Below are 276,767 nucleotides of genomic sequence, written 5' to 3'. Positions count from 1 at the left end.
GTCTGCTTTGACACGTCGATCAGGAAGGGCAGTGAGAAGCTTTGCCTGGCTCTCAGGGAAGGGATTTACCTGGTCGCCCAGGGAGGTGCAGGGCTCATGACTCAGGCAGCTCATGTGGGGACAGAGGTGCATTTGGCTGCTCATCTCTGTCCTTTGGTCAAACAGCAAGTAGCCTCAGCCAATCTCCTCACCCTCTTTCCTTCTGCCTTTCCTTCTCTCCTGCGTTTCTTCATTCCTTTTTTAAAAAAATATTTTATTTATTTATTTGTCAGAGAGAGAGAGAAAGCACAGTGAGGGAGAGCTGCAGGCAGAGGGAGAAGCGGGCTCCCCACTGAGCAAGAAGACTGAGTGGGACTTGATCCTGGGACCCTAGGACCTTGACCTGAGCTGAAGGCAGATGCTTAACCCACTGAGCCACCCAGGCATCCCTCACCCTTGCTTTTTTAGGTAACAAGCCCAAACTGACTTGCCAGCCTAGGAATAAGCCTTTCTCAGCTCTGTAAGGGATTCTATATTGGCGCGTATAATTCATTTTCATCTTTTCTCCTTTCATCGTTGCATTTTAGTTTTGCAGGTGAAGTCCCTGCTATCCATACGATTCCACAATTCCACTCAGAAAAAAATCAGATTGAATCAAGCAAAGCAAAGTAACACCATTTTACTCATTTCATTTCCTCTCTCTTAAATCTCCTGGTTTCTATGTGAAGGTACAGCTTAATGCCTAGAGTCTTATCTTGTATTTCTTTCTAAACTACTAACATATCATTTCCACTTTGATTGTCTTCTTACACTGCTCTTTTCTTGCGAAAGCTATAATCATTTACTGTTTGTGTAGGTAGACATTGTCCTAATACTTCAACGTGTTTGTGTTTCCCTTTTTTCTCTCTATTAAACCTGTGAGGTAGAAATTATTATTCCCATTTTATAGATGAAGGAAATGGAGGAACAAGAAGCTAAGTGATTTGCTGAACATCCCAGAGTCAATAAATTCCAGATCTGGGACTTAATCTGAGGTCTGCCTTTGTTCCATTCCTACCCAGCTAGTTTGCTTCAGCAGATCTCGTGGTCGCAAAGAAAGACTACAAATGAGACCAACAAGATAGGAGAATGACTTAAATCCTTGCAGGTTTACTTCTAAATCTTGCAGGTTTACTTCTAAATCAGCTTTCAGTCCAGCTTCTCCCCGTTCCCAGCCTCATTGCTCTCCTTCTAATTGCTTCTTAAGGGGCTCTGTGTTTTTCATCCTTTTTTTCTGTCAAATTCGCTCTTCCCACAGATGCTAGACGTGGCTTTCAAATGTAAATCTGATCGTATTATTTCCTTCCCTAAAATCCTGGATAGTTTCCCTTTACCTACACTGTCACACGCGGGTGCTCTAGTGGTTCAGCAAGTGATTTTTGTTTAAAAGAGTTTTAATATTCTATACCATTTTAAAAGATCCAAGTGTGTTTTAATAAAATTTATTTATGATTTATTTTTTTAGATTTATTTATTTATTTATTTATTTATTTTTTTTAAAGATTTTATTTTATTTATTTGAGACAGAGAGAGGGAGTGTGTGCACACGAGGTGGGGAGGGGCAGAGGGAGAGAAGCTTAAGCAGACTCCGCTCTGAGCGTGGAAGCCGACTGGGGGCCCACAGGTTCCCAGCCCTCTGGCTGTGCCATGAGAGATGTTAAAATGAAGGCTGAGTCCCAGACCGGCTTGTACCACACATAAAAGTCATCTATTAGCAAGAAATTACAAAAAGTTGTATTATCACTTCTGAAAAATAGAGTCCCATCTCTCTGTCCCTGCATTTTATACAAAACATTCACTCAAGCCACATATGATTGCATGTTAGCAGCTAATTTTCTGGACAGGGAAAGGGAATATTTCTCTGATTCATGGCTGCAGAAACCTAAGCCTAGAGCACCGTTCTGTAACATGTAGGACATTGGACTCAATGGGTTCTTGGATGGGTTTCTTAAAAATATCTAGTCAACAGGTATATCTTGAAAAATGTTCAGGTCCATTATGCTAAGTAACACAATCTTCTCTGTAGTTGATGGAGAAAGGGTTAGCACTTAGAGTAGCTGTATTTGAACTGTGAGTTTCTGAATAATAGACTTTTATAGGACAACTACAACTGGAATCATTTACTAACCACCTTTAAGACACGGAGTAAACACCAGCCTCACTAGAAGGAAATAAGTGGGATCCAAAAAATCATTCATTTAATTCTTTCAGAGGTGATCTTGGAATATGGAGTCTAAGAAACATGGGGGAGGCTGCCTGATCCTCCAAAGTATAGGAAATAGGAATAGGAAATAGGGTTGACTAGCAGAGTATTGGAGAACAAGGGCTTGTCAGATGATGGGATGCAATCCTAACCAATTCAGGATTAAATGTGAGTTTTCATTTTGTTCTGTTTTGTATAAAACAGTCTCTGTGGAAGAGTTTCAAGATCAATTACAAACCACCCAAGACCTCACTACCAATCAAATGAAATGCCTTGCCAAGAGTCCCCTGAAGCTGACTGTCCCAGTAACCATCCGCTCTAACCTAAATAAACAGTGGCCCACTTGTTTTTATTAGGAATGTGTTTGATTTTGTAACTCTGTATTTTTAAAAAATATTTTATTTATTTGACAGAGAGAAATCACAACTAGGCAGAGAGGCAGGCATAGAGAGAGGAGGAAGCAGGCTCCCCGCGGAGCCGAGAGCCTGATGTGGGGCTCGATCCCAGGACCCTGGGATCATGACCTGAGCCGAAGGCAGAGGCTTTAACCCACTGAGCCACCCAGGCGCCCCTGCTAACTCTGTATTTTAAAAAACTTTAATGTGTGTTTCATGAAAATGTTTGATCTGGAAAATTACAAAAGAACATTGAAGAGAAAGTAAGAATGATGAGTAATAGGAAATGTTTTCCCACATAAAAGACTGTAAAGATCATATATATATATATATATATATATATATATAATCTTTATTAATTTGAGAGAGAGAAAAAGTGAGGAGGGAAGGGACAGAGGAAGAAGCAGACTCTGCACTGAGCAGGAAACCTGATTTGGGCTCAATCCCAGGACCCTGAGATCTTGACCTGAGCTAAAGGCCGACACTAAACCCACTAAGCCACCCAGGTGCCCCAAGATTAAATATACTTTAAAAAAGAAATTTAAGGAGTTATTAGCCACTGTTCTTCATGAGTGTGAATAACCAGTGTTAACTAGTTAGGAGTGATGAACAAGTTGAAAAATAATTCCAAAAGTTGTACTTAGTCTAGAAAGACTTCATGTTTCCTGCAAATGTAGTTGATATCAGTTTTGGTCTACAGACCCTCTGGATAAGTAAACTGGGTTCTCAAGGTAGATGGCCTAGATTGGAAACCCGCTCCTGTTCTTTGTTTCCTGAACACGTCTGTTGTTTAATTTCACTGTTTCACAATCCCTCGTGAGTAAAATGGGATAATGCTAGTACCTGTAACATGGGGTGATGTGAGGATAAAATGAGTAAAATATGCAAAATGCTGTGACTCTTGTCTGATCCACAGTAAGTGTTTGAGATTAAGATTTCTTTTCTCAATGCATAAACTGTGTGATATGCTCCGAGTATTTACCTACTGACTTGCCCTCCCTAGACAGGTTTACCAGTCTCATGGAATAGAGAAGTTTTAAGGAATGACCCTTTGGAGGTTCTGTCCATGTTGACGATAACTGTGGAGTGTTGTAAGAACAAAGATGTCCCACGACGGGGGATGTTTCTCTGACCCTGGGCCAGTCTCAGGCGTTTCCCCATTGTAACCAGAGGAAAGGTCACTCACCAGAGACAAACCTTCTTGGTTACCAGACTGATGTTTTGTGAATTCGCTAGGGTGCTGGGGAAACAACAGGTGAGGAGCCCCTGCCATTCACAGCATACATAAAGGTCCCATTCCCTTCTGAGTTTCAAGGGAAAATCTTGATGGTTTCTTTCCTCAGTGATGGACTGACTCCCATGGTCTCAACTTCATGCATAAGCTCCTTTTCTCATTGGCAGCCACCACTGCTCATCCTCTGCTCTAGGAGCTGCAGAGAAAGTTCCTCTTTCTCCCTATCCCCAGACAGCCGGGGATGGGCTCAGGACCTGAGCTCAGCTAAGAAGACATCCATGTTCGAGCTAGCACAGGAATCACTCATGAACCTACTGCAGGGTCCCCACCATGCAGACCATGCCCTGCTGCACACAGTTGCATCCTAGCTGGCTGGTCCCTGCTGAATGTATCCCTTTTGTTTAAATACCCAGATTGGGATTTTGTTACTTGGTAATGAAAAAAATGTGGATACAAAGAAACACATTGTTTCCTAAAGGAACCCCAGCCCTGCAGCAGCATTTAAGTGCTCAAGCTCTCCTTTTGTCCACCAAGGTCCCAGAATAATGCTCCTTTTGACACTTCTATTTCAAAAAGTTGAGTGAATATTTGGAAATATTCCTTTCTGTGATTTAAGAATTTTTTTTGGCTAATGTGCCACTAAAATTAAATTCAGAAATAAAATATGTTGAGGGTGAGATTTGGGGGTTCATTGAAGTGGCCTCATTGTACTTAGTGCTTGACTGTATAAGTTGATGTCACCAATTATAGCTTGTGTAATTATACTAAGAAGGGACTGGTTTTTTTTTTTTTTTCACGTTTTATGTACTGGATCTCTGGGTAGATATTGTTTGAATAAGGGGTTATTCAATTTCAAAAGATTGAAAAGCGATGACCTGCAGAATATGCTTCAAAGTATTTAGCATAGGGTTAGAAAGCCCGCTATGATTTGGGTCCAACTCACTAAACTCTTCAGCCCATTTCTGTATACATAATGACTCATTCTGTAAACGTTCTGACAACTGCTCAGCTTGTAGTCCTGTTTCTTTCCTCCCACACAATGTGTTGTTTTTGCCTCATGTTGTGCCTTCTGCCTGCAATGCGTTCTCCTCTCCTGTGAGTTGATTAAGTCCTGCTACCCCTACGACTTGAGCAGCAGCAGTAGGGGCCCTGTCGCACATATCCATGAGGTCAGGGTAGGATCCCTTCAAACCTGGCTTCTGTGTAGTGTGGGAAAGAGACCGTCTCCACCATATGTCCTCATTGGCTTTGCATTTGGGTTTTCTGTCTGCCCTAATGGAGGGAGGGCTCCTTGTGGGCAGATGAATCACAGTATTTGGCCCCTAACAGAGACATTGTGAGATTGTGATTTATAAATAAGAAATACATCTTTCTTCTATGTATCTCCGTCCCTATTTGTGGCACAGCCCAACTAAAACCCCTGTAAATTCCTAAATGACAAGAACACCAGGAACATTTTTTTTGTTCTAGTATTTGGTCTTTCATCTGGGTTCCTGACATTGGACTCTTGAAACTCTTCAAATTTTCAGGGTGACAGCAGTGTCTTTTGTTCTAATGAGGTGAGTCTGTGTGGGCTCTTGGATGAAGGCTGGTCATCAGAAAGACTGTCATGATCAGAAGCTTGGGATTTCCAGCCAGTGTTCACTTCCCCTCACCCCCAGTCCAGTCTTTTGAGATGGGAGAAGGGCTAAAAATGGAGGTAATGATTGATCAGACCTATATGATGAAGCCTCCGTAAAAACCCCAAAGGTATAGGGTTTGGAGAGCTGCCAGGTCAGTGAGCATGTGGAGGTATGGGGAGAGGGGCAACCCTGGAGAGGATATAGAGGCTTCCTGCCCCTTCCCATGTACTGTGTCCCAAGCATTCTTCCCACCTGGATCCTTTATTATATTCTTTTATAATAGACCAGTGTACACTAGGTACAGAGTGTTCCTGAGTTCTGTGAGATGCTGTAGCAAATTATTTGAACCTGAGGAGGAGACAGTGGGAACCTCAGATTTATCGCTGATTGGCCAGAAGCACAGGTGATGACCTGGGCTTGCAAATGGCATCTGAACAAAGGGGGACAGTGACAGTCTTGTGCGACTGAGTCCTTAACCCGTGGGATCTGATCTCCAGGTAGCCAGTGTCAGAACTGAGGATACCCAGTTGGTGTCGGGGCATTGCTTGTTGGTGGTGGGGAAATCCACGACCCCCACCCCCCAGAATTGGTTCCAGAATATCCTTTCAGATTCCTTTTAGACATGAATGTTAACACATATCGTGCTATCATTGTGTTTAAACAGCTAACACATCAAATTTTCCATGTTTTTTGTTTGGCTATGCATGCATATATAGTAAAAAAAAAAAGGTAACATGTTTAATATTCTGTAACTTAACCTGCTTCTTCTGCTTTTGTCTTCCCAGTTGAACTCTAGTTTGAGAGGTTTGTAATGATTTTCTATAATTCTGTTAACATGGACTTCCTATAATTCTGTTAACGTGGACTGTGGTATTGCAGATAGGAACCACAAAGCCATTGTGGTTCTCTTTCCTTTGTAAACCTGGGTGTTTTTTGTGTTTGTTTGCTGTTTTCATTTATTTTGGCGCTGTGTTTTTTTGCATGTGTATATGTGTGTTTCTGAAAACTTGCAGGAAGTCAAAATTTTTAATAGAATTTGTCTGTGTGTGTTTTCCTAAAACGTTTTCATCGGCTATGGAAACTTGTACTTAATTTGCTTGATTATTACTTTGCGTATGTTCTCTTTCTGTACGCTGTATGCTTGCCTACATTCACCAAGCACGTATTTTACCTTTTTCCTTTGTGTTGAATCTTTTCACTTTCCCAGATCTTCACAAATTTTGTTTCTGGAACCTGCAGTTTGTTCTTTTTTTTTTTTTTTTTTTTTTTTAAGATTTTATTTATTTATTTGACAGACCGAGATCACAGGTAGGCAGAGAGGCAGGCAGAGAGAGAGGAAGGGAAGCAGGCTCCCTGCTGAGCAGAGAGCCCCATGCGGGGCTGGATCCCAGGACCCTGGGATCAGGGCCTGAGCTGAAGGCAGAGGCTTTAACCCACTGAGCCACCCAGGCGCCCCGTGCAGTTTGTTCTTGACTCACGAATGAGGGAGGAATTTTTTCAATCATGCTTTCGGTTTCTAAGACCTGTCCCTGCAGTCCGATCACCTCTCTTTGCAACTTGCTCTTGTTTTTATCTTAGCAATTCTCTGGAATCTGCCTGGGAATACTAATGAGCTATTTGTAAAGTCCTCTCTAATTTCTTACATTAATTCTGTTTTCTTTGGTAGATTTTTTCCCCCTCATTTTAGAGCATGAAGTTATCATTTCTGTCTGCTCTTTTCCTCCTGCTTCCAGTGTTGTATACTGACTGCTTATGTTTAAAAAAACATGAAAGGGTAACTCCTATTTAGGGAGCTGATGCTGGTTCTTCTGGGGATTCTGTGGCCCAGACATAATTTCTCCAGCAGGTGCCATGGCCACAGGTCTTCCCTTCCTCAGTGAACTTTCTGTATTTGCATGAAACCTGGCACAATGGTTCTAACAACATGGGTAAAAGCTTCAGCATCCAATTATTCTGTTTAGAACGTGTTTGATGGAGATCCCAGAGAACTAATTTTATCCCCTAAAAGTATAGTTAATTGACTCCCCACTATTTTTGATTGACTTCATTCCTAGCTCTTTGTAATGAAAAGGTGATTATGTACTGAATTCATATAAATAAGAATTATAAATGGAAATTCTTATAAATAAGAATGCTAAGGTATTTCTAAGATATATCTCTCTGAACAGGATCCATTGAAGTTTTGATAATATCTTTGTGTAAGTAACCTGTTCCTTTAATTACTGAAATTTCAAGGTCCTTCTTTTTATGTCCTCTTATTCAATATCTGAGCTATTTGGCCATTTATGAATTCACAGAATTTGCAGTCTCCCCGGGAGTTTAATTTAAACCTCACTAGGGTTTAGTTGAAATTATATAAAATTATTTAATTGAAGAATTAGCATTTGAAAAATTTCCTTCTACCTGTTCAGGCACATATTTTTCCATATCTTTGACTCAGTCTGTCATATGTGCTGCATATTTCCTGCTAAAATATTCCTAGGAATTTTATATTTCATGTTTATTTTGAGTGGTATATTTTTTCCATTACACATCCTTAATGGTTAAAATGGTGACTAAGAAACATTTGATGTTTCATATCATCACTAGCAAGTGTTCATCCGAAACATTTTTTCCTTCTATCTGTTAGGCTTTCAGGTAACTTTATTATATCTTTTCATTTAAAGAATACATATTTCATGGGGCGCCTGGGTGGCTCAGTGGGTTAAAGCCTCTGCCTTCCGCTCAGGTCATGATCCCAGGGTCCTGGGATCGAGCCCGGCATCCGACTCTCTGCTCAGCAGGGAGTCTGCTTCCTCCTCTCTCTGCCTGCCTCTCTGCCTGCTTGTGATCTCCTTCTGTCAAATAAATAAATAAAATCTTTAAAAAATGAACTTAGCAAACTCAACACCCAAAGAACAAACAATCCAATCAAGAAATGGGCAGAGGACATGAACAGACATTTCTGCAAAGAAGACATCCAGATGGCCAACAGACACATGAAAAAGTGCTCCACGTCACTCGGCATCAGGGAAATACAAATCAAAACCACAATGAGATATCACCTCACACCAGTCAGAATGGCTAAAATTAACAAGTCAGGAAATGACAGATGCTGGCGAGGATGTGGAGAAAGGGGAACCCTCCTCCACTGTTGGTGGGAATGCAAGCTGGTCCAACCACTCTGGAAAACAGCATGGAGGTTCCTCAAAATGTTGAAAATAGAACTACCCTATGACCCAGCAATTGCACTACTGGGTATTTACCCTAAAGATACAAACATAGTGATCCGAAGGGGCACGTGTACCCGAATGTTTATAGCAGCAATGTCTACAATAGCCAGACTATGGAAAGAACCTAGATGTCCATCAACAGATGAATGGATCAAGAAGATGTGGTATATATACACAATGGAATACTATGCAGCCATCAAAAGAAATGAAATCTTGCCATTTGCGACGACGTGGATGGAACTAGAGCGTATCATGCTTAGTGAAATAAGTCAATCGGAGAAAGACAACTATCATATGATCTCCCTGATATGAGGACATGGAGAAGCAACATGGGGGGGGGGTAGGGGGATAGGAGAAGAATAAATGAAACAAGATGGGATTGGGAGGGAGACAAACCATAAATGACTCTTAATCTCACAAAACAAACTGGGGGTTGCTGGGGGGAGGTGGGATTGGGAGAGGGGGAGCGGGCTATGGACATTGGGGAGGGGAGGCGAACCATAAGAGACTATGGACTCTGAAAAACAACCTGAGGGTTTTGAAGGGTCAGGGGTGGGAGGTTGGGGGAACAGGTGGTGGGTGATGGGGAGGGCACGTTTTGCATGGAGCACTGGGTGTTGTGCAAAAAGAATGAATACTGTTACGCTGAAAAAATTAATAAAAAGGGGAAAAAAAAATCTTTAAAAAAAAAAAGGACGCTGTCTTCAATTAAAAAAAACAAAAATAAATAAAGAGGACATATTTCAAACACATAAAATGGTACAACAAACACTTGTACCCATCTCTTAAAAATAATATTTAGCTATATTTATTTTTTGTATTTAAAGGTTATGTAAGGAAAACTAAATTAAGATGGCTGAAAATCCTTTTACAACACCTCTTCTCAATCCTCTTCTCTCCATTATCAGAACAAACCATGATCATGAATAATGGATAATCCTTCCTGTTTATGATTTATTAACTTTACTACCCATGAATTTGCCCATAAACAATGCACAGTATTATTTTAAGTGGTTTAAGGTGTGCATACATTATAATGTACTGCATATATGCTTTTTTATGTTTCTGAAAGTTTCTCACATGACCATACCTAGATGCAAAGGATAGAGAAATAGAGCCCAATTCTTGAAAACATTGCCACGTAAGATAGTCGCCATTATAAAGCTAACAACCAAACAAACCAAGAAACCTACTACAACAGAGAATTATACATAACATGAAAATTATCCAGATACTAACATATAACTTGATTTTTAAAACATGATCATTTTAATTGTCTATTTCCCCACTTGGCTATTCTGCATTCTATTTACCATATTCTATCATTGTATATCTAAATTACATATTTTTATTTTTTCAACAGGTGTCTGTGGAAATTAATTTGTATTTATTTCTAATTATTTCTTTATGATAGGTCTGTGAAATGGAGACATTTCCAAAAATGCATCATTTAAAAATATTTATTCCTAATAAATAGCTTAGTTCCTCTTTATAAAAATTGTGGTGTTATTTTCTGCCACCAACAGAGAATAAAGGTAGTTTACTTTAGTCAGCGTTCTTCAGAGAAACAGAACTGATAGGATGCATAGAATATATGTGTAGAATACACACACACACGCACATCTATATATATATACATATCTATGTATCTATCATCTATCTTTCCTTCTTTCTGTAGAAAGACAGACATTGTTTTATTATAAGGAATTGGCAAGCCAGGAGCCAAAGAAGGCCAATATATATTTCCAGCTTGAGTCCAAAGTCCTGAGAACATATCTGGGTTTTGAAGGTGTAAGTTTCTGTCTGCAAACCAGCAGTTCTGGAGACTCAAGAAATACAATGATCAATCCAAGTCCAAAGGGGGAAAAGACATCCATGTTCTCACTCAAGCATTCAGGCGGGAGGATCTCCTGTTTTCTGAGCATTTTTGTTCTATTCACGTCTTCACTTGACTGAATGTCATTCACTCACATTATGGACAGCAATCTGCTTTACTCAGTCTACAGATAAATGTAAATCTCATCCAGAAACTCTCTCATAGAAACACGAAGAATAGGGTTTGACCAAATGTCTGGGCATCCTACGGCCCTGTCACGTTGACACTTAAAATTAACCATCACATGGAATAAATTTGTTACTGCTTTATGAACTCCTGTCTTCTGCTCATCATCACATCTCATATGGACAATCCCTTAACATCCCCAACCACCATGTCATGATGACTATTTGCCAATTGGAAAAATATAATAATTACAAAATATCCCTTCAGAAGAATATATTAAAGACTAAGTATAAACTTTGATTTTTGGATTCTTGTTTTTTATGTGTCCTATGCACTCAATTTTAGTGATAGAAAAGCTTATCGGGGCCATTCTTGTCTGTAATTAAGAGCCTAAAATTCAAAAGATTTATTTCGTTTGAATGAGCCTCAGCTCACAAGAAAACTGGGCACATTTGAATAAGAACACAGAAAGTGGATACTAACAGGGTTGGATCTGACTTCTGGCTTGTCCTCTTGAGCCTCAGGCCTCAGAGGGGCTCAATAAATGTTTCTTGAATGAATGAATGAATGAGTCTGTAGAACTTAGCTTTCTATTTTAGACTACGTTGAAAGTGTTGTAAAGATTAAGTAAACTTAGATGTGAATATACACAGAAATCCTGGCAGACAGTCATAGCTTGATAAATGGTAATATTTGTTGTTATGGTGGTGGTGGCTTTTATTACCCTGAAGCTGACATCAGTCATTGGAAAACAGGTAATATGGTAGAATATCTGTGTTGATACGAATCCTTGGGGATACTGAAAACCTCATTCAAGTGAACCTAAAATCTATACCTAGAATATATTCCCTATCAATATGTATCATATAATTTAACACTTAAGGAATTTTTTATTATAATGGTAAAATGACAAAATGACACCTATTCTGAAGGATTTCACAACATATATATATATATATATATATATATATATATATATATGATGTAAAATGAAATAGGGCTATTTTAGCCCTACATATATATTTTTATGGACTTAAAATTATATGCTTGAAAAGCAACTTAGTTAATACAGGAGATAACACAAAATGTAGTAATAAAAGGAAGAAGCCTATTATTGTAAAACATATCTAAAATGAGCGATGATCAGATTGATTTGCATTTTCTTAGAAGTAGGACTTGTCTGTTTCTTCTTTAACTGCCTCAAATCATTGCGGATTCAAATTCTTTTTTTTTTTTAAGTTTTATGTATTTATTGGGTGGAGGCAAATGGGGGAAGGGGAGGGGGAGAGAATCTCAAGCAGATTCCTCGGTGAGCATGGAGCCCAAGATGGGGCTTGATGCCACGACCCTTGAGATCAGGACCTGAGCAGAAACCAAGAGTGCTGTCAAATAACTGAATGAGCCACCTAGGTACCCCTGAATTCAAACTCTACTGGGGCAATGTTTGTCAGACATTTATCAGGATGGAAACTGGGAGACTGAACACAAAAGGACAACAGCTGGACCACATATAAAAATAGAGCCCTCAACCACAATCTTTTTTTTTTTTTTAATTTAATTCAATTTAGTTTTTTAAATTTTTATTATTTTTTTTAATTTCTTTTCAGTGCTCCAGAATTCATTGTTTATGCACCACACCCAGTGCTCCATGCGATATGTGTCCTCCACAATACCCACCACCAGGCTCACTCCTCCCCTCCAAAACCCTCAATTAGTTCCTCAGAATCCACAGTCTCTCATGGTTCCCCGACCACAATCTGCAGCAACCAAGCCAGGACACGAAACTATAACTTCTGCAGCAATCAGCCCAAACTGGAAATAATCAATAACTGTCAGCTTTCCTAATTTCTGCTTCCACTTCTAACTTACGACCAAAGAAAACCAAACATGCTCCCCTAACCAATCATCTAGAATGCCTTACTTCTACTTAGCCTGCCTCCGGCTTCCACATAACACATGCCTCCAATCAGGGCAGACCCTTTTTCCCCACTACGAAGCTTTCCCACTCCTCTGTCTGCCTTTTGAGTCTCTGCCAGGCACAACTGGTAGGGACTGACTCTTGTTATGGCAAACTCTGAATAAAGCCTTTGCTTGTTCTCATTTGGGTAGGCTTTGTTTATTGCCACAGAACAGAAAAAGAAAGTTTCATATAAAGGATTATGTGAAATCATTTCATATACAGAATTTGTATCATCATTCAATATAAAGAATTTCAAGCAGGAATGAATTCTGAAGATTTATATTTGTCTTCTTAATTAGTTACTACCCTGTGACCTTGTTTACCTTAGTTTTTTAAAAACGATTTTCTTTATTGAACATAAATAAATAAAAATAAATTTTAAAAAAAGGATTTTTTTTTTAAATTTTAGAGAGAGAGAGATTGTGCTCATGCACAAGATGGGGGAGAGGGGCAGAGGAAGATGAAGGGAGAGAAACTCCAAGGAGTTTCCACGCCCAGTGGGATCTCACAGGGCTGGATCTTACCACCCTGATCCAAAACCAAGAATCAGAAGCTCAGACCCAAGCACCCCTGTTCACCTTACTTTTATGATGCCCTGGCTGTTTTACTTTCAACTACATTAACTTCTCTTTGTAATACCTGGAGTGGCAAGTTTACTAGCTGTTAAGCTCTTCCATTGTTAGCAGTATAGTTAGGTATTACAGTAATAATCTCAGAGATAGCTTCTTATGTGTAAAGTGTGGATTGTGATAATTTTACCTGGAACAGTTAATGTTTAATGGATACTTCCAACAGCTGGCTCTGTTTAGTTTGTGCACTGTTTTTTAGAAAGCTTTTGAAGAAAGAGTGTACTTACAGGTCTCTGATTGCCTAGATATCAAAGTCCTTCTTAGGCTATATGCAGGAAGCAAGTTCAGAATGACTTCTTAACTAGTAAAACGTCTGCAAGCTCAAGGTACATATAAACATTTATAATAATGCTGAAGTATATTTTACAACCGTTGTGCTTGTGTATGAAACTGGGTTAATTTTAAATTGAATAGGAATTCTAAATAAAGACAGTGAAAATGCCAAGATCTGTGATGGGTCCTGCTATGGACTGAATTGTGTCTCTCCCCCTGCTGCCCATTCATAGGTTGAATCTCTGACCCCTTGTTTAATTATATCTAGAGATGGGACCTTTCAGAGGTAATTAAATTTAGATGAGGTAATGAGGATGGCCCAGTCATGATGGGATTGTTCTATAAAAAGGTAAGGATACCAAAGCTCTCTGTCTCTTTCTGCCGTAAGTTTCCTTACATGGAATACGGGGAGAAGACATCTGGCTTCAAGTCAGGAAGAGAGCCCTCACTGCAGAACAGAACTGGCTGGCACCCTGACCTTGAACTTTCCAGTTTTCAGAACTGTGAGAAGGAGAGTCCTGTCATTGTAGCCACCCAATCTGTTGTATTTCGTTATGGGCAGCCCAAGCCCAAGTGAATTTAAAAATTCACCAAAATATCCAGTTATCTCAAATGCTCTTATTTTAATGTTTTAATGAATGTTTCCATTTTCATCTGATAACCTACTATGGGGACCATTTTTTATTAGTCTTTTCTTTTGACTTCTGTTGAAATTATTTGATTGATGGAGCAGATTAAATGTAGATATTAAAATGACTGAAAATCATGAATCTTAAAAGATAGTTTGAATTAGATACAAAATAAAGTATTAAAATAACATTTTGATAATGAGAAATTTCAGCACAGTAACTGTTTTCTTTAATAATTAAAGCACTTAAAGCAATACCATTTCTCCACTGACAGTTTGCTAGACTGTATGGGTAGTGGCCATGGTGTGTTCTTTCTATACCTTTGTATTTATAAATGGTGTGCATTTTCTTTTTGATCCAAGAGTTATTGTGGACTGTTATGTTTCATTTATAAGTAGGTTAGGTTATATTGGTGTGGTTTTTGTAATTTATTGCCAATTTCACTTATTTTAGGATAGAGATGCGATCTGTATTTCTGTCTCTCTAATATGTATCTTGTGCATGTCTTCAACTTTGTTGATTACTTATTCAATTATTTTCCTCCTTTTTATTTATTTTTACTCTAATAGATCCGTTTCTTTGCAGTTTCTTTTCCCTTTATCCTTAAAAATATTTTTTTAAAGAATTTAACAAGTTGTATTTATTTTTCCCATAGCTTTTATTTCCTCTGTAGTCATCATCCCTGGCTTGACTTCTTTGGCACACTCATGTGTCCCTGCTAGGCTTGGAGACAAGTCACCAGCTATTATCTCATGAGGACTTCATTCCCTGCTCCCCAGCATGTCTCTCCCCAAGCTGAGGTTTTTGGAACATATTCATTTCCCTGATCTTCTTATTGGCTACAGTCTGAGAGAGGATTTCTTCCCCCCCCCCCCTTTTTTTTCTTTTAAAGATTTTATTTATTTATTTAACACAGAGAGAGAGAGAGAGAGATCACAAGTAGGCATAGAGGCAGACAGAGAGAGAGGGGGAAGCAGGTTCCCCACTGAACAGAGAGCCCAATGGGGGCTCGATCCCAGGACCCTGAGATCATGACCTGAGCCGAAGGTAAAGGCTTAACCCACTGAGCCACCCAGGGGCCCCTTCCCTCTCCTTTACAACACCCTAACTCTGAGTTTTAATTGGCATAATTTAATCTTTTTAATCCCAAATTCATCTTATATTTTCCCTCCCAATGTCAGTTCTCTTTGATTTTGATTATTTACAGTCATTTGATTTTAAAGATTTCTCTTCAATCTTGAACACCTATATGACCATTTTATTGCATTCATTTTGATTATAGGTATATGAAATAGGACATCCATCCCTTCCCTCTTCTGCTGTTAGTCCTTTTGCCTTGCTGTCTCTTGAGGTTTTCCCTGATATAATGGTGTTAGTTAATGAGGAAGAAGAATAGTATATTTCCGGAAGGATAACATATCCACATGTATCTTTCTTTTTCCCTGTCAGGGATTAGTATCTTGACTAGGAATGGAATGATCAGGCTATAATTCTAACTTCTCAATATTCTGTACATGGTTTTCTGCTGCTTTGTTTTTGCCCCTGTGGCAGATAACTTAGCCTGTGGCTGGTCTGATCCATTTTCCTTTTTAGGTAATTTGTTTCTTCTCTCTGGAAGCTTGTACATGTTTTCTCCTTTTCTTTGAAGTTCTGGAATTTCTCCAAGCATTTTTTTAATCATTAAGTTTGCCTGGGTTTTTTAATGAATAATTTTTATCTGCAGGCTTGGCTCTTTATTCAGCTCAAGTGAAAAAAACATGCATGTTTATTTTATTTCATTTCTTGTCCTCTCTCTGTTTCTGTCCTAACCCCCAGAACTCCAGAACAATCCACATGCATTTCTATAAGCTCTCTCTTCCAAATTTTCACTTCCCGGTATAGTTTTCTGTCTCTTTATGCTTTTGGCTCTGTGCTTTAAGATATTTCTTACATTGTATCATCGAGGTCACCAATTCTGATCTCACCAGTAACTGTCCTATTTTTCAACATCTATTGAATATTTTTAGTTTTATATTTCTATAAAGTCTTTTGTAGCATGATTGAAACTCCCTAAATGCTCACTATTGTTCCTGGTCTGGCCTATCTCTTCTAGTGGTTTAATTTTTACATTTTTGGAATGCTTAATCTAAGCTCATATTTTCCCCTGTCTCTCTCCTTCCTTACTTGACTGTGTTAGATGTATTAGTATTTTTTTTTTTCTCCCTTGTTTGTTGATGCTCTGATCCACCTCCTGGGGCACGTCCAGAGGAAAAAGCCACATTAGCAGCAGAACTAACAAGATTCTTTACTTACAGGCTTATCATTGAGCAACAACAGGTTCTCAGTCCCCCATCACAGCACACAAGGTTGACACCGTTCTTCCATCTCTTCTCTTTTGTCTGGAGAAGGGATGGAGTCAGCCATTTGCTTCTCAGCAATTGATGAGTGAAAAGACTGAGGTCATATTGGCAGATGGACACATTTTCCCCTTGAGTGCACAGAGCTGTTCTCACTAGGATAGACTATTTTTTAGGGTCTCTCCCTGGGTATCCCCAATACTGGTCTCCAGGTTCTTATATGGCCCAAATATAAGATAGTCATTTACTAGTTGTTTTGTTCAAGTCTCTCTGGTATAGTCCTGGTATGAGCAGATACTTGATTCCAAAGAGGTAGATTGATTTGTTGGATCTAACTGGAATCAAACTTAATTTAACTGGGATTGAGTTACATGTTTTGGTACTCTATACACTTTTATTTATGTGTTATCCACTATATGGATAGCCTTTGTCTATTGGTTCCCACAGGAATCCTATACATCCTCAGAGAAACAGTTCATTTTTTTTCTTCCATGGAGGCTTTGCTGATCCATTGTTCTCTTTGAATGCCTCTTGTGTTCACCTTCTTCCTTTAGTTTAACAGTTTGAAGACTTAATTTATTTGATTTACTATCTTTAACATTGCATGACACAAGTAACTCAATACATACTCATTTAATGAATAAATAAGCAAATGAATTCATGCTAACACAAGTATTTTTTTGAAGATTTTATTTATTTATTTGACAGAGATCGCAAGTAGGCAGGGAGGCAGGCAGAGAGGTGGGGGGGAGGGGAGCAGACTTCCTGCTGAGCAGAGAGCCTGACACATGGCTAGATCCCAGGACCCTGAGATTATGACCTGAGCTGAAACCAGAGGTTTTAACCCACTGAGCCACCCAGGCGCCCCCAACAGAAGTATTTTTAATGCAAGATCAAATATGGAAAATGTATCATATGTCACAGCATCTTGTACCACATGGTATACTCAATAGTGAAAAAAAAAAGTATTTGTGGAATATTCTGTAAGATCAGAAAGTGGCTGGTCACTGGGAATCTTTTCTTTCAGTGCCCTTTTCATATCAGCATAATCGTGTAATTTTACTCACATACTGTTGGCAAAATGTCTAGACAAAATGTGTTGAAATCATCTCAGATCAAATGCTGTGTCTAACTCACTGTCTTACCTCCAGACCTGTCTCAGGGTTGGCCTCCAAGTGACAAATGTTAGTGTGCAGAAGATTAACCAGAGGCGGGGCGCCTGGGTGGCTCAGTCAGTTAAGCCTCTGCCTTCAGCTTAGGTCATGATCCCAGGGTCCTGGGATCGAGCCCCGTGTCTGGCCCCCTGCTCAATGAGGACAATGTTTCTCTCTTTCTCTCTGCCTCAGCTCATCCCCATCATTGGTTCTCTTCCTCTCTAGCTCTCACTCAAATAAATAAATAAATTTTTTTTAAAGATTTTATTTATTTATTTGACAGAGAGAGAGACAGTGAGAGAGGGAACACAAGCAGAGGGAGTGGGAGAGAGAGAGAAGCTCAGGGGCTCAATCCCAGGACCCTGGGATCATGACCTGAGCTGAAGGCAGACGCTTAACGTCTGAGCCACCCAGGCGCCCCTAAATAAATAAAATCTTAAAAAAAAAAGAAGAATAACTAGAGGCCCTATAAGGTAAAGCCTTCTTTGTTTCCTGCTTGAAAGTCTGATTAGGTGTGAGGTGAATCTCAGATTTTTGCTTCTTTATAAAGGACCCCATGGATTCTGTTTAGGTCATGCAAACACCACACTTGGAGACACACTGATTAAATGCCTAAATGAATATTTGTTGGAATGAATTAATTCATCTAAGGACCTTAATCATTTCATAATTTATTATTCTTTAAGAAATGAGTAAAGAATTCTCTTAAAACTTAAAAAAAAAAACAACACAACCCATTGGGGGTGCCTGGGTGGCTCAGTCGCTAAGCTTCTGCCTACAGCTCAGGTCATGATCCCAGGGTCCTGGGATCGAGTTCCACACTCGTCTCCCTGCTCGGCAGGAAACCTGTTTCTTCCTCTCTCACTCCCCTGCTTGTGTTCCCTCTCTTGCTGTCTCTGTCAAATAAATAAATAGGGGCGCCTGGGTGGCTCAGTGGGTTAAAGCCTCTGCGTTCGGCTCAGGTCATGATCTCAGGGTCCTGGGATCGAGCCCCGCATCGGGCTCTCCGCTCAGCAGGGAGCCTGCTTCCTCCTCTCTCTCTGCCTGCCTCTCTGCCTACTTGAGATCTCTGTCTGTCAAATAAATAAATAAATTCTTTAAAAATAAATAAATAAATAAATAAAAATCTTTTTTAAAAATTTAAGAAAAAAAACCCCTATAGATACAGAAAACAGATTGGTGGTGTTAGAAGCGGGTGGAGTAAAATGGGAAAAGGGGGGTCCAAAGGTATAAACTTCCAGTTATAAAATAAGTAAGTCCTGGTTTGTAATGTAGAGCACGGTGACCACATCTCAGAACACTGTATTGCGTATGTGAAAGCTGCTGGGAGAGTTGTTGTGTCATGCATGATGTGTGGTGACAGATGTTTATTGGATTTATTGTGGTGATTATTTAACAGTGTATACAAATACCCAGTCATGATGTTATACACCTGAAACCAATGCCATGCTAAATGTCAATTACACCTCAAATAATTAAAAAAAAAAAGAAAAAGGGATTTTTTTTTTAAAGATTTTATTTATTTATTTGATGGAGAGAGAGATCACAAGCAGGCAGAGAGGCAGGCAGAGAGAGAGGAGGAAGCAGGCTCCCTGTGGAGCAGAGAGCCTGATGCGGGGCTCGATCCCAGGATCCTGAGATCATGACCTGAGCCGAAGGCAGCGGCTTAATCCACTGAGCCACCCAGGCACCCCAGAAAAAGGGATTTTTAACATATAATTTCTCTGTGGAGATATAACTCTGATTTAAATGCCCAAATGAAACACGCTGGGTGACTGGTGGTGAGAAAGTCTGTGTAAGGGTGTAAAAACAAAGGAGCAATAGGAGAATGTCCTGTGCAGAAGAGACCAGTCCACAGTCGGAAGGTAGATGAGTCAGGCGCCAGAGGCTGGAAGGAGAGTGACTGTTGATGAGAATGGGGTTTGGGGGGATAAAAATATTCTAAAGTTAGACAGTGATGGGGGAACGACTCTGGCAGTATACTCGAAAGTGTTGGATTGTGCACTTTAAAAGGATGAATTTTATCATATGTGAATTATAATTCATACACTCTTTCTATAGTCTCAATAAAGCTATTGTTAAAAAGAATAGGAGTGAGTCCACTGAATTATGTAAAGATTAGTAAGTCAGGCAGAAGAACAACTGTGCACTTATGTCTGGCACTATTGTGGAAGACATTCATATACAGAGTTGTTATGGGAGGTCAAGGGAACCTTATATTCAAACCTGACTGGGGAGGTGTCTTAACCCTTGCTGACCACACTCTGTCAATAGAGCTCAAATATTTAGTGAGATTATGCATACTGGGATCAGAAGGGAGAATTGTATTTACCATGTAAATAAGTCAAACACGCACATGCACGCACACACACACACTCTATGATGTGCTCTTGTTCTTATCCTGCAGGCAAACATGGAAATTAAAAAAAAAAAAAATCCCATCCAGTTGCTCTATCGAGACATAAAAACTGAAGTTAATCTCTTAATATTACTATTAATATTTTCTTTTGGTTTACTTGATTTCTATCTTGTTTTTTTAAAGGGCAAGCATCTACCTTCCTCTTCTGCCCTTAGCATTAACAAAAGATTCAGAAATGTGAAGCCCTTACTGTATTTTGACAGTGAGTGGCAGAAGGAGCAGAGAGGGAGGATGTTTTCAGGCAAGGACTAAGCAAAGTTAGCAGTTTTTCTTTGTTATCAGGGGGCTCATTGGCAAGGAGGTTGGTTTGTTTGTTTTTTTCTTTCATTCTTTTGTAAATTTGAGAGAAAGCCGGGGTCCAAAAGGTCTAGATAATCCTTAGATTTTTTTCTTTCAGAATTGGTATTAAACATTCAGAAGATGCTATAAGCCATTCAAAATAATGAGTGAGAGGACAAGAGAAGAGACCTGCTAGGTTTCCTTAAATCTCTGATTTTTCTTTAAATTCAAACACAGTAATAAATATTTTTTTAATAGTCTGCCTGAAGCTAACATAAAATTTGCTACTATTCTTTACATATTTTAGTACAGAACAAACTTTAAAAATGGAAGTGGATTATTTTTACCACTAGTAATCATAGAAAGATAATATATATTAAGTAAGTAACTGGTGTTGTCCCTCCTTGGTGGGAAGAAATAAATGAATTTTCAAAGGTTTGTTTCTTCAGCACTGGCAGAAAATGACTAAATGGGCCTTTGTTTATTAGAGGAGTACTTTATTTATTGAGGAAGATATAGAAACTGCTAGTTCTGTTTCTAGAAATCATGATTAACAGAGATCCTCAGAGTGATAGTTGAAACGTTAAATAACGGGTTGAACACTCTTCCCTGATTGCAGAGGGTTTAATAGATGAAGTAGATGAGCTCTGGAATGCATAGTGACAGTGTTTGTGAATCTTGAGGTGGAGTAAGTAACCGTGAATGGATACGTATGCTCCCTATATCATTGGAAGATATACACATACTTTATGGCATCATGCTATCTTTGCATGCTCTGAATATTAACTCTACATTGTCGTGAAAATAGTGTTTTTTAAGATTTTATTTATTTATTTGACAGAGAGGGAGATCACGAGTATGCAGAGAGGCAGGCAGAGAGAGAGGGGGAAGCAGACTCCCCACTGAACAGAGAGCCCAATGCAGGCTCAATCCCAGGACCCTGAAACCATAACCTGAGCTGAAGGCAGAGGCTTAACCCACTGAGCCACCCAGGTGCCCTGTAGTGAAATAGTTTTATTCACTTACATAGGTTTGGTTAAATAGAAGCATTTGCGTATTTAGCTAGGCCATTGCAACAGACAGAAAGGATCAGAGATTTCTTCTACCTTTGATAACAAATAACCCTTGTCATTTTGGAAAAAGTAATGTGAAACTATATAGCAAGACTAATCATAGGGACATTTCTCCAATGTCTGCGGTCTGCTACACTTGGTCTTCTCTTGGATGCCATATATGTACACTGTGATCCTGTGTAAAGCACTGTAAAATAAATATTATTACTGTTCCTTTATACATACAGAAACCAAGGTTCAAATAACTTCCCATAGGTCACAATGTTAATAGAGTGGCAGAGCTAGGATTCAAGTCCATGTCCACACGACCCCAGTGGTTTCTCCCCTTCCAAAACGCACACCACCACCTCCCGGTAATGAATTAACGTTTAATTAAACAAACATTTGCTGAGACTTTACTCTATGCCAAGCATGATGCTAGATTCTGAGTTTATATTGAGATAAGGAAACTGTCTTCTTCCTTGGTGTTCCATTCAGCTCACTCCTCCCCTTTTCCAGATTCAGCTGTTCTCTCTCTTCACGGTGCATGCTTCATGCAACCTGACCTGTAAGTCAAGTCTGGGGAATGCCACAGCGAGTCATGGTCTCCATCTTCTCCTGCAGCCTAGTAAGACAGGGCAGTATCAGTGGCTGATGCTATGACACATATATTGAATAGGTGGGCCTTGGTAGGCACCCACCTGGTTGCAGCCACTCTCATTGGTAGTGGAAGGGGGGTTGGTTAAGAGGAAGCTGGACTTGCAAATACACAGGCATCCTTCCAAGGCCCCAAATCCTTCCTCTTCTCTCTCCAGACCCTTCTTTCTTTCCCAATGTCTCAGCCTCCTAATAGAATAAAAACCATAAACACTATCTTTGTCCCAAGGTGTCTTATTCTCCTCCCCTTCTTCTGGTTATAGTACAGACCCTCGTGTGGAGGTTCTGCTGGTAGGTTCATCATCTCTAACTGAGGGACGCCGCAAAAGATAGAACAGTCCTACGTACTGTTGACCGTGTCCGCCAGCAGGGAACCAGCTCCCCAAGAGGCATTTCTCCCATCTGGACCTATAATGAATCTCCTCGTGATGGGATTCACTCTCTCTGGTGGCATCTTATTCTTTGAATACAATCTAAAAAGACACATGGGTTCTCCTCCTCCTCCGTAATGCATATTCTCACCACTAAGCCTGGATGCAACGTTGGGTTCTTCTGCCCTAGCTCAGAAGATCTATTTTCTGCCCCATGATTTCATGTTTCTTGTTGTTGCTACTAAGAAAAAGTTCATCTTTTCAAATAAGCAGACTTTAAAGGATTCCTTGAGAGCTTTTAGTACCAGCAAGGACACCAGATTGTAATTTGATGCATACACAGCTTCTGGTGTGGAGAAAACCAGATTCTGTCTCAGGAAGAGTTTCTAGAATTTTATGTCCACCTTTATAAGAAAAGGAACATCTAAATGGGACCACTGTGCTTTGTGTCTATTTTCTTTCGAGGGTTAACTCTTTTAACTTCCTGCTTCCAAGTCCCCTGGACTGTTTTGAAGGACGCCAAGCCCAGTCCCTCTTAAACTAGTTCATGTGTTTTCTTCCTCACTCAGATTTCACCAGTGGTTCTTAGGTTCATAATGTGAGCTCTTTCACTAATATTCACCGAATCTGCATTTTAGACCATTGAGCAACATATAAAAAGTTATTATTTCTTAAGTAAGCTTTTATGTTTATTTAATTATCTATATAAGCAATATCAATCACATTAAATTAATATTAAAACACAATTCCAGTGTGTGCCTTCAGAAGGAAATATTACAGGCACATATTCTTTAAGAGTGCCAATAAGGACATTGTATTAAACTACTAGTAGGTAATGAAAACATTTTTTAAGTAATAGATTTAATTTTTTAGAACATTGGCATTTTTAATTTCTTTAAATGTACAGAAAATTGATAAGCTAGTAAGATAGTATTAGAATTCCCATATACCCAGATGCTGTGCATCCAGTTTCCCTTTAAACTAGCATCTTATGTTTGTGCGGTACATTTGTTACCATTAATGGACAGATATTGATACATTGTTATTAAACATAGTTTACTCAGGGTGCCTGGGTGGTTCAGTGGGTTAAAACCTTTGCCTTCAACTAGGGTCATGATCTCAGAGTCCTGGGATCAAGCCCTGCATCAGGCTTTCTGCTCAGCAGGGAGCCTGCTTCCCACCGCACCCCCCCCCCCCCATCTGCTTCTCTGCCTACTGTGATCTCTGTCAAATAAATAAAATCTTAAAAAAAAAAACAAACATAGTTTACTCAGATTTCCTTATTTTTATCTGATGTCATTTTCTGTTCCAGGATCCCATCTCAGATACAGCACTATATTTAGTTGTCTTGCTTTCTTAGTCTCTTCTTGGCTGGGATAGTTTCTCAAAATTTCCTTGTTTTCTTGTTTTTCAACCTTGATAGTTTTAAGGAGTACTAGCCAGGCATTTTGTGGGATTCATGTATAGTGGAATTTTCCTGATATTTTCCTCATGATTAGCCTGGAATTATGGGTTTTTAAGAGAAAACCATAGAGGTCAAGTACCATGTTAACATCTTATCAGGGTTACATGCTCTGGTTGTGACAAATCACTCTTGATATTGACCTTGGCCATCTGGCTGACAAAGTATTTATCAGTTTTCTACACTGTAAAGTTTATATTTTTCCTCTGTTTTTCAAATACACTTTTGTATGTAAGGAGGAAGTTACTATGTGTAGTTCACCCTGTTAAAAAAGAGACAACAGACTCAAAATGGAATCACTTATGCTAAGCCCGTGTCCCAAACCAAGACTTAATACCTAATATAATTACAGTATTAGCTTCTTACAGGAATGTAATCTTACCTAGTCATTCTAGAACTACTTGGTCAAAACTAATAGAGTAATCTACCTGAGGGAACCTTGTTGTCCCCAAAAGGAAGGTGACCTTGCCTGAAACAATTACATCTTTGCTAGTAATTCTTTTTAATTTTAATTTTTTAAAAAAATTTTAATTTTAAATCACACAGTGCTCATTACAACCAGTAAACTCCTTAATCCCCATTGTCTATTTCCCCTATCCCTACCCACCCACCATCCCTACCCCCTACCCACCTCCCCTCTGGTGACCATCAGTTTGTTCTCTACAGTTAAGATTCTTTTCTTGGTTTCTCTCTTTCTTTTTCCCCCTTTGCTCACTTGTTTTGTTTCTTAAATTCTACATATGAGTGAAATCATATGGTATTGTGTTTCTCTGATTTATTTTGTCAGTGTAATACTCTCTAGCTCTACTCACGTTGTTGCAAATGGCAAGATTTCATTCTTTTTTTATGGCTGAATAATATATATGCATAGACACATATATGCCACATCTATAGATATATAAATACAGAAATATAGATGTAGATATAGATATAGATATATGCCATATCTATCTTCATCTATCTATCCATCTACCATCTATCTCTATTATCTATCTATTATCTATCATCCATCTATCTATCTACCTATCTATCTATCTGCCTCTCTATCATCTGCCACATCTTCTTTATCCATTCATCAATTGATGGACACTTCAGCTGCTTCCATACCTTGGCTATTGTAAATAATGCTGCTATGAACATAGGGGTGCATATATCCCGTCAAGTTAGTGTTCTTGTATTCTTTGGGTAAATACCCAGTAGTGTGATTGCTGGATTATAAGGTAGGTCCATTTTTAACTTTTTGAGGAACCTCCATACTGTTTTCCAGAATGGCTGCAACAGTTTGCAGTGCATGAGAACTTTTTCTCCATAACCTTGCCAATATCTGGTGGTTTTTGTGTTTTTGAAGTTAGCCATTCTGAAAGGTGTGAAGTGATATTTCATTGCACCTTTAATGTGCATTTCCTTGATGGTAAGTGATGACTAGCATCTTTTCATATGTCTGTTGACCATCTGGATATCTTCTTTGGAGATATGTCTGTTCATGCCTTCTGCCCATTTTTACTTGGATTATTTCTTTTGGGGGTGTTGAGTTTTATAAGTTCTTTATATATTTTGGATACTAACTCTTTATCAGATAAGTCATTTGCAAATAGCTTCTTCCATTCCATAGGTTGTCTTTTAGTTTTGTTAGTTGTTTCTTTTGATTTGTAGAATGTTTTTATTTTGATGTAGCTCCCAGTATTTTATTTTTGCTTGGCTAGTTATTTCTTTATCCAGCATCCTTCTGCCTACAAATGTCTCTCATTCTGTACAGCTTTTTGGAGCTTTTATCTATCTGCTAGAAGGGATGCTGCCTAATTCCTGAGTCATTGAATGAAGCCAATAAGATCTTTAAAATGTATTCAATTGAATTTTGCTTTTTAAATAATACTTAACAAGGCGGGGGAGTGGTTGTGCTCTCCCTCTGAAGGAAGAGTATCTATATAAATTATTCAGACTTCTACAATGGAAATTTGTCTCTTCTCTTCCTTTTACTTATGTATTCAATTACGTATTTATATCGTTTTATCATGTATATATTTATACCACATTTGTAACTGTTTTCTATTCATTGCCCTTCATTGTTTCTTTCTTTCTTTCTTTCTTTCTTTCTTTCTTTCTTTCTTTCTTTCTCTTTCTTTCTTTCTTTCTTTTTTTTTCTTTCTTTAAGATCAAGAGTTGCATGCTATATGTACCGAGCCAGCCAGGTGCCCTTCTTTGTTTCTTTTTAAAAAAATATTTTCTTTTCATGCCAACTCTGGCTTTAGAAGAGGATTTTATATAACTTTATTTTCTCTCCTCTCCTTGTATATTGGATCTCTTTTTGATTTTTTAAATTATGGATTGCCTTACAGCTTGCAGAATACACTAAAAACAAATCTAAATCCACTTTCAAATTCCAAGATACCACTTCATAGATAGTGCAACTCACTTATAACACAGTATTTCCAATTCTTCCCTCCCTTTTCTTATAATATTGCTATGATTCATTTCACTTATCCACACAACACATTGTTATTATCATTACTTTGAACACAAAGGTGCCTATTACATCAATTAAGAATGCAAAAATATTTCATTTACCTTCATTTATCCTTTTCCTGACTGTTTTTCTTTATTTGCGTAGATCCAAGTTTCTGACCTTAGCACTTTTGTTTGTGTAGAACTTCTTTTGATTTCATCTTGCAGGGCTGGTTTGCTTGCAATAAATTCCCTCACTTTTTGTCTTTCTGAGAAAGTATATTGCTTTCACATTTGAAGGATAACTTTTTGGATATATAGAATTCTAGGTGGGTGGATTTTGCTTTGAACACTCAATATGTCGCTCCACTCTTTTTTTGTTTGCATGGTTTCTGATGAGAAGTGGGCAGTATTTCTTATTCTTTTTCTTATTGGTAAGGTATATTTTGCCTTTAGCTTCTTTTAAAACTTCTCTTCTCATTTTGTTTTCTATATGTTGAATAAGACATGATGAGTTGTAGACTTGGGCTTTTTTTTTTTTTTTTTTTTTGGTATCCTATTTTGTATTCTGAGCTTCTTAGATCTAACTTGGTGCATGCCATTAATTTTTAGAAAGTTTTAAGCTCTTATTACTTCAAATATTTCTTCTGCTTTACCTTTTCTCCTGATATTCCAATTATATGGATATTATATCTTTTGAAATTTTCTCAGTTTTCAGGTGTTCTATTTCTTTTTTCTTTCCTTTTTTTAAATTTTAAATAGTTCTGGTTATTATTGCAGAAGTTTGTTAACACTACAGGCTCCTTGGTAGACTGTGACCTACATGACAGAAGGGAATACCTTTTATGTCTCTTTCATGTCTCTATAATACACATACATCAACCACCTGCTGATTGTATCATTGAGAATCCCAATGGTCATGGATGAGAATTAGTGAAAAAATATTTTCCATTGATTGACTATCATATAATAGAAAACATTTCATATTTCATCATAAAAGTTATGATAACTCCATGAGATGATTTTTTATTTAGATTTCTTAGCTCACCTTACCCCTTACATAAGGAGGACAATTCTTCTCACATATTTTTTTTCTTTTTCAACACAAACATAATACAAACTCATTATTTAAAAAAAAATACTATAAAAAGTATAAGTCCCCTTTTTGCTCCCTTTCTCATTTGTTTTCTCTTTGTATCCCAGTTTAAGTTTCTGTATCTTTAAATTCACTAGTACTTTTGATGAGCCCATTAAAGGCATTCTTCATTCCTTTTAGTGTTTTTTACTTTTAGCATTTCTGTTTATTTTTTCTTAATGTTTCTATCTTTCTGCTTATATTACCCCTCTATTATTGTATTCTGCTTGTATTACCTACCTACTTTTCCTTTTAGAATTCTTATAGTAATTATAGTTATTTTAAAATAATAATTCCAATTTCTGTGTCATGTACCTGAATCTGATTCTAATACTTGCTTTGTCTCTTTAGATTGTATATTTTTATTGCTTATTAACATGTCTTGTAATTTTGTTGAAATGGACATAACATATGGAGTAGTAGGAATGAGGTCAATGAATGTGAAGTTTTACGTTAATTGATATGAGTTGGGTGCTCTGTAATATTTGCTATTGGTGCAGGTTCTACGGTCTTCAAATTCCTCTGGTACCTTTGTCTCTAGTGTTGTCTCTGATTTCCCCTAGAACTTCTTACTTAAAGAGTCCTCCCTTGTCGCTCATTCAGCTGCAGCCACTGCTGTTATCCCAGAGCCTTTGATGGGGGTAAGGAGTAGGGGATGGGAAGTACTCTGTCATCTTTTTTTTTTTTCCATTTTATTTATTTTTTCAGCGTAACAGTATTCATTGTTTTTGCACAACACCCAGTGCTCCATGCAAAACGTGCCCTCCCCATTACCCACCACCTGTTCGCCCAACCTCCCACTCCTGACCCTTCAAAACCCTCAGGTTGTTTTTCAGAGTCCATAGTCTCTTATGGTTCGCCTCCCCTTCCAAATTTTTTTTTTTTTAATAAACATATAATGTATTTTTTTTCCCATTTTGTTTATTTTTTCAGCGTAACAGTATTCATTCTTTTTGCACAACACCCAGTGCTCCATGTAAAACGTGCCCTCCCCATTACCCACCACCTGTTCCCCCAACCTCCCACCCCTGACCCTTCAAAATGTATTTTTATCCTCAGGGGTACAGGTCTGTGAATCGCCAGGTTTACACACTTCACAGCACTCACGATAGCACATACCCTCCCCAATGTCCATAGCCCCCTCCCCCTCTCCCAATCCCACCTCCCCCCAGCAACCCCCAGTTTGTTTTGTGAGATTAAGAGTCATTTATGGTTTGTCTCCCTCCCAATCCCATCTTGTTTCATTTATTCTTCTCCTATCCCCCTAACCCCCCATGTTGCTTCTCCATGTCCTCATATCAGGGAGATCATATGATAGTTGTCTTTCTCCGATTGACTTATTTCACTAAGCATGATACGCTCTAGTTCCATCCACATTGTCGCAAATGGCAAGATTACATTTCTTTTGATGGCTGCATAGTATTCCATTGTGTATATATACCACATTTTCTTTATCACTCTGTCATCTTTTGATTAAATCTCAGTCTTTTAGTCATTTGTGTGCTTGGGATACAACCTTAGCAAGTGTGTATCTTCATTTTTTTTTTTTTTCTTTTTCCCTTTCCCAACCTAGATGACACAGGAACCCTAAAAAGGCAGGTGGGTAAGTTGCCCTTACTTCTAGGTGTCACTAAGGTCTTTTCTTTTCTTTTTTTTTTAATTGGAGAGCAAGCCTTCATCATGGAAACTGGCTAATTCCCCATACCAGAGCCATGAGGGGATCATTCCTGGCTCTTCACCATGAGAATTTTGTGGGGAACCCAGAGGCATAACCCATAGAAGTGTGGGGTTCTCATAAAACTAAAGCCTTCAAGATTTTTTTGCTTTTGAGCTAGTTCATGTTCAGTGGTTCATGAAAATTACCATTTTCATGTTCCTACTTGTGTCTGGATCCACTGATTTCTGCTCTAGGTAAGCTGAGCCAGTCTGTAATTCTCTGATCTGTGTCACATAAGGAATATGCCTGGTACTCTGGAATTCTGGGAGGCTATTTGCTGTGTGACCTCAATTCTCTGATGGATCTAAGAAAAGTCCCTGGTTTTCAGTTTGTGTAGTTTTTTTCTTTTTGTAAAAATGGGACTGATGTCTCTCAAGCTCTTTGTATGATTGATATGAAACCATAAATATTAATAAGAGACTTACTAAATAACCATCATATTTGGGTTGGAAGAACAACCTAGACGATATTTACCTTATTCATGATTACAATTTTACTTTAAAGTTATATATTTTCATGCAATCACATCGATCTAATAAAATGAATTTGTAGAGCCCACACAACCACTTCAGTTAAGTTAACCCCCAAGTCCCAAATACTGATATTCTGATACTGCTCAAAATTTCTAGTTTGATTAAATGGATCTTCCAAATTAAGAGGATAATTACCTAGCTTCATTTGATACTTTAAATTCCATGTATATCTATAGCTTTCAAAATATTTAAAATAACACATGCTCTGTTCTGTATTTGTTCCAAGGTTTATATAACCTATCTCCGTTTCTGTTGTTATGCAACAGAGAAAAAATTATTAACCTGGCTGGTTCTGAAGAACAGCTGGTAACCTTGACAGCCAAATACTGCACAGGAGAAGTTGCTAAGGGCAGCTTTGATAAAAGAAGTTGTAACTTCCAACTAACACATTGTACACTCTCCGTGCTGAATAAATGCCTACATTCTTATTCCTATTTACACTCAATTCACTTAGCAACATTTTTATTACCCAACTGAATTCATTGGAAATGCGATTCAATGTTCCATTCTTAAAATGTAAGCAGTAACGTAACCTCAAAAATAGTATATCACCTAAACTAAAAAATGTAGGTTACATAGAAAAGTCATTACCAAAAACCAAAATTTGCCTTTATTTTGCAGTGTCGCCCCGTAGTCAGACTCTGATCATTCATCCCGTGCTTCATCTTCTCTCTCCTCCCAGGCAGTTGCCCATCTGCTCCCAAACCTTTTGATTTAAAGTAACAGAAATGGCATTTTTTAAAGTGGATACTGCTGTCGATTCTGTGTCATACCATATAGCATGTACAGTGCCCTTATCTAGACAGATGAATAACATATACATCGTGGCCTGGTCTGGAAACTGTAGTTTACTTTCCGCCCCTATACACAAAAAAGGAAAGAGTGGAGTTGGCTCTTTTATCCTTTTTTAGTTGGAGTGTGCTGCCTGATAAAGGCTCCTTTGACCGAAAGATGGTAGAGAACTGGACTCACACATTGTCTTTCAGTTTCCACATTTGCTGATAGGACACCCAAGAAATAGCCCAACATGACAAGATAGAGTCCTTTATGGAATTACTGCTACTTTTTAAATTTATGGCAAACAGTATTTTAGCAGATTTTGGCATGAATATTTTGGAGGAATCGCTGATACTTAACATGCTTCTTAATGCTAAGATTAGGGAAAATTTTGAAAAGGACCACCTGGAAGAACACCATCCTTTGGTTTAGTTTTTGCCTAAAGTAAGGGACATTAGATTTGGTATTTTGTTACTTGTTATATTGACCCAACTCTGAAACCTACATGTAATTGCTTTGGCCGTAAGCCTTATTTCCTTGGTGGAAAGACACGGTACTCTTTGGGGTAAATGTACAGAATGCTTCAGTCATTTCACTGATCTTTTTAGTAAGAACTTAACTCTGGAAAACTTATTTTGGTGATTGTACAATTAAAAAAAATAAAAGGTTCCATAGCAGATAAAATAATCTGAAGGAAAACAACCCTGATGTTTTGTTGAGTAGAACAAAAACCGTCAGGGGAGCTAATTGATAATAGTTGTGAATTGTTCAGATAACTCTTAAGTCATACCTATATGTAACTTATCAGGATGCATTTATTACTCTCACCTTGTTAAAGTCTCCCCTTTACTAAAGGAAGGTAAACCCTGGAAACTGTTTTTCTCTGACTTACTTGCCAGCAGTATTCTACCTGGATTTTGTTAACAAGAGACGTTTGGCATTTGAACAAGATGTAAAGATGAAATACAAAGGGAAGCTATTAATCTCTGATTTTTGTGTGGTAACAGATTTGATTAATGGGTCTGACTCTGGAATCCCCAGCATCATGTAGGAATATGTGAATCAAGGGAGACTAGGTTCCTTTTCCTTGATATTTACATCACAGAAATAATGCATTTTCAAAATTTGGGAGCTCATGTTCTGAATACGTGGGTGCATTTGTTCATTGTAAGATCTTTGGGAATATAAGTGAAACTTATGAGGGAAGGAGCCTCTAGAATTGCCTAAAGTAATAAGAATCTTCCAAGTGCTGGAGGGAATCTGGCTTTCTACCTTGAGCTGAAGCTCTTCTAGGGAAATGAAACTACAGCTGGAATATTGACTGGGTATGACTCCTGACAACTGTTCATGATCAAGAGTTAATTGACTTTAGTTTCCAGTAACAGAAACTGTGAAAGTATAGTGACAATGCTTTTGTTGGAGCTGCCATTTGAAACTGAAGGGGATCTGAATATGCCACCTCGAAATACGCCGCTTTGGAATGTGGATTATTTTGTGCTGACGGCAGTTGAGAAATAACAGATTCAGAAAGGTCTTCTTGGAGCTTCCCTTATCTGATGAAAAGCAGAAATTTCTAAAAAATGAAGACTGCCATAAATCCCCACCTCTAGGGGAATTTTATGGCTGTGGAGAAGACAGAAAACAGTGAAATGATTCTGCACAAACAAAATGACCTTCATTTTCTATGAGTTTCTCCATATACTTACCTTCCCACAATTTATGGTCCTTAGAAGCCCCAAACCCCTTCTCTCTTATCTAGTTACTTCTCCAGAAAGTATCACCCTTCATTAAAATGATATATAAACTCTCAGGTCTAACCACCTCTTTGGATTTTCATTTCTTTTCTGCGAAATTCCCATAAATGAAAGAATATTAACATCAGTAAAATGTATATCCCCTTTCTCCTGTTAATCTGTCTTTTGCCAATTTAATTCTTAGGGCCCAATCATTACAGTTAATAGGGTGGAGGAGAGGTTTTCCTTCCATATATTACCTCCATGGAAGTAAGTGAGTAATAATGTTTTCCTTTGTGTGATGAAAAATTATAAGATAAGATAGGATGATGTTACATTTTTACAGAGCTGGGAATAAAATTATGAAATATAAAAAAAACCCTTATTTTCTAAGTCATTAGTTGATTCAAGAATCCGATTTTGCCCTTATAATCTTTATTCTTCCATATATTCTCATTCCTGGATTTTTAGGGATTGAGATAAAAAACATGGGTGTCTAATGCTTATTCTGCTATCCAAATTCAAAGCAGGCAATAGAGTAGAAGGGAAACACTGTTGGAAATAGTTTTGTGCCAACTCAGAGCAGATTAAAAAATTTTAACTTTGATTCTCATTATTTGGTATGTTTAATTTTACCTTGTTTTATTGGGTTTTGTTGTTGTTGATTGTTTTAGCAAAACATAATTTAATTAAAGATTTGCCTCTATTATGTTCAGTTAAGAGTAACCAACTTGGAAAACAAAATCAACCCAAACTAACACACTACCTGGGTGAATTTTTCCCTTAAGATATATATCAGAAGTGTTCTATGATTATTGCTATCTACAAGGTAGAAGTAAGCCCTGTCTGCCCCAGATTACAAGACATTTTTTTCTTTCCTGCAAATTCTAATCTGAAGTTTCAGCTTCTAATCTTTTCCTTCACATCCAAAACAAAACAAAAACAAAGAGACCTATAACAGTGCTAAACTGTGCTAAACACACAGCAGTGGTTCAATAAATGCTTTATTGTTTGTCATTAGTATAACATTTAAATTATTTCAATGCTGAGGTGGTACCTTCTTTTTAAAATTTTTTGCAACTGCCTTTATTGCTTTGATACAGTGGTTACTCATTCATTTTGAATTGGAATAAATTATGATTTCTTTAGCTAAGCACATTCTAATCTATTACCTAAGAATCATTTAATATATGGGGTGCCTGGGTGGCTCAGTTGCTTAAGTGTTTGACTCTTGGCTTCAACTCAGAACCATGAGATCGAGCCCCAAGCCCTGTGTCAGGCTCTGCACTCAGTGCAGAGCCTGCATGAGATTCTCTCTATCCTTCTTCCTCTGTCCCTCCCCCGAGCTCTGATAAATCTATAAATAAATAAATAAATCATTAAAAAAGCATTAATAATCATATGAATACGTTTTTTTGTGTGAATTTGCTGTTTTCTATTTTTTTACTTTTCTCATTTGAATGCATTGCTATATTCATCAGAACAAGTGCTGATTTTTATAAGAGACCCACACTTTGCATGTATAGTATTTGGCTCAAAAAGCTTTTATTTTAATTTGTTTTCTTGAAAAAGTTATTTTATTTTTTATTTTTTTAAAGATTTTATTTATTTGACAGACAGAGATCACAAGGTGGCAGAGAGGCAGGCAGAGAGAGGAGGAAGCAGGTTCCCCGCTGAGCAGAGAGCCCAATGCGGGGCTCAATCCCAGGACCCTGGGATCATGACCTGAGCAGAAGGCAGAGGCTTTAACCCACTGAGCCACCCAGGCACCGTGAAAAAGTTATCATTTTAAATAGGACTAGCCAAGTGAAGATGGACAAAATAATAGTAACAAACACTTCCAGACGATCTCAGGGCCTTCAAGAAAATACAGTGGCATTGTTTCACTATACCTATGTCAACACTGGATGAGATAATTGTTACAAATCTTATCTGAACCATGTTCATGAAAAATCTCTGTTTTCAAATATTTTCCATCCTTGTACTTGTAAGGACAGATATCCAGAATATATGGCCTTTTGATTTCCATCTATGGGCTTTAGATGTTGAAGGATATTTGGTTTGGGGAAATGGAGAACTAAAATGCTCTGATTAGGAAAGTGAGAGTTTCAAGCTGCCAGCCACAAAAGAGTGATTGAAAGATACAGAAAAGAATATAGAAAATAAGAACACTGTGGCCAGAGAGAATTCCCATATTAATGAATGGACAGTGAGTTTGAAAATAGTGAATTCCTTGAGTATAGGGGTTATGTCTTAATTATCTCTTTATCTCTGGCTCCTAACCAAGTGCTGTTCTTTGCCTAGGACCTAAGTAAATGTTGAAATGAGTTATCTGAATTAGCTTATTGCATTTATACAATGGTCCTATTAGGTCAGTAATATTTCCTGTTTACATATGATGATATCAAGGCTCAAATATTTAATTAACAGAGACAGAACTGGAAGGGTTTGGGATTTAAATGTAATCTCCAGGAATCCAAAAACGCACAGTTTCCACTGTACCAAGATTTTTCAAAATATCTTCAATCCTACAGTAAAGTTGAGAAAAGAACAGTTCTGTTGGGGAAAAAATTTCCTTTTACCTTTCTAAGTTCTTCAGTTGGGTCTAATAATTAAATTTATATAAAGCAGATCAACAAGAACAAAACAAATGAAAGTTTAATAACATGTATACATGGGAAAGACCCAAGAACTGAGCAACACCTTAAAATGACTGAACCTAGCATCTTAAATACCATCTTCAGCTAAAGATAAAGGCAGGTATTAGAGATGAAGTGTTCATAATGGGAGGTTGCCAGGAAAAGCATAGTTAGCAAAGATAAGGCTGTTACAGATTTCACTCATTGCCTTCTCCACAGATAAATTTCTAGAGATTGAGCCATTCTCTCTTCTAGGTATAGTGAGCGAGACACCCTTACAAATGGATATTTCCATTATAAATGTAAAAGTTTCTTACAAAGGAGTAACTTCTACAGTTTTCAGACCTTCTCTTATGTTTGCAGTTTCTTAAAAATAACCATCTTAAGGTGGAACCTGACTAGCTCAGTGTTTGTAGAAGATGCAACTCTTGATTTTGGGGTCATGGGTTCAAGCCCACATTGGGTGAAGAGCTTATTTAAAAAATAAATAAATAACCAGGGGCACATGGGTGGTCCAGTGGGTTCAGTGTCTGACTCTTGGTTTCAGCTCAGGTCATGATCTCAGAGTCTTGGGATCCAACATGGTGTTGGGCTCCATGTTCAGCATGGAGGCTGCTTGAGATTCTCTCTGTCCCTCTTTCTCTGCCGCTCCTGCTTTTTGTCTCTCTTGCTCTAAAATTTAAAAAACAAACAAACAAACAAAAACAAAAACCCACCAAGAAACAAAAAAACCTAGCTGAAAATAATCGACATGCTGAAGAGCCATTTCTTGTGATGGAAAAATTTTTGGTCCTTCAGTTCCATGGTTACAAATTTTCAGGAAATCTTGTACAGAGTATTGTCCTTCTTGAAATTTCATATGGCATATTAAAATGTTAAAATCTTAGATACAATTTTTATTTATTTATTTAGACACGGTTTATTTAGCATCATGATCAGACCATGGCATTTAACAATCAATAGCATGGGTGAAAAAAAAAAAAATTGACATTAACATCCTTTGAAATGCCTTAAAATCCCCACAGAACAGAAAAACTAAAATAACCTTTTATATAATTAGTCACAAATATACTCCTTGAGCTTTTTGCCCATACACATGTGTATTGTCTAAAATATGTTTTCTTTGTAGCAGCTAGACCCTGCATTCACTGTGCTTGGTTGAGTTCACAATCCTGTAACCTGTAGCTTTCTTGTCACTTCTCTGGATCTCCTCTCCTGCTAAGCTCTGTTTCCTGGAAGTAATTAAAACCTTCTGCTATTGTCCCAACTGCTGCTGCTGGAATCACCATAGCTTGTTTGGTTTCATGGTTTGGCAAAGTATTGGCCTCCACCATCATAGGGCCCAGGGCTTCGGCTTCCAAAATTCCCTCCTTTCATGGGTCCAAAATTTGAAGATTGACTTTTGTCATTGCCAAAGTCATTATCATTTCCATTACTTCTAAAATTGCTTCCTTCATTACCAAATCTCTTATAGCCATCCCCACGACCACCATATCCAATGCCACCGTGACTGCCACCAAAGCCACCTCACCACTGAAGTCACCTCCATGATCAAAGTTGTCTTTCCTACCAAAACCACCTCCATCATCACTACCAAAGTTTCCAGAAGCACTTCCACCTCTTTGGCTGGATGAAAGATTAGCCCTATCTTGCTTAGATAGGACTTTCCTTACTTCACAGCTGTGGCCATTCACAGTATGGTATTCTTGAATGACAATCTTGTGTACAGAGTCATGGTCATCAATGTTACAAAAGCAAATCCTCCTTCCTTGTCACTCCATTGGTCAGTCATGATTTCAATCACTTCAGTTTTTCTATACTGTTCAAAATAATGATGTCCTTCGGTGTCTTTTTTAAGGAAAATCTTAAGATGCCAGTGGGCATCTGGTCTTTGAGACTTTTCTCTCTTTGGTTCCACAGCTCTTCTGTCCACCTTGTGTGACCTTGCATTCATGACCGCATCCACCCCTCCCCAGTGGCATACTTGACAAACCCAAAACCTCTGGGGTGCTTGGAGTTTGGGTCTCTCATCACCACACAGTCCATAAGTGTCCCCCATGGCTTATAATGGCTCCTCATCAGATTCTTCAAAGCTCAAACCTCCGGGGAAGAGCTTCTGCCGCTGTTCAGGCTCCTTAGGAGACTCTGACTTAGATATGACAGTGGTGGGAAGGGAGAGTTTACGGATGCCTACACGGCGGCATCCATAGGCAGAAAGCTCTGATAAAACGTTCAGTTGAACTATTGTTTAAATTTTGTTTTTGTTGGAATTTCTCAAAGGTGACTTATGCAGTTTTTATGTCTTTTTAATTTTTGTTTTATTTTTAAAAATATTTTATTTACTTATTTGAGAGAGAGAGAACAAAAGAGAGCACAAGCAGGGAAGAGGAGCAGAGGGAGAGGGAGAAGCAGGCTCCCGCTGAGCAGGGGAGCCCCATGTGGGGCCCTGTCCCTGGTCTCGGAGATCATGACCTGAGCTAAAGGCAGACGCTTAACCAACTGAGCCACCCAGGTGCCACTTTAATTCTTTTTTAAATGATATATTTTTTGAAGGGTGGGAAGAAAAGAGCAGGACATGGTAACTATCCATAATAGTAAAAAACAATTATATCACTGGTAAAAAACATGAAATATCATAGTCAATACATTTTGGAAGAAATAGGCTTGGATTATAAGAAGCTATTAAAAGAGTATAAACTGATAGTTTTTAAGTTTTCTGTACTCATAAATGTATTTATATAGAGCTTAACTAGTTATCTATACCCATATTCCCTAGAATAATAAGACCTATAATTGGAAACATACTTCCAGTATTTTTTGTCATCTACTACTTCCCTGAAATAAAATGGACAGAAGAAATGGATCATTTTCTCTTCATTTGTTCAAATACTTGTCATTCAAGTGGCGCTTGGGTGGTTCAGTCGGTTAAATGTCCAACTCTTGGTTTCAGCTCGGGTCGTGATCTCAGGGTCCTGGAATCAAGCCTGGCATCTGGCTCTGCACTCAGTGTGCAGTTTGCTTGAGATTCTTTCCGTCTCCCTCTGCCTACCTCCTCCCTTCCCCCTGCTCTCTCTTCCTCAAATAAATAAATAAAATCTTTTTTAAAAGAAGATTTTATTTATTTATTTGACAGACAGAGATCACAAGTAGGCAGAGAGGCAGGCAGAGAGAGAGGAGGAAGCAGGCTCCCTGCTGATCCCAATGCGATGCGGGGCTCCATCCCAGGACTCTGGGATCAAGACCTGAGCCAAAGGCAGAGGCTTTAACCCACTGAGCCACCGAGGCACCCCATAAATAAATAAATCTTTAAAAATACTTGTCATTCAATTATAAATTACAAACTTCTATATTTGGAATTTCAAAATATGTTTCCATTTAGGGAGTTATTGTAAGTATTATATCATTAATGGCTACTTCCTGTCTTTGTCAACCTGGAGAGAAAGAGCCACAATGAGAGGCAAATGAGTGTTTATTTGGGGTTAAAGTATTGCAATTTGGGGAGTACAGATTCAGGAGGTTACCCAAATAGTGTTCCTCCTTCTAGGGTGAAGGCCCTGGGTTTTGTTTTGTTGTTGTTTTTTGTTTGTTTGAGGAAAAGGAAGGGGGTTAATTACATAAGTTGAAGAAAAGAAAAAAACAGTTTTTCTCTAGGTATTAACAAGTTAACTCAGACACCAATTGGTGACTGATTTTATCTTCAGAAACCCCATGACTATCAGTCTTATGATCAAAATGTTCCTTCTCCTACTGACTCCTCAAGTAATTGCTTAAAACAATTGCCATTTTAACCAGGCCAGTGGTCTGAGCCCAGATCAAACAAAGGTGGGTAAGGCAGTCTCTCTGCAGTGGCCGCTCCAGCTCCATTTTGAAGTGGCTCCCGTCATGACAGTTTGCACCACTTAAAGTTCAAACAGATTAAGCTGTGGATGAAGTTAGAAATGCTGCAGTCTTTAAAGGAGGCAGTTGGAAGCAAATTAATTGACTCCTAGATAGATAAATGGATTGTAGAAATTGTACCTTATAAATGGTTAGTTATCTGTAAGATATTAAAGTAAAATATCCTCTTTCATAAATAAGGTGTTTGACAGTCATATATACTCATCACTGATAGGCTATGAGAGAAAAGTTAGTAATATATACTTAAAATGAAGTATTAACATACCTACTTGATGTTAACAACGAAGTGTTCATGCTTTATTCTGAATTCTTATTCTGTTAAGTTGACTTGGAATAAGCAAACTATAATGATAAAGATTAGGCAAATCACACAAAACCTATATGAAGATTCTGGCATTTTCATTACACTATATACAGATTTTTCCATAGAAACACTATCATTTTTATAAAAACTTCCCAAGTTAGAAATAGAAAAAAATACTATATATTTTACCTTAGGAGAGGTACATAATGCACATAAATATGTTAAATAAACATTCAGTGTTTATTGTGTGCACAATTGCTCTGTTACAGGAATTGAAGAGTAAATAAGGGAAATTAATAAACAAATATTGCTTGAGGAGCTATTACTTTTTAGGTTAACACGTTTCCTTTGGGGGATGCAAAAAGTCCCATTTGAAAAATACCAAAGAGGTTTAGTTGCAGAAACAATGTCTAGCCATATTACAAACTCAATCCATTATTGCCAACAGATGAAATATAAAAACATGAAAACAGCACATTATATGGTTAGAGTCTAACAATATGAACATGTGAAGAATAATTACTAAGGAATTTGGGATTGGGAGCTATGAATGTGGGCTGAGTAACAAGAGAAAACCTAAAATCAAAGTGGGGCTTAACTTTGATTTTGAAGGTGAGAGCATTGTTTTCTTTGTGGGAAGTATGGAAAACATTGGAAGACAGGGACAAATATGAAAGAAACTTTCAGGGATATGAGTGAATGTGGCATGTGGGGATAAGGGGAGAGATGGCAAAGAGGCATGCTGATTTGATGGGAAAGAAGGATACCAAGATGGAAAAACAGACTGTAAGTATGTATTACAGAATCTCTTCTAGAGGAGAGGTAGGGAAAATCTAATAGGATATGAATTTTAGCCATTGAACATTTTAATTCATGGATAAGGTACATTTCATTCATTCAGAGATTTTCTGTAGTCTAGACTGGGGTTTGGTGGAGCACTGGACAATGGATTGATTTGAGAAGCTATTATGGAAATTGGGGCTTGATGTGATGGGGGCTGCGGTAAGAAAGTGCTATTGTGTGCAAATTGATAGACGTGAGGAGGGGACAGATGTGAGAACTCTTCCAAGAGAAATTCTGCAGGACTTATAAATTACTGACATTAATAAAATAGCAAATTTACTGAAAGTAAGAGCAGGATTAGATAATGAAGTTCATTTCTCCTTATGTTATCCAAAGAAAATTTTTACCTAGCATAGCAATGTCTATAGAGATTGGGATGTCTGGGTGGCTCAGTTAGTTAAGTGTCTGCCTTCAGCTCAGGTCATGATCTCGGGTCCTGGGATCGAGGTCCACATAGGGCTCTCTGCTCAGCAGGAAGCCTGCTTCCCCTTCTCTCTCTTCCTGCCTCTCTGCCTACTTGTGATCTCTGTCTGTCAAATAAATAAAATCTTAAAAAAAAAAGTGTGAGTAGGGGGACATTTGTACTTGGAGTGTGTATATATACAAATATATATATTTGTAGCAACTAGGGGTGTATTCTTTTGGTTGAATGATAGGAAAAGTGAAAAATGAAACAGGGACGTCTGGATGGCTCAGTTGATTAAGTGTCCAGCTCTTGATTTCGGCTCAGGTCATGATTTCAGTGTCATAAGATTCTCTTTCTTCTTTTCTTTCTGCTCCTACTCCATGTCTCTCTCTCTCTCTCAAGAAAAAAAAAGAGGGGCGCCTGGGTGGCTCAGTGGGTTAAAGCCTCTGCCTTCGGCTCAGGTCATGATCCCAGGGTCCTGGGATCGAGCCCCATATCGGGCTCTCTGCTCAGCAGGGAGCCTGCTTACCCCCTCTCTCTCTGCCTGCCTCTCTGCCTGTTTGTCATCTTTGTCTATCAAATAAATAAATCTTTAAAAAAAAAAAAAGAAAAAAGAAAAAAAAGGAACAGAGTCAAGAACCCAAGATCAGATACATGCATGTATATGAATGACATGTATTATAGGTCAGTAGTGATTGGGCGGACTCTTCAAGAATCACACTTCAAAAGAATTAATAACGTCTTTATTTCATACAATATGCAAAAACAAGTTCCAGATTGGTTAAGGACAAATGTGAAAAACACAATTTAAAAAATCTTAGCAGAAAATTAGCCTTGGACTAGTGAAGGATTCTCTAAACCAAATAAAGAAGCATACAAAATTAAGAGAAGCTTTGAAAAGTTAATAATATTCAGACTAAAACTTGTTTTCACTCAACCAAAAAAAAAAACAACAAAAACCTATTAGAACTAACCCATGAATTCAGGAAAGTTGGAGGATTCAAATTAATATACAGAAATGAAATACATTTCTAATGAACTAGTGGAAAGAGAAAATAAACAACCCCTTTTGCAATTGCATCAAAAAGAATATGATACCTAGAAATAAATTTTAGCAAGGAGGGGAAGGACCTATATCCTATCACCATGAGACATTGATGAAAGAAATTGAAGTTGACACAGAAAATGGAAAGATATCATGCTCACGATCAGAAGAATTCATATAGTTAAAATGTCTAATTTGATTCTACCATAGTATTCTCAGATTATCATTTCATATTTGTGTTTGATTGTTTACTCTATGTTATTTCTCTCTTCCTTCAGATAGTAAGCTCTAAGAAAGAATATGTTTGTTTCACCTGCGATTGAATACCTAAATCAAAGCCTGGTACAGTCATTTCTAAATATATATATTTTTTGAGTAAATGAATGAGAACTGTGAGCCAACCAATATTGGAGAGAAAACAAATAACTTTTCACCTCCATACGTCAGCGAGAGCAAGTCCTGGCTAACTCCCTGAAGGCTGACATTTTTCTCAGTAGGCTAGATGAGTCTTTGTAGGATGAGTGATCCAGGACTCAAGGGCTTACGAGATTGGACACCAGCCACATAGGACTACTTCCTTGCTTGTTGCAGTCCTTTTGGACTGAGGTTAGAGGGTCATTCCATGGGATCATGCAGGAACAATAGAGTCACTCAAAGTATTCTTTTGCCATGACTCCACCAGAATTACTGCCACCCCTGTACCTTCTTTTTTTCAAGTATAGGGTCAGAACACTGGATTTCATATTGTCTGACTCTTGCTCTTTCCTTCCATTAATACATGTGTATTCTGAGCACCCTGGGCCCTCAGGCTCAGTCAGTCCATTAGCCGTGACCCAGGCTGTGAGAAGACATTAATTTGTATCTGCATTGGAGCCTCCATGTCCATAGTCCTGAGCATCAAGCCCATAATTTCCCCAAATGTAGCAAATTTGCCTTTCAAATAAAAAAGACTATACTACTGCCACTGTATTTCTCGCATCTATTTCACAGACAAAACCACCAACCTGAGGGAATTAGCGGGACTTGTCCTCATAGACATGGGGAAGTGAAGTTATCTCTTTGCAAAAAGAAAAAAAAAAAGTTACCTCTTTGCTCTGGGCATCGCTCAGCTCATCACGGTGCTCATCTGTGTGGTGGCTTATCGTCCTCCCCTGAGCTTTCTTCACCCGCTTCCCAAAGTTGCACCAATTTATAGATCTCTTGTGTTGCACAAGGGAATAGAGGTACTAAGAACCTGGGCTATTATAGTAAATAGCCTATATGACTAGAAAGATCACCTCAGACATTTTCAAACTCAAAATGTACCTTGAACATGGTAATAGAATTCACAGCCATATTGCACGGAGCACTGGGTGTGGTATATAAACAATTTTGGAACACTGAATAAAATAAAATAAAAATTAAAAAAAAAAGAATTCACAGCCCAACAATTATTTTAACTTTACAATCCTGTGGAGAGATCATACTATGTATTTTGAAAATGAACCTCCAAAGATTTTAAAAATTTAGAAAGTATTGGGCACCCGGGTGGCTCAGTGGGTTAAAGCCTCTGCCTTCGGCTCGGGTCATGATCCCAGGGTCCTGGGATTGAGCCCCACATTGGGCTCTCTGCTTGGTGGGGAGCCTGCTTCTCCCTCTCTCTCTGCCTGCCTCTTTGCCTACTTGTGATCTCTGTCAAATAAATAAATAAAATCTTAAAAAAAAAAAAAAGAAAGTAGTACTTACTGATGGCAAATGAGAACATTAGTTCTTTTTACTCCTTCCTCCCTCCCTCCTTCCCTTCCTTCTTCCCTTCCTTCCTTCCTTCTTTCTGATTTTGTTTATTTGTCAGAGAAAGAGAAAGAGCACAAGCAGGGGGAGTGATAAGCAGGGAGAGAAGTAGGCTTCCTCCTGAGCAGGGATTCCAATGTAGGGCTCAGTCACAGAACCCTGGGATCATGACCTGAGCAAAAGGCAGCTGCTTAACCATGTGAGCCTTTCAGGCATCCCCTATTTCTCTCTCCTTTCTCTCTTTCTCTCTCTCTCTTTCCTTCCCCCTCCCTCCTCTCTTCCATCCTTTCTTCTTCCTCCCTCTCTTCTTTCTTTTCCCTTTCCTTTCCTCTTTTTCTTTCCTTCCTTCCTTCCTTCCTCCCTCCCTCCCTCCCTCCCTTGTTTTTCATTCTTTTCTTCACTAAACCAATCCCACAGAATGAAAATGGTTTGTATGTTTTCCCTTAGCTTTCCACCCTGGAGATTGATGAGGAGCAATGAAGTTATTTGCTATGCTGTATTTACTAATATTAGCAAATGGTTTGCACTTGTATGTGCATTTGATTATGCAAAAATACAAGTGACTTGTTTTGGTGATAAAGTCCAATTATTTATTATTTTTTCAACTTTTGCAATAGATACATAAAATTTGATATAACCCTATAAAATATTTTGGTTTGCATCCCATTCATTTAAGGTAAAACCAAGCAACAAAAGAAAAAAAATTACCAAATATTTGCATTACTAGACAAAGCTGGGAAATTAACAATTGCTCAATAATCTTAATTGTCTACCTTTCTAATAATGACTTCATTTTCTCTTGATTTTGATAGCTAGTTTCTACATTACTAAAGTTTTATCTCAGGATATTATAATTATTTTATAAGTGAGGAGGTAGAATTGTATGGAGATGAACTCATGTGCCCCATATGTACAACATTGGAGCATACTACTCATATGTACAACATATGGAGCCCCATATGTACAACATTGGAGCTACTACAGAGTTTGTGCTTTTATCCAATATAGTATGTAACAATCAATAAACCTTCGCTTAGTTTAGTTTAAGTGAATTTTGCTACCTGAGAATCAAAGTACCAAATTAAAGACTGAGAGGATTAAATAAATGAATTCAGAACTTGAGGGAATGGCAGAATGATTATCATGAAACTTGAATCTCTTGGATAAGGTTGGACCATGTTATCTGGGATTGTGGGATTGGTGTGTGTGTCTGTGTCTTTATATTTGGCGGTGCCTAATATTCAGAGACTTTTTCAACAAATATTATAAAAGGCAATGATGAAAATTGTAAGTGGCAAGGCAAAAAGAATTTGGTGCTCCATAATTACAAAAAGGCAAAAAAACCCAAATTACTTTGAAATGAAAATATTCACATCCTTTAAATCTGTTCTCACAGTTCCCAAACAGACTAATAATTTGCTTGATTTCTTTCTATTATGCTAAAGCTACTGGTGAATTGATTGAAAGTTGTGTATAATACAGCAGGTGTTTCTTGTTTTTGTTTGGGGATAATACTCCTAAGGAGGTAGTGAAAAGAAGTATGAACTGAGCGTAATGTGAGAATAGCAGGAAGAGCGCCTCTTCGCCTAGCTAAGGGCTCTATTTCCACAAAGTCATTAGAGTTGCATGAACCACACACTGAGAAAACAAAAATCTGGGAATAAGCTAATATTAAAGTATGTATTTTAAAACACCATAGTTGATGAAAACAATACACGATTTCTTTTATTTCCTTTACTTGAAATTTTCTTTCTGTTTTGGGGCTTTCATTTTCAAATTCCCAGTTCATCTTCATCTTTCTGTGAAAATCATATTTTCCCATGTCAAAAAAAATGTATCCTTACCTTACCCCAAAGCATATAAAGCATTCTCATGTGCAAATTCATGTGTAGACACACACACACACACACACACTCATGCAGACAAACACAAAAGCAGAGGTGTGCATTTATACATGCAGAAACTACAGAAACATACATGTAAGCACAACTCATACACACACACACATGCTCATTTAGATTAGGACAATCACCTTGATATATAAAATTTTTTTAAAGAGTTTATTTATTTATTTGACAGAGAGAGATCACAAGTAGGCAGAGAGGCAGGCAGAGAGAGAGAGGAGGAAGCAGGCTCCCCGCTGAGTAGAGAGCCCGATGCAGGTCTCGATCCCAGGACCCTGAGATCATGACCTGAGCGGAAGGCAGAGGCTTAACCCACTGAGCCACCCAGGCGCCCTTGGTATGTAATTTTTAATAGCTTTATATTTCAAAAGTATCAACTATTGTGGCAAATGACAAAAGGAGGCTTTTTGAGTAAAAATTTTCAAAATATTTTTCAGAATGTTTCTCTGTATTCCTTTTTTAAATGAAAAGGTTTGCCTGGGTAGCTCAGTGGGTTAAAGCCTCTGCCTTCGGCTCAGGTCATGATCTCAGGGTCCTGGGATCGAGCCCCACGTCGGGCTCTCTGCTTAGCAGGGAGCCTGCTTCCTCCTCTCTCTCTGCCTGCTTGTGATCTCTGTCTGTCAAATAAATAAATAAAATTTTAAAAAATGAGAATGTTTGACACATCTACAGTAGGCTTTATGAGTTATTATAAGGGAGACATTTGTCTGAACTCCATCAAGGTCAAGAAATAGAATATTCCCAGAACCCCCAAAACCTTGATTCTTTCTTTCTCTCTGTCAGTAACAACACTCTCGAAATTTCTTTTTAGTTTTGTCTCCTGTGAATATCTGGGTAATAATGATAGTTTAATCTGGTTTTGGTGTTTTGTGAGTATACTCACAGAGTATATATCCCCTTATGTATGTCTCCTTCTCCTTAGTTTTATGTTGGTATGATTCATCTGTGTTGTTGCATAGTTTCATTTTCATTAGTAATATAGTAATTGATAACAAACTATATTTAGTCATTGTTCCGGTTTGGAGCCATTGGGTTTTCCCCAGTTTTATTGAGAAATTACTGATGTACATCACTGTATAAGTTTAAGGCATACAGTGTCATGGTTTAATTTACATATTTTGTGAGGAGATTACCACAGTAAGTTCAATCTACCTTCATCATCTCATATGGATAGAATTTAAAAGAAAGAAGAAAAAAAAGGGGGAAAAATTTCTCCTTGTGATGGGAACTCTTAGGATATACTCTCTTCATGACTTTTCTGTATTTCACACAATTCAAGCAATTGGATTTTGATTTTACCTCATAATGGAGCTATGAAGATTTTTGACTCTGTCATTTCGGGTTCCTGTTCTTTTCGGTAAATAATAAGAAAGGTATTAGTCATAGACAGGCTTACCATGTAAGTTACTAGAGACACTGGGATACTTGGAGAGTTGAAGTGTTCTAAAAAAAAAAAAAAAAAAGCATTGTCTAATTTTAAGGTTTTTTTTTTTTTTGGTACTTATTGACTGACAAATAGGTTATAATACATTGGTTGGCTAATTAAATAGTCCTGTTCTAAAACAGCCTTAAGTAATAAAATTAGTTCAAAAAATAAGGATAGTATCTGTGTACAATGAATATAAAGTTGAAAAAAGCCTTTATGCTTATTATTTAAGCATTTAACTAAATAAGAAAATAATCTTAGATTTAGATAAGTAACTTTTCTTAACCAGTTTATTAATCGGTCACTATTTGCATGTTGAATGTATTTTTAAACGTAGTCTTAATATTTTCAAATTTCTTCCATAATTGCCATAAGTGTTCCTTGAATTTTATTTAGTGGGTTAATAAATCTGAATTTTCCACTCTTCTGTGTAATTGAGAAAGATATTCCATGAAGGGCCTGACATAAATCTCAACTCAGAAAAGTTTTGCTCACTGAAGAATATTTTTATTGAAAATTTTCATTATTTTATGCCAAGTATTTTCACAGTTACTATCTTTTAGGCTCTACTAAGAATCTTTTTCTTTTCTTTTTTTTTTTTTTAATTTTTTTTTTCTTTTTTACAGATTGAGAGAGAGAGAGAGAGAGATTACAAGTAGGCAGAGCAGCAGCCAGAGAGGGGAGGAAGCAGGCTCCCTGCCAAGCAGAGAGCCCGATACAGGGCTCGATCCCAGAGACCCTGAGATCATGACCTGAGCTGAAGGCAGAGGCTTAACTCACTGAGCCACCCAGGCGCCCCAAGAATCTTTTTCTTCTTTCCAATAGTTTCATTAAGAAAAAACCCTCTCAAATTGTTTAAGTTGCAAAATTATAGGCCTTTTTAATTTCATTCCATTCTAGTAAAAAAAATACACATATCCTATTAAAAATAGAAATTACATGAAAAAGGTCCTCCTGCAAGACAAGAGTCTATAGAAAGGGATAATATAATTTAAAAATGAAATTTTATGAGAAGATTGATGGTCTTTATTTATTATTCTTCTCTTGATCTTGTATTTTTGTTTGTGTAGATCTTGATTTATAATGCTATTATGTCCCAGTAAGCCCATAGGTTGAAAATATCATAAGCTGAAAGTACATCTAATACACTTAACTTAGGAAACATCACAGCTTAGCTTAGTTTACCTTAAACATCTTCAAAACACTTACATTTGTCTATAGTTAGACAAAATATGGAACACAAAGCTGATATAGAGCATTAAATACTATATAGAGCATTAAATACTGTACTGCAAGAGAAAAACAGAATGGTTGAATGGGTAAAGGATGGTTAGTTGTATCCATTGTTTACCCTCATAATGGTGTGGCTGCCTGGGGGCTGCCACCATTCAACATTCAGCATCCCGAGAGAGCATCCTACCACGTGTCACACCTGGGAAAAGATCAAAATTCAAAATTTGAAGACTGTCTTCTACAGAATGCATATCATTTCCACACCATTATAGAGACACAATATCCTAAGTCCAACTCTCCTAATTTGGGGACTGACTGTATACTTTATTTTCAATAACTAATTCAGTGAAAGCTTCAAAGATTTTTGATACTAAATTTATTAAATAATTTGAATATTTTTACTGGTGTTAGAAAAACAAGGTTCTCAGAGGACCCATTTACCAAAAAAAAAAAAAAAAAAAAAAATTAATACAGTTGTAGTACCTTTATGTCGATTTTTGCCAAATAATTCTTCAAAGGCTCAGACATTTCTTTTTTCTTTTATCTTTTTTCTTTTATTTGTTTATGTTTTTAGAGAGGGAGGGAGACGAAATGGGGGGAGGGAGGGAGGGAGAGGAAGAGAGAAAATCTTAAGTAGTTTCCACATTCTGCAGATGTGAGGCTCAATCTCAGAACCCTGAGATCACGACTTGAGCCAAAATCAAGAGTCACTTAACCAGCTGAACCAACCAGGCGCCGCAAAGACGCAGACATTTCTAAAATCCAGTGTGTGGTGCATACTAGTGTGGTGAAGGATATTTTTTTGTTTTTTTCCAACGTCAACTTTATCATTAAACCTTTGTGGTTTATTTACTCAGATCACGTATATTGTAAGACTTAACAACTACAGCCTCTGTCTAGGTCATTGGGATATTACAATTTGTTCAGACGCACTTATGAATTTCTGTATGCACCACAGATCCAAGTTCATTTCTGTGGTCCAGGTTTGTTAACTTTGTAAGAACTTTGTGTTCACCGTGAAACATGGACATCCTCATGGTCCATGGAAATTTGTATTTCTGTTATTACCATGAACCAAGCAGTTTTATCTTCCGACATTTTACTAAATTCACCAAAGCATTTATTATAACGTCGTGTCAGAATGAATTTCTAAACACTTTATTCTGACTCCTTAATTTCAATGAGAAAACTGCTGTTGGATTAACTGGTTTCTGTTGCAAGCACCTGATGACACTGCAGGAGCCGCCATATTAATGGGTGTCAATGCATTTTGTCATTATTCACAATAACTCGTTGATATGAGAAAACTTTATTTAAGACACTAGACATCTGATCTAAATGAAAAGTCGTGCTTCACAGACTCACATGTTTCGCGTGTAAATGCATCTTCTGGGGTGCCTGGGTGGCCCGGTTTGTTAAGCAATCAACTCGATTTCCACTCAGGTTGTGATCTCAGGGTCCTGAGATCAAGCCTGATGCTGGGCTCCACGCTGGGTGAGGAACGTGCTTAAGATTCTCTCTCTCCCTCTGCAACTCCCTAGCCGTGTGTTTTCTCCAAACAAATGCATCTTCTTTTTTTTTTTTTTTTTTTTTAAGATTTTATTTATTTATTTGTCAGGGAGAGAGAGAGCGAGAGTGAGCACAGGCAGAGACAGAGAGAGAAGCAGGCTCCCCGCCGAGCACGGAGCCGGATGTGGGACTCGATCCCAGGATGCTGGGATCATGACCTGAGCCGAAGGCAGCCGCTTAACCAACTGAGCCACCCAGACGTCCCCAAATGCATCTTCTTCAGTTGTGTGTGTGTGTGTGTGTGTGTAAAGATTTTATTTATTCATGAGAGACAGAGAGAGAGAGAGAGAGAAAGGCAGAGGCAGAGGGAGAAGCAGTCTCCCCACTGAGCAGGGAGCCCCATGAGGGACTCCATCCCAGGAGCCCAGGATCATGATCTGAGCCACAGGCAATCACTTAACTATCTGAGCCACCCAGGCACCCTAGTTTTGTGTGTTAAATCACCACTTTAGGGGTAGTTGTGTTTAATTTACTAACTTTTAAAGTGGATGTTGAGTATCCTTCCACAGGATTGTATCTTACTTAGTTTTTTAAAAAGTACTGACTACAATATCACTCTAACACATAAGAAAATCATAAACATTGTTAATGTTAATGTTTATGACATCATAAACATTGTTAATGTTTGTGAAATGTTTGTCCATTTCGGTTTTCTAAGAAATGGAAATGAAATGAAATGAAATGAAAATCCCATAGCTCATTTTTTCAGTTTATATTACTTACATTTTATATGTAACTTTTGACTTTTGAGCCATTTATTCTTAAAGAGGTTATTACAAAATAAAAAGAATATTATCAAACATCATAATAAATAAAATAGTAATAAATGTGCAGCTTATGATAATGTCAAAGGCAAAAGCATTCAGATTATTATTTAGAAATTCCTGGGGGCGCCTTGGTGACTCAGTCAGTTAAGCATCCAATTTTTGATTTTGGCTCAGGTCATGATCTTAGGGTCATGAGGTCTAGGCCAGTGTCAGGCTTGGCACTTAGCAGAGAATCTGCTTGAGATTGTCTCTCTCTCCTTCTGCCCCTCTCCCTGCTTGCATGCCTATGCTCTCTCTAAAATCAATAAATCTTAAAAAAAAAAAAAAAGAAATTTTGTGGCAGGATGGCTCTGCTTTAAAAAAAAATGTGCATTTCACATCTATTTTAACGATTTCTTGCAAGATGTGGAAGATTCCACATCTTGAAGACTGCATGCTGGTATAGAACAGCTGGCTGGTAAGCCAAGTTGGCAGCCAAGGGCAACAATGGTATCCTAACCATTAGTACTAAACGGAACAGGATGCTGGCACAACAAGTAAATTAGGACTGTTGGGGGAAGCTATGATTACATGTATCATCAGGTCAGTAGATAATACCACATTATTATTCCAAAGTGTATGTGTAAGTGTTTCCATTGTTTTATGTTTTCTTTGATGAAGTAGAATGGGGCTGTCTCACTTGGTGTTTTGTTTTTCAAGCTCATTAAATGATATATATTTTATTTTTATTCTCCCATCTCATCCCTCGAGAGTTTCATCCTCTTTAACAAAGAAAAGCACACATTTTAAAAATTCAAACTCATCAATATAGAATACAAAGCATTAAGATATACCTACGAGTGCAATGCTTAAAAATGGGGGAAATGATTAATACTACTACTTATTGAAAAAGTATAAATTATAACAGTTTCTTTGGAGGATAATTTCACAATATATGCTCAGGTTAAAAATATGTATATCTTTTATTCAAAGACTAGGGTTCTTGCTGTGCATCCCGAAGAAATATTAATCCATTAACAACAAGGCCGACAAACATTTTGATTAAAACTACAATATGATGATTTAATACAAACATTAAATACAAAATATTTAAAATAGACCATGTGAGCTATGTATTATTTTGCAATGAAAATATATCCAATGTAAATGTCTCTGTGAAAAAAAAGCAAATGGATGTATATATGGACGGGCAGATTTACCACTCTCATGGGGCCTGTCCAATTCTTGGATCTGCCCCTGAAAATATGTACCTTATAATATCACATGTGTAAAAAAAGGCTTTCACAAAACAAAGATGTATTTTTATATATTCATGTATATATACATTTTCTAACAAGTGGATTAGGAATTCCAAATATACACTAAATGCACAAAAATGTTATTTTTGGAGTTTGGAATTAACATTCAGCATCTGAGTAGAGGCAGGAGAAGTCTGAAGAGTTAACTTTATAGACATTTTAAGATTTCTATAGAATGAGCATACATTATTGTGTGATTAATGTAATTGAAATAAAACTTATTTTTAGATACCCAAAAGGAAGAAAAAATTATTTACTTGAATGTCATTTTTCTTGTCAGGAATAGAAAGGGATATACACTCAATAAAAAAAAAAATATGCAAAATAAAATTGAAACGTGGAGGATAGTTTGTCAGCCTGCAACACATGTTCTGAAGAAAGCCACAGAGAATGAAAACAGAGGGAATAGGGGTGTCTGGGTGGCTCAGTGGGTTAAAGCCTCTGCCTTCTGCTCAGGTCATGATCTCAGGGTCCTGGGATCAAGCCCTGCACTGGGCTCTCTGCTCAGCAGGGAGCCTGCTTCTCCTTCTCTCTCTGCCTGCCTCTCTGCCTACTTGTGATCTCTGTCTGTCAAATAAATAAATAAAATCTTTAAAAACAAAACAAAACAAAAACAGAGGGAATAGTGGAAACAATATTCTAAAGGATGAAGTCTGAGAATATTTATAATAAGTTGGTAGGGGAGTTTTCAGCCTGGGACTAATTTACAGGATTATGGTGGAATGACTCTTAGCCCCCTTATGAAACACTCCCATTGTCATGCGGGACAGTCCCTCCACTTAGCGGAAACGTCCCCTTCCCTCTCTCTTGACTCTGTATTTGGTCACATGTCTGGCTTCAGCCAATCAGATGTTAGCAGGGGTGAGCGTGTTCTGTCCCGGGCCAGCCTACAGCTGGCGGCTCCCTCTTGCCAAGTCCCATTAGGTCAGCTGATCCCAAGAGTAACTGTAGCTGCATGATTATCAGTGAGTGATGTTTTAAAAACACTGAGTCATTTTTATACAGTGGTAACTGAGTAATACAAGTGTTGTGAAGGATAGATAAAATAAACCCACATGTAGATAAATGCAGTGAAATTTAACAATATCAAAGATAAAAAAAAGAAAATTCTTAAAAGCAACCAGAAAAAAATGATTATCTTCAGATCCACAGTAATTATACTGTTCATAGACTTGACATTAAAAGGCAACAGAATTATATCTTTAATCTAGAAATGTAAACCCAGGTAAAATACCTTTCAATAACGCAGGCAGAGCAAAAGAGACCAACGAGCCCAAACACCGACACATTAAAACTAAATCTACTGCTAAAATAAAGGCATCATGTGTGAGATAATAATTTTACATCTTAAGCATCATATAAAGAAAATCTAACAACTTCAATCCTGATAGGAAAAGTACTTTATACCAATGGAAAAAAATATTTGAGAAAATGCAATAATGCTGGCCTTAAGTGAATTGATATTTGCAAAGTTCTGGAAGAGTGTCTGGGCCATAATAAATACTATATAAGTAAACTGTTTTAAAAATAATCAGCTTTGCAGAGTTCTGAGAACACATTTTCTTACAGAAACTGATTTCAATGTTAGTCTCCTGGAGACTGATAAAGTACATACAACACATTAAGCATAGAGTTGAACTGAAAAACACAATTAAAAAGTTTGACTTAATAGCTAAACACAGAGCATCATGCTTGGGTGGCTTATTTGGTTAAGTGTCTGCCTTCAGGTCAGGTCATGATCTTAGGGTGCTGGGATCGAGCCCTGCACTGGTCTCCCTGTTCAGTGGGGAGTCTGCTTTTCCCCCCTCCCTTTGTCCCTCCCCCCATTCATGCTCTCTCTGTCTCTCAGATAAATAAAATCTTTAAAAAAACTGTATATTCTTTTCAAGAAATACAAGACATTTAAAAAATTAACTATATTAAGAGTTACCAAGATATATGAAATATAATGTATATCTTTACCTGTCATCTAAGGTAATATATATCATATTTACTTAATATGCCTATGTTCTCATATAAGTATGTATAATATATATGAGAGCATATATATATATATATATATATATATATATATACACATATTAATGTAGTGTTCCATTCAAGAAGTTAGAAAACCAAAAATAAACTCAACACTAGAATGGAAATGAGAAAGGAAAGAATATAAATGAAAAACAAAGCCAGGGGTTCCTGGGTGGCTCAGTTCGTTAAGTGGCAGACTCTTGATTTGGGCTCAGGTCATGATCTCAGGGTCCCGGGACGGAGACCCGAGTCAGGCTCCAAGCTCTGGGTGGAGTCTGCTTGAGATTCTCTCTCTCCCTCTCCCTCTGCCCTTCCCTGCTCATGCTTTCTCTCTCAAATAAATAAAATCTTTTTTTAAAAACCCAAATAGTATAAATGATATTTAAAAATTCTTTTGTTTTTAAAGATTTATTTATTTATTTGAGAGAGCAAGGGAGAGTGAGCATGAGTTGGGGGAGGGGCAGAGGGTGAGAATCTCAAGCCAACTTCCAGCTGAGAGTGGAGCCTAATCCGGGGCTCAGTCTCACCAGCCGTGAGATCATGATCTGAGCCCAAACTAGCAGTCAGACACTTAACCCACTGAGCTACCTGGGTGCCCTGATAAATAAAAATTCTAATGAAGGAAGAGGGAAAACAGATGGTACAACTAAACAAACAAACATGTGATTAAGTGTTCCTAAAAACAGATCAAATGTAGCTTTGAATTTTCCAAAAAACTTACCCTTAGTACTCCTCGAAGATACCAGGGCTAGATCACTGTTTATAAATAATCCTCTTTCTATTCCAGCAAACAGAAGAAGGAGCCTGGTAGTGTAGGAACCCTGGGCGGCTCTCCATAGTACCGGGTTGAGCAGGAGAGAAAGACCAGGGCCACCCCCAATTTGAGTGGATAAAAAGAGTTTGGGTTGTTTATCTACTGGATAGTTAAGGCAGGTGGTACAGTGAGGATACAGAGTACAGCAATCACATTCACACATTCACCCAGCTACCAACTATTTATTATCTACCAAAATGTCTGACATGTTTCTAGACATTGTTCATAGAGCAGTTAGATAAGAGTTGGAGACCCTCTACTCTTAGGAAGCTTACATTTTGGTGGGGGTGCCAAATGAGTCTAAATGAGTCTAAATGAATTCGTCTACATTAAAAAAAAAGAACATATGTATGTATGCATTATGTATTTATATTTGTTAAATATAAATATGCATTCATCTATAATGGTATATACGCATTAACCTATAATATATATGCATTTAATATACATATTTGCATTAAATATAAATTATATATGCATTAATCTATAATGATATAGAGAGAGCAATATATCAATACCTATATTAGAAAATTGAAAAGTAACAAATACTCTGAGTTTATTAGAGAAGTAATACATTCTCTGAGGCACTGTAAACCAGGGTAAGAGGCTAAAGTGTAAGTAGCAGTCTTACTTCAAATCCCTTCTTAGGAGCCACTGAGCAGGGACTGAGTGACAGGGTGTTGGCTGTGGAAGAACTGGTCTACCAGCTCAGCTAGCCCTACACCCAGCTGTGGCTGGCCTGTTGGAGGCCCCCATGAACCCCAGTACAGGGCCGATGGGAGGAGACAGGCCACAGAGCAAGGGCCTGACCCCCAAATATCTGTAAGTCGTGATAAGGACCTAGAATTTTATTCCAGGTGTCATGGGAAGCAAAGAGACAGATTGGAGAGGAAGAACAGATTTTTCATGATGATTTTTAGAGAATTGCTGGTAAGAACCTGAAATGTAAGGGGTCAAGCCTGGAGACTGGGTGCCTCGAACAGAGCTCGGGGCAAGAACCTGGGTCCGTGGTGATCCCCATCCTTGTCTGTCCCTCCAGTTTGACCTCACAACCCTCTATCCTCAACTCCCTTGAATAAATATGTATTATGTGAAAGCTATTGTTAAGATAGCCTCTTTCCTTTTATTTCAAAGGGCTAAATATTCCTAGCACTTTTATACTAATTTCATTCTCATTATTTAATCATGTAACTTGCCTTTGAAACCTCTCCAAATTATGCACATTTGTCTAAACCGGTGGGCTCTAAAAATAGAACCATGGCTCCCAAAGTGTCCTATGTAAGATCAGGAAAATTAACTTCAGGATACAAATTTTTCTATTGGAGTTAAATGTATTCTGATGATTCATCCAGTTGTCTTTTTTTTAAAATCAAAGGTTCTGTTGCTGTTGGTTTTATAATCTATGAAGGAATTGGTGATTTGAGAAGTTTGACCCTAGGAAAGTTGTTTCTTAGGCCAGGTTGCCTGAAAAATAATGTGTGCAGGAGGTTTATTGTGGGTGTTCTGTGGGTGCTTTAACACCTGCAAAGCAGCAAAGGACATAGGACTGGGCTGATGGAGAAGCTGACCTACTATAAAATGAGAGCACAGTTCCCAGCAATTTCAGAACTGCTCCAACTGGAGATCAGATGCGGTCCTCACACTGCATATCCACCAGCCAGTGGATGCTGGGTGTCCCTGGATGGAGTTACAACCTTGATCAAGGCAGCTCCCTTTGGCCTGAAGACCTTAGCTAGGGAGGGAGTCACCAGCTGGGGATTGAGTATCTTGGTCCTGAGGAGGGGATCTGGGCAGCAGGACAGCCAGCACAGCTTATCACTGATTCGTAGTTTGAGGCAGAGCTGACAAATAGTATTTATCCTTTTCGGTGCCTCCTCATTCCAGAGATGTCACTCTATATCCAGCTGTGAAGACCTGCCCTGCTTAACTCTTCCTTACAGTCAGCAAGCCTCCGTGCCATACTCATCTCGGTATATGCTTGCATTCTAACCACATCTCATGTCGTCTGCTCAATTTAGTACTTCCTGTCTTTGAACTGTGCTGTGCTTTGGTTTTTTAATGACAACACAAGGGGACCAAAAGCCCAAAAATCAGTCAAAGGTCTTTCTGACCCTCTAAAAGCAATGCATCCTTGATATAGAGTGCCCATCACACTCATGTTTATCCTTCCCAGCTTCTAGCGATTTTCCTGAGGGTGGAAGACTTTAATCGTCCTGACCCTCCTGAGCTCTACAGTTGGTATTTTTGGTTGCTTGATGGTGGCGGGGGTGATAGGGAAAGGGTCAGACAGCAGAGGAGTCCAGACTGCAGCTTCCTGTGAACTCCTACTCAGAGTAGCCAGTGACCGTTCCTGCAAGCTGCAAGAGGGTTCTAACCTACCTTTATTTCCATGGCTTTGAGCATAAATTGTTGATCCCTGAAGAAATGAAATGTCAACATTGTTTTGGCTTATTTTGGACACTAAAGGCAAGGTTCTTCCTTATCTCTACAAGTGAAAATGCAAAGAAGCAGAATTCTTAAACGAGGGACTTCAGGAAACGATAGTGTTGCTCCACCATGAGTGTAAGTAGTAATAGGTTGTTGTGAAAATTTTATAGCTCTCTTGGTATTTGTTTGTTTCATACATGCCTTCAAGAAGGATATCTCATTACCTGTTCGTGCCCAGCTTGAGTTTTGTATTTTCCTGCTCCATCACCTATCACCAGGAAAAAATCTCTCTCTACTTCATGTTCATGTGACAGTGATTGTGATTGTGATTGTGAGTTAGTGTCCTAGATCACTAAGATCAGCAGAAGATCTGACTGTGAGATGGGGCTCTGCCAGTTCTTATCTGATTTGAGTAGGGTGATATGGAAGGAGATGAACCGAGACCCGTTAAACATAAGAGAACTCTGAAGTAGTGTTCTTCCTTAGGAAAGAAAGGTGGAGTTTTTACAGAGTATTAGCCTGAAGCATAAGAAAACTTCAGCTAGTTTAAGAAAGAATAGGTCAAAGAATCTTTGGAAAAGGGAAGAATTACTCTTGCAGTTGGCAGGGGCTGGTGGGATAGTTGTTTAGGTTTAGCAAGAAGGTGGAATAGGAAATGTGGCAGGGGCTAAAGTCGTTTGTAAAAATGGGGGGGGGGGAGGGAGAGAAAGCTCCAGGGGTCAAAGTAATGCAAGTGCCACAGTAGAAATTTTTAGTCTTTCAAGGTCTCTTTCTGGGCTATCCTCTGGTAGCAGAGAAACTGTTGCTGACTTCTGAAATAGCTACCTCGGGTGCCTGGGTGGCTCCGTTGGTTAAGCAACTGCCTTCAGCTCAGGTCATGATCCTGGAGTCCCAGGATCAAGTCCCACATCAGGCTCCTTGCTGAGTGGAGAGTCTGCTGCTCCCTCTGACCCTCTCCCCTCTCACACTCTCTCAATCTCTCTCTCTCTCTCTTTCCCAATCTCTCTCTCAAATAAGTAAACAAAAAAACCAAGCATGGACAGGACAGGTATCAGAAATCTTGGGACCATGCCTCTTAGAACAAATTCTGCCCCAGCAGGAATCAGTCAGGAGAATAGATCCCACCCTTTTTGGAATTTTTAGATAAGGTCGGTTTGGTACCCATGCCTCTGTGTTCATTCTCAAGATTTGCCCAGACAACCAGCGTTAGGAGAAGAAACTTTCAGAACTTCATTCTAGCAATCAAATACGTTAACGCAAGGCGGTGGGGGAAGACAATGGGAAGAGAATGGTGGAAAGACTAGACTGTCAGCCAGGGGCCTGGAGTATGGGGGTCTCAGTTTAAAGTTCACCTTTGATGCTAGATTTGAAGTTCTTGGGAGAACTACTCCCTTCCAGATGAAGTTTGATTCTGGAGAATCCCGGGAGATTGTGTGTTAGATCTCCTGTCCATACAGATACTTAGGAGGTCAGGGTAAAACGTCTCTTAGACTTAAAAATAAGAATCCAGACTTAAAAACAAAAACAAAAACAAAACAACAAAACAACAACAGTAGAAACTACTTTAAAAAAAAAAAAAAGTGGGGGAAGGTGCCTGGCTGATTCAGTCCACTTAGCAGCGAACTCTGAATTTCCACCCTGGTCATGATCTCAAGGTCATGAGATCAAGCCTATGCCCAGCGTGGAGCCTCCTTAAGAGTCTCTCTCCCTCTACCCTTGACCCTGTGCTTGTACTTTCCTACTCTGTCTCTCTTCTAAAATCAATCAATCAATCAATCAATTTACTTAAAAAATAAAATTGAATGCCATATGATATTTTATTAAAGTTAAAAAAAAAAAATCCTAGCTCTTGGATTGAAGTGGTGGTGGGTCTGTGAAGAGTTACGCTATTGCTAGTTCTCTCCAGGCCTCTCTCTCTCCTAGTAGTAATCCTGTGCCCTCCAGTTAGATCCTGTTAACAAAGCTTTAAAGTGCTATGATGGAGAGGGGCACCTGGGTGGCTCAGTGGGTTAAACCTCTGCCTTTGGCTCAGATCATGGTCTCAGGGTCGTGGGATCGAGCCCCACATCAGGCTGTCTGCTCAGCGGGGAGCCTGCATCCCCCGCCTCTCTCTGCCTACGTGTGATTCCTCTCTCTCTGTCAAATAAATAAAATCTTTAAGAAAAATCCTATTATGGAGAACATAAAAAATTTACATGTGTATGTGTGTGTGTGCAGTGTGTGTGTGTGTATGCTTATGTGTAATGTATGCTAGAAGGCATAAGATGCAACAATATTTAGAAGCAAATTTTCTAGCCCTTTAAGTGGGAAGAATTATCTCTACTATTGATATGCATCATGTAAACCAAAATAATCTCAAAATACCACTGATGATTGTCAGACCAATGGTGAGGTCCTGTTTGGGAAGAATAGACAGTGAATGAAAAAATTTAGTGAAAGAGAGTTTGAAAACAGTTTTTGGAGAGTCTGGTATGTAAAGCTAATGAGTTATCTTGTAGGCATAGGGGAGTCTGTTGAAAGTATTTGATCAGGGACCGAAGGGAGTAAAGTTCCTATGACAACACTGTGTGGTTTGGCTTAAGTGGAGACAGCCTGAAGGCAATAGGGCAATTTAGAAGTTATTGGAATAGTCCAGGTAAGGAAATAATGATTGAACTAGTGAGATAACAAGCATATATATATATATACATATATATATATGCACACACACATATACATACATATATAAAATATATACGCACACACACTATATATGTATATGTATATATGTGTATATAATCAGAGATATCTTAGAAATAGTATATTTCAACCTATAGGGCTTTGGCCAACCAGATTTTGAAGGGATAGGGGAGAGAGGAATTTAAACACAATTTTGAGGTTTAAAGCATGGCTATCTAGAAGGATAGTGGTTCTATTAACAGAAGTAAGAGCAAATGGAATATGGAATACAATTAGGTTTGGTGTGGTTGGCAGATATATCAAGGATTTGATTTTGGACGTTGTAAGACTGTCATCTTGGTCACTAGTTCTCAATGATCATATTACTAAAGTTTAATTGAGTCCTTTTGATGAAACCTACATGTGTGAAATGACAATCATGCCTGAAGTATGTGTAGCATTATCTTCTAACAGTTTATGATTTTAAAATAAATTTTGTAATAAGAGTTTTGATGACCATCAAGGTGATCTTCACTACACAGTAAGTATGCAAAGCCATTTATCCACATGAACTTTTAAACTCTGAAAGGTGCTTTATTTACGTTAGGAAATAAACTTGGTAGCATAGAAACAAGGTGCGGTATTGCTGGGTATTCGACAGCTCATTTTGGTGCAATAATGACAGGACAGTTTAGAGGCACTTGGATGGCACAGTCGGTTAAGCTTCCGACTCTTGATTTCAGCTCAGGTCATGATCTCAGGGTCATGAGATAGAGCTCCACATTGGGCTCTGCCCTCAGCGGGGAGTCTGCTTAAGATTCTCTCCTTTCTCTCCCTCTGCCTCTCCCATGGCTCTCTCCCTTTCTAAAATAAATACATAAATAAATTTCCTCAGAAACAGAAATCTTCCTCAGATATTATCACAAATGTCCAACAGAGCAGCAAACATGGAAAGCTCTTCTCTAAGTTAAGCCTACTTGTGCACTGATGGCATGGTTTCCTGCCTTCCTTACGTGCAATAAATCCCCTCAGAGCTGACCCCTGCTTTCATGTGTGTTGAATCCTTCTCTATTGGTGCAAGGGAACATGGGCCAGAGACCCTCAGCTGCAGATTTGTTGTGGGTTCTGTGGCAGAGCACTTAGGAGAGAGGACTTGTACTTTTTCTAGACCCAGAAGTAAGGCTGGGTATTCTAAATGTCGAGGCAAACAAATTTTAAAAATCGGAATAATATTACTAATTTGCAAACTGAAAATTCTCCCTGCCTTTCTGTAACTCATGAACTTGTTCAAAATGTATGTCTATTAAGAGAAAAAGTAGGATTTGCACACTTTATGGGGCAAAGCCCAAGCCATTATCCTAAAACACAGATGTGCATATAATGATTCTTCATTTAGGTGCCCGTAAGTGGCTCAGTTGTTAGGTGTCTGCCTTCTGCTCAGGTCACACAGGATCCTGGGATGGAGTCCCATATGGAGCCCTGCATTGGGCTCCCTGCTCAGTGCGGAGCATTTTTCTCCCTCTCCTGCTCCCCATGCTTGTGTTCCTTCTCTCACTGCCTCTCTCTCTGTCAAATAAATAAATAAAATTTAAAATAATAGTAACAACAACAACAATAATAATTCTTCATTTGGGTACATGCTATCTAAAAGAGACAACTCCAGGTCAACACCCACATAATGTGACCCAAACGAAGCTTTAATCTCCCCAAATCACTGCACTCCCCCCAACCAAGTGTCTATCTCAATGACACTAATTTCATCTTTCCCCAGATCACCCTCCTTATCCTTTAGTTTTTGGACATGATGCTTCTTACATACAAATTTTTCTTCTGATTTACCTAGGAAATGTATTTATTCCTTGAGACTAAATTCAAGCATTATGTTTTCTCTGATCTTTCTGGAATTTCTTTAGGCAGTGTTAGATTTAAATCAACTATTATCCTGTTATATTTCATTTTCCATTTGAACACTTAGCACATTTGTGTTTTTCATATATTGATATTAATCATTTAGTTGGTCTGTCTATTCTACTTCATTATATTCTTCTAATTCAGGGATCCCATAGAAAAATCTAATTACAAGGATGCCTGGGAGGTTCAGTCCATTAAGTGAGGGTCTGACTTGATTTCAGTACAGACCTTGATCTCAGGGTCATGAGTTCAAGTTGAAGCCCAACATTGGGCTCCATGTTTATATATTAAAAAAAAAAAAAAAGAACTCCAGTGGCAGGCATACGTTGTTTTATTGTGCTTTACTCTATTATAGTTTCCAGATATTGTATTTTCTACAAATTGAAGGTTTGTGACAACCCGGTGTTGAGCAAGTTTATTGGCGTCATTTTCCCAACAGCATTTGTTCCCTTTGTGTCTCTGTCTCACACTTTGGTAATTCTCACCATGTTCCAATTTTTTCCATATTATTATATTTGAATCTTTGCAATGTCGTGATAAAACTGTAACAGATGAGGGTCTGTGTCTTAAAAATGAGCAAAGAAAGTGATTTCTTGGGATGGAATCAATGCCTGGTCTAGAGGCTGTGAAGATTGTTGAAATGAACAAAAGATCTAGAATACGACATAAACTTAATTAGTAAGGCAGCAGCAGGGTTTGAGAGGACTGACTCCAATTTTGAAAGACATTCTACCATGAGTAAAGTGCTATCAAACAGCATCCCGTGCTCCAGAGAAATCATTCATGAGAGGCAGAGTCGATGGATGTAGCGAACTTCATTGTTGTGTTGTTTTATGAAATTGCCAGAACCACCCCAGCCTTCTGCAGCCACTGCCCTGATCAGTAGCACCACCGACGTCAAGGCAAGACCCTCCATCAGCCAAAAGATTACAACTTTCAGAAAGCTCAGATGATGGTTAGCATTTTTTAGCAATAATGTATTTTTTTTTAAAGATTTTTATTATTGATTTGACAGAGAGGGAGATCACAAGTAGGCAGAGAGACGGGCAGAGAGAGAGACGGGAAGCAGGCTCCCTGCCAAGCAGAGAGCCCGATGCGGGACTCGATCCCAGGACCCTGAGATCGTGACCTGAGCCGAAGGCAGAGGCTTAACCCACTGAGCCACCCAGGTGTCCCAATAATGTATTTTTTAAAAATCAAGGTGTGCATATTGTTTTTTAGACATAATGTCGCACACTTAATAGACTATACAGAATAGTTTAAACTTAAGTTTTTTTTTTTTAAAAAGATTTTATTTATTTATTTGAGAGAGAGAGATAACATGAGTGGGGGTGGGGGACAGAGCAGCAGAGGGAGAGGGAGAAGCAGACTCCCTGCTGAGCAGGGCCGATCCCATGACCTGAGCTGAATGCAGACGCTTAACCCACTGAGCCACAGTTTATGTTATAAAACATAACTTTTATATGTACCAAGAAACCAAAAAATTCATGACTCACTTAATTGCAGTATTCGGTTTATTGTGTATGATCTGGAATTGAACCTGGCATATCTTCAAGGCATGTCTGTAATGAAAAAAAAAAAAGAATCAACATAATGATTATTACTGAGACATTATGATGTATCAGGGGTTGCACTTACATTTTCTCATCTAACGTTAAAGCAACATTCTATGTGGTAAGAATTAGCCTTAATTTATGGGTGAAATGGAGTCCCAGAGAAACCTAGTGACTTGTCCAGGTCACACTCCTGGAGAACAATTGAACTATCAGTTCTTGGTTTGGCTGACTCCAAAGACCTTTCTTCTAAACCCAATTTTAGATGTTTCCTTTAGGATGATCTTACTTCTGGAGAGTTATCAAATTATACATGCCTTTGGTCAGTTTCTAATATATCTTTCTTGAAACTACAAATATATACAGATATATACAGATATGGTATCCCAGCTTAGTATGGGAATATTCCCACTAGAGAACAGGATAAAGCTTGCTTGACTACTAACTTTATTTCTAAAAGATTCCTGAAAAATCTTACACAAAAACATTCATTTTCAATTACTGTCTTACCATCAAGAAGAACTCATTGAGATGAGTATTAAGTGAGTTACAAAACACATTACCTGTTATAAGCAGACTCTAAATAAATTACTGTTGAATTGAATGAAATAAATGAGTTATGCACGGTATATGAGTTAAAAATTTAGCCATTTTCCCCAAATTACTTTTTATATATAAATATTACCCTTACATAGCTGAATTTGTTGTATGAACTTGATTTATATGTATTATTGATTGCTTTAAGTACTTTATTGAGGGGGCACCTGGGTGGCTCAGTGGGTTAACCCTCTGCCTTTAGCTCAAGTCATGATCCCAGCATCCTGGGATTGAGCCCCGCATCGGGCTCCCTGCTCAGTGGGAAGCCTGCTTCTCCATCTCCCACTCCCCCTGCTTGTGTTCCCTCTCTCACTGTGTCTCTTCCTGTCAAATAAATAAATTTAAACATTCTTTAAAAAAAAAGTACTTTATTTGGGCTCTAGTAAAAACAAAGAGTAATAACGACTTCGATAGATCATGCTCAATCTCCCAATATTATTCAGCTAGCATATATGTCAGATCCTTGGGAGCTAAAAAAGGAAAAAAATCTGCTACATATAAGGATAAGCGGGTAAAGACATCATGCATGGACTTTCTAAATTGCAAGAACTTTCTTCTTTCTTGTGTGATATACTTTAGGCAGTGAGATTCCACTCGGAAGATGTTGGTATTGACAAAGATTTTCTCTTTGACCAAATTCTAGCCACGGTTCTCTGAGCTCTCGTCTCCACTAGGTCTGAACTCTGCAGTGCAATGACTTGAACAAACACTTACATAGTTTCCAATAGCTCGAGGTCGCATCCCCAGACTGACCCCAGGCCCCTTGAAGTGTCTGCCTGAGAAAGCACCAGACCCTCAGAAGGGTGGACTGTTCTAGCCAACACCCGAGAATACACCCCGACCATGTTTCGTGAAGCATTTATTCAAAAGACTTGCCAGTGGCAGTATTTCATTCGACTGTTTGAGGTGTACGTGTATCTACTGCCACATAGGAGGGTCTTTCTCCAGAATCTGAAAGCCATCCTTCCAAATGTAATCATCAGAAAGGACACAGCCTCTGTCTCCGGACCTCCGTGGGGGGATAGAATCCTAACTTTGATAACTACCGGCGAGCGGACACGGCTGGTCGAATCGCATCTACACTGACCAACCCTTGGCGATTTCTTCACATCCCGGAGTCTCCTGAGCCCTCATCTCCTGCCCGCCTCCCTTTCTACTCCATCATTCCTCCTTCAGCACGTCCAGTCGTGTCTACATATCGAAGCGGGCTTCAGTGCAAGGTGCATTCTTTTCCGCATTGCAATAGTTATTACTGATTAAAATCTGTCCTTATCACTTTAACTCGTGTCGGGCTTTGTTCAGTGTTGATGGGAGTTTAGCAAACGAGTGATCATCTTTAAATTTAGATATTGGGAAACTGAATCTAGATGAGTCAGTACTATGAGGTGAAATGTCAACTCTCATGCCAAGGAAGAGGTTGCTGAAAGAAAGAATGCTTTGCACTGTATTGAAATTGAGATAAAATAAGGTGGACCAGCAATGTTCTTCACTTTGACATAAAATGATAGACACAGTCTAAAAGACATTCATTACAGCATATGTTATCTTGGAGAGAGCATGCATTTCCCCCCGCAACTCCACTGCATATAAAATTGCTCAACTTTCTATATAAATAATCTTTTGTTTATGATGAACTTGGTATTTATCCTTTGGAAAATACAGAACATATTATAAATGGAAAATCTTACATTTATTCACCACCCTTAGCCCCTGTTACTGTATTGTAGCATTTCTGCTATGCATTTTCTGCTTTTTTTACAATTAACATTACATCACAGAAGAGTCCCCTGTGTCATTAACAATCCTCAAAAGCCTATATTTATTGCCTACATATACCAGTATATGCAAGTATGTGGCACAGTGATTGTGATACCCTTAATCTGTGCTAGAGAATAGTGCAGGAAAGAGTATCTGAATTGACAACTAATTTTGTATTGTTGGACAAAATTGGAAACACTGGACTGTTTTTAGGCTTCGTTTGTGGAAGTGACCTTATGGATTCAATGTGCAGGAACATGGCATGCTTTCAACATGTATGGCCAATTTTATTAACTTCCCACAACTCTGTTCCAGTTTAGAACCTCTTTGGAAATATAAGAAATTGTTGTCTATCCACATCCTTTAGAAAATTTCTCCTTTTGGGTTTTTTTTTTTTTTCTCATTGGATAGGTGAAAAATGGTCTAAAAAGGGGGCATTCATTTATTTCTTTGATTACTGGTGAAGCCGAACTAAATCCCCCAAAGAGAAGTTCAGGAGGAAAGTAAGGCTGAGGAATATAGCACAAAAGCCATAATGAAGTCTTCTTTCCTGGACACCTCTTAAAATAGACAGATGTTTATATCCCTTGGGAGGTTTCATCTAATGCCACCTGACAAAAAGAAAACATCACATTCCTAGGGCATCACCTTTTGTAGTTCGCTAAACCAGTGTTTCTCAAATTGTTCTTGGGCTCAGCCGTCCTCGGCTCCGGGAGACTCTGACACAGACTCCCCAGGGAGAATGACCACACAGGCTGAAGCAGAGTGAGGGTCATGAGCCTCACAGTTTGGGGTGCTCCTGTCCAAGAAATGCCTGACTGGGCTATAGGCAGACAGTTTTACATCACTGATATGGTTAAAGAACAAACAAAATGGAGGGACAGAGATATTTTACAGTTTGTCGAACGTCACACACCTCTTAGTGATATAAACACCAACATCTCATAATGCTTCACAGACGTACATACACTGTGTCTATTTTCTCGCTTTCCCCCTCTTCTACACCCCTGTAGTCCCCATCCTATTTGGCAAGGGGACAAATGTCCTAAAAATGTGTCATCCTGGATGTTGACAGTATTTGCTTTAAACATTACTCATGCTGAACTTCACAGCTGTGGGTTTCATGCTTTTCTTCAATCCAGGTCTTGTTTTTTTCCTAAAACATGCTCATGCAAATACTGAAGAATACAGAAATAAAAAGCCAGACTGAAGAAATGAGTGGAAATTGACAGAATTTTAATGTTCCAGAAACTGCTGCATTACAAATATAAATGTAGTTACATGAAAGAAAGAAGCATGGAAAATGTTGGTTTCCTTCTAGCCAATTATGGAACACTGGTGGCTTCCTGGTGAAGTTCAGGTCAGGGGCTCTATTTTTTTTTTTTTTTTCTTCCACGTCGAAGTAATAGTTTTTAGTACTGATTTGAAAACTTCAGCCTCTTAAAATACTGAGATCGCTGTTGTGGTAAAAACAGTCTTTCTTTCACATGAAAACAATGAAATTTCAAAGTTTTTTTTTCTTCTTATCAATTAAACTTATTTCCCCTCTTTAAAATGGTATCACTTAGAATTTGCAATAAGACACATTTCAGAAATGCATAATTTATTGTTTTTTGAGTCTTTAATTGGGTCTCTGTCAGCTAAATAACTACACTGTGACATCCTGGGTCAACTCATTTAGCTGAACTGGGTTAAAGTTCTGGGCCGTTGCATATAATTCTCTCACTTAGTCCGGTATGTTTGTATCTCAATTCCACGGCTCAAAAAAAACAGTCCTGACTCACGGTGACCTCCGGGTCTTTGTGTGCCCAATTAGCCATTAAACATTTAACAATCTTGTTCCTTTTCCAATATCGCCTCTTACATAATAGGGCCTAGAATCCTGTAGCTGCATTCCTCAGAACCTCTGCCAGCACTCGGAGGCATCAGTTAGAGACACTTGTATGAAATTTGGGAGGTGGGAAACAAACAGAAGTTAGGATGCCTCTTGGCAGGTTGGGGCAGGAGTGTGGGCCTTGGCCTTGGAAGCTGGGAGGCATTTCCAGTGATTCTGGGCATTCCCCTGCGAGTCATCCCTTGTGCTGAGCGGCAGGTCACTGAGAGCTCACTGGCTGTTGTCTCCTGCAATTCCTAATTTCGTGAACATCAGTAGATTTTTTTCTGACCTTGCTTGCAAGGTCTCCAAATGGTTTTGAGAGCTGCTATTTTTCTGTATCGAACACCTTCCTTCTTGGAAGAGCTGCTGTAATGTCCGTTCCCCTGATGAAACACCGATACACTGATTTTTCTTCACTTCTGAAAAAAACGGATCTCAGATTTCATTCCCGAGTAAATCCTTCTATGTTTGCCAAGTCAGACGAGGCCTCATTGTATTCGCCTCTCAATTTAGTGTGACATACATACTTTTTGAGTTGCCGCAGCGTGTGTGTACTATTTATGAGGAGCATTGCCCCGGGTACTGATCAAGCATGGAGACAAATACGATTCAGGAGCCCAAGGATCAGGTGCTGGAGGAAAGAAAGCACACAGCTTATGTAAGACACCCTGTGACATGATCAGAGAGGCAGAATAGAGGGAACACAAAGAGAAATTAAAAGTATTTGAACGAGGGAGGCTTGGGGAAACTTCATAGGGAACATGGAATTTATTTGTTGAAAAGCTGACAAAGGGATACCGTTAGAATTCAAGGAAAGGAAGGGGGCGCCTGGGTGGCTCGGTCAGTTGAGCATCCAACTCATTCTCAGCTCAGGCAGGACTCGATCTCAGGGTCATGAGTTCAAGCTCCACCTGGGAGCCCATGCTGGGCATATAGACTCCTTAAAAAAAAAAAAAAAAAAAATTCAATAGAAGGATAGTGTTATACAGGTGTTTGAAATACTTGAAAAGTAATGTGAATTTCCGTGGTAGGTTGAGGGTATATTGGCAGACAGAAAGGCATTAGAACCAGTTGCTAGATGGCTTTGGGTGTTATGCCAATGACTTTGTTCTGTATTTTATGGTGAGCAGACTTCCATTGCCTTGATATAATCCTATCGGTCCTTACTACGTGGAACTGTTTAGAAGAAAATAGGGAGCAGTACCTACACTTAGGTAAGTGGCGGCATAGTCGTCATCAACAGAAAGTTAGCTTGAGAGTTTGAGACCTACCTCTGGGGTGTTCCGAGTGTCTAGAGGAGAGATTAAAGAGTCGAGAGTGAACACAGATTCTTTATGTTATTTCTTACTGCTCAATTCAGGTGGAAGGAATCCAGAAATTGTACTATTTATGCCAGCTTCCATGTATCTTTGATAAATGGGAAGTACGTGAAAGGAACTGCTTGCTTTTTAATCCTTGCCATTCTGCTCTCAGATGTTATTACCAAATCTCATTTATCTGGGGAAGAAAGGAGGGAAAGAGAGCTGCTGCAGGGGACCGTCACTCACGGGCAAGAAGGGAATAGATCTCAAGTGCACTGTTTCATCCAGTAGACGGCTTTCTTGTTCAATTAGCCTAAACTCAAACACTGGCACTTAACCTCTACCCTCCGGTCAGCTTTTGTACTAGGCTTAGTGTAGGGCTACTTCTGAGGGAATAAAAACAAGATTTTATCAGCTCTCACAGACATACTAGTGCAGGCATGATAGAGTGGAAATACACAACTCTCATATTTAAAGAATTATTTACAAGAAGGGAGACTGACCTTCCAGGAATCATGGTGAAAAAAACACACAGTGATTCTAGTTGATGTCATGAAGGCAAAGCCTGGGGAGATAATTTGATTTTTATAGCCAGCAACGTTTGATTCAGGGCACTGGGAGTTTGGGAAAAATGTCATTCATTTTCTTGCAGCAATGCATAGCAAGCCGCTGTAACTCAGTCCTAAAGAGACGAGGTGTAGAAGAGTCAATGAATAGTGGATGAGACAATCAGGAGGCTGGGGGCCAGGGTTGTCTCTGAAACAGGATTATGATGTGATTTGAGAACTTGATCTAACTCTGCTGGTCATACATTTCCCTCTTATTTAAACTGATGAAATCGAACTCAAGGGGCTTACCTTGAATTTTAAGCTCTCAAAAATTCTATCACCCTAATGGAAAATAAAAAATAGTATAAAACACTTTAAAAACTCTTGTGTGTTTTCCTTGAAACTTACCCTGATTTTTTTCTTAGGGATTCCTTTTATTATTTGCTTTTTTTTTCTTTTCCCCTTCTGGGATTCCATTTTTTTTTTTTCCTTCAAGGATTTCAAGAGTTATGTGCCACTGTTCCTTTGTTTTGTGAAATTCATTTTCAGTTGACTTAACATTAATTTCTGAAGATTTAATTGCTAAATATCTGGTGGGGAGAAGCTTTGATGGGGAAAATCTTCCTGAAAAAGTTATACTTAACCACTTTAGCTTTTGAAGGAGGCTTCACATTATTGGATAGCTTGTGCAGATAATGGACATCAGGGCAACTTTTTCTTTTGTGTGCGTGTGTGAGTTTCCCTTTCTTCACCACAGGTAATTCACATGCAAATTGGAAGACATTTTACTTGGATAGAAATAGCATTGCCATTTGGTTTTTACTATGGATTGCCTACATTTTAATATTTTATCCTATTTATCAACTTTAAAGTAGACAAAAATTTATGTGATTCCCATTTGTGTGGAAAATCTGCTATGTCAGTTTCACAAAGGGGAAATCCCTTTGGCTTTGTTCTATTTATAGGAACCATTGTATTTGGTTAATATGTTTTCATTAGGTTTTTCCAGCTCATACAACTTGCATGCCCTTTTCATTTATTTGCAATGAGCTTTCACTTTTCATGAATAAGATTCTGAGTTTTCTCTTCATAATATCATGCAAATGACTCAATTGAAGGCAGATTTTTTTCTTTGTTTCTTTTTTTTTTTAAATATTTTATTTATTTATTTGACAGAGAGAGAGTTAACAAGTAGGCAGAGAAGCAGGCAGAGAGAGGGGGAAGCAGGCTCCCGCTAAGCAGGGAGTCCGATGTGGGGCTCCATCCCAGGATCCTGAGATATTGACCTGAGCTGAAGGCAGAGGCTTAACCCACTGAGCCACTCAGGTGCCCCTTCTCTTTGTTTCTTTAGCACATAGGGTGTTTTATCTCCTACTGAATTTGAAAGACATTTTCTTTCAGACCTTTTCCTCCAGGTTTTGCCAGCCTCTTACAGAAAGGAGACTTCAACTTGAAAAAAAATGTGATAAGGAATTGAAAACACTTTGCACAGTGAGACAAGCAGATATTTGTTGTATTTCACACGATGTTACTGGCTATCAAGGGAGAGCCATTCCTGTACTATCTCTCATTGTCAGCCATCTGATACTAATGTGGACATCTTCAGTATTTGCCCTGTGAAGATCCGAAGATCTTTTAGTTTTTAGGACTAATTTAAAATGGAAGCAAAATAAGTGATGTTGTTCAACTAGCTAATAGATCTCTGAGGAAGTTGGGAGGAGTATCTAGAAAACTGCTCTTCATACCTCCATAAATAATGCTTCTCTGTGTCGCTTGAAAATTCCTGTTTTCTGTCCCATCTCCAGCCCTTTGGGCTTTTGATGTCATGCTTTCAATAATATACCACTTCTTTCTTTTTCTTCAATTGCTGTCTTTAAAAGCAACTTTTCTTAAAATATAGTAAACTTTTGGGCGCCTGGGTGGCTCAGTGGGTTAAAGCCTCTGCCTTCGGCTCAGGTCATGATCTCAGGGTCCTGGGATCGAGCCCCACATCAGGCTCTCTGCTCGGCAGGGAGCCTGCTTCCTTCTCTCTCTCTGCTTGCCTCTCTGCCTACTTGTGATCTCTCTCTGTCAAATAAATAAATAATATCTTTAAAAAAATATAGTAAACTTTCAAATAGCGTGCAGTTTAATAAAATCTGTACAAATTGCTCATATCTTTATATAGAGCATAGAGATAAAGAAACAAAACACAAACCCTCCTTAATGTCTAGTGACTTTCTCCGCCAAGAGCAACTACTGTCCTAATCTCTTAACAGCATGGAATAGTTTTGCCTGTTTTTTGATATTTTTAGGAATTGGAATTTAACACTATGTACTCCTTTTTTATCTAGATTTTTCCTTCCTTCCTTCCTTTCTTTTTTTTTAAGGTTTTACTTTTTTATTTGAGAGAGAGAGAGAGGAATCACAAGTGGTGGGAGAGGCGGATGGAGAGGGAGCCAGGCCCAGGGCTCCACCCCAGGACCCTGAGATCATGAGCTGAAGGCAGACACTTAAACCACTGAGCCACACAGGTACCCCTTGATTGGATTCTTTCACTCAACATTGAGTTTATGATACCATTGCATAGAGTTGCAGATCATTCTCACTGTTACAGAAGTAACCGTGACTAATAGTAAAGGCAATTTCCTTTCTTAACTATTGATGAACAATTTTTTATTTTTTTTTGGTATGTCTTCTGGTAAATGCAAATGTATATGTAGCAGGTATATACCTATGGGTGGAATGGCTGAGTAATAGCGCTCTACCTACTGCGCTCACGCGGTACCTCATACACAGCTTCATTAGTCACTCTCAGATAGTTTTCCAAAGTGAACACATCAATATAAACACTACTGACAATATATGAGAGTCATAGTTTTACTACATTCTCACCTAAACTTGGTATATATTTTCTTCTCCCTTTCCTTCATCTTCTTTACACATTGTATCCATTCTCATAGGAATTAATATAATTGTATGGCATGATTCCTGCATTTTCCTCATATTGAAGAGGTTGAACAGACATTATTTGTGTTTTGGCTATTGGAATATACTTGCACAAATTTCCTGAGCAAATCTTTTCCAATATTTAAATTTTATCTTGACTTCTTAGCACCTTGTAAAAATTCTTTATATTATGGATGCAAGCCTTTGTTCAGATATCACAAATATCTTCTCCCACTCCATGACATGCCTTTTTCTCTCAATTCATGATAGTCCTTAACTATAGTATGTTCTGACCCATTAGAGTTTTTGTTATTATTTATGATTATTTATTTATTTATTTTCATGCCCTGTGAAAGAAATCTGTGCCTCCTCTAAAGTCCCGAAGATATTACACGTTTTACCTTTTTCAGTTAGATCTGCAATGAATATGGTATTAGTTTTGATATGCTGTGTGAGGTTGGGATCAAGAGTCACTTTTTCCAAACGCATATCCAATTGACACAGTAATATTTATTTAAAAAAAAAAGTTCTGGGGCGCCTGGGTGGCTCAGTGGGTTAAGCCGCTGCCTTCGGCTCAGGTCATGGTCTCAGGGTCCTGGGATCGAGTCCCGCATTGGGCTCTCTGCTCCACAGGGAGCCTGCTTCCCCCTCTCTCTCTGTCTGCTGCTCTACTTGTGATCTCTTTCTCTCTGCAAGTTCTTCCTGCATTGCAGTGACATCTTTGTCAAAATACCCATGGGGATGTGTGGTTGGTCTCTCTTTTGAAAATACAAAACTCAGGTAAACTGAGTAGTATATATTAGTTTGGTATCTGTGTGTATGTGTGTTCATGTTTATTTTAGTGTGTTCGTGTTTTAGTTCTATTGAAATGTACTTTATTTTTTTAGAGATTTTATTTATTTATTTGAGAGAGAGAGAGAATTAGAGAGAGAGAGCACGAGAAGGGGGAGGGTCAGAGGGAGAAGGGGACTCCCCGCTGAGCAGGGAGCCCCATGCGGGACTTGATCCTGGCACTCCGGGATCATGACCTGAGCCGAAGGCAGTGGCTCAACCAACTGAGCCACCCAGGCGCCCCTATTGAAATATACTCTCTATATTAAAAAAACCACTGATATTAGATATAGATTTCACTAATTATATACGATCAGAGTAGCCCCGTCAATTCAAGATATAGAGTACTGTCACTCTACAAAGTTTCCTCAGTCCCCTTTGCAGCAAGCTCCCTCCAGACTACCAGCCAGACACAACCACTGATTGGCTTTCTGTCACTAATGTTGCATTTTCAAGAATTTCATGTACATATGTTCGTACTGTATGAACGTACTGTACTGTATGAATTTAGTATTAGACTGATTTCGCTGGTGCTTTTCTGAGAGTCATCCCTATTGTTGTGTCTGTTAATATTTGGTTCTTTTGTATTGTTCACTGGCATTCCATATGACAAATATACCACATTTTGCTTATCCATTTTTCAGTTAATGAACAATTAGGTTGCTTCTAATTTGATGTTATTATGAATAATACTTCTAGTGAATATCACTAGACAAGTCTTTGTGGAGATATATGTTTTCTTGGGTTTCTCTCAGATAATATCTTTAATGAAGTACGATGTAATACAATGTTCTGTGATAATAGATACGTTCCTATAGCCACACTGCATGACACGGTAGTCCCTAGCCATATGTGACTTTTTGGAACATGAAGTGTGATGAGTGTGACTGAAAAAGCTAAATTTGGATATTATTTATTATTTAATTTTAATTTATTTAAATTAAATTAAATTAATTAACTTACATTTACATTTAAATAGTCACATATAGTGGCTAGTGGCTGTTGTATTGCACAATGCCGTGAGTGGGATTACTAGGTCAAATGGTAAAATTATGTTTAAACTTAGCGTGTGTTGACATAGTATTTTTAAAGTGGTTGTACCATTTGTCATTCCCATTGACAAGGCATGATTCTTCCAATCGCTCCGCATTCTTACCAACATGATGTTAGTTCTTTCAGCTTCGAACAAGTATGTAGCCTCTTTTTTATTGGATTATTTGTCGTATTACTATTGTGTTGTAAATATTCTGGATGCAAGCTCTTTTCCAGATTTATGCTCTGCAAATATTTTCTGCCAAATGTAGCTTGTCTTTTGTTAACTTGGAGACATGATAGCTAGTTTTATGTGTCAACTTTGCAATGCTAGACAGTGGTACACAGATATTTGGTAAGACATTATTCTGGATGTTTCAGTAAAGGTGTTTTTTAGATTGAACTGACATTTAAATTGATTAAAATTGGTGGCCCAGAGACTTGAACTGTAGCTTCCCTGGGTCTCTAATCTGCTGGCCTATCCTGCAGATTTTGGGCTTTCCAAGTCTTCACAAAATTATATGAGCCAATTTCTTAAAATTCCCCTCCCTTCATTCTTTCCTCCCCCCTTCCCTCCCTTTTTCTCTCCTCCCTTTCTTTCCTTCTTTTTTCTTTCTTCTTTTTCATCTAAATATCTATCATCATCTACCTATCTATCCTCTACCTATTATCTATCTATATAATATAATCTATTTTTTAAAGACTTTATTTATTTATTTATTTGACAGAGAAGGAGATCACAAGCAGGCAGAAAGGCAGACAGAGAGAGAGGGGGAAGCAGGCTCCCCACTGAGCAGAGAGCCCAATGTGGGGCTCGATCCCAGGACCCTGAGATCATGACCTGATCATGATCGCAGAGGCTTAACCCACTGAGCCACCCAGGTGCCCCTCTATATAATCTATTTAATCATCTATCTGTTGTCTGTCTATATTTGTCACCTATCTATCCATATTCTGTTGGTTCTGTTTCTCTGGAAAACCCTAATACAAAGAAGATATAGTGTTAATTTTCATGAAGTTTATCTTATTAATTGCTTTATTCTTTTTCAGATTTTTTGTGTGTTCTTCTTAAGAAATCTTTCCTTACCCAGTTTCACAAAGATTTTGTTATTTAATGTCTTCTAGAAGTTTTATGGTTTTGGCTGACATATTTAAGTTTAAGATTCATTTTTGAGTTAAATTTTATTTCTGGTGTGAGGTTAGGGAGCATTATTATTTTCCAAGTAGATATCCTATTGTTCTAATAGCATTTGTTGTAAAGACTGCCTTCACTTATTAAGTTACATTTAAACTTTTGAGAAAATCAGTTGATCATGTAAGTATAGGTTTATTATTGACCCTATTCTGTTCCACTGATCTGTATTTCTCTCATTAAGCTAATAGCCCACTGACTTGATTAATGTAGTTTGTAATAACCCTAGAAATTAGGGAGTGCAAATTCTTCAAATCTGGTCCTCTTTTCCTTTTAGTTCTTTGAGGTGCTTTGTATTTGCATATAAATTTTAAAATCAACATGTCTATTTCTTTAAAAATAAAATCCTGCTGGTATTTTAATTGGAATTGTGTGGACTCTGTGCATTGGTTTGGGGAGAATTGCCATTTTAACTACCTTGAGTTCTCCAAAACATGCAATATTTTATATTTTTCAGTATATTTATTGTGTATTTTTCATTAATTTATTTCGAGTATTTTGATGTTAATATAAATGGAAGTTTTATAATTTTATTTTTTAATTGTTTTTAATTGTTCATTCCTACGGATTGTGAATAATAATTATCTTTGTACATTTATCTTATATCCTGTGGATTTGCCCAACTTATTTTTTTTAACTCTAGTAATTTTATTTTATTTTTTTGGTAGAGTCATTAAGAACGTCTACCTGTTTGAGCATGTCACTTCAAATTAAGACTTTTATTTTTCCCTTCAAATTTTTATGTCTTTTTCTTGTCTTACTGCACTGGTTAGGACCTTCAGTATAATACTGAATAGAAGTTTCAAAAACAGACATTCTTGCCTTGATCCTGGTCTTAGCTAGAAAGCCAGACCTTCGTATTTAAATGCTAGTTGCAAATTTTATCACAGATGACTTTAATTTGGTTAAGTTCCCTTTTATTCCTTGTTTCCTGAGAGGTTTGATCTTAAATGGGAGTTGAATTTTGTCAAGTGCTTTTTTTCCTTGCATCTTTTGCAATGATTATGTGTTCTTTTTCTCTTTATTTCATTAACATGGAGAATTACATTTGATGATTTTATTTTTTTAAACTTATTTTTACAAGATTCTATTTATTTATTTGACTGAGAGAGTGTACAAGCAAGGGGAAGCTGCAGGTAGAGGGAGAAGCAAGCTCCCACTGAGCAGAGAGCCTGACACAGGGTTCGATCCCAGGATCCTGGGATGATATTAATTCTTAGAAAATCTGTAATTTCTGAAAGAAACTTTATATGGTCATGCAATATTTTTCTTTTTACATATCATTGAATTCATTTTACTAAAATTCTGTTAAATTTTTAAAATATAATTTAATTTAATTTTTTCAGTGTTCCAAAATTCATTGTTTATGCACCACACCCAGTGCTCCATGCAATATGTGCCCTCCGTAATACCCACCAACAGTCTCACCCAACCCTCCACTCCCTGCCAAAACCCCTCAGTTTGTCTCTCAGAGTCCATAGTCTCTCATGTTTTGTCTCCCCCTCCAATTTTCCCCAACTCACTTCTCCTCTCCATCTTCCCAAGTCCTCCACGTTATTCCTTATGCTCCACAAGTAAGGGAAACCATATGATGATTGATTTTCTCTGTTTGACTTATTTCACTCAGCATAATCTCCTCCATTCCCATCCATGTTGATACAAAAGTTGGGTATTCATCCTTTCTGATGGAGGCATAGTACTCCATTGTATATATGGACCGTATCTTTTTTATCCATTCATCTGATGAAGGGCATCTTGGTTCTTTCAACAGTTTTTCAACTGTGGCCATTGCTGCTATGAACATTGGGGTACAGGTAGTCTTTGTGTTCATGAGGGATAATTATCTGTAGCTTTCTTTTTTTTATCTTTGATTTTTTTGGTATAATGGTAGTAATGGCCTCATAATGTGAGCTGTGAACCATTCCCTCTTCTACTTTCTGTAAGTTTGTGTTAAAAGAGTAATAATTCTGCCTAAAATATTTGGAAGAACACAACAGTGTAGCCATATCCTCATTTTCTTTGAAGAAGGTTTATGTATCTAATTATTATTATTATTATTTTTTTGGATTTTGTCATTTTATTTATTTTTTCAGCGTAACAGTATTCGTTCTTTTTGCACAACACCCAGTGCTCCATGCAAAACGTGCCCTCTCCATTACCCACCACCTGTTCCCCTAACCTCCCACCCCTGACCCTTCAAAACCCTCAGGTTGCCCCAACCTCTCACCCCTGAGGGTTTTGAAGGGTCTAATTATTTTTTATTGCTAGAGAGCTTTTATAAGTTTTCTATTTTTTACAAGTCAATTTCAAATAATTTTTGCCTTTTGAAGATTATGTCCATTGTATCTACATTGTCAAACTTACTGACACTATGTTCTTGATAATAATTCCTTATTATCACTTTAATGTATGTAAGATAGTTATGTCTCCCTTTTATTCCTAAAATTGTCAGTTTTTTCTCTTTTTCTTTTTAGATTGTCTTGCTAGAGGTTTATCAGTTTTAATAAACTTCTCAAATAACCAGTTTGGGTTCATTGATTTTCTCTATTTTTCTATATTCTCTTTGATGGAATTCTGCTCTTAAATTTATTTTCCCCTTCCTTCAACATACTTTGGGAATACTTTCTCTTCTCTTTCTAATTCCTTAGGGTAGGTGACAGATCATATTGAGTTCGATTTTTCTTTTTTCCCTAGGGAAAAGCAAGCCTGAGTGCTTCCTCCTTGGTGTAGGTGGGAAACCAAAAGCTCACAAGAGCTTCCTGAACTCAATGACTCCCATCCCAGCCCCAACCCCAGCCCCAACTCCTACCCCAGCCCCTGACTATAGTAAAGACACAGATCATCCTTATTGGACCTGTGTTAGTGGTTTGCCCTGGATTCACCTGCTTCCCACAGGTGACTTTAGCAGCTACTAATTTAGCCACTGCAGCCTTCTTGTCCTTACTGTTTGCATGGCAAGTGTTTTCCATATATTCCCTTTCATGTCACCTCTCTTTATATTTGTAACTCTTATAGACATCCTGTAGTTGGGACTAGATTTTAATTCCATCCGATAACCTCTTTCAGTCTTTGTCCATTATATCTGATATAATTCTTCATATGTTTGAATTTAGGGTTACCATTTTATTATTTATTGCCCACTTCCCTCTTCTATTTATTTTTTTGTTTCTCAATTTCTCCTTTACTTTTATTTGAATATTTTCAGAATTTCATTTTAATTTTTCTATTGGGTCTTCAGCTAAATTCTTTTTTAAAAAGAGGTTGCTCTCCTGTGTAAAACATATGCCCTTAACTTTTTTTTTTTTAAAGATTTTATTTATTTACTTGACAGAGAGAGATCACAAGCAGACAGAGAGGCAGGCAGAGAGAGAGAGAGGAAGGGAAGCAGGCTCGCTGCTGAGCAGAGAGCCCGATGTGGGACTCGATCCCAGGACCCTGAGATCATGACCTGAGCCGAAGGCAGCGGCTTAACCCACTGAGCCACCCAGGCGCCCTGCCCTTAACTTTTAAGTCTATTATTAATACTGTATCAGTTCATGTAAAATATAGCAAACCTTGTGACTGTATATTGCCATGACTACTCCTAACTTTTCATGTAATTATTATACATATCATATCTACATAGATTATAAACCCTAAGGAAATGTTATAATATTTGCTTGAAACAGTTATATGTTTTATACAGAAATGAAGAAGAATAAAAAAATTATTTCACTTTTTAAAATTTACTTTGACACAACATTTTTAGTATGGTTTGGCTTATTCTGTGGATCTGAGTGTTTGTCTGATATAATTTCCACTAATCCTGAAGAAGTTCTTTTATCATCTCATATAAAGCAGATATGCTAGCAAAGAATTCTGCTAGTTTTCTTTCCTCTGAAAATTATTTTGCCTTCATTTTGAAGAATAGTTTCATTAAGATATAGAATTCTGGGTAGATTTCTTTAGCATTTAAAAATTAATTAATAAATTAATTAATTTTAAGTAGGGGCCAAGCTCAGTGTGGGGCTCAAACTCATGTCCCTGAGATCAAGAATTGTGAGCTCTACCAACTGAGCCAGCCAGATATCCCTCTCAGCATTTTATAGTTGTTGTTCCACTCTAAACTGACATCCGTGGTTTCTTTTGTTTTTTCTTCTTCTTTTTTTCTTCTTTCAATTTCTGCTTTTTTTTCCAATTTAAATTCAGTTAATTAACATATAATGTATTATTAGTTTCAAAGGTAGAGTTCAGTGATTCATGGGTCTTATATAATAGCCAGTGCTCATTACTTCACCTGCCTTCCTTAATGTCCATCACCCAGTACCCCATCTCTCCACCCCCTCCTTCCAGCAACCCTGAGTTGTTTCCTATGACTAAGTCTCTCATGATTTGTCTCACTCTCTGATTTCATCTTGTTTCATTTTTCCTTCTCTTCCCCATGAGTCTGTTTTGTTTCTTAAATTACACATATAAGTGAGACCATATGATAATTGTCTTTCTCTGACTGACTTATTTCACTTAGCATGACACCCTCTAGTTCCATCTGCATTGTTGCAAATGGCAAGATTTTATTTGTTTTTATGGCTGAGTAATATTCCATGGTGTGTGTGTGTGTGTGTGTGTGTGTGTGTATGTGTGTGTGTATCATATCTTTTTTTAATCTATTCATCTGTTGATGGACATCTGGACTCTTTCCGTAGTTTGGCTATTGTGGACAGTGCTGTTATAAACATTGGGGCGCAGTTGCCCCTTTGAATCACTACATTTGTTTCTTTGGGGTAAATACCTACTAGTACAATTGCTGGGTCATGGGGTAGGTCTATTTTCAACTTGTGGGGAACTTCCATTTTCCAGAATGGCTGCCCCAGCTTGTATTCCCAGCAACAGTGTAGGAGGTTTCCCCTTTCTCCGCATTCTCGCTAACATCTGTCGTTTCCTGACTTGTTAATTTTAGCCATTCTGACTGGTGTGAGGTGGTATCTCATTGTGGTTTTGATTTATATTTCTGTGATGACAAGTAATGTTGAGTGTTTTCTCATGTATCTATTGGCCATTTGGATGTCTTCTGTGCAGAAATGTCTTCTGCCATTTCTTGTTTGGATTGTTTGTTCTTTGGGTGTTGAGTTTGATAAATACTTTATAGATTTTGGATACTAGCCCTTTATCTGATAAGGCATTTGCAGCTATCTTCTCCCATTCTGTGATTTGTCTTTTGGTTGTGTCAACTCTTTCCTTTGCTGTGTGAAGCTTTTTATCTCAATGAAGTCCTAATGTTCAATTTGCCTTTGTTTCCCTTGCCTGTGGAGACATGTTTAAGAAGAAGTTGCTGTGGCTGAGGTCAAAGAGTTTGCTGCCTGTGTTCTCCTCTAGGATTTTGACGGATTCCTTTTTCACATTTAGGTTTTTCATCTATTTTGAGTCTATTTTTATGTATGGCATGAGAAAAAGGTCCAGTTTTGTTCTTCTGCATGTGGCTGTCCAATTTTCCCAATAACATTTGTTGAAGAGACTCTTTTTTTCATTGGATCTTCTTTCCTGCTTAGTTGGAGATAGTTGGCCATAGAGTTGAGGGTCCATTTCTGGGCTCTCTATTCTGTTCCACTGATATGTCCGTTTTTGTGCCAGTACCATACTGTCTTGATGATCACAGCTTTGTAATAGAGCTTGAAGTCTGGAATTGTGATGCCACCAGCTATGGTTTTCTTTTTCCACACTCCTTTGGCTATTCAGAGTCTTTTCTGGTTCCATACAAATTTCAGGATTGTTTGTTCTTGCTCTGCGAAAAAAGTTGATGGTATTTTGATAAGGATTGCATTGCATGTCTAGATTGTTCTATGTAGCATAGACACTTCAACAATATTTGTTCTTCCAATCCATGAGCATGGACCATTTTTCCATTTCTTTGTGTGTTCCTCAATTTCTTTCATGAGTGTTTGTGTACACTAACAATGAGACAGAAGAAAGATAAATTAAGGAGTCGATCCTATTTATAATTATACCAAAAACCATAAGATATCTAGGAATAAACCTAACCAAAGAGGCAAATGGCTTCTTGTCAGAAAAAAGCTACTTATTTGCTCATCATTCCCCTGTTCATCATCTTTCATTTTTCCCTTGCTGATTTTAAGATCTTCCTTTTTTTTTTTTTTTTTTTGTCGTTTAGTAGTTGAATAATGGGAAAATATGAGAAGTCAACCTGGTCCAACCACTGTAGATGGGGCAAAAGAGGGAAGATTGGAGGGAGGGTTATGGGAACCCATTGTCTCTGTGCAGTTGCTTCTCCTATAGGTACACATCCAAGGACCTGGTAGAGAACCTGGGGCTGTTCTTGGTCAATAGGGCCAGAAGGTGGTGAAAATGTACATGAAACAGAGAAGAGAGCATGATCTGAGGCCTGCTAGACACCTTTGCTTTTGTTTGTCACCTTATTTGACCCACCATGACTTTTGAGATCTCACTCAAGATTAATTAGAAGCAGTTCAGGTTTTCAGTCACTCATGAGGGCATTGTATCATGAGGTATTTTTCTGGCTTAATTGTAGAGAATGGCTTGGAAAGGAGCAGGAGGGCTGCATCACACCTGTGTGGCCACATGCTGATAATGACTCAGACAAGAAATGTCACCATGGAGGTGGTATGAAGAAAATGTCATCCAGGTACATCCTGGAGGTAGATCTGAAAGACCCTAGCAGTAGATTACATGTGAAGGGAAAATAGGGGGTATGTGTTAAAGATGCTTCAAGAATAAATGAGTAGTGGGGCGCCTGGGTGGCTCAGTGGGTTAAAGCCTCTGCCTTCGGCTCAGGTCATGATCCCAGGGTTCTGGGATCGAGCCCCGCATCGGGCTCTCTGCTCTGTGGACAGCCTGCTTCCTCCTCTCTCTCTCTGCCTGCCTCTCTGCCTACTTGTGATTTCTCTCTGTCAAATAAATAAATAAAATCTTAAAAAAAAAAGAATAAATGAGTAGATGGCAGGATGGGAGCACTGAAGGCAGAAATGGTTGGGAAATGATGGAGCGGGGACTGACTTGGGGGCAGAAAGACTTAAGGTGTTTGTATCACAAGCAGATGGAAACATGCACTGAGCCATTGGATGTATGCTCCAGGATCTCAGGACACGGAGATGGGGATCTTGATGTGAGAGCCAATGGAAAAAACTGATGGTAGTTGAAAGCATTATAGGAATGACATCCCATAAGAGTGAGAACACAAGGCTAGGAGAGAAGTGATGGGATTGGGAGAAGAGTCCATTAATGGGCCTCATATGGAGTTATCTTTCACACACAACATATAACATATTTAATTGTTGTGATAAGGTTAACAGTTTGGAAATTATACCCTAACTGTTTCTTGTTATGTTAAAGAACAGATGTAATGCAATATGGAGATTCACCTTTCTGTGGGTTTAGGTTATCTGTTCCACTTTTTATTTAGTTCCAGTACAAATGATGTAAATAAAGCATCTTACTAATAACCCGTATCATGCAAGATTCACTCCTCTATATGACCATCAACCTAACACAGACAGATGACCTGTCAGCATTTCTCTCTGGGTATCTCTAATTACATGTTTTCTATCTATGATGCAAATTGTACTCAACAGCTTTTCCCCAACTGCAATCATAGTTTAAATTGCAATCGGTATTTTCAGTGGAAAGGAGAGACTACGTTAAAAAAAGAAAATACAAATGTCTAGCAATTTTTCACTTTCACATTTCTGGTAACTTGGGTGGCAAACATGTACAGTTAGATACTTATATTTAAATAATCTTATTCCAACAATTGAAGATTAAGTTGCTGAAATTTCTACTTCATTCAATCAAAGTGTCCCTTGAGCAGTTGCTTAAGATTTCAATTTGTATCTCGTGTATCACAATTATAGTTAAAACTTTAAAGATAAGCAATTATCAGGATTCACTAAATTAAATATCAGTTGCCTGTAGAATTTTCCTCCAGAGGATTTCATTATCTTGGGATATTCTATCTTTTCTCCTTTTCAAACATTATTTTATTATGAAACAAAAGGTCTCAAACACAGCCATCCAGTGGCTTTGTCTGGATCCGTAGCATCCTTGTATAAAAAATAATATTCAGAGAGGCAGGTTTTAATTACCTTTGAAGCACATTTTCACTGGCAAAATCATTAAGGATACAACTGTGAACTTAAAATTTGTTAAAATATAAAATGCTGTTGTCATCAAAAACCTGTGCAAGATAGGTCTTTATCATCTGTAGTCTTTGGCAGGTAGTGAGTGACTGACTTTATACTCTCCTGAAGGAAACACCCTGTCAATGCTGTTTATTTTATTATGTAAGCCCTCTGCATTAGCATAGAAATAGGAAAGAAAGTACTTTTCTTGGCATGTTTAGCTTTTTTGTTTTTTAATTGCTTTCTTTAAAAAATGTGTATGCTGCCTGTCTTTCACCCTTGTTCAGCATTTGGATTTGTAATTTTTGTGGTCATTTCCTTATATAGGACCTTCTCAGTGACTGTTTGAAAAAGCAGTCTCATTTCTCAGATTAGTTATTACTACTATTATTAATATGTAAACACACCATAAGAGGCCTATTAACAGGGCCTCTCCCGGAATAAATTAGTTGAAATGGAGTATGATATGCTAATGTCAGGTGTAGCAAATCCACAGGGAAGAAGCCTGGCTAATTTCACAGTCTTTAAAGAGAAGTGTTTATTTTGTCTACACACTCCATGCGTGAGAATGCTTATTGAAATAACTATTTGTGCTAATTTAAATCCAGTTTTCAATCGTAGTCATAAATACTCATCATAAATATAAGAAGATAAAAGAAGAAATTGAAAACACCTATACACAAGAATGCTGCCACTGGAATGAAAATTGGATATGGTTTATTTTATGGCTAAATGTGATTTTGTACAAACATTTAAAATAACATAGAGATAGGCCCGTCTTAACATAGTGTTTTCTTTTTTTTTTTTTTTTTTTTTTTCTCATTTTATTTATTTTTTCAGCATAACAGTATTCATTCTTTTTGCACAACACCCAGTGCTCCATGCAAAACGTGCCCTCTCCATTACCCACCACCTGTTCCCCCAACCTCCCACCCCTGACCCTTCAAAACCCTCAGGTTGCCCCAACCTCCCACCCCTGACCCTTCAAAACCCTCAGGTTGTTTTTCAGAGTCCATAGTCTCTTATGGTTCGCTTCCCCTCCCCAATGTCCATAGCCCGCTCCCCCTCCCCCAATCCCACCTCCCCGCAGCAACCCCCAGTAAAACCAAAAGACAACTGACAGAATGGGAGAAGATATTTGCAAACGACATATCAGATAAAGGGCTAGTATCCAAAATCTATAAGGAACTTAGCAAACTCAACACCCAAAGAACAAACAATCCAATCAAGAAATGGGCAGAGGACATGAACAGACATTTCTGCAAAGAAGACATCCAGATGGCCAACAGACACATGAAAAAGTGCTCCACGTCACTTGCCATCAGGGAAATACAAATCAAAACCACAATGAGATATCACCTCACACCAGTCAGAATGGCTAAAATGAACAAGTCAGGAAATGACAGATGCTGGAGAGGATGTGGAGAAAGGGGAACCCTCCTCCACTGTTGGTGGGAATGCAAGCTGGTGCAACCACTCTGGAAAACAGCATGGAGGTTCCTCAAAATGTTGAAAATAGAACTACCCTATGACCCAGCAATTGCACTACTGGGTATTTACCCTAAAGATACAAACATAGTGATCCGAAGGGGCACGTGTACCCGAATGTTTATAGCAGCAATGTCTACAATAGCCAGACTATGGAAAGAACCTAGATGTCCATCAACAGATGAATGGATCAAGAAGATGTGGTATATATACACAATGGAATACTATGCAGCCATCAAAAGAAATGAAATCTTGCCATTTGCGACGATGTGGATGGAACTAGAGCGTATCATGCTTAGTGAAATAAGTCAATCGGAGAAAGACAACTATCATATGATCTCCCTGATATGAGGACATGGAGAAGCAACATGGGGGGGTAGGAGATAGGAGAAGAATAAATGAAACAAGATGGGATTGGGAGGGAGACAAACCATAAATGACTCTTAATCTCACAAAACATAGTGTTTTCTGCTAAGAACTGACCCACTGTGGCTAAAGGGATACTCTCTAGTATGCTATTCTGTTATATTTTATATGTTATGTATTTAACATAAAGTTATTCCTCTTTGGGGTGTGTATGTTGTTTCGGACCCTCGTCAGACTGGCCAGTACTGTATTTTCTTGGTAAAAGGAGCATTATTTACTGGTTGTATAGAGGTGTCTCACTCTGCACATCATTATTTAAAGTTAAGGTTTTTCAACGTTACTTCTTCTTGAATTGTGTTATTTTAAAGTCACAGCATTTGTCAAATCCCTGATGCCATGTCCTCGGTGCCCGGAGGTGTTTCTCTTGCAGGCCTCACCCTCTGGTCTTTCTCCTCCTCCCCATCACACCTCCTGCGGCTGTGCCTTGATCCTGGCAGTGGGTGAAATTTAAATTTGCTCTTTTAGTAAGAAAAGTAGCTCAAAGCTGAGTTAAAGTGAAAAAAGAGAAAAAAGATTCCCCCACCGAGGAGCAACGTAAATTCTATGCCACATTCTATATCATTTTGGCTATAGCCATTTGGTTTTACGCTGGCCTGAATTATATAGAATTCAGTTACTGTGTTTGAGGGGGCATTAAACTAGTCTTCTAATGTGTTAATTAATACTGTCATCTAAAATGTCAGCTAATACTTCCATTAGATGAAACTTGGTGTAGGAAAGATGTTAGAGTTCAAAGCTGACAGCCTAAAAATAGTTCTTGAGGAGTCTTTGGTGCAAAAAGGTGATTTCTTAAAGCATGGGGACAGGACCCGTGGGCAGAAAGAGCTGCACTGGGGTCATGACATGAGGAGTGGCCCACTGTATACTTTCAAGTCAGGAGGGTGTTAGGGAGAGCTAAGGAGTTTTGGATTCAAGGTTTTCAGGACCTTGAGGGGGCAAGCCATTATTGGGAAAAAGTCATTTATTATTGTCTAATAAAATATGAGTCATGAGACCCCATATGCTTGGGGGATGATTGCCAACATGTGTCTTGGGGGAGTAGAGATAAAGATGTTTCCAAAGGTATTTTTATATGTTAAAGTAGCTTACATGGTCCTAGGGGTCAGGCTAGGACTGACCTTAGGCTAGGCCTTTTGCCCTTAGCAAAGTGTCAACATCGAGGCAGTTGAGTCCCTAGAGGAATGTCACTCTGCCTGTTTCAAGAACTTCTCAGTGGGCTCTAAGTAGTAAGAAAATTTCATAATTTTTCTTCTGCCTTCGTGTCCCACATCAAAACTCATTTGGTGGCAAAATTAAAACAGTTTTCAAACTTAGACAAATAGAACTTAACTCATAGTGGGTCTGAAAGGAAGTGCTACAGATTGACTTTGGAGTTAGCTGACTTGGTTTATGGGCTTGAGACATATATACTTCAAATATTAGGACTATCATATGTGGGCGGCTATCTGTACGTTTGTTCTGGGTCACTCAGACATTTGGGCTGGGCCTGATAGGGAAAGGCGCCGGGTGTGAGCCCCAGTGCCCCAGTGAAGGCAGCAGGCCGCAGGTGTCAGAGAGGAAACACATCTACAAAATTAATGGGCCAAAGCACACCTGTTGTCACACTGAGTTCAGATCTGACAAATTGGGGGACTTGGCTGAGGTCATGGATGGATGCAAGGCAGGCTATTATAGGAGGAGGGGATGCAGGTGAAGTCTAGCTGTCGGTTGCTGCTTTGAACTATGTAGCTTGAGGTCACCCAGCATCAGTGCAAAGGGACCTGACCTGAAGAGAGGACTGTCTGGTGTTGCTAGTTCTTGGCCCATTGCCATTGGTCTAGATTACTTCTGAGGTGCTCCTTGGATTCTCCATTAGTGGGTGATGGAGCAAGGTCCTTTCAGTGCCTGTTATTTCTTTTGCGGTCAAGGCACATATGATATACTATTGGACACGGATTCTGTACAGACACATACAGCAAATGCACACGAATTCTTTCTGAATAGCCAACTAATTGGCTATCTAACTAACTAAATATTATGACACATGACCGTGAAGTAGACTGTGGTATCAGACTGACAAAGTCAAATGGTGTTTCTTCCACAAGTTGCTCTACAACTTAGGACAGGTTAATCTTCTGAGTCATAAAGTTATTTTCTCTGGAAGAATTTTCCACACTCCCTGAATAAAACCAGGTCATCTTCGTATCTGCTTTTGTCATATCTTTTATTAACATTGTCATAATACGGCTGGATGATGGATAGTAGAGAGGGCATATGCTATGTTGAGAAAAAATAAAATAAAATAAAAAAGTGCTTTTATAATTTTTTTTTCATTTTATTTATTTTTTCAATGTAACAGTATTCATTCTTTTTGCACAACACCCAGTGCTCCATGCAAAACGTGCCCTCCCCATTACCCACCACCTGTTCCCCCAACCTCCCACCCCTGACCCTTCAAAACCCTCAGGTTGCCCCAACCTCCCACCCCTGACCCTTCAAAACCCTCAGGTTGTTTTTCAGAGTACATAGTCTCTTATGGTTCGCCTCCCCTCCCCAATGTCCATAGCCCGCTCCCCCTCTCCCAATCCCACCTCCCTCCAGCAACCCCCAGTTTGTTTTGTGAGATTAAGAGTCATTTATGGTTTGTCTCCCTCCCAATCCCATCTGGTTTCATTTACTCTTCTCCTATCCCCCTACCCCCCCATGTTGCTTCTCCATGTCCTCATATCAGGGAGATCATATGATAGTTGTCTTTCTCCGATTGACTTATTTCACTAAGCATGATACGCTCTAGTTCCATCCACGTCGTCGCAAATGGCATGATTTCATTTCTTTTGATGGCTGCATAGTATTCCATTGTGTATATATACCACATCTTCTTTATCCATTCATCTGTTGATGGACATCTAGGTTCTTTCCATAGTCTGGCTATTGTAGACATTGCTGCTATAAACATTCGGGTACACGTGCCCCTTCGGATCACTATGTGAGAAAGGAATCCATCGAAATCCTTGAGGAGAATGCAGGCAGCAACCTCTTCGACCTCAGCCGTAGCAACATCTTCCTAGGAACAACGGCAAAGGCAAGGGAAGCAAGGGCAAAAATGAACTATTGGGATTTCATCAAGATCAAAAGCTTTTGCACAGCAAAGGAAACAGTTAACAAAACCAAAAGACAACTGACAGAATGGGAGAAGATATTTGCAAACGACATATCAGATAAAGGGCTAGTATCCAAAATCTATAAGGAACTTAGCAAACTCAACACCCAAAGAACAAACAATCCAATCAAGAAATGGGCAGAGGACATGAACAGACATTTCTGCAAAGAAGACATCCAGATGGCCAACAGACACATGAAAAAGTGCTCCACGTCACTCGGCATCAGGGAAATACAAATCAAAACCACAATGAGATATCACCTCACACCAGTCAGAATGGCTAAAATGAACAAGTCAGGAAATGACAGATGCTGGCGAGGATGTGGAGAAAGGGGAACCCTCCTCCACTGTTGGTGGGAATGCAAGCTGGTGCAACCACTCTGGAAAACAGCATGGAGGTTCCTCAAAATGTTGAAAATAGAACTACCCTATGACCCAGCAATTGCACTACTGGGTATTTACCCTAAAAAAGTGCTTTTATAATTTAAAAAATTGTCATCATATGCAAAGCTGTTATAAAAAAACAAAAAAATTTAAAACAACAACAATTTATATGATGTATTTTTTTTTTTTTAAGATTTATTTGACAAAGAGAGAGAGGGTGCGCAAGCAGGGGGAGTGGGAAAGGGAGAAGCGGGCTCCCTCTTGAACAGGGAGCCTGATGTGGGGCTTGATCCCAGGACCCTGGGATCATGACCTGAGCCGAAGGCAGATGCTTAACCACCTGAGCCACCCAGGTGCCCCTTATGATGTATTTCTTCACTGACAGGTGTAAACCCCATGAGGCCAAGAGACTGTACCCATACTACTCACCACATGACCCTTAGAAGTTAGCTCCATGCCCAGTATGTAAGACTTCTTGGAGAATTGGCTTAGCAAGAGATGGAATAAGTGATGCCTACTTCCTGATCTTTGGAGAGAATATAATATTTACCTACAAGGTTTCTTTAGAGAGTCAAGTGACAGATTATGTGCAGCACCTAACAGTTTCTGGTTCTTAGTAGATGTTCCGTATGTGCTAATTAACTTCCTTTCTCTGAACAAACTGTACACAGAAGAGGAAAAAACTACCTTGACTGTATTTATAAGGTCTTTTAAAAATAAAGTTATTTATTTTACAGAAATGTTTTGGTAATGTGCTTTCTAGAAAGGGCTCTAATGAACCCCTGACTCTGCCTTTTACCTGTCTGGGTTTGACAATCTCACTAGCTACATCAAACAGCAAATTACTTTTTCCCCTACTAATGCGGCATTCACGAACCTAGTTGAGAAGTGTATACAAAGGAACGGTATCTTCTCTTCATAACAGAATCAATTACTTATCGCTTAGCTTCTGTCAGCCTGATGTATTTTTCTATCACCTCAGGCAGATTACCCTTCAGCACAGAGTGGGGCTCCCATTCTTGTACAGGTACCATCTGTTAAAGCACAGCCCTCCTGTCCGCTCTCATTTAAACTCAGTGCACAGACTTTAATCCATAATACAATTTTTCATTTTAACAGGATGGCATTAACATTTTATAGAAATAGCTGTGTCATAGAGGAGAAACCCTACCAAAGGAATGGTAGTATTAATAGTATTTATAACCCTGAAGAAATGTAGACTTGGGGCATTGGACCTCTGAGTTCAGTACTCTGATAATGGGCTCGAACCCCATGCTGTAGAATTATTGCAAGTGTTTTGGCATAACTCACACCTGGAATTATTTCTAAATCATTCTACTTGAAAAAAAGGAAGGTCTATTCGTTGGAAGGAGGGGTGAATTTTTTCTTCTAGGCATTTGACTTTAAAAATGGCAAACATCTTTCCTCAACTCTTTCAGGAATTGAATTTTAATAATTTTGCTCTCTGGTAGTGATTGATGCTTTCCTTTAAGTTACTGGATCTTTTTTTAGACTCAGTGTTGAAGAATGTCAGTTTCAAACATTTCAATTTCTTAGGTGTGCCTATGCTAACTATATTCCTAATTTTTATATCACTATTTACCTTAAAAACTTTATCTTTGTGGATTGAAAGGTCTTGCTATTGTTGTTTTTCATGCAGCAAATATCCCGATACTTGATCATTGTAGGCTCCTTTGCATGCCTGCTGGCTCCATTCAGTTTTCCTGGATGTTTGGCAATGAGCTTGGCTCATGGTATTCCAGTTCTAAATGTTAAGCGGGCAGTGGGCGTGCCTGGGTGGCTCGGTCAGTTAAGGGTCTGTCTTTGAATCAGATTATGATCCCAGGGTCCTGGGATTGAGCCCCCATCAGGCTCCCTGCTCAGTGGGGAGCCTGCTTCTCCCTGTGTCTGTGCCTCTGCCCCCTGCTCATGCTCTTTCTCTCACTCTCAACTATATAAATAAAATCTTTAAAATAAAATAAAATATTTTAAAATAAAATAAAATAATGTAGGTGATAGTTTTCTTTGATCTTTCCTTGTCAGAGCATTCTGGGTGGTGGTAAATTTGTTCAGGTGGGCTATCTTTACTTTCAACAGATAATCTTGTACTGTGATCAACTGGTCTTAGAAAATTTTGAGCTAAGCGCTGTGCTTCAGGAAGTACGTTTCCGAAGGGTTTGCACTTAAGGTAATTTCTCATTTGTACCTTAGTATATAGGGAAATTTATTGAAAAAGAGTGTGGAACTGAATTTGAGTATCTATTATCACTCTTTTTTCTATTCCATACTCTAGTAATTTGCTGTTCATTACTGAAGAGTCTTCCAGACCAAGTGTCTCTTTTTTTTTTTAAATTTAATTTTGTTTTTTTTTCAGTGTTCCAAAATTCATTGTTTATGCACCACACTTAGTGCTCCATGCAATATGTACCTTCCACAATACCCACCACCAGGTTCCCCACACCACCTCCCTCTCTCCCCTCCAAAACCCTCAGTTTGTTTCTCCGAGTCCGCAGTCTCTCATGGTTCATCTCCCTGCTCCGATTTCCCCCAACTCACTTCTCCTTTCCTTCTCCCAATGTCCTCTGTGTTATTCCTTATGCTCCACAAGTAAGTGAAACCATATGATAATTGACTCTCTCTGCTTATTTCACTCAGCATAATCTCCTCCAGTCCTGTCCATGTTGATACAAAAGTTGGGTATTCGGGGGCGCCTGGGTGGCTCAGTGGGTTAAAGCCTCTGAGCTCTAAAGGCTCTCTGCTTGGCAGGGAGCCTGCTTCCTCCTCTCTCTCTCTCTCTGCCTGCCTCTCTCCCTACTTGTGATCTCTATCTGTCAAATAAATAAATAAAATCTTTTAAAAAAAAAGTTCAGTATTCGTCCTTTCTGATGGAGGCATAATACTCCATTGTATATATCGACCACATCTTCCTTATCCATTCGTCCATTGAAGGGCATCTTGGTTCCTTTCACAGTTTGGTGACCAACTACCTCTTTACAATACGTGTCAATGTTCAGACAGGACATGAATCTGATCATAGTCTGAGATATTTCTAGTTTTTTTTTCTCAGTTAAAGGCCATTTGTTTTTGTTTGTTTTGTATTTTTACGTTTAAAAACTGGTTTCATAACTGTGCTCAAGAAGCAAACAAAAAGAAGGTCATTGTATTGGTTTCCATGCAAGCTTACTCAGACTTTAAAGGCAAACTAATTGGTTAGTATATAGAAAACAAGTGTACTTGAAGTGAATATATATATATATATATATATATATATATATGAATATATAAAGTGAATATATATAGATATACATATATAATGAATACACAAACATTTATGTCTGCATTTATATATATATCTATTTATACATATATACCTTAATTATTGTAAGGTAGATAATATAATTTCCTTCAGTTATTATGCCAGTTTTTTGGTTACATTCTCCAAAATTTAAATTCATGCTGATGATATATTGAAGATTATACTGAATTAAGAGATGAAAAATTTTAAGAGCCTTTTATTTTGTGCTAATATTTATGCCAGATTTTTAAATGTTCTTATTTTATTAATTACTGTTTTCTTAGAGCCTCTTAAGACTGATTTCTGAATATTCAAAATAATACAAAAATACAAAAAAATGTATTTTTTTTACTCTCCTTTCTTTAAAAGTTATTATAAGCTGTCTTATCCCCGAGTGAATTATTTATTTTAAAGATTTTATTTATTTATTTGAGAGAGAGAACACAAGCAGAGGCAACAATAGAGGGAGAGGGAGAAGCAGGCTTCCTGCTGAGCAGGGAGCCTGACTTGAGAATGGATCCCAGCACCCTAAGATCATGACCTGAGCTGAAGGCAGGTGCTCAACTGACTGAGCCACCCAGGCACCCCCCCCCCCCACATTGAATTATTAATTGGAATTTGAAGAGGCAAGAAAGAACATTTTCTAAATTTTAAAATTTTAGTAGTATTTTTCATTGATCTCTTGTAACCAAGTGCCTACGCATATATTTCTGATGGTTAAACTTTATGTTTTCTCACCATTTTTACTCTGGGATTGACAATCCTACCTACAAGTAATTATATAGTAATTAAAGTAAAGTTAAGGGGGCAACTGGGTGGCTCAGTGGGTTAAAGCCTCTGCCTTCGGCTCAGGTCATGATCCCAGGGGCCTGGGATCGAACCCTGCATCGGGCTCTCTGCCCTGCAGGGAGCCTGCTTCCTCCTCTCTCTCTGCCTGCTTCTCTGCTTAGTTGTGATTTCTCTCTGTCAAATAAATAAAATATTTAAAAAAGATAAAGTAAAGTTAAAAATAATATTTCAACTCAATTAAAAGCTCTCAAAACTCACTCATAATTTTTATTTAATTTTGTCATGCCCAATTCCATTTTCTCTCCTTTTTTTCTCTCCTTTTTTTGTCAAGGTGTGTATGACTCATCTTTCTATGTTCAGCTTGAATGTAACCTCCTCAGAGGACCCTTCTTGGACCCCAGATTCCATATTTATAAGCTCTGATTACAGGCATTTGATTATTATTTGTTCTTTTTTTTTCCTTGGGATAGTTTGTAATTTCTATGAAAAGGAGATCCCTTATGTTCGTTTCCCCATTTTCTCCCTCAACCCTAGGATGGTCCTTACACATAGCACACAGTAAATTGCTGCTAAGAGGGACCCGTGGTCAAAAAATAATCACTTACTGACCTCCAGAATATGTGGTAGAACACATATCATGGAATTTCAAATTCATGATGTCACCATTGGGAACATTGCTTCATTATCAATAGCCAGAAGCCAGTAAGGATGATATCCCGAGGGAGCTGACCATCTATGATTCGGAATGGACTGGACTATTGCAGAAATCTGAGAAGAATTAACTGGCACACAGAATCACAAGAATGCATTTTTCAAAAAGGCATAGGTGTTTCAAGAAATTTAGATGAATGGTGCCTGGGTGGCTCAGTGGGTTAAAGCCTCTGCCTCTGGCTTAGGATTTAACCCAAGGTCCTGGGATCAAGCCCCACATCGGGCTTTCTGCTTGGCAGGGAGCCTTCTTCCTCCTCTCTCTCTGCCTGCCTCTCTGCCTACTTGTGATCTCTCTCAGTCAAATAAAAAAATAAAATCTTAAAAAAAAAGTTAAAAGAAATTTAGATGAATGATCGTGATTTTTTGTCATTTTTAATATGTAAGTAAACCAATGAAAGATTGTTGTCAGATTGTCATGGAATGTTGACAAAAAATATATAACCAAACAATGAATAGCCTTCGAAGAAAAAAATGTACAACAACCCTGGTAAGAACTTTTGGTTTGTTTTAGGCAGGAAGGTAAATTGGTCTGTTATTCCACCTTGATGGTAGACACAGATTCCTTCCTCAAAGAGTGTTGTTTTTTTTTTAAGAGTTTTGTTTTATTTTATTTTATTTATCTATTTGACAGACAGAGAGAGAGAGAGATCACAAGTAGGCAGAGAGGCAGGCAGAGAGAGGAGGAAGCAGGCTCCCTGCTGAGCAGAGAGCCCAGTGCAGGGCTCGATCCCAGGACCCTGAGATCATGACCTGAGCCGAAGGCAGAGGCTTTAACCCACTGAGCCACCCAGGCAACCCCTTCCTGAAAAAGTTTTAACACCAGATTTATAAAGAAATTTCCGCAGAGTCTTTCTGTTTTAGAATTATCAATGAAGGATTGTGGACCACTATAATCTTCACTTGGTCTAACGCATAGGCTACAAATTCCTAAGGCACACAGTCAAATCTCATGCTGGAGAATATTTGTATTCTGATGTATTTATTTCTTATAAGCACAATTTTACATCATAGGATCAGCACAAACTGTATCTATTACCATTTTCACTCTAAGAAAATATCATATTCATTTTTATATAAACTATATATTTTTTCCTGAAAGCATTTATAAAATATTGATGCCATTTCCCAATCATCTCCCAATCGTATTTTATAATCTTGTTGTGTATTTCTGTAAGGGAAATATCTTAAAGGGTTATTACATCTATTTCTTGAGCTGAAGGTAGTTCAGGGAATCATTAGAAATTCTTTCCAAAATGTAGGAGTAAGTCATGGAATTTTCAAGAGTATTTCTTGTCAAACATTTATATTATGAGGTAAAATCTTAAAGGAACATTCTGTGTTTCTAAAACACTTTTTTTTTAAATAGTGTGGTAGCCTTGTTTCTGGTTTGCAGTTCTTCTAATTGCTCTAAGTCTCATGAAAGTAAAAAAAAAAACCTATATTTTATTCATTCTCCCTTTGGGGCAATTACTAACTCATTAATTACTAATTTCTCAGTCTAATACTTATTCATATGTTACATATTTTCTCATACTAATTCCAGAGAATTTTCCTTCAATTTGTACTTTATAATCAGAAGTTTTTATTATTTTCTTTTTATTGATATGCACAATCCCCCAAACTGTTTGACAAAGTACCAAGGGGCATCATGGCAAACTCATGGGGCACTGTGATATCTTTTTAAATTATAAAGAATCACAGTGATACCAGCATGTTGAACACTGTGTAAGCTACTAGCTTGAGATATTTCATAATTTCAACATTAGACTGTGCTACATTCTTTAGTTGCTATGCACAAATTGATGTGAACTAGGAAATGGGGACAATGTTGTACAGTCTGTTTCTGAGGTTTGAGAAGTTGCGAATGCCCATATCTCTTATTTCAGTTATTGGGATTTTTTTCAGAGTGAAAGTGAATTATTATTTTGTGTTTAATTCATTTGTATTATATATATTTTTAAAGGTTTTATTTATTTGGGAGAGAGAGAGAGCAAGAGAGCAAGGACCAGTGGGGGTAGGGGGTGGGGGATGGAGGGAGAGGGAGAAGCAGGCTTCCCGCTGAGCAGGGAGCCCACGTAGGGCTCAAACCCAAGACTCTGGAATCACAACCTGAGCTGAAGGCAGATGCGTAACTGACTGAGCCACCAGGCATCCCTCATCTGTATTATATTTTAAAATACTAAATGTTATGACATGAATATTAAGTTGTTTAGTGTCATCTACTTAATGAAGAAACAGATGTTTGCTTTGCTGTAGGGCTTCTGAGATGTTCAGGGGGCCATGAAATGAGAATGTGTGGGACCCTCTGTATTGTGTCCTTCTATGGATGGGCCATAACAGTGAAAGTAATAAGAATGAAAAGTTTTATATTTATGTAGTTACATATGTACAAGCCTCTTCTTTGTCAGGCGTATTATACATGGTATTTCTCATGCATTCTGTAAAATTATAATGTTAAAATATTTTTTTAAAGATTTTATTTATTTGTCAGAGAGAGAGAACATGTAGTGGGAGTCATGGGCAGAGGGAGAAGCAGCCTCTCCGTTGAGCAGAGAGCCCAATGTGGGCTTCATCCTAGGATCCTGGGATCATGACCTGAGCCGAAGGCAGAGTCTTTAGTGACTGAGCCACCCAGGTGTCCTTAAAATCTTTTCAAGAAAATATCTTGTCAAGATTCAGAAAACTGAACCCTTTCCCCCTTAACTGGCGTAGTTATTAAGTGACAGGCAGTTCTATGTTTTCAACCTGTCTGAACATGATAAAGATATTTACCATCTTTTTCATGACTAAAAGAAAACAGCACATAATTTAATCATTACCTGAATCTCATGAGTTAAATGTATCTAGAACTAATTTTAAGTTGAGTTTTTCTTTCTTCCCTTTTATTTTTGAAAAATTTATTTATTTATCTGAGACAGAGAGAGTGTGCGTGCACGCATGCCTGTGGCTTGGGGCAGAGGGAGAGAGAGAGGGACTCTAGAAGGTGCCTTACTGAGCTTAGAGTCCCAGGTGGAGCCCCATCTCAAGCCCCTGAGATCATGACCTGAAGCAAAATTGAGAGTCCGAGGCTTAACTGACTGTACCACCCAGGGGCCCTGAATTTTTTTCTTTTTTAAAAAAGTTATCTCCATGTTAAAAGTGAAAAAAGAGTGGAAAAGAAAATATTGTTGGGGCGCCTGCATGGCTCAGTCATTAAGCGTGTCCCTTCATCTCAGATCATGGTCCCAGGGTCCTGGGATCAAGCCCGCTTCAGGCTCCCTGCTCTGCCAGGAATCTGCTCGTCCCTTTCCCACTCCCCCTGCTTGTGTTCCCTCTCTCACTGTGTCTGTCAAGTAAATAAAAATTTAAAAAAAAATATATTGTTGAGAGCTGCATTTCCATAGTACACAGATCCCTATTCATCGACTTCAAATTAACATCCTCTTTGGTGATCTTACATTTAGTATTACCTCCACTTTTTATTCAGCACCATACTTTGTGTTATGTAAGAACACAAATGAAACAGCATTAAGACAAGTGCCTACTTATTTAGATCTACGTAACATGTCTAGAAAAGGTTCGAGGTAGTGAAATGTGATAGGAATTAAAATATAATAAATCCTTGTTATACCAATCAAAAAAGCATTACCTTATTAACTTGAGCTATGTAACTAATGCAATAATCTGAATTAATAGAAAACAGAAATACAGATTTTATTTAAGAAAATTTATTGTCATTACCTTCAAATACATTAGCGGCTTACAATAGACTATTACATCATTATCAAGCAGAGACCCTTTATTTCCTTTCTTAAACTGAAGATTTATGAAGCCCGTTAACTATAAAGATGTATCTAACTTAAATTTTGCTAAATACAAAAAATGATTCACTTTGATATTATTATAATCACTTGAGATTATTCAAAAATACTCTGATTTCCTATACTGTTTCCAATCTCAATGTTTTAATAAATAAAGAAAGTGACTAATGGAACCAAAAAATAGTTCATTCAATTTAATTTTCCTAAGAAGAAATAAAAAGAAATATGACAAATGTTCCTTAATTTCTGGAATTTAAAAAAATCATGTAACACTATAGAGTAAAATGCAGATATCATAAATGAGTAATTCGATGAATTTGGCAAATAATTATACTTGTTTCACCCTTACTCTTTTCAAGGTATAGAACATTGTTATCACCATAGAAATCCCCTGTGCTTCATTCTAAACAATCCCCTTCACCTTGAGAGCTAACAGTTACCCTAATTTTTACCCATGTAGACTTCTTCTGATACCTAGAACTTCATAGATAGAATTATGTAGTGCATTCATTTTTATATGGGGATTCTTTTATTTAATATGATACTTATGAGATTTGGCTATCTTCTTGCACAAATCATTAATTCATTTTTTTTTACATCTAAGTAGTATATTTTATAAGTATACCACAATTAATCAGTTCCATTGGTGGAGATTAATATTGTTTCAATTATTTTATTATTATGAATATAGCCACAAAGCAGATTCTTGTGCAAATCTTTTTGTGGGCATATGTTTGAATTTCTTTTGGGTTTATATGTCAGCATTGACTTGCAGGTAGATAAGTAGGTATATTTTATAAGAAACTTCTAAACAGATAGTCAAAGTAGCTATTATATATCCTAATCAGTGATATATGAGTGATATATGAGTGATATATATGATATATATATATATATGATATATATGATATATGATATATATGATATATATATGAGTGATATATATCCTATCAGTGATATATGAGTTGGACCACTTGCTATACTATTGCTATTTTTAAGGCTTTATTCCTCCTCATTCAGTCTTATTTTTTGTCTGTTTTTTTTTGTGTGTTTTTTTTTGGGAGGGGGTGGGAGAAGTGTGAGGATGGGAGAGGAAATAGATCATTCCCCTGATCTGTCTTCAAGTTCATCAATTCTTTATTCTGCCATCTCAAATCTGCTCTTCATCTTGTCTAGTAACTTTTTAATTTCAGAGATTATACTTTCAAGTTCTTGAATATCCATTTTGATGTTTTAAAAATATTTTCATTATTCTTTTGGCATTGTTTGAATACCAAATATATTTCCTTTAATTTATGCTAATAATGGCTGCTTTGAAAACTTTGGCAACTAAATCCATCATCTGAAACTGTTCAGTGTCTAATCCTATTCCAATGCTTTTTTTACCTAAATATGGTTCACATTTTCCTCCTTTTTCCATATCTTGTGATTTGGGGGTAAAACCCAGACATTATAAGTGATATACAAATCTCTGGTATTTGTTTCGCTTATTTGACAATTATTGTTTTCAGTTCTAGGAGGCAGTGAAGTCTGTGTCCCCTGCAATGTATAGCAGCTGTTTCAATTGTTGTGTAACAAATAATCCTAAAATTTTAAATGGTTTAGGGCGCCTGGGTGGCTCAGTGGGTTAAGCCGCTGCCTTCGGCTCAGGTCATGATCTCGGGGTCCTGGGATCAAGTCCCACATGGGGCTCTCTGCTCAGAAGGGAGCCTGCTTCCCTCTCTCTCTCTCTCTGCCTGCCTCTCTATCTACTTGTGATCTGTCTCTCTCAAATAAATGTTAAAAAAAAAAATTTTAAATGGTTTAAAACTATCATTTTATTATGACTATGAATTCTGTGGGTTAGTAATTTAAGAAAATCAAATCAGGAAATTTGTATCTGCTCCCCTGGGACTGCCTCATCATCTGTGAAGACTAAAATATCGCTGTGACTTGTTAGCTAAAAGCTGGATTCAGACCATTTATTGCACTGGGCCTGGGATATCTCAGGCACTATGGTTGCTGATAAAATGCCAGTATGTGGACTTTCCCAGAGACTTGGTCTTGTGACACTACAGAAGTCTCAGGGTGATGAGCCTGTTTCTTTAGTGACTTTGAGTTCCAAAAATGAGTGTCCCAGGCAACATGGCAGAAGCTCCTGCTTTTTCTGTCCCACCTTTAGAAGTCATGCAGCATCACTGCTGTCACATTCCATTAAACATGTGTCACTGGCTTGCCAAGATTCACGTGAAAAGGGCTGAGATTCTACCTTTGGATGGGAAGAGTGTCAAGGTCAGGTTATAGAAAATGATAATGGAAGATATTGCTCTGTCTAGGTTACTTATTTGGATTTGTGATTTTTTTGTGTGTGTGCATTCTTTTTTTTAAAGCATATTTGTATTCTTTGTATATTTCATCATATTTGATAGTATACAATACTTTGTATAAAAATTAGTGAAGTTTGAAGTAGACTATTATCTTTTATTTTTTCCAAAGAATGTGATATTTTTTTTTCTTATGTGTGCAAGGTGAAGGGAGGTGATGATCTTCAGATTTTTACCAAGTTTTTATTCTCTTGGGGCCTGATGGCAGCTTTAAAAACACTGAGCTATGTGGGTTCATTTTGCTTTACAATCTCAAATTACTTACTTTTTTCTCAGCAAAATTCAGACATGGTTGTAGGGGAGAATAATTGTAATGCTGTACAAAAAAAAAAAAAAATGCGTTTAGGAGTCTTTCAGACTCTAATCAATTACCTCCCGTCCTTCCCTTTGCCAGTGGCACATCTGTCTCTTTGTCTTTTATAAGGCTTCTCTTTTACCTGACATAATGTTTGCCTACTGAGGTTGCCTTAAGTTGCAGATAACCTATGAAAGTCTCTTCTCTCTGGAAACCAGTTAATCAAGAATTGTTTTGTGTGTGTGTCCACTGCTTTTGACAGTCTTATTCACAAGATTTTTAAAAAATTTTATCTGGATTTTTCTTGGTGTTACCACATGAGTGAAGGTCTTTTATACCCTTCTCCATTTGAGTCATAAGAAAAACCTGTTTACTCAGTTTCAATGTGACAAAGTTTTGAAGATAGATGGAAACTTGCAGAAAAGATATTTTTTTCTTGTCAACCCCCCTCTCACTTTCTAAATCTCCAGAATTTTTTCTTACTGTTTTAGACAGAAAGAATAGTCTATATTTATTTTTCCCACAAATGAATCAATTAACTTACTTTAATTACTTCTTACATAATTAAACATGCAGAGTAATCTCTGCTTGGTCATGACATTGAAGATTTAAATCTATTTCATAAGATGACTTATCAGAACAAAGATAAAATAACATGTGAGCAGTTGACTTGGGTTAATGTTCTATAACCATAAGGGTGCCTGAAGAATACTCTTTCCATAATAAAAAAGATTTTAAAAATACTAGGTTGCATCCCACATAGATTTAACTTACAGGATTTCTAATTTATTTGATTACAGGACCCAATTGTAGAGTTTTGGGAAACCAGTGTTTTCAGAAAACACTTTGAAAAATATTCTGTAAGAATTCTGAGAATGGAAAAACACTTTTCAGATAAAGTCACTAGCAGGAATTCCCAAGCAAAGTAGAATTTCAGGTAACCTTTAAGAAGGTGGAGAGATTGGAAGAGATGGAAGAGAGAAGTGATGACAATTCCAGATAAATTTTGTGGGAGATGGAGCACCTGAGGAAGAGAGAGCAGGTGTAGTGGTAAGCGACTTGGCTTGGGAATTGGATTCAGTTGGATGGGATGCAAGTTTTGTCACTTCATTGGTTTGATGACCCAAGCAATTTAAATTCACTGAGACTGAGTTTTTGTTCTGTGAAATTGGCAATGCCCTTCTCCTCCTAGGCTGTCATATGGTTTAAATTAGATCTCAGTTTTAGGGTAGAGCAAATGATAGCATGTAGGGACACTCAAAAATGTTAGTTTCCTTCTTCTCCCAGTGAAGCAAAAGAAGAAAAATATGAAAAAGTGGAAATTAAACAGGAGGTGAAATTAGTTTAAGATTTTTTTTATTCCTTTCTTTCGAGGTGTTTTGCTACTGTTACTTGTGTCCCAGTCCTTATGTCTATTGGCATATTATAGTAAGAACAAGCCATTCTTTTTCTCAAATCTGCAACATTGGTTTAATTATGTCATTTCTATGTCTAGTGTTCTTCCAGAACAAATATTGATGATGCTTAAATTCCGATATTTACCCTGAATTGAACCCCATGTTCTCCATAAGAAGTACATACCTCAAACCAAACCTAGAGCTTTGGTTAATTCCTGATCACTTTCACATAACCTGTACTTCCTGTTTATTCTCCTCATTACTGAAGTCTTACTATGTATACCCCCTGATTCTCCGTCGCTTCTCAAATTCTTCACCTACCTTAGTTGATCCCTTTCCTCCACTGGATGACTTTACCCACTCTTTTGATTTCAGCCATACAATGATGGCTCCAAATTTCATTTTACAGTCATCACCTTTTAACTTTCATACCTAACTTTCCAATTTATATGCGAAATCTCCAGCTGCAAAACAGAGGGGACACTTCGCATGTGCATGTTTAAATTTATGATCCACCATCTTCCTTCCTTTCCCTCTGTATCCAAGTCAAGACCTGATTCTATTCCACTTTAGTGAATAACAATATTACCCACCAGTAGCTCAAGCTAGAGTGCTGGAAGTTACTCAAAAGCTTCCTCTTTTATTCCCATCTTTGCAATCCACACACTTCTCTCCAGATAAGTATGAAGTCCTTTTGACCCTACTATCTCAACATTTCTTGAATTTAGCCATTTGAAGAAGGATGTGAAATTGCATGAAGGAAAAGATTTATTGGTAGTATCTCAAGTTCTTCACCACATTGAAGACCCTAGTTTTCCATTTTGAGGGCTCTGAGATGTTATCTTGTCAGCAATCCATCAGCAAACCACGAGAAACTGACTTGGTTAGAAAGGGGAACTAAAGAGTGGAATCAACTATTAATATAATTCACAATGAGAAAACACTTATGCCTTACCCCCCCTTGGGCTCTTTGGTTATCTTCTTTTGTTATTTATTTTTTCCTTTAGGGGTATTCATAACATTATTTGTAATGATGAACTCATAACAGAAGAAAGCTGAACATGCTAGTAAGAGCAGGCTGCCTAATGCTACAGCCCTATTGGCAGACTCAGGAGTGATTATTTTGTTACATTCAAGTTATTATTCAAGCTAGTGGGTTTTGAACAAATTCTTCCACTATCTGTTACCTTCATAGTTTAAGTATCAAAAAGCAATCTATTTTTCCTCATTTAATAGGATTTGTCAGACAACACGCCATGTACTTATATTTCATGATAACTTTATGATGCTGCTGCTATGGGATTTCTATACTACGTCCAATCGTATCTCCCTATGAAAAATCTTGCCTCTCTCCAACTATTTTTATCCTCTGCCACCAGGGTGAACTTTCTAAAATGCAAATCTGCCCATGTGATATCCTACTGAAACCTCTTTAATTGCTTCCTGCCACCTTCATGATAAAGTCTTTCCTTTTTAGAATGCCACAGAGGCCCTTTGGAATCAGCCCTTTGTCATCTCTCCCATCCCCACTCATAGATGTGTGTTTTTCCACACTAAAACATGTACAGGGTGCCACAAATGTTTCATTTTCTCTTTGCCTCTGGTCCTTTCAATGCGATAACTGTTTTTGGTTTAAATGCCCCGATCTCTTAAGGGAGATAGTTCAGCTCATCCTTCAGGGCTCCTTTCAGAGGTTTCTCTTACAGAAAACTCTTCTTGAGCCCTGATTCCCTGATACTGCTGGACCTCATATTTGATACTGTGTGTAGGTCTGTTGACTTATTTCTCTCTCATGTAGTCCTGTCATTAATACCTGACTCCCTGGCTAGATTATTGAGAGCACAGACTTAGTCTTCGGGCTTGTGGTCACTCTACTGTTCACACAAAGCCCAACATACAGTGAGCATGTGATAAATGTTTGCTGAATTAATGACTTTGGCACCTGGTTAATCATTCAACCCATAAATAAAATAAATCACTTATATCACATATCAAATAAATCACTTCCTTCCAAGTAGGAATGTGTTTTCCCTGACTATGGTTCTGCCTCCAGAAATAATGTCTTATATCCCTTTGACAGTGCCTAGCAGAGTGTTGGCCAGATGGTAAATGCACAATAAATCATTCCCGGTGGATAGATTATCATGTCCCATGGTATAGTTTACTTAGTTCACATTGTTTTTCAGTTGTGCATATATATTTAATTTATACTATGTTTCTAAGATTAGTAATAAAAACAGAAACCGATCCAAAATGAATACAAACCTGAATGTTCTTTTTTTTTAAAGATTTTATTTATTTATTTATTTAAAGAGAGAGCACAAGCAGGATTCTCTCACAAGAGAGAATCCCAAGCAGACTTCCCACTGAGCACTGAGCTCAACTCGTGTGTGGATCTCATGACCCTGAGATCATAACCTGAGCCCAAATCAAGAGTCAGATGCTTAACTGACTGAACCACCCATGTGCCCCAGGATGTTCTTAATTAAGTAGTGGCTATTTTTCATAATCGAGGCCCCTGAAGTACATTGAGTATTCTACAACCATTTCATACATATTCTCTGTGTTCATTAGGGAAAAACAATTACCAATCTTATAAATGATTTTTATTGATAGTAAAATCCCCTGAGTAAATATTACTTCAATTTAAGTTTTATTTTTTTGAAATATTTTATTTATTTATTTGACAGAGAGAGATTACAAGTAGGCAGAGAGAGAGAGAGGAAGCAGGCTCCCTGCTGAGCAGAGAGTCCGATGTGGGGCTCAATACCAGGATCTTGGGATCATGACCTGAGCCGAAAGCAGAGGCTTTGACCCACTGAGCCACCCAGGTGCCCCAGGCTTTATATTTTGATGGAAGGTGAGACATATGAGATATTTGTGTGAGATAGAAACTGTGGGATGAAAGTGAATTCTAATGGATTTATTTAAAAGTGAAACTCTAAGAAAGCAAGATTAAATTGTAAATGATTGTTTCTGATTTTGCAGTGAAAATAAAACAGGACAAGATAAGTGGCTTTAGATCAAATACACAAAAACCTGCTTGCCGGGATGGAATGCTCCTTTGATAATTTGGGTTGTTTTTGTTTTCCTGTTCATGCCGTATTACTACAAATTTGATGGCTTAAAACAACATATTATAAGTCAAGAGTCTGGGTGGGTTGGATTGGGTCCTCTGCTTGGTCTCTGTAGGCTGAAATTAAGGTGCTGTCAGGCATTGCTTACTGAAGGCTCTGGGATAGAATTCATTTGCAGGCTCATTCTGGGAGTTGGTTGAACTCCCATCTTGGCAGTTGTAGGACCAAGGTCCTGTTTCCTTGCTGGTTGTCAGCCAGGCTTTGTTTATGGAGGATGCCCATATTCCTTCTGAAGCTTTCCATATCTCCTACAATGGTGGTTCAAGTTCCCCTCACACTTTGTAACTCTGTGACTTCCCTTCTGTCGCATGTCTTGCCTACAGCTAGAGAAAGTTCTCTGCTTTGAAGAGGGCATGCGATTAGATTCAGACCACCTGGATAATCTAGGATGATCTCTTGATTTTTAAGATCCGCATATTTAATTACACTTACAAATCCCCTCTTGCACTGTAATGGAACATTTACAGATTCCAGAGATTAAGGTGTGGACATCTTCAGGCAGCTATTTTTCTTACCAAATAATCTGTGATTTTTGAATGGGAATAGAAAGCTTTACCTCAAGCCGAACTCTCTTAGGGCTTGGGAGATCTGGTGATAGAGCCAGGGTTTTTTTTTTTAATCTCAATTAATTTTTTTCGAGGAATATATATTTAACTTTAACCCATCATTTTCATTAACATTTCCACTGAAGTACTTAGGTTTATAGATTTTTTAAAAAAAGATTTCATTTCATTTATTTATTTGAGAGGGAGCGAGCACAAGTGTTAGGGGGAAGGGACAGAAGAAGGCTCCCTGCTTAAAATGGGGCTTGATCCCAGGAACCTGGGATCATGACATGAGCTAAAAGCAGACAAGTAACGTACGGAGCCATCTGGAATCCAGGTGGGCTGAATCGAATCACATGATCTCTTCAAAGCAGAGAACTTTCTCTAGCTGTAGGCAAGACTCATGTGACCGAAGGGAAGTCACAGAGTTACAAAGTGTGAGGGGAACTTGAACCACCATTGTAGGAGATATGGAAAGCTTCAGAAGGAATATGGCCATACAAATCTAGGCGCCCTTAGATTTGTAGATTTTTTAATGCTGACACCAAGAATTGCAATAAGTTATATCCATATGTACTTGTTTTCAATAAAAATATTAAAACTTCAATATTAGAAGTTTAACGGGATGAATTGAATCAGTCTAAAATACAGTTCACTGAAACTCACTTTGTGTTAACCAGCTTCACTTTTGAGAAATGCACCGTAATGCTGAAGTAGCCAAAAAAAGGAGCTAGCACCAAAACATGTGGAGAGATAGGGATCTGAACATCCTATGACTCAGCAGACTGTGTTCACATCATTGAGAACTGGTATGAGTTCTTCTAAAAAACTTGTGGGTTTCTGGAGAAGAGATGGATTGTATGACAAATCTCTCTTTGAGATAAGTTTTGCTAAAGGAACAAAAGTTCGAAGATCTCTGAAGGGAGCAATTAATCTACATTTTTTTGATATATGTTTTTCAAAAGTTGTAAGTTAAAGCACTTAGTATTTGAATATAGAAAAATGATAACCTACAGATTTTTACAATGTTGTCTTTTTAAAAAGGATTTTATTTATTTATTTATTTATTTGACAGAGAGAGCGAGAGAGCATGAGAACACATGCAGGGGGAGCAGCAGAGGGAGTGGGAGAAGCAGGATCTCGGCTGAGCAGGGAGCCCAACTTGAGGCTCGATCCCAGGACTCTGGGATCATGATGCTTAACCGACCGAGCCACCCAGGCACTCCCTACAACATTCAGTCTTAAGGGAATCAAAGATAGGCGATAAATTTATGTTTTAATTTGGTGGGAATCGCAAATGTGAAAATAATCCAGCAGTAACTGCTAATATCCTTCTCTTGCCATTTGTCCATTCTTCTAAGTACAGCTTGGCCATGATGTGGCAGGTAGAGTAAGTGTGTCTCTGACATGCTACACAGTCTACCCCCTTTTGTGTTTTAACCTTGGAGGGCAACTCTGCCGTTTGTCACATCATTGGGAGGCTTTCAGAATCATCCAGGCTAGAAATCACTGAAAAGAGCTTGTTGGGGATGATTTGGGTTATTAAAAATAAACTTGGTTTTGAGATTTTTATTGGAAATGTGTATCAGACCTTTCACACTATGGTGGCACTGACCTATGATGAAATGGGACAGTTCTACTGTTCTTACATTATTTTCAAAGCCCACAGCGTACTGCAAACTGTGAATGTAACATTTTCTTAGTTAAGAGGGGCCAAACTGAAATGAGATAAAGTAAATTGTCATTAAAGGCTATAAAGTGTGTAATCAAATAGCCTTAGTTAACAGTAGGACAGGACAGGAACTACAGGTTCAGAAATGTCAAATATTCTTTCTAGTCTTCTTGGAAAACTTTCTAGTTAATATTCCATATTTTACAATTCCCCCTACATAGAAAACTCTAAGTAAGGCCTTTAATTTTTGTTAAGTGGACCCAAACCTATGGAACAAAGAGATAAATAAAGTAAGCCAAAAGGAAAAAAGAAATGACATGAAATGCTGACCCTCTGGGATAGCTTTATTAATACATTATTCTTTGCTCATGAATGTACACCTGTTCCAGCTTTATGCATTAAGATGTTTATTTTATACTCACATGAAACATGAAAATCTGACCTCCTTAATATTCATTGCAATGCATGTTTATGGAAATACCTTTTTATGTTTATTGACCACTTGTATTTCTTCTTTTGGGATAGATCTATCCAATTGCCTGTTTTTCTACAAGGAACTTATTCTTTCTTTACAAATTTGTATGATCTCTTGATTTTTTGGAGTTATTAGCTTTTATCTGTGACATATGTAACAAATGCTTTTTACCGGGAGCTTATTTGTCTTTCAGTTTTATTTATGGGATTTTACAGTGAATACATTTCATAATCTTATTTATTCATTTCTAGCTTTTTAATCATGCTCAAGAAGACCTTTTTATCATAATATTTTAAAATCTGCATATATTTACTCCTACTTCTATGTATTCATATTTTGCATATAAATATTCAGTCTATTTGGATATTATTTTGGTGTTGGAGATGTATTTTCTAAAATAATGTAACTAAACACTATCAATTAAATATATTGACAAGGTTATTAATTTCTTTTAATCTAAAATGATGACTTATTGTAGACTAAAATTTATATATTCTTGAATCCGCTTCTTGACTTTATTGATCTATTTTCCTATAATGGGCCAAGAAACATATTCTTTTGATTAATTTTTTCTACTTTAAATAAGTGATAGAGTTTATCCCCTATTATTTAAGCTAAAATTTCAGAAATTTCCTGACTTTTCTTTCACATTTATTTTTTGGCATAAATTTAATCTGTATTTTTAAGGTCCATCAAAATTAGATTGATTTTATAACTGGAATTGCCTTAAATTTTTTAATTTATTTTGGGAATAATTGAGTCCCTTATTCAGTACTCCCATCTTACTGAGAAACACCCCACTTTCTACCAGGAGACGTTTTGCATACATATATTTCTATACCATATGTCTATCCAGGTTGTATGTATTTGATTTAGAGAGGTCTACTAGCATCTACTCTTGAAAAGAAATCTGAAAATACTTTTATTATTTTAACCTCTGCATTTAACAGATTTTCTCTATGTTGGTTCTTGAAACCAAATACTTTATATTATTAAGTTATAACCTAGGTCCTACCTGTTAATGATTAATTTCATACAATGAACACCTTCAAACTTTTAGTTCAGGAAGATTTCTATTTCTAGTATTGCTCTGTATATTGTGAATTCAGTTTCCCCTCTTCTTCAAGAAAACTTGTATCTAATTATGTGTTAGCTTTTCACTGCCTGTAATCCTTCACTACTGTCTTCTCCATAATGGCTCTGACATCCTTCTTGCTTTCCTCTATGTATGAGTTGTTCTCGATGCCATTCTCTTCATCATTGATCCAAATTTTGGCATTATTAATTTTACTCTTTATTTCTTGTATATCATTTTCTGTCATTATATATTTTCTGTTTTTAAAATCATCTCATATTTCACTACATTCTGTTTTAAAACATTACATAGTAGGATTCAAACTACCCCCACAAAATTTTTTTCACATGTCACAGAAAATATTGATTTGTATTTCCTCTTGTAACTATGTTTTAAATATTTTCATGCATGCTTTCTTAGTTCTTCAGGGGAAAAAATTAACTGGATAAACACATGTGCTATAACCATGAAGTAAAATCAAAAATATTTTCTAAAAGAATGGAAGATGATGATCTTTCATTATAATGTGTACTGATAATGCAAGAGTACTCAATTAAATAAAAAGATAAATGAATCAAAGCTTCTTAAACATATCACCCTTTTCTCCCACACATCTTTCAAAAAATGCCAATTAAACTTCAGAATCTATATTTAGTTCACAGAATATAATGAGTTGCTATAATTATATTTAGCATAATTCATTCACCTACATGGAACATTTTACCAGAATGGCAGAAATCATCACATTCCTTGGGTGGTTACATTGACATCATGCCTCAGGCTTAGAATCTGCCATTAAAAAAAACCATCTTACAGAATACTTGCATACTTTAATAAAAGTAAGTAAACTTTTCACAAAATTTAACATACAGAAATAAAATTACATACATTATCTCATTTGACTTACTCTTGAAAAAACCAAAATGGCCTTTAGTACAATTTTTATCAACCCTGTTTGTGATTGTTAATTTTATAGGTGAACTTGACTTGGCCATAGGTTGCTCAGATATATGGTTAGGTATTATTTCTGTGTGTCTCTGTGAATGTGTTTCATTTGAATCTGTAGACTGAGTTTAAACAGACTGTTCTTCACTGTGGGAGGGCATCATGCAATCCACTGAGGGACTCAATTGAACAATAGACGGGGGAAAGTAGAATTCTGTCTTTCTGCTGGAACTTTCTGCTGAGCTGTAACATTGATGCTGTTGTACCCATGGATAGCTACTTACAACATAGGTGCTCCCGGTTCTCAGGTCTTCCGACTTGGATTAGAAATATACCACTAGCTTTCCTGGATCTCCAACTTGTAGGTGATAAATTGTGGGACTTCTCAGCCTCCATAATCCCATGAACTAATTACTTAAAATAAATCTCTTTATATATCTGTGGCTATGTCTGTCTGTCTGTCTATCTACTTATATATCTTTAACCTCCTTTTTATAAATCATATATAAATTACAATTTCTCTGGAGAACCAAGACTAACACTCTATTTTTCAGATGAAGAAAGATAGGCTCAAATTGTATGTCTCCTAGGAACTCAGCTAGTTTAGAGATGGTATTAGTGCTCAAGCAAATGTCTTTAGACTCTGAAATAATGACCCTTTCCATTGTGGTAGGTGCTTCACAATAAAGTGATGCTCCCAGCTTTTATAAATCATGGAAGGTTACATTTTTTATAGATGGAGAGAGAATAAATTTGAGCAAATGCACTAACACTCTGTCCCTTATGACTAAATATTCTATTTTCTCTTTAGGCAGCTGAGATTGGAGACTTTAGCAAAGTAGAAAAATAACTGGATCCCAAAAAAACTTTAACCTTGGCTTCATCAGTCCCATGCTTTAACTAACTTAAATATGTAACAGCTACTAGTATCTTGGTGTTTTTACCCAGCAAAAAAGCAGAGAATAAGACAGTTATGCCTAGTCAGATTTAAAAATTGCATTTGTCTTTACATCATTTTTTGGTTCTATGTCATTTAGAATTCCTCCCTTTAAAATATAAATCCTTGTGGGGGAAAATTTGATTACTTCAGAGCTAAAACATTGAGTTTACAGAGCTCAAATTTGAGTTACTACACTGCTAAACTCTTCAGTAAAAGTTTCTCATAAGGTCTAAGCTCAAACAAAAATGTAAATACTTTCCACAGTGAAATCCTATTTTTTGACCTAAATGCAATTCACAGAACTCGCTGAAGCTTTTGTTCTTAATAGACTTGGGCTAGGGTCAGCTGACATGGAAAGCATCCAACAGGGCAAAGACAGCTAAAAATGATTATATTAAAACTGACAGGGATACACAGTACAAAACAAACCAGAAACCTTGAGATGTCTTGGGAGTACTTTTCTAAGTTCTAAAACCAAATTATCTTTTACTCTTTAAGGAGAATTAAACATGAGTTATTTGTATAGTGTTCTACATTTTGTTTTTTGAAGTGCTCTTTAAATAATTTTGTATTCTAAAGTGGAGTATTTAAATGACTGTATGGAAAACTTGGTCATCCAAACATAAACCACTAAAATATACCAGCAACTGAGGTAAATTAATTTGACTTTAGTTGGTTAAATTAGTATTGATTTTCCTTTGTAAGTTAAAACCATTGATTAAAGGAGGTAATGCAATTTCTTAGAAAAGCCTGAGGAAATTAGGATTCTAAGGCAAAATCACACATACCAGACAATTTGGATTCATTTTCCTGAAGTTGTTGACTTTCTAATGCTTACTATTCTAGAATTTCCTTGTTTGATTTCCAGAATAAAAATAAACTGTTTTCCAGTTAAAGTCAGGTTCTAAATAAAGAGTTGCTAGGCTCATGGCAGAAAAAAACCCATGTCTGTTGGGCTAGATGACTTTATCTTGTGCTGAAGTATATATGCATAGGTACAGGTATGTATGTATGTTAATATTTACATGCCTCTATCTATGTTATACTTTATATATATGTGTGTGTGTGTGTGTGTGTGTATAATGTTAAGATATGTTAAGGCATCTAAGAATTTTCAAGTATTTCCAAAGAGTAGAGATTGTTTTCCATCATAGTACTTTTCTGCAGTGACTGTAGGGTGGGTGAGTTAATACAGTTATCCTTTACACAGGGTTGCAAGTTCAAGCCCCACACTGGGATTACTTAAAAATAAAATCTTAAAAAAGAAAGTTCAAGTAATACAAACTCCAAATTATCAACATTTGTGTTATTGACAAGAATAAACAACATCTTTGGACTGAAAAGAAAGTCTGAAAGAAGATAGGTATATAACTCTAGTTGCTACAATTTAGAAATTTATAAATAATAAAAAAAATTCTCTATTATATGATAAATACCAGAATAATATAGATTCAATCAGGAAGTGTCAAAATGGAACTTTTGGGCACATGGAATGATTGTATACCATGCCACAACATATATTAGTATATACTGAGATATTAATTTATAAAAACATGCCTTTCAGCATTCAGATTATGAGAATCCTCAACGAGATATCATATATGCAACTAGAGCATTACCTCACATAGTCCTTCATTGTTGCCCAGAGAGTTAAATGTTTTTAGATAGTAAACTATATCATTCTCTTGAGCTCCACTGGGTCTCAGTGGATTCTGTGGTATCATCCTCTTGTGAAGCACTGGCATTTCAAACATAGCCCACCAAAATGTAACTTGTGATCCCCAAGAACTTTTGATTTAAGCCTTTCTCCTCAATTTTCCCCCTCAAAAAATGCCATGCACAATTGGCATACACAAAATGGCACAATTACCCATGGCTGGGGTGAGTCTGTGATAACTGACTTGCCATCATCATTCCTATCCAATCGAATCTGAAGTTCTGGTCCGTGACCTCTGGAGTGTTATTTTCATTGAATATAAGTGTCCTCATGTAAGAAGCACAAATATCATATATATTCTTAAGAGACATTAAAATTATAAAACACTGCTAACTAAACTATGGCGCACCTTGAATTTTGCAGTACCTCTTAATTTCGGAAATCTTAATACCTGCCACTTTCGCAGCCATCACTCCAGGAAAAGTGATCGTCACTGTCATTGGATGGTCAGGATAGCCTCTGTAGGTCTTCCCACCTGCAGTCTCACCTTACTCGCATGGTCCATGTACAGCAGCCATTTTTCAAGAAGCAAATCTGATATTTTCCTGTGTAAAAACTTGCACTGATTTTCAACTTAGAATATGATTTCTAAAAATAATTTGAGGGGTGCCTGGGTGGCTCAGTGGGTTAAAGCCTCTGCCTTCAGCTCAGGTCATGATCCCAGGATCCTGGAATCAAGCCCCACATCAGGCTCTCTGCTCAGCGGGGAGCCTGCTTCTCCCCCTCTCTCTCTGCCTGCCTCTGTCTGTCTACTTTTGATCTCTGTCATATAAATAAACAATTAAAAAAAATTTGATCATGTCTGCAATATTTTGCAAGATCTGGCCCCTGACTTTCCCAAGCACTTGGTGGAAACATCTAACTTACTATTTCTCAGCTGTGTCCTAGCAAGTTAGTCAACTTGTCCTGCTTCTTATTATCATGTTTCTAAATTACCCACTTGCCCTCTCGTTCTACTCAACCTCTCTAATCTTATTAATCTTTAGAGATTCAGCCTTCTCTGCCCTTTGGGTTAGGTAAATGTCTCTTGTTTGAGACACTAATATTTTTGTGCCTGTCACAGAACTTCACAGAACTACATAGATTTATCACTATAGTTGTTGAATCATTGGATGATACATATAATTAAATGTAAACTTTGATTGCATTGTACCACAACAAAAAGAAATAAAACATAATGCACAGTTAAAAATTATCAAAAAGTGGAGTGCTTGGGTGGCTCAGTTGGTTAAGTGTCTGACTCTTGATCTTAGCTCAGGTCTTGATCTCATGGTTGTGAGTTTGAGCCCTATGTTGGGCTACACACACACACACACACACACACACACACACACACACACAAAGATTATCAAAAAGGAAACATTTATGTAATTACTAAGAGTTCTCAAGAAAGAGAACATCAGAGGACATGGCAGAGCATCCACTCAACATGCCTATTTTAATCACTATGTCCTCAGTGATTTTGGTTACCCACTTCTCTTTTTATACCATAGTGAAGGTATGATTGTTTTGATCTTTTCAAATTTACAGTGTATTTTGTGTTTATTTTGTGCTTAATGTTATATTTGCATAGTTAATCAGTTGCATAAGTAGTTCTTCCTCACTGATGTAAGAAAAGTTATCCGATCTTCTATTTTTAATAGAACATATATAACATTATATTAGAAAATTTGATGAAATATAAAAATAAAACATCATATTAGTTTTAGGTATACAGCATAATGATTTGATATTTGTGTGTATATTGCAAGTTATCACTAGAATAAGTTAATATTCATCATAACACATAATAGATTTTTTTCTTGTGATGCAATCTACTCTTATTGACTTTCAAATGCACAACACAGCATTATTAACTATAGTTACATCTTTTTAAAATATATTTCCCTCTTCCACATCATGATATTCTCACATATGATATTTGTGGGGGTTCCTTTTTTGCATTTACACTTAATGCTACAATTCATGTAAAATTCATCTTTGATATCTTCATACATACTCCGTATCACCCCAGTCATAAATCACGTGTCCATATATTTGGATCTGTTTCTGGGCCTTTTATTCTGTTCTATAGGCCTATTTATCTAACAGTGCTTCAATAGGACACTTTTAAATACTGTATTTTCAAAGAAAATTTAGTAGAGAATCTGATCCCACCTTCTACTTCCTCTTTAGGAGTATTTCTCTTTTTTGCTCTTTTATATTTCCATATAAATTGTAGACTGAACTCATCAAGTTCTAAAAAAGATGAAAAAACTAGGATTTTTGTATAATTTCACCTGTTTGTTTGTTTATTATTTATCTTATTTTCTGTGGGACTTTGTTTCAGTTGATTATCAGATACATGAAAAAGCTTTAGAGATAATTTGTGGATAATTTTGTACGATCCTGCTACCTTCCATTTGACATGACTTAAGTCTGACATTTAAAGGTAGCCATGGATGCTAGAAATGCATTCTTACCTTAACCCAGTTAACAAAGAATAATATGATTTAGGTTAAGCTTCATTTCCTTTTAAGTCTAGTATATTTCCGGCTCACTCTTTCTTTAGAGCAGAGGTTGGCAAATTACAGACTGTGGATCAAATATGGCAGGTGCTTGCTTTTGTAAATAGGGTTTTAGGAAATACAGTAATGTCCATCTATTTATGTTGTCAGTGCTTGCATTTCTGCGATAAAAGCAGAACTAAGCAGTTGCTACAAACAGTATGGCCCACAGAGCCTAAAATATTTAGTGTTTAGCTCTTTAAAGAAAATACTTGCTAACCTCTGTTTTAGGATACAGTGCTTTATGGTCTATACAAAGGGTGGGAGTCAATAAGGGTTTACCCCTGTGGTCTGATCTGGATTTCAATTGTATCCTCCAGCCCTGGAGTGTGCTACAATCACTGCTCAGTATCTCGCCCTCTATTCAGGAAATGGCAGCTGCCCCATGTAGAAAAGATATCCCAGTGCTAAGTTCAACTACTAGTGTTTCCTTCTCTTACTTCTCTGCTTTATATTCATTATACTGTAGCATTCCTATGTCTTCAAAGACATTTTAAAAACATATTTTCCAGTATCTCTCACCATTCTTAGTAAAAAGGTTGGTAGACATTACACAATATGCCATCAGTATAGGCAGAATACTCTAATTTAAAAACATATGTTTTTATGTTTAAAAAACATTTTAAATGTTTTTTAAACATAAATGTTTATGTTTAAAACATAAATGTTTATGGGGCACCCAGGTGGCTCAGTTAAGAGTCTGACTCTTGATTTTGGCTCAGGTCATGATCTCAGGGTGGTGGGATCGAGCTCTGTGTCAGGCTCCACACTGAGCATGGAGACAGCTTGAGATTCCCTCTCCTTCTCTCTCTGCCCCTCCCTGCTCACATTCTCTAAATACATACATACATTACATACATACATACATATTACATATATACATACATATTTTTCAAAAATATAAAAATCTGTCTTTTGATGATATCATCTTCCTGAAGTTCAGGATTGTGTTCCTATTCTTTCTAGAAATGTATCTCTAGACTCTACTGTAAAATTTGATCGTGTAAAATAAATGGGTGTGGAGTGATTTCACCATAGAACTCAGGTGCTTTCCTGACCCAGGGCTCTTGTTGCACAGAGCATTACTTCCCCAAATTGAACCGCCTGCCATCAGTGGAAGCAAGGACAGGCAAGAGCTTGATAAATACTATTTATAATCTAAAATATTAATAATCTTGAGCTTCAACAAGATTGTACTTTATGAGAAATGTAAAGCTGGACTTTATTGGTTAAACACTTGACTTTATTAAACTGCCCGTGGTTGTTAAAACCCAAGAACTTGTTTAAAACTTTGGAAAAGTGCCTCTTCTCCTTCTGGGAATAGATCTTTCATATAAATAATAAGTAGGCTTAATGCTTCCCCTCCGAGAGAAGACCCAGATGTCTGTAGAATAGAGCTTTCGTTCCAAATAAGATTCATTTTTCCGAGGGTCTATAATTGTAATTCAAGAGCTTTTGAGTTGATTCCATAGTGGAATGCAGAGAGGGTCTTATAAATAGACTCTTTTTAAAGATTTTAATTTATATGAAGTGGTCATTCATGTTATAGGGTCAATTAATGAATCTATGAGATAGAAGAAATATCATGCGCTATCACATGTTCAGGAAAGTTCTGAGGAGTGTGGTATAACTCTGAGGATATGCTAACATGGATTTTCAGGTTATGCATATTTAACAGAATATAGTACAGGTAATTTGTGTAATTATTCATTACAAAATCATATTAGTTTTAAAATGTTCTGATAATGATGTGATCGGTACATCCAATGATGAGAGGAAAAAGAATCACAGAATTAAAAATAGCCTAATTTTATCACTTTATTTTGACTCCTGAACGTAAAGAGACTCTCTAGGTAACTGTTTTGCTCTTAGAGGGTGAATGTTCCAGACCTCTTCTTCCCTTCCCTTTCTTCTTCAATAGAGTATTTGTATGTACTGGGGAAGGATCTAGCTTATGTGATCCATTGGCAGCTGAGAGAAGACGAAATCCTCAGGATTCCTGTCGTGTTCACTGGATCTTCCTGCGATTGCTATGGAACTAGACTGACCTACCACTTGATCTTTTGAACATGGAGGAGCAATCCCTTTGGCTACTTACATTGGTTATACTGGTTCCATTACTGCAAATGAAATTTAGTCTCTGATTCAACATCCATGTCCTCTACAAGCATTCAGATATGCTGTTACCTAACACTACCTCAGTGTCACCTGGCTGAGCAGTCTGCAGTGTCCAGGACCCTTGTGCCCCATGGGCAGGATCCTACTTTAGCTCCTTCACTTACTTTCCTTCTGCTCACACTTCTGCATCATCTCTCTTGTAGTGTCATCAATCCTTTACTTATATATTCCTTGAACTAAAAATTTTAAGTGTTTCTATATACATATTGGTGCCAAAAAAATATATATATGTAATTTTTTTGCATATAGCAAAACACCTAGAAGCATGCACATTAAATGCAAATAGTGCCTGTACATAATCAAGTTCATGTGGCTTTCACATTTTTCACTTTCCTAAAACTCTATGTGATACTTTTGTATTCAAAGAAAAGAGAAATAAGGGAACGAAATGAGCCAAATGCTTTATTAGAAAGCTGATAAAGGACATAGCCTGTTTGCTAAGTGTATGCAAATGGTAACTTCATTAGAAAACCAAGTAAGTGATAATTAAAATAAAAATATTTGCCTTTTTTCCCTAACAAATCAGAACATACTGCCCATTATTTTTCTGCTATAGAGACATTTTTGGGCTGTGGGTGAAGACAAATTGTAATGGCAATCCAAGATCAGGGAGGACAGATTGTTTTGATTGCCTCAGGATTCATTAGGAAACACATCCACTGAGGAGTAATTTCATCCATTAATGGGTAAATGAAATAGTTGTGTTTTAAGGTGATCATTTGGCAGTCTCACCAATATCATAATGTCAGTAACATAACAGAGATATAGCAGAGCACAAGCACAATCAAAAGGGGGCGACTCATCTCTGGCTCTTGTCTTGTGGAATTGTGGGCCTTGATTTTCCAAATTTATATTCCAGGAAAGCTGGAAATTGCATTTACATATGAAATTTTACTCTTTTAAGTGACTAAAACTAATTCTATTTTATCTCATGCTTTGTATATCAGAAGCAAAATTAAGCTACATTAAACTAACTAAACTTAGAAAGCATTTGTGCTGGGCACAGTCCTTACCTGTCTGCCTTTGGCTCGGGTCATGATACCAGAGTCCTGGGATCAAGGCCCGCATCGGGCTCACTGCTCAGCCAGGAGCCTGCTTCTCCTTCTCCCACTCCCCCTGCTTGTGTTCCCTCTCTCGCTGTGTCTCTCTCTGTCAAATAAATAAAATCTTAAAAAAAAAAAAAAAAGCATTTGTACAAGCTAAAACTGCCCTTCTGACTTCCATGGTGAATAACATCATTTCACACGTTTACAAGTTGCTGTGAGAGTAGATCTTAAAAGTTCTTATCCCAAGAAAAAAAAAATGTTTGTGTAATGTACGGTGATGACTGTTAACTAGATTTTTTGTGATGATCATTTTGCAATATATAGAAATGTTGAATCATTATGTTGCACATCTGAAACTACCTGTCAATTATATCTAAATTTTTTAAAAAAGTGGTTCTAGAGGGGAAAAAAAAGAAGTGTGTTCTAGAGTAGATGCTGACTAAATTTCTGTGACTCCAGAGAACTCAAAACTAAATAGCATAAAAAATATTTTTGTAAGTTTCAATTTTTGAAATAGTTTCAGATTTCAGAAAATTTGCGATAATAGTGAAAAGAATCCCCACATACAATTTTCTGGATTCCCTTATTTTAAATATTAATTATATTTGCTTTATAGTGTTTTCTCTATACATACACACTCCTACATATAAAATATATGTATAAAATAAAATTTACATATATCTTAACCCATTGAGAATAAGCTGAGGTTTGAGGACATAATGCTGCCCTTTACATGTAAAAGTTACATAGGGGGGCGCCTGGGTGGCTCAGTGGGTTAAAGCCTCTGCCTTCAGCTCAGGTCATGATCTCAGGGTCCTGGGATCAAGCCCCGCATCAGGCTCTCTGCTCTACAGGGAGCCTGCTTCCTCCTCTCTCTGCCTGCCTCTACTGCCTACTTGTGGTCTCTGTCAAATAAATGGAATATTAAAAAAAAAAAAGAATTTTTAAAAGTTACATATGTTTCCTAGGAATAAGGGCATTCATTTACATAGCCTCAGATTCAAATAAAGTCATTTAATGATTCACACTCTAATAAAAACTACATCTTTTGTTCAGAGTTCATAAATTATCCTTAAAAATTCCTCATAAAAACAGCATCTGTCTTGGCTGTCTGGCTCAGTCCCTGGGGCGTGCCACTCTTGATTTCAGAATTGTGAATTTGAGGCCCTCACTGGGCATAGAGATTACTTGAAAATAAATTCAGAAAGAAAGAAAGAAAGAAGAAAAAAAAGAGAAGAAAGAAAGAGAGGGAAGGAGGGAGGGAGGGAAGAAGGGAAAGAAACACTCGCTCAGGTTACATGTTGTATTTTGTTGTCATGTCTTTCTAGTTTAATTTGGAAGAATTCCTCAGTCTCACCCTGTATTTATTGCATGACCTTGAGATTTGTGAAGAACACTGGTCAATTATTTATTTATTTGTCTTAGAATGTTCTAGATTTGGCCTTTGCCACAGGATTTGATAGAAGTTTTACATTTTTGCAGACATAGCACAAAAGTGATTGTGTCCTCAATGCATTGTATCAGGAACCAGCTGTGGTTGGTTCATGCCCTTGCTGATGTCATTAACTTTAATATTTTAGGAGCATATTTGAGAACAGGGAGATATCTGATCCATCATCAGTTTTTACTAGGATGTGTCAAATGATTTTCTAACCACATTGTTATTACTCCACTTATCAGCTGGCATTCTATTACGAGGAAGAGCATGTCTTTCATTTATTTATTTCAGGATAGACTTCTCTATTCCTGTTTCATTCAGTGGATTCTAATCAATGTGATACAATCCATTCATGTAATCACTTACGTTTACACTGATATTATCCCAGACTCGGTTAGTGGGAGCTTCTTCAAGCTGATGTCTGTGTTCTCACGAGGCTTCTCTGTCATTCTTTGAGCAAGTCTTTGCTTTCTGGAATGAGAAGCTGTTCCAGGCTCATTGTGTATTTCCTGCTCCAGTGCTAGAATAACTTTTCTAAGGAGCCCAGCTTATGTTAAGTGAATGGCATTTATAAACTCATACCTGTGTGCCAGGTGCGTTCATTGCTACTGGGGTGCTATTGCTTCCATTCCCTCACAGTGGACAGAAATAGAAAATGCATATTTTTACAACCACTTGTGATCCTGACAGAGCAAATAATATGCTTATGCCAGGAGTCTGAGGCATACCTGAAATGAAGTCAGTGAATAAGATAACATCATAAAGCTGCATGGAAATCTATGCATTATTACCTTGAAATATCCTTTGATGTCTTCACCTTAAAATATCCTCCATAATATGCTCAACATAATAGTATTAATTATTCTCAGAGATGGATTCAAACTGTGTAGAACACCTTAATATTAAATGAAACTCCTCTAATTTTGGTATCTTCCTGTTTAGGTTAAATGATTTGTTCATGTGTAATTATAATTCCTATTTGGTAGATTCTGACACATTAGCCAAAACTCAAAAATTAATATGAAAAGAATAGTTCCTTAAGCAATCCTTTCCCTTTGTAGAATTTTATTTCAAAGAAAAGATTTTCAAACACTAAAAATTATCTTCTCTCTGGTTTGCTGTTCCTAAAAGCCAAATATATATATTTTTTCTTTTTAATGAGAAAGACTTCAGGAAGATGAATCTTGAAGAATGTATAGCTCCATAAAAATAAAAAGAACAAATTTTCTGTCAAATATGAACTTATTTATTAACATACTTCTGAGAAGTTACTTTCCTGAGAGAGACAAATCCCTGGGCTCATAATTTATAAGACTGATAGTGTACATGGGTATACTTTAGAAACCCATTATAGCACTGACATAAAAAGAACATTCCAGCACAAGTTTGTAATAAAGCTTACACCAAAGAAAACACATATTCTGATGTTCTAACATTGCTTCAGAAAGTAGGAACGTTTGAGCATTGTTTGAGGACTTATGGAAAAAAAAAAAAAGAAACCTGAATATGGCTCAGAAAATATCTTGAGAGCATAACTGCTCATAAATTTTTAAATAAGATTACTTCTAGATTCTTGACCAAGAGCTGGAAGTGGGTGCGTTGTCTTGTTTGCTATACTAAAAGGCAATGCTATAAAATAAAATATAAAATAAAATGAACTCCCTCTATTCTTGAGATACTGTTTGGATCTGATCAGAGATCTTGGCAAAATGTTCATTTTCAAATCAAATCTTAGGTGTGTAATTCCATTAATTGAATGGATTTACATTTGTATTGAGTGTTTATTGGAAGGGAACCATCCATCTTTAAATGATATAGTATCCTAACCAAATTATTTTTGATTATGTGAGAAGGATGATTCTTGGTTTCTATATTTTAAAATTAATATATTCATACATAATCATTTAAGTAAAAGAGGCCATCTATTTTTTAAATTTATTTATTTATTTATTTATTTTAGAGAGAGAGGGAGGGCCACAGGAAGTCTCAAGCAGACTCCTTGTTGAGCCTGGAAATGGACTAGGGGCTTGATCTTACAACCCTGAGGCCACGACCTGAGCTGAAATCAGGACTTGAGTGCTTGACCAACTGAGCCATCCAGGCACCCCAAAAGAAGGCCTTTTGAAAAAAACTTTTTTTTCAGGGAATAGTTTATGATTGTTTTATTAGTTTATGTTTTTTTGTATTTATATAGGAAATAATGAAATGATTTTTTTCCTGCACTTGTTTTATTTTATTTATTTTATTTTATTATATTAACATACAATGTATTATTTGTTTCAGGGGTACAGGTCTGTGAATCATCAGTCTTACACAATTCACAGCACTCACCATAGCACATACACTCCCCAGTTCTTTTTATTTTTTTTTTTTAAGAATTTATTGAATTGACAGAGAGTGAGAGAAGGAGAGAGAGCACAAGCAGGGGGAGCAGCAGAGAGAGAGGGGGAAGCAGGATCCCTGCTCAGCAGGGAACCCGATGCGGAACTCAATCCCGGGACCCTGAGATCATGACCTGAGCCAAAGGCAGAGGCTTAACCCACTGAGCCACCCGGGTACCCCTACCCTCCCCAATTCTTAACAGTAAATTTACATTCACTGAAATTTCTTCCCTTGTGAGATCTATTGCTAGATTTGATTTTTAATGGATTACTATAGCATAATAACAAAATTACTTAAACAACGTTGGAGATATTTTATTACTCGTGATATATGTTTTCCTTCTGTTGATTTACATATATAGTCAAATGGGATTAGTTAGAAAAAGCCCCAGGAGGTGTACCTAAGAGAACTGCCGCAGTTCTTACCTGTGCTAGATTTTCTTCTTGTGCCACGTGTTGTTTCTCCTCAGTTCCTTCTGATGATCCAAGGCGTCCTACATGGGCTTTTCCTTTCATCATCTACCTGGGGATATTGCGTCTTATAATCATGACCTTGATGGAAAAACTTAGTCCCTCTGCCCGACTTCTCAAAGATTAGACATAAATTATCAGATGCCTTTTAAAATTGCCTTGTTAAAAAAAATAAATTAGCCTTGTTAATAAGGCTTTTTTTTCCCCCCAAATATGCATGCCACTTACTCTTTTTTAAAAAATTGTATTTATTTATTTGAGAAAGAGAGAGGGACAGTGGGGGAGAGGACCAGAGGGAGAGGGACAAGCAGACCCCACACTGAGCGTGGAGCATTATTCAGGGCTGGATCTCACGACCCTGAGATCACGACCTGAGTCAAAATCTGGAGTCAGTTGCTCAACTGACTGAGCCATCCAGGTGCCCCGTGCATGTCACTTACTCTTAATTCAATAATGACATATTTCATTCACCTCAGCCCAAATCCACCCCAGATTCTCTGTTGAGTCTGAGTCCTCACAGACATTATCAGTGTTAAAATCAGAGTTCTAAACTTTTACTGGAAAATCCTTGAAAACATACCAGTGAGGGCTTTGAGTTTTTTGTTTGTTTGCTTGCTTCATTTTTTCATTTTTTTTTCTTTTCAGAAAGAATTAAGGGAGGGATAAAGTAGGAAGTAGGTGACCCTTCCTGCTTGTGTTACTGTTATTCTAAGTTCTGTCACCCACTGATACCTTTCAGGCAATATATTGAGTTGTTTGTTTGTTTGTTTAATCTGAGAAATGAATACTAATTGATTTTTCCTTTTTATTAAAAATCTATTGAACTGTAATAGCTTATTTTCCCACACAGCAATATTGTTGAGCTCATTTGTTCTCAAGTATTTGAAGTGTAGTTTTGATGCTTACTTCTAGCCATGACAAAAAGGCAACACTGGTTTTGTTCGTTGAGTTTAATTTTTCTTAGTCATCAATTTTGTTGCATTTGACTCCTGGATCAGAACCATGTTCTACTGATAGCATAGTTCAATGAGTATCATTTCTCAGTGACAGTGAGTATTTGCTGTTAGTCTGAAGCTTTTCTTTTTTTCTTTTCTGCCAAAATTATTGGTTTCCTTTCTTGGTATCGTAACCTTGTTCCCCCTGCTGAGACACCAGTTGTATGTTGGATATCTATAATGCAGCCATTCATGTTAGGGTACCAGACTCCACTGTATTTCACCCTTTATAAGGTATAACAGTAATGACCTACAAGTAAGTTACATCTTGTTTAAGTACTGTTGTGACCAAAAGTTAAAATAAATACTTCTAACCAGACTCTTATCGAAAAATGTTAATACAAAATTGGAATGTGGGGAAAAAGGCATGAATTTTCAGTTACTAAAGAGGATTGTGGTTCATCATATATATATATATTTTTTACACATATATAATATATTTATAGATATATTCATCATGCATATAGGTATATATAAGAATATATTTAATCCTGAGATGTGAAGAAGAAACTTTTTATGTATTTAACAGGCATATAAATATCACTTAAAATTTATAGAAAATTATAGTGTGTAATTAAGGTCCAGAGAAGCATAGTTTTGGAATTGAATTTTAATTGTAAATCTTTCAGTTACTAGGCATCAGGTGTGGTGAAGTTCTCAGAATCTCATGTTATCTTCTCCGTATCTGCAATATGAGGGCATTGATAGCATGCATCTCAAAGAGTTTTTGAAAGGTTTCTGTTTTAAAGGTTTTATGAAAATTCCAGCTAGTTGACACGTAGAGTAATATTAGTGTCAGGTGTATAATATAGTGGTTCAACACTTGGCCACAGTACCTTGTGCTTTATTCCCATCTCCTACTTCCCCCATCCCCCCACTGAGCTCCCCTCTGGTGACTATCAGTGTGTTCTCTATAGTTAAAAGCCTGTTTCTTGGTTTGGCTCCCTCTCTTTCCCCACCACCCCCCACCACTTTGCTTGTTTGTTTTGCTTACTAAATTCCATATGTGAGGAAAATCATATGGTATTTGTCTTTCTCTGATTGGCTTATTTCACTTGGCATTATAGTCTCTAGTGCCATCCCTATTGTTGCAAATGGCAAGATTTCATTCTTTTTGATGGTTGAGTAATATTCTTTCTCTCTTTCTCTCTCTCTCTCACACACACACACCCCTTCTTTATCCATTCATCTATTGATGGACAACTTGGGCTGTTTCCATAATTTGGTAACTGTAGATAATGCTGCTATAAAATTGTAAGTAATGCTGCAAAGAATAGATGCTGTACATCTGTCCCTTTGAGTTAATATTTTTGAGTAAATACTAGTAGTACAATTGCTGGGTAATAGGGTAGTTCTATTTTTAACTTTTTCAGGGAAGTCCATACTGTCTTCCAGAGTGGCTGTACTAGTTTGCATTCCCACCAAGAGTGCAAGAGGGTTCCCCTTTCTCCACATCCTTGCCAACACTTTGTTTTTTCTTGTGATGTTGATTTAAGCATTCTGATGGGTGTGAGGTGATATCTCATTGTGGTCTTAATTTGTATTTCCATAAAATAATAAGTGATGTTGAGCAACTTTTCATGTGTTTGTTGGCTGTCTTTATGTCTTTTTTGGAAAAATGTCTGTTCATGTCTTCTGTCCATTTTTTAATTGGGTTATTCATTTTTCAGGTGTCAAGGCTTAAATGGGGTAATGAATACTAAGTTTAATTGCCCACAAGAGAGATAGACAGTAAATGTTAAGTTATAATTATTACCATTATTAGTAGCAGTAATAATTGTAGAATAAAATGTAAAATTTACATGACTGAGAAATAAATTAATAAATTAATTTCATTTGTATTTATTTTATCTGTGACTATGGTCACATTCTCCCTTTACCTTTCAGCTTTACTCCTCCCTCCTTTTGACTTCCTTGTGAACAGGTCAATGATTTTCCCGTTTGTTGTGTATCATATCAAGAGTATTTCTGTAATTGTTAGTTTGGATTTATAGTAATTTGAGGTTCGCAGACAAAAAAAAAAATCTAACTCTCTACTCTTATCCTGGCTTGTGAGGGATCTTGAGAAAAATAACTCACCTCCTGGCAAAGGAAAATGAGGAAGATTAAGGCAACAGGAAAACAGAAAACAAAACAAAGCAAAACCAATCTGTATCAAATAACCTTTTGCTGCCTGTCATTTAAATCAAAGCTTGATGATGGATTGGTGACAATGTCTTTAAACTTTTCATATTTTTGACATTTTGTTTATTATTTCCCTAAGAGCACTTGATTTTGCCAAACTAATTTCAATGTTTTGGGAAGACGGTGTAGCTGAGGGGAGGTTAATTCAAACAGTGGAAGGACCAAAAGTATATATAAGGATAAGACTGAAATTCAAAAATACTCACCCAAACCCTAATTCATCCATGGGATTCACTCATCTCCTGTTTCTGCTCTCAGTAGCTTGTTATGAGTAAGTGATGTGTTTTAACAATAACGTTCTGCGTGTTTCCTCTTTTAGCATACCAGCCTATACAGACCATTGTATGATTTGCTGGACTAATGGAAGGTTGTTGAACTGAAGATTTGTGAAGTATTTTTCTTCCAGCTGGGAGCAAATGCCTCCTATCTTGGGGCATACAGTTTTGTTTTTAAGGACAACTTTTCTTTTTTCATTCAGAGAGCAAGAATCATGACACAACTGTGTTCACACTGAAGTTCACAGAATCCAGTGAGGGTGCCCAGAGATGCCACCATTTCAGCTGTGATTGTTCTTGTGCACAGAGATGGAGGAAGTCTGTGAAGCAGTTGATGTGCCTTAATGTGGGCTCTGTGGGGCTGAGCTTTGGAGCAACTGTGAGCCCCCAAGGAAATGTCATTAGTCAGTCTATGTGCACTCCCAGGAAGATAGGATGGCAGTCTGCCATAGCATCTGTGCTTACTTTCCACTGAGTCACTCTGATCTCTCCTGAACTCACCCACTCTTCCCTAAAATCCTGCATTTCAAAATATGTGGTCGACTGCAGAGCACTCCCCGAGTGAAATAAATAGGAATCTACAAACTAAAAATAATAGATAATATGGTATGGTAATTGTCAGCCTACTCAATCTTCTCAGGCTGCTCTCTACAGCTTTTAAGTGTGTGTGTGTGTGTGTAATTTTTTTCTCCCTTCTGCCATCTGCTCTAGTCCAGTGAGAGCATTTCCTGCTGTGCCTCTCCTGCTCCTTCAAGTCCTCCCATGCCAACTCTCTGACATTCTTTTAGATCCTTTGGCATAGCTCCTTTCTATTCCACAGTGCTTCTTCCCTCCTATTTCATGGCTTAGTATCACCAATCCACACATCCAACGTTGCAAGGATGTCCAGTCTTTTCAAGATAGCTACATAATCTGATAGCTACACCAACAAGCTTGTGTGTTGTTGAAAATAAAATGGGATTATCAGGCAGAAAGGCACAACAGCAAACAAGAGATAAGAGTAAAATTCCAAAGCAAATGAAAGTAAAATTCTAAATTTTATTAGTCACGAAGGAGATAGAAAACATTAGTTTGCGTATTTGCTCCTCTGGGAAAGTTTTCAGGTCTCCCCATTCATAGACTCTGGTGTCTGTCTTTTTCCATTAGCCTTCCTGCACACATGACTTTTATAACATTTACCATACTGACATGTTCTTGAAGGTTTCTTTTCCTCTCTCTTTTCTTAGAACACAAGTTTCCTATGAGTAGAAACTACCTTGTTCATCATTGGTGCTTAGTAATTAATATGTACCCAGTATAGGTTTTTATAAGGAAATAAATTATAGGAGACTATTTCATTCTTTTTTTTTAAAGATTTTATTTATTTATTTGATAGACAGAGATTGCAACTGGTCAGAGAGGCAGGCAGGGAGAGAGAGGAGGAAGCAGGCTCCCTGCCGAGCAGAGAGCCCAATGTGGGGCTTGATCCCAGGACCCTGGGATCATGACCTGAGCTGAAGGCAGAAGCTTTAACCCACTGAGCCACCCAGGCGCCCCGAGACTATTTCATTCTTGATGTAATGTGTGTAAGAAGAAAATAATGTTATACAGGTTAACTTTATCTCAGATTAAGAATTTTACTACTGGTATAAAATTATTAATAAACTTATGAGGTGGAAAATAAATAAGATTTTTCACTATTATATGTACTAAGCCATAACAAGAACACAAGGGTTCTACAACCTGCCACTTATATCTTTACTGGAACCTTCAGATACCTGCTCTTGTTACAAAGGGATTATACAGAAATTATCACAGATTTGGTTTCTTAGCTCCAAAACACTTACTGTCAAGTGATTAAACTGAGGTATGTCCTCACCTTGACTGTTCTCTGATTTGAAAGTTTGTTATACTCAAAATTCACCATCTTAGATTTCAAGTTGTCTCATTTTGATAAAAAAGAATTAACAAGGTAAGTGTTGTATAAGATGAATTCTTAGTTAATTTTTAAATGACAAATATAAAATGACCTATTTCCTTAAAAATAATTAGCATTTTTAGTAACACAAAATTTGAAAAGAGAAAGTTCAAAAACTACTAAGGGTATACAAAGTAAAGTATGACTTCTCATCTCAGAAAGGCCCTATTCTCTCTTTAGAGATACTACCCTCTTCTCCTTATTTTATTTATATCAGAAATGTTCTACACATATTAAAGCATGTGTTTACATAAATACTCTCTCTATAAGCTGTTATTATATAACAAATTGATTGGCAGCTGAAAACAACCCACATTTATTATTTCTTGGTTTCTATATATCAAGAGTTTGATGATGGCTTAGCTGCACCTGCTGTTGTAAGATTTCCCACAAGCTGCACCTGCTGCTACTGTCAGTGCGTTGGTCAGGGTTGTGATCTCATCTGAAGGCTCAAACAGTGAAAGATGTTCTAATTTAATTAATTAATTTATTTTTTCAGCGTAACAGTATTCATTGTTTTTGCACAACACCCAGTGCTCCATGTAATACATGCCCTCCCTATTACCCACCACCTGGTTCCCCAACCTCCCACCCCCGCCCCTTCAAAACCCTCAGGTTGTTTTTCAGAGTTCATAGTCTCTCATGGTTCGCCTCCCCTTCCAATTTCCCTCAACTTCCTTCTCCTCTCCATCTCCCCATGTCCTCCATGTCATTTGTTATGCTCCACAAATAAGTGAAACCATATGGTGAATGATGTTTTAAACTTCACATCTGTTGGTAGGATTTAATTTCTTATGGGCTAATGAGACTGAGTCTCAGTCCTTAACTGGTAGTATTCCACAGGCCATCCTCAGTTTCTTGCACATGGACATCTCTGAGAAGGTAATAAGGAGAATGATAGACAGAAGTTAAAGTCATATGAAATTCTAATCAGAGAAGTTATAACCCCTTAACTCTGTGGTACCTTATTGGTTTAAAAGCAAGTTACTTAAGGGGAGGGCTTTCCAGAGTCTGTGAACAACCATCATTGAAGCCACCAGCGTCTGGTCCCTGACTCTGAAGTATTCACATCACTTTCACATGCCAAACACATTAACCTCCCCATCCCCAAAGTACTTATGAATACTAACCTATTACAGAATTTGCTCCAAGTCAAAAATCTCATCTTCAGGGTCAAGTTCAGGGGCAAAAAAGTGTAATTTGTTAAGTGGAAATCTTGGAACACAATTTCTTTTGATCTGACATTTGAAACTAAAGAGAAAGTTGCCTGACATGCCTCCTGCCTATCTTCCCAGCATACAATGGTGAGTGAAGCATAGGACAGCAGCCACATACATTCCTATTCAAAACAGAGCAAATGGGAGGTAAATAAGAATCCATAATGATTTTGAAATCCATCTGCACAAATATTAGAAGGTCCTTGATTATGTTCAAGTTTTGGGAGTAACCCTTTGAAACTGGTCTTGTTGTTGTTGTTGTTTATAGATTTATGTATGCAGTTTAGAATTTATTTTCTTTCCAGAATTTGTTCAAAGGTGTTAATTCCTCTACTACATTTACTACCTTTCACAATCCCAATTGTCTTACCTAGCAAATTAAGAAGGAAAAAAAATTAACTACTATTGAATGGCTTTCTGGCTATTCAACTTGCCACCTGTTAGGACATATGGAAAAACTTATGGAACACATATGTTTGCAGCTATGAAGCTAGTGAAAGTCTTTATTTCTACATCTAACAACATCAGTCGGTGGCAGTAGGAGAAGTGACAGTCCCACATAGGCCACCTTCCTCCTTAATCTTTTTACACCCATTCTAGACTAGCTGAGAATATACTTGAGGAACATAGTGTTAAAATATTGCCCTTACAAAGATGGTAGGTGGTGCCAAAATGCAGAAAGCAAGTTTTCCCTTGGTTTGTTTCATTGTTCTGGTCTTAGTTTTGAGAGCTCCTGGCTCTGTGTTCTGTACTCTTCTTTTTGTCTTATTAGTCTCCCTGCTTATTTTTCATGTATAGTACATATGTTTGCACCTGAAGAGTTGTCTCAGTGTGCTCACTGCCAGTAGAAATTTAGGGGAGACCAACAGTATCATTTCATTTTCTATTCTCTTTGTCTCTTTTAGTTAAAACTGTCAGTGTTTTTGGTGACAAGATTTTCTTAAAACTTCATGGGCCTTCTGTCAATTTCATTGAGATTCACTCCCTTAGACAAAAGCCATACCCCAAATGTCTTCTAGCTAAGTTTTCTTCTACCTTGGCTCCTATAGAGGCTGAGGAACAATGCTCTAAGGGTCCCAAACGTGCTATGGGTTGATTGGCCAACCCTGTTAGGCATACCATTAATCTCTCTAAATGACTTTTTTTGTGTGACTTAATACTCTAATATTTTATCTTTTGAAGTTTTAACAAAGGTTTGTCCAGTTACACACTCAACTTTATCTCTGAGTCAGGCCTTACCTCTAGAATACATTTTTCTGAGAATTCCTGGAAATCATTTCTTAATGTTAGCATCCTTTGCCATTTGAAGAGGCTGAGGACTTTGCAAATAATCAGTTCTGATTCTTTTATTGTTTGACAATTCATTTTCTGTTTGTTTCCTCTTGCACTTGACTATAAATAGCAAAAAGGAACTAGGTGGCATATACAATACTTTGCTCAGACATTTCCTTAACTAGGTAACCAAGTTTATCATATAAATATTGTTTTCCACATAACTGAGATAAAAAGTTTTTGCTAAGCTTTCTACCACTACATAATAAGGATCCCCCTTCTTCCAGTTTCCAGGAATACATACCTCATTTCTTTTGACTCCTCATTGGCAGAGCCCTCAATGTTTAAATTTCTACTAACAGCCTGGCTAAGGGAATTTAGGCTTTCTTTATTATGTTTCTCCAGATCTTGTTAGCCTTCAACTACTGTTTGGTTGCAAAGTCACTTCCACAGTGTGTTACAGAAGCATCCCACTTCCAGGTATCAAAATATGTATTGGTTATCTATCGCTGGGTAACAAATTATCACATATTAAGCCACCTAAAACAGTGCATATTCAGTATCTTAGTTACTCATGGTTAGTTGCTCAGACACAACCTAGATGGGTCCTCTGTTTCTAGGCTTTTCAGAGCCTTTAATAAAGGTGTCATATAAGCCTGGGGTCTCTTCTGAACACTCAACTTGGAAAGACTCCACATACGAGCTCTCTTTCTCGGCCTTTGGATTGAGGTCTTCAGTTCCTAGCTGACTGTTGGCCCAAGGCTGACCTTAATTTCTTCCCATGGGGATGTCTCCAACATGGCTACTCACTATACCAAAGGATGCAAACCTAGGAGATAACTACTAGCAAGTTGGAGGTTACAATCATATGTAACCTAAATTTAAGTGACATCCTATCACCTTTGTCATATTCTACTGGTTAGAAACAAGTTACAGTTTCCACCAAACACAAGGTGTAGAGATTACATAAGGTTATGAATACTGGAGTCAAAAATCTTTGGGGACATCTTAGAGTCAGCCCACCAAAATGTTCTCCATCATTTTCTTCCCATCAAATATATAATTTGAGAGTAAATTTATAAATTTATATATATATATAAATTATATATTTCATATAAATATATGTAGATATCTCTTTCTTAAAATGACTTCTTAATATTTTTATCTACAAATAAGTCTTTCCATGTATAACATTTTTGGCTGGCGTTATTTTATAAAGGAAAACTCAGTGTGAAATGAAAAGCATGAAATCTATTATGAAGAGGCCTCATAACTCTATGTAATATGCAAGTGAGTATATTTTACTGAACTTACTCTATTCCACAGAACCGTTTTTCAGAAATCCTTATGTCTTCTCCAGACTGATATCCATGTAGCAATAAAAGTGACAAGCCCTTTGTTATTCTCCTTTATTATGTTTTTTCTCCCAAACTTTGATTCAACCTAGTGGAGAGAATTAGAATATTGGCAGTGTTCTCAGCTTAATTTGTAGTTTTCTAAAGTCTTGATCGTATGACCATGGTGAAGTCAAACCTGAAAATGGTAATAACTGTATTAATCTAACAGAAAGATCAGGTGTTGTGAATCTAAATGCAGAGCTGGTGTCACTTAGTAATAAAAAGAACATGTAGAAATTTCTGTGGGTCAAATATTTGAGTCAAAGCTCTTTCAAACTATGACAAGGGGAGAGAGGAAACACCGCACTTTGAATGCTTGGTTGATTCATTGCATGTAGAAACCTGTTTCTGAATCACTGCGTTTTTTTGCTGATCTGATTTCTTGGCTCCAAACCTTTGACCACATGTTCCATATACCTTCCTGTTAAATGAAGCAGAGAAAAATGACACTTAAAGCAGTTTATTTCAAGACTTCTTCCTGTATCTGGAAAAATTATATTTGTCTTTAGAAACAGGAAATCTACTAAATTCCCAATATCACATATCACCTTCCAATAATCACCCTTCAATAATAAAAGATGATATCTGGTAAATAGAAATGTTAAAGCCAGTCTTTAATCTGTAACAATGTCACCTTTGAAAACAAAGTTATTGGTTGTAGTCAGACTCTGTAGCCCCATGAATTTTCAAGAAAATCTACCTGGAGATATACAGATTATATAGATAAAATAAAATTTCACAGGAAGTTACCCTGCATTTTCCTTAATTTGCTCAATCAGTTTGCCTCAACTTGAGGGTTTTCTCCTCCAAGGAACATTGTGAAGTAAGAATGGAAGACACAGAAATTAACTCCCAGTCTGAGGACAGACTAATTACCACACTGGTATTTCTCCAGAAGATGGGTGTGTGGCTGGATGTTTAGATTTCTCCTATTTAATTAGCACGTGGGTGTTTCAAAACTCTATATTATATTCACATCTGTTCATAATCCAATGGTGGAACACTCACTCCAGAAAAGCTATCATGTATGTTGTTACTTCTAATCAGTTTTATTGTTTCCTAGTTTCTAATAAAATAATTGCATTACTTTTCATGTAATGCTTTTTTTCCTTACTCTTTCTCTCTCTCTCCTTTTTGGATGATTTTTCGCCAGGGTTAGGATAGAAACCAGCTTGCCTTCATTTGGCTATTTTTGTGCTCATCAGTGTTTTTTATTTTCCAGAAATGAGCTTTAATGTTTAAAGGTAAGGGCTCCTACTGGTTTTGTTAGGGGTTGTAAGCAACTATGAAAACGGAAAACACTTATGTTAGCAGTTCTTATATGCTAGGACTCTTCCAAACACTTCAGCTATATTAATAGACATAATCCTCATAATAGCTATGTAAAGTAGGTTCTGTGATTATAATGCTGATTTTATAGGTGAGGAGATTGGATCACAGATTTTGTTTATTACATTATCAGTGTGCTTTACGTGCAAGTGGTTATGTATTTTACAAGTGTTATGAACCTGGAACATATTTATTCCTAATTTTAGGTAATTGCTTAAATTTCACTCTAAAAGATGATTGCTCAGCAAACTTTCCCTCTAAAGATTCAGACAGTAAATATTTCAAGCTTCAGTTGCCACCAGATCTATTGCAGCTAACGAACTTTGTCACTGAAAATATATATAAATGAATAGATGCACCTATATATTTCAATTCGACTTTATTTATAAAATAGAAAGGGGGGCAGATTTGGTTCATGGGCCATAATTTATCAATTTCTGGTCTAGAGTACTTTTTAAAAATCCATTATATGTTCATGTATTCTTAAATTGAAAAAAAAATTACCAAGCTTCTGCTTCATATGATGTATAGATTCATTTTCCTTAGAGAATATTTTAGGAATCTCTGTGAGGGAGTGTCTTGCCTTAAACATAAAAGATTTCCCTCAGTTTTTAGGTTTAATGTATACACTAAATGCATGCCTGCATCTGGAAAGTAAATGTAGTAAAAATGCATTTTTCCATCAATTCTAAGATGCACAATTTTTATGCTTGAATACCCATGAAATCAGAACATGTCTTGCAATTTGTAATGTCTCCCATTTGAAGGGATAGAGAATTAGCTCCAAAAACAAACCTGTAGTTGTATAAATTGCTTTTATTACACACTTCAGGGACGGAGAAGGCACATAGAAGTAAAATGGTGTTGAAAATGACTTACAGGATTTGGATATGTATCAGCAGATATGAGAAAGGGCTTATAGACGTGGGTATTTGCTTTCGATTGGATGTTGTCAGGAACTGGCTGATTTTACGACTGGGTGTCTTAATAAAGCTCATACAGAAGATGGGAGGTATAGATCAAGGCAAAATTGTAGTTGGTAAAGGAGCAACAGTCATTTGTATTATCCAAGATAGAGGCATATTTAGTCCTTCTTGTAGCCTAGACAGTGTTCATAATTAGAGTGGTCTCCATGATTTTTGTCTCAATTCATCATGGTCACAGAGGAGCCTTGCCTTTTGCTGACGTTCCATGAAAGTGCAGATGCTGTGGCCTCCCTGGACATGCCAGGCCAGACCCTGGACATCACAGGAAGCTCTTCTCTATCTCAACACAATGGTACACCGATCCACTTGTCATGTTTCTAAACACTCTTAGTAGATATCAAAGAGCTTTCCATATAGTTTCTATTCTTAGAATTTAAGATTATTTAAAGTAATTAAGTTTGGACTTTAGTGCCTAACACATTTTCCTGAATAGAGTAGACCCATTGCTACGTGGATTAATTCCACCTGTAAGGTATATTTTTCCCATGACTGAATCCCACACAAAATGTATAGGCACGCTTCTCAGGAGCTTCTGTTATTTCACTGAAACACTGGGAAGTTTTTGTATCTGTTTTCCTACTCTTACCTGAGGTAATAGCACTTTCAGAACAAAATGATTTACAATAAAGCCAAAAAACCTCTGAAACATGAATTTGCCTTAGAGAAATATGTAAACTATTCACTCGAAATGACAAAATAAAAGCGAAACATGATTCCAGTAACCTTACATTTTAATACTTCTGACTGGAGAATTATTGTGTGATTTAGTATGGCTCCTCATGCTTTCCAAGTCTTTGTTTCAGAAGTTATAAGCTTCATGTTATAAGGGCCGAAAAGTTCTATTGCCAAGACTTGGAAAAACAACAACAACAACAACAACAACTTGGGTAAACAGGGGAAGAAACAAACTTGGAAGAAACACAGCAAACAAAGCATATTGGATGTTGTACAATGGGAACATTCTGCACAGATAATGGGAATGTCGGAGTCATTTAAATTCCTTGACTTAAATTTTATGGTTAAGTGCAGCAATTCTTCAATGTCATCTTTTTCACAGCAACATCATTCTCATAAATAGTGAAAAGAAACTTGTTTCTGAAAGCGTCATTTTTTAACACCAAGAGCAGAGTTGTAAAATGTGTGTGTGTGTGTGTGTGTGTGTGTGTGTGTGTGTGTGTGTGTGTGTGTTTACATAAGTGGGGACTCATGGAATCATTTAAGCAAAAAGTTTTCTGAAATTTCTAGAAAGTGCTATGTGGTAGAATGGAGTTTAGTTAGAATGGAGCTTAGTTTTGACTACAAGATCACCAAAATATTCCTTGTTACACTATCACTCAGAGGCGTAGAAAAAGCTACTACTCATTTAATAAGGTCTTTGAAACTTTGCCGTTTAATAGTAAGAGTTCTCCACTTGCAGACCAAAATGTGTATTATTGCCATTTTCATATTATCGAACTTAAATATGATGATATATTGAAAGCAAGGGGGTAGATGTAGGCTATGATTCAGGCCCTAGCTTTGGTTATGGGTGATGATTTCACACATAATGGCATAATATAATTATATAATATAATACATAATAAATTCAAAAATTAAATAAGAAACTAAAGTGATTATGCATGGACCAGTAATGAGAGTGTTTCATGGTGTTAATATGTAACATTTGTTTATAGTTATAGGTTGCCAACATGGCATTGACCATAATGGAAATTTTTGGTTAATGTGTCCACCCTAAAATTAAAATTTTTAAAAATCAAAGGTCACCTTAAAAAAACGTAAATTGCAAATGGAAACAATCTATGGGCCCCCAATTCTTTTTTTCCTCACAGATGTAGGAAACCGTGAGTTAAAACAAGGGAACAATTACCCCAAATTCAGGTTAGTGATCAGCTCTGGACATGAGGAAGGAGGCCACAATGAGGGAAGGCACAATGCAGTCTTTAAGGCTATTGGTACTGTCCTTTATATTAAGTTCTGAGGTGGAATAAGGTTGCTCATTCTTATTACATAGTTATTATATACAATACTTTTTCCGTATATTGTGTTAATTTATATAGACTCTGGGCAGACTACCTGACATCATCAAATTCCAGCACAATCCCTTCCAGTTCTGTGAGGTAAATGCTCCAAACTGACGCTGGGATAAAATAATCAATACCTATGGGTAAATTCAAACAGGGTCTAGCACATAGTAATTCCTCAATAAATATCAGCAGTTATTTATATGGCAAAGCCCCATAAAGGTTATTTGCAGACTTATTTAATCAACAAAACAATCTTCTGAAGTCAGTATCTTTAACAACGTTTTATAGAGAAGTGAATTTGTTTCCCAACGTAAATCCCCTTCTTTTGGTCATATAGTCAGTGTGGAATAAAGTCAGAAGTCAAATTATTATACTCTGAATCATAATTACTATACTATAAAATGCCTACAAAGAACTCAGTGTTAAAAAGAAGACAGTGGCTGTGGCCAAAATGTTACCTTGACCTGGCGTTCAGAGTACCTGTGTACAGTCTCTGTTCCTCTGCCAATCAGCCCATGACTGTGGCCGCTGATCCTCTGTGGGCCTCGGAATGTGATTTAGGCTGGATAAGGTTATATCTGAAGTACATTTTTAGCTCTAGGATTATGTCACATCTTTGATATTTTTTCTTATTACCACTGATATTTTTGTAAGGTTTGACAAGAGAGTAGGTGGAGCGGGGGGTACATCCAATTTAATTTTCCAAGATAAATTTGGCTTCCTGTTAGTCTATTTCTTATTCTTTATTTGCTTCACTCTCGCTTTGTTTTCTTGTCTCTTTTTCTTTTTATGTGTGTCAACATAAAACCATTTTTTTCCCTCTTCAGCATTTTTTATGAGGAAAAATAAAATCCATGTTTTTGGTATTGGACTGAAGTTTTCTAAAACTGCATCAAGTACAGCCATAGTCTCATAGAAAATATAACATACTTTTGACCAGCTCAATAACCCAGTGGTTCAGAAGCAGTATAATGTTGTACATCTTTAAATTATTGAACATATTTTACTGACCATTTTGTAGTCAATGTAGCTTATGCTGGGGTAATACAGATAGAAAATATTATTACTCGGAAAGTACTTAGATTGTCTAGCATATAGGAAGCAATGAATAAAAGTTGGTTATTATTATTGCTAATGCTAATAAAACATAATTAGGCCTAAGAAGTGAGACAGATTAAGCTGTCAGTTACCCAGTAGGATAAATAAAAATTTTAGTAGAGTTTGAAGATTGTTATTTGTAGTATATAACAGACAGACACTGAGATCCTAGAAAGAGGGGAGAAGTTCCAAAACCAGTTGCTGGGGGCAGTGAAATCACACTTCACTGATTTTCTATTTCCTTAAGGATAGTCTTTGGGTAAGGAACCACACAATTAGGTAAAGATATGAAAGCAGTGTTTATGTTGGCAAACAAGTGTTTAAACTCTGAGCTCTTAAGTTAGGTGACCCACTTTGGAAATACTAATAAATATTTACATAAATGCCATTTTTAATGTACTTTGCATACATTAGACAGCCCTAAAATTATACTATAGTTGGAATAACCAGAAGAATCCAAATACAAAAGGCACTAATATTACTGGGAGTGTTGGATGTTATTTGTAAGACAAATGAGCAATGATTACAAGAAAATTGTGTGGATAATGAGAAAATAAACTGTGATTTGTAGGGAATTCAACATGCATTCAAGTAACATCAATTCTATACCTACTCTGAGTTAAGACTCTGATTTATATTGGGCTTATGGTCTTAAAAACAAAAGGAAAAATATTGAATTAATTTTCACAGGAAATATGAGAAGATTTTTAGAAAAAGTCAAATACCAGCTCCTTCTGCCACTAATACATTTGAATAGCAGTTCTTTGTTGTTAAGATAGCAGAGAGTACAAAAGCCAACTGCCTCCAAAAGAAGCAAATATGCATGTTTTCTGAATCTTTCAAAGATTGCCTCCAAAGGACTGTATATGTGAATAAATCATCCAAAATGCTTTCACTATCATCAAAACCTTTCCCTTTTCTAAGCAAGTATTTCAATGAAAGACTTATTTTTCTCTGAAAACATATTTCACTCTTAAATCATGACACATTCAGATTTTTCTTTCTAGACAAAATTATATTCTATTTGCAGCAATTATGATATTAAAATATAGGTGTCCTTACAGATAATAATGGTAGTTTTATTAATATATTTTCTGAATATCCTCTTTCAAGAACATAATTTGATGAACTATATTAAGAAACTCATCAGTTGCCAATTATTTGTTAAAAAAAATTGATTTTATCAGGCCAAATATGAAGAATATTTACATATTCAACATTTAGCACCAAATAATTTGGGACAATAATAAATGCACTTGGTACAATGTAAAATACTAAAATAACTTTCTCTGTTCCATTACCCATTTTTCACTGTATGAAAGTAAGCATATCAAATAAGTTGCTCTGGAATCTTAATGTCACTTGAAGATTGAATGGCAGCCAAGCATTTTCTTAGGAAACTTTCAGGAGACTGAAGCGCTTAGAAATTGAGGATTTTAGAAGTTCCATATTTCAAACCTATTATTTTCAACATTCTGTTTTAATTTTAAATATATTTTAGGTTTGAGAGAAGAAAGAGGAAGAACTGGGAGGAAAAAAAACACAAAATAATTTGGACTAGTTCTTTCCAGAAACTAAATGGTCAGTTCGATGAGTCAATGTAACTTTCTAATAATAGTCTATATTTTAACTCATCTGTTGGTCGTATACAAATTTGAAATTGAAGCATTCTGAGAAAATTACACCCGAAGTACAATAATGCAATTTTCTTTTTCCCAGAAGTTGAGTCTGTGTGTGTGTGTGTACATCCATGTGCATTTGGAATATGAACGGGAGAGAGAAATCTGACTTACTAATTAAATACATAGAGATATGTTTAATCTGTTTCCATGGTGCCATCATAGTGGGGCAGGTGTAGGAGAGAACTTAGGGTTTGAGGAGGAAAGTTGCCTATCCAAGTAAGCCTAGCACAAACAACGACACCTTGATATGCCAGTTAACTGGGGATACCCAAAGAACTTCTGTATTGTATCTTCTTAGGCATCTGTTCATTCATTCATCTTCATTTATTTTACATGTATGTATTGTATTACATATTGTATTATGTATTACAGTTTGCCAGGAGCTAATGTGGTACTGGGAATACAGTGGAAATAAAACAGATATGGTTCTTATCTTCATGGAAATACCAATCTGATTGGGATTGGGGTGTTGGATGTGTGATGGATAGGAAATAATCAAATACAAAAATACATTCTCCTTCAGGAAAACATATAGAAAGTATGTGAGAAGCATAATATGGCCAGAGGATGTCCAGAAAAGCTTTCCTAAGGCAGTGACATTTGGATGAAGGCTGTAAAAATGAGTAGGTGTTAATTAGCTCAACGGACAGAGGCATTCTGGAAGGAATGGCATTTCAAAAATTCTGGGGAAGAAGGGAGCATGATTCCTTTAAGGAACTGAAATTTGGGCAATTCTATGGAATGAAGAGAAGAAAACTCACTCACCATGATGCCACAGGGCTTGGTGGTGACCAGATTTGGTCCTTAATGCAAAGGGTAGTTATTTATTAAAGTATTAAATGGAGAGGTGGCATGATTAGATCTGCAATGTATAAAAGCCCCTGGGATTTCAGGGTGGAAAATGGACTAGAACATCCTAAGAGTAGGTGTGCAGTACTATTAACAAGGAACTACCACAGCCAAAGAAAAAAATGGTGGAAGATCGGACTAGAGATGGTGAAACAGTTCAGTTTCATAGGATATTTTGGGGACAACGTATCAGGTGCTGGGTTGAGATAGTAAACTTTGAAGGACTCCCAGTTTACTGCAACAAGTATTTGTATTATATTGAGTTTGAAGGGCATTTAAATTGTCCGGGTGGAGATTCAAAATAGTAGTTGGATGTGTTTGATTGGAAACGGGGAGTATATATCGATCTAGAGGCTTACATTTGGGAGTCAACGTCGTATATAAGTGACATCTGAAACTGTTAAGAGTTAGCCCAAAACATGTAGAGATTGGAAGGAAAAGAAAATTATAGCAACAGTTTGAGGAACAGAAAGAATGCCTAAAAGAGATTAGAAAGAAGAGGCAGAAAGGGTTTAAAAAAATGAACAGAACAAGAAGAGTAGTAAACCTTTGCATTGGAATCATGTAGAAAGCTATGGAGACAAAGACCAAAAATGTTCATTATGAGGAACATGGAGGGTCATGGAGTTACTGGAGTCTTTGATGAGCAATTTTTGTGGCATGTCAGCCACAGAAGGAAGGCAGCCTTGAGCGCAGGAGTAAGTGCAATGTGAGAAATGGAAAAGGAGCAAAGATAGTGATATAGTGCAACACAGGAGTGGGAAGATAAGAAAATTCCCTCTGCCCCCCTACCCTGGGGGGCCACATCCACAAGGGGTAATACTTGAGCATGTGGAATGCTGATGGGGAAGGAGCCAGTTGAGAAGGAAATGTTGAATATAGGAAATATAAAAATAGAGAAAATATAAAGAGTGTTGAACATGGAAAAATAGAACATGAAATCACTGGGATCACCTTAATCCAACCAGGCATTTAACTCAAAATTGGGGTGCAATTTCGGCATGAATTTTTCTACTTTTGTTTTACCCCTTATTGTAGGGTGTAGATTTCCAGGGATACCAACTGTTCTATAGGGCCCTTCTTACTTAGTATGACTTCATTTTCATCTCTTAATCAGCTTGAGGCTATGGATAACTTAGCTCTGCCTTTTTGGTGGCTTTATGTTTAATTTTTAGCATCTTGCTCTTTCCTGGCTAAAAATTCATTGGGGTGGGGTTGGGGGGAGCCCCTGAGTTTGGCATCACTTCTCTTCTCAAGATTTTGGCTCACTGAATCGTGAATGACTGGCCAGCAGCAAACTCCAGTTTTTTGCTTCCCTTCCCCTTAGGAGATTGTCAAATCTTGCCTCACTCTGCTGTCTCTTTGCTTCATTCCTATGAGTGGTTTATCAGCCTCTGGCTCTATGTTACATACCAGCAAATATCCTGAGCAGAAATGTTCACAATTCTGGGGTTCCCTTTTCTCAAAGATCTTGACCTCTCAAAATGTTCGTTTCTTTAACAACTCTGCAATGTATTCAAGCAAATGGCGTATTCTACCCAACTCCTCTGGTTGTTTCTGGCGGAACATGGTTTTGCTGTAAGCGACTGTATTAGATCCCAAAGCTGCAGTGTTGGGCTTCATCTAACTTTAAATACAATGAGTAATTCAATAAAAATCTCAAAAGTTATGCTCAAGATGTTCTTTTATCTTACACAGGTATAATATGATAACAGTGATTTATTCATGGTTCTGTTTTGCATAGAAATCTTTAAAATTGCTAGCATTCAATGTCCACCAAAGAAGCAAAGTTCTTTTAATTAAAACACCCTTTTCTTCTTAGGGGCAGTGCATGGTTTTGTAAACATTGTTAAATAAGAACTAGAATTTTGGGTTCAATTCATGATTTTTCAGGCCATGGATTTAAGGATGTTCTCTGAAGAGGGAGAGCATGTATTCCTCATACCAATGATTTCAGGCACAGAGAGGTGGCAGGTAGAGCTTTTAAGGCTAACAATGCTCTTTTTAATCTTTATTGCTTTTGACAAAGAAGCTTTTATTTTGCAAAATTTTTAGAATGAAAAATGGGAACAGGGTTTTTTATTTTGTTTTTTTTTTTTTTTTTTTTTTTTAACATGCTGTCGTTTATAAGAATTTACTGTTCTAGGGGCGCCTGAGTGGCTTGGTTGGTTAAGTGGCTGACTTTGGCTCAGGTCATGATCTCAGGGTCCTGGGATGGAGCCCCATGTCAGCTCCTTGCTCAGTGGGGAGTCTCCTTTTCCCTCTGGCCCCACCCCCATGCTCTCTCTCTCAAATAAATAAATAAAATCTTTAAAAAAAAAAAAGGAATTTACTGTTCCAGACCAATGTGGGTGATAATTGATCAGCATCATTCCTGTATAAAGTTGGATTGAAATTATACCTCACCTGATAAGACAGAAGAACTCAGTACATGAGATGTTGTCAAATCATGGGCCTATTAACATTCTCCTCTTTTCATTGCTCTTTGTCTTACTAATGACTGGACTTAGCCCCTCCCTGGTGCACTGTGGATCTGAACTAATATTGATTCAGGGTCTTGTCTTCTAAAATTCTGTATTTCCCTTCCAAGTTTCCACTAGAAATCAAGAGCAAATTTATTTCGACACCAGGAGATAGCTAAGCATTTGTGTCTCTACAATATTCTCAGAACATATTTTTAGGACACCAGACAGAAGAGCATTTTTTTTTTTCACCTGCTTAAATAACCTGAACAGATCTTTCTTTAGCAAGTCAGATCGGTTAAATCTCTCACAGAGTTTGAATAATTTGGCTCTTAACTTCTTGCTGTGTACAGCTTTAATGTTTAAGGAAGGGGAATCAAATATAGAAGCGATAATATGTTTTGAATATTGAAATGATGTTTAGATTCTTTGGGAACTCCAGTTTTAGGGGCTTGTGAAGATGTGTCTATGTAAGTTGATGCCAAGAGTTAGGCATGCTATAATGTCAGTCAGAAGGACTTTAGAGCATGAAGGTTTTGATATTTACTAGCTAGATTACTTGGGCAAGCTTCTTAATTACTTAACTCTAGGAAAATGGAAGAATATAATAATAATGATGCTGTCTTTCAAGAGATTTCCTAAAATGCAAGCAAAAGAAAATGTGAAAGTTCTTTATGACCACAGAATACCAAGTACATGTCAGATTTGACCGTGATTAATAATCAGTAGTGAGAAAACTATCAGAGGTACAAACTTCCTGTTACAAAGTAAATAAGTCCTTGGGATGTAACACACAGCATGGTGACTATATAGTTAACATACATTAATTGGATTATGTATTATAACTGTATTGTATATTTGAAAGTTGCTAAGAGAGTCGATTTTAATAGCTCTTATCACAAGAAAAGGAAATCCTTGACTATGTGTGGGAATGAATGTTATCGTGGTGATCATTTCACAATATATGCATATACTGAATCATTACATTATACACCTGAAACTAATACAATGTTATATATCAATCATATTTCATTAAACTTATTTCAGATCAAGAGATTAGCTTAGATCTGTATTTAAAGAACTGGGTAAATTCCAAACTACAATCTAATACTGCTTTGAATAAACAATGACATTTAAATGGAGAAAATATAATTTTAAAAATAGTATTTCCTTCATATCTTAGTGCTATAAAATCCATTGTGGATCTTGTTCTTATTATAATGACTTTGAAATACAAAATTAGATTTTTCATAGTGTATAAGTCCTTCCAGTATTTTAATTTGCTTATGATCAGGAGCCCCTGGCTGGCTCAGTTGTAGATGGTGTGATTCTTATATTGGGGTTGTGAACAAGCCCCATGTTAGGTGTAAAAATTATTTAAAAAAAAATCTTTAAAATAAAAAAATAATCTGCAGATGATCCAGTTTATTTAACATTCATGAAAACTTTTGGATTCCAAATAATTGTGAATTCTATAGAGAGGGCAACATGGATAATCTGAAGAAAGATATTAGTGCTGCACCATGTCTTCATTTTGGTTAAATTCTCATTCCACTCTGAGTTAACATTTGTAAAGCAACTATTCGGCATGAAGCTCTGGCCTAGGCTGGTTTCAGAGTTTCTTTCTTGGTCTTCATTTTCCAGACCAATCATGTTATAAACTACTTAAAAATACTGTGATGCATCACATTTTTTTCCCAAAACACAATGAATGGGGTATTGTATAAAATATAGTGTACAGAAAGTATACTTTTAAGGATATACATAAGACAAGAAAAAGAAACTCAGAAATCAGATGCTCCTGGGGAAAACAAATAATAGAATAGCAATATCTAGCCAGAAGTACAAAGGTATATTATGTACACAACACTTCCATACTTACAGAATGAAAAAGTTTCTATTCATTTTAAGATAAAAGCAAGGGTATTTTAGGAATAAGAGTAGAGCACTTGGCTCTCCCCTGTTAATAAAGCACTAACTTAAGGATAATTTACTTCCTTGAAAACCCTTCTGAGTCGTGCTTCCCTGGCCTTTCGTAGTCACTGGGATGTGAATCCCAGCCCAATGGCCCCTTGCAACAAGGTGTGATAGGAGAGCTATTTTCCTCAGAACATGCAGAGCCCGAGGGCAGTGTGCTTTGCCTTCCTGTAGACACTTGTTCTGTGAAAATCCATTTGAGAGGCTTTTGGGTTTTTTTCCCCTCTTCTCCATGTTTTGTTGGCATCCCTGCTTCTGCATTCTGTGGGCTTAGACTCTGGCACAGATCCAGCTAGGTTCTGAGCATCAGTATGAAAGACTGGGTTTGTCTAAGGAAGTTGTTAATCTTATTGTGTTAGTTAACATTATTGAATCCTTATGAAACTGCAGAACACCTGGGAAAAGACCCTCAATATTTTGTTACAAAAGAATACCAGAGCTTAAAAATAATGATACAATAGAAGGTACACAGTGCACACATTGATACGAACCCAATTTAAAGGGTATTTATTATACACTTACAAACTACTGAGGTGCTTAAGAGAAAAAGACTAAAATGCATAGTCCTTGTTTTTATGTAAATAGAGTGTAATACAGACACAAATAAATAGCTGGTTACATAGAAATTATGCACCTCATTTTTCATCATTTTATGATGGACTAATAATCGGGTGGAGGATGAAAAAATTATTTTGATTGACAAAGTAAAAAAAAACTTCACAGAAGCAGTAGCGTTTGAGTGGAGATGTACATAATTTCAGCTGATAGATTTGAGATTAGGAGAGTAGCTTGGCTAACATAAAGGAAAAACATGAAAAAAAGAAAGAAATTAATGCTCAAAGAATGGGAATCGTCCATGTACTTTATTTTTTCATTTAACAAATATTTACTGAATATTTGCAAACTATGTTGAATAAGATAGCATGGGCCTTACTTTAAAGGGGTTACAACTTAGCGTTGAATATAATTAAGTAAATGAATAATTGTAACGGTGACAAATGCTATAAAAAATATTGTGACTGTGTTTTCATAGGTTCTTACTTAGTCAACTCAGGGTGAAGGAGAGAGAAACCCATCCAATAAAATGATTTTTGAATATTTCCATTAGCTCTAAAAATTATTTATACTCTGCTATATTTATGTCATCTTTTGCTGAGCTTTTGAAAGTGAAACATTTATATATTATTTTATTGAGTTTAGTAGACATCTCTAAAATATCAGAATGTTTTCTATATAATCTTAAAAATCATTATTAAAACTAAGAAAGTACCAATATTTCCCTAATATATAATTCCCAGTGATATTCAGTTTTCTCAAACTGTTTTTTTAAATAGTTAAAGGTTTGTTTTTTTTTTTAAAACAGACTAAAGTCAAGGCCATGCACTGCATTGATCTGTTTTAATCTATAATATCATCCCCTTCATGTGCATGCACACATGTGACATTGGCTTGGGCAATATTTTATCTTCCGGATAGGTCTAAAGCATTTCCTTTTCATATATTTAACTTGTTTTCCTATACCCTGTATTTTATGTAAATTTAAACTGAAGTTTACAGAATGAATAAGATTCACTCCACAGACAATTATGTGTACTTTCTATTGTATCGTTTCAAAAGGTATATAATGCATAATGTAGTTTTTTTCATTATCAGTTATTTTAAGCTTGATTTCCAGGTTGACAGACAGCCAGCAAGATGTCTTCAATAAGAGGTTATAAATGTATCCAAATCTAGCAAGTAAACTGGGATAAAACCTCAAGTCCTGTGCCAAATGTCCAGTTACTGATAGAGTTGTAGTGTTCAATGATTTTATGCAGTTACCAATTATACCATTACAGTTGCAAAATTACGGTTTTCTATTACTCAGTATTTTTTGTTAGCTAATAGTTTTTGAAGAAGTCCTCTCCAATATCAACTGGGGATATTTGATAAACTTGAAACACAATCCTTACTGACAAGACCTTACAAATGCCTATTTTTCCCCTATAATTACCAATTCTCTAAATGAGTAGTTAGGTTCCTAATTCATTTGATGAAACAGTTTTAAACTAGGACCAAAAGGAAGAACAAGAAGTAGAAAAGAATTTTTCAGACAGAAGGAACAGTATTTCAGAGTCTAGACTTAAAAAGGGTATAGCTCATGAAAGTAAACAGCAGAACGAAGGACTGGGTGAGGAAAGTCAAATCATGCCAGAAGAGAGATGCTCCTGATTGTGGCTTTACCGCCAATGGTAAGGATTTTGGTCTCCATTTCTATATAATTATAAAGTCATTCAAAAATTTTAAGCAGAGGAGCAAGTTGTGCAGATATGTACATTTTTACAAAGCTGCACTTTTTTTTTCTTTCTCTGTTTTTTAGATTGTGGCATATTATACGATGAATAAAGTGCACAAATCCTAAGTGCACAGCTTGATGGATTTTCTCATCTAAATACATTCATGTAACCACCATCCAGACCTAGATATAAAACATTTCCAGCACCCCCAGGAGATCCCTTCATGTTCTTTCTCTGTCAGCAGACCAGTGACAGCAAGCCTCAAGATGGATCCCAGTGAACCCTACCTCTGGGATCCTTATTCTTGTCTAGTTCCCCTTCACAAAAAGAAGGTTCTTTTATTATTACTGTTTTATTGCATGTAAGATGATGTGCTGTCTTTGAGACTAGGTCCATAAAAGACATTATGTCTTCTTTCTTGCTTTTCCTGGATTATGCATTCTGGGGAAGCCAGCTGCCAGATCACATGGAAACTCAAACTACTTCTATGGAGGTCCACATGATAAGGAACTGAGGTCCCTAAAGGGATAGCCTTCTGAGTGAGCTTTCTTGGAAACACAACCCTAGCCCTAGTCCAGCCTTCATGCTTAATAGCATGGCTGCAACCTCACGAGACACTCCGTTTTAAAGCCACCCTGCTAAAGTGTTCCACAGTTTATAACCCATATAAACCATGTGAGAAAAGTGTTCATTGTTGTTTTAAGCTATGAAGTTCTGAGATAATTTGTTTTACAACAGTAATAACTATTATGATTTCCCAGAGTTTATCACCCAGCTTGACCATCTGCCCAGGTCTGCCTAGGCTTGGATATGAGATTTTTAGTACAAAAATCAGGAACAGTCTTGGAAAACCTGGATGAGTTGGTGGATTCTAATCATGAATTCCATCTCCACAGATCAGGTTTTTCTGTTAACTTTATATTAATGGAATCACACAGAATGTACTCCCCCTAACTTTACTGAGGCATAATTGACAATAATAATCGCATATATTTGAAATGTACAACATGATGATTTTTAGACATATACATTGTGGAATAATTACCAAGATCAAGATAATTAACATACTTATTACCTCATAGAGTTAACTTTGTGTGTGTGTGTGTGGCAAGAACACTTGAGATGTATTCTCAGTGATATTCAAGTATATAGAACCATATTATTAACTAGGTCACCATACTCAGAACTTACTCTTCCCAAAACTGAAAGTTTGTACCCCCGTATCTCCCCATTGCCCCTTTTCCCAGACCCTGGCAACCACCATTCTTTTCTTACTTTCTATGAAATTGGCCTTGCAAATGACAGGGTTTCCTTCCTTTTTATGACCAAATAATAATGTATATCTATATATCTACAGATATAAATCACATTTTCTTTATTCATTCATTCATCCACTAAAGGACATCCACTAAAGGACATCCATATCTTGGCTACTGTGAACAATGCTGCAATGACCATGGGAGTTTAGATATGATTTGAAATGATTTCACTTCCGTTGGATATATATCCAGATGTGAGATTGCTGGACCTCCATACTATTTCCATAGTGTCTGCACCAATTAAATTCCCACCAACAGTTTATGAGAATTTTCTTTTTTCCACATTCTCATCAACACTTCTTATCTCTTGTGTTTTTGATAACAGCCATTCTGACAAGTGTGAGGTGATACCTCATTGTGATATTGATCTGCAATTTCCTGATGATTAATGATGTCAAGTGCATTTTCATGTACCTAGCATGTGCTGTTTGCATTATTAGGATGCTCTAGTATGTGATGAGTCTTTTTTTTCTCTCGCTGCTTTCAAAATTCTATTTTCTTTGATTCTGAGAGTTTGATTATAACATGTCTTGGTGAAGACCTTTTGAGGTTGAATATGTTTGGGATCTCTGAATTTCTTGTACCTGGATAGTCATATCTCTCCCTGGATTTGGGAAGTTTTCAACCATTATTTCTTTAAATATGTTTCCTGTCCCTTTTTCTCTCTTCCTTCTAAGGCTCTATAATGCAAATATTGTTTTGCTTAATGAATCCCATAATATGCATAAACTTTTTTCAATTTTTTTATTCTTATTTCTTCCCTTTCCTTCAACTGGGTAATATAAAGAGATCTGTCTTCAGGTTTGCAGATTATTTCTTCTGTTTGATTGAGCCCAGTGTTGAAGCTGTCTACTGCATTTTTCACTTCATTCATTGTATTCTTCAGATCCAGAATTTTTGTTGCTTATTTATAATTTCTATCTGTGTTGTATGTCTTGTTTTTTTATGCTTTGTTTCCCTGAGTTCATTGAATTATCTGTCTATGTTCTGTTGAATCTCATGAGCTTCTTTAAAATGATTTTTTAAATTCTTTTTCAGGTAACCCATTGGTCTTTCTTTCTTTGGTCAGTTACTGGAAAATTCCTATTTCATTAGGTGGTGTCATGTTACTTTTGTTTGTTTGTTTGTTTCTGATGGCTTTGGTTTGATGTCCATGCATTTGAGGAAGCAGTCATCTCTTCTAGCCTTTTTGTACTGGCTTTTGTGGGGAAAGATTTTACCTTAAGGGTGGCTATAAGGATATTGGCTAGGGTGCACCATCTCTGGTTCCTGGGTGGACATAGTGGTCATACTCTCTGCATAACTCCATCACCTGAAGGCAACATCAGTGAGAACTGTGGGGGTCTTCTGAAGTCAAGACTGCAGAGGTCCTGTGTGTGGCACTGGTGACTCGGCTTATTAGGGTCCTTGGAGGCAAAGGCTGCCGGGGTCTTTTTATTCTCTCTTTTTGCCTGTGGGAAGTTTTAGCCCTTTGGCACATGGGACAAAGGACATGCCCTTTGGCACCAATTTGGTATGTTGGCACTTAGAGCAGCAGTTGAGCTATGGATCTGGGATCAGGTACATCAGGAACTATTGTATCACTTGGGTCTTGGCCATTGGTATATGTGCTGTGGTGGTGGTGCTGTATTTGAGGTATGGGTGGTATACCCCTCCCGTGGAAGCATGATCTGAGTCTCTGGACTTTGCCACAGTTACTCGGGCTCTGGGAGCATTGGGGAGGAGCAGTGATATGGAACCTAGAGCCCAGAGACAGATACAGTAGCAGCATGCCTTGGGGATGGTTGGTGAAAGTCCTGATTGTGACCCCAGGGAACAAGCACAGAACAGCAGTAGCTCAGGTGTGTTTATGGCAGATATAACCCCAGCTTAGGACGCAGAGGGTGGGTCACAGAGCAGTGGTAGTTCTAGTCCTGCAGATCATGAGGTTCTATGGTGTCCTGATCCCAGAGATCAGGGCATAGCAATTAATGGGGTCCCTGGAGGTCAGTCTCACCACAGCAACAGCTTCAGCCCTAGGAAAGAGACACAGTGGTAGGCTCTTGAGGCAGCTCCATCAGCTGGGTTCAATATTAGTAAAAACTGTGGGCACCCTCAGTGGCAAAGTATACAAAAGTCTGTGGTGGTGAGACATGGTAGGGTTTCTCCGACTCTCTCTTTCCCTTTGGAGTGAAATACCTCTGAAGGGATCTCTCCTGGCCCCATGCTTCTCTGGACCAGGGGATAGGGTATTGTAGGTAAAGTGGTTCCTATACTTTTTTATGCAACCATCCTTGGATTCTCGTCTCCAGGAGTTTTTGCTGCTTCTTTATTGGAGTCCAGAGATTTCCTAGAGCTATTGTCCTCATTTTGCAGTTGTTTATTTATTGTCTTTGTTGAGGAGACAAGCTTCGGGACCTCCTAAACCCCGTCTTGCTGATGTCACACTTATTTACATTTGTTCTGAAGTTTCTTGCTCAATATATTGTTTTTTGAGATAGATCTGTGTTCTTGGGTATGAATAATTTGTTCCTTTTTAGTGCCAATTGTATTTCATTATATGGATATATGACAAGTAAAATAATTCCTTCTACCATTGGTGGGCATTTGTTTTAATTTTTCCAATTTGGGGATATTATGAATAAAACTGCTATTTTCTGTAAAGCTAGGATATTCTTGTCCTTTCATGAAGTTATGCACTCATTGCCCTTAGGAATATGTATAGAAGTAGAATTGATGGGTCATAAGGAAGAAGTTTGTTTAGTTTTTAGTAGATTCTACCAAATAAATTTTCAGAGTTATTCTATCATATCATGGCTCTACTGGCAATATATTACCATTCTAGTTTCTTCACATTCTCACCACTCCTGGCTTCATTTTGGTTTAAGTCATTTGTGTAGATGCATAGTCATATGTTTGCATTTTAATGGTGAGTATCGATGTTTCATAGTCTGGCCATTTAGATATCCCCTTTATGATATATATGTTCAAATCTTTTGCCCATTTTACTTTCCATTTTGATCTATATTTTATGGATTTGGAGAATTTTTAGGACTCCTTTATAGAGTTAAGATAGGAGTCATTTGTTTCCTATATGTATTGAATTATCATTTCTCAGTGAGAGATTTGCATTTCCAATCATGCTGCCTGTTATTTACCAGAAGTTATTAATTTAATAAAATTTATTTACTTATTTATCTTTTGGTTTTATGTTTGGTGTTTTTTGCTCTATTTAAGAAACTTTTGCCTACTCCTGGGTTATGAAGACAGTATCCTATGTTTTCTTCTAAAAGCTTTATAATTTAACACGTCAAACTTAATGCTATCATCCATTTCAAATTAACTTTTGTATAAGGCATAAAGGAAGGTCAAGGTTCATGTTTCTCTACAATATTCAATTGGTTCAGTGTCACTTTTTGAAAGGCAATTCTATGCCCTTTGGGTTGTGGTTGTACGTTATCCTAATCAGATAACCATATCGAAGTGGGTTTTTATGCATTGAGTAGATCTGGGTACAGAAACAGGTATTAGTGGAAAATTGGTGATTCTTCAATAAAATCTGGATTTTAGTTAATAGTAATGTACTAATGTTGGCTTCTTAGTTTTGACAAATGTATCACTGTAGTGTAAGATATTAACATTAAAGGAAACTGAGTGAAGGTATATGGAAACTTTCTGTATTATTTGTATATTTTCATATATAAAAATCCTTTTTATATATGAAATTATTCCAAAATAAATAGATGATTTTTAAGCAGTGGGGTCTGCTTATTTCATTTGTTTTTCCTCCTTTGCATTGATAGTGTAGTGCCTTAATTACCATAGCTTTATAGTAATCCTTGGTATCTCTGATGGCTTTAACAATTGAATGTGGTGGAAACGACCTTTGCCAGTTCTGTGATTAAGCTTCAAGAAAGACTGTCAGATTCTTCTTTCCACTTTTAGGAGTCATGAGTCTTTAAATAATTAGTCCCAGCTGGAGAGACTATATGGAACTATGACATGGAGAGATGACATGGTCAGGAAGGGAAGAGAGACTCAATACCAGAATCTCTGCTTAGCTCAGCCTTCAAGACATCCCCATATGTAAGCAGACTTGGAATTTCCAGATTACTGAGGCTACTTCTGATATCATCTGGAAAAGAATTCTCTAGCTGCCTAGTCAATGTATAGAATTATAAAAACCACTTTTTAAGCCACTGAATTTTGGGGTGGTTTATTATGCCACAATAACTACCCAAGATAAAAACACTAATGAAGAAGGGGCACCTGGGTGGCTCAGTGGGTTAAGCCTCTGCCTTTGGCTCAGGTCATGATCTTGGAGTCTTGGGATCGAGCCCCACATCAGGCTCTTGGCTTGGCAGGGAGCCTACTTCCCCCTCTCCCTCTGTCTGCCTCTCTGCCTACTTGTGGTTTCTCCTATGTCAAATAAATAAATAAAATCTTAAAAAAAAACACTAATGAAGACTTAGGCTAGCGGTAGGGCAGTTGATCATTGAAGTTAAGAAAGAAGATAGATATGACTTGGGGAGGGAGACATATAGATGTGTGGAATAAAAGGAAACCAAATAAGGGCTCCTGGTTGGCATTGTCAGTTAAGCATCTGGCTCTTGATCTCAATTCAGGTCTTGATCTCACCGTCATGAAGTCAAGCCGTACACTGGGCTCCATGCCGGTGTGAAGCCTACGAAGGAAGGAAGAAGAAGAAAGTTAGGTAGGAAGGAAGGGAGGAAGGAAAGGAGAAAAGAAAAGAAGAAAGGAAGAAAGAAAGAAACAGGAGAAAAGGAAGAAACCAAATAGCCTACTCTAGTGCTTGGAGGGATATGCTGTTTGCTTCTTTTAGAAGGTCACAGGAAGAAAAAAGAATATTGAGTAAACACTTATGTTCCTAGACCTGCGGGGGGGACCCAGATATCAGGTTTTCCCTCATTAAACAATAAAATAAATATGACAAAACATCATAAAACTTGTTGCCACATATTGGACAGTAACCACTGTAGGACTGATTCTTGGGAGAAGGGAAACAAAGATGGTAAACTTCGTGATTTCTCCAGATTTCTGATCAGATACAATTTCTGAATCACAGAGACGAGGAGCTGAGACAGAGCCAATGGCCATGCTGAGTTGATGGGCTAGAGATCAAAGTTCAGGAAAACTGCTACAGGCAGAACGTGCTGGGCAGAGCACTGAAAATGAGGGCACCCTGAGGAGAAAGCTTCAGAAATCACAATAGGGGTCCCATTGATTCCTTAGCTGAATACGATACACACATACACAGGTAAATCCTCATAAAGGGAAGGGGATGACAGGACTCATAAATGTGAACAATTCCCTGTCTTCAGCAGAGCTGGGAAAAATTTAAAGTCCAGCTAGTTTGGAGACCACAAGAATAATCAGTAGAACCCCAAGAAAGGTCAATCCTTATTCATAAGACTAATTTATTCCCAAATAAAGGCTGCTGTAGACCTGCTGTGCAAAAGCTTAAAAAATAAGACTCCAAAAGATCAACCTGATTTGGAAGCATCTTCATTGCCTACAAAAGCAAACTTCAAAATTCTGTAAGAAAGAAAACAAAATCTAAACTCCCAAAACTCTTTAAAGGAAGAAAACAAAACCCAACACCCCAAAATGTAATAATCAAAATATCACACATCCAATAAAAGTAATATTAATCACATTTGGATACAGGTTTAGTCAATAAATACTTCCAGAAATAATAGAGATGATAAAATTAGCAGACTAGGGTGCTGAAGAATATGTCTTAAGGATGCTCAATATGTTTAAAGATATTTTGGGAGCAGAGTGAGGGGCGAAAAGAACACATGGAAAAAAGAACTGAAAGGAACTTCTAGAGATGAAAAATATAATATCTAAAAATGCAAGAGTCAGTTGGTAGACTTATAAGTAGAATAGTCATTGCAGAAGGAAACATCAGTGAACTAGAATACACAGTAAAATAAACTGTCCAAAATGAAGACAAAACAAAACAACTTTATTACTGACCTTGGGGCGTATATCAAATAGTCTACCATGATTGACCAAAGCATAGTTATATACTTCTGGGAATTTCAGTCCAAAACAGGACAATTCTGATGAACTATTTCAGCTTCATAACTCTCCGTGGGGCTAGGGGAAGTTCTCAACTCTGTTATATCATATCTGGCTTTTTTCTCTGCCCCATGCTGCTTCTTCCTCCATCATAGGTGTTAATTCTACAGATACTTCCTAATAATCCTTAAAATTCGGTCTCAGAGGCAGCTTCTTAGAGAACCCAAAATATGATAACAATTATTAAAAATGTGAGTCAAAGTGGTATAGCTAATAAGCTAATAACATGAGATAAAATGGAATGCAAGAACATACACAAAACACAGGAAAAACATGAAAAGGAAAAGACATGGGAATATGTGGTTGATTTAACCCAATCATATAAAAAAATTTTTTACACAAATAATCTAGTCATGCTGACTTAAAGCCGAAGATTTTTGTTGTTGTTGCTGTTGTTTTGTGGGTTTTTTTTTTTTTTTTTTCCTGGCCATTTGTTTACACATGATTCTGTGGGCAAGCAACTTGGACTGTGTTTACCAGGCAGTTCTTTTTGGCTTGCCTGGGGTCATTCATGTTGGTGTTTGTTATCTGGTGGCTTTTTTTTTTTTTTTTAAATTTAAACTTTAGTTAGTCAACATACAGTGCAATATTGGTTTCTGGAGTAGAATTCAGTGATTCATCACTTATATACAACATCCAGTGCTCATCACAAGTGCCTTCCTTAATAGCTACCACCCATCTAGCCCATCCCACCTCTCTCCATCAACCCTCAGTTTGTTCTCTATCATCAAGAGTCTCTGATGGTCTGTTTTTCTTCTCTCCTTTTTTTTCTTTCCCCCCTTCATATATGTTCATCTGTTTTCTTTTTTCCTTTTTTTTAAGATTTTATTTATTTGTTTGTCAGAGAGAGTGAGAACAAGAGAGTACAGCAGGGGGAATGGCAGGCAGAGGGAGAGACAAGCTCCCCACTGAGTGAGGAACCCAATGTGGGACACGATCCCAGGACCCTGGGGTCATGACCTGAGTCAAAGCAGACGCTTAACCGACTGAGCCACCCAGGCATCTGTATTTACTTTCTTAGATTCCACAGATAAGTGAGATCATATGATAATTGTCTTTCTCTGACTGACTTATTTCACTTAGCATAATACCCTCTAGCTCCATCCACATTGTTGCAAATGGTGAGATTTCATTTCTTTGATGGCTATGTAATTTTTATTGTGTATATATATATATATATATATATATATATATATATATACACCACACCTTCTTTACCCATTCATTGGGAGATGGACATTTGGGCTCTCTCCATTGTTTTGTTAAAGCAGAGGTTTAAACACAAAAATATTCATCATTGTAAAGAAGTAGAAATTTTAGAGTAAGGTAATCATTATAATTATTTTTGTAATTTATACATTTATATTCCACACTGATCATAATAAAGCCACAGTAGCTGTACTAATTTCAGAATAAGTGGACCTCATGGCAATGAATATTTCCAAGGATGAAGAGAAACACTCAAAATGATGAGGAAATCAATTTATCAAGAAGAAAAACAGTTCTAACTTGGTTATATGCTTAGCTTCAAAATACATGAAATAAAAATGGGCAGAATTGAAAACGAAAATACGCAAGTCTACAATAAGAGTTTTCAAAACTCACAGCTTAGTAATTAATAGAACAAGTACAGAGAAAATCTTTAGGGATGGGGGAAATTTATATAAAAGTTATCGACAAAGTTGTTCTAATATATTTTATAGAACATTCCACACAACTTAAAAAATGGCCATTCTTTTAAGAGCACATGGAGCAATTATGAAGATAGACCATACGATGACCCATAAAACAAGTCTCAATGCATTCATAAAAGTAGAAGTCATTCAGAATGTATTAACTGACAATTGGAATTAAACTGGGGATAACAGAAAGAGTGAAAAATTGTTGAATATTGGAGAAATTATAATGCCCACTTCTATACAACTCACAGATAATAAACTACAACGGGAAGTAGAAAATATTTTGAACTGAATAAAGATGACAAGAATATATCATACTTTGTGTGATTAATGAAGTATAGATTTAAAGGAAATTTATCTTCGAACACCAGTGTTAAAAAAGAGAAAAACATAGAATCAATAATCTAAACTTTTACCATAAGCAATGAAGAAGAAGGAGGAGAAGGAAGAGAGGGAAGGACAAGGAGTGGGAGGAGAAAGAAAGAATTGGAAAAGAAGAGTGAATTCAATCCAAAGTAATATAGGGAGGAAGTAACAAATATAAATATAAAATATAATATAGAGATTAAAATCAGAAAGTGGCAAAATGAAATATGGAAAACAATTTTACAAAACCAAACCAAATGCAGATTTTATTAAAAAGGTCCAAAAAATGGGGAAAATATTCCTGTTACCAAGGCAAAGCAAAAAGAGGAAACATAAATTCTTTTTTTTGTTTGTTTTGTTTTTTTTTATATATTTTTTTCCATTTTATTTATTTTTTTCAGCGTAACAGTATTCATTCTTTTTGCACAACACCCAGTGCTCCATGCAAAACGTGCCCTCCCCATTACCCACCACCTGTTCCCCCAACCTCCCACCCCTGACCCTTCAAAACCCTCAGGTTGTTTTTCAGAGTCCATAGTCTCTTATGGTTCGCCTCCCCTTCCAAATTTTTTTTTTTTAATAAACATATAATGTATTTTTATCCCCAGGGGTACAGGTCTGTGAATCGCCAGGTTTACACACTTCACAGCACTCACGATAGCACTTACCCTCCCCAATGTCCATAGCCCCCTCCCCCTCTCCCAATCCCACCTCCCCCCAGCAACCCCCAGTTTGTTTTGTGAGATTAAGAGTCATTTATGGTTTGTCTCCCTCCCAATCCCATCTTGTTTCATTTATTCTTCTCCTATACCCTACCCCCCCATGTTGCTTCTCCATGTCCTCATATCAGGGAGATCATATGATTGTTGTCTTTCTCCGATTGACTTATTTCACTAAGCATGATACGCTCTAGTTCCATCCACGTCGTCGCAAATGGCATGATTTCATTTCTTTTGATGGCTGCATAGTATTCCATTGTGTATATATACCACCTCTTCTTTATCCATTCATCTGTTGATGGACATCTAGGTTCTTTCCATAGTTTGGCTATTGTAGACATTGCTGCTATAAACATTCGGGTACACGTGCCCCTTCGGATCACTATGTTTGTATCTTTAGGATAAATACCCAGTAGTGCAATTGCTGGGTCATAGGGTAGTTCTATTTTCAACATTTTGAGGAACCTCCATGCTGTTTTCCAGAGTGGTTGGACCAGCTTGCATTCCCACCAACAGTGGAGGAGGGTTCCCCTTTCTCCACATCCTCGCCAGCATCTGTCATTTCCTGACTTGTTAATTTTAGCCATTCTGACTGGTGTGAGGTGATATCTCATTGTGGTTTTGATTTGTATTTCCCTGATGCCGAGTGACGTGGAGCACTTTTTCATGTGTCTGTTGGCCATCTGGATGTCTTCTTTGCAGAAATGTCTGTTCATGTCCTCTGCCCATTTCTTGATTGGATTGTTTGTTCTTTGGGTGTTGAGTTTGCTAAGTTCCTTATAGATTTTGGACACTAGCCCTTTATCTGATATGTCGTTTGCAAATATCTTCTCCCATTCTGTCAGTTGTCTTTTGGTTTTGTTAACTGTTTCCTTTGCTGTGCAAAAGCTTTTGATCTTGATGAAATCCCAATAGTTCATTTTTGCCCTTGCTTCCCTTGCCTTTGCCATTGTTCCTAGGAAGATGTTGCTACGGCTGAGGTCGAAGAGGTTGCTGCCTGCATTCTCCTCAAGGATTTTGATGGATTCCTTCCTCACATTGAGGTCCTTCATCCATTTTGAGTCTATTTTCGTGTGTGATGTAAGGAAGTGGTCCAATTTCATTTTTCTGCATGTGGCTGTCCAATTTTCCCAGCACCATTTATTGAAGAGGCTGTCTTTTTTCCATTGGACATTCTTTCCTGCTTTGTCGAAGATTAGTTGACCATAGAGTTGAGGGTCGATTTCTGGGCTCTCTATTCTGTTCCACTGATCTATGTGTCTGTTTTTGTGCCAGTACCATGCTGTCTTGATGATGACAGCTTTGTAATAGAGCTTGAAGTCCGGAATTGTGATGCCACCACTTTGGCTTTGTTCTTCAATATTCCTTTGGCTATTCGAGGTCTTTTCTGGTTCCATATAAATTTTAGGATTATTTGTTCCATTTCTTTGAAAAAAATGGATGGTATTTTGATAGGGATTGCATTAAATGTGTAGATTGCTTTAGGTAGCATAGACATTTTCACAATATTTATTCTTCCAATCCAGGAGCATGGAACATTTTTCCATTTCTTTGTGTCTTCCTCAATTTCTTTCATGAGTACTTTATAATTTTCTGTGTATAGATTCTTAGTCTCTTTGGTTAGGTTTATTCCTAGGTATCTTATAGTTTTGGGTACAATTGTAAATGGGATTGACTCCTTAATTTCTCTTTCTTCAGTCTTGTTGTTGGTGTACAGAAATGCAACTTATTTCTGTGCATTGATTTTATATCCTGACACTTTACTGAATTCCTGGACAAGTTCTAGCAGTTTTGGAGTGGAGTCTTTTGGGTTTTCCACATATAGTATCATATCATCTGCGAAGAGTGATAGTTTGACTTCTTCTTTACCAATTTGGATGCCTTTAATTTCTTTTTGTTGTCTGATTGCTGAGGCTAGGACTTCTAGGACTATGTTGAATAGCAGTGGTGATAATGGACATCCCTGCCATGTTCCTGACCTTAACGGAAAAGCTTTCAGTTTTTCTCCATTGAGAATGATATTTGCGGTGGGTTTTTCATAGATGGCTTTGATAATATTGAGGTATGTGCCCTCTATCTCCACACTTTGAAGAGTTTTGATCAGGAAGGGATGCTGTACTTTGTCAAATGCTTTTTCAGCATCTATTGAGAGTATCATATGGTTCTTGTTCTTTCTTTTATTAATGTGTTCTATCACATTGATTGATTTGCGGATGTTGAACCAACCCTGCAGCCCTGGAATAAATCCCACTTGATCGTGGCGAATAATCCTTTTAATGTACTGTTGAATCCTATTGGCTAGTATTTTGGCGAGAATTTTTGCGTCTGCGTTCATCAAGGATATTGGTCTGTAGTTCTCTTTTTTGGTGGGATCCTTGTCTGGTTTTGGGATCAAGGTGATGCTGGCCTCATAAAATGAGTTTGGAAGTTTTCCTTCCATTTCTATTTTTTGGAACAGTTTCAGGAGAATAGGAATGAGTTCTTCTTTAAATGTTTGGTAGAATTCCCCTGGGAAGCCGTCTGGCCCTGGGCTTTTGTTTGTTTGGAGATTTTTGATGACTGTTTCAATCTCCTTACTGGTTATGGGCCTGTTCAGGTTTTCTATTTCTTCCTGGTTCAGTTGTGGTAGTTTATATGTCTCTAGGAATGCATCCATTTCTTCCAGATTGTCCAATTTGTTGGCGTAGAGTTGCTCATAGTATGTTCTTATAATTGTCTGTATTTCTTTGGTGTTAGTTGTGATCTCTCCTCTTTCATTCATGATTTTATTGATTTGGGTCCTTTCTCTTTTCTTTTTGATGAGTCTGGCCAGGGGTTTATCAATCTTATTGATTCTTTCAAAGAACCAGCTCCTAGTTTCATTGATTTTTTTCTATTGTTTTTTTGGTTTCTATTTCATTGATTTCTGCTCTGATCTTTATGATTTCTCTTCTCCTGCTGGGTTTAGGGTTTCTTTCTTGTTCTTTCTCCAGCTCCTTTACGTGTAGGGTTAGGTTGTGTACTTGAGACCTTTCTTGTTTCTTGAGAAAGGCTTGTACCACTATATATTTTCCTCTCAGGACTGCCTTTGCTGTGTCCCACAGATTTTGAACTGTTGTGTTTTCATTATCATTTGTTTCCATGAATTTTTTCAATTCTTCTTTAATTTCCTGGTTAACCCATTCATTCTTTAGAAGGATGCTGTTTAGTCTCCATGTATTTGGGTTCTTTCCAGCTTTCCTCTTGTGATTGAGTTCTAGCTTCAGAGCATTGTGGTCTGAAAATATGCAGGGAATAATCCCAATCTTTTGATACCAGTTGAGACCTGATTTGTGAACCAGGATGTGATCTATTCTGGAGAAGGTTCCATGTGCACTAGAGAAGAATGTGTATTCTGTTGCTTTGGGAAGAAATGTTCTGAATAGATCTGTGATGTCCATCTGGTCCAGTGTGTCATTTAAGGCCTTTATTTCCTTGTTGATCTTTGGCTTGGATAATCTGTCCATTTCGGTGAGGGGAGTGTTAAAGGCCCCTACTATTATTGTACTATTATTGATGTGTTTCTTTGATTTTGTTATTAATTGGTTGATATAGTTGGCTGCTCCCACGTTAGGGGCATAGATATTTAAAATTGTTAGATCTTCTTGTTGGACAGACCCTTTGAGTAGGATATAGTGTCCTTCCTCATCTCTTATTCTAGTCTTTGGCTTAAAATCTAATTGATCTGATATAAGGATTGCCACCCCAGCTTTCTTCTGATGCCCATTAGCATGGTAAATTGTTTTCCACCCCCTCACTTTAAATCTGGAGGTGTCTTCGCGTCTAAAGTGAGTTTCTTGTAGGCAGCATACTGATGGGTTTTGTTTTTTTATCCATTCTGATACCCTGTGTCTTTTGATTGGGGCATTTAGCCCATTAACATTCAGGGTAACTATTGAGAGATATGAATTTAGTGCCATTATTAGCCTGTAAGGTGACTGTTACTGTATATTGTCTCTGTACCTTTCTGATCTACTACTTTTAGGCTCTCTCTTTGCTTAGAGGACCCCTTTTAATATTTCCTGTAGAGCTGGTTTGGTGTTTGCAAATTCTTTCAGTTTTTGTTTGTCCTGGAAGCTTTTGATCTCTCCTTCTATTTTCAGTGATAGCCTAGCTGGATAGAGTATTCTTGGCTGCATGTTTTTCTCGTTTAGTGCTCTGAATATATCATGCCAGCTCTTTCTGGCCTGCCAGGTCTCTGTGGATAAGTCTGCCGCCAATCTAATATTTTTACCATTATATGTTACAGACTTCTTTTCTCAGGCTGCTTTCAGGATTTTCTCTTTGTCACTAAGGCTTGTAAATTTTATTATTAGGTGACAGGGTGTGGACCTATTCTTGTTGACTTTGAGGGGGGTTCTCTGCATCTCCTGGATTTTGATGCTTGTTCCCTTTGCCATATTAGGGAAATTCTCTCCAATGATTCTCTCCAATAGACCTTCTGCTCCCCTCTCTGTTTCTTCTTCTTCTGGAATCCCAATTATTCTAATGTTGTTTCGTCTTATGGTGTCACTTATCTCTCGAATTCTCCCCTCATGGTCCAGTAGCTGTTTGTCCCTCTTTTGCTCGGCTTCCTTATTCTCTGTCATTTGGTCTTCTATATCACTAATTCTTTCTTCTGCCTCATTTATCCTAGCAGTGAGAGCCTCCATTTTTGATTGCACCTCATTAATAGCTTTTTTGATTTCAACTTGGTTAGATTTTAGTTCTTTAATTTCTCCAGAAAGGGCTTTAATATCTCCAGAGAGGGTTTCTCTAATATCTTCCATGCCTTTTTCGAGCCCGGCTAGAATGTTCAGAATCGTCATTCTGAACTCTTGATCTGACATAGTACCCATGTCTGTGTTGATTAGGTCCCTAGCCTTCGGTACTGTCTCTTGTTCTTTTGTTCGTGGTGATTTTTTCCGCCTTGTCATTTTGTCCAGATAAGAAGATATGAAGGAGCAAATAAACTACTAAAAGGGTGGCAAAGACCCCAGAAAAATGCGCTGTAACCAAATCAGAAGAGACCCCTAATTGTGGGGGGGAGAAAGGGGATAAAAACAGGTTCTGAAAAAAAAAAAAAAAGAAAAAAAAAAGAAAAAATTTAAAAAAAAATAAAACAAAAAAATATAAAAAAGAAAGAAAAAATATATGTATTTAGATGAACTAGTCAAAAAATGTTAAAAAAGAAAAGGGTAAAAGTTTTTAAAAAATGTAGCAGAAGAAGAAAAAAGAAAAAAAGAAAAAAAATTGAAAAAAGAGAAAAAAAAAATTGAAGTAGCCGCAAGACTAAAGAATCATGGGGAGAAAGCCATGAGTTCCGTCCTTTGCTTTCTCCTCCTCTGGAATTGCTCTGCTGTCTTAGGAATTGAACCTACTTTCTCCTTGATAGATGAACTTCGTCCTGGCTGGATATTTTGTTGATCTTCTGGGGGAGGGGCCTGTTGTAGTGACTCTTAAGTGTCTTTGCCAGAGGCGGGATTGCACCGCCCTTACCGGCGGCCGGACTAAGTAATCGGCTCGGGTTCGCTTTTGGGAGCTTCTGTTCCCTGAACGCTTTCCGTAGAGTTCCGGAGGACGGGAATGAAAATGGCGGCCTCCCAGTCTCCGGCCCGGAGGAGCCGAGAGCCTGGGGCCCCACTCCTCAGTGCGCCCCCAGAGGACAGCACCCAATCACTCCCGTATCCCCAGCCTCTAGCTGCGCTCCGAGCTCACCCAGCGCGCGACCAGTTCAAGGTAACCCCGAGCTGAGAGTTCAGTCCTCGGCTCTGTCTCTGCAGCCGGCTTCTCCGTTCTAATACCTGTGAGCTCTCCGACACTCCGACACCCCCGATCCTTCTGTGACCCTGCGGGGCCTGGGGCCACGCTGGCCCCGCGTGGGCTTCACCCTGGTTTAGCCTCTGGAGCAATGTCCCTCAGTGGAACAGACTTTTAAAAGTCCTGATTTTGTGCTCTGTTCCTCCGCCGCTTGCCGGGAGCCGGCCCCTCCCCCCGCGGTCTATCTTCCCGTCGTTTTAGATTCACTTCTCCGCCAGTCCTACCTTTCAGAAAGTGGTTGATTTTCTGTTTCTAGAGTTGCTGTTCTTCTCTTCGCTCTCCCGTTGGATTTGTAGGTGTTTGCAATGTTTAGATAAGCTATCGAGCTGATCTCCTGCTACCTGATGTAGTCTCAGGCTGCTACTTCTCCGCCATCTTGACTCCTCCCTCCCGAAACATAAATTCTTAATACCAACAATGAAAGGCGTTTATCACTGAGGGATTATCACAAGCAACTTTATGCCAATTTATTGTCTTAGATGGAACAGACAAATTTGTTAAAGAATGCAGCCTACCAAAACCGACTAAAAAAACAGTGTATCTCTCAATAGAATCAATCAGTTTTTATCTAATGATAATTTTGGGTTCAGGTAAGTTCACTGCTAATTTTGGCCAAGCATTTAATGAAAGTTAGTATCAGTTCTACAAAACTCATCTGAAATTCTAAAGGAGGGAACACTTAACAAATCATTTTGTACAGCTAGCATTACTACAATATCAAAACCAGACAATGGCATCAAAGAGAAAGAAATCCATAGTCTAATGCCCCTTATGATCATAGATGAAAAAATATTTTTCCTATTCTTAGCATCAAATTTAAAAATATATTGAAGTGATTTGTTTCTTTGATTTTGGGGGTAGGAAGGGGAAAAAAATGAAACAAGATGGGATTAGGAGGGAGACAAACTATAAGACTTTTAATCTTGCAAAACAAACTGAGGGTTGCTTGGGGGAGGAGAGTCATGGAGAGGGTGGTTGTGTTGTGGACATTGGGGGAAGGTGTGTGATATGATGAGTGCTGTGAAATGTGTTAGCTTAATGATTGGCAGACCTGTACCCCGGGGGCAAATAATACCTTATATGTTAATAAAAATAAAAAATTAAAATAAAATTAAAATGACTTTAAAAAATTATATTGAATGATAATACAGTTAAAGCAAGTGGAATCTGTCCCAGGAATATAAAGTTTAACCTTTGAAAACCAGTCAATATATTTTACTATATTAGCAGAATAAAAGAAAAAAAAAGTACATGATTGTCCCCATAAATGCAGAAGAAAACATTTGACAAAGTTCAACATTTACTCACAATAAAGACTCTTAGCAAATTAAAAAATTTCAACTTAAAAAAGTTGAAAATAAACATTTGTAAGATTTCAAAGCTAAAATTTCACTTAAGAATAAAAGCATGATTATTTGTGGAACATAACAAATGACATGGAAGACATTGGAAGATGGAGAGGAGAAGGGAGTTGAGGGAAACTGGAAGGGGAGATGAACCATAAGAGACTATGGACTCTGAAAAACAACCTGAGGGTATTGAGGGGCGGGGATGGGAGGTTGGGGGAACCAGGTGGTGGGCAATAGGGAGGGCACGTACTGCATGGAGCACTGGGTGTTGTGCAAAAACAATGAATACTGTTACGCTGAAAAAATAAATTAATTAATTTAAAAAAAAAAGAATAAAAGCATGAACACTGTACCCTGAAGACTGGGAAAAACCAAGGATGTTGCTCTTACCATTGAAATTGAACATTATACTGAAGGTCTTTTTTTTTTTTAAGATTTTTATTTATTTATTTGACAGAGAGAGATCACAAGTAGATAGAGAGGCAGGCAGAGAGAGAGAGAGGGAAGCAGGCTCCCCGCTGAGCAGAGAGCCTGATGTGGGACTCGATCCCAGGACCCCGAGATCATGACCTGAGCCGAAGGCAGCGGCTTAACCCACTGAGCCACCCAGGTGCCCCTATACTGAAGGTCTTAACAAGTGCCTAGGAAAGCAGGGGAAGCATACATTCTAGGAAAAAAAGAAGTAAAACTATCTTTATTAATAGACAATATTATCATGTATACAAAAATGTCCTGGAAATCTACAAGTAGCTAAAAGAATGATTTTAGTAAGGTTATTTGACACAAAATCAATATTTAAAAATCATTGTATTACTACATACTTGCAATGGAAATTGGTAATCAATTTTTTAAGTTATGATGTATAACAGCATAAACATGAAATAATTAGGGATAGTTTTTTTTAAAAAAATACATGCAAGAATGGAAAAGGAGAATTACAAAACAATGCTGAGAGAAAATTGAAGGACCTATAATGGAGATGTATGTCATATAGATGAGAAGACTCAGTATTAAGATTTCAATTATTCCACACAATGTTGGGATACACAATTAACCCACACAAATGTGAATTGGTACAACGACTTTGGAAATCGGTTTGTCAATATCTTAAAAAGTTAAACAACATTTATAAATATTTACATACTTAGGCATTTGTCCAAGAGAAATGAAAACATATGTCCACACAGATACTTGTATGCAAATGTTTATAGAAGCGTTATTCAGAATGGCCCAAAATAGGAATCAGCCTATCCATCAAAATGCAAATAGATGAATAAACCCTGGTATAGTCATGCAATAGAATAGTACACAGCCATAAGAAAGACTCAACAATTGATACGTGCAAAACCATGAATGAATCTCAAAATAGTATGCTGCGTTAAAGAAGGTATCAAAGAAAACGTACTGTACACTTCTGTTTAAATAAAACACTAGAAAAGAGAGAAAGCAGAGCAGGTATCGTTGGTCCCTGGATGGGTTAGTGACATACCAGTGATAGGCACTCGGGAACATTCTGTGGGGATGGATTTATCCTATTTCGTTTCTTTGTGATACCTGCATGCGTGTATGCACACAAGCATATACATTTGTGAAAACTCATCGAAATGTGTACCTAAAATGGGTGCATCTTAGAGTACATAAATTATATCTCAAAAATTTAATTAAAACATAGACTAAAAAAGTAGCTTGCAATGCAGGATCTGGATTGAGAGTGAGAAGAACCATTGGAGGAGATACTTGCAATTACATGTAAATTCAGATAATGGACGGTCTTGGATTTCAGTTCTACATTTGGAGATTTTATTTTGCTCTTCATGCTGTCATAATATTAAATCCTCACATTTAGTATCCGACGCTTTACTATTGCATCATATAACCAGACATATAAGAGACTTATTTAAAAATCTAGGTATATACTAACGGATTTTACAAGGATGGATTAACTTGGCATGATAATTGAGACAGATTATCTGAGGAACTGACCCCTGTTTGGAAGTCTACTCATGAAATTATTTGAACAAACTTGGTGAGCACAATATAAATAAGATAGATTTCAGTATTCTGAATGGGGTATTTCTATACTGCGGTGATAGGTCCTTTCCTCTACATTTAGAAATATATTTTTCCTACTGTACCATTTACTGTAGGTGATAATGGACAAGCAGTGAACTTATGTGTGATTGTTATCCTACACTTTAAATTCTAAAGGGTGAAATAGTTTTATAGCTTAAAAAGCATTTTCAAGGAAAATATATATTTATGTTAGCTTTATTATAGCTCCAGTTTTAGAGATAAGGAAAGTATGCTTCCAAAAGTGAAAGGGAACGAGACACAAACAGAACTGACGTTTATTGAACATTTACTGTGTGTCACCCATTATGATATAGAATCTCTCTCTGCTGTCTGAGTTAATCCACACAACACCCTTGAGAGATAAGAAATATATGTCCGTTCAAAAAAAAATATATATATATATGTTTGTTCATAGATGATAAAACAGAGACTCAGAAGCAAATGTCCAGGCTATCACAGAATTGGTAAAGAGCAGAGCCAATGACTGAAACCAAAAGTCTGGCTACAAAATGGGTCTGTTTCACTAATCACACACCTTATGAGAAAATGTAAAGAAAATATAGCTTGAATCCAGCATTTTCCATTCCAACTTTAGTTTTCTTCGTTGTACATCTACTGGTCAAAGCTAGTATTTTCCAACCTACTGTTCATTTCAAGATAGTTTTTATAACAAGTTTTAATTAATTCTCAAGCTTGCAGATTGTTACTCATTTTATATCAACAAAGTAGTTAAATTAATATATACTTTTATAGGGAACATGATTCAAACGAAACTCAATATTGGTGATTTTTTAAATATTTAATTTGAAATCTTTTTTTCTATATACTTCACAGATTTTCTTAGAAACTACAGTCACAGAAACATTCTCTGACACAATTATCCTATTTTTTAAATTTGACTTTTAAAAATTGACTGTAGTTTTATATTTTGGGATGTGTCTGTCTTGATTATTGACACATAGCATGTTCTTTCTCCAGAGGTCAAGACAGACATTTCTTGTGTTGAGAGATGTTACAGTTTTCCTTCAAGAGTCCACAACTTGAAATTCATTGTCTAGGGTCATGACTCCAGATTTATAGTCGAGGTTCCCATAGGATGTAATCAGGGACTCAAATGAAGGCAATTTTTAAAATTTATGCTCGGAATGAATAAGTTGATAACAAAAGGTAGTCTTATAAAATGTACTGATACACCTAAAATTTTTGTGGGAATCAACAGGAAATTAACAAGGTCATTTGTTTCCACAATGCTTCATTCTACGATGAAGAACTGGGGGTGCAAATGAAGCTTAAGGAAGAAGTTTATAACGAGGCTCCTCAGTTTACACTCTCTTTGTAGGAATAACGTAGTAGAACTTGCCTTTAGCCACTAAAGCATTCCTTTAAATAGAATTCGATCTCTCATCGGTCATTGAAATACTCTTTAATTTTTAAAACAAGGTGCAAAGCTAATTAATATTTAGGAATGTATTTCTCTGAGATTAGATTTGTTCTCATTTCAATAAGCTGACAACGCCTTTCTGTTTATTACTAAGAGGAGAAAACAATTTCAGGTCTGTGGACCTAACATACTTTTGAAATAATTTCTAATGAGTTGTTCATTGCACAAGTCTTAATGTACTCTTTTTCTTTCTTTTTGGCTTTGTCATTCATGAGATTGCAGAGAGTTAAAAAAAAATCATATATAATCAGCCTTTAAACAAATGAAAAACCTCATTAATTTATCTCAAAGTTACCCAGATTTGGTCAAGACTTGTGTCATTTCCTAGAGTTTTGTTTTTGTGTGCTTGACCTCACAAAGGTTCTGATCTTACAAGTTAAATTCATTGCAGATGTTCATGGGTCAAAGTATGTTGTCTAGTGAGAACTGATAATTTTGCTAATTTTGCCTGTAGAGGGCAGTGCTTCACCAACGGAAGCAATCTTTAAGGGTAAAATTTTGGAGACTAGTGACTCTAGGAAAAGAAGCAACTATAATCCATTCTGTACTCAGCACAACTGAACAAATAAGTAGACTTTTTACTTACCATCAATACAACGATGTATTGGTAACATGTCGCCTTTATATATCTGGGCCTCTCGAAAATTTTAGAAACTAAATCCTTGCAATTTTAAATATTTTAAAACATTACTACAGGATCATATTTCTTAAATATACTATTCTTATAGAGGCATGACAAAAATTACTGTATTTACCAGGTGAAGACAGAAATTCTTCTTAGCAAAAGAATGGGTCTTCATTTAGGAAAATTCCTTAATGAATCCCTCAAAGGTCCCAGGTGAGGTCAGATGATGTAGGTGTGAAGGAGAGGAAGAGGATGTGGTCAAACTTTCTATAAAGGAAGAAAACAGACAGAGCTGTGGACACTGAAGCTACCTAGCATCAGGAGAGAGTCTGTGTTCTGATTAGTTGAAATGATTGAAATGATTCAAAATTGCTTTTAAATTATCCACTGAGTAGCCTGGGGAGGTATGTCTCCCACCTGTTAAGAATTTCCAGAAAACCCTTTTGTTCCCAGTTGCCTTGTGAGCTTGCCATTTTGGGGTAGAGCAGGGACATCGACAGATCCATTTCATGTGTTTCACTTGGTGAATAAATGAACAAATGTGGAAACAAATTGATGATTAATTATAGTTGTATGCATTCTAGGTGACCACTATTCATAATTTTACAAGTTGTGTTCTAATATGGAAAGACCACTCAGGTTCTAGAGACACTTAGGCTGGCTCCCACCTCCTTTAAATGGCCCCTGAATGTTAGGCTTCAGTGTGTTTCGTAGATTTGCCTTTTGGGGTTTTCCCTTTTGATCTTTCTTCGGGGCTGACAATTGTACTTCTACGTCCAGTCATTATATCTATAGTGTCAACTGAAAAAAAAAAGCCATTGTCAAAATAGATTAGATTACTTTATTTTATCTTACTGAGGACTATAGCTCAGGAGAAAGTCTTTCTAATTGCTCTCAACGATGCCCCCAAGCTTGTCCCATAGAGAGGCTTCTGACAGAAAGGGGAAGGGTACCTGCTTGCAAGCCGCTCTCCAAGGCATCCTTGCATGTCATGACATAAAATTTCTTCAGCTGAAAAAAATGAAGGTTTACTAATTTCCACAGAGACATGAGAAAGACCCTTAGATCATCTTAACACATTATGTTTCTATCCTCTCTGATTATTACAAAGTACTGCTTGCATGCTCCTATTTGACTGGTTTTCTGGTTCTTTCTTTTGACATCTCCTTGAGGTCACGTGAGATGGTGGTCACAGAAGGCCAGTGTCAGTCACCTACTTTAATGCTTTGCATTTTTAGGGCACTCTAGGCTGTGTCAAATTTTCTTCAGCATCCTGAAAGCGCTGGTGTGAGCTCGGAACCATAGATAAGGAAAGTCATTGCAAGTCCTATAAAAATCTACAAAAGAGGCCAGAGGCTGTATGATTCTGTGACTAATTTGCATAAACCTCACCATTTGTTCTGGAATTCGGTTGCTCAGGTGGCTGCTTTTTTCCTTTTTGTGGTCTTCCAGATATGTTCCTTATAGTTGAGTTTACTAAATAGTAGGCAAAGATTCTATTTGAGGAGACCTTGAAATGATGCTGTTAGAAAAAGGAAGAAAAAAGTTTTGGTATAAAAGACTGGGTAGGGAAGAAGTCTTAGGAAATGAAGTTCATGACAATGCTTTACATAGATAGAAAATAAGTATCAATAGTGATATGTATACTAGTATAAAATTTACTTCAGATTAGAAGTATTGTGGCATGAGCCATATGAAGGCAATGAAAAGAAATATGAATGCTATCCTGTAGCATAGCTAATATATACAGGATTATTTAATGGGTGTTGAGAAATGTGTTCTCCTGAAAATGACACTTTGATTTTTTTTTTTTTTTTTGCTTAAAGATATCACTGCCAAAATGAATGTTAAAGAGGAATAAATTCAGTAAAAGTGAGCAGAACAACACATTAACATAAGTCTTAAAAATAGTTCTGTGTGTGGGAGAGAAGATAGTTGCTCTAAACTTCATTAAGCCAATTGTTGAGAAGACATCTGGAATCTGATACTAGGGGAGGCCAAGCAATAAATGTGAATAGCTATTTTGTGTTAAAATGCAGCAGTTTAAGTAGGATTTGTTTGAACAAAATGCATTTTTTAGTACTTGCCATAGAGTTGCCTTGGCTCGCCCATGGGTCCTTGGTGTGGGGAGAGGACATCAGAGCTGGGAAGGTGAGGAGTAGGGTTTCGGTCTCCACACCAGGACAGAGACAAGTAAGGGATGGGCAGTCCGAGGCATGCTCCCCAGATGGGATCAGTCTGGATCTGACTTATACATGTAAACAATTTTTTCTCCTCCAGTATTATAAACTCATTGAGGGTACCCACCATGCATTTTCTGTATCCCTATCAACTAACATAATGGATATTCAATAAAAATGAATGAGTGAGGAGTTTCTGTCCCAAGAAATAAAATATGCAAATTTTATTTATTTTTTTAAATATGCAAATTTTATTAAAAGAAAAATAATTCAGAGTTAAAATGTGGTGGGAGCTTAAAGCATTGATATTGTGAAAAATCAAAAAGTTCATGAAAGTTTGTTTCACTTAATGAATGATTAGGCCCCATTATGGTTAAGGTGAATGAGACATAGCAGCTGCCTTCAAGAAACCTGACATCCACTGAGCCAAGCTATAAATGAGTATGCTTGTGTTTTTTTCCTGGGAATTCTGTATCTAATATTCCTTTACATAACATTAATTCATTGCTTATGCATGGAAAATGAAGAGGGTTTTTTTGGTTGTTGTTTTGTTTTTTGTTTGTATATATATTTTTATTTTTTTTATTTTTTAAAGATTTTATTTATTTATTTGACAGAGAGAGATCACAAGTAGGCAGAGAGGCAGGTGGGGGTGGGGGGGAAGCAGGCTCCCCCTGAGCAGAGAGCCCGATGCGGGGCTCGATCCCAGGACCCTGAGACCATGACCTGAGCCAAAGGCAGAGGCCCAACCCACTGAGCCACCCAGGCGCCCCTTGTTTGTTTATTTTTGCTTATCTTTTCATTTGTTTGTCTTTTAGTAAGCTCCAGGCTTAATGTGGAGCCCACTGCCAGGCTTAAACTCACGACACTGAGATCAAGACCTGAGCTGAGATCAAGAGCAGACGCTTAACCAACTGAGCCACCCAGGTGCCCTGAAGTATTACATTCAGTGATAAAGTGGATAGAAAATTACAGACCCCAAGACATTTCCACACACCCTCATTGCTACGTTTATGATATTTGCCAAAGACTCACCACAATGTCAGTTTGGAGGCTACTGTATGAGATACAGACTACAGATTTTCAAAAACCAAACCAATAGAAGGAGACTCATTTAAGAATCTTATGCTGATGCTGTCATCTTTGTGGTACCACTGCCTAAATGAACTTTCTTTCAGCTGTAGTATGGGCACAAAATAGCTCATCTTTAATGTACTTATAAGTCCCAATTCATTTGTTATTTCATTGCTCTATGTTGCAGCTTTTTACTGAGTGCTAAAGGCAGGAAGTAGGCCAGGGCACCTTCATGGCTCAGTTGGTTAAGCATCCAAATCTTGATTTCAGGTCTGGTCTGGATCTCAGTGTTTTGAGATGGAGCCCCAGTAGGGCTCCCTGCTCAGTACAAAGCCTGCTTGAGATTCTCTTTTCCTCTTCCTCCACCCCTCCCCCTGCTTGTACACGCTCACTCACTCTCTCCTTCAAATAAATAAATAAATAAAGTCTTTAAATAAATAAAGGCCAGGAAGTGTTATGGACAGTGGTGATTTAATGATGAATGAAAGAGACAAAAATCCTGCATTCCAGAAACTCCTATTCTAGTCCACCCAGAGCCATAGCTCCCTTCCCATACCATTTGTACAGCCATTCTGTGTCTGTTCCCTGTATCTCTGCATCTGTGTAGTTTGTCCGTAAAGGTCACTTATTTGTATTCCCAGGGATTCTGAATATGCATGGGTCCTTAAAGCCATCATCAACTCTTGCCTGATTGTGTTAACTCTCTCAGGTTTTATCCGTTCGTCATTTCTCCATGAGTATTCTTCTACTGCCATCAGACAACATTGTAAAATGGCTTAGATTTTTAAATATTTTCTTTTTTGTTATTTCAAATAAGCTCTTACATGATATATACAAATGAGTTTCCTTCAAAAAGTATTATCAAGGATTATACTCAGTATAAATCTCCCTGACCCTGACTCCCACTCCAGTTACAGAGCACTTTCACTTTCTGTTTTATACAACCTGCCAGTGTTTGAATCTTCTCAAGCATACATTGCTTTTCTCTATTCTGGGAAAAGAATAGAGATATTAAAAAGTTGAGTAAATATCTGAGAAAATGTGTCAAGCAAATAGACCAACAAAAGACGTTTTCAAATATTAAATATAATTTATATGAGCTATTGAGAGAACTGTAAGAAATTTAATTGAGTTTTTCTTATGCAGAGTAGAGATGATAAGAAGAAATGTTTTCCCAAGCTCATCTCCTACATAATTAGGAATGCCATGAAAAGTAGATATGTTCATTCTCTAGAATAAATGGAACAATGAACTACTCCTGTTCTTTGCCGTAGAAATTTATTTGTTGACTGAAATAAAACACTAAAATCCAGGACTTCAGGTACAAAAGAGGGAATTTTTGTAGGCGATTATTCAAATCATAGTGAATAGAATTTAGAATCTAATCATAATTGTCAAAGGCTCTTCATCAGGTAAGGAAGTTTCATCAAAACATGACTCCTGGTTTTAAGTCATGTATTTATTACAGTCCCGGTCTCCATCATTATCCATTCTGGAGTCATTTTGCTTCAAATTCCCCAGAGAAGAGGCGAAAACTTGAGATGAGGATGGCGGCTCTGGTTCAGTCATCAACAGGTCTCTGACTTTGACTTCCTTTTCATTCCTCATACTGCGTCCTCCAGAAATGCTTGCATATCTGTTTTATAATGCTTCTCCTCTCGATGTGCTTTTTTGTTTGCTTCCAAGTAGCCATATATCACGGGTATATGAGATCTTTAAAAAAAAAAAAATTGTAACCACAGTCCCAGAAGAGTGTTTGTTACCTAACGGGATAAATGGATCTGTTGGAAATGGCATCATTTTAATGAATGCTTTTCTTCCTCAAGTCATTTTCTCCGGGTGCAACCAGATGCCATGTCATGCGAGTCCTCAGGTAAACTCTTGAGGAGATCTATAGGACAAGGAATGGAATCTTCCTGCCAACAGCGAGCCCCGGCTTGTTAGGCATGTGAGCAGGCCTCCTTAGAAAAATCCTCCAGCCAGTCAAACCTGAAGATGACAGTAGTCTTCGCCAACATGTTAGCCATAACCTGAGAGGTCCTGAGTTGGAATCTCCCAGATAAGCCATTGTCAAGTAGTTATGCACAAAATAAATGATACAATAAACATCAATCATTTTAAATTTCTAGATTTTAGAATAATTGGTTATTCAACAATATAGCTAACTAGTACAGGCATGCCTGTTAAAGAAGTCACTGCAACTTTTTTTTTTTTTCACACTTACATAGTACTTTCTATGTTCCTGTTACTCTTTTTTTTTTTCCATTTTATTTATTTTTTCAGCGTAACAGTATTCATTGTTTTTGCACAACACCCAGTGCTCTATGCAAAACGTGCCCTCCCCATTACCCACCACCTGTTCCCCCAACCTCCCACCCCTGACCCTTCAAAACCCTCAGGTTGTTTTTCAGAGTCCATAGTCTCTTATGGTTCGTCACTGCAACTTTTAAAACTCTTTCTTTCATCCTATTCCATATAGCTATAAAATATATTTAAAATCAGAACTTTTTTTTTTCTGACAGGATTGAACTGCTTTAAATTCTTTTTTTTTTAAGATTTTATTTATTAATTTGACAGAGAGATAAATAGATCACAAGGAAGCTGAGAAGCAGGCAGAGAAGGAGAGGGGAAGCAGGCCCCTTGCTGAGCAGAGAGCCCAATGCGGGGCTCAATCTAAGGACCCTGAGATCATGACCTGAGTGAAGGAAGAGGCTTAACCCACTGAGCCACCCAGGTGCCCCTGAACTGCTTTATAGAGGTCATAACCATGAAAACACTCCACGGCAGGCATATTTAAATATATCTGGCTCCTGATCTTTTTTATTTTTAACAACGCCAGCAGTCAACATAACAAGTCTTATTAGTGCAGAGTTATGGAAACTTGGTCTTAGAAATAGTTCTACAGCTTTTGATTTTAAAATACCATGAATATTTAATTCAGAGGGTGTTAAATTAAAATGTATCTCTTAATTCTACTATTCCCAACTTAACATAATTTAATTTTAATAAGGTGCCTTACAATTTTAAAAAAATGGATATATTATAATTTACCTGAAAATAAAGTGATATATATGGCTAGTTTTTGACCAGCCATGCTTAATCTATTTTTTAAATCCTTTTGCAAATAGCAGCTAAGATGCACAACATTCAAAGGTAGAAGCAATCCTGTTCTAAATTAGAATGATAGACTGACATTGTAGTTCATTTCTCCCTTAGTCTTTATACTGGAAAAGAAATGCATCCTCACTCATTCTCTTAGTAACTGTACTCTCTTATTCTTCTTATTTATTGATTCAAATACGCTGCTATAGTTTTTCTTCCAATATACACCTCCCTGGAACTATCTATTCCACACTCTTCCCAAATAATATAACATATCCCTCATAAAAGAACTGTATTTTATGCCTTCTTTGGATAAATGCATTTTTTAAGAATTTTGAGGACCCGTATTTCTGAGGTACAGGTAATCACTGGAGTGAAATGTGGGTCTTATCAAATCAAGAAGAAACTCAAGCTATGGAGCCTGAGCTAGGCAGGTATTGAAATGATTTCTCTAGATCAGAATTAACAGCTCTCAGTTGGAAGCTCATCTCTCAACAAGTACTAATGTTAAATGTTCCTAGGTTGTTAGAGAAAGATTCAGCATTTTCCCCAGGAATAAATGGTTTGTATGTCTCCCAGATTACTTGTCAATAGAGGAAACCGAGAATAATAGCGGTGTTTTCTTCATCTAATTTCCTTACTATTGAAAAAACAATCTGAGTCTTCTCTTGATGATAAGGTATGCTGAAGATGCTCAGTGCCCCTTCAGTAAAAACAACAGGATTTTTATTTTTTTTCCACTCAGTCATTTTTGGGCATTTTCCATATGATGCTCAAAGTATTTAATTTTAACCACAATTAGGTATAAATCAAATCAACTTGATTTTGCTACTTAACAGCAATCTTGATTATATTTCTTATTTATGTTATTGTCAGTATAGTGCAATGTCTTTCTTTTAACATCTGTCTAGGAGAGAAGCAAATGTATCCTAAGACATGCTAAGACATACTCAGGGAAGTAAGGGCATGATGATTTAATATAAACTGACTTTTAAAAAAATTTTTAATTTAAATTCAATTTAATTAACATATAGCATATTATTAGTTTCAGAGGTAGAACTTAACGATTTATCAGGTGCATATAACACCCAGCGTTCATTCCGCTAAGTGGCCTCCTTATGCCCGTCATGTAGTTACCCCATCCCCCCAGCCTCCACCCCGCGTTTGTTTTCTATAATTAAGAGTCTCTTATGGTTTGTCTCCCTCTCTGATTTTATCTTATTTATTTTTCCTTCCCTTCCCCATGTTCATCTGTTTTCTTAGATTCCATATATTAGTGAAATCATATGATGTTTGTCTTTCTCTGATTGACTTATTTTGCTTAGCATAATACCCTCTAATTCCATCCCTGTCATTGCAAATAGCAAGATTTCATTTCTTGATGGCTGAGTACTATTCCATTTTATATATATATATATATATATATATATATATATATATATATATACACATTATATATATATATATATATACACACACACACATATATGTATATGTATATATATACACTCTATCATCTTCATTCATCTGTCAATGGACATCTGGGCTCTTCCTATATTTTGGCTATTGTGGACATTGCTGCTATAAACATTGGGGTACATGTGCCCCTTCAGATCACTATGTTTGTATCCTTTGGGTAAATACCTAGTAGTGTAATTGCTGGGTCATAGGTTAACTCGATTTTCAACTTTTTGAGGAACGTCCTTACTGTTTTCCAGAGTGGCTGCACAGCTTGCATTCCCACCAACAGTGTAAGAGGGTTCCCTTTCTCTGCATCCTCTCCAACACCTTTTGTTTCCTGACTTGTTGATTTTATAAAGTACCTTATTTTATTCAGGGAAAATAAATGTCCTTTGAAAACATTGCTGCCACCAAAGCCTAGTGATATTGCCCCACTCAAAGTTAAATACTTCATTTACTTAGAATAATGTGTTCTAAACCAAAATATTTCCTTATGTGATTTCCCTTTCCCTTTTCTCAAGGTAAAATAACCACAGTCATATCTCTTAGAAATAATGTAGTATTATTGCTCCCGTTTGGGGTTGAGAATACTAAAGCTCTGACTGATTAAGAAATATAAGCACAGGAAATTCTTCGATGAAGAATTTCATCTAAATGTGTTGAGTGCAGTTGTAGGTGATGAGAATTTTGCTCAGATTTGAAATCATTGCTTTTTTTTAACATTAAAAAGACATCTGCCTCTCAGTTGCTTACTTGAGTCATGGTCAGTGTCTCTTCCCACCTGCCAGCAGCCCTTGGGTACGACATGGGGTCACTGAACAGCAAAGGACAAGAAGGAAGGAGGTAGATGCAAGATGGAGGTACGGACAGGACTTTGGAGAGGGGACAATACTGGCACAGGGGCCAACATACAGAGCATTTTCAGCACTATTTCCAGAGGAGTTTGTTCCAGAACATCCAAAAAAGTGAAAAGTCATGACATCTCATGGTAATCTAACTGGGAATTAGAAATTTGGGAGTGGAAGCATGAAGACCATCGTGACCACATCTGTACATACGTACTGGAGTGTTTATGATATGTTATGGATAAGGTGTAACGTGCTGGGGATGAAAGCTATATCAATAGTGAGACAGGATTCAGATGGATAAGCTATACATTTGTTCAACTTAATGTGGATAAGTATATGAGACCGACCCACTACCCACTGTCACTTTCCTCAGCACAACTGCATTAATCATTTTCCTACATAATATTATTATCTCTGCTTTGGACAGAACTAATACTAAAATCACTAATATGAATAACACTTTGGTATGTTGTAGAAATAATATTCATTTTAGTCCTTAAGTTCTTTTTAAAAATGTCTTCGTGAAAAATTTGTGAATTCTTATTTTCAGGAGAAAATTCTTCAAAGATGAATCTAAGTTCCCTTTAAAAATCAGTTAATGATAAATACCTAAGCAAATTTCTTTTCCTTTTTATTAAAACATTTCTTCTTAACTCCAATAAGAAATTAAAATCAAGTGCACTTTCAATAGGTTCCATTTTGTTTTATCTTAAACATCTTAAGTTTTCCATTATTCCCAAACAGTTAAAGGTTAAATGGGGTGTACTAGACATAAGAATAGCTAAATACAATATCATAAGGGCTTAAATAGAAAAATGTTCAGTTGGACAAAATCTTCACTTTCTATAGGTCTTCTTATGGAAGAAGCCTAAAACGTCTTATAGAGATTCAGATACTTGGGGTTAAACTTACAACATACTCTATTCACTTTTGCATTTCTTAAAGGGCAAAGTATGAGCTAAATTTATTTTGAGATTTTTAATATTTAAAAGTCTATTAATAATATTCAGCAAGACAATGGAATGTATATTGAGATGGCAGCAGGAAAAGAAATCCAATGACGTATTGGGCAAGAATATTGAATTATGGATCCTAACATATTCTGGATTTTTATAAGACTCTACATCTATTTATTGAATAGATAAAAACAACCGGGTAAGATTTTGTGGCAGGTCAGAAAGATTCCATACATTGCTGGTCTTATGAATCATGCAACCAAAGAAGCAGGACAGACTAATTGAACAAATTAACTACATTTGGACAAATGAAATCATTTATGAAGAAAAAGAATGAACTGTAACCAGAAGGGCCAGAGAACTCTCCCTTGAGGAAGCGCTTGTAGGTGAACCCTCAGGGGTGAGGCGGAGTCACACCATGTGAGATGGAGACAGTGCAAATCATGATCCAGAACAGCTACTGGCTTTTAATGTTCAGTTGGGGGGAGGCTGATGAGGCCATGGAAATAAGGAAGTGGGGAAAGGTAACTGAAATAAGACTGGAATTACAGGCAATGAGAATGTCAAGGGAGGAGAGCTTAAGAGATGAGGCAGCCTTGATCAAAACAGACGGTATAGAGAGATGAAGGAAGATGGATGCTGGTAGGTCACCACTCATTTTGGTGGCCTGAACATCATCTGAAACCTCAGCATCTGTGACTTACAGTTGATTGAGGGGAAATACACATCACTTTTTTTTTTTTAAGATTTTATTTATTTATTTTAGAGAGGGAGAGAGTCAGGAAATGACAGATGCTGGCAAGGATGCAGAAAAAGGGGAACCCTCCTCCACTGTTGGTGGGAATGCAAGCTGGTGCAACCACTCTGGAAAACAGCATGGAGGTTCCTCAAAATGCTGAAAATAGAACTACCCTATGACCCAGCAATTGCACTACTGGGTATCTACCCTAAAGATACAAACACAGTGATCCAAAGGGGCACATGCACCCGAATGTTTATAGCAGCAATGTCTACAATAGCCAAACTATGGAAAGAACCTAGATGTCCATCAACAGATGAATGGATAAAGAAGAAGTGGTATATATACACCATGGAATACTATGCAGCCATCAAAAGAAATGAGATCTTGCCATTTGCGACAACATGGATGGAACTAGAGGGTACCGTGCTTAGTGAAATAAGTCAATCGGAGAAAGACAACAATCATATGATCTCCCTGATATGAGGACGTGGAGATGCAACATGGGGGCTGGGGGATAGGAGAAGAATAAATGAAACAAGATGGGATTGGGAGGGAGACAAACCATAAGTGACTCTTAATCTCACAAAACAAACTGAGGGTTGCTGGGGGGAGGGGGGCTTGGAAGAAGGGGAGGGGGGTTATGGACATTGGGGTATGTGCTATGGTGAGTGCTGTGAAGTGTGTAAACCTGGCAATTCACAAACCTGTACCCCTGGGGATAAAAATACATTATATGTTTATAAAAAAATAAGAGATAAATAAAAAATAAAAAAAAAGAAGGGAGGCTTTGTTTAACCTGTAATTGTGTCAGATTAAATGGGTTAATACCTTCTGTCTTAGCTTAAATATAAACTCTGGATTTGGGTGTTGAGAGGAATAACATTCTAGACTAGCCTCCAACAGACTTGAACTTTTTTAGGCTGCTTACTTAACAAATCCGTGGGGAGCCTGCTTCCTCCTCTCTCTCTGCCTGCCTCTCTGCCTGCTTGTGATCTCTCTCTCTGTCAAATAAATAAATAAAATCTTTAAAAAAACAAAAACAAACAAAAAAAAAACCCAAGAACAGTTTGAAAACATACTCAGATACTCAGACTTTTTGATGAAAATTATGCCAAGATTGTTCATGTCAGTCACCACAAAAATTAAGACTAATTTGAAGTTAGTCGGGAAGACCTAAAATTGCCAAATTTCTCAAAATTCAGTATTATTTGTTGAATTAAATGAATTAAATGAATTAAATTAAATTCTATTAATTATTAACTGCTTACCATTTCATTAAACATTTAATAACCACTGTTTTATGAATTAAGATAATTTCATGACATCACTGAATTAGTTCATCAGATTTATAATTTTCCATGATCATGATTCTATTATAATTGTTTTCAAAATCAGATACTGTAGTAATAAAATAAGTGATAGAGTTCATGATTTCTAATACTAGAATTATTTGATTAAGTTCAATAGGAATTCTGAATATAATAAAGGTGACAATTAATAGCTGATAATAAAAGTGGACAATTTAATAAATGATTTAAAAGACTGAGTAGCTCAGGTCAATAAAAATTAAATAAGATTCCCCCACTTCATTTTTTTTTTACATCCAAGTAAATTCCAGATGGATCAAAACTTTTAAAACTAAAAATATATCTAGTATTCTTGCTTTAGCTCCAATATGTAAAAAGCTAGGAAGTTGTTATTCTCATCCTTACAACAAGAAAAAGTTGGGCAAATGCAAATTGGCCACCTTTCTAGGACTCATCAGGTAACTGAACTCATGGGCAGACTGATCCTCCTGACACATCCAGATACAGAAGCCCAGATCTGGCTGTCTGGATCAGAGTCATTGGAAGTCATAATCAGGGAGGACCAAACACGTGGCCATTTCAATTAATTGTTGGCGACTGTGTAGGCTTCAGTGAAAGACACAATGAGTGAGCTCTTAGGGGGCTCTCACACATTCTTCACATTAAACACCTGAGAACATGCCCTCTCAGCTCTGACTGGTTGAGAGAAGAGCCATCACCATGAAAGAAACCCAGAGCATTTCCAGCCAATGCTTAAAAGGATGTGTCATATGGGAGGCAGGAGAGAAAGGACTGTGCCTGAGCTCAGTTCTGAAACCTTTTCTCAGTTGGGAGAAAGCAATTCCTCCCTGCTCACATTTCAACAGGGGATAGGGCTTTAAGAAAATAGACTGGAGGGATGCCTTGGTGTTGCTGTTGGTTAAGCATGGGACTCTAAGTTTTGGCTCAGGGTGTGATCTCAGGGTTGTGAGATCTAGCCGTGTGTTGGGCTCCATGCTGAGTGTGGAGTCTGCTGAAGTTTCTTTCTCTCTTGCTCTGCTCCTCTGAGTCTCATATGTGTGATTTCTCTCAATCTCCCTCTACCAAATAAATAAATAAATCTTAAAAAAAAATAGACTGGAAATGCTAGAGCCAGGAAGGGCAATAGGAGGCTAGGAGAAAAAGCTGTAGATCTAAAAGAGGGCAAGAATCCTTTGTGAAGTCTGCTGCACAAAAACAGGCCCACTAAATGGCTGAGAATTATTCAGAAGTTTACAGAGTGTTCCTCCTTTCTTCATTCTAACATCACACCAGTAGGGCTCCAGTATAATAATAATGAGTTACAGTTAAAAGAACAGCAAGATGTAGACTTTCTTTGGGAAAAAAGTATTTCCATAAGCCAAAGTCAAGCATACAGATGAAATCAAGACTCTGGAGAAAGACAAAGCCTCAGATAGTCACAGTTAGAGTAAACATTAAACCTGGGCCAACTGCTAGTCAGAGTAACATAATACTCACACTGAGGACAGTTTACCACATTTGTTATTTGATACATGTCTGGCTTTCAAAAAGCAGAGTGACACAGCTTGACAAAAGGCAAGAAAAAAAAAAAAAACACCATGAAGAGATATGGCAAACATGAGAATCAGGCACTCATTCTGGACTTATCACAGAGAATTTAAAATAACCACGAATAACACGTTAAGAGAGCTGATTGAAAAGGGAGACAACATGCAGAGACAGATGGGTAATATAAGCAGAGAGAAGGAAGTTCTAAGAAAGAATCAAAATGGTATCTTAGGAATAAAAAATAAAGGCAGTAACAAAAACGAATACCTTTGTCTGGCTCATCGGTTGACTTCACATGACCAAAGAATACGTGAACTTGAATGTGGGTCAACAGAAACTGCCCACAAACAGAAATGTAAAGAGAAGAAGGAAGAATGAACACACTAACAATAGCAACAAACCCCCAACCATAATAGCACAGAACTGTGGAATACTACTAAAATGTGTAATTTCCCTATAAACTGGAGCAGAGGAAGAAGGAATAATGAAGAACAGAAAAAAAAAAAATTTGGAGTAACAGTGGTGGAAAACTTTCTAAAATTAATGATGGACACTAAACCACCTATCCAGGAATCTCAGAGAATACTGAACAGGATAAACACCAACAAAGACATAACAAATCATATACTCTTCAAACTAAAGTAATCTAAAGAAAAAGACAAAATGTTAAAGGACATTAGGAGTCGGAGAACATTTCCCATATGGAAGTACCAAGACAGGAACGATGCAGACTTCTCGCTGAAAACAATGCAACTGGAAGACAGTGGAGCAGCACCTTTCCAGGACGGAAAAGCATAAAACACCCACAACTCTGTCAACGTAGGATTCTGTGCCAATAAGTATATATTGACAATGAATATGGTATAATGACATATGAAGACATAGAAAATCTGAAATAAATTATCACCAGAAGGGGTCCCTCAGGCGGAAAGAAGATGATACCTGTTGAAAATATGTAGCTAAGGGGGCGCCTGGGTGGCTCAGAGGGTTAAAGCCTCTGCCTTCGGCTCAGGTCATGATGTCAGGATCCTGGGATCGAGCCCCACATTGGGCTCTCTGCTCGGCGGGGAGCCTGCTTCCCCCCTCCTCTGCCTACCTCTGCCTACTTGTGATCTCTCTCTCTCTGTGTCAAATAAATAAATAAAATATTTTTTAAAAAAAGAAAATATGTAGCTAAGGAAGGGAAAGAAGATTGGAAATGATCTATATTTGGGGATAAGTTTTTTGCTTGCATTATTTTCAGTGGTTATAACATTTCCGTCAAAATCACAAAGCAAATTCTGAAGAATATGAGTGGTTACATATGGGTTATATTGAATTTTCAGTTAGTAACTTCTAGACAGGGGCCACATTATAAGGATTTCTTTTTTTTTTTTTCCTTGTGTAACATTCTTTTCTACTTTTTTAAAAAAACTTGTTTTGTTTATTTGCTTTTCATAATTTTTAAAAGATCTTATTTATTTATTTGACAGCAGGAGACACAGCAAAAGAGGGAACACAAGCAGGGGGAGTAGGAGAGGGGGAAGCAGGCTTCCCACTGAGCAGGGAGCCCGAAGCAGGGCTCTATCCCAGAACCCTGGGATCATTACTTGAGCCGAAGGCAGAGGCTTAATGACTGAGCCACCCAGGCACCCCTCATTTTTCATGATTTTTTATATAAAGCTACATTTTAGGTAATATATTGCAGCAATTCTGGGTATTACTCCCCCTTTTACCGCCCCCACCACCCACTCACCAACCCTTGCCAAATTTCTTACAGTTTATTTAGTGACTGATTGTGTTACTTATTTGAATTTATTCTACTTCTCACAGAGTAAGCCTCTAATGTCGTTTCTTGGGAGACACAGACTTGGTTATGCCCACAGTCACCCTGGAAAGACAGTGGCTTTGGTATGGTTCCCTCTGACCATCTGCTTTTGTTCTATGGTTATCGACCCTGTTCTGGGACCTAAATTCCTCAAAAGACTCTACCAATCATTTTCAGACTCCTTTAAAGAGACTGTTTGCTGAGGTTAATGTGTGAGCTGTGTCTGGACCCCAGTCAGGCTCTTCGCTGCTGTCTCTGTTCCATGTTCTCATAGATGAACCAACCAGTCTATAGTTCGTTATATATATACAGTACATGCCAACGAGTCCACCAAGCTTCCCCTCTTTGTTCTTCACTATGAGCTCCACTGTTCTGAAGGGGGCCTGAGGCTTGAACTTCTTCATGCTCTACTGCAAAAGAAGTCAGTCTTTGAGACAAACATTAAGCCTTACCTTTTTAACACCCTTATTCTGTGCCCTGGAAAATAAAAACTGAGACTTGAATCTAGAGCTAGGTTTGAGGATAATAGTGTACTTTTCACGGAATGGAATCACTGCTTTGGGAGTGAAAAGCTCAATGGAGAGAAGCAGTGGACTCAGGACTTTTTTTTTTTTTTTTCTTTAAGTAAATTCTGTGCCCAATGACACCAAGATCAAGAGTTGCATGCTGTATCAACTGAGCCAGCCAGGTGCCTCTGTCTTAAGACTTCTATGCATGCCTCTCCTGGCATGGAATCATTGCTAGAGGAAGGGTGTTTGGGGCCCCAAGTTTCTCAGCTCCATGCCCAAGTATGAATGGATGGAAAGAAGAGGGGAGGGATGGGTGAAAGAAGAGGGTCCTCACTATTCACCTGCACTCACCCACAACTTGGTCTCAGCAACAGGTATCGGGGACAGTAAATTAGCTCCCCATCTGGACACTGGCTGGAGAGGCAACCCTGTGTTCTTGGCTGTACCAGACAGGGATGAATTGGTAGGAAGAGAGAACAGGTCTTCAGACGCAATAAACTCTCACTGTTCCTACCAAATGTTAGTAGAATTTCTTGAGTAAATGTTTCTTCATTTGCTATCTTTCTATGGGACCATTTCTAGAGACTGCTGTGTGTGTGTATCATATATGTGTATTATATATGTAATTTTAATGTGTATGTATATATCTGTATAATTTTCCCTTGTATCACTGAGGAATGAATCCACTGAGTTCCTCACATTGTTGTGCTAGACTAGAATACTGCAGTGAAATTCTTAACAGCATCTAGTGTCCAATTCAAATGGAAATTACCACAGGAACTAGAGCCTGGGTTTAAATCTGACTCAAGGTATTACAAAATTAACTACAAATAAGATAAAGTGAAGAAACTAAGTACTTCCTGTTGTATATCAAAATTCAGCTATCTGGAGTTCATGTATTAAATCCAGTAGCTTTATTTATTTTAGACACAGAAAACAGATACGGACAAAAAAGGTTGATAACTAACTGTAATACAGGTTATGAAGTCCATGCACAAAATTATAGTCAAAGTATCAGGTCTTCATTCCAATTCAATTTACCTTCAATTTATATAGAATTCTAACTATCTTAGTTATCTGGTTTTGAAACCCAAAGCAGGTTAAAAGTAGCTCGATAAAGCTGAATAAATTCTCCTGGTGTAAAATTTAAAAGCACCTCAGAATAGATCCAGTTAGTATGGGGGAAAATAGTCTGCAGAAATACAAAAATTTATATTAGGAATGTTCATCTTGACATAAAAACAAATAAACGTATTTTGTATATTACTTTAGGAGACAGTGATGCATATGATACATTTTATAACAATTTCCTGAAAAATCAACTCCAAATTTTGAGTTCTTTATAGTGGCCAAATTCTCAACTCTAGAGAAAATTTGGATCTAGAGCAACACATTCCCCCAGATTCCAGCTAGCCAGAACCTACTGAATTCTCCATGCATTTTTAGTCTCAACCTGACCCTGAGATCATGGCCAGATCTGAAGTCACATAGTGCTGTAAATTTCGTTTATGTGTTTCATTTCAAACAATTAAGAACAATGACATCTTTAGCACTTCCCTGAAATAAATACAATTATTTGTTGATGACACATATAACAATTATTAAAACCTGGGGGCCTGGTTTAAAAACTGGGTGGCTCAGTTGTTAAGCATCTGCCTTCAGCTCAGGCCATGATCTCAGGGTCCTGGGATGAAGCCCTGCATCGGGCTCCCTGCTCAGCCGGAAGCCTCCTTCTCCCTTTTCCATTCCCCCTCCTTATGTTCCCTCTCTCACTGTCTCTCTCTCTCTGTCAAATAAATAAATAAAATCTTTTAAAATAAAAAAATTATTAAAACCCATTTCTCTTTCAAAGACTAACTCATTAGCAGAGTTGTAGATATTCGGAAACATCCATGAAACTGCATCCATGAAACTGAATTAACACTAGTTAATACGGCAAACCCATTCTCAATTCGGTATTTTGGCAAGCTCTTAGTAAGGAGCTAAGAGGCTAACAAAGTAGCAAGCACTGAGACTGGTCTTACCCATGCAGTTTGCTGATAGAGAGGCGCCTTAGCCATCTCTGAGTTTACTTACTCTTATTTTAGACACAATTATGGAAGCTTGGCAATGCGGTTTTTCAGTGCACAGCAGATTAGGAAGCAAATTAGGGGCCTTTTTCAGGAAGCAGACACACAGGCTGCAGCAGAAAGTGACAGCTGATTTAAGAGGAGATATAGAAACTTAAAAAAATCAGCATAACTCAAAAAGCATAGACGTTTATGTAAATGGAAGAAAGGAGTAAATGGTATTCCATACCTTAGTAGCCCTAAAAGACATGTTTCTGTTTTATGTCACTATTATGTTCTTCATGATGACCAAGAAAAGTTTAATTATATTCAGTAGTCTCTAGGAAAAATGAGGAAGTAGGAGGTATATTTTAGATTTTTTTTTTTGCCAAGAAGTTGAAATAAACTGGATGATCAAATGGGTTTGCATAGTTTGTCTGAAAAATTAACGTTCACTAGTTAATTGCCCATGCGTGATGGTAACTAAATGAATTGTTATCATATTTTGGGGATTGCTTCCACGTCTTCTTTTCAAATTTATTTCTGTCTTCATTTTTTGAGTGAATGTGAATTGCATAGGTGTCTTCTAAAAATAGAAATGGAAAAACAAGTCAGTCTCTATGCTTTGGGGGAAAAATGATCAGATAAGTGCTATTTTATTTCTTTTAAAGTAAAAGATACCTCTTGGTATCATGATCACCTTACAGAGAAGCCCAAGATTTGGAAATGCCTCTGTATAAACGTACAACTTCCTACCAAGATTTTACTTTCTCTCTTAAATACTGGATTACACATTTACTGTAATTTAATTGGCAATGAAGTTTTTTCTTATGCAACCTTAGATTTTATGAAATATGCCTTACACAGACTGTGAGAACCAGCACAAAGTGGAGGAAAATTTCTAGCATAAAAGAGAGAGTCCAGGATAAACAAAGACACAGAGCTAAGAGAAAACAGGACTATTGTCTGAAACAAGCAAACTACAAAACTGAGAGTCAAGAAAAAATGTTGCATCGAATGCAAAGAAAAGAAGGGGAAAAAAGACGTGAGAAAGGGCATTTTGCATATGTTCTGATTTTAAAAGTTCAGTAGCAAGTTCAAAATGCAAGAGAGGGAAATGTTGCAGGAAAGGAAAGAAGAAAAAGAACAGAGAATATAATTAGATAAAAACAAAGTTAGAAGATCCATCCAGAAGAACCAGAAAAAGAGAACAAAGAATGCGTTAGTACCTGAAGGTTTTTCAAGAGTGACAGAGCAGCCTCTGAGCAAAGCTACTGCAATCCTTGAGCTAGTAACTCTGTGGCTCACAGGGTCTTGTATTTTTCATGGTACGTGGAGAGATTTAATGGTTAAGAATTATATTTGACAATTGTATTTTTTTAATTTAAATTCAGTTAGCTGATATGTAGTACATCATGAATTTCAGCTGTAGTGTGCAATAATTCATCAGTTGCATATATCACCCCAGGGCTCCTCAGTGACATTGTATTTTTATAAACCACATATATAAAAGAGTCACCATTTGGAGTGCCCTGATGGGGAAGTTACTCAAATTGTCACATCAGTGTTATCGACATAGGAACACCTGGGGTTAACAAGGAAGAGGAAGTACGGGGGCGATCTTTGTCTAGAGGAAAAATAGGGGATTTTACAATGTTCTTTTTTTTTTTTTTAAGATTTTATTTATTTATTTGACAGAGAGAGATCACATGTAGATAGAGAGGCAGGCAGAGAGGGAAGCAGGCTCCCCGCCGAGCAGAGAGCCCGATGCGGGACTAGATCCCAGGACCCCGAGATCACGACCCAAGCCGAAGGCAGCGGCTCAACCCACTGAGCCACCCAGGCGCCCCGTGATTCTACAATGTTCTAAGACATTAATCAAATAAATTTCACATTTGTTTTCATTTCCCAGGGTTATGTTAGCTGAAGATGGTCAGTGCTGTGTAAAATATATTATTCAAGAAATTGAATGTTGTGGGAATTTTTTTAAAAATCTATTTCAGTAACATTCTGGATTTTGTATTAACACAGTAAAATGTTGTTTCTGGGATATAAATTCCAGTATGGGTTTTTTATTGTGTTGTCATGTGTAAAGTAAACATTGTTTTTTTTTTAGGGATTCTTACTTGCTAGAAAATTTATTTTCTCACTGTTTAACTGAATGAAAAATAATCTAATAGAGACTATCCTCTCTCTTGTGCAAGAGAAATAAGAGTGACCAGGATGTAAAATAATAGTCATTAAAAGTGAGAATAATTTAAAATGTAAAATTTATCATTTTAAAAGAAATGATTTCTGAAAATATCACACTCATCTTAGTATGAAATATATTTTTAGGAACAACTTCCCTGCTGTTTTATTTTAAGCAAAAATAATTCAATGCCTTCTTAATAATAACCTCTTTTTATAATGTTAAATCATTCAATCTGTTCTTAGATTAGAGCTTGAGAACTTGAGCAAGTCAGTTAACATAAAAACTTTGCACAAACCCAGAGCTTAGACATCGGAAGCTCTTTGTTATTTTGAAGCTTTTTAATTATCAATGATTAAAAACCCTTGTACAAATATTAATCTGAGTCATTTAATTAATCAGTTATCTCAATGGCCACTTACTGTTATATGGTAAGCACAGTGCTAGGCCTTATGAGCGTTAAACAAGACTAACTTCTTGACCTCTGAAGGCTCACAGTTGAATGGTAAAGAGAGTAGAAAAAGAAATTCAGTATAGCCGTATAACTAAATTTGGCTAGTGATGTGGAAATGTTAGGATTTGGAACCAACAGCCAAGAAAGAATTCTTGAGACATCTTTGGTGCAAAAAGCTTTTATTAAAGCATAGGGACGAGACCTGTGGGCAGAAAGAGTTGCACTGGGGTCAGGAGGAGTGGGTGATTATATACTTGGGAGGGTTTTAGGGAAAGTGTAATTCTCTAAGGAATTTCAGAAGCAAGGTTTCCAGGACATTGAGGTGCTACCTATTGTTAGGAAAGGGTCATTTCCTACTGCATGGTAAAACCATAGTCATGAGACCCTTCAGATGTGTATCAGTGGGCCATATGCTTCGAGGATGATTGCTAACATATATCTTGGGGGGGGGGGGTAGAAATAACGGAAGCTTCCAAAGGAATTTCTATATGCTTAAAGTAGACTCACAAGATCGGGGGGGGGGGGGGGGAGGGTTAATGTTAAGCTAAAATTGCCTTTTGCCCAAAGTGTCAACATCGAGGCAACTGAGTTCCTAGTTTCTATTTCCAGGAGTTGTCAATGGTCTGTAGGCAGTAGGAAATTTAATTTAAACTTTTTCTTTTGTGTTTGTTTCCCGCATCAGCTAGCAAAATAAACTAACTGTGGTTACCTTTAAAGGAAATGACATTTATGGGAAGAACACTGGGAAATGCTGAGATGTAGAGGGAAGGCTGAGGACTTGAACTTTATAAAATCCAAAGGGACAAAGGTTGATGGTTGTGTTGATGGAGCTTCTCGGCGCCGCTGGGGACATCATCACCCCTTGGTCAGTGCCCTACCACTGCGGGATTCTCATGGGACGGGCTGCTCTGGCTGTGAGTGATTTCTTGTCTGCCCTTGCGACTCTGTCACTCGCTCAAGGTGAAAACTAGAGGTGGAGTATAGGTTTGCTGAACTTAAGTCATGCATTCCATGCTCTGGCTCTCAAAGAGAAGGGAGAAAATATTGGTCCCATGGGGTCCTGGATTTGGGTCCAAGGTCATGGTTGTAGTCACAAGAGTAAAGGGCTGACAGAACATACTGAAGGGAGCAAGTCTTGGATGGTTCATGCTAGGTTGAGGCAAGCCCAACTCTCATTTATATCAGTTTGATAATAAAAGGAAAAAAATATAATTTCAGTGCCTACTTAAGGCCTATTTCCACCTGCTCTTCCTTTATGTTTATCCATGGAACTATTATTCTTGACTTCTGTATCTGTCTAGATTTTCTTTTTCTCTATTCAAGTTAATATGAATATGGGGGTCTTATTTTCTCCCCATTGATACATAACGCAGCATATTAAACCACTGTTCTACCTCTTGGTTTTTGTATTTAATATATTTTGTAGTCCTTCCCCTATCAGTATATATTTTCCTCCTTTTTTTTTACAGTCCCATATATCATTATGGATTAGCAAAATTTATTTATCTTTTATTTAAATTACTTAGAATTACAAATGAACTCATTTAAATTATTTTAACTTAAATCATCATAATTTAAGACAAATCAGTACCTTATTGATGTATATTTGAGTTTTTCCTTCAATCTTTTGCCATCACAATTTTTGCAATGAATATTCAGAAATCATTTTGCAAGTATGTATATATATCTGTCAGGAAAATAAATTCCCATATGTAACATTTCCAAGTTGAAAATATATGAATTTGTTATTTTGGAAAATATTGACAAAATTTCTTCCACTAAGGTTGAATCTTCTCCTCTCATCGGCAGTATATGAAAGAACCCAATTCATCATAGCCTCTCCAAGGAAAGAACACGACATTGAACTTTAGTATTTTTGCTCATAGGATAGTTTCAAAATTTTTGTCACTTTTCTTTCACATTTGTTTATCAAATTTTGCCAATTTAAAGTTTCACATTTAAAATTTTTGTTGTCGTTTATTAACATAGTCAAATTTATCTTTCCCTTACTGTTTATGGATTATGAATTACAGGTAAGAAGGTATTCTGCATCACACAGTTCAAATGGAATCTGATTATTATTGGTTATTCTATTTTAATCTTTGATCCATTTGGTAGTAATACAGTGAATTGTGATGAAACTCTAAATCCATCTTTTTTTGCATTTATTGAAGTCTATAATGTGCTTATTGTCTTGGGTGTCACTTTTATCCTACACTAAATTACCATGCATATTTAATTCACTAAAGGATTTTTAATTACAATACAATGATCCACTGTCTGATCTTTCTCAAAGAATGTATTTCTTATCTACTAGACTGATGATTTACTTCTTAAAATAGAAAGGAAGACCTGGATGCACATTATCGCACTGGATGTCATTTTAACTCCTGAAAAATAACTGGTAATAATATGAAAGTATAAGGAGGCTGGGGAGAAAGGTAGACATAGGGAAAGTTTTCTTTTTTGCCAAGAATCTGTCCCCTGCTAGCCTTTCTGTAACTCTTGAAATTAACACACAATATATAGGGTTGCAGTGTTGACAGCTCCTTTTCAAATGTAAATATTAAACTGCTTAAAATATTTTTCTCAGAAAACAAAATGTAGCTAGAGGTGAGCCATTAGGCACAGCAGTCAAAAATCCAGTGTAGGTAACATCGTAACAGAGGCACTGGAGAATCATCAAGGAGGTCTTCCATTTTAAAAGATTTTATACCTCTCTCTTCCCTGCCCATTTATTGCCATAAAATCATATTAGACTAATCCCATAGTCAGCAATCTGCTAAGTACTGTATCAGGAGCTTAGTAAAAGTTCAATATATGCTTCTAAAGCAAGGAATTTTTTATTCAAAGTAAAAATCAATGTCCCTGCTACCAGTGAGGGTTTGAGGATTGTTAATGCAAGCATGTTCCCTTATTGTCCTTACACGTTCAGTTTGGCCAAAGTTCAGTTTGGCCACCTAAACTTCATTCCCAAAGCTCAAAAACGTTCCCTAGAGCAGGGACACAAACATGGGTACATTTGATGGAAAATCGCCAGCTTCTTGATTGCAGCCATTATTACAGTGACTTTTAAACGTGCTGGAATGCATTTTTCTTTGTTGTTTCCATGTCTCAAGCTGCACGGATCTGAAGGACAAAGCCTTCTGCTCTTGAGCCAAAGTTCATTTGCTCATTGGTCATATGTTATGTTACGCATAATAGCTAAACCCTTAAGAGAGGGTCTAAAGGACATCCTTAATTAAAATAGATATTCTATTTCATTTTGGTCCCTATCATTTATTATACTTTACTATAGTTTTCTGTATACTTTTCATTATTATAACTTAGATAATGCAACATAGGCACATTTTGCTTTCAAATTAATTTTACTAATGTGTAGTATACTAAAATAAAATATACCCATTTTAATAGCACATGTAATGAGTTTTGACAAATATGTACATCATATGATAGGCCTCCCCCAACACATACGTACTCAAAGCCTAGGAAGAGAATATTCTGTCATTTCCACAAGTACCCTCATGACGTTGTGTCTTCTCTGTAGCCAGCCCTTTCCCTGTGCCTGTCTCTAGCCCACCGCTAATCTGCTTTCTGCCAGCCTCAATCAGCTTTCTCTTCTAGAATTATATATTAATGGAATCAGAGAGTATGCAGTCTTTTAATTCTCTCAACAAATGTTTTTCTCTCAACAAAACGGTTTTGAGCTTCATCCATGTGGTTCATTATCATTTCATAAATCTGTAAAGTGCTTGGTTCTATCTTTTGCCCATTTACTGTCTTATTAAGTTGTAGACATGTAGATTGTATATATAATTGCATAATGTAGGTTTTATATATTCCAGACACCAATGATTTATCAGATATACATATAGGAAAATTTATCTAGTCTGTGTCATGCCTTCTCACCAGAAACCAGAAGTTTTTATTTTTGGTGAAGTCCAATTTATTAGTTATTTTCATTTTATGACCCAACTAAGGTATCTCCACCTATTTTAAATTTAAAAGAGAGAGAGAGATTCTTTTTTTCCCTGTGTTTCCTTCCAGAAGTTTTATAGGTATAGATTTTAGGTTTAATCCACTTGTCGTTAATTTTTCCTTATAAAGAAAATATTGTAGGTTTATTTTTTTTTCTTCCAAATGATATCCAGTTATTCTGGCACCGTTTATTGAAAAGACTTTAATTTCCCATGTAAATACCTTGACACTTTTGTTAAAAAATCAATTGCCCATATAGGAATGATTTACTTCCTAGATCCCTTCTGATTCATTGATCTATATGAACCCAACTGCCTTCATAACTTTGGTTTGTTAATGAATTCTGAAACAGGGCAGTGTAAGTCCTTCTGCTCTAAGTATATTCTACTTTTGCAAAATTGTTCTGTTTATTCTAGGTCCTGTTTATCCTCATATACTTCTACAAATCAACTTAAAAATTTTTACCAAAAAAAAATCGTGCTGGGATTTTGATTGGGATTGCATTGAATCTATAGGTCAATCTAGGAACAATTGATACCCAACTATTTTCCAAACAGGAGCATTGTATATATACTTATTTATTTAGGTCTTTAATTTCTCTTAGCAGTGTTTTGTAGTTTTCAGTATACAGATCTTACACATATTTTGTTAAGTAAACCTTCAATTTATGGGTTTGAGAAAATTGGAAATTGTTTCTTTGTTGTAGTTGGCCATGTTATTTTGAAATTATTCATGGCTACTATGTAGGAGTAAAACTGAGTGTTGAATACTAACCTTGTATCCTGTTAACTTAATATTTGGGGCTTCTGGGTGGCTAGGTGGGTTAAGCCTCCAACTCTTGATTTCAGCTCAGGTTATGATCTCAAAGTCATGAGATTGAGCCCTGTGTTGGACTCTATGCTCATTGGAGAGCCCGCTTGGCATTTTCTTTCAGCCCCCTACCGTCCCCCTCTCCCCACTATGTGCTTTCTCTTTCTCTCAAATAAGTAAATAAATCTTTACAAAAAATAAATTAACCTGGTATTTGTAGTAGCATTTTACAGATGCTTTAAGATGATCTACATAATCAGTCATGTCATCTACAAATAACAGTTTTACTTCTTCCTTTCTAATCTGTATGCCTATTATTTATTTTTCTTGCCTTGCACATACTGAGATCTATGAATCTCATAATCATATGAATATGATTCTAAAGAGTAGGGGTGAGAAGAAACATTTTTGGCTTGTTCATTATCTTTAGAGGAAAGCTTTCAGGCTATCCTCATTAAGAATATTGAGAGTTTATGGGGTGCCTGGGTGGCTCAGTGGGTTAAAGCCTCTGCCTTCGGCTCAGGTCATGATCTCAGGGTCCTGGGATCAAACCCTGCATTGGCCTCTCTGCTCAGCGGGGAGCCTGCTTCCAGCCCCGCCTCTGCCTGCCTCTCTGCCTACTTGTGATTTCTGTCTGTCAAATAAATAAATAAAATCTTTAAAAAAAAAGAATATTGAGAGTTCATTCACTGATGGCTGTTGAATTTTCTGTTATTTTTCTTTACTGATTAATGTAAGCATATGGTCTTACTACCTTTTTTTTTCTCTTAATAAGGTGAATAATGCTAAATCATCTTTGCATGTGAAACTCCATTTGGTCATCTTGCAGTATCTCTTTATATATTGCTACATTCAATTTACTAATTTTTTGTTTATTTCAACTGCTAATTTTTTAAGGATTTTTGCATTTATGTTTAACGGAGTACTAATATACACTTGTTTCCATCTTCAAAGATTTATGTTTTACTTTGATTTGATTGGAAAATCGTATATATCCATGTAACAACTACTAAAAAACATACAGGATATTTCAGTCACAAAGAAAGTTCCGTCACACTTCTTCACCCATGGACAACTGTTGTTCTGATCTCAATCACTATAAACTTAATTTCAGTTGTTCTAGAACCTCACATCAATAGGATCAGGGTAAATTCTTACATATAAGGGTTTTTTTTTTTTAATATTTTTTATTTATTTGACAGAGAGAAATCACAACTAGGCAGAGAGGCAGGCAGAGAGAGAGGAGGAAGCAGGCTCCCTGCAGAGCAGAGAGCCCGATGTGGGGCTCGATCCCAGGACTCCGGGATCATGACCTGAGCTGAAGGCAGAGGCTTTAACCCACTGAGCCACCCAGGCGCCCCTAAGGGTTTTTTTTGTTGTTGTTGTTTTGTTTATTTGTTTGTTTACTCAACCTGATATTTTTGTGACTCGTAGTAGATTTGTTTTATATTACTGAAGAGTAGTGAATTTAGCAAACATTTTGCAATTATTTTAAAACATTCTCTTGTTGAAGGACGTTTGTCTTGTTTCCAGTTTTTGATGGACTTTCCAGTTTTGATGGTTTTGATGACTATGAATAAGGCTCCTAAGATTTTCCTTGCAAAAGGATTTTCTCTTGGGGAAATACCTAGTAGCAGCATTATTAGATCACAAGATAGATGTCTATTTAAAATTTGAAGGACTGTGCCAAAGAGCATTTCAAAATGGTTATACAATTTTTCATTCCTTCCAGCAATGTATGAACGTTCAAGTTTCTCCACATCCTCATCAACATTTTGCATTTTTAGTCTTTTTGATTTGAGTTCCTTTACTGGATATAAAATATATTTAAATATTGTTTTGATTACATTTTCATGATAACTAATGAGATTAAAATATTTCTGTGCTGTTATTAGGTATTTACTTACTTTTCTTTTTAATTATCTGTTTGTGTTCTTTACCTACTTTTAAGTAGTTTATTTTTCCTTTAATAGTATAGTGTCATTTTATATTTTATAGATATTAGTCTTTTGTCTCACTTTGGCCTACTGATACATTTTCTTAATTGCATTTGAGAAGCAGAAAATTTTAATTTTGATGAAGTCCAAATGATCTTTTTTTTTTATTTATTTTTTCAGCGTAACAGTATTCATTGTTTTTGCACAACACCCAGTGCTCCATGCAAAACGTGCCCTCCCCATTACCCACCACCTGTTCCCCCAACCTCCCACCCCTGACCCTTCAAAACCCTCAGATTGTTTTTCAGAGTCCGTAGTCTCTTATGGTTCGCCTCCCCTTCCAATTTTTTTTTTTTTTTATAAACATATAATGAATTTTTATCCCCAGGGGTACAGGTCTGTGAATCGCCAGGTTTACACACTTCACAGCACTCACGATACACACACCCTCCCCAATGTCCATAGCCCCCTCCCCCTCTCCCAATCCCACCTCCCCCCAGCAACCCCCAGTTTGTTTTGTGAGATTAAGAGTCATTTATGGTTTGTCTCCCTCCCAATCCCATCTTGTTTCATTTATTCTTCTCCTATCCCCCTAACCCCCCATGTTGCTTCTCCATGTCCTCATATCAGGGAGATCATATCCAAATGATCTTTTTTTCCTTTTTAATTCATGATTTTTGTGTCCTATATTTAAAAAAAAAAAATCTCTGCTTATACCTAGGTTGCGAAAGTATCATCTTGTGCTTTCTTTTAAAAACTATGCAGTTTTAGGGCACCTGGGTGGCTCAGTGGGTTGAGGCCTCTGCCTTCAGCTCAGGTTATGATCCCAGGGTCCTGGGATCAAGCTCCACATCGGGCTCTCTGCTCAGCAGTGAGCCTGCTTCCCCCCTCTCACTCTGGCTGCCTCTCTGCCTACTTGTGATCTCTCTCTGTCAAATAAATAAATAAAATCTTTAAAAAAAATAAAAGAAATAAACTATGCAGTTTTAGTAGTTATACTTATTCAATAATATTTATATTCAGTATTTAATATTGAGTTAATTTTTGTATGCAAAGCATGATAGTGACAGAGGTTCTCTTTTTTTTTAAAAACACGGGTACCCAGTATTACAAAAAGTATTTATTAAAAGATTTTCCTTTTTTAAATATAATTGAATTGAGAATTGTATAGACTTGATTCTATTTCTGGACAATTTATTCTGTTCCACTGATACATTTGATTATCCTTCAGCCAGTGCTACACTATCTCAGTGACTATAGCTCTATTGTAAGTCTTGAAATCAGATACTATTGAGAGTCCTCCAATTTAGTTTTCTTTCTGAAACAACTTTCTGCCATCTTTCTCCTCCTCTTCCTTCCCTCCCCCTCTTCCTCCGCCTCCTCCCCTTCCCCCACCCCCTCTTCCTCCTCCTCCACCTCCTCCTCCTCCTCCTCCATTTCTCCCTCCGTTTCTCCTCTTTCTCCTCCTGCCCCTCCCCATCCTCCTCCTCCTCCTTCTTTTTTCTTTTTCTTTTTCCTTTGGTTATTCTAGCTCATTTGCATTTCAATGCTCATTTAAGAAGCAACTTGTCAATATACTTTTAAAAAGCCTGTGGTATTTTGAGATTACAGTGAATCTATAGATCAGTTCCATGAACATTGTATGTTTCTATTTATTTGTTCCCTCTAATTTATCTCAGCAACTTTTCATTGTGTGTAAGTCTTGCATATCTTTTGTTAAGTTTATTCATAGATTCTTTGATGGGATGTTGTAAATTACTTTAAAAATCAGATAATTTTAAATTTAATTTCAAATTGTTTATGATTACTATGGAGATATAAAATTAATTTTATAGTGACTTGCTAAATTAATTTATTAATAATGATAGATTTTTAAAAAAAATTCCTAATGTGTCATATCTATGAATAATGACAGTGTTACTTATTCTTTTCAACACTTTATCCTTTCTTCTTGCTAGTATCCCCATGAATGACTATATTAAGCTCTCCATGTCCACTTTTAAAACTCAGCTTTGATTAAAATATTTTTCCTATTTTTTTCTTAATGGCTCTAATAAAATATTACTGACTAAGCAAACTGCATGTATTTAAATTGTACAGTCTGGTAGGTTTGGGCATACGTATATCTGTGAAGTCATTGCCACAGTGAAAATAATTAGTATACTGTTACCTCAAAAACTTTCTCTTGCCTTTTGTAACCCTTCCTTATTATCTCTCCCATTACCCATCTCTATTCTCCATTACTGTTGGGCTGCTTTCTGTCACTATAGACTAACATTTTCTAGAATTTCAGATTAATGGAATCATACATTATGCACTATTTATTGTCTGACTTCTTTTGCTCAGCATAACTGTTTTTGGATTCATCCATATTGTAGTCTATATAAGTAGTTTCTTGTTTTTATTTCTGAGTATTATTTTATTGTAAGGAGATACTTCAGTTGTTTTGTTTGTTTCGTTTTGTTTTTGCCATTTGGCTGCTGATGAACATTTGAACTATTTCCAGTTTTTGACTATTAGTAATAATGCTGCTATGAATACTTGGATGCAAGCCTTTTAAGGGCATGGTTTTTCTCTTGAGCAGATACTCATAGTAGAATGGCTAGATCATATGGGACATGTAAATTTCCAAATTGCTTTTCAAAGTTGTACCTTTATATATTCCAGTAATGTATGAGACATCAAGTTTCACCAAATACTTGCCAGTATTTGATGTGGTAGGTCTTTTAGTACTTTGGATATTCTAACACAAGTATAGCATTATCTCATTATATTTTGAATTTGTATTTCCTTAGTAACATTTTTATATACTTATGTATGACATGATATCATTATAATTAGCTCCTTGAAAAATGACACATTTGTAAGAAAAAAGGGTGACAAGAAAACATACAATGATTTATTCTTTAACAGTTTTGAATGGAATGATTATTATATATAAATTATAGTTGCAATGTCTTGGCACTGGTAAATTTAATCTGATTTATTTTTCACTGCCCCGAGCTTAAAATATATTTGGATATTAAAATATAAGAATGTATTCCAAGCACTTCTTTTCACTAGAATATTTCTTTCTCACTATTCCTCTAGTTTCACAGTGCATGTGCTCACATGCACACATACGTACACACACTTCTAAAAAAATTAAATGAAGGTACCATAACCAGAAAACAACACCAGACTTAGATTTTAAAAATTCTTTTTTTTTTTAAAGATTTTATTCATTTATTTGAGAGCAAGAGAGAGAGAGTGAGCAAGAGAGAGAGTGACTAGAAGCAGTGGGGAGGGGTAGAGGGATAACAAAAAGACTCCCAGTGGAGCAGAGAGCCAGATACAGCACGTGATCCCAGGACCCTGGGATCATGAATGACCTGAGCCAAAGGCAGACTCTTAACTGACTAAGCCACCCAGGCACCCGAGGCTTTAAAGATTCTTAAATGTACTATTCTTCTGATACAACTACATGTGATTTAATATGTTTAGTATATCTCTAGTTAGTAGTGAATAATTTATTTTATATGAGTCATCTTAAGATAGGTGTCAAATTAAATTTAGTAGTAGTGTCAAAAACTGTGTTGTATATACTGTCTACTAGAAGTCTTTACAGGAATTAAATCCATGACCCTAACTATGTTGAAGAAAATTTTTAACCATCTAAGTTAACTCATATTGACCTAGTTTCTATACTTAGTTAGAAATATGGAGTAATGCTGCATAGTCCTAAGTTTTGGAATCGCTAGCCCTGGGTTTGATTTTGAGGTCTGATATTTATTAAGCATATACTTTTCATCAATTAATTATAAAATTGCACTTCAGATTTATAATTTATAAAATTGGGTTAAAATTTTTTGTTACATGTCAAAAACAACAAATATAAATTTACAGGCATGGAACTGACAACAAATGTTTCAACCAACACATATATTTCTGACTATCATGTGGCAGTCACAGCATTAAAGGCAGAAATTTAGATGTGAGTAAGTCACAGGTGATTCTTGCCTCCAAGGGAGTTTTGTGTAGTCGAGAAGACTCCCCTTCCCAAAGGAAATGAGAATTCAAGAAGAATATCTAATTAAAGAAGTTGAACAAAATAAATGAGGAAAGAAGGCAATGTACCAGGCAGAAAATCTTCCATGGGCAAAAGCCAGTAATTGAGAGAAAATAGAGTTAAAATTTTGTGTTGTGCCAGAATTTAGAAAGTAATGGCATAAGCAGGGCCTGGAGGGTTGAGCTGGAGTTAGCTCAGGGACTAGGTACATGTTAAGGAGATCGGGATTTCTTCTAAAGATAATCAGACAATTAGGTTAAAATGTAACAAATTGCCATTTTTGTAGAACAAAACGTCTGTTTGCTTCAACCTGAATAAATAATAATAAATTATAAAGTGGGGTTAATAATAGTACCTAACATATAAGAATCAGCCAATACTTTTGAAACGCTTTGAACGATGTGGTATACATGTGTTAGCTGTACTGGCACAAAGGTAGTGACAATAAGGGGAAGATGACAGATAAGGGATTATATTTAGAAAATGGGATATTATTTGGAAATGTATTGGTTATAATTGAGGTGGAATGAATCTGGAGTTTTAAGGATGACCTTCAGGTTTTTGGCTTGATGCAAACTTTTCATCAACATGAACAGTACTGAGAGCTATCTAGGGAAGTTCACCTGTGGACGTGGGAAGTCTGTAACGGCAATGGGATGTGGCCATAGAGGTGTTTGCTAAGCAGTTACTAAATGAGTATAATGCTGGGGGTTAAGTGCTGTCAGGAAATATGGATCCAGGATTTGCTAGCACGTACATGCTAATTGAAGGCATGTGAAAGTGTGAGTTGTGGGTGTCCTGGGGAGAGTGTGGGCAGTGGGAAGACTGAAGGTTATTTTACCATTATCTCTGAAAAACACCTGCCTTTACAGGTAGATGGGAGAATGGAAAAATATAGTAAGGGACTAAACAGCAGTCAACTGAAAACAGGAGAATATATCGTCTTAGATGTCAGAGGAGGAATGTATTTTAAGAAGAAATCATCTGATGTGGAAAGCAACTGGATTTATTGGGGGTCAAGTCATGGGTCACAAGTGAATTCTGCATCGCTGCTTTTCTTCCAGGCAAGCTGTATTTTCCTGCTTAGTTTCTGCCAAAGAACATACTTCCCGTGTCACAGAAAGGGAGCACAGTGTGTGAAAATCAAGGAAAGAATACTGTTACTTCAGATAACATCCTTGATAAGAAACTGGGAATGAGAGTTTTAATACATTTCGAATTAGACACGTTTTTCTTTTTTTTTCCCCCCTGCACTAAATGACTACAGTAGTGGACAAGATAAATGCATAAGAACAGAAGATGGTTTGAAAATAAAAAACTGATACGTTGAAAACTTGAATGACTATTGTTCACTGAAAATAGAGAGAGGAAGAATGTCAATTTTTTTTTAAAGATTTTATTTATTTTTTATTTGACAGGCAGATCAAGTAGAGATCACAAGTATGCAGAGAGGCAGGCAGAGAGAGAAAAGGAAGCAGGCTCCCCGCTGAGCAGAGAGCCAGATGCAGGCTGGATCCTAGGGACCGTGACCTGAGCGGAAGGCAGAGAGTTTAACTCACTGAGCCACCCAGTCACCCCAAGAATGCCAATATTTTAACTCAAAACTAAACAAATAAAATAAACATCTAATTAAAAATGTAAGGAGAAATGGAAACCCCGGATTACTGATGACCTGAATGGGTCATGCAATGGAGGCTGAGTGGCTCCCTTAACCTGTGGCACCTTTGGAGAAAGAATATTGACCTGAATGCAACATTGTCTAGTATGACGTGTTTGCCATAATTTCCTGCCACAGTTGTCAGCTTAGTTTGGAAAGTGTGCTGACCCCTAATCATTTAAATTAAGGAATACTTTATGAAAAAAAATTGCAGTTTCAGAAGTGATCACATGAAAGATATTTATAATCTAGTTTTTAGATTATACCTTCTTAGGGGATGAAAGTAAGTGTAAAGATAATAGAAAATTTGCACTGATAGAACTTTAAATTGCACATTAGCTTGCACACCAATCTGAACTAATGATTAAATATTATTTATATTCATAGAGTGAGAGGGTAGTCATTAATAATGCAATAATAAAATCACTGATTTTATATGGCTTATATAGCATTTAATTCTGTTGCCTAAAATTGGAGCACCCGTGTTACTATACTCTTCTCCAAGAAAATGGTATGAAATAATGTGCTATCATCAATAAATGTAGATGAGCTGGGCAAGGGTCAGCAGGGCAATTCCTTATAGTTCCCTTGCAGAGTCAGCCCGTTTCATTATTGAGCGCTAAAAAATTGATGTCCTGGTTTAACTGGCTGAGCAAGCACTTTGTGTCTCCTGTATTACTTTGGAGGGGCAGAGGGATGGGAGGTGGTGAGCTCCATCAGTAGTTGGCAGGAAGCAGACGACCTAGCAAGTTAAGTGCAGTGGCTGTAAGATAAAAACCAGGAGAGACTTACAGTCTATCAGGAGGTTAGTTGGAGGAGGAAGAAAATAAATGCATAGAAGAGATTAAAGGAGGAAATTAACCAAGTACGTAAAGTACAAATTAAGTGCAGAACAGAAGAAAGAGGGAAAAGGTACCATACTTGCCTAGACATGGAGCATTATAAATTTTGAAATACCCACCAGAACAGATGAAATTAACATTTCTGAATATGAACACTTTTGGTGAGTTCAAGTATCTAATGTAAGAACACCCTATAGAAATGGGAGTGAAATGATTTTGAGCGTTTGAGAGATCTACAGCTTTAATAAAATGAAAATGACTTGGGGGTGGGGATTTTAAAAGATTTTATTAAGGAGCACATGGGTGGCTTAGTTGGTTAAGCCTTTAACTCTTGATTTCAGCTCAGATCATGATCTCGGGGTCCTGGGATGGCGGCCTTCATTGGGGTGGCGGGGGGTCTGCACTAGACAGGGAGTCTGCTTGAGATTCTCACTCCCTCTCTCTCTGCACCTCCCCTACTCATGAGCTCTCTCAAAAAATCAGTAATGTTTAAAACAATAAAATATTAATTTATCTTTTTTTTTCTTTAGAGAGAGAGAGAGAGAGAAAGGGAGTGCATGAGTTGGGGGAGAGAGAGAATCCCAAGCATGCACCACACTCATCACAGAGCCCAGTGAGGGAGCTCCACCCCACCATCCTGAGATCATGACCTGAGCCGAAATCAAGAGTCCCACACTTAACTGACCGAGCCACTCAGGCACCCTTAAAATATTTTATTAATGTATGGTTTTAAGTCTTGCCAGGCACAGTAAGGTGAATTATCACTAACATCATGAATTGTCATTTTCCAGTTCACACATCCCCACTATCGCTTCCATTAAACGGATATGTCAGATATGTCAGTGACATTTTCTCTTCAAGATCTGGTTGGATACCCTTTCAATAAATGAGCCTTAACTTTGGGGAATGCTCAAATCACATCTGTACCTGAGGACGAGAATGCACTTTCATTTACAAAGGAAATAACAGGAGCACCTGGGTGGCTTATTTAGTTGAGTCTGACTCTTGGTTTCAGCTCAGGTCATGATCTCAGGGTCATGGTATCAAGCCCCACATTAGCATTAGGCTCTGTGCTCAGCTGCTGAGTCTGCTTGAGATTGTCTCCCTTTCCCTCTGCTACTGTCCTGCTCTCTCTCTCTCTATTTAAAAAAAAAAAAAAAAAAAAGGAAATAACAATACAAGGAAACATGTAACAAATCACAGCCTTCTTCAATGGGCTCTAGAAGGAAGCCTCATTCTCTAGTTCCCTTTTCTTTTCTTTTATTTATTTTTTATCTTTTTATTATTTTTTAAGATTTTTATTTATTTTATTTGACAGACAGAGATCACAAGTAGGCAAAGAGGCAGGCAGAGAGAGAAGGAAGCAGGCTCCCCGCTGAGCAGAGAGCCCAATGCAGGGCTCGATCCCAGGACCCTGGGACCATGACCTGAGCAGAAGGCAGAGGCCTTAACCCACTGAGCCACCCAGGCACCCCGCTAGTTCCCTTTTAGTCAGAAAGAAAAATATCACTTACTTTTTCTACTTCTCTTGAAGACTATTTTAAAGCAACCCTTCAGTACCTACCTAAATAAAACTACTACGTGCTCAAAACTTAATTTCTCTAAACCTTCTCAGATCTTTTAAAACTAAGCGAACACTTACGGTATTAGAAAGTATTCCTTAGGGGCACCTGGGTGGCTCAGTGGGTTAAAGCCTCTGCCTTCAGCTCGGGTCATGATCCCAGGGTCCCGGGATGGAGTCCCGCATCAGGCTCTCTGCTCATTGGGGAGCCTGCTTCCTCCTCTCTCTCCCTCTGCCTCTCTGCCTGCTCATGATCTCTCTCTCCATGTCAAATAAATAAATAAAATCTTTTTTTTTTTTAAGTATTCCTTAGAACATCTAGGGCGATAACTAACAACTGATAACTTTCATTTTTATCGATTACTGCATCTCCCAAATATATTACATCTGGTGCTTATTTTAGGAATTTTCCAGAAGATATATAGAAATTTAAAATAGTAATCCAAACATCATAGAAGGAAAAAAAGAAAGAAATTGGCACACCGGCTGGTTCAGCAGAGGAAAATGATCAAGAACAGGGACAAATCCTGAGCATATCGTTTCTTGGCTTTGTGACTCTGGACAACTCTCTTCCTCTTGTGGAAATGGGAATTTCTTAGTACCTAATTCATGGAATTGTGAGGATTTGATAAGACAAATATGTAAGGAACTAAAATAGCACTCTCTCCATGTAAGTGCCAATATACATATTATTTCTACTATTGCCTAAGGTAAGCAAGGGATTGTTGACTAAATTATATTTATAAATGACAAAAGAAATCAGAATAACATAGTTGAGAGATCTATGTAGTTATTAACAAAATTAACATTGTTTCCTAATTTATGAGGACAACTGTCTTCTGTTCAAGTAGCTACAAAAATACCATAGACTGGATGGTTTATAAGCAAGAGAAATCTGTCACAAGTATGGAGGCTGAGAAGTCCAAGATGGAGATTGGCAGATTTAGTGTCTGGTGGGAGCCCACTTCCTGAATCTTAAATTCTGTCTTCTTGCTGAAGGAGCTGTAAACCCTCTCCGGTCCCTTTATGACCGGGGCATTGGCCACCCTCATGCGATAACCACCTTCCAAAGGCCCCACCTTTAGATATCATCACACTGGGGTTTAGCTTTCCACATGTGAACTTTCAGGGGAATGCAAACATTCAGTCTATAGCAACAATACAGAAAAAAAAAATGTCTCTGTGTATTTCAAAGACTGTCTCCTACAATTGTGGTCCAGGGATAGTATTGCTCAGTAAGACATTCTGTGATGACTAGCCTGTTCTATAATCTCTGCTGTCCAATATACAGCATCTAGCTTCATGTTACTCTTCAGCCCTTGAAATGTGACTAGTTTAAATGATGAACTAAATTTTTTAATTAATCTAAATTTAAATAGCCAGATGTGTCTCATGGCTATCATGTGGAATATCACAGGTGTAGATGCTATAATGGGGAAATTGGAAATATGTTTTTAAAGTTTTATTTTGTTTTATTTATAGGTTACAAAAAAGACTGCACGACATAGTAAACAATTTTGCATGCCACACAAATAATAATAAAGGAAAAGCTGCCTACAGTTTTGAAATATATAAGAAACAACCTCTCTTAAAATCTAAGTCAATTTTCTCCCAGATTTCAATGCATATGTATAAAAACTCAATGTACTTCGGTTTTTTGAATAGTATTGTCATAATGTGTAAAAACTAGAGAGTTTTGAAAAATGGATGCTTATCGTGGTCATCCCTCTGAAAATGGAGGCAAAGCTCTTTTGTATTTCAAGAAAAGGTATTATTCAAATTCAGACAAATTCAAATTGACATATATTCCACAAAATAACTGATCAGTACTCATCACAATTGTCAAAGATTGTCAAAGATTATCAAAGTCACTAGAAGCTGGCTCAGACTGGAATAGAATGTGGAAGACTAGATTGGGTTCTGGGACAGAAAAAAAGAAAGTACGTTATGAGGGGAAAATAGTGAATTTTGAATATATTTTTTAGCTTAGTTCACAGTGTTGTGAATGATAATTGTTGCTTTGTTATATACATTGCTAACTTGAAGAGAAGCCTGGGGAAGGGAATATGTGAGCTCCACGAATACCTCACACCTCCTTCATAAATCTAACTTACTTCAAAATTAAAAAAGGTATTGCCAAAATACATAGCTTTAAACACAGGCTTTCAGTAAATTTTCTTGAACTGAATCAAACTTCACTCAGCATGATGTACCTGTATCCCTACTGTATTCCTCCTGCCCGTTTTCTGTTTAGCTTAAGGATAATGAGAACATACCACACAGCTTGTATGTCTGCAGAAAAGTTGCTTAATCTCTCTGAGGTTTTGTTTCTTCACTTAAAAAGTCAAATAAATACACGTTGCCTGCCTAACTCATAGGATGGTTGCCAGATTCAGAGAAGGTTTAAGAAAGTGAACTCCTAATGCTTTTGTTTCTGTACTGAGCCTGAAACTCTAAACTTCACTGATTTTTTCTATAAATATTTAAAGAGTTTCTAGTACAGCTTATAAAACCATAGCTTTCAAAGTGTGCAAATTATAAGAAGACAACAAAGCTAACGGGTAATCAAACCCTTTAGGATTTCATGGTAGGAGAATCTTATTCCAGATTTTGGATATAAAAAATTTCTCAAATGTGAATGTGAATATGAAATTTAAAGAATTAACAGGTGCTATCAGATGAAAAAAATGTTCCCAAGTATAAGGTGCAAAGATCCAAGACATATAGGTTAGCCTATTTAGGAATGAAGTTTTACAAGACTAAACAGTAGCAAAGTGAGCCACAGGACCTTTAACTTGCTATTGTTCGACTTAAGACAGAAATTATATCAATAAGTCTCTTAAGTACTGCGTTAAATGTTTTATTTTATCTTTAAGGTTTTGGGGAGGCAATACAGGTTTTAAGAACTTTTTTGCAGGGCTTGTTGTTACAATTACATTTTGAAAAAATCATTCTGTTGAGATGTGGAAAAGAGATTGGTGAACGTGTATGATTTATCCAGGAAGACTAAAAAGCTTTGGCAGAAATTGTAATTACAGGGAGCAGGGAAGAGAAGAATCCACAGATTTAGGGAAAAATAATCGGTCTGCCTTCTGGATGGAATAAGGACAAACTACAAGCCTTCTGACTTGAATGAATAATGAGAAAAGTCATCAAAGAATTTAAATTGGTAATATAAAAATTGGATTTGTCAGCATCCAGTAGCTATAAACTTAAAAAAAATGAAGATGTCCACTGGTCAGTTACTCATACAAGATTATATATAACAGGGAAGAAGTTGTTTGTGAAGACATCGATTTAGAATTTGTCCATGAGTCTATTTTAGTTTGCAAGGAAAGAAAAACAAAAGATTACTAGTGGAAAATATACACCATGAAAAGAGATAAGTCCTGGAGGACGAAACCAAACCGAGTCCATGGAGGAGTGTCAAGTAGGAGTACAAGGGAAGTGAAAGACACAAACATGGAGAGGTTTTACAAAGAAATTTGTTAATACTGCCAAATACTGAAGAGGGGCTGCGTCGTTGAGTTGGCACTTGGTCGTTGACTAGCGACCTGGAAAACAGATTTGGTAGAATGGCAGAGATCCAGAATGCACGAAAGGAAGAATGAATGGGACATAGTAAAATCAGAAAGGCAACGGCAGTTAATTCTTTCAAGAAGTTACCCTAAGTTTATTTCCCTAGTTAAACAAAATTGTTGAACTTAATTACCTTGAGGAACTCTTAGCAACTCTTAAATCCCATGTGAATAATACTGAATGAAGTCTTTGAATCACTTTCTGTAAGTTGATCTGGATACTCAGATGGTATGATCTTATAGGAACCATGTCTTTTCTGAATTCTCTAATCAGCACAAACATTAATGATAACCACGATCAAGGAGGCTATTAACATCCTATTGTTTTTAGTTTTGTCAGACCATTTGATAAAGATAAAAGATTCAGCACTTTCTCTTTGCTCCACCCAAATAATAATCACAGTTTTTAGTTCCTTTCTATATATTTTTGTGTTGAACATAAATAAAATGTAGTCTAAGTTTTCTTTGTTTATTGAAATTTATCTTTAAAATAAAGTATTAGGGATTACTTTAAATGCCTTAAGTTTCTTCTAAAAGTTTTCCATGTAATAGTGAAAATGTGTAAATCCCGTGGCAGAAAATTTTCTCCAGGTCAAGTGATAATTCTTTCTTGGATGTTCTTGCTCATATCAACCAGTCACAAACATGAAGGAATAGCTGGTTCCAACTGGTATGACTGACAAGGAAATGGCTGGGTTCCTGAAATAGACAGTCCAAGGTTGTTTTGTTTTGTTTTTTTTGTTTTTTCTTTTAAGATTTTATTTATTTATTTGACAGAGGTCACAAGTAGGCAGAGAGGCAGACAGAGAGAGAGAGGAGGAAGCAGGCTCCCTGAGGAGCAGAGAGCCTGATGCAGGGCTCGATCCCAGAACCCTGGGATCATGACCTGAGCCGAAAGAAGAGGCTTTAACCCACTGAGCCACCCAGGCGCCCCAGGACAGTCCAAGGTTTTTAAGCTGATTTCTTTTTCTTTTTTTTTTTTTTTTTTAAGATTTTATTTATTTATTTGACAGAGAGAGATCACAAGTAGATAGAGAGGCAGGCAGAGAGAGAGGGAAGCAGGCTCCCTGCTGAGCAGAGAGCCCGATGCGAGACTCGATCCCAGGACCCCGAGATCATGACCTGAGCTGAAGGCAGCGGCTTAACCCACTGAGCCACCCAGGCGCCCTAAGCTGATTTCTTTAAACTTCTTCTCTCCTGCCCTCCTTTTCTCATCTCCCTACTCTCCTCCCACCTCACCCATGCACATGGGCACAACACACGTATTTGATCAACTAATTCATGATATCTTGATTTGGCTCAATACAGATCCATATAATTTTTTTAAAATAGCTTGGAAAACATTAGAATTTATTATTTTTATTCATTGGAATTTATTATTTTTATTTATTATGAGCCATGTGCTCATTTTCCTTGATAATGAACATATTTCCTTTTAAAAACTAGATTATCCTATTCACACATTTATTAATGCAGGCCCCATTCTTGTTGCTCCTTAAAAACATATTCTAAGGTTGTAGACTTTTACTAGGTTACACTCACATTCAAAAGTGATTGTTTTTCTTTATATTTACCTAAACATTTTTCTAAAGATGTATATATCCTAGTTTAAAGTTATGATGGTGGTGGTGATGAAGATGATGGGATGGTTGATGATGATGATGCCGACGACTCTGGTGATGATGATGGTGATGATGGTGAGGATGATGATGATGGTGACAGTGATGGGATGATGATGATGATGGTGGTGGTGGTAAAAATAACAAATATTTGTGTTTTACCACAGAGGAAAAAAAACAACAACACAACTCCAAGTATCCAAAGTAAGTGGGATATAGACTAGGAGAATTTTTTAGAATTTCTTTTAGAGCCACTTTTGAATTTGAAGGAATTAATAAATATTCATTGATAACTATTGCTTTTTATTTATTTCTTTTCTTCTCTTAACCTTTTTACTCTATGCAAGAGTCGCATTGGACTTCTTGGAAGTCCTCAGTTACACTGCTGGCTTTTATCTCCAGACCTTCTTATAGTCTGCCTATTCTACCTGGAGCACAATCATTATCCCACGCCCAAATTATTGTCTTTCTTCCTATCCCTCGATTCTTCAATTTTTCCTGTTCCTCAGTGATGAATGCAATACCTGTGTTATATGCTCCGACAGGACATTTTAATCTTCCCATTTATAATGCATCAGAATTTCCTCTCTGTTCCCCAACCAGACTGCAAATTCCCTGATGATCAATGTCTGCAGGACTTCACCAATTGCCTACCCAATTCTTGCTACTTAGTTCTGAGGTCATAGTATATTTATTTAATTTTAATTTTTATTTATTTATTTGTTTATTTGTCAGAGAGAGAGAGATTGAGCACAAGCAGGGGGAATGACAGGCAGAGGGAGAAGCAGGCTCCCTGCTGATCTAGGAGCCTGATGTAGAACATGATCCTGGGACCCTGAGAGCACGACCTGAGCCAAAGGAAGATGCTTAACTGACTGAGCTACTCAGGTATCCCTATTTTATTTTATTTCTTTAAGATTTATTTGCTTATTTTAGAAAGAGAGAGCATGCATGAAGCGGGGAGGGGTAGAGGAAGAGAATCTTCAAGCTGACTCCCTACTGAGCACAGAACCGACTCTGGCCTCTATCTCATGACCCAGAAGGCCATGATCTGAGCCGAAACCAAGAGTCAGACACTTAACCGACTGAACCACCCAGGCATCCCTATTATTCTATATTTATTGAGTGACTGTTAAAAAATTTCAAATCTTACTGACCACACTGAAAAAATAAAATAAAGTTTAAAAAAAGTAGAAACAAAAACAAAAACGAAACATAAAAATAAAAAATAAAATGTTAATCTATGTTTCTTGTTATTTGTTAGGCCCTGAATTTTAGAGTTGATTTTCAAATTTTATCGCTAATACGTTGAATATGTTTTTTGGCCTTGATTTTAATGTATATATTATTTCGTGTCATTTTTACTTCCTTTGTTATTATGCATACCTCAAATAAAAAGCCTCCAAAAATACTTCAGTTTCATTTAGAAGAACTTGTAAAGACTCTGGATTTGTATATGGCTGTACTTTTTTTTTTTTTCCATTTTATTTATTTTTTCAGCGTAACAGTATTCATTCTTTTTGCACAACAACCAGTGCTCCATGCAAAACGTGCCCTCCCCATTACCCACCACCTGTTCCCCCAACCTCCCACCCTTGACCCTTCAAAACCCTCAGGTTGCCCCAACCTCCCACCCCTGACCCTTCAAAACCCTCAGGTTGTTTTTCAGAGTCCATAGTCTCTTATGGTCCACCTCCCCTCCCCAATGTCCATAGCCCGCTCCCCCTCTCCCAATCCCACCTCCCCCAGGAACCCCCAGTTTGTTTTGTGAGATTAAGAGTCATTTATGGTTTGTCTCCCTCCCAATCCCATCTTGTTTCATTTATTCTTCTCCTATCCCCCTACCCCCCCATGTTGCTTCTCCATGTCCTCATATCAGGGAGATCATATGATAGTTGTCTTTCTCCGATTGACTTATTTCACTAAGCATGATACGCTCTAGTTCCATCCACGTCGTCGCAAATGGCAAGATTTCATTTCTTTTGATGGCTGCATAGTATTCCATTGTGTATATATACCACCTCTTCTTTATCCATTCATCTGTTGATGGACATCTAGGTTCTTTCCATAGTCTGGCTATTGTAGACATTGCTGCTATAAACATTCGGGTACACGTGCCCCTTCGGATCACTATGTCTGTATCTTTAGGGTAAATACCCAGTAGTGCAATTGCTGGGTCATAGGGTAGTTCTATTTTCAACATTTTGAGGAACCTCCATGTTGTTTTCCAGAGTGGTTGCACCAGCTTGCATTCCCACCAACAGTGGAGGAGGGTTCCCCTTTCTCCACATCCTCTCCAGCATCTGTCATTTCCTGACTTGTTAATTTTAGCCATTCTGACTGGTGTGAGGTGATATCTCATTGTGGTTTTGATTTGTATTTCCCTGATGCCGAGTGACGTGGAGCACTTTTTCATGTGTCTGTTGGCCATCTGGATGTCTTCTTTGCAGAAATGTCTGTTCATGTCCTCTGCCCATTTCTTGATTGGATTGTTTGTTCTTTGGGTGTTGAGTTTGCTAAGTTCCTTATAGATTTTGGATACTAGCCCTTTATCTGATATGTCGTTTGCAAATATCTTCTCCCATTCTGTCAGTTGTCTTTTGGTTTTGTTAACTGTTTCCTTTGCTGTGCAAAAGCTTTTGATCTTGATGAAATCCCAATAGTTCATTTTTGCCCTTGCTTCCCTTGCCTTTGCCGTTGTTCCTAGGAAGATGTTGCTACGGCTGAGGTCGAAGAGGTTGCTGCCTGCATTCTCCTCAAGGATTTTGATGGATTCCTTTCTCACATTGAGGTCCTTCATCCATTTTGAGTCTATTTTCGTGTGTGGTGTAAGGAAGTGGTCCAATTTCATTTTTCTGCATGTGGCTGTCCAATTTTCCCAGCACCATTTATTGAAGAGGCTGTCTTTTTTCCATTGGACATTCTTTCCTGCTTTGTCGAAGATGAGTTGACCATAGAGTTGAGGGTCGATTTCTGGGCTCTCTATTCTGTTCCACTGATCTATGTGTCTGTTTTTGTGCCAGTACCATGCTGTCTTGATGATGACAGCTTTGTAATAGAGCTTGAAGTCCGGAATTGTGATGCCACCAACTTTGGCTTTGTTCTTCAATATTCCTTTGGCTATTCGAGGTCTTTTCTGGTTCCATATAAATTTTAGGATTATTTGTTCCATTTCTTTGAAAAAAATGGATGGTATTTTGATAGGGATTGCATTAAATGTGTAGATTGCTTTAGGTAGCATAGACATTTTCACAATATTTATTCTTCCAATCCAGGAGCATGGAACATTTTTCCATTTCTTTGTGTCTTCCTCAATTTCTTTCATGAGTACTTTATAATTTTCTGTGTATAGATTCTTAGTCTCTTTGGTTAGGTTTATTCCTAGGTATCTTATAGTTTTGGGTACAATTGTAAATGGGATTGACTCCTTAATTTCTCTTTCTTCAGTCTTGTTGTTGGTGTACAGAAATGCAACTGATTTCTGTGCATTGATTTTATATCCTGACACTTTACTGAATTCCTGGACAAGTTCTAGCAGTTTTGGAGTGGAGTCTTTTGGGTTTTCCACATATAGTATCATATCATCTGCGAAGAGTGATAGTTTGACTTCTTCTTTACCAATTTGGATGCCTTTAATTTCTTTTTGTTGTCTGATTGCTGAGGCTAGGACTTCTAATACTATGTTGAATAGCAGTGGTGATAATGGACATCCCTGCCGTGTTCCTGACCTTAACGGAAAAGCTTTCAGTTTTTCTCCATTGAGAATGATATTTGCGGTGGGTTTTTCATAGATGGCTTTGATAATATTGAGGTATGTGCCCTCTATCCCCACACTTTGAAGAGTTTTGATCAGGAAGGGATGCTGTACTTTGTCAAATGCTTTTTCAGCATCTATTGAGAGTATCATATGGTTCTTGTTCTTTCTTTTATTAATGTGTTCTATCACATTGATTGATTTGCGGATGTTGAACCAACCCTGCAGCCCTGGAATAAATCCCACTTGATCGTGGCGAATAATCCTTTTAATGTACTGTTGAATCCTATTGGCTAGTATTTTGGCGAGAATTTTTGCATCTGTGTTCATCAAGGATATTGGTCTGTAGTTCTCTTTTTTGGTGGGATCCTTGTCTGGTTTGGGGATCAAGGTGATGCTGGCCTCATAAAATGAGTTTGGAAATTTTCCTTCCATTTCTATTTTTTGGAACAGTTTCAGGAGAATAGGAATGAGTTCTTCTTTAAATGTTTGGTAGAATTCCCCTGGGAAGCCGTCTGGCCCTGGGCTTTTGTTTGTTTGGAGATTTTTGATGACTGTTTCAATCTCCTTACTGGTTATGGGCCTGTTCAGGTTTTCTATTTCTTCCTGGTTCAGTTGTGGTAGTTTATATGTCTCTAGGAATGCATCCATTTCTTCCAGATTGTCCAATTTGTTGGCGTAGAGTTGCTCATAGTATGTTCTTATAATTGTCTGTATTTCTTTGGTGTTAGTTGTGATCTCTCCTCTTTCATTCATGATTTTATTGATTTGGGTCCTTTCTCTTTTCTTTTTGATGAGTCTGGCCAGGGGTTTATCAATCTTATTGATTCTTTCAAAGAACCAGCTCCTAGTTTCATTGATTTTTTCTATTGTTTTTTTGGTTTCTATTTCATTGATTTCTGCTCTGATCTTTATGATTTCTCTTCTCCTGCTGGGTTTAGGGTTTCTTTCTTGTTCTTTCTCCAGCTCCTTTACGCGTAGGGTTAGGTTGTGTACTTGGGACCTTTCTTGTTTCTTGAGAAAGGCTTGTACCGCTATATATTTTCCTCTCAGGACTGCCTTTGCTGTGTCCCACAGATTTTGAACTGTTGTGTTTTCATTATCATTTGTTTCCATGAATTTTTTCAATTCTTCTTTAATTTCCTGGTTAACCCATTCATTCTTTAGAAGGATGCTGTTTAGTCTCCATGTATTTGAGTTCTTTCCAGCTTTCTTCTTGTGATTGAGTTCTAGCTTCAGAGCATTGTGGTCTGAAAATATGCAGGGAATAATCCTAATCTTTTGATACCGGTTGAGACCTGATTTGTGACCCAGGATGTGATCTATTCTGGAAAAGGTTCCATGTGCACTAGAGAAGAATGTGTATTCTGTTGCTTTGGGATGAAATGTTCTGAATATATCTGTGATGTCCATCTGGTCCAGTGTGTCATTTCAGGCCTTTATTTCCTTGTTGATCTTTTGCTTGGATGATCTGTCCATTTCAGTGAGGGGAGTGTTCAAGTCCCCTACTATTATTGTATTATTATTGATGTGTTTCTTTGATTTTGTTATTAATTGGTTGATATAGTTGGCTGCTCCCACGTTAGGGGCATAGATATTTAAAATTGTTAGATCTTCTTGTTGGACAGACCCTTTGAGTAGGATATAGTGTCCTTCCTCATCTCTTATTCTAGTCTTTGGCTTAAAATCTAATTGATCTGATATAAGGATTGCCACCCCAGCTTTCTTCTGATGCCCATTAGCATGGTAAATTGTTTTCCACCCCCTCACTTTAAATCTGGAGGTGTCTTCGCGTCTAAAGTGAGTTTCTTGTAGGCAACATACTGATGGGTTTTGTTTTTTTATCCATTCTGATACCCTGTGTCTTTTGATTGGGGCATTTAGCCCATTAACATTCAGGGTAACTATTGAGAGATATGAATTTAGTGCCATTATTAGCCTGTAAGGTGACTGTTACTGTATATTGTCTCTGTACCTTTCTGATCTACTACTTTTAGGCTCTCTCTTTGCTTAGAGGACCCCTTTCAATATTTCCTGGAGAGCTGGTTTGGTGTTTGCAAATTCTTTCAGTTTTTGTTTGTCCTGGAAGCTTTTGATCTCTCCTTCTATTTTCAAAGATAACCTAGCTGGATAGAGTATTCTTGGCTGCATGTTTTTCTCGTTTAGTGCTCTGAATATATCATGCCAGCTCTTTCTGGCCTGCCAGGTCTCTGTGGATAAGTCTGCCGCCAATCTAATATTTTTACCATTGTATGTTACAGACTTCTTTTCTCGGGCTGCTTTCAGGATTTTCTCTTTGTCACTAAGACTTGTAAATTTTACTATTAGGTGACGGGGTGTGGACCTATTCTTGTTGACTTTGAGGGGGGTTCTCTGCATCTCCTGGATTTTAATGCTTGTTCCCTTTGCCATATTAGGGAAATTCTCTCCAATGATTCTCTCCAATAGACCTTCTGCTCCCCTCTCTGTTTCTTCTTCTTCTGGAATCCCAATTATTCTAATGTTGTTTCGTCTTATGGTGTCACTTATCTCTCGAATTCTCCCCTCATGGTCCAGTAGCTGTTTGTCCCTCTTTTGCTCGGCTTCTTTATTCTCTGTCATTTGGTCTTCGATATCACTAATTCTTTCTTCTGCCTCATTGATCCTAGCAGTGAGAGCCTCCATTTTTGATTGCACCTCATTAATAGCTTTTTTGATTTCAACTTGGTTAGATTTTAGTTCTTTAATTTCTCCAGAAAGGGCTTTAATATCTCCAGAGAGGGTTTCTCTAATATCTTCCATGCCTTTTTCGAGCCCGGCTAGAATGTTCAGAATCGTCATTCTGAACTCTTGATCTGACATAGTACCAATGTCTGTGTTGATTAGGTCCCTAGCCTTCGGTACTGCCTCTTGTTCTTTTGTTTGTGGTGATTTTTTCCGCCTTGTCATTTTGTCCAGATAAGAGGATATGAAGGAGCAAATAAACTACTAAAAGGGTGGCAAAGACCCCAGAAAAGTGTGCTGTAACCAAATGAGAAGAGACCCCAAATTGTGGGGGTGAGAAAGGGGATAAAAAGAGGTTCAGAAAAAAAAAAAAGAAAAAAATTTAAAAAATAAAACAAATAAAGAAAAAATTATAAAAAAGAAAGAAAAAATATATATATTTAGATAAACTAGTCAAAAAACGTTAAAAAAGAAAAGGCTAAAAGTTTTAAAAAATGTAGCAGAAGAAGAAAAAAGAAAAAAGAAAAAAAAATTGAAAAAAGAAAAAAAAATTGAAGTAGCCGCAAGACTAAAGAATCATGGGGAGAAAGCCATGAGTTCCGTGCTTTGCTTTCTCCTCCTCTGGAATTGTTCTGCTGTCTTAGGAATTGAATCTGCTTTCTCCTTGATAAATGCTTTGTCCTGGCTGGATATTTTGTTGATCTTCTGGGGGAGGGGCCTGTTGTAGTGACTCTCAAGTGTCTTTGCCCGAGGCGGGATTGCACCGCCCTTACCGGCGGCCGGACTAAGTAATCGGCTCGGGTTCGCTTTTGGGAGCTTCTGTTCCCTGAACGCTTTCCGTAGAGTTCCGGAGGACGGGAATGAAAATGGCGGCTTCCTAGTCTCCGGCCCGGAGGAGCCGAGAGCCTGGGGCCCCACTCCTCAGTGCGCCCCCAGAGGACAGCACCCAATCACTCCCGTATCCCCAGCCTCTAGCCGCGCTCCGAGCTCACCCAGCCCGCGACCAGTTCAAGGTAACCCCGAGCTGAGAGTTCAGTCCTCGGCTCTGTCTCTGCAGCCGGCTTCTCCGTTCTAATACCTGCGAGCTCTCCGACACTCCGACACCCCCGATCCTTCTGTGACCCTGCGGGGCCTGGGGCCACGCTGGCCCCGCGTGGGCTTCACCCCGGTTTAGCCTCTGGAGCAATGTCCCTCAGTGGAACAGACTTTTAAAAGTCCTGATTTTGTGCTCCGTTCCTCCGCCGCTTGCCGGGAGCCGGCCCCTCCCCCCGCGGTCTATCTTCCCGTCGTTTTAGATTCACTTCTCCGCCAGTCCTACCTTTCAGAAAGTGGTTGATTTTCTGTTTCTAGAGTTGCTGTTCTTCTTCTCTTCGCTCTCCCGTTGGATTTGTAGGTGTTTGCAATGTTTAGATAAGCTATCGAGCTGATCTCCTGTTACCTGATGTAGTCTCAGGCTGCTACTTCTCCGCCATCTTCAAGCCTCCCCCTATGGCTGTACTTTTTAAAGATTTATTTATTTATATATTTGAGAGAGAGCGAGCAGGGGAGGGGCAGAGGGAAAGGGAGAGAAACAGACTCCCTGCTGAGCGGGGAGCTGACATGGGGGCAGGCTTAATTCCAAAACCCTAAGATCACAATCTGAGCCAAAATCAAAAGTCAGAGCTTAACTGGGGAGCCCCACAATTGTCCCTTCATATTGCTGAATTAATTTTTTCTTTTTTTTTTTTTATTTTTTTTATTTTTTTTTTTTAATTTTTTTTTTCTTTTTTACAGATAGAGAGAGAGAGAGAGAGAGATTACAAGTAGGCAGAGCAGCAGCCAGAGAGGGGAGGAAGCAGGCTCCCTGCCAAGCAAGGAGCCCGATACGGGGCTCGATCCCAGAGACCCTGAGATCATGACCTGAGCTGAAGGCAGAGGCTTAACCCACTGAGCCACCCAGGCGCCCCGTGAATTAATTTTTTCTTATGGGTTGTCCCTGAGTCGTTCCTTTGAAAACTATAGTCGCATATTACAGTAAATTTTTTTTCAAGTGTTTTAGAATGAGTCCAAAAGCAGATGTTTGTTGTGGTTCATACAAAGTGTCTGAAACAATGTAAAATCCCTAGAACTCATAAAAATTCTCTTAAAGAGACAGAAAACATTACACGATATCGTAGTGGATTGGAAACTCAGTGTGTGTCACCTTGGCAAGACAGTCTTTGTTTCTAAATGGGGCGAAACCATATTACCTACACAATAGGAGACAAAAACAGAGTGATAAATCATATGAAAAGTTGTAAGAAGCTTACAAGCAAAAATTGTGTTTAAATGATAAAGGACCAGGTTGTTTTCAGCTTAGAAATTTTGCCAAAGAAGAAAATGAAGACAAGGGAGATTAAGTCATTTGTTCTAAACCACAAAGCTATTTATTTAATGGCACAAATTGGAACAGAATATCATTTTCTTTAATCCAGAATTATAACTACTGATTTATTAAAATGCATTTCATTTGCATTATTATGCTTCCAAATTATGATTATATTGGTGATGGCCATGCATCTTTGCTAAAGAAATATATTTAGCATAATCTGAATATTTGCAGGTGCAGAAGTATTAGGATATTCTCATTAGTAAGAGATTTAAATGTAATTTGTGTCTAATGAGTAAGAAAACTAAAGGAAACCAAGTAGGCTTTAGTGATAATAATCAATATATGTGACTCTAGAGTACATTACACTGAACTCTGCAGTGTATTGTGGTGCACAATTCTACAATTCACTGAGTAGATGATCCATGAAGATATGCTTACATGCACCTAGTATTTCAGAGTCAAAGCTTAATTGTTCTTTCTATAAAACAGAGGCATTGGACTATATGTTTTTAAGATTCCTTCCAATTTTTAAAACTCTCTAAGAGTTACTGCTGAGATTAATACTGATTTTATGACAAAGCAGAGAATGTTAAGTGTTAAATGATGGCACCGTGTGTCTTTACAGTAGAATTGTTCCATATATGAACATGGTTTAATTGTAAGATAAAATTCTTATTTATTTATTTCAGTAGAAATTTATAATTTTCTTTAAAAAGCTTGTGTATTTTTATTTAATTATCTGGCATTTCCAGTTATTTTTCCCTAGCATATAAAAACTATTTTTATTGTGGTAAAATATACATAAAAATTGACCATTTAAACAGTTTTTAAGTGTCCAAGTTTAGTGGCACTGAATACATTCACACCGTTGCACAACCATAATAAGAACTTTTCATCATCTCAAACTAAACTCTACTTTTTAGAGTTAGCTTGCCTGGTTGATTTTTTTTTTTTTTTTTTTTTTTTTTTTTTTTTTTTGGCTACCGTTAAGGACAGCTATTAATTTTATGATTACTTTGTATTTGGAAAACTATCAAGGGTCTATTATTTATTCAAATAATTTATCTCTGTATTCTTTTGGATATGCTATATAGAAATTCATGTTGTTTTAAAACACTGATTTTTCTTAATACTTTCATGTAATAATCTCTCATATTTTATATTACTTTATCTCTCTATTACAAAATTTGGGTATTTTTCTTACTTCTTTCTTAAATTTTTATCAAACCCCTCCCTCGTGCCAACCCCCCTCCTCCCCCGGATGTAATTAGCTAACTCAGTTGTTGAGATTTTAAGTCCCAGATTTTATTTTTCTCAAATCTACCTATTCTTTTGTTCATAGTTTGGTTCTTTCATGATGCCTTCTCTTCTTCATATGTTGCTAATAGTCCTAAGCAATTTTGACATCACAGTAAAATTGTTCTTCTATTTTAGTTCTTCTGGGTGTTAATCTTCATATATGTTGTGCTTTAGTGTTTCTTCATGGTAAAATACTTAGCATTATTTAATTTTTTTGCTGCCAGCTCATCTTTAGTTGTTTCTTTTTATCCTATAGTTATCTCATAAACTATGGCATTAACTGTTCCTAGAGAGTAATTTCACATTTTTTTCCAGCAGGTGCTTGGTGGCTTTCACCAAAAAGTAATCTTTTAGGTCTTTTTATATTAATTAGTGGCTTCTACATAGCTAAACAAAGGGAATCTGACAATTTGGGGCTCAGTACTTGGACCTGGGATAGGCTTTATCTTTTCCTATACCCTGATTTCAAGTTAAAGCCAAACTTCCTACTGTTATCTTGACCTCAGGTGGGCTCTTTTTCATCCCCTGCCCTAGAGAGAGAAGTCGTCCAGGCTTTCTATGTCGTACAGATATCTCTGTTCTAAAGTCTAATTTTGCCTGGGCCCAGGGAAAAGCTCTTATACCGCTTACACAGGTTAACCCAGACATCCAGTCATCATGTCCTGTTTCTGGACCTCCTCCTCTCAGACTGCAAATCTACCCGGGTTTTGAGCTTTGACAAATTCTCTTTGCTTTTTAAAAATGCTTTTCTGCTGTATTTAAAAAATTATTCCTTTTGTATTTAGCCCAGGATTTCTGTGGGTAGAAGAAAGGCTTTTAGGTTTATGTTTTATTTTATGTTGTCAGTTCATAAAAATCGAATAGTAAATATTCTATGGCAGTTTGGGTTGAAATAGGAAAACATGATTTTACAGCAACATGGGAATCCAAACTAGGTGGTTTTGGAAAGTTAGAAACATTAATTTGATAATTACTGTGCGGTTTTCTCCCATAACGGAATTAAAAAACAAACAAATAAAAAACAGGGACACCTGGGTGGCTCAGTCAGTTAAGCATCTGCCTTCAGCTCAGGTCATGATCCCAGGGTCCTGGGATCAATACTTCCTTATTTTGAAGGTCTCAAAGGTCTCAGCCAAGGTCTCACAAGATTCCTATTTCTGTCTCTTCTCTTTTAAGGAGAATATTTTCCAATATTAGTCACACATGGAATTTTAACTATATAGCTAAAGTCCAAATATGTCTGCACTTTCAGCAATCTTCACATTTTATCAGCTACCTTGGCAGGACTGTTTTACAAGAGACAAGGTTGTAAACTCCTTTGCTTTTCCTAATTTGAACCATATAAATAATATTATTTCCCTTAAGATTTCTTGTAATTTTATGAGGAGATACTACATCAAGAATACAAAATACAATTTTTTACGTGTTTTTATAATTAAGTTCTGAAAACAGTTGTTAAGAATCCTGAATATTCAAGTTTGACCATATTTTTTTTTAATTTTTATTTGTTTATTTACAACATAACAGTGTTCATTGTTTTGGTATCACACCCAGTGCTCCATGCGGTACGTGCCCTCCCTATTACCCACCACCTTGTTCCTCAACCTCCCACCCCCCCCCGCCCCTTCAAAACCCTCTGGTGTTTTTCAGAGTCCATAGTCTCTCCTGGTTCATCTCCCCTTCCAGTTTCCCTCAACTCCCTCTCCTCTCCATCTCCCCATGTCCTCCATGTTATTTGTTATGCTCCACAAATAAGTGAGACCATATGATACTTGACTCTCTCTGCTTGACTTATTTCGCTCAGCATAATTTCTTCCAGTCCCGTCCATGTTGCTACAAAAGTTGGGTATTCGTCCTTTCTGATGGAGGCATAATACTCCTTTGTGTATATGGACCACATCTTCCTTATCCATTCATCCGTTGAAGGGCATCTTGGTTCTTTCCACAGTTTGGCGACCGTAGCCATTGCTGCAATAAACATTGGGGTACAAATGGCCCTTCTTTTCACTACATCTGTATCTTTGGGGTAAATACCCAGCAGTGCAATTGCAGGGTCATAGGGAAGCTCTATTTTTAATTTCTTCAGGAATATCCACACTGTTCTCCAAAGTGGCTGCACTACCTTGCATTCCCACCAACAGTGTAAGAGGGTTCCCCTTTCTCCACATCCTCTCCAACACACGTTGTTTCCTGTCTTGCTAATTTTGGCCATTCTAACTGGTGTCAGGTGGTATCTCAATGTTGTTTTAATTTGAATCTCCCTGATGGCTAGTGATGATGAACATTTTTTCATGTGTCTGATAGCCATTTGTATGTCTTCGTTGGAGAAGTGTCTGTTCATATCTTCTGCCCATTTTTCGATATGATTATCTGTTTTGTGTGTGTTGAGTTTGAGAAGTTCTTTATAGATCCTGGATATCAACCTTTTGTCTGTACTGTCATTTGCAAATATCTTCTCCCATTCCGTGGGTTGCCTCTTTGTTTTGTTGACTGTTTCCTTTGCTGTGCAGAAGCTTTTGATCTTGATGAAGTCCCAAAAGTTCATTTTTGCTTTTGTTTCCTTGGCCTTTGGAGACATATCTTGAAAGAAGTTGCTGTGGCTGATATCGAAGAGGTGACTGCCTATGTTCTCCTCTAGGATTCTGATTGATTCCTGTCTCACATTGAGGTCTTTTATCCATTTCGAGTTTATCTTTGTGTACGGTGTAAGAGAATGGTTGAGTTTCATTCTTCTACATATTGCTGTCCAGTTTTCCCAGCACCATTTATTGAAGAGACTGTCTTTTTTCCATTGAATATTTTTATGAAGCCAGCATTACCCTGATCCCCAAACCAGGCAAAGACCCTACCAAAAAGGAGAATTTCAGACCAATATCACTGATGAATATGGATGCAAAGATTCTCAACAAGATCCTAGCAAACAGGATCCAGCAGCACATTCAAAAGATTATCCACCATGACCAGGTGGGATTCATCCCTGGGTTGCAAGGTTGGTTCAACATTCGCAAATCAATCAGTGTGATAGAACACATCAATAAGAGAAGAGAGAAGAACCACATGGTCCTCTCAATTGATGCAGAAAAAGCATTTGACAAAATCCAGCATCCGTTCCTGATGAAAACGCTTCAAAGTATAGGGATAGAGGGAACATTCCTGAACTTCATAAAATCTCTCTATGAAAGACCCACAGCAAATATCATCCTCAATGGGAAAAAGCTTGCAGCCTTCCCATTGAGATCAGGAACACGACCAGGATGCCCACTCTCACCACTCTTGTTCAACATAGTATTAGAAGTTCTAGCAACGGCAATCAGACAACAAAGAGAAATAAAAGGTATCCAAATTGGCAAGGAAGAAGTCAAACTCTCTCTCTTCGCAGATGACATGATTCTTTATATGGAAAACCCCAAAGACTCCACCACCAAACTACTAGAACTCATACAGCAATTCAGTAACGTGGCAGGATACAAAGTCAATGTACAGAAATCAGTGGCTTTCTTATACACTAACAATGAAAATACAGAAAGGGAAATTAGAGAATCGATTCCATTTACTATAGCACCAAGAACCATAAGATACCTGGGCATAAACCTAACCAAAGAAGTAAAGGACCTGTACTCGAGGAACTACAGAACACTCATGAAAGAAATTGAAGAAGACACAAAAAGATGGAAGACTGTTCCATGCTCTTGGATTGGAAGAATAAACATTGTTAAAATGTCTATACTGCCTAGAGCAATCTATACTTTTAATGCCATTCCAATCAAAATTCCACCGATATTTTTCAAAGAGCTGGAGCAAATAATCCTAAAATTTGTATGGAGCCAGAAGAGACCCCGAATTGCTAAGGAAATGTTGAAAAACAAAAACAAAACTGGCGGCATCACGTTACCCGATTTCAAGCTTTACTACAAAGCTGTGATCACCAAGACAGCGTGGTACTGGCATAAAAACAGACACATAGACCAGTGGAACAGAGTGGAGAGCCCAGATATGGACCCTCAACTCTATGGTCAAATAATCTTCGACAAAACAGGAAAAGATATTCAATGGAAAAAAGACAGTCTCTTCAAGTTTGACCATATTTTTAATATAAAAGTGGATGCTGGAAGAGATTGAGAGATCGTCAAGTCTCACCGCTTCATTTTAGAGTGAAGATTCTTAGTGATGCACTTTTGACTATTGGCCAAATGGAATACCTCTTATTCCTCTGCTTTAAAAAAACAAGCAGTCCCAAAGTAATCTGACTAAAGTATAATGATTTAGTCTACTTTTGTTCTATTTCAATAATAGACAATACAGAATACATTTTTTTCAGAATTTTTTTTTTGAGTACTAACACTTTATTGAGAAATGTCAGAACAACAAAAAAGAAAATAGGGCAAGGAGGAGAGAAAAATAAATGTGTAAGCATTAACCAGTGGCCAGAGCTCATGAAGCATCGATCCAGGCCTCTGTGCAGTTGCCATGCTGTCCAACTGTCCAACCTTTCCTTCTGCCCCATCCTGCTTCCTACATTCCCTTAGAGAACTTGTTCCAGAGAGTTCCCCAACAAACCTTCTGCCAGCAGTTCTTAGCTTCAGTGTCTGTTTCCTGGAGAGTAAACCTAAAATGAAAACAAAGTTAAATAAGGCTTAGCATCTATCCTCAAGGAGCTTGGAATCCAAAGGAAGAAAGACATGGGAACAAGTCAATGTTATCCTCCTGAAGGATGCTGTGGTATGTGTAGAAATGGACTATAATGAAGCACAAAAGAGGCAAAAGGAAACGGGTTCTCAGGAGGCATCTGGGCTGCTGACCATATTATCCTCTGGATCATCGTTCTCCCCACACAGAGGTGGCACTGAGCACTAAAAAAAAAAAAAAAAAAAAAGTTTACTGGGTTAATATATTTGTGATAGTCTTCAACTCGATCATCTTATTGTTTCTCATTTAGATAATTTCATCATTTCAGAGGAGAGATTGACAGTAGTGGTGTGTCTTACATGATTAAATAGGACTTCAAGAGACAGAAGGTGATAAAAGCACATTTCAGGTAGAGAGAATAAAATTTCAAAACCCAGATCGAGGGGCGCCTGGGTGGCTCAGCGGGTTAAAGCCTCTGCCTTCAGCTCAGGTCATGATCCCGGGGTGCTGGGATCGAGCCCCGCATCGGGCTCTTTGCTTAGCTGGGAGCCTGCTTCCTCCTCTCTCTCTGCCTGCCTCTCTGCCTACTTGTAATCTCTATCTGTCAAATAAATAAATATTTAAAAAACAAACAACAACAACAAAAAAAAAAAAAACCCAGATCGATGCACAAATAGTTTGTGAAGATTCCAGCAAGGAGAAGATAGAGCTGGTATAGACGGTAAGGGCAAGACTGGAAATGTTGGCCTATGGCCTCAATTTCCAAGCCAACAGATGTTTTCCTGTTTTTGTTTTTTGTTTTTTTTTTCCTTCACAAACTTCTAAAACTATATATTGAAAGAGTTATGGTGTTAGTTAACTGTTTGCTACAGTAATATAGAGTTCTCAAAAGAAGCTGGCTTGCATAAGGTTGAAATATTTCCCATTTTCTGTTCAGAGTCAGTGGTACCAATGGGCAGAATGTCTAGCCTTCAGAGACACAGCTTCCTTTGGTTGTTTTAGCTCTTCCTTCCCCAAATTTATATACTGGAATCTGGGTACAAATACATCTGTGATCCATCACTGGCAAGAGGAAATGGAGGAAGAAAAACAATTTAAAGATGTTTTAAGGTTAAGTCTAAAGTGGGCAGACAGTCCTTTTCACTCATATGCCATTGGCTTGAACCCAGTGGCTTGTCTGTTTGTAGGGAGTCCAGGAGCTGGATGACAAGGAGCTTAGCTTGGCAAAGTGGAGAGAGGGAGAACCAGCACTAAAGGAAGGGGACAAGGAGAAATGTGAATGTTCTGTGGGTTCTATAGCAGAGCTTAGGTGCTACAGTTACCTTAAACCATCAAGTTTCCAGGGAAATGGTGCTAGTAGAGCTAAGTCATTTTTCACAGAAGAAGCATTTAGACTTGTTGTTAGCCCTTCTCAAACACTCAGTCAACTCTATATGTATGTTTGTAGTTTAATGAAACTTGTGATGGGTAAAGTACTTTAGACGTGGTACCTAAGACAGTCTGGGCAATGAAAAGCATCTTACAATTTCGATGAGAGGAATCTTGAAAATATGAGGACACGCTGGTCAATATTTGGGGTCCTCCCGAACCTCATTACCTCATACTTCATGTGTGGATCATTTTCACAGGCCTTATTATCTAATTGTGTTTGGCAGATAGTGGTCATTATGTTACTTAGGATTAGGATCAGCATATACATGATTCTCTCTAGTTACAGGAAAGCCAAGCTTTTTAATTTTCTCCTTATTCTCACTCCCATTACTTTGTTCCATGCGTGTTTTTATGTATGTGTGTAAATGTGTGCATAGTTTTATGTACTTGACAACTGAAGATAACATTTAATAAAATAAGGAAAATTCAGGAGTTCTCAACTACGGTTTTAACTAGTCTTTGACTTAGCAGATGATTTCTGGCAAAATGGTATCCCTACTTTGGCTGGTTCCTTGAGATCAAGTTTCAGGAGAGTTGATTTTGGCTGAAGAAATAGATCTCTATATCTAAATGCATAGGTGATTGAAAGGTGGGCAATATCTTAGTCTGTTTGGGGAGCTATAACAAAAATAGCATCAATTGGATGACTCAAACACCAATTTATTTCTCACAGTTCTGAAGACTGAGAAATCCAAGATCAAAGTTTTGGCTTATTTTGTACCTGGTTTACAGATGGAGGCTATCTTGCTTTATTCACATGATGAAGAGAGGGAGAAGAAGGAAGCTTGCTCATGTTTCTTCTTACAAGAGCACTAATTGAGGTCCCTGGATGGCTCAGTTGGTTAAGCATCCGTCTTTGGCTCAGGTCATGATTTTAGGGTCCTGGGATCAAGCCCCATGTCAGGCACTCTGCTCAGTGGGGAGTCTGCTTCTCCCTCTCCCTCTCCCCCATGCACGTGCTCTCTCTTTCAAATAAATAAATAAAATCTTAAAAAAAAAAAGAGAGAGAGAGTGCTAATTCTATCATGAGGCTCTGCTCTTATGATCTAAGTACCTCCCAGAGCCCCATCTCCAAATATCATCCTGTTGAGGATTACGTTTCAACATATGAGTCCTGGGGCACACAAACATTCAGTTCACAGCAGATATAGACGACAGATGATAGATACACAGATAAATTAATTAATAGATAGAAAAACCCTACGGAAAAATAATGACAACTCCCGAATTATACGTCTACCCTAAAAATTTTTCTGAACTGTAGACTCATATGTTTAACTCAGCATCTGGACTTGGATGTCTAAAATCCATTCTAATGTAACAGGCTCAGTAGTGAACACTAGATAATTTTTCTACTTTTAAACTGCACTAATCCTACTTTATGTTTACTTTTTCCATACTGTTTAAAGACGACTTCATCCCACTAATTTCTTGGGTTAAAAATCTGAGTGTTATCTTTGACAGAACTTCTTTGGCCTTCAATTTTTTGTGTATGTTGATTTTTTATTTATTTTTAGAATTTTAATTCCCTGTAGTTAACCTACAGTACTCTATTGATTTCAGGTGTATATTATAATGATTCAGGAGTTCCACATATTCCTCAGTGCTCATCAAAATGTGCACCCTTGATCGCCTTCACGTGTTTCCCCTCCGGTGACCATCTATTTGTTCTCTATAGTTAAGAGTCCGTTTTTTTTGGTTTGTCTTTTTTTTTTCCCTTTGCTTTGTTTTGTTTCTTAAATTCCACATATGAGTGAAATTATATAGTGTTTATCTTTCTCTGACTGGCTTATTTCATTTAGCATTATACTCTCTAAGTCCATCTATGTTGTTGCAAATGAGAAGATTTCATTCCTTTTTATATCTGGATAATATTCCATTTTATATGTATGTGTATAATATATATAGCACATATATAATTAATGATATATAATATATAGTTTATATGTTATATGTATTATATTTTATATATTCAATTATGTATATGTATATGTATATGTATATGTATATGTATGTATATCCATTCATCAGTCAACAGACCTTGGGCTGCTTCCATAATTTGGCTATTGTAACGAATGTTACAGTAGGGACATCTGGGTGGCTCAGTCCGCTAAGCTTCTGCCTTTAGTTAGGCTCATGATTCCAGGGTCTTGGAATCGAGTCCCACATCGGGCTCCTTGCTCAGTGGGGACCCTGCTTCTTCCGCTCTCTCTGCGTGCTGCTCCCCTGGCTATGCTCTCTTTCCCTCTCTGCTGAATAAATAAATAACATCTTAAAAAAAAAAAAAAAGAATGCTGCCATAAACATAGGAGTACGTAGGAACTAGTGATTTTGTATTCTTTGGGTAAATACCCAGTAGTGCAATTACTGGATCATTAGGTAGTTCTATTTTTAATTTTGGGGGTAACCTGAACAATGTCTTCCACAGTGGCTGTTTGCCTTCCTACAAGAAAGTGCATAAAGCTTACCTTTTCTCCACATCCTTGCCAACACTTGTTGTTTCTTGTGTTTTTGATATTAGTCATTCTGATAGGTATAAAGTAGTATCTTCCTGTGGTTTTGATTTGCATTTCCCTAATGATGCATGATGTTGAGCGTCTTTTCATGTGTCTGTTGGTCATCTCTATGTGTTCTTTGGAGAAATGTCTACTCATGTCTTCTGACCATTTTTTAATTGTTTTATTCATTTTACATGTGTTGAATTATGTAAGTTCTTCATGTATTTTGGATACTAACCCTTTATCAGATATGTCTTTTACAAATATCTTCTGACATTCGGTAGGTTGTCTTTTTGTTTTGTTGGTCTTTCTGTTGCTGTGCGGAAGATTTTTATATTGATGCAGTCCTAAGAGTTTATTTTTTGCTTTTTATTTCACTTGCCTCAGGAGATACATACAGGAAAGATATTCTTATGGCTGATGTCAGAGACGTTGCCTGTGCTCTCTTCTAGGACTTTTAGGGATTTGGGGGGATTCCGGTCTCACATTCTTAATCCATTGTGAGTTTATTTTTGCATATGGTGTAAAAAGTTGTTCAGTTTCATTCTTTTGCATGTAGGTATCCAGTTTTCCCAACACCGTTTGTTGAAAAGACTGTCTTTTTTCCCATTGTATTCTTGCCTTCTTTGTTGAAGATTAATTGACCATATAATCAGGGGGTTATTTCTTGGTTTTCTGTTCTCTTCTATTAATATATGTGTTTATGTTTGTGCTTTGGCCTTCATTTTACACTATAGTGAATCAGTTCCAGGATTCGCCTTGTAATTTAGCTACGCAAATGTTTGTCAGGATGACTTGTCAGTATCTTTTCTAGAGCATTTTCAAAGAAGACTTGCTGTAGTATATCTTTCAGAAGACTTAATTTTCAAGACATACACAGATATGTTCTGAAGATAGGTGTTAAAGAAAGGAAATTTATTTCTGGAGATAATAAGAATTATATTGACTTAACCTTTAAAAAATACATAGCCAGATTTTCAAGAGTCAAGGCAGAATCAGTGATGACTACTGCTATTATTAGACCATAATAAGTCATCCCGTTGTTATTTCATAGAGTTTAGTGTGTGAAATCCGGAAACCACTAATGTATGATGGTTGTTAACATGAAGGTCAAAAGTCCTGGCCAAAGGAATATTATTCAAGATTTTCTGTGAGCTTGGCTGATTTGAGTTTATAGTATTATTTGTATGCTCTACTTCTCCTAAAAATATAGAACATGGAGGTAATAAAATTTTTGATCAAATGCTCATGTTTTACAAAATTCCTTTATGATCATTCTAACAAAGTGAGTACTTGTATGCATTAAGTCTTAAAAAAATACAGTCCAGTAGTTTCTCTGGCATGGTTATTGCAATGGTCTTTTTGGATTTGAGGTTTTCAAAATATTCATAGATTCTAAGATAATCGTAAGCACATATTAATAAAATTGTGAATGAGCAACAGGATAATTCTATCCTGAGGAGGTCTGATGTCCTTTGGATCTGGCTCAGAACTGTATCCTTTCTTCGTGGCTTTGCATAGACTATTAGTACAGCTGGTGAGGCGTGAACCAGCTACATCCCCAACTACAGAGATGAAATTCCTCAATTTGTATGAAATGTCCAAGGTATGGAATGATTATTCAGGATTGCCGCAATCTTACAGCTACCAATAGAACCTAGCTCATGTACCCTCTGCAGGCACAATCAAGTGGCTTTCTTGGCCAGGAAAATGGCCAGACTTCCTGATATTAGTCAACGTGTTTTTTTGTTTTTCTTTTGTTTTGTTTTTTTCCCCAAGACTGGGGCCACACTGTTTATGTTTGAATTACCTTCTGTATTTAGATACCATTTTCTAGTATTTTCAGTATCTCAAGCATGAAGGTAAAATCTTATCTTAATGCATGAAGGTAAAAATACTGTTTGTTTTTCATGGCATTCTTCCAGTATATTCTCCATGGACTCTTCAGTTGCTTTTGCTGTGTACCACAATATGTATTATGAACAATTCCATTCCATTGAGAGCATAAGCATGACTAAATATCTCCTATTAAGTCTCAAACTTTATAGGCCAACAATGGTAATTTAAAAGTAATTAATTGAGTTTTTAAAAATGCTCAGTTAGTTTGATCTACAGTTTGATCAACATTAGAACCCCCCAATTCATTGATGTGCCAAGAACAATAGCTGCAGGAATATCTACCTTTATTTAAGCTGTTTTATGTGTATAAACAAGGAGGTTAAGCTCTAGCTTTTGGATCTGGAGAAACTTAGGATATGAATTGCTCGTGGCCACTATTGTTGGCCTTAATAAATCCTTAATGCACATTCTAATTTCATTAACAACAACCACCATATATATATACATATATATAGATATATAAAATACATGTTAATATGTATGTTTATGTACATATGTATCTATCTACATGTATATATAATATTTATATATTATACATGTTTATATATATTTTATGTATATATGTATCTTTCTTTCTATCTATATGTAACTTCAGATAGAGAGATTATTGGGGACATACATAATAAAGATTGCAGAATGCCTCCCTGATTCAGCCTCAGCCGTCCACAGTAAGGGTTTTTGTTCTGTTCTGTTTTGTTTGACCCTCTGGCAGTTTTGTAAGGAGGTTGTATTATGCTGAAAAGGTTGGGGTTTTTATCACATGCAATATTCTGTAGATCTCAAAAACTTTCATTTTCTCACGATGATGATTTTGGATATTGCTTGGGATCATATTACCCTTTTGTGGCTAGAATGTCCCTTTCAGTAAAGACATCAGGACCTAAATATTATTCATAACAAAATTCTGATTTTTTTCTTTTCGACTGAAGACCTTCAGCCAGCCACAACTTCCTTTACAAGGGAGATGAGTCTTTTGGGGAGATTTTGAGAACAGACACAGACAAGAGATCACCTATAAATTGAGTGACGGTTGTAAGTCTTGGAAATGTTATGTCATTTGTATTATTATTTAAGTACTGAAAGAAATATGAATGTACCTTTGTAAATCCCTAAGTTATTACCATATCAGTATATTTTTGGTCATTGCAATGGAAGGACTTTGGTTATAAAGCAGAAAATAAAAATAAAAACACAACCATAAACACTGCTTATTATAGAGTCCTATGTATGTATAACCCCATTGGAAGCAGTGTACCTGAGTCCCCATGAAGGCTGTTCTAAATTTCATTGCATTGTTCCTTCACCAGGATGATATTCTTACTGTCCTCAACAACCTAACGTTATCACTAACTAGATAAATTGAGCACTGGGGCTTCTGAGAGAAGTAAGATAAATTCATGACAAATTTGTTATTTTTAGGGAATCAGCCAAATGAGAAACAAAGAAGACTCAAACTCAAAAGTCTGGGCCCTCAGTCCTTTCCTTAATTTGGGGGCCACAGTTGTTGTGATGAATTGAAAGCTCTGAGGAAGCTCATCCTCAAGTAAATCCTAGTAAAAAGGAGGATACACAAAGAGGATGGAATAACATAAAGAGGAGAGATGGATACTGTAATGGTTTTCCCTTCTGTCAGTATTCCCAACCATTGAGACTTGCTTCACCCTTTCTATTAGGAGATAATATAGAAAGGGGATCACTGTAATTGGTTTCTGAATCAGTCAGATTAAGTTTACTGCTGTAAAAAAAAAAAAAAAAAATCAGGGGCTCCTGGGTGGCTCGGTGAGTTAAAGCCCCTGCCTTCAGCTCAGGTCATGGTCTCAGGGTCCTGGGATCAAACGCAGAATCAATCTCTCCGCTCGGCAGGGAGCCTGCTTCCTGCCTGCCTCTCTGCCTACTTGTGATCTCTGTCAAATACATAAATAAAATCTTTAAAAAAATGTTTAAAAATTAAAAAAACAATGACAAAATTAAATGGGTTTCCATAACAGAAGTTTATGTCTTGTTTGTGAGAAGTTCCAGCAGTGATGAGAGAAGAGGCTCTTGTCTCAGCAGAGTCATCTGGGGCTCCAGGCTTATTCTAGATGCCAGGGAGGAGAGGGATGGAGAATGGTGTGAAAAAGGCTTTTCTTGGGAGGTAATTCCAGGGCCACATTTGCTGTGCGTGCGCAACACAACACAGTCTATAAGGATGCTGGGAAATGTGCTCCAGCCTTGAGTAAATATTGGATCCCTTTTTTCTCACCCAAAACCCATACTATCAATAAACAGTATTTTAAAATACTTTAAAAATATATTTTAAGTCAGTTAAAAAAAAAAAAAGAAGTCCAAGAAATATATTTTCGGGTGGTTAGGTATAATTTTTGTAATAGATTTAATGCATTTAATAATGTAAACATAAGGTGGTAGATATATTAAGGAACCATAACATAAAATTATGTTCTGGAAAGAATATTTTAACCAGATGTTAAAATTATATAGATATTAAGGATGTTGTATAAACAAGTCTGGTTAGAATTCTTTATGATATTAAAAAGCAAAATAAAGTGCTAAAAATATTATAGAGAGAAAATCAAGTCAAATTAACAGTGAAAATTATAACATGTTTAGGAAAATGAAGAAATGATTGAAAATGATGGCTGTATCTGATTTGAATGGCGCACGTAACAGCGCCGCATGTATTCTCTCTAAAATTCTAATTAAAATTCTTCCAAAGTCATAGGGGGCGAGAGACAAAAAATTCCAAAGTACAGAAAGTAAAGACTGGCAGAACACCTACAGCCAGAAGCTTGGAAGCTTTGACAGTAATTACAAGGTAGACAGATCTGGAGTGAGTATAATCTTGTAAGACTCAAGCACAATGTGTACTCTGAATCTGCTTCATGAAACGGAGTCTACCTGAAACGGGTAGGAGGACACGAAGTATCTCCTTCCCTGTATGTTATCAGGCTTAATCACACAGGATGAACTCCAACCTGTGTCCCTTACCTGGGGAAATGTTTTCCAGTCCAGGCAAAGAAGACGGCCTTCAGACAACTAAGGGGAGGGTCAGTAAACTGGCGGTTTATTCTGGGAGTGTCATCTCTTGAGGAAAGGCAGGCATGTGTCTTCAGGAAAAACGCTGAGAGCAGTGCATCTTGGGACATTGTAGTTCTTCATTTGCTGTATCTATCCAGTGGATTGGGACATTATGCATCCCCCTGGCATGTTACAGGGAGTCAGGCTCCTTGGAGACTGCTTTAAGTTCCATTGGAGGAGGATTTTTGTTTATCTACCGCTTCAACCAGTGCCTCGAGCAGGGTCCAGTACATAGCAGTTATTAAATATATAAGGATACAGAGAATTGACTGGAAGTGTGGCCTTCAGCTTTATTCCACTGTAAGTCTGAGGGTAAATCTAAGGGATGCAGGACAAATAATATAATCATTATCATTGTTATTACAAGCTTATAATTTAGTATAATTCTATGTAATATTTGTAGGGCTCTGTACTTACATGCCAGACACTCTGCTAACATAATTGTATTTGATGTTATTCATGTGACAACCCTAGGACATAGGCAATAGTGTCATCCTCATTTGAAACAAACCTGCCAGAGGAAAGTAACAGATGCATGTTTGAACTCAGGCATTATCTTGTAATCCAAGCTCTTAACTGAACTGAAAACAAAGAAGTCATACGATAACAGGTACAGCTCCTGGAATGTTTTTCTCCCCACGTATAGTGTAATAAAGCTCTCAGGTATTCTTTTGGCATATGGGACGAATTTTACTGGCTCTTAAAAGGGGATGACGTCATAGAGATGGGATCGATCTGACGTAATGAAGCGGAGGGGGGAGGTAATACTAGAGACCTTCAGGGAAGAGGCTGCAGAAAATATTCTCCTCACTCCTTCCTTCTTCCCAGTGGTGGCTCTGTAGGTACAGCCTTGGCAGAAGGCACTTCCTTCCGGTTAAGAGTTCTTTTCCCATTATGCAAGCCTCCTAGAGGTAAAGACCAAATGCGTGTATTGTCTTTCTGCCCAAAACTGTTGTTTTAGAAATAGATGATCTAGCTTCTTCGAGAAAAGAAAAATGGGATAAGACTTCAGGATCTAGTATGTGTAAGATTGGCTTTTAGGCTTTAAAAGCTATGTCTAAACAAACATGCTTGGTTGTGGTTTCTTGTACCTTGGACCAAGCAAACAAATCAATAGTCTTTGAAAATAACTGAAGTGAGTGAAAAGTCATGTGCCTCACCTATAAAGCGTAGTGAAAACTCATCCTTTAAGATAATCAGTTTGCGGGGGGAGGTCCCAAATCTGCAGGTCACAGAAACTCTGGGTGCTCTAGGATGGACAAGTTCAGATGGGTTCGTGGAGGATAATGGACAAAGAACAGTCTCCCAAAGACAGAGGCTGGTGCTGCAGATGAAAAGGAGCCCCTGCTCCTTGAAACAAAACCAGGTGTTGGCAGCTGAACAAGCTTAAGAATGTACTGTACAGCAAGTAAAGCAAATCATTCTTGGTGTTCTTAAGGAAGGTTTGGTGATTGCCATTGACCTGCTAGTTGTTTATTATTTGGGAATTTTAATTGTGATTACTCTCAGGGTTTATACCCACCATTTATAAATAATCAGGCCATAGGAGATCATATCTTGGCTTGAGGGAAAGAAACGAACACCCCTAGGTATCCTATTCTTAGAAGAAGCTGTGGTAACTGACAACTTGGGAATTGCCTCTTTGGGGCTGAAAATCAGTGTGGTCCCTGTGGTCCCTGTCCCAGTGTGGTCATCAGTGCTTATGGATGGATGTATTGTATGAGAGGTCAAGGGTTCTTCCCAGTTTCTTTTTATCTTTTTGCACTAATAGCAACTTAGAATATAAATTGGGCACGTAACTACCTAGTATAAAGTTGGTATTTTCCAAGTTACCTTGACGATAAATGTTGCAATGTGACAGTGTTCTGGTCATGGTCAGTAGCACAGAAGTAGAGGTGGTGTGTATAACTTCTGACAAGTCTTTTTTTTTCTTTAAGATTTTTTTTGTTTTTAATTCATTTGACAGAGAGAGATCACAAGTAGGCAGAGAGGCAGGCAGAGAGAGAGGAAGGGAAGCAGGCTCCCTGCTGAGCAGAGAGCCTGACTCGGGCCTCGATCCCAGGACCCTGAGATCATGACCTGAGCCAAAGGCAGAGGCTTTAACCCACGGAGCCACCCAGGTGTCCCACTTCTGACAAGTCTTAAGAGAGGCAGTGTCTCCATGTTATGTCTTTCTGTTGGGTTCAATGCCAGTGTGATAGTTGGAGTTAGCACAGTCACCTGGGACGATGAGGTAGAAATCTAGTGTGGAGAATCCTAGGTCTACAGTGCTATTTAAGGCACTGTACCTGTCTTAGAACACCCATATTCCATGACAGAGATAAACTCTGTCTTTTTTAAGCCTGTTAAAACCACTGTTATTTTTAAAATGTGTACCTAACCTTTATCCCTATTGATTCATGTTGAATGCAATTAAGTGAGACTCTACCTTGATAATCCCCGAGAACATGTGACGTAAATAATCAGGAAAAACATAAGAAAAGAAATATATGAATACTTTTGGGTGTAAAGAACTAAATTGATTTACTGTTTTTCAAATACTGTGGATGAAATGATGAGAGAACCTCATTTTCTGGGCACACAGCTAGAAATGCTGGTTGAGGTATGAAAATACACTATGCTAATAGCTATGTATGAAAATACATTTTCCTAAATACATGACTGAGCTGGTGTGGAAGAAAGGAAATTCTTCAGAAGTGACAAATTCATTGGTGAGAGAAAGTCTTGGAGCTATGGCTTGCCTGGAACATATTGCTTATTTCTGTTGGTGCAGGATCTAGGTATTACTAGGGGCACCTTGGTGGCTCAGTTCGCTAAATGGCTGCCTTTGGCTTGGGTCATGATCCCAGGGTCCTGGGATTGAGCCCCACATCGGGCTCCCTGCTCAGCGGGGAGTCTACTTCTCCCTCTCGCTCTCCCTCTGTGTACTCTTTCACTCTCTCAAATAAATAAATAAAATCTTAAAAAAAAAAAAGAATCTAGGGATTACTAGACTAAAGAATCAGAGAACAGAAGGGCAAATGGGAAATCCATTCAGTAATTCTGGAACCACTGAAAGTTGACATTCCCTGTGAGCTGACTAGATGAAAAAAAAAAGAACTCTACAAAGGACAATGGTGGGATCTATAGTTATCTTAAACTTGGCTCTAAATAGAGTGGGAAAAATTTTCCCTTGGAAACTTCTAAACAGAAGCCTAGTCTTACTTGCATGTAGGGCAATTCATATTACCTATGTGTCCAGAAAAAAACCCAAGCTAAAATATATATTCTCATTCTTCCCATCTGGTAAGTGCTTTCAGGAAATTAACAAAAGAAAACTAAAATCTTCTTTAAGGGATGCATTTTAAAAACACACCTCAAAAATCTTCTAAATAAACTGGCAAGAAACAGAAACTTATAATTGAAAACTTTTTAATATATAAGGGAAAAAATGGTCATCAACAAAACCAACAAAGTGTATAATGCAGATAAGGATATTTATATATAATGAATATAATGGTGATTCTTTTTTGTTAAAATAAACCATAAAAAATAAATTAGGATAAAAAATAAACATCTATTAATGTGACCAAGCTTGTTTAATTAAAAACAAATAGATCTTTAAGAAATTGAAAACTAAAAATTGGTTTTCAAAAATCAATAAGGGGTGCCTGTGTGACTTGGCTGGTTAATCGTCGGACTCTGGGTTTCAGCTCAGGTCACAATCTCTGGTCCACAGATGAGTCCTGCATCAGGATCCCCACTCAGTGGGGAGTCTATTTTTTCCACTCTCCCTCTGCCCCTTTTCCTGCTCAGGCACTTTGTCTCTCTAAAATAAATGAATAATCTAAAAAAAAAAAAAAGTCAATCAGTGGGGAGCACAGTTGGGAAGAGAGTGAACTGGATAAGAACTGAAAACTAGGGGGAGCAGTCAAGATGGAGAAGTAGCAGCCTGAGACTACATCAGGTAGCAGGAGATCAGCTCGATAGCTTATCTAAACATTGCAAACACCTACAAATCCAACGGGAGAGCGAAGAGAAGAAGAACAGCAACTCTAGAAACAGAAAGTCAACCACTTTCTGAAAGGTAGGACTGGCGGAGAAGTGAATCTAAAACGACGGGAAGATAGACCGCGGGGGGAGGGGCCGGCTCCCGGCAAGCGGCGGAGGAACGGAGCACAAAATCAGGACTTTTAAAAGTCTGTTCCACTGAGGGACATTGCTCCAGGGGCTAAACCGGGGTGAAGCCACGCGGGGCCAGCGTGGCCCCAGGCCCCGCAGGGTCACAGAAGGATCGGGGGTGTCGGAGTGTCGGAGAGCTCGCAGGTATTAGAACGGAGAAGCCGGCTGGAGAGACAGAGCCGAGGACTAAACTCTCAGCTCGGGGTTACCTTGAACTGGTCGCGGGCTGGGTGAGCTCGGAGCGCGGCTAGAGGCTGGGGATACGGGAGTGATTGGGTGCTGTCCTCTGGGGGCGCACTGAGGAGTGGGGCCCCAGGCTCTCGGCTCCTCCGGGCTGGAGACTGGGAGGCCGCCATTTTCATTCCTGTCCTCCGGAACTCTACGGAAAGCGTTCAGGGAACAGAAGCTCCCAAAAGCGAACCCGAGCCGATTACTTAGTCCGGCCGCCGGTAAGGGAGGTGCAATCCCGCCTCGGGCAGACACTTGAGAGTCACTACAACAGGCCCCTCCCCCAGAAGATCAACAAAATATCCAGCCAGGACGAAGTTCATCTATCAAGGAGAAAGCAGATTCAATTCCTAAGACAGCAGAGCAATTCCAGAGGAGGAGAAAGCAAAGCACGGAACTCATGGCTTTCTCCCCATGATTCTTTAGTCTTGCGGCTACTTCAATTTTTTTTTCTTTTTTCAATTTTTTTTTCTTTTTTCTTCTTCTGCTAAATTTTTTTTAAACTTTTACCCTTTTCTTTTTTAACATTTTTTGACTAGTTCATCTAAATATATATATATTTTCTTTCTTTTTTATATTTTTTATTTGTTTTATTTTTTAAATTTTTTTCTTTCTTTTTTTTTTTTCTTTTTTTTTTCAGAAGCTGTTTTTTATCCCCTTTCTCCCCCCCACAATTTGGGATCTCTTTTGATTTGGTTACAGCGCATTTTTCCGGGGTCTTTGCCACCCTTTTAGTAGTTTATTTGCTCCTTCATATTCTCTTATCTGGACAAAATGACAAGGCGGAAAAAATCACCACAAACAAAAGAACAAGGGACAGTACCGAAGGCTAGGGACCTAATCAACACAGACATGGGTAATATGTCAGATCAAGAGTTCAGAATGACGATTCTGAACATTCTAGCTGGGCTCGAAAAAGGCATGGAAGATATTAGAGAAACCCTCTCTGGAGATATTAAAGCCCTTTCTGGAGAAATTAAAGAACTAAAATCTAACCAAGTTGAAATCAAAAAAGCTATTAATGAGGTGCAATCAAAAATGGAGGCTCTCACTGCTAGGATCAATGAGGCAGAAGAAAGAATTAGTGATATAGAAGACCAAATGACAGAGAATAAGGAAGCCGAGCAAAAGAGGGACAAACAGCTACTGGACCATGAGGGGAGAATTCGAGAGATAAGTGACACCATAAGACGAAACAACATTAGAATAATTGGGATTCCAGAAGAAGAAGAAACAGAGAGGGGAGCAGAAGGTCTATTGGAGAGAATCACTGGAGAGAATTTCCCTAATATGGCAAAGGGAACAAGCATCAAAATCCAGGAGATGCAGAGAACCCCCCTCAAAGTCAACAAGAATAGGTCCACACCCCGTCACCTAATAGTAAAATTTACAAGTCTTAGTGACAAAGAGAAAATCCTGAAAGCAGCCCGAGAAAAGAAGTCTGTAACATACAATGGTAAAAATATTAGATTGGCGGCAGACTTATCCACAGAGACCTGGCAGGCCAGAAAGAGCTGGCATGATATATTCAGAGCACTCAACGAGAAAAACATGCAGCCAAGAATACTCTATCCAGCTAGGCTATCATTGAAAATAGAAGGAGTCTACGGCCATACCACCCTGAACGCGCCCGATCTCGTCTGATCTCGGAAGCTAAGCAGGGTCGGGCCTGGTTAGTACTTGGATGGGAAAATAGAAGGAGAGATCAAAAGCTTCCAGGACAAACAAAAACTGAAAGAATTTGCAAACACCAAACCAGCTCTACAGGAAATATTGAAAGGGGTCCTCTAAGCAAAGAGAGAGCCTAAAAGTAGTAGATCAGAAAGGTACAGAGACAATATACAGTAACAGTCACCTTACAGGCTAATAATGGCACTAAATTCATATCTCTCAATAGTTACCTTGAATGTTAATGGGCTAAATGCCCCAATCAAAAGACACAGGGTATCAGAATGGATAAAAAAACAAAACCCATCAGTATGTTGCCTACAAGAAACTCATTTTAGACGCGAAGACACCTCCAGATTTAAAGTGAGGGGGTGGAAAACAATTTACCATGCTAATGGGCATCAGAAGAAAGCTGGGGTGGCAATCCTTATATCAGATCAATTAGATTTTAAGCCAAAGACTATAATAAGAGATGAGGAAGGACACTATATCCTACTCAAAGGGTCTGTCCAACAAGAAGATCTAACCATTTTAAATATCTATGCCCCTAACGTGGGAGCAGCCAACTATATCAACCAATTAATAACAAAATCAAAGAAACACATCAATAATAATACAATAATAGTAGGGGACTTGAACACTCCCCTCACTGAAATGGACAGATCATCCAAGCAAAAGATCAACAAGGAAATAAAGGCCTGAAATGACACACTGGACCAGATGGACATCACAGATATATTCAGAACATTTCATCCCAAAGCAACAGAATACACATTCTTCTCTAGTGCGCATGGAACCTTCTCCAGAATAGATCACATCCTGGGTCACAAATCAGGTCTCAACCGGTATCAAAAGATTAGGATTATTCCCTGCATATTTTCAGACCACAATGCTCTGAAGCTAGAACTCAATCACAAGAAGAAAGCTGGAAAGAACCCAAATACATGGAGGCTAAACAGCATCCTTCTAAAGAATGAATGGGTTAACCAGGAAATTAAAGAAGAATTGAAAAAATTCATGGAAACAAATGATAATGAAAACACAACAGTTCAAAATCTGTGGGACACAGCAAAGGCAGTCCTGAGAGGAAAATATATAGCAGTACAAGCCTTTCTCAAGAAACAAGAAAGGTCTCAAGTACACAACCTAACCCTACACGTAAAGGAGCTGGAGAAAGAACAAGAAAGAAACCCTAAACCCAGCAGGAGAAGAGAAATCATAAAGATCAGAGCAGAAATCAATGAAATAGAAACCAAAAAAACAATAGAAAAAATCAATGAAACTAGGAGCTGGTTCTTTGAAAGAATCAATAAGATTGATAAACCCCTGGCCAGACTCATCAAAAAGAAAAGAGAAAGGACCCAAATCAATAAAATCATGAATGAAAGAGGAGAGATCACAACTAACACCAAAGAAATACAGACAATTATAAGAACATACTATGAGCAACTCTACGCCAACAAATTGGACAATCTGGAAGAAATGGATGCATTCCTAGAGACATATAAACTACCACAACTGAACCGGGAAGAAATAGAAAACCTGAACAGGCCCATAACCAGTAAGGAGATTGAAACAGTCATCAAAAATCTCCAAACAAACAAAAGCCCAGGGCCAGACGGCGTCCCAGGGGAATTCTACCAAACATTTAAAGAAGAACTAATTCCTATTCTCTTGAAACTGTTCCAAAAAATAGAAACGGAAGGAAAACTTCCAAACTCATTTTATGAGGCCAGCATCACCTTGATCCCAAAACCAGACAAGGATCCCACCAAAAAAGAGAACTACAGACCAATATCCTTGATGAACACAGATGCAAAAATTCTCGCCAAAATACTAGCCAATAGGATTCAACAGTACATTAAAAGGATTATTCGCCACGATCAAGTGGGATTTATTCCAGGGCTGCAGGGTTGGTTCAACATCCGCAAATCAATCAATGTGATAGAACACATTAATAAAAGAAAGAACAAGAACCATATGATACTCTCAATCGATGCTGAAAAAGCATTTGACAAAGTACAGCATCCCTTCCTGATCAAAACTCTTCAAAATGTGGGGATAGAGGGCACATACCTCAATATTATCAAAGCCATCTATGAAAAACCCACCGCAAATATCATTCTCAATGGAGAAAAACTGAAAGCTTTTCCGTTAAGGTCAGGAACACGGCAGGGATGTCCATTATCACCACTGCTATTCAATATAGTACTAGAAGTCCTAGCCTCAGCAATCAGACAACAAAAAGAAATTAAAGGCATCCAAATTGGTAAAGAAGAAGTCAAACTATCACTCTTCGCAGATGATATGATACTATATGTGGAAAACCCAAAAGACTCCACTCCAAAACTGCTAGAACTTGTCCAGGAATTCAGTAAAGTGTCAGGATATAAAATCAATGCACAGAAATCAGTTGCATTTCTGTACACCAACAACAAGACAAAAGAAAGAGAAATTAAGGAGTCAATCCCATTTACAATTGTACCCAAAACTATAAGATACCTAGGAATAAACCTAACCAAAGAGACTAAGAATCTATACACAGAAAATTATAAAGTACTCATGAAAGAAATTGAGGAAGACACAAAAAAATGGAAAAATGTTCCATGCTCCTGGATTGGAAGAATAAATATTGTGAAAATGTCTATGCTACCTAAAGCAATCTACACATTTAATGCAATCCCTATCAAAATACCATCCATTTTTTTCAAAGAAATGGAACAAATAATCCTAAAATTTATATGGAACCAGAAAAGACCTCGAATAGCCAAAGGAATATTGAAGAACAAAGCCAAAGTTGGTGGCATCACAATTCCGGACTTCAAGCTCTATTACAAAGCTGTCATCATCAAGACAGCATGGTACTGGCACAAAAACAGACACATAGATCAGTGGAACAGAATAGAGAGCCCAGAAATCGACCCTCAACTCTATGGTCAACTCATCTTCGACAAAGCAGGAAAGAATGTCCAATGGAAAAAAGACAGCCTCTTCAATAAATGGTGCTGGGAAAATTGGACAGCCACATGCAGAAAAATGAAATTGGACCACTTCCTTACACCGCACATGAAAATAGACTCCAAATGGATGAAGGACCTCCATGTGAGAAAGGAATCCATCAAAATCCTTGAGGAGAATGCAGGCAGCAACCTCTTCGACCTCAGCCGTAGCAACATCTTCCTAGGAACAACGGCAAAGGCAAGGGAAGCAAGGGCAAAAATGAACTATTGGGATTTCATCAAGATCAAAAGCTTTTGCACAGCAAAGGAAACAGTTAACAAAACCAAAAGACAACTGACAGAATGGGAGAAGATATTTGCAAACGACATATCAGATAAAGGGCTAGTATCCAAAATCTATAAGGAACTTAGCAAACTCAACACCCAAAGAACAAACAATCCAATCAAGAAATGGGCAGAGGACATGAACAGACATTTCTGCAAAGAAGACATCCAGATGGCCAACAGACACATGAAAAAGTGCTCCACGTCACTCGGCATCAGGGAAATACAAATCAAAACCACAATGAGATATCACCTCACACCAGTCAGAATGGCTAAAATTAACAAGTCAGGAAATGACAGATGCTGGCGAGGATGTGGAGAAAGGGGAACCCTCCTCCACTGTTGGTGGGAATGCAAGCTGGTGCAACCACTCTGGAAAACAGCATGGAGGTTCCTCAAAATGTTGAAAATAGAACTACCCTATGACCCAGCAATTGCACTACTGGGTATTTATCCTAAAGATACAAACATAGTGATCCGAAGGGGCACGTGTACCCGAATGTTTATAGCAGCAATGTCTACAATAGCCAGACTATGGAAAGATCCTAGATGTCCATCAACAGATGAATGGATAAAGAAGAGGTGGTATATATACACAATGGAATACTATGCAGCCATCAAAAGAAATGAAATCATGCCATTTGCGACGACGTGGATGGAACTAGAGCGTATCGTGCTTAGTGAAATAAGTCAATCGGAGAAAGACAACTATCATATGATCTCCCTGATATGAGGACATGGAGAAGCAACATGGAGGGGTAGGGGGATAGGAGAAGAGTAAATGAAACAAGATGGGATTGGGAGGGAGACAAACCATAAATGACTCTTAATCTCACAAAACAAACTGGGGGTTGCTGGGGGGAGGTGGGATTGGGAGAGGGGGAGCGGGCTATGGACATTGGGGAGGGGAGGCGAACCATAAGAGACTATGGACTCTGAAGAACAACCTGAGGGTTTTGAAGGGTCAGGGGTGGGAGGTTGGGGCAACCTGAGGGTTTTGAAGGGTCAGGGGTGGGAGGTTGGGGGAACAGGTGGTGGGTAATGGGGAGGGCACGTTTTGCATGGAGCACTGGGTGTTGTGCAAAAAGAATGAATACTGTTACACTGAAAAAATAAATAAAATGAAAAAAAAAAAAAGAACTGAAAACTAGAAAACCCAAGATAAGTGACAAAGAGGTTCTGGGAAACGTGAAGGGAAGGAAACTTGGAATAGAGACGAGAGCAGGAAGTATTTTGATACAAGGTCCAAGTTTTTTCATATATAAAAGATGTACAACAGCCCAAAGAAGATGACATAAAGAACAGAAGAGATGAGATTTTCAAAATATAAAACGACCGATATTGTTCCCCCCATTGGTGGAAGGCGCAGGTCCTTCATTTCAGAAAACCTGTGATTCCCAAACAGGAATAACAAACAGAAATCTGTACCCAGAGACGTAACACTGAAATAAAGAAGATTCTCTAATTAAGGAGAAGATCTTAAAAGTCACCAGAAAGAAGGGCAGTTAGTGTGATGATTTGTTTCTTAGCAATAATGACACAGCCAAGAGACAGTGGAATGATAACTTTGAATTAGAATCCTATACCCAGGAACACTGTCTTTTAGAAAGACAGATTTTACAAAAGAGTGTAAAATATTAAAATATCCTCAGAGTGCCAGGGGGGCTTAGTCAGTTAAGTGTGGCACTCTTGATTTCAGCTCAGGTCGTGATCTCTGTGGGGCTGGTGAGATAAAGACCCACATCAGGCTCCTTGCTGTGCCGGGTGTGAAACCTGCCTAAGATTCCCTCTCTCTCTGCCTCTCCACGCCACATGTGTGTGCTCTCTTTTACTCTCTGAAAAAGAAAAGTATTGAAGAAATATTCTAAAAGAAGGGAGGAATGGAAGGAGAATAGAGCACTAATGAAACGTTATACTTTGCATAAACCTAAAAAGTGATAGCTTCAGGTTTCTATGAATCAGTTTCTTAAAATCAATGAAACTACATTAACAAAGTTTAAAAAACATTAAAATTTAGAGAATTTTAATTGCATTTTTCCGAGTATAAAAGCTACGGAAAGTTCTAATACATAGCATAGTTTTTAGGCCTACAAAAAAGGAAATGAAGATTTATCAAGTATAGGTAAAAACAAGAAAGGCAAGGCTTAGAAAGGTGGTCTGTGTGGATTATATAATTTAAAAGAGAAATAAGATGACATGACTGTTATAGGTGTCACTGCTAAAAGAAGGCAAATGTAAAATTTTTTTCCATAGAAGTTTTATATAATGTAAAATTGTACGGAATAGTAATTTACAAACAAAGCATTTAAAAAGGAAGTAACGGGTGGTATGAACACAACATAGCCTAAAGAAGGACTTAATGTTTATCTAATTCACCAGGTTATAACTGGTTTATATTTGATTCTAAAGTGTACATAACTTCAGATAATAAATACCTCTGAAAATGTGAAATATAATTAATAGAAGCCAAAACACCTATAAGCACACTCTGGAAAACAGAAGAAAGTTAACACTAGCAGTCATAGTTAATAGCATAGAAAAATTATGAAGTAATGGAAGCAAAATAATGAAAAGAACAAAACAGTGCAATAAATAAAGTCAAATATAACTCATGTATCACAAGTGCTGGCTGCTACAAAAACAAAGAATTTTTTATTATTGCTGCTCTTTAATTCAGCCATCCCTTGATGATTTGCCAAATTAAGGATTTTTTTTAATAAAATCAAGCAGAATTGTAAAGTACATTAAAAATAGAAACTATTAAAAGATTTATCTTTCATATATCAATCATAGAATCTAAATGGTTAAGATTTTTATATTGATTTATAACTATATATAAAATTGAAAAACCTAAATTCATACCTATACTTATATTAATGTCATCCTGCCCTCATACATAACTTTGTTCCACATGTGAAAAGAATAATTTTAAGTGATTTCTATAAAGAAACATCAACTGCTTCCAACAATAAAAACTAAATAGGTCACCAGATATTAATAAAACATTAAGTCTAACTGCAATCAGTTTCAAAAGAGAAAAAGATCTCAACAAAATTATAAAATATATAGAAATAGTAAAACAGGAATTGTTTAGAATTTCTAAAGAAACAATTACCAAGTTTTGCTGAGGAGTATGGTAATTCAATATATGCAAAACAATTTAACTCACCTGGGATTTGGTGAAATTTGGATCAAACGAGCAAGATTTTCCTTTTCTTTAAAAAATAATTCTCATATCAGTGTGGAAAAATAAAGACAGAATAGCCAGGAAAATTTTTGAAAATTAAAAAAAAATTGTTTTTGAAAAATTTTGTAATGAAAATTGACCTCCCAGATATTAAGTCACGTTAATAGAAAGAGTAAAATAAGTGGGTGCCAAATAAATTTCAAGTAGAGAGGTGTAAAACACATTTTCTAAATGTAAAGTTCTGATCTGTAATAAAGGAGCACCTCTAGTCAATATGCTAGATTATATTATTGCTTTTATCAACTTGAAAAAATAAACTAAATCATTTAATAGTTCAATTTCTCTCACATCATTTACTCAAATAAATACTGTATAGACCAAATATTTAAATGCAAAGAGAGAAACTGTAACCATACTTAAGGGAAATGTCAGTGTGGTGGGGAAGGATTCTGAAGCATAAACTCAAAAACAAAACAGTAAAGGTATATAGTTTAAACTCCAGTAAGTGAAACTTTCTAATTCATACAAATTCAAATACATGTCAAAAATTAAGAAAAAAAAGAAAATATCTGCATCTTAAACAGAAATTGATGCCTTCCTTCAAGAGGTCTTACACACAGAAATAAAGTACACCCCCCAAAAAAATTAGGGTATAAATGATTCTTAATTATATGGTGACGTCCAATTCGAAAGTAATCAAAAACATAAATGAGAATAAGGATAATAATTTCTGTATATGTGTTGTAGTTATTGATATAGAAAGAAATTAACTTGTTACAAAATAAGAAGGAATTACCTAATTGTATATATCCAGGTTCCCAATTATGTATCTTAATAAATAAAGAAAATCGTGGCATATAAAGAAAATTTATTCCTCAGTGATTGTATTACATGATTTTTGCACTATAATGAACTCATAGTAATTGTGTAATTAAATATAAAATATAAATAAAGCCAAAAACTGAGTAGGACTATAAAAGCAGAAATTATATTCCCTTGCCTTTAATTGAGTGCCATCAAATGATAGTGCCCTTTCCTAACCAGTTTTATTAACACATTCCTTATTGTGTTATAAACTATACTTACCAAGAGATTACACAAGGCCCTTTTTATGGATCTAGCTTCTAAAAGTCAAGTACGGGCGATGTCCCAACTTTGTCTTGTGCGTTATTCTGTTGGAGCTCCAGTGTTTCCCACAGCTCAATGGCCTTAACCGTGATGCAAACCCCAGTCTGCCATCCTGCAGAGAGTGTGACATTCTCTATTAATGTATTCCCCCTCTGCTACCCTCTTACCATGTTTTCACATTCCTCTGAACTCCCCAGCACTCTCTAGTCTCATCCTAGTAGATTTTGTGCTAGCCTTCTTTTTCAACCAGTCCATGAACAAACCAAACAACAAGCTCACGTTCAAGGATTTAGATGCCTTTCACCAGCTGAACTATGAAGCGATAATGGTGTTCAGACAGAAAGAATTTTGGTGATCACACTTCAGTGTTTTAGCTGAGCCTTTTAAAATATCATGTCTCCTTGCTAAAAAATAACACGTTAGCATGTTCAAAGTAGTTGTAATGGATGCCTAACGCTGCAGGTTGCAATTCTATCCACATTATATGCAGAAGAAGAAGGAAAAAAGGGTCATAAATGTAGAGTCAAGTTCAGTAGCCCCAGCAGCTGTAACTTGCCATTTTTAAAATTTGTCTAAGCAATCAAGCAGGAAGTTGTGCAACTGTAGTGAGACTTCTCCATTGGTCTCAATACAACATACAGTTAATAATAGTTTTTATTGTATACATATACATATCTTAACATTTGACTTTCAACTATATTAAACATTCATCAGTGGCTGTCTAACAAAATTCAGAATACTAATACTTAACATTTTTTCTAAGGTTTCTTGTGGTTGGATGGTGACCTTTTTCATCCACCATTTTTAATTGGTGAAATATATTTAAATGTGTGTGTGTGTGTGTGTGTGTGTGTGTATATATATATATATATATATAAAATGGCCTGGGGTTGTTTTTATAACAATCTGTTAATAATACTTTAAATACAAAATGTTGCTTGAAAATCAGAACAGCAAGAGAGGATGTAGGATCTTTTCAGCTAGAGAAGAAAAATGTGATAATGAAATCAGAGGATAGAGACAAGAGGAACTTGATTTTTTAACTATGTTGGGCAAATTCATTTGTGTTTCCCACTAGTAAAATAAAAGTTGCAGCCGGAAATATTATCAGAATGCCTGCTGAGATTTTTCATTTTTAATGAACTCTTGATTCACATTGCCTTAAAGTGTGGGAAGAACAGAAATTGGTTCAAGCCCCTTTTCCAGCTTGCTGCTCTTACATCTTTATAGATGACTGCCCACGTTCCTGGGTTTGGGTCTCAAAGGACAATGCTAGATTTACTTCTAGAAGAAAATATTATCAGCAATCCCACACTTCTGAGCAACACTAGCATAACACATAGAACCCTGACACTGTTTCTCCAGTGTGACTATTCAGTGTACAAGGCAATGACCTTAAAAAACCCAGAAGTCCTTTGTTACCTGACCATGAGCATTTGACAAGAGGCAACCATCACGTTTGAAATTCAAGACCATTATTAGCGTTTCTTGTTTTTCCCAGTTAATTTTAATGGAAATGCTTTTGGAAGATGGAAGTAATTTTATGAAGAAAGAATCTCTTTTTGGAATAATTTAATATTGAAGATAAAATTATATTTGTCCATTGAATTTCATGTTGAGTTAATTCATAAACAATTTATGGATTATCCAGCAGTTTTAATTTAAAAATTTTTTCCTAGTAGTTTTTACTTCTTTTAAGACTTTTAGTTATGGGACACCTGGGTGGCTCAGTGGGTTAACGCCTCTGCCTTCAGCTCAGGTCATGACCCCAGGTCCCAGGATTGAGCCTCCAGTCGGGCTCTCTGCTCAGCGGGGAGCCTGCTTCCCCCTCTCTCTCTGCCTGCCTCTGCCTGCTTGTGATCTCTGTCTGTCAAATAAATAAATAAAATCTTAAAAAAAAAAAGACTCTTAGTTATAAACTTAAATAAATGCTGAAAAGATCTTCAAATTGAGGTAATAGAAGATACTTTTATAGAATTAACAGCAGTAATTTCTAATTACCTATATTTGATGTCAACCAAATATTATCTGTGCCTATTACCAGATATCAATAATCTATACATAATACAAACAGCTTTTCCAATTTTCTGTATACTTGAACAATCTCTAGTGAGTTAGTTCTCAAACTAAGAAAAGAGAAAAATCTATGTTTTAGGCTCAATATTTTATATCACATTGTAATTCAGAAAATATATCATCGATTTCTTTTTGCATATCCTGAAAGGTAAACCACACAGAAGGGACTCTAGTTTAAAAAATTGTTTATTATACAATCCCATTATCTGAGAGAAAAAACATCATTCTTTCTTCCTGTGAATACTGTCCAAATTTTCTATCATCAGCATATGTATAAAATAACATACATACTGTTTTTTTCAAATCTGTGGCTTCTTTTTTGTATTTCTTATTTTCAGCAAATTAGCCTAATCAGCTTAGCTTGTTTAGACAGATTTTCATACACTTTACTTTAAATGTTGCACATTATTACTTAGTGATTATACGACTTTTGGAGCAACACATCCGAGGCACAATCCCATCCTTTAAAATACAAACACCCGGCAACATTAGAATAATAAAAATGACAAGAACATCATCGTGATGATGATATCTAACTTCCATTGTGGAAAAGATCCACAAAGTCTTTAGTTCGATAAAAAGAACTGTATTTTTGTGAGCTTACTTATTGTGAGTTTATTATACTCCAAGAACTAGGCAACTTGAACTTTCAAAATTCTTGTAATCCTCATAACAATGACTTGAGGAAGATACTACTATTATCAATCTTTGATCTTTTCTGCTAGAGGATCACTCCACTGAGTAACACTTTTAAATTTTTATTTATTTACTTATTTATTTTTTTCAGGGGAGGGAGAGAGAGAATTCCAAGCAGGCTCCACACCCAGCATAGAGCCCCATGCAGGGCTCCATCTCAGGACCCTGAGATCATGACCTGATCTGAAATCAAGTGTCAGGAGCTTAACTGACTGAGCCACCCAGGAAACCCAAAAACCTCTTGATAAGGTCAGAAAAGACCAGCAGGTCAGCAAATCAAATACGTACCCGGGCTGATCCACATTGCAATCTCCCTCCCCTCCTGCAACCTTGACTATCTCATACAGTGAGTCTGAGGTACTATGCCCTTCAGAAATACAAAAGTAGCAAAATTAATACTAAAGTCAATTTGGCTCTTCTAGTGTGTCATGTAAGTTTTCTTATCATTCAGTGTCAGGGAATATCAAGTTTGCTTTTGCATTGTAAAATAGTGTTATTCACCTCTAGCTTCTCTTAGCATTTCTGCCTTTGTTTTTCATGACAAGCAAATTTAAATTGCAGGCCCGATTGTACCATTCATTACCTGTGGATTAGTTACTCATCTGAGTATTGTTTCAACATACATTTAGGAGCACAGAACATTTTCTAACCGCAGGGCTGGTGTCTGGTCACTGGAGATACAATGGGGCAAAGACCCAAAACATTGTCTGCCCACAAGCCTTACCCATTTTGTTCAAATCATCCTATGAACTGAGGAAATTATGAGAAAGGAACATCTAACAAAGCAAATTAACAGATTCGGGAGACCTCAGGGGACTCGGAGAAAGTGCCTCTGAAGAAACTGTTTTTGAGTTGAGGTCTGGTGAAGGGACTGAGGAGATTTCCAGGCAGTGGGGAAAAGTCTTGGCATTTCCGACACCTGTAGCCTATCTTCTGACTATATTTATCAGATCTCCCCGGTTGGAAGTTAGTTCTTTCTAGTTAGCATGAATACATGTGAAGCATACCGTCAACTTTGTTCATTCTCTCCTCTCAAACTACAGCTCCAAAATTCTAACTACTCAACTCCTAGGTTAGACACAGACACTTGTGCACACACGCACACACACCTGAGTAAAATAACAGAGATGCTTATAAAGAAGGAGTGAAGAGTTAACTGAATTGTCAGGTTACAATGCAAAATTAGCTAGGACTTCCTAGCTGTGTTCTGAATTTTGCTGTTTTGTTTTTAAAGATTTTATTTATTTATTTGACAGACAGAGATCACAAGTAGGCAGAGAGGTAGGCAGAGAGAGAGGGGGAAGCAGGCTTCCTGCTGAGCAGAGAGCCCGGACTTGATCCCAGGACCCCGGGATCATGACCTAAGCAGAAGGCAGAGGCTTTAACCCACTGAGCCACCCAGGCGCCCCTGAATTTTGCTGTTTTAAATTAAGGAGAGTGGCTATTTCAGGGAGAAATGCCAGATTATTTGATTGAATAATCTCCTCCCACTGAGAGAATTAGATAAGACAGGTTTCTTATTAGCTATCCATTGCTAAATTACAAGATAAATTTATCATTTCTCACTCATGCTCAAGCTTTGTATCTTTGCTGATTCAATTAATCATAGATTTCAGCATTTTCTCTTTCATGTTCTCACTCTCATATTCTACGCTTTTATATTTGAAACATCAAAATTGCCGTCAGTTTTTGTCATGACAAAATCATTTTGGGAAAATAGGTTCGTGAAATAGATTCCTGGGCATGAAAGCATAAAAGAGGAATTACACTTTCCATCTCTTAATCTACATTTCAATACTTTGGAAATGTAAAAAGGGAACAGCAAAAGCCATGGTCTTCCCCAGCCCGACAGATCACAACCTCTCGGTAAACAAAGCTTATCAATGCGAGTGGCTGAGTGGCTGGGCTGACAGCATTTATATGAGTGCTTTTAGGAATGAGTGGGCAAACCCATTTTCAACTGGGACTAGAGCCAATACACATCTCTCTGTTTCTTGCTCTTAAAATGTATGACAAGTGAAATACTGTAATGTCATGAGATAGATGGTTCTTGTCCTAATTCCAAGGTGGCTGAGTTGAGGAAGCATTGCTGGAATTTTTTCATTCTATCAAGGTCCCACTCTGGGCTGGAGACCCAACTTCCAACTTTCTCTCCATGCTTTTCTGTTTTGTTGTCATTGGTTTTTGCTTTTAAGACGACCAAAACAACCCTGTCAGATTTAATAACTGTGGAAAAAATATTTTAAGGTAGCCATACAAAACAGTTCATGTATCAGCTTGACATCAATAACACGCAGGGATACAAGCACAGACACAAAGAAAGTATGTTATATTTTGGTGTATGTTATATTTTGTCTCACAAAAAGGATGAGTTTTGAAATAAAACCAGATGAGGGGCACCTGAGTGGCTCAGTCACTTAAACATCTGCCTTCGGCTCAGGTCATGATCTCAGGGTCCTGGGATGGAGCACCGCATTGGGCTCCTGGCTCACTGGGGAGTCTGCTTCTCCCTCTCCCTCTGCTCCTCCCTTCCTTCTAGTGCTTTCTTTCTCTCTCAAATAAATAAATAAAATCTTTAAAAGAAAAGAAGAAAAACAGGTCATTCATGAAGAGAAGCATACACCAGAGAAATCTGGTGTGAAGAATTTAGTCTTTGACAATGGGTAGATTTGGCTTCAAATATTTTCTCTGCCACTTAGGAGCTGCAGTGACTTGCAAGCAATTTTAAAATGTCTTTGAGATCTCAGCTCCTCATGTTTAAGAATAATGTCAACTTCTATGTGCTCACTGATAGAGAAGACTAAGTGAATTTACATCTAAAAAATACATGCTATGGCATATGGTATTTGTTTTAAATGTTATCTTTTTTGTTGCTGTTACTCTTCTCCTCCCCCTCCCCGTCATCCTTCCCTTTCCCCCTTGACTTCCCCTCCCTCTTGTCCTGCCCCTCCTCCTCCCCCTCCTCCTTATCCTCCTCCTCCTCTTCCTCCTCCTCCTTCTTCCAACTTCCTCAGGAAGTGACACCAGATATAAGAAATGGCTGTTACCTCTAGTGGCTCAGTGGTGACCTGTCCGTTATTTCAAGCATCTTCCTGTCAGAATGAATTTCAGATTATTTGAAGGCCCATACGTTAAAAAGGAATGAAGCACAGTAGAGGAGATAAACCGACAAAGAACAGATCAAAACCACCATGATAGACTCAAATAAGGTGGTGAGTAGTTATGGCCGAATATTTGTTTAGCAGAGTCAGCCCTTATCAGAAGAAAAGATGTTACAACTTGTATTATTTTAACTAACATCTTCTCAATATAAAGTCTTTCATTTTGGAGGAAAGTGTTCTAAAATGGCATTTAAATGGATGCTGAGTTCATTTTGAAAGCAGTTTGACTAATAGAAAAGTAGAACTTAAACTCTTAGTTCAACTGGAAAAATAAAACCTCTTCATTTTATGCCTATATCTCTAAAGGTCTGGTATATACTATGGAATAAAATATTCATTATGGGGTCGAGACCTCCTGCAATGATGGGAGAAGTCAGGGAAATGAATTCTGAATGGGTATGGTTGGTAGGTTAGAGGAAAGTCACCAACCAGAGATGAAAGAGGGAATTGGGGACAGAATCTGTGCAAGACTGTGGGTTCTGCTTTTGCTGATGGGTAGCCTTGAAGTGGGAGGTGGAGGGTTGAGGACCTGGCTTTCCCATGTCACTGAGGTGAGCCAGCCAATCAGCAACAATGCGTGGGAGTGTTGCTTCCCTCCTGCCTTCCACCTCTGCTAACTTCTCCTGGGGTCAGCCCTAACCCAGAACCATATGAGGAGGGAAATGTGGAAAGTCTAGTCTCAGCTTGGCAAAATTGACACAGTTAAAAAACAAACAAACAAAACAAAAAGACCACAACCAAAAAAACCCTGAAAATCAAAACAAAAAAAACCCAAAACAAAACGAAACAAAAAAACACACATCAATACCTTAAAGGTAAAGCCAGGAAATTCTGTTGACTTTATTCTAACAATTGGAAAAAACAATTAGGAAAAGATACGCTAATCGTAACAGTTATACTGAAGTAAATCTGAGACCCATTTTGGGTTCCTGTAAGGAAACAAACTGTAGTTACAGATACTAATTCTTGCTGGTCATTGGTGTTTCTCCTACACTCTACTCCAGTCAGAAACTTCTTAAGACTTTCTGATGGCTCACTTCTATCAAATATAATCTTTTCCACTCGGATTTAGAGTGAAATTCAGAGATACTGTGAAATTAGAAGATGCAGTTAGAATCTCTGAGTTCCTCTTATGTGAGTAATACTTGGTATGCCCGTTGGCTTATGCTGCCTATTCTGTAAAACAGGGTAGAATCTTGAACCTCTGAGTCTTGAAATGTTCTGTCTTGAGTTTCACTGTAATTCACCACAGCTGAACAAATGTAGTCATGGTTCCTTGGTCCCCCTATTCCCATTTCCTCCCTCGTCCTTCCGCTGGGAGCTGTCTGTCCATTCTCACCGTCTTATACACGTCAGGTTATGTCTCTTCATGCCTAACCAAACTATAAATTCTCCTGTGAAGAAGCATGCTTTTTATTATTTTCATTTCTGATATTCTTGTGTATTATGATGTCAGGTGGAATATTTTCTCTTCCTTTTTTTTAAGTAATCTCTACACCCCACGTGGGGTTGGAACTCATGACCCCAAGACCAAGTTGCATGGTCTATCAACTGAGCCAGGCAGGTGCCCCTGGAATATTTTCTTAATAGATTTTTGAAAGGGTAAATGAATCAAACTAAAGCCTCTACGTATATTCTTAGCTTGTGCTTTCTTAGTAAATACACGCATAGTTGCTTTCTTTTTTAATTTCTGCTTCCTTGCTGCTCTGCAAGTATTTCAAAATATTTGGTCAGGGTTTGTCAGAATCATTGAACTCTTTCAATAGTATCTATTTTTGAGCATCTGTCAAAAAGCTCAGTGTCTTCTAATTATATTTTAAATTTCCAGTTTGATTTACTATGACCCCATGTTGATACAGAATGAATGTTGGTTGGACACACTTCGTTTTTCTGTTCTTACTTACTTCAAATAGTAATTGTACACAAATAAAGGATTGATTTTCTAGGAGAGTATTATATTATAACAATTACCTGCACTTACTTTGTTTTATAAATATTCCTTACTGCTTACTGTTGTTATCCTATTATATGAGTCTTTCCTAGAAATAAATATATAGAATTTTTTTTCTCAGGTTTTGCTCAAATTTGTCATTAGTTGATTAGTTAAACTCATCATTGAGGAAGATGATTTAAGAATTTCTTTCAGGGGCGCCTGGGTGGCTCAGTGGTTTAAGCCGCTGCCTTCGGCTCGGGTCATGATCTCAGGGTCCTGGGATCGAGCCCCGCATCGGGCTCTCTGCTCAGCAGGGAGCCTGCTTCCCTCTCACTTTCTCTGCCTGCCTCTCTGCCTACTTGTGATTTCTCTCTGTCAAATAAAAAAATAAAAAAATAAATCTTTAAAAAAAAAAAAAGAATTTCTTTCAGTTTGAGTGCCTGGGTGGCTCAGTCAGTTAAGCGTCTACCTTTGGCTCTGGTCATGATCCTAGATCTTGGGATCAAGCCCCCTATAGGGCTCCCTGCTCAGTGGGAGTCTACTTCTCCTTCTCCCTCTGCACACCCTCTGCCCCCACTCATGTTCTTTCTCTCTCTGAAATAAATAAGCAAAATCTTTCTTTTTAAGAATTTCTTTCAATTATAAAAATGATCAAATTTTAAAATATTTAATTATTTCAAATAACCCTCAAATTTGAGCAGTTAGTGGTATTATCCCTTTGGCTATAAAATCCTTTAAATGCTAATTTCATTCTTTTGTTTACTTATGTAATGTATTCAGCTTTCCTGTGTGTTCTCTAGACTGATCTAAATTGGAAGAAGGCTTGAATGGTTAACTTATAGTATAAACCGATGAAGAAAAGAAAGTCTTAATCCATGTCGATTTTGCAATGCTCTCTTTTATGTTGCCTATTTCAGTAGCTGCAACTCTTCTAAATTAACTTTACAGAAATCACACCTTGATTTTATTTCTTTCTTTTAGCACAATTTTAAAGAAAAGCACTATCATGTCCTTATCAGTAGTAACCTGGCAATATAAAAAAGAAAATATTTGAAACAGTGTAAATGACATGATGATTCATCTAGTATATGTTGTAGCAAATAATTTATATTTTTTAAAAAATCTCTGTTGACTATCATAGGATGAAGAAAAGAGGTTTGCTTACAATGGCATTTCAAAGGGATCAAAACCCTGTAGTTCATACATTTTTAAAGCAACCAATTCTATAGTTGAGAAAATATTTCTCTGAAAATAGACCAAAGAATTTCTCTAAAGCAGTTGTGATCAGGGCCACTGAGATGAAATACGGAATCTTTAGCATGTGTGATTTTCCCCCCCAGTTTTAATTAAATTGACCTTAATAGTGCTAATACGTCCCTGTCTTTAAATTGAGCAGAATTTAATGTGTACATCTTTATAGTAATGGCCTCTTATGAATAACACTTAAAAGTTCTTATCTGCACGCTATGATTTAATGTCTTTATCTTTAGGGACCACATTCTACTTTATTTGATTTATTTTTTCTCCCTCTCAACTCTAATTCACCAAAAAATCAAAACTTTGGAGTCTAAGTGGTTATAGAAAAATATGTTAATGTAGATGAAATTGTAGAATAAATGAGGATGTCTCTTAAGATTTTTTTTTTTTAAAGATTTGTTTATTTATTTGGCAGAGATCACAAGTAGGTGGGAGAGGCAGGCAGAGAGAGAGAGGGAAGCAGGCCTCCTGCTGAGCAGAGAGCCAGAGGTGGGGCTCGATCCCAGGATCCTGGGATCATGACCCCAGCCGAAGGCAGAGGCTTTAACCCACTGAGCCACCCAGGCGCCCCAAGATTTTTTTCTTGAAAGAAACTCTGTCACGCCCTCCACTGAAAATCACCTCTATCTCTGTGGCTTGAACCACAACCCAAACATGTACGATTCTGCTTCTACAAAACCAAATTCAAACATTCTCCTGTGATTACTGATCTCTCTACTTCTTTTGGACTTGACTGCCCTGGGGAACAGTCAACACTAATGATCAAATTACAGAGACATTTACTCTCATCAAATGTCTCTCCCAGTTGGTTATTTCTTGGTCATCCCTGGTGATGTTGCATGTGTTGTAGACATGTCTGCTCCTGGTTATCAGTTGCCCCATTTGAATCCCCATGAAAGCACCTCTGGACCTCTGCTGCCAGTGAATCCCAGGTGCTTCAGCTCTCCCTTCAGGATGCCCCACCTGCTCTGTGATTTCTGGAGCCCAAACCCCTAATGTCAATTCTTCACACGTTCATTGTTTCCTTGTCTAAAAAGCTGTAAAATCTGCCTGTTCTGGTCATTTTAGAGAGTCTCATGTTTTTATGGGCTCCCATAGGTACAAAATTAAAATTGTTTTTCTCCTATTAATCTGGCTTCTGTCAATTTAATTATTAGACCCACCAAAGAATGTAGAAGGGAAGAAGGAAGAATTTTCCATCCTTTCAGTGGATGCTTAGACTTCTATGGATTCAGCTCCTTTGGTTTCGATGTTTCTTTCCTTCGTCTTCAAAAAGCAGTCTAGTAAATGGATCAATTAACATTATAACTAATCTTCTCATACCTATCCTACACAAGAATAATTTCTTCCATCAAAACAAAAATAACAATAAGAGGAAACAAATGGCTTAGGAAACCTTGAGCCCACATGTTCCACCAAGAGGCAAAATCCATCTCCCATGTGGACTCCAATTTTGTATCTTACTACATGGTGGTATGAATGCGTTTGCAGTTGCTTAGCCTTAAATTCCAAGTTCTTTGACTCCTTTTCAAATCAGCTGATGAATGCAGTCAATGATTTTTAGCACAGCATCTCCTCTGGTCCTCTCTCTTCTTAAAGTTGCTATCCTGGATGCCTTGTTTCCCCCTGACCAATGCATTAGTTTTCTGGAGTATTCCCACGTGTGTGTGCATTTACATTTTGGATCTCTCAGTGACGTTATGACAGTGGTTTAAAAACAAAAGAGGAAGAAAGAGAAGATGAAGAAGTACATGTTAATGGGCTTAGAGGGAGGGAAAAAGTAAATCAGTGGTCAGACTTAGGAGGTCCATGACAAACTGAAGAGTAAAGCTAGTGTAACATACTATTTTTTCACAAACCCAGGTAGGTGAAAACAAAATGATGCCAAACTGACACATTATTTAAAGGATAGTATGGCTGGTGACACAGTTTAAACTGAAAGGCACACTAGGCTTATAAAATTTGCAGGTAATGGAAAATACAGAACAGTTAACCAAAAAGAGTGGGATTAATTTCATGTAATCAGGTGTTACTATTTTATGCAGACAGTTGGAAAGATGAGATATTCTGTTGATTTGTTTGTATCTGAATAGAATTTTAATATTAAGCTAAAGGTGTAATTGTAGAGTAGTGATTCACAAAGTAAGGATCAAGAGGATTGGCAGTGATGTAGAAGCAAACTTTAAAACTCCATTAATAATTACTTTAAATAATAAAGAAATTAGGGGCGCCTGGGTGGCTCAGTGGGTTAAGCCTCTGCCTTTCGCTCAGGTCATGATCTCAGCGTCCTGGGGTCGAGCCCTGCATCGGGCTTTCTGCTTGGCAGGGAGCCTGCTTCCTCCTCTCTCTCTCTCTATGCCTGCCTCTCCCTACTTGTGATCTCTGTCAAATAAATAAAAAATCTTTAAAAAAAATAATAAAGAAATTAAGCTTTACTAATATTTAAATGCATTTTGAATTTACTGATTGACACTGCTCTCCCATCCTGGTGATATGTGATGTGACCACATATCATATATGTTAAGATGTTTATCATGTTTCAGCACCAAGATGTTAATACTGCCCCATGTTTGAAAAATAGGAAGGAATAATATATGTCTGATTTATAGTATCTACACATTATATTTCCTAGAGCCAACTGACATAATTTTCACTTGTAAACATTCAAAAAGTTTCCCCCACAAACAGGGTTGTAGTGAACTTTGAATCCAATTTACAAATATTCTTATACTTTACAAGAATTTGTAAACTTTTCTGATTGAGTACTACTATTAGTTAAAAGTTCAGCATGTGTATTAAATAAGTAGCATGTGTTACTATGCCAGTGTATTTTGATATTAAAATATGGAAGAAGAATTTTTAAAAATGATTAAGTATGCAGTATTTTCAATACCCAGCTATTTGCAATGGGGTTATACTTTTATTAGCTTACACATTTTTTTTTTGAGATTTTATTTATTTGACAGAGACACAGCGAGAGAGGGAACACAAGCAGGGGAGTGGGAGAGGGAGAAGCAGGCTTCCCAGCAAGCAGGGAGCCCTGTGTGGGACTTAGTCCCTGTACCCTGGGATCATGACCTGAGCTGAAGGAAGACGCTTAATGACTGAGCCACCCAGGCGTCCCTATTAGTTTATGTCTGAAAGGTAAACTTCATCAATAAGAGTGATGGTTGCAAATCAAAACTATTTTTTTTGGAAAATGGGGTGCCTCCGTGGCTCAGTTGTTAAGAGTCTGCCTGCAGCTCAGGTCATGATCCCAGGGTCCTGGGACTGAACCCCACATCGAGCTCCCTGCTTGGTGGGGTGATCTGCTTTTCCCTCTCCCTCTGCCACTTTCCCTGCTTATGCTCTTTCTCTCAAATAATTAAGTAAAATCTTAAAAAAAAAACAAATATTTTGGAAAATGTACTAATATTTTATGCTCATCTATTGTCATATCCAATTAGATCCCCCTGGTGTTTTCCTGCTGTTAGCATTGAATTGTCAGGTGGCCTTTAAGCTTTGATTGGATCTCCGCTGTTATAATGTTCAGTCCATGATACAGTTAGAATTAATGTAAGATACTTTTGTGAAGCATAGTTTGGCTACTGTATGATAATGTCATCAAATTCCTACATCTCACTCTTTAAATCTGACAACTTATAACAACTTCTAGATAAAGTAGTCAAATTAAAATTAATATTTTCTACCAAATTTATAAAGAAATCTTCAATCCAGATTTAAACATTCTACAAATCGAGCCTTGCTGTCACCCTTTAATTTAGCCACTCATTACAATCCTTCAAACCCTCTGCTGTGCACTCAAGGGGATCTCTTTATCATTCCTTGGTTACATTTCTGGTTTAAGGCTTTGGTTCAAAGTATTCTTTATCCTTATGAGACTGTCTGCACCCTGAGAGCTCTGAGTGTTGAAATCTTATTATCTTTCTGGACTCCCTCGAATGTGACTTTTCTTATGAGGTCTTCTTTGATCACACCAACGAGGAGTCAGTCACCTTTTATCCGCATGGCTCTTAACATCTTGCATAACAGTTACTTTGTTACTGCTTTGTAGCAAATTTGTTTATGATATTTTTCTTCAACTAGAATATACAACCAACCAAACTTTATTACTTGTCATATACTCTTCCACGCTCCAAAAGACCATCATGGTAAATAAGTGTTAGCAAGATGAGTAAATAAAACAAGTATCTATATTACCATTGAAAAATGATGGTTTAGAAGCAAGATTCCTTTGTTCCTTGGAGGCTGCAAAAGAAATACTAATGGCAATTTTTTTGAACCCATGTCCTGTATAATATTTTGGATACTATTGAAATTGTCACATGTTCTCTCCATGCATGAGAACCTTCTCTGTGTGATTTTTACCTTTTTAAATTTAGATTTTTAAAAATTCCTTCAACTTTCTTTATTTCCACTCTTACCTGGCTTCCTACAGGATTGGTTTCCTTTGCATTTAACTTTCCATTTCATTTACTTTATCTGAGGAGATTTAACCCCTGTGTATAAGTTTACATTATATTAAATTAAGACAAGGGTTCAAAGTTGGGCTTCCTTTTAATTTTTGTTTTTTAAATATTTATTTATTTATTTTAAAGAGAGAGAGCATGTGAGCAGAGAGAGGGGCAAAGGGAGATGGAAAGAATCGTCAAGCAGACAAACTTCTCCTTGAGCTCGGAGCCTGATGTAGGGCTCCCATAACCTTGAGATCAGGATCTGAGCTGAAACCAAAAGTTGGATGTTCAACTCAGGTGCACTAGGTTTCCTTTTTAAAAGAATGGAATGTCTAATTTGTTGACATATAGTTGCTAATAATATGTTCTTTTTTTATTAACATATAATGTATTATTTGTTTCAGGGGTACGGGTCTGTGAATCATCAGTCTTACACTCACCACAGCACTCACCATAGCACATACCCTCCCCAATGTCTATCACCCAGGCGCCCCTAATAATATATTCTTATAATTGTTTGTATTTATTTGGTGTTGGTTGTGATCTCTCCTCTTTCATTCATGATTTCATTAATTTGGGACATTTCTCTTTTTCATAAGTCTGACCAGGGGTTTATCAATCTTATTAATTCTTTCAAAGAGCCAGCTCCTAGTTTCATTGATCTGTTCTACTGTTCTTTTGGTTTTTATCTCGTTGATATCTGGTCTAAGCTTTACTATTACTCTTCTCCCTCTGGATTTAGGCTTTATTTATTGTTCTTTCTTCAGCTCCTTTATGTGTATGGTTAGGTTGTGTATTTGAGACCTTTCTTGTTTCTTGAGAAAGGCTTGTATTGCTATATACTTTCTTCTCAGGACCCCCTTTGCTGCATCCCAGTGATTTTGAACAGTTGTGTTTTCATTTTCATTTGTTTTCATGAATTTTTTAAAATTCTTCTTTAATTTCCTGGTTGACCCATTCATTCTTTGGTAGGATGCTCTTTAGCCTCCATGTATTTGAGTTCTTTCCAACTTTCCCCTTGTGGTTGAGTTCTAGCTTTAGAGCATTGTGGTCTGAAAATATGCAGGGAATGATCCCAATCTTTTGGTACCAGTTGAGACCCAATTTGTGACCCAGGATGTGATCTATTCTCGAAAATGTTCCATTTGCACTGTAGAAGAATGTATATTCTTTTGCTTTGGGATGGAATGTTCTGAATATATCAGTGATGTCCATCTTGTCCAGTGTGTCATTTAAAGCCTTTTTTTCCTTCTTGATCTTTTGCTTGGATGATCTATCCATTTCAGTAAGGAGGGTGTTAGAATCCCCTGCTATTATTGTATTGTTGTTGATGTGTTTCTTTGATTTTGTTATTAATTGCCTTATATAGTTGGCTGCTCCCATGTGAGGGGCATAGATATTTACAATTGTTAGATCTTCTTGTTGGACAGACCCTTTAAGTATGATATAGTATCCTTTCCCTTCTCTTATTATAGTCTTTGGCTTAAAATCTAATTTATTTGATATAAGGATTGTCACCCCAGCTTTCTTTGGATGCTCATTAACATGGTAAATTGTTTTCCACCCCCTCATTTTAAATCTGGAGGTATCTTTAGGTCTAAAATGAGTTCCTTGCAGACAGCATAATGATGGGTCTTGTTGTTTTATCCATTCTGATACCCTGTGTCTTTTGATTGGGGTATTTAGCCCACTTACATTGAGGATAACTACTGAAAGATATGAATTTAGTGCCACTGTATTGCCTGTAAGGTGACTGTTACTGTGTATTGTCTCTGTTCTTTCTAGTCTGTTACTTTTAGGCTTTCTCTTCCCTTAGAGGATCGCTTTCAATATTTCCTGTAGAGCTGGTTTGGTGCTTGCAAATTCTTTTAGTTTTTGTTTGTCCTGGGAGCTTTTTATCTCTCCTTCTATTTTCAATGACAGCCTAGCTGGATTCAGTATTCTTGGGTATCTTGCATATTTTTCTCATTTAGTGCTCTGAATAGGTCATGCCAGTCCTTTCTGGCCTGCCAGGTCCTTGTGGATAGGTCTGCTGCCAATCTAATCTAATATTTCTACCATTGTGTGTTACAGGCCTCTTGTCCCAAGCTGCGTTCAGGATTTTCTCTTTGTCTCAGAGACTTGTAAGTTTTCCTATTAGATGACAGGGTGTGGACCTATTTTTATTGATTTTGAGGGGGTTCTCTGTGCCTCCTGGATTTTGATGCTTGTTTCCTTCCCCAAATTAGGGAAATTCTCTGCTATAATTGGCTCCAATATACCTTCTGTCCACCTCTCTCTTTCTTCTTCTTCTGGGATCCCAATTATTCTAATATTGTTTCATTTTATGGTATCACTTATCTCTCAAATTCTTCCCTTGTGGTCCAGTAGTTGTTTATCTCTCTTTTTCTCAGTCTCTTTATTCTCCATCATTTGGTCTTCTATATCACTAATTCTCTCTTCTACCTCATTTATCCTAGCAGTAAGAGCCTCCATTTTTTATTGCACCTCATTAATAGCTTTTTTGATTTCCACTTGGTTAGATTTTAGTTCTTTTATTTCTCTAGAAATTGATTCTCTAGTATCTTCTATGGTTTTTTTCAAGCCTAGCTAGCATCTCTATAATTGTCATTCTGAACTCTAGTTCTGACATCTTACTAATGTCTGTATTGGTTAGGTCCCTAGGCATCCATACTAACTCTTGTTCTTTTTTTTTTTTTTTTCTTTTTGAGGTCAGTTTTTCCACCTTGTCATTTTATCCAGAGAAGAATAGATGAGTGAGAGAAGAAAATGCCAAAAGGGTAGCAAGGACCCCAGGAAAATAATCAGAAAGAGACCCAAATCAGAAGAGACCCAAAACTGGCAGAAGAAGAAAAAAAAGGAAAGAAATGAAAAGAAATATATATATATATATATGATTAGACTGGTGAATTGAACAGAGCCACACACTTGATTTTGGTCTGTTAGAAGAAACTGCCCCCCCCCAAATTTTAAAGAAAGAAAAACTTATATATGTACAAAAATAAGGGTAAACATGATGAAGGTAAACATGGGTAAACATGATAGAATATGACTGCAAAGGTGAAAATTAAAAAAGATTTTAAAAAGGGATTGATGAGATGTTAGTTGAAAAAAGAAAAAAAATGTGATTAGGCTGGAGACTAGAACAAAGCCCTACGTTAGATTTAGGGTATATTTTGATCTGTTAGAAGAAATCGTATCCCAAAATCTTAAAAGAAGAAAAACTTATATGTATACAAAAAATAAGGTTAACTACAACGAAGGGATTGTATATGACTATAACAATGAAAATTTTAAAAGATTTCTTAAAAGGTATTAATTAGATAAAATAGTTTAAAAAGGTTAAAATGGGAAAGAGGAAAATTTTTTAAAATAGAATAAGAAAAAATAAAATAAAAAAAATTGGCTTTGAAAGACTAAAGAATCATGGGATGAAAGCCATGAATTCTATGTGCTGTATTCCCCTAACTCTGAAATTTTGCAGTTCTCATTCATTGGTGCACTTGGTCTTGGCTGGATGGTCTTGCTGATCCTGGGGAGGGACCTGTCCTAGTGATTCTCATGTGTCTTTGCTCAAGGCAGAATTGCGCCGCCCTTGCCAGGAGTTGGGCTAAGTAGTCTGCTCAGGTTCGCTCTCGGGAGCTTTTGTTCCCTGAACGCTTTCCGTAGAGCTCTGGAGGACGGGAATGAAAATGGCGCCTCCCAATATCCAGCCCTGAGGAGCTGAGGGATCCGGTCCTCACTCCTCAGCACACCCTTGGAGAAAAGCAGTCAATTCCTCCTATCTCCCTGGTCTCTGGCCACGCTCTGTGCTCACCTGGCCTGTGACCAAGCATTTCTATCTCTGGCGCTCAGCTCCGTTTGAGGTTTCCAAACCTAGTAGATTCCTGCACGCACTCCAATACCACTTGCCCTGGGGGGTGAAGGAGAGTCTCCCTGGATCCACCACTTGTGGGGTCCCTGCAAGAGTAGCAGCCCGACTGTGACTCCGATCACGGTTTAAGGTAACCCTGAGCTGAGAGCCCTTCCTCCGCTCCTACTCTACAGCCAGCTTCCCCACTCTGATACCTGGGAGCTCTGCCACACTTGGGCACCCCTGGTCTTTCTGTGACCCCACAAGTCCTGAGACCACACTGTCCCCACGAGGACTCCACCCCCACTTAGCTTCTGGAGGAATTACCCCCCACCCCCACCCCAGCGAAACAGACTTCTAAAAGTTTTGTTATTGTTCTCAGCTCCTCTATCGCTTGCTGGGAGCTGCCCCTCCCCTCATGCTTTAGCTTCCCGTTTGTCGCCTCGGATTCACTTCTCCACACGTCTTACCTTTAAGAAAGTGGTCACTTTTCTGTTCCTAGAGTTGCTGCTATTTTTTTCTTTGACGTCCTGTTGAGTTTGTAGGTGTTCAGAATGGTTTGTTAACTATCTAGATGAATTCCTGGCACTAGACAAAATTTAGGTCTTCTACTCCCCCACCATCTTGCTTCCCCCCAACTTCCAATTTTTTTAAGATAAATCAGATTGATTCTGCTAAGAATATTCATATACATGTCCTCTGAAACAAATGGCCACCAAGTGAGAGTATACCTATGCATGAAAATTTCAGATCACAGAATATCAAAATGCTAAAGCTTAGAAGATCAAGGGAAATATTTTCCAAAATATTGTACTAATTGCCGATTCCAGCTTCATAGAGTCTAAGAATTTCTGTTTCTAAACTTGTTTACTAATACTTGGTATTGTCACGACCTTGCTTTTGTTTTGTTTGTTTTTGCCATTCTGGGACATGTATAGTGGAATTTAATTATGCTTTAATGTGCCCTTGTTTGCTTACTACTAATAAAAATAATCTTTACAGGTTTTTATTGAAGGCTTGGACATCATCCGTTGTACAGCACTTGTAAGTCTCTTGTACATTTTATTACTTGGTTATCTTTTTTATCAAATTCTGGGGTATCTTCATGTATTCTGTCAAGGTTGGATCTGTTCAGGGTGGTATGGCCATAGATTCTCTATATATTCTGGATGTAAGATCTCAGTCAGTTTTATGTATTTCAAATACATTTCACTGGCCTGTGGCTTGAATATTCACATTTTTAATGATGCTTTCAATAAATGTCTATCGATGTTAAAATTGATAAATAAATGATGGTATATTCATATTAAAATTCTATACAACAAAAAAAAATGGGTAATCAGCAACTACTTACAAAAATGTGTGAATCTTAGAACCATACTTCTTATGAAAGAAATGATCTAATAAAAATAATGCATTCCTTGTGGTTCCACTTATCACAAGTTCTAAAATAAGTAAAGCTAATCTCCGCTGTTAGAAGTCAAGGTTGTGCTTCGACATGGGGATGGAGGAGCCTTCCAGGGTCCTGGCATTCTTCTCTGATTTGAGTTGTATTTACATGATTACTTGGTTTGTTGACCAATGAGTTGTACGAGTATGCTTTCTGTACTTGTCGACACAGAATATATACTATATTTCACTTTTAAGAAATAGCGAAAAACATAAAACAGTAATTTTACCAAGAATGTCTGAAAATTACCAGGAAAAGAAAATGGCATTCTTAATACATGATGTATTTCAAGGAATACTCAGTGAAGATGGATACAAGAAAGCACAATACAGTCACTCAGAGATTTATAGCATTGACCTTCATAGGTGTTATCATTCATAATGTGATCGTAGAATTGTTTTACACCTTGTATCTTTTCAGTTATATGTTAACATCTCAGATTCAGATTTTTGCACAAAAAGGAGAACTATTCTCTCAAATAAGAAGTCCAGGATTGGGACACCTGGGTGGCTCAGTGAAAGCCTCTGCTTTTGGCTCAGGTCATGATCTCAAGGTCCTGGGATGGAGCCTTGCATCAGGCTCTCTGCTCGACGGGGAGTCTGCTTTCCCCTCTCTCTCTGCCTGCCTCTCTGCCCACTTGTGATCTCTCTTTGTCAAATAAATAAAATCTTTAAAAAAAAAAAAAGAAGTCGAGGATTAGGGGAGCTCTAAGATATGTTGAATCCATGTGCTACAGACTGAATGTGGCCTCGCAAAATTCATATGTTGAAACCCTAATTCACAATGTAATGGTATTTAGAAACGAGGCCTTTGGGAGGGCTCTCCTTTTCTGTCCTCATGATGGCATTACCATCCTTATGACAAGAGATGAGAGAGCTTATTTTTTTTTCTCTCTCTGACAAGTGAGGATACGATGGGAAGACAACTGTCTATAAGCCAGGAGGACACTCACCGGACATCTAGCCCCCAACTGGGAGAAATCAATGTGTATTTTCTAAGTTACATAGTCTATGGTATCTGGTCACAGCAGCTGACTGAAGACACCATGATTCAAGTATGGTTTCAGGAACGCAGCCTTCCAAAATCTTTTTCTTTGCTGTTTTATGTCAGATTATCCTACGCTGTTTCATTTGTGTCAGACTATCTTATTTAGTCCCTATAACATCCAAGGTTTTCAAAAGGACTCTCCTTTAATTAGTAAGAGCAAAGGCACATTTCCTAGAAGCTTGTCAGAAATTATCTTTTGTCTCATTAGCCAAAATGGTGTCCCATAGCATTTTTTAAAAATTTTATTTATTTATTTGAGAGAGAGAGAGCACGGACAGCATGGAGCAGCAGAGGGAGAGGGAGAAGCAGCCTTCCCATTGGACAGGGAGCCCCAATGCGAGACTCAATCCCAAGACCCTGGGATCATGACCTGAGCCAAAGGCAGATGCTTACCCAACTGAGCCACCTGGGCACCCCTCCCATAACATCTTTTAAACCAACCTTTGGTAAGGGCAGTTGAACCATTGTTACTGACTTACATCAATCAAAAAAGATTTCTGGGTTTGAGATGAACGTATCTCTCATGAATCATAAAGATCAAAGGTAGAAGGAAGGAAGGCAGGAAGGAAGGAAGGAAAGAAGGAAAGAAACAGGGAGGGAGGAAAAGAAGGGAGAAAGGGGGCAGGAAAGAAGGAGGTGAAGATGTACATAAAATGCATCTTGTATACATTGTAAATTTTGCATTCCAAGAAGAGGACATAGACATCATTAAAAGGCAGAAAATAGGGTAAATACACCATCTGTATTTCATATGCCATCTGTATTTCTCACATGATGCCAAATTGAGGCAATGGAATACGTTATGAAACAGACTGTGTATAGATCATTTCATGGTACACTGTGAAATTATAGAGTATCTACCAGATCACTTCATTGTGGTTTTTAGTTTGCTTCTGTCATATATATACTGTTTTCCTTTCACTTTAAAATATTAATTTCCTTCCTACTTACTTATATTTTATTTATAAAATTTAAAATTCAGTTGGAATATATTAAACCGTTATCTTGTTTTCCTTAAAATACTGGCTTTGTGGGGCACCTGGGTGGCTCAGTGGGTTAAAGCCTCTGCCTTCAGCTCAGGTCACGGTCCCAGAGTCCTAGGATCAAGCCCTGCATCAGGTTCTCTGCTTGGCAGGGAGCCTGCTTCTCCCCCCACCCCCCTGCCTGCCTCTGGCTACTTGTGATCTCTGTCTGTCAAATAAATAAATAAAATCTTAAATAAAATAAAATAAAATAAAATAAAATAAAATAAAATAAAATACTGGCTTTGTTATCAACCATTACACCGATTTATGGTTGCTTTATCTTTTCAAAGTAAATCTTTTCTCATTTTTCATGACATGAATGGCAAATGTTTTAAAATTTCTACTATTCAGTTTCAGAAATTTAAATTACATTATATTTTTATTACAATATGTATAATAACAATGTCACTCAAATGCTTTGTAATTTTTAATATACATATCATAGCAGTTTTTCTAGTTTATGTAAATTTAACTCTTGAAGACAGAAGCAAAAGGGATCATTCCTTTTTTTTCTTTTTTTTTTTTGAGGTTGTCTATTCTTTTTTTAAATTTTTACTTATTTGAAGTTTTTATTTTGATCACTCAGTCAGTGATCAAAATGTTGTGATCACCACAACAAGTTCCCTCCTTCGTCCCCATCACCCATTTCACCCATCCTGCTATCCACCTCCTTCTGGTGACCATTGATTTATTCTTTATAATTAAGAGTCTTTTTTTTTTTTTTTTGTTCCTCTCTCTCTCTCTCTTTTTTTTCTTTGCTCATTTATTTGGTTTCTTAAATTCCACACATGAGTGAAATCACATATTTGTCTTTCTCTGTCTTTCCTATTTCACTTAGCATAATACTCTCTAGCTTCATGCATGTCATTGCAAATGGCAAAATTTTGTTCTTTTTATGACTGACTTACATTGCATAAGTCAGTCTTCTTTATCCATTCATCAGTTGATGTGCATCTGGGCTGCTTCCATGACATGGCCATTGTAAATAATGCTGCTATAAACATAGGGGTGCATGTATCCCTTTGAATTAGTGTTTTGTATTCTTCAAATAAATACACACAGCAGTGTGATTGCTAGAGCATAGTATAGTTCTGTTTTAACTTTTTTGGAGAACCTCCACATTCCTTATAGTGAGTGCCCCACTTTGCATTCCCACCAACAGTGCACAAGGGCTCCTTTTCCTCCACATATTCGCCAGCACCTGTTGTTTCCAGTGTTGTTGATTTTAGCCATCCTGACAGGTGTGAGGTGATATCTCATTGCAGTTTGGATTTGCATTTCTGTGATTGCAAGTGATGATGTATATCTTTTCATGTGTCTGTTGACCATCTATATGTCTTCTCTGGAAAAAAAAAATGTTCATTTTCATTTGGATTATTTGTTTTTTGAGTGTTGAGTTTGATACCAACCTTTTACTGGCTACATCATTTGAAAATATCTTCTTCCATTCTGTAGGTTGCCTTTTAGTTTTCTTGGTTGTTTTCTTCCCTGTGCAGAAGACTTTTTTTTTTTTTTAATGTAATCCCAGTAGTTTATTTTTGCTTTTGTTTCCGTTGCCTCAGGAGACATATCCAGAAATAAGTTGCAATGGCTAATATCAAAGAAGTTATAGGCTGTGCTCTCTTGTAGGATTTTTAAGGTTTCAGGTCTCACATTTAGATCTTTAGTACATTTTGAAATTATTTTTTTTGTATGGTATAAGAAAGTATCTAATTTCATTCTTCAGCATGTTGCTGTCCAATTTGTCCAACACCATTTGTTAAAAACACATTCCTATTGGATATTCTTTCTTGCTTTGTTGAAGATTAACTGACCATATAACTGTGGGTTTATTTCTGGATTTTCTATTCTGTTTCATTGATCTGTGTGTTCATTTTTGTGCCAATATTGTTTTGATTACTACAACTTTGTAATATACCTTGAAGTCTGGAATTGTGATACCTCCATTTTTTTTTTTTTTTCCAAGCCTCCTTTGGCTATTTGGAGTCTTTCATGGTTCCATACAAATTTTAGGGTTATTTATTCTAATCCTGTGAAAAATGCAATTGATATTTTTTTTTGCAATTGATATTTTAATAGAGATTGCATTAAATATGTAGATTGCTTCGGGTAGTTAGACATTTTAGCAATATTTATTTTTCCAATCCATGAGCATGGAATGTCTTTCCATTTCTTTGTGTCATCTTCAGTTTCTTTCATCAGTGTTCTATAATTTTCAGAGTACAGATCTTTCACCTCTGGTTAGGTTTATTCCTACGTATCTTATTTTTGGTGCAATTGTAAATGGGATTATTTTCTTCATTTCTTTTTCTGCTGCTTCATTATTGGTGTATAGAAATGCCACTGATTTCTATGGTTGATTTTGTATCCTACAACTTTACTGATTTTGTTTATCAATTCTAGCACTTTTTTAATGGAATCTTTCAGGTTTTTCATGATAGTACCACATAATCTGCAAATAGTGAAAGTTTTACTTCCTCCTTACTGATTTGACTTTTATTTCTTTTTGTTGTCTAATTGCTGTGGCTAGGACTTCCAGAACTGGAAGTCCTACACTGAATAGAAGTTGTGAGAGTGGACATCCTTGTGTTGTTCTTGTCCTTACAAGAAAGGTCCTCAATTTTTCCCCATTGAGGATGATATTAGCTGTGAGTTATTCATTTATGGCCTTTATTATGTTGAGGTATGTGTCCTCTATACCTACTTTGTTGAAGGTTTTTATAATGAATGGATGCTGTACCTTATCAAATGCTTTATCTGCACCTATTTAAATGATCTTATGGTTCTTTTCATTTCTCTCATTGACGTGGTGTATCATGTTAATTCACTTGAGGATATTGAACTACCCTTACAACCCAGAAATAAATCCTACTTGATTGTAGTGAATTTTTTTTTTTTTAATGTATTGTTGGAGTTGGTTTCCTGGTATTTTGTTAAGGATTTTCACATCTATGTTCATCAGAGATAATGGCTTGTAGTTCCTTTTTCTTTTCTTTTCTTGCGTGTGTGTGTGTGTGTGTGTGTGTGTGTGTGTGTGGTGCCTTTATCTGGTTCTGGTATTAGGATAATACTACCCTCATAGAATGAATTTGTAAGTTTCCCTTCCTTTTCTATTTTTTGGAATAACTTGAGAAGAATAGGTATTAACTCTTTAAATGCTTAGTAGAATTCCCCCTGTGAAGTTATCTGGTCCTGGACTTTTGTTTGTTGGAAGTTTTTTGATTACTGATTTAATTTCTTTGCTGGTAATTGGTCTGTTCAAATTTTTTGATTGCTTCCTATTTCAGTTTTTGTAAGTTATATATTTCCAGGAATTTTTCTATTTCTTCTAGGTTGTCCAGTTTGTTGGCATATAGTTTTTTACAATATTCTCTTATAATTGTTTGTATTTCAGTGGTGTTGGTTGTTATTTCTCCTCTCTCATTTGTGATTTTTTTTATTTGGGTCCTTTCTTATTCTTTTTTTCTTGTTAAGTCTGCCTAAGGATTTATCAATTTTATTGACTTTTTTTTTTTTTTTTTTTTTCCAAAAATCAACTCCTGGTTACATTGATTGTTCTATTGCTTTTTTAGTTTCTATAGCATTTATTTCTGGTCTAATCTTTATTATTTCTTTCCTTCTGCTGGCTTTAAGCTTCATTTGTTGTTCTTTTTCTAGCTCCTTTAGGTGTAAGGTTAGGTTGTTTGAGATTTCTTTTTCTTGCTTTCTGCTGTCATGTCCTGGATACTTTATTTTCAGGCCAGTCACCTAAGGCTCTCTTTGCCTGTTGTGGGACATGTTTGGTCCTTGGCCTGAATGTGATGAGTTCTAACTAGGTGTGCTCTGGTCTGCTTGTAAAATGAGACTTGTTGCTGCCACCACCATACCCAAGGCCTTGGATAACTCCTGTGTTGGAAGATGCAGTATCAGCAGGGATTTGGGCCTGTCTTCTGAACTGGAACTGAGAAAAGCATGCCTGGGAAGGGTGGCTCTTCCTGAGTATGGAGGGTGGGGCTTTGCCTAAGCAAGCTAGGTAGCCAGTGTCAGCCTTGTGATGGTTCCTGCAGGTGGTTCTATTTATGCTAAGGGATGGGAGAAGGAAATGGCACCTTCCAGTTCATTTGTTCCTGGAAGTGTCTCTCTGTGAACACTGCCTCTCTAAGACATGTTCCAAGATGAATAAATAACCTCCCCACTGTGCACCCCATGTGCTCTTCAGTTCACTGTTTCCATGCTGTAGTCCACAGGCTGTTTGCCCTGCCTTTTCTCCATCAGCAGCCCAATGTCTTCTGTGCTCTCCCAGAACCAAGTACTCTGACCTTTAAAACTCCAGGCTTTAAGCCCTGCTGGTTGCAAGAACTCATGAAATTCAGGCCTTCTTCTTTTCCAAGCCAGTTGCTATGGGGAATCATCTTCTTAATGTACTGTCCTGTGTGCTAGTCTGTCTATTGTTCTTCTCCACAACCACAGCTCCCTCCCCACGGTAGCAGCCATGATCCCTTTCTCTCCTAGCTACGTCTCCACACTTCCCACCCTCTTGGATGTGGCCTCTTCTCTATCTTTAGTTGTGGAGTTTATTCTTCCAGTCTTGATTGAATTCTGGAGTATTTAGGATGATCTGATAGTTATCTAGTTGTATTCATGGGACAAAGTAAGGCTTGCCACCATCGTCCCCCTTTCTCAAAAGAAATCATTCTTGATGATTTTTAGGTATAAGTCATGCAGATAATAAGGATTCATGTAATAAAACTGTTAAATGAGGTAATAGCAAAAAGCAATGTAGTAAATTTAGATAAACATCATAAGCATTCACAGCAGTAAAGAAAAATTCACAGCTCAGAATTCTGAGTTATATATTTCTTTCAACAGAATTATTATGCACCATTCTTTTAAAAAGTATCTAGCATATACAAAGCACATAGAATACAACAGTGAAGAGGAAATTATCCTGTCCTTAGGGAGCTTAACCTATCTAATAGAAAAGACATCTCATTTCACTGAAATATCCCAAATGGAGGCATTATTTAAAGTGAAAAAGAGGAACATAAAAAAGGAAGCAGTGAATTTTATTTGGGGGCTTAGGAAAAAGATTTGACAGGGTTCATGGCAATTGAGCTCTCAGAATTATAAGATTTTGCAGATATACATAATACTGTGAGTATCTCAAAGTTGTGAAAGTGGATGATTTCCTATTACAATTATGTTTTTCATTATTTAAAATAACCAGTATTCTCTTGTGAAAGTGCTTAGAATTCCTTTTGGTTAGTACACAATGCATATGTACGTTTTAACATCAGAATTTTACAATTTTTAAAAATTGCTTTTGAATTTTCCAAACATATGCCAAAGCAAAGATCATAATTTGAATAACTTACTTATATAAAACATGTTGTGCGTAATTTATTTTATGACTCAAGAAAGTCAGATATTAAAAGACATGTACATCTATTAATTTATAAAACCAGCAAGTTAAACTGGCATTACTCATAAATGAAACCACAAAGCAACTTAGTTTTGTCTTCCCTGTCTCTTTCAAATATATTCCATAGAATTTTTTTTTTCCATTGCCCTGGATGAAGACTATGATGGTGGTTGCATTTTGTACTCACATGTCATATATCTTCATGTTATAAATTAAAGCATTTCATTTCACAAATTAAATTGGTATCATTATACAATGAAATCTTTGAAATTAATTTTAAATGTATCTACCATCCCCAGATAGGTACTGTAGGAAAGGATAATTTGATAAGCAGATATCTGCTCTTTGACTTTTGGTTTCTTTCTTTGCTTGTTTTTCTTTTCCAGTTGGTTAACTATAGTTTCTGAGAAATGTGAGGAAAGGGAGAAATGAAAGAAGGAGCAAAGTGTTTTAACTTGTATTGTTGATGTTTAATTGCTGTTGTGAACTTTATTTAATTCACTTGTTTTTTTAAGGTATTCTAAAGCTACTGGTTTTCTTTTTTTTTTTTTTTAAGATTTTATTTATTTATTTGACAGAGAGAGGTCACAAGAAGGCAGAGAGGCAGACAGAGAGAGACAGGGAAGCAGGCTCCCTGCTGACCAGAGAGTCTGATGCGGGGCTCGATCCCAGGACTCTGAGATCATGACCTGAGCTGAAGGCAGAGAATTTAACACACTGAGCCACCCAGGCGCCCCTAAAGCTACTGGTTTTCTTATATTTATTTTATAGCAGACCACTTTATTATTGGAAGTTCTAACAAATCTACCAATGTGACAGACACTTCTCTTGGTTATTCCAAACCAGCAATAATAACGTTGCCATAAAGATATTTGTTATTTCTTTTTCATTCTGATGTTTATATCTTTTTTATTTTAATGTCTTAAGACTGTTACATAGAAATGGCAGGCAAATATTGACTTTTACAGACGATCTTGAGCATCCATATTTTTTTCCTTGACATTCTTTTAAATGTTTCTAACATTTTATTATTCCATATAATGTCTGCTATAGATTTCTGAAGATATCTATTCCATGTTTTATTAAAAAATAGAAGTTTTCTCTATATAGAAATTTACATATATGTAAAATTTTTGAAATGACTACTGATTTGTCTTCTGTTATTCATACGAGAGCTTATCAGGGAAAATGGAATCAAGATGGAAGAAGTGGGTGCCTAGGGTGGTCACAGTAAAACTGAAAGGGGATTTGTCTCTTTAGACTCCAAGGATTTACTATCTTTCAATACTTCCAGTTAATTTCTTAAAACTCAGAAACTAAAAAAAATTATTAGCAGAGAATAAATTGAAGAAATTTATGCTAGTCTTTATCTCAACTGAAAAGATGTCTAACTCCTGGAAAGAAATTAAGCTAGCTCTACAGTAGGAAGTCAATTTTTTTTGTATCATTGAGTACTTTGGAAAACTGATAAAATCTGTGACCCTTCCCTCCAGAACAGAAAAGTCAACAAATCCACAAAATGTTACAAAAACTTTTTGCTGATTTCATGATCTCCACCTATGAACTTTGAAAGGTTTCATGGATCTCACAGAGTTTAAGAAACTTTACAAATGGAAACACATACATTTTAATGAAATGGAAATTACCAGCTGTACTAATTTTGATAAATGTTTCAGTCTTTTACATTTAATGATTTTTATCTATTGGTATAAGCTAAAGCTGAAAATTCAAAAAATTATTATTCCAGGCAATACTCATGCATACTGCTTTTGAATTAAAATTCTGACAAATTCACAATGGTGTTTTCTGACTTGTGTCTTCCCAATGCCAAAACTCATAGAAAAATTCAGCTTGTTGAAAAAAAAAATCAGTGAAATGATGTCAATAAGCTAAAAAATATTTTGAGTTAATGTATCACATTTTATTGTAGGTCATCAGATGACTCATTATATTACTGATAAAAGTATGGCTGATCAGGAGTTTTGTGTTTTCTTCCTTCTAGAGTGGCTGTCCAAATGAAATAATGAGAGTCACATATGCATTATCCAGTATTCTAGTATTTAACATCAATTTAAATATTATAATTTTATTTAACACAACATATCCAAAATATCATTATTTGATTTAATCAATCAATTTGATATAATAACATGAAATACAAAATACATAATATATACATACTTTTTTTTTTACTAAGTCTTTGTAATCTAGTGCTATTTACAAATATCTCAATTTGTACTAGACACATCTCAAGTGTTCAATAACCACATGTGGCTAGTGGTTACTGTACTGGGGAGGTACATCTAGAGAGTGATCTGAAACAATCTCAGTCCTTTTCTACATCTTAAGGTCTATATACTGTTTGTATTATTTCATGTTAAAAACATTTTTATTAAGGCTAAAATGAATGACATTGGGATTCTCTATTTGTAATTATCTGTTGCTGTGCAGGTTTTATGAATTTCAAAAACTAGGAATCTGATTCAGATATTGTAGTTTATAGATACTTTTAGTAGGCAAACCACTCTCTGCCTCCTAAGGTTAGACAGAAAGCCTGGTGGGGACATGAATCAAGTAAATAACATATCCGGTGTAATAAGGCTCTGATAAAGTCTTTTTCTTTGGAGAGTAAGCCTCTATTTTGAGGAATGCTCTGGTTGTACTTCAAATGTTAATTTTATGCCCCCCCTGCAGAACCATGACCTTGTCTTTCAGGATCTTCACTGTGAGAACCTATTGAGTTCCTTGAGGCAAAATACACAAAAGTATGGGAAACCCCTAAGACAAGCTTCTTCTACCAATCTCACTCAGCCTTGAGCCGTCTCCAAAACTACCATTTAAGTGTTTCTACTTGTTCATGGTTCTTGTGGCTTCTGCTTCAAGTAAGCAGATCATTTCTGTGACTCTGATTCACAATTCTTTCTGGATTTAAGGATGGCCAACTTATCCTGTCTTGAGTTATCTGATGAATCCAAGAAAATTCACCAATTTTTAGTTCAGCTTCTTCTTACTATAAGGATAAGAGTGATACAACTCATGTTTCACATATCAGAGTTGAAACCATAACTTGGTAGTTCCCCTTCTAGAATGTTTTTGTGGTAAATCAGATAGGATCTCTCTTATTCTCCCACATTACTCCTTCACATACACACAGTCCTCAAGATGTCCTGTGTCAACTTTAATACTTCGGAGGTGTCTGGAAAAGGCCTTTATGGGTGTGGGGGGATATTTGGGAGTAAGGGGTAGATTTCACAGATAGCGCTTTTCTAAGGCCTTGGAGATTTTAATGCTACTCCAGTAGATGCAAACTGTTTCCTGTCACAAGCACAGTAAATCAAACACGGTGTACAGCAGACATTATTCTGAAATACACTGAGATCTTTCCTGTGTTTGGCTGAACCAGTTTGTGGATTCAGTTGGTATAGGAGTCTGTCTGGTCTTCTGAAACATAAGAACATCATCTTAATATAACTTAACATGTGGCTCAGGTCTTTAAATGTACCCATCTGTATACATAGTACCTTATCTAAGAATGGGTTAATTTCTGCATTTCTTACGTTAGCCTCAGATCCCAAAACTTACCTGGAAAAATAGCAAATAACTGCTATTAGGGAGATGTACACTGGAGGTGGGAAAGAATAAAAACATGCATAGAATTTAAAATAAAATTTATCTTTATTTCTATGCTTAGTTCTGAAGGTCATTAGTGAGGTCAGATGTGAACTTCTTGTCTGCAAGAGCTTACCCCACACCGCAGTAGCGCTGACATTTCCTCTTGAAAGGATCCAAAGCTCTCACATATCTCGGGAATCTCAATTCCATCCTTAGTAATCATTATGTTAAGAGCATTCAGCAACCACATTTTGGAAATGTGGACTCACTGTTGATGAGATCAAATGTCATGGCTAGACCAAGTGAAAATAAAATTCAGAGGGCATATTCAATGGTTTCTACAAAAATCATCCTTTGAATAAGCATATTTTTGAAAATTTGCAAGATATAGGAATTTCAGCTGCTTGCTATTTACTATGCCATGGTCAGCTTTACCAAGCATCCTATCTATCTATCTATCTATCTATCTATCTATCTATCTATCTATTTATTTATTGTTAGAGAGAGAGAGAGAGAGAGAGAAAGAGTACAAATAGGCAGAGTGGCAGGCAGAGGCAAAGAAAGAAGCAGGCTCCCTGCTGAACAAGGAGCCTGATGTGGGACTGGTTCCCAGGACCCTGGGATCATGACCTGAGAGGAAGACAGAGGCTTAACCCACTAAGCCACCCAGGCATCCCACCAAGCATCTTCTTTGTGATGGACCAACATTCTGTTGAGATTATTCAGCTCATTGGAAATTAAGAAATATTTAAAATATTACAGGCATCGACTCACCAAAACTTTTTTTAATATTAAGGATTTAAGGGGTGCCTGGGTGGCTCACTGGGTTAAGTCTCTGCCTTCAGCTCAGGTCATGATCTCAGGGTCCTGGGATTGAGCCCCACATTGGGCTCTCTGCTCAGCAGGGAGCCTGCTTCCCTGTCTCTCTCTGCCTGCCTCTCTGCCCACTTGTGATCTCTGTCAAATAAATAAATAAAGTCTTCAAAAAAATTAAGGATTCAATTACAGACATACTTTGAGGTTTATAGTATTTTAATATAAAAGAAGCATCACTGAATAAGATAAATAATTAATGTCTGGCATGACTAATGCAAAGAGGAACAATAACTAATGAAATGACCCATTATTATTTTCTCTCCCCATAGATAAACAAATGTAATTTGATATACAGTGCTCCAGGAAAGTCATTAAGAAATAAACAAAAGTTCACTGTGTATGTTTCTGTACAGTGTGGTATAGACAAAGAGATCTTAACAATTTTATCTAAGGATCTCAAAAACAAAACTTAATAGCAAGAACTAAGAGAAAGTCAAATTATTTTCTTGGGGTGAATCTTGTATAACCAAGCACATTTATTAGTTGAAAGGTACATGGCAATACAGTTCACCCTTTGAAAATGGAAAAAAAAAATAAAAGAAATGCATTATTTCAGAGCTTTCTCTGAAGAACTTAAAAATTTATGCTATTTTCCCCTACCCTGTGCTCATTATAGAGAGAACATTTTTAAATTGAAAGGAACTGTATGTTCAGATTACCTCGGTATTTGAGATACAGAGAAAGTTTGGAATTTGGAAAATTCTGGCAAAAAGGAAACTTGATATGTATGTGTTTTCATTTATATTATTCATGAAAATTGCTGAGAAAGCCTACCTAAATTACATGAAAAGCATTTACAAATTCTGTAATTTAAATAAATGTATAATTTTAGAATAGTGAAAGAAACAATCTTTTAATATTCTTGTGAATCAATACATTTTCTCCACACACACACTGCCACATAAAAATAAATGCTATACCATTCCATTAGAAAAATACACTTTATTTATCACCATAGAATAAGAGGCAATTGTATTATACTTTAATAATTTGAATTAAACATTTCATAGTGTACAAACTTTGAAGGTTCTCCTCAACATCTATGATAAACCTCCATTTGATGGATGGCCAGTCAAAATGACTGGATATACATTAAGTCTTTTTCAGCACTTAGATAAAAATGAAGCTCATTTTGTAAGATGGTTATACATCAGAAAACATGCTTGAAATATGCTGATTTTTATAGTGACTATAATTCAAGAGCGTATTTGAGTGTCCAGGAAATATAAACTTGGTAGGTTTTAATGGGGGACCAAGTTAAAAGAAAAAGAAAAACATGGGGTGCTTTGGTGGCTCAGTCAGTTAATATCTGCTTTCAGCTCAGATCATGGTCCCAGGATCCTGGGATCGA

At 37.3% G+C, this 276,767-nt stretch overlaps 1 pseudogene; it reads right to left on the bottom strand.

Annotated features, from left to right (window-relative positions):
• Positions 1 to 36,125: 36,125 nt before the first annotated feature.
• On the bottom strand, positions 36,126 to 171,889 carry LOC123955566 (annotated as a pseudogene).
• Between the last annotated feature and the right edge of the window lie 104,878 nt (positions 171,890 to 276,767).

This window comes from Meles meles, chromosome 13 (assembly GCF_922984935.1).
Source record: "Meles meles chromosome 13, mMelMel3.1 paternal haplotype, whole genome shotgun sequence".
Classification (NCBI taxonomy): domain Eukaryota; kingdom Metazoa; phylum Chordata; class Mammalia; order Carnivora; family Mustelidae; genus Meles; species Meles meles.
The sequence above is the reverse complement of the archived record's forward strand: the minus strand, read 5'-3'. Positions and strand labels throughout refer to the sequence as shown.